Here is a 288,358-nt window from a genome sequence, read left to right as displayed (position 1 = left end):
AGAGGCTGACTGCCACCTGACTACAGCCTCCTGTCAGGGAGTTATAGAGAGCAAGAAGGTCCCCTCTGAACCACTTATTTTTCTCCAGGCTGATCAACCCAAACTCCCTCAGCTGCTCCTCATCAGACTTGTGCTCCAAGCCATTCACCAGCTCCCTTGTCCTTCTCTGGACATGTTCCAGCCCCTCAGTGTCTCTCTTGTGGTGAGTGGCCCAAAAGTAAACCCGGAATTTGAGGTGCAGGTTCACCAGTGCCAGTACAAGATGATTGCTGCCCTGCTGGTCCTGCTGGTTACACAATTCCTGACCCAGAACAGCTCTTGAGCAGAAACCATGTGTGGGTGCTGTAAAAGATTGCTCCTTCTGCAGAATTCAATCACTCCTAGCCACATTTCAGTGTTCTATCACATGCAAGACTCAAAAATGCCTCAAGAGCTATCCTTTTCTTGTCTTGCTGGCAGAAAGTGAAGTGAAAACAACCAAATTAATTGAGTTGCAAAGGAAATGCATCAGTTTAAGCCCAGGTCTCCTCATCAGGGCATACTGCAGGCACACGGTAACACTGATATGTTACACAGCAAAACGAATTAGAAGGGCTGCTTTAACCTTGAACAATGCTTCTATCTGAACCCACCCTGCATTTGTAACTATCAGAAATCTGAGAGTTTTCTCATGCAAAGTTTTCATTCCTTCCACTGTATGACACTCATTTACAAAAGGTGGGGAAAAAAGGAAAAAAGTATTTTTATCAATATTAGGAGATGCATTAGACCTGAAATTGTAGCTTGTCCTATATTAGTGGTCTCCTGACACTGACTTTTTGATCCAGTCTCCAGCAGTCCCAAAATAAATGTAGGAAGTATTTAAAGATACTGACGTTATTCTTTCTATTTTAATTTTGTAGGCTATATAAGGATATAACTGTATAGACAATGTAGGAATATAACTGCCCAGAAATAATAATGTGTGGCATATCAAAGAATAGCTATCAGCTCCTGCAGTGTCTCACTAACTAAAATGACTAATAACCCGAAGTAATAAAAAGAAAGCCAGCAGAGGCTGGCTGTATCTAAACTGCATAATACAGGCAGAAGTAGCTGAACTGCCACATTCTGCAGGATCTACAGTTAGAAGTGGAACCAACACTCATACCCAGAGCCCCAGATCTCAACCTATCTGAGGTCCACACAGCAGTCTACCTGCACTGAATTTTTGAAATAGAGAATCCTTCTCTATTTTAAAAAAAGGGTCAGTTTTACTCCTGGCACAGTCAGAGTCAGTGGTGGCATTGCCAACACTCTGAGAGATGTGCAGCCCTAACTCTCTCCAACAAAGCTGAATGCGTAGGAAGGTCCAACATCCTTCCTGCTCACTAGCTATGGATACAGATTCATAGATATATAACCTGGACAACTTCAACCTTTCTTTAGTGGGGAAAAGGGGTGTTGGTATCAATGAATCTGAGTGAAAGCAAAAGAAAAGTTTACCTTGAAATATGGATCCCCAACTAGAAAAGTTGAAAGAATGCACAAGACTAAAAAAAACCTGTCCTCCTTGGATTTGCAGAAAAGATGCTATTTACAGTTCTGCGAAGTCATAAGCTGATTATCAGAATCTAAGGCTTTTTAAGAGATCTGAGCTTTACCAAAAAATGTGGATCAAACTCTTCTCCGTTTGATGTTTCTGTAACAATAGTGAATTCATTAAAAAATACATATTTGTTTATAAAACAACAGTAAGTCTATTAACATTTAATTAACTCCCACAAAATTCTTCTGCAAGTGACAGCAGAATTGTTTATTCTTTGACATAAAGAAAAATAGAAAAATATCTCATTTTATCATGCACTGTCCAGTCAATGTCACCAGATTCTATAAGTGGAATCTCAGGAGCCACTGACATTTTTCACCTTCATGGAGCACAGTAAGAATATATTTTAAAGTTTAACTAAGTTGCAGGCTAAGTTCACATGATACCTATATGTCAAGAGGAAATAAATTAAATATAACTTTTTATGGTCTTGACTTTCCATACATTGCAATCACTACCACTAATTTAATACTGGCTGTATCTTGGCACCAGAAAACACATATATGGGAATCACAGAAGGAAAATTGCTTTCTTCTGCTTTCAAGCCACATTTTCAGATTTTAGGAAGTTTTTATTCCTACTTCACATTATATTCCAAATCTTCTAATAAGAAGATTTTTTTTTCTGAGAACATTTATGCTTAGCTGTAATTCTTCACTGGATTTAGCAAGGCCTCGTGGAACTTCTGTTGATATTTTGATCAAAGACCCTCTTGGTCAATGTTTTCCAGGAAGCTGAGGTGTAATCTCAATGAAGAGTCTGGTTTAACAAGGATATTTAAGTAATTAAGTAATCCTTGTAAGACAACATATCTGGCCAAGGACAGCACATATCTCCCTCAAAACAAATGCACGACTTTTGATGGGGTTGGAATGACTTACAGCACGAGCTTCTAGTCAAGCCCAGCAATCCTTGGGGCTGTGGAGGCTCAGTAAGCCTCTCACTGCTCAGAGACCCTGTAGGTGCCAGTTCATAGCTAGTATCTCATTCCTACACTCTTTTCATCTGTACAGTACAAAACATTGTGTAGCATTTAATTAGAAAGTCCAGCAGACATATTTAGCTGCTAAGTCTCTTTTTTAATTGACTTGGTGTCTATTGATCTTTAACTGTTGGGGTTTTTTTTAAAGTCCTGAGATGCATCTCATTACCAAAAGACAGAAGGAAATGGAGGGGAAACTATTAGAGAAAACTGAAGAAGGGCTTGGGGAAGAGATTAACAACATGCACATAAATTTGTCAGTTCTTAAAACGCTCACTGGAAAAACACTTGAGACATTTTGTTTACTGCTGACTATTAATGACTGTTGTTCCTGCAGCTGGACTCAAGAACTGCTGAAAATTACTGGGGGTTTTCAGAAGCCATGGTAAGCATTTTTTTTTTTTTTTTTTTTTTTTTTTTTTTTTTTTTTTTTTTTTTTTTTTTTTTTTGTTAAAGACAGTCCCACTTGATTTATTCCAAAGAATGAGTTAAGTAGAGTGGGCTTGTTAAGTGCCATGTCATTTGACCTTCTGATTATGTACTTGAAAACAAGATGGTGCTTTAGAAATTGGTAGTGTAATGACAAGATTAGCCTTTTTCCTGGAAAAAAAGGAACAGGGCTGCATCTCAACTAGCACACACTGCAAGAAAGATAATGATATTGTTTGACCCCAAGTGTGTGTATCTGATGCATTTTGTTTGCCCTACAGAGAGAAGCTACTACAATTCCTTCTCCATCTGTACATTTTCCATGGTAGGGAAAAGCTTTCATTTAGCAATTAGAGCAGTTTGAGCAATTAGTTTGCATTTCATTCTCAGCTCTGTTACTGACTTATTAATAAGTTGTTTCTGCATCATGTACATATCTGTGTTGCAAAGTTCTCAAGTTCTACAAATTGTTAAGAAATATAAAACTGGATTGAACTACATTAAAATTCTACATATCTCACTTTAAAGTCAGAATATAACTGACTCAGGAAAAATGTTGAAGATAGAAAATAGGTTTTATCATGGTCTTTAGAAGATTCAGAAACTCCTATCTTTTACCACTGGGATTTTGTGGAAACACAAGTGAGATCATCAGTCAGTTGCTCAAAGTTGGATGGTGAATTTAACTAAGGCATAAAGTAAGAAAGGTTTAGAATGTTGTCTGGCAAATTTCAGAAACCCATGCACTCAAGAGTAGTAATTTTATCTATTGTAACTAGAGGAGTTTCAATTTCCTTGCCAAAAACACCTACGCGTTTGTTGTGTGCATTACCACGGTTCAAGAACCCACTTACCTAAAGCAATTGTATTTCACAAATCAAAACTTCAGGGAAGAATAAAAATATCCAGCTTTTGTGAGTGGAGCTAGAACAACACAGACATTAAAGTAATGCACTATTATGCACAGTGACATTTCGGATGACATTTGTTCCAAAATCGCCACAGAATGTACCCACTTTTACCAAAAGAAAAGAACAAGATTTCTATATAAACTCCTCTGAGTTTATCTTCCTCAGGTGAATTCCATATGGGCTCTTAATTTTTGCCAGCATCCATTAATGTTTTATATTTTTTAATAAATTACTGCTTTCATTTTTTACATTGTTTTTAGACTACTCCTCAACACTGACCTTCTGCTTCTTTTACAGTCAAAACACTGGGGGGGGGTGGTGGTTGGGTCTGTTTATAGTCTGCCAGTACCTGCACTTACATAGTAGTATGTACTCATAAATGTAATATGATTTATACATGAGTGATAAACTTATATATTTGAAGTCAATCATAGCAAAATGTCAGAATATGGCATACAAGTATTTTTCCATGTATAAGATCACACACAAGAGTCACCAATGTGAAAAGCTTTTTAATAGAGCCTTCCTGTCATCCAAAAATAGCTTAGAGATTATCATCCATGTACAAAGCCAGCTCTCAGATCTGAGGAAAAATACTCCCAATACATGATTAGAGAATGGGTTTTCCTTTTGCATGAGGCTTAGAAATAGTTTTGGGAAACAAAACTTGAATGAAAACCTTGAAAAACTCTTGACATAAGTATGCCGCCTTTAATAAAGCAATATAGTGAACATGAGGCCCTGTGACAAAATCTCCACTTGAAAAGACTAAAAATGTCAATGTCTTCCTCTTTATTGGGAAGTTATAATTTCACAGCTGCACTTTTGGTTTTCAAACCAGGTAGTCACTTTCTTCCAAACTCTTCTGAGTGTGATTAATAGACTAATAGAAGTTTAAAATGTAGGAAGGGAGACACTCTGCTCATGGATAGCGCAGTATTTCAAAATAGATCAGAGAAGGCTGGGGAAATAAGAGAAGGGAAGGTTAAGGCTTGATCCTGCAACCAGAAAAAAATTGGGAAATGGAATCGTACCCACATAACCCCAGACTGTCACTGCTGGGACTGAAGCCTCTGTACATTGGTGGCTCCAGTGACTTGACAAGTGCCTCACTTGATTCTCTGAACACTCTCAAACAGTAAGACAAGTTTCTCAGTTAAGTTTCTCTTACTGGCTCAACCCCAGGCTTCCCACCACAGCAGAGTCCCAGACACCTGGCTCTTTTAACTCATTTAACCATGACCAGCAACACAATAAAAAATAGCTCAAGCTGGTATCTCCAGGGAGGCACCCCCAATAAAGTCACTGTTGTGGTTTCGGTTCGCTTATCCGAGTCACAGCACCATTAATGTGGTGGTTTCATAGTCGCCAAATTTTGTTTACAAACTGGGAGATAGGATTTTTGAGAGAAAAAGGCAAAATAGGTCCCAACTTAAGATAAATAGGTTTTATCAACACACACTAAGAGAAGCAAAGGAAAAGAAAAAACCCACAAATTAATTCCTAAACCAACCCTTTCTCCCACCACAAACTGTTCAGCCCTGATTCCCACCTCCTTGCCTGGAGCTCCAGACATTTTCCCCAAGCCAGGGCACAACCTAGAGCTCACACTGCAGCTGCACACCCAGCTACCTACACTAGTTGCGTTAATCACCAAAGCTCAAGTCCCACTCAAAAGCAATTTTGCAGAAGGCATGCTTTTACAATGCTATGCAGTTGCACCTGAGCTCTGTGTCCCTGGCTGAAGAAAGATTTGGTACCTAGAACACCTTCTTTTTACTTGGAGGATTGACTGTAAAAACTAAGTGTTGGCTTCTCAGTTTGCTGTATGAGTCATATTCTGATTTGTCTACACATTAGCTGAGCACTAAAGCCATGTCTTCCCCCATCTCCAGAGCCAGAAACACTTAGCAAATCTTCTGAGCTCATCAAGCCTTGTAAGGAGATTGTCTTGGGATAAAAACACATCCTCTCATCACTAATCAATAGGACAGAGACCACAAGAGCTAACACTGTATGAACATTTTAGGATGAGACTAAAGGCATCAACGGTCTGTTCCAAGAGACAGCTGCTTGACTGGTTTCTTTCCATTGTCTTCCCAGTCACTCCACATTCTCAAAACTATTTATGCCAACATCCAAGAGATATGAAATACTGGAACTAAGGTACTACCTTCCTTCAGTCACAGTCTCTTCATTAAATTTAAAAAAGAAAATCAGTATTTTGTTCAAATACTTTAAAACTCTGTGTCATGTAATGCAACTGTGGTTACAATTGCAAATTATGATAGCAGTTCTCCAACTTCTTCACCCTCATTAACACAGATCAAAGTCAAGAACAGCTGCAATCCATGGGACTCATTTCCGCTGGCTATCTTAAATGGCGCAATCCCATTTAGAAAGCCATTGAAAATATGGACTTCCCAGAATAATTATAGCATCAGCACAAACTTCCTAAATGTGTTCCCATGAAGAGAAACTAACAGACTGCCTCAAACCACTATATGACCCCACACAGAATCATTTGAAACCACCTTGTTTCCAGTCCATATGGTGTTGTGTTTAATAGGATGATGAGAAGCAGATCATAAAGCCACTATCTACTTCTGGTATAATTTAATTAGGGATAAAGGTTTGTGTGCAGTACCCACAAACCTGTCTATAAACTCATAAGGTACTTCAGTCGGTGACTGAATTAGTCAAATCACATCTGACCTTGGGAAGTTTTATTCTTTTATACTCAGCAACTGTGGAAAAAGAAGCTGAAACTCTTATATTTGTTCAATAATGGAAATTAGCAGCAGGAGTAGTTAATATTACTATGAACCTTGACACTCCTTACCATTCTAACAACCCTAGATTACACTATTTTTGAATTGCATATTTATCAGATATTCTTTTTAACTCATTAATTGAAAACAAAAAGCCTAGAATAAATCAATCTTTGATGGCTTGAACTATTTCTTTTCTCTTTTATTGTGCAGAAGCTACATTGATTTTTTTTATTTCTATGGTTCTTAAATCACAAACAGAAATTCTCGAACAATCAATTTGTATATAGTCATATATTATATAGTTACCACTAAAAGTATTGTCATTTAACAGCAATATAATGCTTGTAGTATTCATTTACTGATCTTGGCTTTGTCCAAAAGTATGTAACCTTTCATAATATTTATTTCTGGAGTGGTACATATACCAAGTTGTTATTTATTTATTCATTCATTAATTCATTCATTCATTCATTCATTCATTCATTCATTCACTTATTATAAGACCCTTCCTGGGTTGAGAAAGAGAATTCTTTCTTTGTTGTGGAAGTATTTTGTCTTATGAAGATAAAAGACTGCAACTACAGTTGGGATGTCTGTCACAATTTCAGTCATGCGTTTTCCAGCCCTCTTTCTATCTAGACCAGATCTATCTGGAGGAGACCAGATCTCTCCCAGGGTAATGGGTGCATGTATAAACTGTTTTATCTTACAATTTGAGTTGTGTGTTAGAGAAGGCTCTACAGCAGGAACCACTCAATCCAGCAGAGGACAAGGCTCTCAAGAAACTGGGAAAGTATAGTGGTAGCCCAAGCTGAGCTGGGTTTGTAACCCAAAAACTCCACAAAATGCACAATGCCTCCTGTCCTGAGCGACCACCACAACAGAGAGAGCCTGAGCCATGGGCTAAATGAAGCCAATGGACATTTATGGACATTTAATGAAGGTGGTTCACAAAGTAAGGGAAGGATATAGGAATATACTATAAAGGATAGGGAAAGGGGTGATGGCTGATGAGTATCTGTTGGATTGTGGAGGACCTGAACATGATGCAAATTATACAGAACAGAAGGTGGAGATTGTACAGGGTCTGGCTGGGAGAGAGTTAATTTTCTTCCCAGCAGTCTATAAGGTGCTGCATTTAGGTTTTGTTACTAAACCAGGCTTGACAGCAGACTGTTGACTGCTGCCAAACAGTGCTTACACAGCGTCAGGGCTTTCTCTACTCCTCAGGTTGCCACCTTACCCTCTCTTGGGCAAGAAGTTGGCAGGGGACATAGCAGGGACAGTGATGTGCATTGACCACAGCAATACTCTGGACTATATAATGTTCTAGTCTGCAATAAAAGCTCAAGGAAAAGAGGAGGAAGCAACAATGTTTGTGCTTATGGCCTTTGTCCTCCACTTCCCAAGCAGCCATCACATCTGCTGTCCAGCAAGTGGCTGAACTGCCTGTCAATAGGAAGTAGTGAATAAATTCCTTCTTTGCTTTCCTGGTGCACACAGGTTTGCTCCACCTCTCACTCAATGCAGGAGTGCTTTTGCCTTCCTTCTAATTTTTTCTCCAGCCCATGGGTGAGTGAGCAGCAGTGAAGGTACTTAGGTTCTGGCCATGCTCAAGAACATCCAGAAAATTAAGAACCAGAGTCATATATTGTCATGGCTCCAGCCAAAGACCAAGGAATGAAATCCAAATGAACCAACTCAGAAAGGCTCACGGTTTATTCCATCTTAAAATTATCTTTCTTAGGCTGCCCAGTAAGGCTTTGGCATGCATTAGCACTTCCAGAAGATCAGTGGGAACTCCTGTCTGGATTTTTCAGGTCATGTTTTCTCTGTTACTTCTCTGTCTTCAAGATATTTTCAAAATCTGGCTTTTCTAAAGACTCCTGGACCTCTGTGCTTGACCCCACCTCTGGCAAAAGGAGAGATGAGTACTGAAAGAGCAATGTTTTGAGGGAAAAACAGGTAAGACTGGGAAAGATATGCAGCCTGTGATTACTTTATGCCCTTATTCCACACTTCACTTTCTTAATTAACAAGAAAATCCCCAAAAACCAAAAACAAGCACAGACAAAACAAAAGAAACTCACCTACAAAAGTCCTTTTGGAGGACCCAAAGGAGGGATGTGTGGGTGTGCACAGAAGAGGAACCAGGCAGTTTTGTTCTCATTTGGGGAAAAGGATGTCACCTGTCCACAGGAAATTCTTTTTCGGGGCTCCTTTGAGATCATTAATCTGGAGGCCTAGCTTTCATGTTTTACAATTTTACAGCACAGAGCAGCATAATCATAATTACAATGCACGGCATGGCATACCTTGCTCAAGCAATGAGACATGACAAGCCATGAATTTTTGTGAGATTATTAGCACACTGTGAACAATGTGACAGCATGAAAGGCCAAAGGTCAAAGGCAGAATCATTTTAATCCCTCAGAAAGTATCATAATTACCCTGAAGTGCATTTTACTTCATAAGTCTGTCTCATACTGCTGTGAAACAGAATGGGTCCAGGCAAACAAAGTTCAAGTATTTATTAACCATCGAGAATGCTGCACCTCACCTCCCCAGCTTCTAGAAAAGAAGCACTCTTTCACTACCACTCTCCCAAGCTAAATCACAGCTTGTGTTACATACAAAGTTTACTCAACAAAAGGTTCACATTCTTAAAGACAAAGTTACACATATGGTTTGGTATCTGTTTTCCTTGCTTTACCAGCGTGAATTATCCTAAAGTAGCCTCTTCTGGTCTAGACTTGAAATATTTTTGTCATCAGTTAATATAGGAGAAAAAAGCTACATGCAATAGACTTTAGACTTATAATTAGTCATATTAGCAGTATAATATATATCTTTGAAGAATTAATTCAGTATTTAGCTGGAGCATGTCCTTAATTACAGAACAGGAACCTGTGCTTCCTTATATGAATTGAAAGAAGCATCAAAAAATATGTCGAGTGCAATCAGATAAATTTCTGCAGACAGCAGTGCAGCTTGGTCACTAGTCTGGCAGAATGCATCAGATTTTTACATCTGTGAATCTAAACTTTGTACGTGATTAAGATTTCTTACTTTGCTGTCTCCATTTTTTTTTTTTTTTTTTGGTGCAATCCAAATACCTAATTCTTCTGACAGCTATTTTTGATAATATTATATACAGACACATTTTAGACATGTTTGTGCCCCCTGTAAAACAATGCAGTGCAAGAACTTTGATTTTTTTTTTTTTTTTTTTTTTTTTTTTTTTTTTTTTTTTTTTTTTTTTTTTTTTTTTTTTTTTTTTTTTTTTTTTTTTTTTTTGACTATGAGAAAATGTGGTTTTTATGTGTGGTCTGTGTAGATGTTTTGAAGGTTTTTAGTCCTATTCAAGGAGGGCAAGGTGGAAGAAAATTTTCTTCAAAAGACAAAAGTGAATATTCTCTGAGGAACTCAATTAGCCAAAGGCAAGAGATTTGAACCTTCAAACCTTGTGCTTTGCCCAAAGGATGAAGCTAATCAAAACAGGTTTTGCACAGGTACACTTAACTGTTAGATGTAGTCTAAAACATGTCTCATGTAGGATGATTATGTTACTCCTGGAGAATGCACAGGCTCCTCTAGCACAGAATCACCCAGATTCTTCTCACTTCTTATGAGTTTGGCAGGGTGCAAGAACAGTGTAACAGAGTTGCTAATTAATTTAATGTAAAAATCTTAGATAAAAAACATCTTATTGCCAATTTGTTAAATTTGGCAGCCTGATGTCTCAAAACAGAAGCCAGCTATGCCATCTCCTTGCAAGCTGTAAAGTACTGATATACTCTCTGCATCCTTTGTGGCTGGAGATGAATAAGGCATTCACGTGCTGTACTTCTCCTGGTGAAAATTGCCAGGTACTGCTTATATCTTAAAATGTTGTTTTTCTTGTCACTCTTCAATGTCTGCTCTTCACTCACAATGTGACTGTCATGCTACTCCTTTAAATATCATTCCTAATGCCATTATGAGCAGAAAAGAAGGCAAGAAAAAAACTCAAACAAACAAAAACCAAGAAAACCAAACAAGTTGATGAGCAAAGAAACAAACAAACAAACAAAAAATTCTAGGAAAATGTCCTGCATGTGCTGGGAATTGGAAAATTGGCAAATTCTGACTGAGGAGTCAGACCTAGGCAGCTACTCATGCTGTGGCTGAATTTGCACCAGGGCAAGTAATGGAACTACACTGGATACTCTCCATTACTAAATGTCAGCTTTGGCTACCTTTGAACCCACAGTTTTGGCTAACCCACCTCATCGCCATGTCCAACCCTGTTACCATCCTGGACCTGTGCTAAGTGAGTTATAGCCCTGCTACACCAGCAGGCTCATCAGCATGCCAAAAGACACTAGTGTCCACTGAGATGTTTGCCCTTAGAGACAGGTTTGCCAAAATGATGTAAAGCAGCTAAAACATGTCCTCAATTCTCTAAACATGATGAGTGATTCCACAATGGATGAAAAGTGACTGGAGATGCTGTTTTCTGACAAACACTCCTTATGAACATGGCACAGTACATTTATACCACTGACAACTCATCTTAAAAAAAAAAAAAAAATGTTTTCTGTCTGGTGGCATATTGAGGCAGGAAGTTTTGCCAAGCTGAAGGAATGGGAGGAATCTTTCAATTTTGAATAGTGCAGGAGAATGGGTCACAGGGAATTTTATGTAAGTAGCGGAGGAGGTCAGGTAAAGTTTTTGCCCAAGCAACCTTCATTGTTGCTTATGCTGGCTACCACTGTGCATGGCAGTTTGTATGCAACTGATGGGCAGTGGCAAATGTTTACATATCGCTCTGACACACACAGTCCCACAAAAATTAATTTATTCTGGCAGGGCGATGAAAAACTGTTTTTCTTCTTCTCACTTACTTAATTGGATTTTAGTTACTCTAAGATGAGGAAATATTTTTAGAACCAGTCTGTTAAGATCTGTCAGGAGAGGATGAACCAGTCATTTAAAGCTGCAGTACAATACATCCACCCACAAAAACTGGGAGAGACAAGAGGGACCTATGCCGGAACAGCAGGAGGCAAGAAAGATAACAGCCAGGATATGTCCAGACCACCTGCTTTAGATACTACCAATCCAGAAAAGCTTAAATTTTAAAGGAACTGTCCTCTGGAAGGCAGGTTGCTTTGCACGTGGTAGCGTGGACAGGTCAAGAGCACAAGGATGACATGTATTGCTTTAAACTTCACTGTTTTTACACTACTTTGAAATATTGACCCCTTCCCAGATTAAGTGGGGTAACGTTCAGTAGTTTTGGAGATGATTAATCAGAAGTGATGACATTAACACCATGATTAGCTATACGGAAGCAAGTTCTCTTTCTTACGCACTGGTGTTCAAGACCTCACCTGCAACAGGTGGTGAAAGGATGATGGCACCTCTTGGGTCAGCCTCTATTTCCTAAAAGCTAGCACTAAAGTGCAGATCAGGGCCATGGTAGGACACCCATGACTCCATCCTTGGAAACATTCCCAGTCAGATTTGATGAGACTCTGGGCAGCCTGGTCTTGTCAAGCTCATGGCAAGTGGGTTAGAGGTACCTCCCAACTCCAAACTAAACTATGATTATATGATATCTGCACAGCACTGGACATCCACCAGTTTTGCATTCCATTCATGGTCACAGGCTCTTAGGATTTTCAGGATGGCCGTTTCCCTCTTCTGTCTGTCTGTGCCATGGTAAGTGCTTCCCATTGCTGGAACAGCAAAGGTGCTTGTGGAGGTTCTTGAGAAGAAGATTAGAAAAAAACTTGATACCTCCTTATTTGCACCTGTATTTGGATAGTGAATAGATACCTGGCTGTGGGCCACATCAACAAAGTTGGGCTACAGCCATTTCAAATCTCAGCACAGCAACAATTTCCTTTCCCCTCTGTCAGTCTTTGTGCCTGCACAAGCTGTCAGAGTAAAGTGACTTCTGCTCCTCTTCTCCCTGGAATGCACTCCTGAGGTAAAAAAAAATCTGAGTTATTTAATATCTGAGGTCCTGAGATATTTAGAGGACCTGGAAACCCCTGCAAACAACAGGGATGTAAGATAGACCTCAACAGATATTTTGCATATGGTCCCCAAAAAAAATTTTGCCATCTGCTCTTTTCAAGCTGTCTGCTAAAAATCAGCAAAGATCACCCAGACAAAGGTATTTTAGAGATTTTCTCTGTGACCAAAAAAGAGAGTTAGACTTCTGAAATGGCAGAACTGTGAATGAATAATTTGTGCTCTAAAAGAATTACTTATTCTGGGAACCAGAAGGCATGAAGAGTTTTGGCAGTTTAATCATCAGTTCTTCCAATAAAACAAAATAATGTTTCACAGAAAGACAACACTCATTTCTCTTAGCATCTAGGTTGGTTTTTCTTACTGATTCTCTCAGATTTAGCAAATTCACTTTATTCCCCCTCACTAGCTATCAGATACCTGAAAATCTGTCAGAACAGTAACAAATCCAAATATTAAGACACACTGTTCACTATTTAGAGAAAGCCCAAAGTGTTAAATTTATGATTAAAAGAAATCTAATAACTTGTAAAACCACAGAGAGAAGAAAGCTAGAGGCAAGACACAGCATGTAGCTCAGGGAATTAATAAAACCCCAAACAAACAAATGTGTTTATAGCTGTGAAATTTTAAAATGATACAATATGTGTATGTCACACTCAAGCTGTGGCACTCATGTGCTAATGGCAATTACCAGACCTTGATGATAACATTAGTCCTTCCTAAGAAAAAGAACGTGTGTTTGAAATTGTTTGATGAGGATTCACTTGACTGTCAACAAATTATTTCCACCAGCGAATATTATTTTGGGGGATGAAAGCCCTGACTTCAGAAGACATTTAGAATGACAGAATCACAGAATGGTTTAGGTTGGAAGGGACCTTTAAAAGACCATCTAGTTCCAACTCCCTCCCATGGGCAAGGACAGCTTTCACTAGACCAGGCTGCTCAGGGCCAGTCTGGCCCTGAACAGTTCCAGGGATGGAACATTCACAGTTTCTCTGGGAAACTTGTGCCAGCTTCTCACCACTTTCACAGTCAAGAATTTCTTCCTGATATAGAATCTGAAACTGCCTTCTTCCAGTACTTTATTTCAGTTAGAAGTTGTTTTTCAGAGTTTGAGAAAACTCATTTTCAAAAGGTGAAAAGAAGACATGGACTGGATTCCTCAGAGAAAGGAGGAATAGTTTTTTAAAATCAGGGGACCCAACAGAAAGAAAGTGATGCCTCTGGGTATTGATTTGAAGAAACTTGGTAGTTCTCAGCTCTGGCCATACACAGTGTCTTTAGTGTCACTGTCAATATGGGTAGCCTTTCCCAGAGTCACTTTTTTCTTTTCTGTGTATTGCAAGACACCTGCATTCAGTAAAATCATGAGTTGTAGCATTGCCTTCTCCAGCTATTGTAGTGATCATTTTTACAGAGATTTTAAAAAGAGATATCCCTGTTACCCAGTGGAAACTGAAGAAAAGATATTTAAATAATTCCTCTCCTTGTCCATGCAGCAAATTCTTACTGCAGAGAAAGCTGCTCTGTGTCCCAACTGAGATGAACAGTGACTCCAGTTTTGTGGCAGTTAAATAAGAAGCTGCCATGAATTAAACCAAAACTAGGGAGAACAGCAAGCAAGTCATGGCAGAGTTGATACTGAGAAAATAATATCTCCAATGAGTAAACCAGGATTAGGAAAAAAAAATACTTGAAATGAGAGCTTAAATGAGAGGGTCATAACTTCTCTATTGCCTAACCCATCAATTATTCCTTGTTTATCTGCAGATAGATGATATTCCATTTTTTCTTTAAACGCTAAAAATGTCAGTGTCCCTACAGATAGGGACACAGATAGCAGATAGGAAATGCTACTCCATTATCTTTTCTCACATGTAGTGGGATATTTTGGCCATGCTTTAGCTAACAGGATTTGGCAGACCACCAGAAAAAAAAATTCATGTTAAGATTAAGACTTTCATTTTTTACCATGGTTTCACAAGATCAGAATCTTCAGACAATATTATCAGACAACTGTTTGACAGAGAAATATACAAATCCACAGACATCCAAGGAAAGCTATTCAGTGCAAACCTAGATGAATGAAAAATGCAGAAGACCTGTTAAATTGTGTAATCATTTGGGTGATGCTGAATTTTTCCAACTACCTCCAGGGAAGGTGTATGGAAGGCAGAGCCAGACCCACCCCAGCTGGAGGAAAGGAGATCTCTGGTCACCACAGAAGTGGTCAAACATCAGCACAGGAGCCCAGAGAGCTTGTAAAGTTTCCAGCCTTGCAGGTATTTTGAACTCAGCAGCCCAAAGCAACCTGAATCAGATGGTCCTGTTCCAAAAGGCCCATTTGGACCACAAAAGGGACCAGAGACCTCCAAGGGTCCTCTCCAACCTGTATCACTTGATTGATTATACCTCTTACATTCAATTAACACATGTATCCATCAATCCAATTCTCTTTTTTATCATAACTCATTTTAAGCACAGGAATTTTGCCTTAGCAACATTCAGTAAAACACCAGGATGCATCAATAAAGTACATAAATAAATAACTCCCATAAGAAGAGTTAGTTCCTCCTCTCTTGTTGGAAAGAAAGGATGTTCCTCCTCTCTTTATGGAAAGAATCAGTCCACTAGGAATCACCTAAAAATGGTCCAAAAAGTTTTTAAAATCCCATATTTTCAAAGAGCTTTTCTCAGGTAAATCTATGTTGACAGATTTTTTGAGGGAATGGTAATTTTTCCAAACACCTTTAACTAACAAGCTACTGGCACAGAATCAACATTCATGAATAATTTAGTGATGTTAAACTATTCTACCACCTGTATCTATTATTCTCCCACTTCAACAACAGTGCTCATTCACCTGAGTAAGCCAAAAACCAAGCTCCCTGCTTATTCTTGTGCAAACAACAGGAGGTTTGTGCTACTCATTTTTACATGTGCTGCTAAAATCATTAATATGCTTCATTTTCTGGATTATGACATCAGTATCACACCATGCATTCCTGTATAAATAATAAAATGCTAGGACCACACAGCAAGAGAGAGAACTGTGTGATGAATTACTGAGAGTACATCATCTGTTGTAATGATATTCTGACTCTGCAAAACAATCTGAAGTAGGCCAAGGTACCCATTTGTCCTAAAAAACAGCTTCTATCCAAGTTTCATAACAGTTTTGGATAGCTAATCAGAACCATTACAAACTCTGAATCACCAGAATGTGCTGTGCAGGAAGTCTTTGACAGTGCTGATATAGAAATTCTCCCTTCTCCAAAGCCCACTGCTCCCTTAGCCTGGCATTCAGAGGTCACAGCTCTGCCACCCATTTTCTCTATGACCTAAAAGAACTGTTTGCTTCTCATGCTGTCTCCATACTCAATCTCCCAATACCAAGAGACACATGCCCTGACCTGCTGACTTTGGGGTGGGCTGCTATAAATCAGTAATCAGCAACCCTCCTCTGTCCACCAGCTTTGGAGACCTTTTGCAAACTGTCCAATTTATTCAGGAGGATGCAATTTGAATGGTTTACTAGAAAAGCAGTTTTGGCAGGACACAGACCTACACCTACTCCCCTAGTATGCACTCCCAAAGGAACCTCTCGGCTTCCAACCTTGAACTGGTTCTCTTTGTCTCTTTGACTCTTCAAGAGCTCCCAACAAAACAAATGTGAAGTTTTCACCATACAGTTAGCAGCATCTGAGGATGAAGAAGTCAAGCTTCACTACATGTTAGCACTTCACAAAGGACAGCCTTCATTAGGGAAAATTAATAAATCCACAACATTTTGCAATCTATCTGCCTTCTGCTAGTGGTTTTCAAGACCAGTCAGATGCTTTGCAGTTGAATACGTAATTTTCTCTTGATGTTTTGAAGAATGAAGCTACATATATGCAGAAAATATCACTGTCATACTATTCAAAAGTCACTGAATAAAGTGAGAATGCTCTTGATTTGAGACAAGTCTCAGGTTCTTTGTTTTTACTAGCAGATATTTCAGTGAGACTTCTTGAATGGTGTGAGAATGCTCAGACAGCAGTGTCACTTTTAACAACTGTGTATTTGTTTAGAATCTGATTAAAAAGAGTTCCTTCAATTAGTAACTCTAGATGGAAAGGCAATTTTCCCCCCCATTGTACTTCACTCTCTTTTTTTCATCTGCATAGTATACAGCTTCTAGTTATTGTCTCACACTAGATTGTCCTTCACTGGAGATCAGGTACATTGCTTTTGGAAGAAAAGTTGTTTGCTATTGATCAGTTCTTTACTTCTTGTTAAGGTCCTCAACTGCTGACCAATCCCCATCCCACCACACTGTGACATTGCTCTTGGATTACTTAGTGCTCTATCATCAGTACCTTTCACTGGAGGTAGCAATTTCATATAAAAAGGTTTCATTCTTCTCTGACACTAAAATATACTCTCACTTTTCCATGTCCACTCTGAAAAAGTTTTATTCAATCAGTCTTTTTTTTTCTGTGAATGCAGAGTGACATTACCATTGCCTGGCTGCTCAGACTCACCACAAAATAACCAGAGTGAAGTTCTCCTGCCCCACCTGCAGTGGTACAAATATCATAAAAGCAGAGAGCTATGGCAAATCATGAACTTAGTTTCTTTGCAGCAGCTTGCATCCCTCACCTATTATTGCTTGGTCTTTGGAAAGTTCTTAAAACACTTTCTCAGTTCTGACCTGATGGGAATGATTGAGTCCTCCCTGATTTGAGAGAAACACTCCAGGTTTTCATGTGGATGAAGGTGAAGTGGAGGGCAGAGGGGTGGTTCACCTCACCCTCCCTCCACAGCAAGGAGGGAGAGAAATGTCTGCTACAGGCAGAGTGGCTGCTCAGCATACAGAAGTCTCACCTGAGGAAGGACCACCATCAGGAATGCTTAAATGCATCCTCTTCCTCTCAGCCATGGTAGTCCTTGAGCTAATTGAACATTTTCTACTTCAGTGCACTGCTGGGGTAGAGTTAATTTTCTTCACAGGCACTAGCTAGTATGGGCTGTGTTGGAATTTGTGCAGAAAACAGTGTTGATAACACAGCAAATGTTTTCATTACTGCTGAGCAGGGCCTGCACTGAGCAAAGGCCTTTTCTGCTCCTCAATCTACTCCACCAGGGAGCAAATAAGCAATCAGCTGCGTAAGTTACTCAGAGGCCAAACAGTGGTTGTAAAATCTCACATGCAGTGGATCTTTGGCTTGACAGTTTCATGCTGTGTGAAGGGCACAAAGCAGCTTATGAGAAAGATTCCTCATAATATCAGGTATGCCAACCCTGAAAAACATATCACAGATAACCATCTCAACTCTTCACTTTCCATGCAAAAACATTATAGGGGCTGAAAATACAAAAGCCCTCTGCTGAAGTCCTGGAAGGTTGCCTTTTACTCACAGACAAGGAAATTAGCAATTTATTTTTAAGTCTGTAATGTTTAGCATGTTTTTAGCATAGAGTTAATAAAATCTTTCTCTATTATCGACAAAATGTCAGAAATGCATCTGTGTTCCAAAAGTCAAGAAGTTTATCTTGTCTAGAACAAGAGCCACCACCTTAGATAAAAGCTGTATGCTTTTTTTTTTCCTAAGAAAAGAAAAAAGTTCCCAATTTGCATTAAATTGCCCATAAAGAAGTTCAACATGATAACTCAGTCTAGGCCTGCTGAATTTTCAGCGTATCAAAATTAATTATATACTTCAGAGCAATTTTGCATGAGCCAGTGACTTGTCTCCTTTGGAGGTATATTTAAACATTCAAATGCACTGAAGAATTACATTATTAAACATACTGCAGAGAATATTAAAGATGGAGTATTGACAAAAGTTTGTTTGGTTTGCACAGAAAATTCTGACTCTTGCTCATGATCATTGCTATTACTTCAGTCTGAATCACACAAGAAAACATAAACCTGTTGGAGCAAGTCCAAAGGAGTCTGGAAAGATGCTGATGCTGAGAAGGCTGGAAACAGGCTGAGAAATTTGGGGTTGTTCAGTCTGGAAAAGAGAAGGCTTCAGAGAGATTTTAGAGACTCTTTCAATACCTAAAGGGGCTCCATAAGAGCTGGAGAGGGATCTGTAGGACAAGGGCATGTTAGGAAGAGGGGCAATGCCCTCAAACTGAGAGGGGGTAGGGTTAGATTAAATATGAGGAAGAAATTCTTTACTGTGATGATGGTGTGGCCCTGGAACACATTGCCAGGACAAGTTGTGGCTGTCCCATCCCTGGAAGTGTCCAAGGCTAGGTTGGATGGCACCCTAAACAATCTGGTCTAGCAGAAGTTGTCCCTGCCCAAGGCAGTGGGATTGGAACTTGATAGCTTTCAAGGACTGTTCCAACTCAAATGGATTTACATTTCTATGATTCTCTGATTATCTGCTAAAGGAACACTGTGGCATCTGCTATTGGCCAGAGTGCATTAAAACAGTCGCTTTTTCCTTCTCTGTCATACTTCCTACCTCCTAAAAATAATGCCCAGCACAATTTGAGATATTGTCCAGGGCACTTTGTACTCATGCCCTTTCTCAAGAGACAGACAATCCTCAGACATGAAATCCCAATCATAAAACCAGAGCAATGTGGTCAAACATGGTAGGCAGATTCTCAAGAAACAAGAATCAACACAACTCTGTTGAAATCCTTGAAACTGTGACAACAAATTAAGTAAATAATGAAGGACCTGATCCACAGGCCAAATGCAATCATGTTTTTTAATCTCTTTGAAGGAGTAGAATGTGGAAGTCACCACTGAGAGAGATTATGTGTGTTTTAAAGATGTCCTTTTCTTTTCATCACTTGCATTCTCTACATTCCCTAACATTTCCCTTGATATCCCACAGCCCCTTTCTAGCAAAAATCCTCATGTCTTTTACATTGGTTCTCTAAAGCTTCATAAGCAGTGACAGAGTTTTGCAGAACACTGTTGGAGGTGATTTTGAAGAAGCTACCATGAAAGTGTGTTGCCTCATGGTTTGGTTGATGAAGTACCTATTTCTCAAGACTGTTAATCAGACACGGTTTTGTGGAAATAAGGCATGTGCAGACCTGAGCATACTGACAAGATATTTCTGCTGCAGTTACACACATTCAGATATGGGATTTCTGATTGCCTATATCAATACTCCTCCATCTCCACCAGCTGGAGCTGTACTGTACACCAGATGACCATGTGTGATAGAGTGTCTGTGTATCACATTCTCCATGCAAAAAATACTACTTCTACACTTGCTAAAAAAATACCTGGTCTGTTTTCTCCTCAATTTCACCCAGCTAGAATATAAATCCCAGAACAAGGACAACACATTGTGAGCCATTAATAGAACACAGAAGGTGACAGAACTCTAAAAGAGAGCTTTGGTTTATGAAAAAACAACACTGTAGGAATGAAGTTTAAAATGTAAACATGCTTCAGAATGCATTTGATACAATACACTGTGGTGGTCCCTGGACCATCCACAGAGGACGCAACCCCTAGGCTGCCTCAGTTTGCAATGACCCCCCCTTTGGGAAGTCACTTTGAGAGATTTCCTTATAGCTCAGGGTGAACAAAAGTGCTCCAGCCCATAAGCCTTTGCAGTTCTATGTTAATTTTTTTATACCTTATTGGTAATTTCCCTTGTTTTCCCCTTCCTGGTTTTCCCCTTCCCTGGTTGGTCAGTTTTGGATCCTTTCCCTGATTGGTCCCTTTCCGAATTCCTTTCCCGAGTGGCCAAGTTGTAAAACCCCCACTCCTATATAATCCTTCTCCCCTGGGGTCGGCTGGCTCTTTCCCCTTCAGACCTCATGGAATATAGAAGCTTTCCTGGAAATTGTCTTGCTGCTTTTATTCCCGCATCGCCCAACGTTGCTCGGCTCTGCTGCTCAGGCAGCCTCACAAAAAGAGCTAATCACTCTGCACCTGAGAGTGCACAAAAAAGCTGATCACTCTGCACCTGAGAATGCCTATGTCTCTGTCAACCTAGGTATCTTTTTAAAGATGCTTCTAGCGAGGAAGGTCGCGGCACTTCACCACTGGACCAGTAGACAGCAGAAGGATAGAGGTTTGAAGTTTTCAAGACATCATGTTTAGGGCAATCAATGCCTCCAGTCCTCCAGCACTGAAACCTGAGATGCTAGGAAGCCACATAAACATCAAAATTTTCAGCAACTGCAAAATTATGACAGGTTGGTATAGGTCTTTCACAGCTTTACACCTGAAACTGATGGTGTGAGTTCATGTGGTGTTAACAACTCACCAGCACATGCTAGAAAAGGAAGGCATAAAATGCAAGATGTCCGCATAATACAAGTCCAAGGAACTGTTCCTAGAATAAGCATCATTGGTCCCACAGGAATTAACATGAATTGTCTTCCTGGAAGATAGAAACATGGAATGGTTAAGGTTGGAAAAGACTTTCAAGTTCATTGGGTTAATGCAGTACTGCCTTGTTAACCACTAAACCCAGGTGCCCCATCCACACACTCTTGGAACACTTCCAGAGACAGTGATTCATTCCATGGGCAGTCTTCTCCAATGCCTGACCACACTTTCAGTGAATTTTTTTTTCCTAAAATCAATACTAAACTTCCCTTGATGCAATTGGAGGCCATTCCCTCTTGTCCTTTCATCCTGGGTTAGACAGATTACACGATCCAGGTCTTGCATATTACTGTGGGACATTTTGGAAAGAAAGACAAAGTGAAAACCCTGTAGTGAGATCATGATGAAGAAGAAATGTACAGTACAGAAGAACCTGTACTGCTGCAGATCCTTAAATCTTGTCTGTACATTTAAATGTTTTCTCCTGCTGATACCTAGGTCTAACAAAAAAGGAAAATAATCTCCTCATTCTGAGAAGATTAAAGTAAGAACACAGAACACACTTTGCCCTTTATTCACATCAGTCATTACCAGTGGTGTGAAGATTGTGCTCCAAACTATCTTGTCAGAATCTACTTTTAATTACTTAGTAATTTACTTTGCAATGTAGCAGTCTATGTTCTGTTCAACAGCTGACTTTTGCTCTGCAATAATTTGCATCATAAGGAATCTTCAAAACGAAAGCAGGAAAAAATGTTAAAATAGTTTAGAATTTTAATTTGAAAATAAAATAGATGAGTAACAACACTTCTCACAGTTTTGTCTTAGTAGTGTGTAGTCACATTTTTTTGCTTTGTCACTTGCAGGCTGGCAGCATCAATGCCATATTTTCCTCAGCAAATAGCAGGAGGGGAGGTTAGAATTAATTTTTTTGGGGGTCTTTTATTAAAGTTAGTTTTATATAATACACGCCCAAAAGGAATGCATAAACTCAAATCTATAAAAACCCTGGTTTTCATCTCCTTTTCCAATGAAAATCATGTTTCAGATTTGTCATCACTCAACACCAGGAGAACAGAAAACACTCAGAATGTCGTGCATGACACTGCTTTTTTCATCAGTAGCAAAGGTAGCCAGCTTTAACCAGGAACTAAACAAAGAGCTTTTAGAGATAGGCTTTACTCTGGCACCAGCCTGCTAAGTGTTAGATTGCATAGCTGAACAATTTAGCCTTTTGCTTGCCAGTATTTCTTATTAAAGACTGCTCATTTATTGCCCCCTCTGTTGGTTTTGGTTTTGTTTTGGTTTTTTTTGGTTTTTTTTTTTTTGTTTTTTTTTTTTTTGGTTTTTTTTTTTTTTTTTGGTTTTTGTGTTTTTTTTTTTTTTTTTTTTTGTTCTTTGGGATAGCAGGGACAGCTGGCTTCCTCCTCAGCCACACTGCTCATGTGTTTGGGTGTGAATGGGCTTCTCTGGCTCCAGAAAGGCCATCCCAATTTTAGTCTTCAGTGGAAACACCATTGTACAGTTAGCTGTCCATGCAAAGTACATTTTGCTCCCTACTCTGGAATATGAGGAAGCTTCTAGACATAACTCTGCAAGGGCTTTTAAGTGTTTTCTGTTCATTGTGTCTGGGGTAGAGTTATTTTCTTTCCAAAGCCTGGTACAAGGCTGTGTTTTGGATTTGTGCTGAACATGAGGCTGATAATACAGAGATGTTTTTGTTGCTGCTGAACAGGGCTTGCAGAGCCAAGGCCTTTTCTGCTCCTCCTGCAGCCACCTTGGAAAGCATCTGGGAGTACCTGTGTAATGAGTTAACACAGTTTGGTTTTTAGTTGAAGAGGAATATGGAATATTGCCCTGTCAGGACCCTTAGAATTGTCTGGAAAAGACAGGGACCTTTCAGGGGCTAGTTCTTGGCTATTGGCATGTGGTTTGACCACTGAGAAAACAGAATGCAACTTTTGGTGATATCCATATAAAACTAAAACTGCGTTTGAGTCACCCTCTTCCTCCCAGCTGACTGCCAGGTAACATCATGGGCAGCTGAGGAGGGCTTTACTTAGGCCCTGCTGCCCTAGCACGGCCAGGCTCAGCCAGGCCTCCAGGAGCCACTGCCCACAGAGGAGCGGTCCTGCCAGGCTGATCCCCCCTTTTCCCCCAGCCGTCTGCAGCAGTGCAGGGGTTCAGCAGTGCTGGCCACACGCCAGGGGCCGTGACATGGCTGGCCCCTGTCCTGGCCCTGGCTGCCAGCACTGCTGGCCTGGGGAAGGATGGGATCTTTCCTGCCCTGGGACAGCTCTTAGCGGCTCCACGCCATGAGATCGAGGGGTGTAAAAGAAGGCATCTGTAATAAACAAGGCAGGGACTCAGATGGAACAAAAAAAAAAAAAGGCCTCTCCGTTTATTTTTTTTGCAACCACCAAGGATGGGACGCCAAGATAAGCCCAGGCACCACCTGACAAGCCAGAAAAAAATACAGAGTAACAGTGTGAAAACAGTGGGTGCTCCTCAGGACAGGAAGTTCCACTGAAGAATCCCCATCAAAGTCCCAAAGTCCCTTTTATCCTCTCTTGCTCTCCCTTCATTGGGGCGCTCAGGATCCTCTCTCTGATTGGCTTGTTGTCTGGAGTCTGATTGGCCTTTAGCGAGGATCATCCTGGGCCAATCATTTTGCCACGGCGTCAGACGATTGGTCCATTGCGTCCACCAATCCAGGGTCGGAGCGCTGACACTGCTTACGTGATGTCATCTCTTTAAACAGTTACCACTTTCTCATCCTCAGTGTTCACAGTCATTAACTCTCTTATAGCTGTATTACAACTTTTAACACATAACTTTCAGAAACATTACTTACTTACAACACTTTACCCCTGGAAAACATTTATTTACTTCAAACAGCATCCACCAGCCAGGCTACTCTGAGATCCCCATGGCTTTGGAAAATTCTAGTAGCTGCCTGGCAGAGACCACAGGACCATCTGCAGGCCCGGGCACGAATTTTTGCTCTTTCCTGACACAGATTAAGACTTTTTACAACTCTAACCCTTCTCAGCAAGAGAGGAGAGGCTAAATTAAAGATATGTAAAGGGACAATATGAAGATATTTAAATCAGTAAATTAAGAGTGACTTCTTAAGTGAAAGAGATGACAAGTTGCTTTAGTCCTAGGCAGAAAACCTAAGAGTTGTGGTAACAGACTGTAATACGCATATGCTAAAGTATTCCTTTAAATTATGGACAATATGAATTGAGGAGATGATTTGTGGATTTTTAAGCAAAAGTATCTGTGATTAACTGAGTGAATATTGAATTAGAAGTTCTAATTTGATGATCCCATGAGAGGTTTGAATGGAGAGAGATGAGAAGAAGCCCTCTGCACTGGTAGAAAAGGTGAAAAGACATCTCTGTTCCCTGAGATGAAGAATTCTTTGCCTTTGAAGTTGCTTATCTTTAAAAAGTGACACCCCAATATGTAGTCACAGGAAAGGCTATCGGATATGGGAGGTTCCACAATTGCAGAAGTTCCTAGGCAGGCTGCTTTTGTGAGAGTTGGAGGCCACAAGCAGACTGGTTCTCTTGTGGAAAGTTACAAGAACAAAACAACAGAGACTTCTCTCTCTCAAAGACTGAAAGAAAGACTGTTTTATAAGTGGTACTCATGTAGAGTTCTGAGTTTTGCCTTTTTACATTGTCTTCTGGGAAAGTTAATATTTTGTAGTAAGAGAAGGAGTTGTTTCAAAAGTTTCATAATTTTTCTTCTTTCCTTTTTTAGTGTGTGTTAATAAAACTATCTGTTTACTTTTAAGTTGGGCCTGTTTTGCATTTTTTCTCCTGCTTTCACCTCACAGCAGAAAAGACATGCAAGTCAGTATATTAAATTTAGTAAACAGAAGCGAACATGGAACCATTACAACCTGGGAGCTTAGGAGTGGACAGAGCCATGACAGGTGATGCAAACTGACCAAAGGGACATTCTAGCCCATATGGCATCATGCTTAGTGGAGAGAAGAAGAAAGAACTGGGAGACATTTGGAGTGATGGTATCTGTCTTGTGTTTATCTTTCCAAGTCACCATTACATGTAACAGGGCCCTGCTCTGCTGGGGATGGCTGAACACCTGCCTGTCTGTGTGAAGCAGGGAATTTAATTCTTGTTTTGCTCAACTTGTGTGCATGGGTTTTGCTTTCCTATATAAGCTGTCTGTATCTCAAAGCATGAGTTTTCCAAGTTTTAGCCTTTTGATTCTTTTCCTCAATTCCACTGTGTGGGTCTGCTCTGCTGGCTGGGGTTAAACAACAGCACCTCCTCAAACTACTTCAACAAGTCCATCAGTGTCACCAACAGCTTAATCCCACCTGCTCCACACTCATTTTTTTGGTTGGTTTGTGTTTGACTTTTCCATCTGACACAATTTATACTCAGATTCTGACACCCTGGCTCTTGCTGACCTCAATGTCATTAATGGGTTTGTGCCATTCCTTGCAAAAACACAAGTAAAGCTCTCATATGATCACTCATACTCATTAAAGATACCCTCCTTTCACCTTAAATCATATAGTTAATCCAATTCAGCTGCTCACTTTAATACCCTTGATTGTGTCATTTGAATGGCACTAAACCAATGTTCTATTTCCAGGAAAATTCCCATTAAGATCAAAATAATTGTTCATGATTTCTTACTCTCTTCTACACAATAATAGTAAGGAGTTCAACACACACTAATTTATTTTGCTTCTTTTAGTTGCCTCTGCCTGATGAATCACATAAGATCCCTACAGACCAGAAAGAAAAAGCTGATAGCAACAAAACAAAATCAGGTTTTGATTTTTTGCTTGCTCTCAGTCCAAACATATCTATCTACCTCCTATACTTCCACTCTATCTACCCTAGCCACAAAAATGAGGGCTGTGGATGGCTCCCTGAGGACCTCTGCATCCATCATAATTTTCCATTTGGCAGGGGAGAAAAAATGTGACTCACCACTAGTAGATGGCTGCACAGGAGAGAGGAATCACATAGCCCCTGATAAAGGAATGCTGACTGCAGGAAAAACATGATAAAGCAAGATCCAGGTGGTGAGAAAATTTTATAAATACTCTTAATTGCTAACCAAGCTGTCACAAGCACTTGTGTTATCATGCCTATCTGCATCAATCACCTTGGAGAGAAACATTCAGGAAATGTAGCACTGCTGATTCCTCTGTTTATTGAACTACTCACTTATTTGCAAAATCCTGCCTGCACCTATCTTGCACTGCACCTCCCAGGAACAAGTCCCCACTTTGTTCTGTTTGTACAGCAATAAACACTGTAAAACAAAATAAACACCCCCCGCCCCCCCCCCCCCAAAAAAAAAAAAAAACCAAAAAAAAAAAAAAAAAAAACACCACCACCAAAGCTGTAAACTCCCTGGCTAACATTTTCTGTCAATCTGGGATGCAACCCAAATAAACCCCTGAATCCAGCTCCATACCTTAATTATCAGGGAAATTTTGGCAGGCTTCAGACAAAGCAGCAGGGACACATAACCTCCTGCTGCAGCTGCCAAAGTACGGAGCAGCTACGAAAATCAGAGCTGAGGTTCAGAAGGAAGGTTTCTCTTTCAGGCTTGTGCATCTTTCGAGGCAGTAAGATGGTCACATAAATCTGCAGAAATGGATGAAAATGTAATGCCAAGACAACAGATTAATTTATTCACAAGGCATTTCCTGCATGCTATGTTAATTCCATCACAGAAAAGGCATTCTGGAAATTGGCACATGTACTCTGTGTGGTGTCTTAATTGGCTGCTAAGGTTGGAAGAACACTGATTAGGAAACAGTTAAAGTGTTTGTTAGTACCATAAACGGCTTCAAGCTTCATGCAGCTTCAGTGTAGGCTCTAACTGCACGTTTATTTACAGATATTATAGCAAACTTCCACAAGAAGGGGCCAGAAAGAAGAAAAAACATAGAACACCGTGTAAAGCAGCTTTTGTGCAAAAACTGACAAACTGCTTAGCATTTTCCATTGCTGAGGTTTAAGTGCTGGTGCATGCCGGAGCAAACGAAGAAACATTCTGAGGAGGCAGATCTCTATCAGGCTGCTTTTTTTCTCTAATTTTAGGATCCAGGCAGAGAGGATCAAATGAGAACAAGTGACCTGGTATCCATGAGATATTGAAGCTGAAAAGAGAAACCTTCACAGACTGTGTCTGAGGAGAATAATTCAAAGTCTGTAGGCAAAATCCCCATTGCCCTGACACCTGTGACTTTCTACCAGTGCTGATACACATGATGCTGTCAAAATGATGATGGCTTGCACCTGTGTTTTTTACAAACATAAATGAAGACCAGACTGAAAAGTCAGTGGTCCTTTAGCCCTGCTCCCAGGAGTGTCTCTGCAACACACCTCTTCCCAATGCAACATAAAGTGTAAAGATGGAGACAAAAGAATACACTGATGTATGCCTACCTCAGTGCACGCCTCTCTGTCAGATTTTTGCTGTATTTCTATCTCTGTCATCAGAGATGTCAGTTGCATAAATCTATACTCAAAATAATTAAAATCAAATCATTGCTTTGCACTCTCCAAGTTGCATCACACAACGTTTTGTGCTTTTTTTACCAAGATGGCTTAAGGGCAGACATCAAGAGAGCTACAGAAATGCAGTTTGTGATCAAGTAATCAGAGCAATGACAGTGAGAAACTTGTTACTCTTCAGAGGAGCAAAATGTAGCCTGATTTTTTCTAGCCCTTATTGTAAGAAGTAATTGCTATCCTAGCATTTAATGCAAAAAATAGCTCTCTTTTCTGGAAGCTAATCTCTAGCAGATGGAGACACAAGTTTTCAGCTTAGTGTATTAGTGATTCTTCATTGTGTCAGTTGTGGGATAATACCAAATGCAGATCAAATACATCATCCATTGGTAGCACAGAACTAGTGAATAACAAAGCATTCATAAAACATCTCAGAGACATCATTTTCTTTCAATTTATATATGTTCTTGTTAGAGAGATTCTGCTCTAGCCTTCCCCCAACTGACCATAGCAAGTCTTTCTCACTGCCTTGCTCTCACATGGTCAGATATTTTACTGTGTACTGAAAAATGTCAGAGCTGTTTGACCTCTCCCTTTCTGTGAAGAAGTGGGTTCAATGATGAGAAAGTTTGAAAGTTATTAGCACTCCATCCCTCTTCAGAGCTGCTTAGCCAATTACTGGATCTGAAGTCACCCTATTGTAGTGAGAAATCAGGCCCAAGTACTACTTTCACAGTTTGGTGAGGACAGTTGGGTGAGGACATTCCTAGAAGTACATTTCAGAATAGGGAAACTGTCCTTCTTTAGCTTGATTACTTGCTTGCACAACAAAAGAGATCTCCAAAAATAGGCATACCTGTAGGTGATGTCTGCTGGTAGCTGGCAGCCAGCTCTGCAGGGGCAGGGAATGGGATATTCCAGGATATTCCCAGATTGCTCCACAATTAGGTTTGCTTTTGCCTTTGGCAAAGAGTACAGAGAACTAAGAATTATAGTTAAAATAAATTGGATGACTCCACATTTTCCCTAGAGTTCTACAAGTTCTTAATGTTTTTTCCTTAAGAGTAGTCTAGATTTGTGAGTTTAAAGAGATGTCCTACTTTGAAAGACAGGTGTTATAAATGCAATGGCAAAAATCGGATTAATAAAGAAACAATTTATTAGAAAAACGATCCCAATCACCGACAAAGAGAAAAAAACACAAATAGGACGGGCAGCGCAGCGCTGAGTGGACAGGGATCTGCATCCTAAGGTACAGACTTCCCAAATCCACACGGAGGGGACTGCAGCTTGGGGTTTTATAGGGTTTTTTGTATCCCAAGGCAAAACAGGTGTGAGGCATAGTCCAACAAATAGTCCAAATACATCTTTGAATGGGTTTCCCGTCCGTGGAACTTTGCAAATTGTATTCCGGGAAGGTTCCTTTCACATGTGGATGGGGCTCACTGGTCCACGATTACACCGATGTGTAGTGTCCAGCGAGGAATTCTCCAGCGAGGAATTCCTCTTCGTTCGGAGAGGAATTTCTCCGTCTGGGTATGATGCTGATTCTTGTCTCGGATGGCCAGTGTCTTTGTCCATCCTGATGGCCCCTGTCCTGCTCTTTGTCTCAGGCTGGGAAGCGGTTGCTGTATGGGCAGCCGCCTGACTCGGGAAGAATTTTTAAAACAGACTATACCTTTTCACATTTTTCTATTAACACCAATCTAACATATATTTCCATATTTTTCATCACAAATTTTTACCCCAATGTCACATTTATCAGACAGGTGTCTGCTGGGGAAGGCAGGAGCCTCTCCTGGAATGGAGAATGTAAACCCCCACCCTCCAAATTACTATAATTTTGAAATTAAGAGGCTCTCAGGCGAGGATATGAGGGTAGGAATAACACTTCTTTACTAGTATGTGTAAAAGGCAAACAAACAACAATAACTCTGGCATTAACACCAAAACAGAAGCAGGAACCCCGTGAGGGCCTTCACGGCGAGACGGGAGGGGATGGAGGAGAGGCTTTGCCCCACAAACCCTGGGGCAGCCTGAGCCCTGTGCCCCTGCAGGGCTCTGAGGAGCCCCAGCTGGAAGGGCAGGAATGAGCAGCAGTCCCAGCCGGGGGATGAGATGGATCAGAAGCTCCTGGGGGGCAGCTGGAGCCGTGGAGATGTCCCGGCAGGGCAGGGGCTGCGGGGCCACAGCGGAGCAAAGGCCCCGGGCAGGGCGGAGAAGCGGCGGGGCCGGGACAGCGGCGGCTCCAGCAGGGCAGGGAAAGGCAGATCAGGATTCCCGGGAACGGGAGCGGATCCTGGTGGGTCCCTGGGACTGGGCTCCAGGGGTGACAGTGAATTCTCCCCGCAGTAACCAACAGCTTGACCCTCCTCCTTCCGATGCCGAGAGCGAGCCCCGCTGCCCCCAGTCCTGTCTTTTTTCCTGCCCCAAAATATCTCCTGGTATCTCTCCCCTCGGAAACTCCCAGAGGCAAAAGAAAGGTAAAATCTGGATGCTACACTCCTCTCCTGACTTTGGCCACTTCTTTTGTTTTACATTAAGTACCCGTAAGTACCTAGTAGTTAGTTTCCTAGCAACTTAGGAACCAGGAAAACATTCCATAAGGAAGAAATCTAATCCCCAACAGCAGATCATGCAGGAGAACCAGCAAATAAACAGATAATAATCTTTATAAATAACTGTTGAAAATGCTGCTGCTGAACGAATTCCTAAAATCAGAAGAAGCATAAAGACTTCGTGTTGTTACTGCAAAATACTCTGAGTTTCATGAGAGAGTACATTTCAGAACAGGTTTAAACACAGTTCCTCTTCCATTAGTTGCACATGCTGTCACTGGTAACAGACAAGCAGTAAGGAACAACCCTGGTGTCCCTGAGGAGCTGCAGTCACCTTCATCAGGATACAGATACATTGGGCTTTAAGGAAACCACCTAGTATTCAAAGTGTGGGAAAGTGTATTTTGGAAAGAGACAGCAGTTCTTTTTAGAACTTCGCCTTCCTGTCAGTACCTAAAGAGTTGCTGAACATGAGCCAGCAGTGAGTCCATGTGGCCAAGAAGGCCATTGGCATCCTGGCTTGTATCAAAAATACTGTGGCCAGCAGGACCAGGGCAGCAACTTGGCACTGGTTGGGCCACACCTTGAATGCTGTGTCCAGTTCTGGGCTCCTCAGTTTAGGAAGGAAACTGTGGGGCTGGAGCATGTCCAGAGAAAAGAAAAAAGACTGGAGGGGGGACTGGAGCACGAGTCCTGTGAGCAGCTGAGGGAGCTGGGGGAGCTCAGCCTGGAGGAGGCTCAGAGGAGATGTTAGCACTCTTCACAATTCCCTGAGAGGAGGGTGCAGCCAGGTGGGAGTCAGGCTCTGCTCCCAGGTTGCAAGGGAGATAAGATAATAGGACACAGCCTTAAGCTGTACCAGGAGAGGTTTAGGTTGGACATTAGGAAGAAACTTCACAGAAAGGGTGATAAGACTGGAAGGGGCTGTGCAGGGAGGTGGTGGAGTCATAGTCCCAGAAAATGTTTGAAGAAGGACTGTATGTTGCACTCAGTGCCATGGTGTGGTTGACAAGGTGGTGTTGGGTCAATAGGTTGGACTTGATGATCTCAAAGGTCTTTTCCAACCTAAATGATTCCATGATTCTGTAACCGAGTAGGTCTGCTTGGCACTGCAACTAGAGTGGATAATTACCAGTTTCTCATCTCTCTCTTATTGGTGGTGTCGCTGTGCCAGGTTTTGCTGTGGGGCAGCTACCAAGTTTCACTTGGACAGTCTGGGCTGTTTTCATGTTTTAATAGATTCTTCCATCCTTTTGGGTTCCCAGTGCATTAAAAACAAAACAAAACAAAACAAATAAATAAACCCCAAAACCAAAAACAAACACCTTTGAAAAATTGAAGCTTGACCAGCAAAGTCCTACCATGCTGGGCAGGCTGTCCTCAGACTGCAGTGACTCTTGAGAGCAGAAGCACAAGGAAATACAGCTCCAAATCCACATACACTTTCTCTTCAAGCTGTGACAAAGCTGTGGGAGAGGGAGTTGGGATTATTCAACCTGGAGAAGTCTCCAGGGAGACCTTCTTGCAGCCTCTCAGTACTTAAATGGGGCTTGTAAGAAAGATGAGGACTCAGTTTAGTATGGCCTGCAGGGATAGGACAAGAACTAATAATTTCAAACTAAAAGAATGTAGATTTAGACTAGATGTAGGAAAAATATTTTTTATTATGTGAATGGTGAAAAAGTTGCACGGATTTGTCAGAGAAACTGTGGGTGGCCATTCCCAGGAAATATTCAAGGTCAGTCTGGATGGGAGCCCATGCAACCTGAACTCGTGAAAAGTGCCCTTGTCCCATGGCAGGGGGATTGGAATGATAGACCTCTAAAGGTTCCTTCCAGCCCAAATTATTTTATGACTGTATAAGAATATTTTCAACATTCATGACTATCTGTAAAGAGTGGATGATCCAGTGAGTTTATTGGGAGGAGTACAAACACCTGAAACAAGATGACTGGCTCCTCTCTGGCTTAGACTCCTGCTGTACGCTGCTGCAAGGTGACAAATCACAACCTCTGAACCTGTGTTCACGTCCAGAATGAAGCCAGAGTCCAGACTTGGGCTGAACTGACAAGCTGCAATTCAGCAGGAGTGGTAGTGCCAGCTGAAGGGCTCATCTCCCTCTTTCTGCTCCTGTTGGGGAAGATGAATCAGGGAAACCTTATAAATATGATTGCTTAGCAAAAGAGTCTGAAAATATGAAACCTATAATCAAAATAGAAATGGATGCTTACTTTGAGTTGTAGAATACCGAGTCTTAGTTACTATATAACCTGAAAACAATAGCCTGGCCAGCTGAAGGAGAATTCCTTTTGATTGAACAAGACCTTTCTGCTGGCTAAGGGAACCAAAGGTCAATGTAGCAAAACAGAAAAGTCTGAAGAGTCGTTTTTAGAGTTTAAAATATAACACAGTATGGTAATGTAGTTGTTCTTATAGGCTGTATGTAGATTCTATAGGATTTTGTGTCTTGTTGGTCACTGTAAATTAGAATATTCAACGCAAAAGGAGATATAACGTATTGTAACAAGGATCTCGCCCTCTTCCCGCTGCCCTCTGACCCCTGCCACCTCCCTCTGGCTCTCTTGCTCCCACCTCTCTCTCTCCCTTCTCTCTTAGCTCTCACCCTCTTGTTCTTTCTCCCTCTCTCTTTGGGACTTCCCTTCAGCCGAGGCTGGTGGCTGAAGGCAAGGCCCTTTTTACCCACGACCGTTGCAATAAAACCATGTGTTCTAGAATATCTCAGGTCAGCAGAGTTCCTTCTCCCTGCCATCCACGGATGATCCTACAGGCTCCCCTAGCTGCCACAGCAATAAATCCTCCAGGGATGATAGTGCAGGCTTGGCAGGGCAGCCTCAGGACACCCACACCCTGTGTTTTATCATAGTATACTGTGGGGTACTACACTAGGTCTGGCGAGATGAAGCAGCAGGGCAACAAGGAAAAGGCAGGAAATATAAAAAAGGGCAGCTGAGAAAGCCACAAATGCCCCAAATGGGATCTGCACTTACCATGCCAGAATGTTTCCTAATCTGGTGCTGAGCAGTTTTCCTGTACATCGGCAGCTCCTTGGCTGAACACTGATTTCCACTACGGTTTTACCTTCACTCACGAGGTTACCATGGAAACTTCTATGCCTGAGAAACTGGGAAGGCCAAGCTGTAGCCTGGAGAATACATAAATCAGTAAGCAGGGAAGTAAGTCAGAAACAAGCAAAGGCTTCAGAAATGCACCTTTTTCATTAAAGCTGCACCAGAACACATTAGAGAGGGCAAGAAAGGTACTGTACCCTAGCAGACACCTCCTGTTACAGAAACAGAGCACTGACTAGTCAAGAAGATGCTGAATTAAAATCTGGGGAGCACGAGGAAGAGATAATATTCTTGGATTAAAATGTTTCATTGTAAACATCATCCTAGAGTATGATCAACACCCAGTTTTCCCCAACTTTTCCCAGATAATACTTTTGCCTTTCTTTCCTTTCCTAGTAGCATAAATTTGTTTTATCCAGCATCTTTTATGGGAATAACTGTCCTGTGTCTTTCTTCTTCCTACACTGTTCTCATCCCCCTTTTTCTTATATGCACTCCAACAAACCATAATTTGATTTGCTGCTTTGATCTAATATGTGCACATGGGGATGCACTATGTGGTAGTAATTTTTTTTCCTAAAATTGGGAGACACATGGCACACAAAAAAGGGGATTCTTTTAAATGCACAGCAGCAGCACAGAGTAGCTCATTCCCTATGGGTCACAGACAAAAGACTGGGGGAAGGAGGTGTTGCAAAGATGGACTTAATTCTTTCCCTTCCTCAGCTGTTTACCACTATGCTTAAAATGAAAAAAAAGTAGTGTCTCTGTTTCATAAATATGGTGAAATACTTTACATGGTCATCCTGATTAAGTCATTGATGCTCCAAAAATAATTAAGATTCATAAAGGATTAATCTACTTACTCTGCATATCTTCCTCTTCATATCTGACTCTCAGCTGCAGCATCTATACATCCTGTCTGCTGGGTGGCTATCACATGCTCACAGCATCAGCTATATTGAGTAAATCTTGGAAACAGAACTAAGAACTTCACTGAGAACTTAAACTATCCTGCCACTGAATTGACCACTTCCCAGTGACCTTGAGGAAGGCAGCAGCTGCAGTATAGTGCTCCCAAATTAAAACGTGCGCTTTTTTCGTCAAGGGTAAGGCACCATACAACCTCACTCTCAGTGATGTCTCGGGAGACCAGAGGTTATAATTATGCCATTTGCAATTACTCTTTATGGGACATAGCAGACGCAGCCTGTGCTTAGACAAACAGAAAGCAATTACTTCGGTTGTTAACTAGGCCATTTGATCACTTCGCTGCCTAAAAAGTTGTTATTATTATTTTATCAACTGTCCTTAATCCTCTCCTGGAATGAAGTCTTTTTACCATTATCGTCCTAATGAAAAGACAGTGTCTGTCTTCCCAAAATTTTCTTTCCTTGTTTCATGACTTTTTCATGATGTCAAGGTTGCATGTAAGTACCAGGGTTTTCATTAGTCGGGTATTTGCACAGCAAAGCTCCTGTTTGAATTTTTGCACAAGGGAGCAAGAAGCAGATATTCCCATCGAAGACAAAATGATAACTGGCAATGTGAGAAAGAGAGCTCACAGAGATTCCTATCATCACGAAAGTCAATTTGCAGCAAATCACTGTGTCAGAAGAGGCATAGGACCAGGGCTGCTTCATACGTGGGGCACCTGCATTTCTCCAGTCTAACACATGACATTTCAATGACTCATTCTTGAATGGACCTTAAAGCAAAGGACCTTAAAAATCACCTCATTCTAAAGATCCTGCCACTGAGATTCTTCCTAGGCATGACACATATTTAAAACAATTCTTCATGTCTTCCCAAAATTTGTGACATTTTCATGCTGCTCACTCCTTTCCCCCAATGAAATACATCATTTGGGTGTTGAAATTAGTAGAAACAGGTTTGTCAAACTGCCTGTATTGACCCATCAGACCAATAAGCTGTTCTCCCAGATCCAGTTAGAAAAAGAAATCTTTGGGAAAAGAGAGTTTTGGTACTTTTGCTTGGTGTTGCCTGTCAGCATTTACTAACTCCAGAGCACTGGCTTTTGCTTTTTGCTTTCAGGATAACAATACTGGCAAAAAATTACTGGAAAGGTGAGAGTTCTTATTACTGTGCTGACTATTAATAAATGACAGATATACTTTTGTAAGTGGAAGGAAGAGACAGTTTAGGAAATTCAAGTAAATCAACATAAGACTAATTTTGCAACCCAAGTTACCAAGTCACAGGTTTTACAGGATATCCCTGTTGCCAGTAGAGAGATTGATATATATATGTATAATTCCTCCATGCCACAGAAAGGACACCTTGGAGAATTTTGGCAGAGATTGTCATGGAAGAAGTTTTATGTTCATCAGAGCCAAAGCTGAAACACAACTGGGACCTGGGCATCTTCAGCAGATCCATAGAGAAGCCTTCCTGACAACATAAATTTGCATTCCCTGAGGCAGCTTAATATTCACTAAAGGTTAGCTCAGTCTCTGAGTATGGTTGGGTGGATAAAAGGTCAGATGAAGCCACTCTGGATGTCCAAGATCAGCTTCTAATGATCAAAAAGACAGCTTGCCAAGTAGCATGGAAGGGACATTGACTAGAAATGGAGAAGAAACCATAAGTAAATTATTCTCTTTCCTTTGTTCTGGCAAAGATTATAAATACTGTAAAAGTCCAAATACTGCTGAATGGGTAAGTAATACTAAAGAGTTGACATTGGTGAAAGGAGTGATGGCAAATGCAGGGAACAGCAGTAATTTTGCAAGAGTAAAGCACCACAATGAGGAGCACTTCCAAGAGAAAAATCAGGTTCTACAAGAAGAACCACTGTGACCTGGCACTCTAATTGCAAGGATTTCCCACAGCTTCCAAGACAAGAGAAATGTGTTTCATTTTCTGGCACTTCTCTTGAGTCATATACATTGGTTTAAGCCATTTCATCTGTAGAAATTAAATTTATATGTAGGTTTTCTTCACATGCTGTTGTTTGCTTACAGTAGTGTTTGAGTACCTTAACACTTATTTTAGATTTGCTGGTTTCACTGCGTGATCGAGTATTTGAAATGGTGCACAATCTCAGCATTCATCATGGCAGATGTTCACTGTTTGCACTATGTAATGCCTTGTTAAAGAGTTTCATTGGGGAGCAACAGGATCAGTTTTCTGGTGGAATTATTCTGAGAGTGCAGCACTCAGGACTGAATGGTAACCTTTGAACCTGCTAAACAAAACTTGTCCAGGTAAGCTGAGAGCTCAGTAGGCAGGAATAGATGGGAAGTTATCAAAGAACAGTGGGAAGGTAAGTTTACTTTCTTGGCATACTGAGAAGAATGTAACATTACGTGAAAATCCTTCTGACTCCAAAGCAATGCATGTATGTTATAGGTTTAATAATTTTTAACTACTGTGTTATAAAACTTGGGCCCATCCACCACATGCTTTTCTTTAGCATTTCAGCTTTTGCAGCTGAAAGCTGCCTCTTCTAATTCATGATTAAAATCAATACAATGACAAAAAGACGTCTTAGCAGTCTGATAATAAAGTCTTCATTGAATAATGGAGATTTTAGGTAGCTTAATAATATGGGCACTAAAAAATGCTGTTCATTATAGAAGGTAGAAGTCACAAATTTTATTAACAGCCTTTCACCATCAAGCCCAAATATCTAATGAGATTTCACTTCAAGCCCTAGGTTAACACTCCCAATTTTATGGAAAGCAACACCTTCCTAAATTCTCTCTAATAAACCAAGAATTGATTGCTCACATAGCTAAGTTGTTCTCTGTCTTTCTGCCTCCAACATTCAAACCTGGGTCTGAGCTACAGTGTAGGAAGTGCCTGGAGCACACAGCCTCTGCTGGCACAGCTGGTAACATCTGCATCCCCACTTCTGTTTATTCTTAATGCTGTGAAAAAGGGATGAATGTGGAATGGAAACACAATGTCAGCCACAGTGGCTAATGGCCTCCAGCTACTGAAGCTGATCCAGCATCCCAGACCTGCAGCATATAATTTAATGTGCATGTTCTTGCAGACAAGTTTAAAAGGTCAGAGGGGTGCACTAGGGTGAAAGGAAGAAATCCTATGCCTCAGGAGGACAAACACAGTATGTTTTGCAGGGTTAGGGTCAGAGATTTTCTGACTGAATTACTGAGAATGTCACCTTCTATCCTCAAGGATTCCCTAAAAAGTCTACTTTCTTTTATAACCAAAATTGTGGTGATTACGAGGGCTCATATATGTGCAACTCAAAAATGTGAAGCAAAACACTATTCATTATCAAAAAGTCAGTATATTTTAGAATACTTGCTAGAGGAATCACTTTCCCACAGGACCCTGCTGGAATATTGCTTCCCACAGGGTTTCCCTGTAAAAAAAAAAATTAAAAATAAAATCATCTTGGACTGGTGTAAAGCCATTTGAATTCCAGCTTCAGTGACTTCCTCTCCTCCCTTTTCTTGCAAAGGTACAACTGAATGTAAAAACTATCCTTGCTGCTGCCCCCTCAAGATTCATCTGTTCTCCTTCTGGTACATGGATTCTCCCACTCCCTCTCAAGTGTGTCTGGTGGGGCACTGAATGAAAGTAGATCCTTAGTCCTGAATCCTATATCCTAAAATAGGTTGGATGGGGCCCTGAGCAACCTAATCTAGTGGGTGGCCCAAAGGTGGGGTACTGGACAGTAGTGGTAGTTGGAACCAAATGATCTTAGGAGCCATCCAACCCAAACCATTCAATGCTTATGTAATTCCAAATGTTAAACTCCTAGAGCAGTATCCTGGATTATAAACATTATATCAAATTATCAAGTCGGAAGTATCACATTGAGTGACAGACAGCTTCTAGTCACAGAGACTGTCCTCTCCACTCCCTTGGAGTTTCCTCAGTTACTTTCCTCGATAATTTATGTTTAATCAATAAGGGGAAAAAAAACAGTTCTGCAAAAGCTTGCAGTGGCATTAGGCCATGTAGTAATTTGCAGACAACAGCAAAGGTGCAATGATACTGTAATATCTGCTTCTGTATGGATGTGGCATAAGTAGCTGCTGAGGGGCAAAATCCATGTCATGGCATAAACCATGACACCATAATTCATGCTGAAGCTCAGCCACATGCATCCACGTTATTTTATTGGGATGTTCAGTTCCTGGATTATAAGACTTTAAAGAGAATTTTTTCTATTTTCTTAAAAAACTAGTAAGAACAAGGTCTAACTCTTGTTTAGTCTCCTCTTCATGTTAATATCTTTTCTTTGGTTTGTTTTCAGTGCTTTTTTTTCCCTCCTCCCTACCCAGCCCTATCTGCATCCCTAATGATGGGGAATATAATTCAATCTTAGCCTGCAGACATCAAACAGGAAAAGGGGACTGGAAATAAAGTGGAAATTATTTCCAAGTACACCACAGAGCAGGGATTGTTTTATTAAATGCCACTTCACAAGGAGGTTTACTGGTTTGCTTTTTTGTCTTTCCCTGTCAAAACAGTTGAAGAGTTTTGGATTACCTGTCTTTACAGTTCTAAAAGCAGCTAAGTAGATAGCAGTTATAACAGAACTTTCAAAAACAAACTTAAATAATGTATCTTTAAAATATTTCAATGTCAGGATCAATGCCCATTAATGTCCATACAATTACTGAAAGGGACATCTCTAGGTCATTGCCAGAGTCACAGAATACCTCCCCTTTCTTGTTTAGATCAGGCTTTAGTCAATTTTTTTCCACAGGCATCAGTTTCCACTCATTCCCACAGGTCTTTAATCAGCAAAACACTCACTGTTAAAGAGACAGTCTTGAAACTGTGGTGCAAGCTCTTAAGTAAGGCAATCTGGCCTCTTTTGCAGCTGCTTCCCAGAAAGCTTTCAGCTCAGCTATAGTCTGAGCAAATCTTCCCTCAGAATTTCTGCTTGCCGTTGCACCAATATAATTAATCCTGATTTTTTTTTTAGAAGACACCCTTTAAGCCCCTTATGTATGTTATTTTTAATGAACTTCTTTTTTTTTTTTTTTTTGCATTGCATTGCAGATACCAAAGTCGTTGTTTACCCTTTTCAAGACCTTTTTCTTTACATTTTTTATTTATATTATTGATTTACCCTTGGGCAGCTGAAACTGCCCTTGGGGCTGGCAGCTGAGCTAGGCAGCAACCTGATTCTTGGAAGTGGCATTAGATTAAAAACTGGGGAAGCATTTTATTAAAAATTCATCCTTTCCTCTGTTCTTTACCTTCTTCCCACCCTCTATTCTCCCTGTCTCTCTTCCTCCTTTTCTCCTTTTTTCTTTTCTCTCTTCTTTTTCCTTTTTTCCCTCTTTTTTCTCTCCTTCCTTCCTTCCTTCCTTCCTTCCTTCCTTCCTTCCTTCCTTCCTTCCTTCCTTCCTTCCTTCCTTCCTTCCTTCCTTCCTTCCTTCCTTCCTTCCTTCCTTCCTTCCTTCCTTCCTTCCTTCCTTCCTTCCTTCCTTCCTTCCTTCCTTCCTCCCTCCCTCCCTCCCTCCCTCCCTCCCTCCCTCCCTCCCATCCTTCTTTTCCCATCCTTCCCTTTCTCCCTCCAGGCTTCTCTTTATCTCATATTACAAGGCAGTTACTCCACAAACATTGTCAATGACTTGATTTTTTTTCTCATTCCTCACAACAAAAAAATATATTCTTTGTAATATGTATGCATGTATGTATATACAAAGCCGTGTGTATGTATACACACACCCCCACATATGACTCCTCCCATGTACGTTTCAGTCTGTTGCAGATAGTAAGAAAAGCCCTGTAAGATCCTCTTGGGAGAGAGCAGTGTGCAGTGTGTCCTGCTTTGCTGCATCCCTCTGCAGCTGCCTGTCATCAGAGGGGACACTGACATCAGAGGTGGCCACTCTCTGTTCCCAGCACTTCTGCCTGCATTGCCACCCATGGGCTCCCTTCTGTCCTTTGGAAAAGCAGAGCAGCACTGTAAATCCTGCCCCAGGGATGCCAAAGGGTGTCCCCTGCCAAGGGTGTCCTTTGAGCGGACACGGGTGAAGGAGCCACGGGGGCACCTCCTCCCCGCTGCCTCTGTGACGTGGGGAAGGTGTCACAGCTTGGCACTGCGAAAGCCAGCAAATCCCGGCAGCCCCTCTTTAATTAGCTTAATTCCCTCTCCATCTCTGTTTTAATGTGCAGTTCCCAGATTCCTTCACAGTCAGCTCTCCCTTTTATGCCTTCTGGAGAGCAATATATATAGCGCAGGGCTATAAATAAGACTAGTAATGTCATGGTAACCATGGTAACTGGTAGGCTTCAAACACAGATGTGTGTGAGATTTATAGGAGGCTGCCCTTGACTTTACAGCCAGATGATCTGTCCTCTTTAAAATTACCTTGCTTGGAATTTGGATTTCTCACCCGACAATTATTTTTTTCTCCTTTTAAATACATAACGACTAACGACTATTGTTTTCCCTTTTTTAAAAATAAATTGTTGTTGCAAAGAGGGCCTGAAAATTGATACCTTCTTTGGATGCTCATTGCAATGATACTTAAAAACTTCTTTTCAGATAAAAGGAGCAGCTGACCTTGCTCACCATCCATTGTAGCTGGTATGTCTTGCCTCCCTCTGTGAGGGATAGTTCAAATCACAGCAAAGATAAAGTGGATGAATTCTGATCTTTTGTTCTGGGCAGAATGTGAGAGTGTCAATTTCTTGAAAATAAATGCAGCACCTGAAATTCAGAGACGATTCAACCAGGATCTGCCAAGAACAATATAGTAAAAGGAGCTGCTCAGTCCCTCTGGAATAACTTTTGACACAATTGGCAGCTGAAGCAGAGAAGGCTTTCAGATCTCTCCATATCCCTGCCTCTGGAGTAAAGCAGCCCTATCCACAGGGACAGGCTCTGTGGGCAGTAGCTGGATACTGGTCTACAAGGAGGTGAGCCCTGGTGTGCAGCTCTGGTCCACAGCACTCTCTGTGTCTTTACCTCTCACCACAGCAAAGCTGTGGCTGCTGATCCCTTATTATTCCTTCAATCATACAAGCTCATTGTGGGCTGCACAAACTGGCCTGGGAAGCAGAGTGGATGCTTGAGCAGTCTGTCCTTGCAACCTCCACACATCTGCCCTATGACCTGGGCTAGTGGCAGTGACAGCACAGGCATCCTTTTCTCTGAGTCACCAGAACCTTCTCCCTGCCATCATTTCATCCAGCTGAAGAACAATAAGTGGCTTCAGGTTTGGAAGATTCTGATCCAAAACTTCACATCTAGTAAGGCTGTCACTGTTTTTTGCATCTAATTGTAACAGAAGTTCCACATTTAAAAGTTTCATGGGCTGTTCAAGGAAATCATGGTTGCTAAAGCATCATCCAAGTGTGACAAAACCTGAATTTTTAATGGAAAACTAGGATTAACTTCATCTATAAATTATATTAAGATAAGAACTTATTTTAAATTTGCAAGATTCTCTTTGTCATAGTATTGTCATTTGATTGATAAACACCATTACTTGTTTGGACCTAACTTTCCTTCAGACCACTTTTTCACAGGAGTTCCAGTGCTTTGCCATATCTCTCATCATAAACTGTTTTGCAGAATAAATGGTTTTCTTTATATAAACTTATGGCTGGCTCCATGAAAAAGATAAAAAAATATAATGTATAAGTGAGCAACCTGAGCTGGTGGAAGGTGTCCCTGCCCACAGCAGGCAAGCTGGAACTGGATGACTTTTAAAATTTTCTTCCATGATTTATTACTCTGCCTTTGAGGGAACACTGATATCAAAGTCTACAGAGAGGTCTCAACTAGTGGTAGGTATTGCAACATGTCTGGGACCATCAGTGGAGAATGGCCCAGGATTCTCCTTAAGTAGTGTTGTCAGCGCTAATTACAGCAGGGGACATGAAGCTCTTCAAGGTAAATACAGAGGCATTCCATGCAAGCAGTTGGGTAGAGAGCCTTGTGACGTCTATCTCCTCATCACTGCAGGGGAGGAGAATGGATTGTGCATGTTACTAAACAGCAGCTGAATGTGGGGAATGCTGTAAAATGGCTCATGTTCCATGACCCTCAGTAAGAAGAAATCTATGTTCTGCTAGCTGAATATTTGGTACTAATGCATGGATGCTGCTTGGAAAAAAATATGAGTATGTCCCACTGTTTCACTCTTGCAGTGACAGTCCAGTTTGAACAGCTTAGAGGCAGATGCTGCAAAATTATGCTGCTCTCAAAAGAATTTGGGATGGCATCTGAGAAAAAAACTGATGCACCATTGTTCCATAGTTTCAGCTTTGTCGGTAGCCTCACAGGACTGGATTTGAGGAAGGAAACAATCAGTAGCGTACGAGTATTTCAGCTGTTGTGCAGAGTGTCTGTGCTGCACGTGGAAACTGTTGTGAAATCCTGATACTTCTCAGCCCACATGTCAGTGGAGATGTTTGAAAGATAACCCCAACTCCAGTGGGTTTCACAGATCTACATTTCACAGAAATACATTTCACAGATCTCTGATATGGTTTTGAGTCTGTCCAGAGGCTCTTTACTACTTTCCTACTAGAATGCCTATCCTTACCTCAGCATCACTTTGAAAGCTTTTTGTTGCTGGAAATTAATGTGGTACGGGAGAAAACACTGCTTGCACATATTTTGTGCATGTGTGCTAAAATGCATAGCACTGAGGGAGAAGCCACTTGAGTCAGACTGTTCCTTTCCACTTTGTTGAGACTTGCCAAAGGTCTGAGCTTACACAAATACACCACAGAAATGTTTTCATCTCCCAGGAGTGCATGAAGTGTGTGCTGCCTCTAGAGAAGCCATTGCCTCTGCAGTTTTTTGCTGCCTTCAGAAGGAAGCAGGTTCAGCAATGCCCACCTCAAGCACCTGCGCTCCATTTGCCAGCAGTGAACGCTCTTGAACTGACAAAGTGCCACAGAGAGGTTCACAGCACAGCACTAAAGCCCTGCTTTATCTGACCACTGACCCAAAACCATTGCTATAGATTTTCAATGAGAACATGTTGGGGAGTTGAAATGACTGTGCTCCCCTTGATAAGCAAGGGCATGGAGAGGTGGCAAGGACACAGGAGATTGATAAGAGCTTTAAAACAGCACTGTGCAGATGTCGAACCTTGATCTCATGTGCAGTCACAGGGAAGCATTACAGGTATCCATTTTCCCATTTGCTCCAGCAGGATTTCTGATTTCAGTGAAGTCCTTTGTCTGCAGTGCCAGCCCTGAGGTCTGTTGGTCAAGGATTTAGAGCCTTTTGGTGGGCTTAGAATTCAGCCATAGAGAAAGTAGAACCATAGCATCACAGAATGGTTGGTTTGGAAGGGACCTTTAAGAGTGATCTAATCCAACCACCCCCTGCCATTGGCAGGCACATCTCCCACTAGAGCAGACTGCTCAGAGCTCTATCCAGTCTGCCCTTGAATGCTTCCAGGAATGGGGCATCCTTCATGTATACTTTATTACCTTCTTTGGCAGCTGTCAAAACTGTTGCTAGTACTGAACTGCCAGACTCCTCCATGGTTTTCTCACTCTGGCACCAGAACATCTCCAGACTGCTCCAAGGTTTTTTTACCTTTGAGAAAACACTAGTATGCCCTTGAACTTTACAGCATGGATTTCTGTTAGAAAAACAGTGGCACAAAGCAATTACTCCATCATATATTTTGAAACCTGGTTCCAGACAAAGTGTGACACTGTGAAAAGCTTCAGGACAAAGAAGAACAGTCATTTCCAAAAGACATCATATCCCCACTTTCCAGGCCCTTTCCATTACATTTCCTTGAAAAGCAAAGCCAGTCTCATACTTGATTTCAGCTGACCCTTACCCAGCTGATTTCCGCTGGCTGAGCCTGAAAAGCTTACCAATAGTAGGGGAAAGACAAGAAAACAGTGGTGGAGCATCTTTTCTATCACTCTCACAATTTCTGTGGTTCCAGTCAGGCAATATAATTGTTCATGACATTGTTGTTCTCTTCTCCTAGAATCAGACCAAAAATCTGTGTTCATCTACAATTCCCAAAGTTCTTACTTAATTTTGCAACTGGCCATAAAGCATTTATGACACTGCTTGTTTTCAGTGGCTTCTGCAGTCCACTTTGTAGTTGCAGTAGGTTTACAAAAACCCCACTGTTGGAGGTGTGTAGCTTGAAAATCCTATCTTACCCTTCTGTGTAAGGAGCTGGCAAAAAGGGTGACTAACTCCGTGGTTAGGGACTCCAAGCTTGCCCCACCTTTGGCCTGCCACTTTTTCACTCATATCAGAAGAACTTCAGGCTGGAAAGAAATCAGAAGATTCACAACTGCTCTTCCAACTGCCCAAACAAGCAAAATGTTTTGTTCTATGTCAGTGAGCTGGCATCAAATGGTGCAGTGGATATTTATTATCTGGGTGCAAGATGCCTGATCTGATTGATTGAGACACATCCCATTATGTTTGTGCTACCCAACACCTGCCCCTCATCGTCTCCAGACTCGCCATTATTCTGCTAGATGACAACTTTGATGTTGAGGGAGATTTCTGGCAGAGGCTGAATGTTTTGTATGTGATCATGACACAAACACACAACACTCACACAGAACACCTGGCACAGCAGAGACCAGACTAGTCTGGGTGATGCAATTTTTGAGCAATTCATATAGGGATCCACTTGACTCCAGCAGAAAATAGGCACTTGATTTTCAGAAGTGTTTACCCTATTGAAGGGTGACTTTTCTTCTGGAATTGTACCAAGCATTTCTTTGCATCTGCTGAAGCCAAAATCCTTGTAACAACCTAATCTGCATGTCTGAAAAAATATCTGACTCCAGGTTTGAAGAGGAGGGACAGCATCATTTTTCTCTGCTGTAAGCAGCAAACTCATTTCCATGAAGGAGGAAACTTACGGGAATGGTGGCAGAACTTGTTGCAGCCACAGCAGTTGAAGCAGAAGGAACTTCTCTGCATGAGCTTTCTGTACCCCAGGGTGCTGATGGGAGATATGTGCAGGAGCCTCATGCTTCCCAGGGCATTGCCTCCATGAACCAGTTTCACACTGTGCTAATCCTTGCCTGAACACCTTATCCAATGACCCTTTATCATATTCTGCTTCAGTCTTTTTCAGGTATTAATATGCACTGAAGCACTGCTATATTGATGATAATAATTACCTTCATAATAAACTGACTTGATCCAGGCAGACAGATGGATGGAAAAGTGAGAATAACTAAAAAAGGGCACACAGATGAATAGTTTGGAAGGGAAGAGAAAGCAGATGGTGGATTAATTTATTAGTTTAGAGCAACTGTATGTACCCCCTTCTTTCTTCCCAAGCTGCAGCTAAGTTTTGCTGCTCATATTTGTAATTTTCCTTCCTCTGACTGACAGCTCCCTTTAATGCTTGCTATCCTTACAGCACAGCCCTTGGAGCATACACATAGCAGCCCTGGTTTACCTGTAACAAAGCAAAGGCATGGCCAAGCCATCTTCCCAGCTCTGCAACAAATCCAGTTGAGAATCCAAGGCATTGCAAGCCATTACTTACTGATTTAGCCATACTGAGAATGTTCTTTTGAAAATAGGCTCATTTGTCCTTTTGTTGTTGTTCCAAAAGCTTAGTGAGCCACATAAGTACCAAACTGTAAAGTTCAGGTCCCTCTGAAGTTCAAAGAGACTGAACTGGGTTTTGCTATAACAGCAGTCAATTAAAGACAAGTGCATGGAGTGACAGGACAAGGGAAAATAGTTTCAAATGAACAAAGAGTGGATTTAGACTGGATATTGAAAACAAAATATCGACTGCGAGAGTAGAGAGGCATGGGTACAGGTTTCCCAGAGAAGTTGTGGATAACCCCATCCCTGAAAATGTTCAAGGCCAGATTGGATGGGGCTCTGAAGGTCTAGTGGAAGGTCTAGTGGAAGGTGCCCCAGCCCATGCCACAGGGATTGGACTAGATGATCTTTTAAAGTCCTTTCAAACCCACATCATTCTGTGGTAAATATCCCGGGGGGTTTCAGACATGACCCTGCCCTGGCAGTTTTGTGGCAGAAAAAACCACGTGCATTGCAGTAGAAGGGACTTCCAAGGTCCATTCATCCTGATGAGAACAATAGAATTTGTCAGGGAAGCCATTCTCAGCCAGCAGCAGTGGCTGTCTTCCTTTTCCAGCATGGACTGACTTCCAAAAGACATCATCCTCTGTGGGTTCACCTGCATACACAGAGGAGTCTGTCTTGCAGCTCCTTTGGAAAGTCTCAGCACACATTCCCCAGGGGCTGGAACCCTCCCTCTTTGTGTGGCTGTTGAGCCAGTGCCAAATCCCAGAGGGGAAACTGGTCCTAAACCAAACGCAGGGGTGGACTGAGGCATGCTGAATTAAATGCTAAGTCAGTAATTAACTTAATTGAGCTTTCAATCTGGCCCATAAATAGGTTTTACATTTTAGCATGATGATTTTGCCTGTTGCTAATTTGACTAATTAATTCGACTAATTCTACATGTTGTAGAACTGTTGGTATTGGGGAAACAAATGTTTAATTTAAAAGCTAATTGAAGAGCAGGTTGTGGTCAAAAAAATGAAGACACATGAAATGGGTGTTTGTTGATCACTGAGCTTTCATCCTTTTCAGTGGAGGGAAGGCAGGCTTGCTAACCAACCTCAAGACAGATCTCGTGCTTGAGTGAGAAGCACAAGAGATAAATAATTTCTGATTGACATAACTAAAGCTGACTGGTTTTTACCAAGCCATTGGTGAAGTTTCATTATTTCCTACAGTGAGCAATCACAGTATTAATTTTCCACCTTGTTTAAAGGATTTCAGAATTTGTGGCTCAAAATGTTCAGAGTATTTAAATGTAAGTGCTGATGCCTAGCCAAATACTTTTAAGCTGGCCATAAAAGATTACTTTGTGAGAGTACTGACTGCGTTAAGATTGGATTGCATTTTCTAAGATGTTGACTGGAAGTACTTCAGGAAATTTTGTTTGGGGCTTTCATTAGAAGGATAGAGAGATACTTCATACATGTGTGCACTTGTATATCCTTCCTTCTTTGTACCATGCTGCACGTGTACACTCTCAATAATTAGCTATAGCAATAAATTGTGCAGGCTATATTGCTTGTCCAGCTCTTAGTATCCATAAAACCAATTACCAGGAGAAGTCAAAAGAATGCTTATGCTGCAGTTTGCAGAATTTATGTTTTCAGGTTGCCAGAGTAGGGAAATGTGTGTTAAGCATTCACCCCAAGTACAGTCGCTCACTGAAATAAGATGAGGAACAGGGAGATCTCCTTCATCTGGAGCTGCTGTACCAGTATTTGGTCATTGCCACTGGAGAGGGACCAGGGCCCAAGCCAAGGACAGATTTATGTGAACACTCATTTAAGAGTGTTGATGACCTTAGTGTGCCCAGTGTTTATAAAAGCTTGTCATTCAAAGAACTCATTCTAATATCTAGAACTGGGCTGAATGTGAGGTTACAGCCAGGGATCTGTTCTTCTCTTCCCACCTGAGCTTCAGATGCTCATCAGCAGAATGTGTTTCCATGGGGGGACTCTCAAAGCTGGTGCCAAATGCATAAATTAAGAAGCTAATAGTGAAGTTGGGAATAAATAAACTGCCACGTTGCTGCAATATGCTGCATGGTTGGGAGGGACTACTCCTCTGTATACCATTCATATGACTCATGCAAGGTGTCAGAATGAATGGGTATTTGTATTGTATTTTGAGGTGGTGAATTTTATCCTCATCTTTGTTACTTATTCATACCCACATTTATGGGGTCTCACCTGGGGTCCTTACAATGTGTCTGAACCTATCTGGTTTAGTTGGATTTTTTTTGCAAATTATTATCTGGAAGAAATATAAATAAAATTTAAACTTGGGCTTGCTTTTGACCTTTTAAAACCCAAACAAAACCAGAATTCTTTTTTGGTTTTGTGGTTTCTTTTCTTAATAGAAATTAACTTACTTTCTAAATGTCCTGTCTGATTGAATGGGAACATAAATCCAAAAGACTTTAAAAACTGCAAGGCCTCTTTCAGCTGCAGGGGGACTAAGACGGATCAAAGTAATTTTTCTTGTAATCTTTGATAGGTTGTGTTTTCCACCTAAAAAAAATAATATTTAGTCTCATAATTACCAACCAGCAAAGCACAGCAGTGGTGCACACAAATTCTGGTAAGCAGCTGGTAGCCCATGAGGACACACTTGTTTTTGTCTTTCTTCTTCAGCAAGCGCATGCTGCAACCCACATATATACCATCAAAAAGGTGTCCATGCAATAAAGTAATTTTTTTCCTTTTCTTCATTTTTAATGGTTGACAGGGTTATAATCCACTGGGATAAGCAGACCCCACCATGGATCTTCCTGCCCTCTGCTTTCTTTCCTGTGACTGACATCACCACTTTCTGCCAGAAGACAGCTGTGGAGCATTCTCCTTGATGTACAGAGTCCTTGAGACCCACAGGGCACACGTTTGTCTGGGCTCTGAAATTAGGATCAAGTGGTGCTCTCTGAGTATTTGTGCTTTAATTTAGAAGTTTGTAAAAAAGATGGGGAGGTGACATTAAGGACACATCAGATAGCGTTTATGGGCTGCAGAAAATGCATTAAGATGAGATATTGACAGGAATCTGCTGGATTCACTTATCAAAAAGGAGTCTGACATGACTGCAAAGTACTTCTGTGAGGAATTATTTCCATGTACTGACCTTGCCTTTAATATAGCAGAAAAATGTGTAAAAAATCAATTTATGGAAGCTTATGTCCATTCAAAATGAAAAAAAATAGAACATCTTTAAATAGAAATTGCGAATAACTCAATTACCTGATGCAGAACAGGGAAAAATATTTTTCCTTTCAGCAATGTTCACAATCTATAAAAAATATTTTCCATGCTACTTGGAATGATGAGGGTCAAAATCACCCAGGGCCACAAGTTCCGTTTGTTGTCTTTAGATGTTCTTTTCATGCTATCAGTGAAACAGAAGCTGGCTTCAACTGCTTTTACTTTTCCAAGTAAAAGTGTACTTCAGTAACAGGGAAAAAAAAATGCTAGACCACTCTAACTGATACTGTTACAGTACTGAGGGAATCCATTATATTGATCAGATGCTTTGGGTAGATTTTGTTTTTCAATGCAACTTCATTTAATACGAGATTCTTAGAAAGCAGTGCTTCAAAAGTACAGAGGATGAAAGAGCTGTGACCTGTCTTTTATTAAAAAGACAAACAACATGGAATAACACATGTTGCTCAGACTTACTGCCATGGTATAATTAAAAGATGTTCCAGCCCACCTTCTAAGGTTGGAGTGCTTATTTCTTAAGATTTTCAATGCCATGTACAACATTCAAATACCCTTTCTTCAATTACTAGTGATGGGATTTGGGCACAAGGGTGGCCTAGAAAGCTTCAGGAGAGTCCCTTTCTTTTCACATTAGAACTGATGAATGGCATTGATCCTGCCAGACACAGCTGTTGCCACATTTTTGTGCCTTTGCATCTTGGCAGGAGGCAGTAGCTTTACTGTAGTCCCTTGTGATTGTTCTCATAAATCACATGGGGAGGAGTACTGGTCATGAATATTGATAAGCATAAGACAAAAATAGCATCTTTGAGACAGAGATTTTGAAGCATTTCTAATGCCACGTGTAATCCACACCAAAAAGCCACTCTTCAGGTAGCTCAGTTACGCTTTTGACATCCAGATAGGAGCCCAACCCCTATTCAGTACAGAAGCTGTCATTAAGAGCTTTCTTAGCAATTCATCAGCCCCTTTATTAGTGATAGTTCTTTGCAGCTTGGTATTTCTGCAACACACACATCAACCTCTCAAGCACAAGGATGACCATAATAAAAATAGAAGTGTATGAGGTCATGTTTCTACACTTTAGCCGAATGGGATAATTTAATGTGCTTTTAATGGCTCTAGAACTCTCCCATCCTCCCTAAACAGTAATTTAACAATGTGAGATTTGAGGTAACAGAAGCCTCTGGTCTAGACCTGTTATTTCTTTTTATAGCTTGTTTTTGCCACTCTGCAGAGTGTAAAATTCAACATTAGTTTGGATAAGAGTAAGTACATCACAGAGATTTTTTTAATTGCTTCTTGATCCTTTGCAAAGTCCATTGGTGTTTGGCAAAAAAAAAAAATAGGTAGTGAATTCATATGTAATAATTGGGTGCAGATTTCAAACCCAATGCTTTTAAAGAGCATTCATGGCAAAGCAACTTGCACTTGAAAAATCTTGCAGCCTTTTTGGGGACTCTAAGCCTTTGACTGGAATTAAGTATTTTTTGAGATCTTGTTTTATTGTTCTCATTTTGAACACATATTAGAAAATACTTTATTATCACAACAGTATTTTTCTATAAAGGCAAGGCATCAACATCCATTCTATTCCCCTATTCAATTTATAGATGTTTAAGCTCATACAAGACATTAAGTCTATAATTACTAAGCAGTTTTTAGATTTATCCTGTGTAGCATAACCCTTGAAATTCCCAATAAGTTGTAGTTTTTCTTGCATGGCACAACTCTTTCTATGTATGCATAAGCAAAATACTTTGTTCTAGAGGAACTGGCCTTTTGTTTTGCTTGGTACTAGGAAAATATGATCACAGTGTCAAAACCAAAATACAGTAACATTTCACAGCTATTTTTGTAGAGTGGTCAAGTCCTTGTCACAAGGACTTTTCATTTTGTGAAGGATTGATTCTAGAGGGGTTTCACTCTCTCTGTAAAAAACAGCCCATAAGATGCACTGTGTGCAGTTACAGAACATACAATTAATATTAAATAATGGAAAATAGCTCTTGGCTTTAGTATCACAATATAATTCTGAAGCTTTCAAGGACCTCTCTCAGCCACACTCCATGTGTAGTTCTCAGAAATGAATGATAGTTTTGTTTTTCTCTGCATTTATCCTCTAAAATTAAAATAATAATAATAAAGTCCTCATATTAGCAGTATAAACAAAGGGGTTTAGCAACTTTCCTGCAACCATTGTCCAACACACAGCGTAAATGCAGAGTTGCAAATGAAAACATCACATCTTTTCTCAGAGAAGCTTCTCTGTAAGAAATTTCAGCTAAGGAAATGCCCTCAGATAAGCACTTTCATTGTCCCACTTCTGGAACAAGTTTAGAGCTGGCCTTGTGTGCAGTAACAAAGCACAGGCACTGGACTGCAGAGGAACTTTGATCTTACCACTGAGGCATTATGAAGCACTCATCACAGGAAAAATCACATCTGCAATAAATTTCTTCTACACTTCAGCTGTCTAGTGTCTTAAGTTGTTTTGAGGGAAGCCAGAATTATACATTAATTAATTGAGAACGTACATATCATCCCTGGCTGAATTAATAATGTCTTTTTCCCATCTGGCTTCAAGGTCATGTGTGTGTCTAGATGCACACAGAAATCCCAGGTCAAACTGGGTCTTACAGTCAAACAATGGTGCTGAATGCTGATCAGCATGGGCAGTCTCCTTTCCAAATGATAACCTGGATATCAAACAGAAAACAGCACATAAGCAGAACACATAAATGATCAAAAATACGGAAAAATGTATGGATAAAATTGAGACAGCGCTGTGAGCATAGTTTTGGCAGAATAGTTATTTTCTCACTAAAAACACATGTAGTGTGAGCTCAGGTCTCACTTGACATACCGCAACTGACTTGTCAAGCATTTCTGCTACTGCTTATGCTTTTAAATTAAGGACTCACCATTCAGTAACTCCAGCACAATGAGGATGAACTCTTCCTATCCAAAAGTGACTCTTCACATGTAAAGCAGCATCTACTCCCACACCTCTGGTCTTGTCCCTGAGCAACAGAGACATGCTGCTTCCAGATACAAGGCCAGGCTGCTACATAAGAGAAGAACTGGCTCATGCAATACAGACAAAAAGAGTCAGTCACTGACCAGCTGGCATATTTTACTTTTTATATGTTTTGAAAATGAAAACCAGTTACATTTTCTTTTGGTACCATTCAAATAATAAATGTCAAACTTAGAAATCTTAATTAATTTTCTCTTTTCCACTGTACTGACATAGATATCACATAGCTGTATCCATTACAATTGAAGTCACCAGAAACTACAATACATCTTCTCTGTCTCATTTCCAAAAATAAGTATTCCTAACAAACAGAGAGAAACCAAGTGTATCAGCATTAATGAATTGGTTATCCAGGATATCTAACTGATCACTGCTATATGAATACTCCTTAGCAAAAAATGGTAAGGGTTAGAAAAAGCATGCAAAATGTCATAGGCTACTGGTATTTCTGCACCTTAATAACACTGAAAATGTGCAATCATAAATAAATTAGAACTGAAAAATAATACAAATAATAAGTGCTGTGAGGTGTCTTGCTTATCTCCAGAGCATTAAAAAAAAAGGAAGAAATTCCAGAAAAATTATTTTGCTTAGTGTGTGTTGTAGTGTAACAGCAAAGGGAAGCATAAAAAACATCAATTTAACAGTCCAGGCAGTTACAGCTGCACCAGGGAAAATAGGGTCTTATAATGATAGATTTGAGGAAGTGGGAAAATCTGTTTCAAACAACTCAGAAGATATTTGTCTTCAGTTCCTGGGTCTTTTTTTGAAGTGTGATCAATAGAAAGGTGCCAGTGTGTCTGAAATTCCTAAAGCAAAACTTTAGCTTCTATAAATCAGTGCTGAATCCACCCAGCTGCTCTTCACTGTTGGCAGTGGTGATGACACCCCAATAATAAGAGATCAACAAGAACAGCATACAAGGCCTGTGCCAAAGAGGAAAATGTCCATGTGCACTATTCAATCATTAATAAATCCAGATTTTTTTGCAGCAGCTCTCTTATTAGAGGGGAAAAATGAGCCGAGGCACAGACTTCTTTTTAAACACACCATAAAAAGGGTCCTGATTTATTTCTCTCCATAGCTTAGCCATTTTAATTCCAACTATTCATTGCCTCTGGCTGCAGTAGCTTGCAGCTTCTGACTGCTGGTTATTTCCTGCCAAACTGTGACTGAATGTTTTGGTTTGCAGACTCTGAATGCAGGCTTTTACCTAGCTAGACTATAACTGCAGGTTGCAACAACAGGCTCTAACTTCAGACCCAGACTGACATTACAGCAGTCATTCTGTCTCCCCAGAACCCCACTTCATGATTCTCTCATTCACACTCCTCAAAGCGCCTCCTCCATGATGATTCTCCCCTTACCAGCTCATCCCCTCTTTTATCTCACTCATCCTTATTGGATATAGCTGTGACTCATGGGGGTGAGGCTGAATTGGGTAATTAACACAGCTGTTACTTATCAGGACTGAGGTCACCTGCATTATGTTCTCCTACACTGATTGTGTGAATTATAGAATAATTTAGGCTGGAAAAGACATCATTTTGTCCAACCACTAATCCAGCACTGCAAACCCCAACACCCAGCCATGTCTCTTTGCCTTGCTCCCATTTAGTCTTGGCATCTTCCGGCCTGGGAACTATTGTTCTAAACCAGCTCTGCAGGTGATGAAGTTCTGTGGCATTTTCTTGCTGTTGTCTGCAGAAATAAGTATTTGCATATAAAAGTGCTTTATAAATACATTTATGAGGGAGATGCTTGTCTGGTATGGAATTATAAAATGTTCCCATTCAACAAATCACACACAATCAATAAATATGGACTTTATGAAAGTGAACTGCAGAGCAAAACAAATAATGTTGGTATAAACAACTTGAGGTTCCCGTTCTGGCATTGCTAGTAGATTACATTTTTTGGAAATTCATTATGTCAGTATTTTGATTTCAAAGGAAATGGTATTCCAGAGTCTGGTGTCTCATTCTGTAATTAGAAGAAAAAAAATCCATGCCTTTACACTGCTTCATGTTCTGCCAGCAAAATCTCCAATTGCTTCTAAAAATCTCTGCATTAATCTATATAAGGGGAAGAAAATATTCACATTCATGCCATTCTCTGATTTCTAGGAAAGGCTAATCAATACTGAATGGAAAAAGCACATCTTTAGTATCAATAAGGTCATGAAATTTTTGTTCCACTCTAGCCATGTTAGGTCTAACACAGAGGGATTACTCAGGTGGTGAATATTTTCAGACAACTTGCTAGGTCAAAGCTAAGTGCCAAACATTCAAAAATTATCCCTAATCAATCTAGCCTGTGGCAACAAATTAATTATTGAAACCAAAAAAGGCAGATGTAAAAAAAACAATATCCATTTAACAAATCAGAAACATCCAATTAAGAACAGAAAGCAGTGCTGCCACAAGGGTGATGACACATGATAAGGATGAGATAAATTATTTTCTACCTGTAGCTGGAAAAAGACTACATAGAAAAGACATCAGCACCATTTCCTGTCTGACTTTCAGTTGCACTGTATTATTCTTAGAGATCAGATGTACTAATGAGACTTACTGTTTTCTACATGACTGCTTGAGGATCATTCCTTTTAGCCTCATGTCTGTAGTTCAAAGTTCACACTGTTCCCCTTTCTGAGCAGAGATCACCTTACAGCTGGGAAGTCATGCAATGTTGGGTGATAAGAGCCATCACAGCTGGCCCAGGAAGATCCACTGGGTTTGGCCCAGTTGAGGATAATTACTTCTCTTCTAGATGGGGTGAACAACTAACAGCAGGGGGAAGATCACCCACTCGTCCTGGGAGCTTTTCATAGAGGAGAGTGAGTGGTGGGATGCCCTTTTGGGGAGACACTTTGGAAAAAACAGAGTGGAGCAGGGTGTGGTTGAGAAGGCAGCTTTCCACTGAGTGGGCTGATGAAAGGAATTTGATATGGTGAATTTATTTGCCTTGGGGAAATGATACTTAATATTCAAAGGGAAGAGTTTGGGCTGAAGTGGAAAGTGCCTTTCAACATCTAATACTGTCAGTTCCTTCTACCTGGTACTTCTCATGAAGAATATAACTGCTTTTCCCTGAGCATTAGGAGGCATGTAGGCAACTGGGAAAGGTTTCATGGCCAAAGTTTATTTATTTATTTCTTAACTTCTCCTCTATATATCCCTACTATGGTACAAAGCCTTCTGATTCTGACAATTTGGGGTTAAAGTGCCATAACCATTTCCATTCTATCTTAAGGCTCCTCAAAATAAACTAGGAAAGAGTTAAGGCAAACCTAAGCAGACCCTGAATTTCAAAATTCAAAAAGTACTAACTAATTAAGCAACATAGAGAGAGAGAGGCTTACCCTGAAGGACACGAGAAGCTTCATGCCAAAGCGTATTATGTTCTCAGAGAGTAACTGAGGAAAACATTTCAAACAGTCCATATGGAGGAGCAGCAGAAATTCTGCTTCAGCTGGGGAGATTCCAGACATTTCCAAGTAAAGGACATGGAGGCCTTAAAAAAAAATTTTATATATATACATTATATATATAATATACAATATGACTTCATTATATATGATATATTGTTTTATTATAAACATATACATATGTTTTATTATAAACATATTATATATAGCATCATATACTTAGATTACAATATATATTATTTCTGTTTTGTTCAAAATGCTGATAAATAACCAATACTTCAAATTTGCAAGTAGCAAAGCTGTTTTGAGGTCTTGGGGGCACTTTATGCGTTTATAAAGAAAATAAGCACCTTTTTGTAAACTTCCACTGTTGCACGCATGAGAGAGCTAAAGGTAAATACTCCTCTCCTCCCATGGGCAGCATAAATAGCCCCACTCTGCATTTTTCTCTCACTTAAAGTGGCATTATAACAGAGGAACCATCCACCTGTACTATGTACCCATCTGTTGGTCTGTTTATTCCTTATTAACTGTAATTGGAGGTTTAAGCAGTTTTGGCAGCTCTGCAAGTCAACAGCATTCAAAAACTAAAATGAAATTGTGACAAAATAGGTATGTTTGCTGAATGAGGGCTCTCTGCAGATGAAATCAGAACTTCTGCCAGGTCCTTGTAGAGTTATTGCCAACTGCATTGTGTAACCTGCTTCCAGCTCCTGGAGAATAGAAGATAAGTAACTTATCTTTAAATTGTGATTTAAAATTCTTTCAGATCTTTTAGGCATTACAGAGTTACTATCAGAAATCCTGTTAGTCCCTCCAAAGGATTAAGGTGGTGATGGATGTTCTGTAACTGGTGACTGTGCCTACACTACCTGAGAAGCTTCTAGCTCTTCATTACTATCCTGAGCTACTATCTATAGTAGCTATTAGCTACTGGCTCAGAGTGAGATTTTGATTCATGTGGGCATTCAGGAAGTTCTCACTTCTAATCAGGTGCCCATCCAGACCATTTATTTAGAGATAAATATGACAACTTGTCTCTTCAAATAAAGCACAATCCTGTACCTATAACCCCACTTTCCCCACCTTAAACTCTAGTTTGGATATAACGCACACCATAGGTTTTGAAGAAAACAAGGTTCAACCTCCATATACTCCCTAATGGATCTTGAGTTCCTCTTATACCTCTCAATTCATGAACCTGACTGCCCCGGAGGGCAGGTAGATTACAGGCATGCTGGCCTAAAGCCACAAAGTACTTGGAAGAACGCACTTGGAACTGCCAGCAAAGCAAGGAATTGAACTAAACACGAGTTGGATTACTTTTATCTTCACACGCCTCAAGTTGCTTTTACTATCATTTCAATGTTTACCAATATCTTTCAAGCCAGTTTGTAGTACTGATATACTCAGCATTGTACTCAGCAGCTGCTGCTGAGAACATGCTGTGCTCTCAGACATATGCCCGTGGCACACCTCACCACGTAACAAAAGATATATGCTGTCACTTTAGTGTTTAATTATACAGTTCTTCCTCATCCCCACCTGCACAGCTGAGGACTGAGACCAATGGTGATGAGAAAGGGAAACTGTAATTTGGCTGCAGAAAACATATGAAGATATTCTAAGCTGCTGTAGCACAAATTACTCCAATACTACAGAATATGATGGGGCATTAAACAGTAAAATGTGTTAGGTGGGATATCAGATGAAATAATATCTTCTCTTCAATGGGAAATAACCCATGTCTGAACAGTGCGGTAAAATGGAAAGGTGAAGAGCAATACCAAAACGCCCAACAGACAGTAGATGAGAAATTTAAGGAATATCTTGATATCCATAATGTCATGGAGTTGAAAAGGGCTCAGGGTGAGATGAAAAATGCAAAGCCTAGAGCTTTCCTCCTTTAGAGAAAGTGGAGCTGTTCTTGCCTGACCTCTGGTCTCTGTCAGACTAAGGAGTCCTAACAATTACATTCTCTGTCTGCAAGCTACATTCATTGCCTTTTCCAAGAAAGAAATCCCAGATGTCTTATGAGACTTATGATTTCTCATGTCAGTCAGGGCTTCCACTGAAGCCCTGTATCAGCTCTTCTGAAGATAAAGTAAAACCTTTGAAAATCAAGAAGCTTGCACAAATCAAGATTTTTGAAGGTCTCTATCTGAAAACACTCTACTTTTCCTTGTGGCTGTTAGGCTAATGTTTATAACAAGAACGTTGAATGAACAAGGGAAGTGCAGATTTACATGAAAACACCTTCTTTCAGGAGCCTGGAATTTAAGATGCACAATATAAGACAATATTAAATTTTCATTAATGTGTTCATTAAAACAACTCAATTCCTTTTGTAAATAACTTTCTCTTTCACCATCTGATGTCTTCACAAGACTCTTCACAATCTGATGTCTTTGTAAGTCTTGACAATCTCCTCCCTTCCATTCCTTCTCTGTATTTGTGAGAATAAGTATATGCTCTTTCTCAAATAACTTAATATTCCTCGATCCCTATAAATATTAACCAGCAGACTTTGTAGAGCAGAAGATGAAATGTTTACCATTCACATCAAAGGTAGTCAATTCATGACCCATTTAGGTTGAATCCCTGCTTGGGGGGGTGGGGTAGGGAAGGAAGAAAGGATGAGGTAAAAAACAGTTCTCTGGATGTCATACAGTGGATGTCATACAGTGGATGTCACTTGAGCACATTTATGGCAATACCTTTGTTGCCTACACAAATGTATTTCCATATCCATAAGTAATAAGAATTAAGACATGGGCTTTGTTTGAACTCCTCTTTACTTGATTTTCCTTTGACAGGTGGGTCTTGGTTTCCATGCTGTGTTCAGTGTTCTTTGAATCCACAAATCACTTCACCAAAATAGCTTAATAATTGCTTTCTGAGTGCCTTCAAGTTCAAACCTTTAACAGAAATAAATCATTGAAGATAAATTCTTTCCCAAATCTGTGTATTTCAGGGACAGCAAATTAAATGTTTAGTGATATTTCGCATGTTCTGGTGGCTCTGAGACTTGCTTGGGGCAGGAGAATTTGTCTACTACATGTATAGGATGACACTGAGCAAGCTCCTACATCTCTTTGCATTCAGGGCTTTTTCTCCCACACTTGTAGGATGGGAATAATACTGACAGCTGCAATAACTGTTGAGACCTGGCAGGGCAAATATTTAAGAATAAACCAAGTATATGTTACAGAAAGAGAAATCTTACCACTTTATCATTCGCATTGCACTTTATGCAAGTAAATAATTGGCCCAAATAGCCAAAATAGAATAAAAACTGGAAGGGTAGCTTCACAGATAAGATAACAAAGATACAGGGTTTCTTTAAGCCTTTAACAATGTACCTTACAGTCCATATCTGCTTTTATCATTCAACTTACATGAACAGTGCAAATATTATATTAACACTTCAGCTTTCTCCAAAGCACCTTTCCCAGTATTTGAGGTGTCTAAATTAAAATACATCAGTGTACACCAAAATTTTACCAAAATACACTAAAGGATTACCAATATCTCACTTTCTAAATAGTCTCAGTTTATGAAGAAAAGAAAACCTTTGCTATGATTCAGATTCCAGTTTTGTTAAGATGGGTGTTAACAAAGATCATCTGCTGGTAGGCATTAAAAAACCTATACCATCCTGGGTAACAGCTTTTTTCTTCTGAACCACTGAAATTTGAGTCCTTCAACACCTAATTTTGTGAAGGGAAATTCAAATCCCTGCATTTTTAGTAAAATCTAAGTCTTAATCTTGCAAATAACACTATTTTGTCAGGTGTGTCAATAAATATATACTTGGAAAGTTTGAAGAGAAGCAGACACTCCAAAGAAGAGTTTGAAGAGAAGAGGCACTCCAAATCCATGCCTTGGCCTCATTTTTCACCGCTGATAGAAATTAAATTCTTTACTTCCCCCTCAAAAGTTAATGCAGAGCTGTTATTACCTGTAAGCAGTGGTGCCTGCTAAGAGTTCTGGACAGGTGCAGAAACACACACCAGGACTGGCAGGTCTTCTGCTGAATGCTAGTGTGACTTTATAGCAAAAATGTATCTAGAATTCCTGCCATAGCAGTAGACGTAACTCAAGAGTTTCATCATGCTCAGTATCTCATGCTGCAGTGACAGTCATTAAGTGCAGAGGTAGAGCCTTCCTCTTCCTTCCGAGTGAAAATGGTTCTAAGAAAAGGATGACACATTCCTGGAAATAAAATAATACAGCTGCAGTGCTGATTACCCTCCTCCAACAGTCCTGTGTTGTGTGACGACAATATTTTTTTCTTTCAAAAATTTAATGGGTAATCATGCTAGCACTACTCATTTGCTTTTTGCTAGCAGGAAACTATAGCAATGAACCAACCTTCCTTCCTTCCTTCCTTCCTTCCTTCCTTCCTTCCTTCCTTCCTTCCTTCCTTCCTTCCTTCCTTCCTTCCTTCCCTCCTTCCTCTTTCCCACCTTGCATTCATCATGACATCAGAAGGTGATGGGTAACCCATAGGCCATGATTACAAAGAAGGTGAACGGTAGAAATATCTCATTTGATAAGCAGTTGCAGTTTGCAATGGAGGCATTGGGCTGATGGAGGTCTCTCTGACTTGGCTCATCTTGTCTTCCAAAATTAATCAGTGGTGCAAATACAGTGCTGAGGATATATCTCAGTGGCAGGAGTTATGCTACCTGTAGCACCAGTCCTGAAGCAGCTTGGATGATGTGGTATATTTCCTTCCTCATCTTCTCCTCATTTTAGTAAGCCACGTGTTTGTTACTGACTTGGTGCTCCTAGAAGATCTTGTAGAACAGCTGGAGATTTTTGGGTGCAGGTGAGCTGCCTGAAGTCCAGGGTGTTCCTGTTGCCTGTCTAAATGTAAAACTCTTCAGAGTCACTATAAAAGCTCACCTTTGCTCTTCAGTAGGGTGGAATAGACAAAAGAACTGGAGCTGAGTAACTAGAATACCTTCTTCTACTCCACTTGCCTCCTTAAGTGTTACTGCTTTGCATTTTCTCCCCCATTCCCTGCAGGTTCTTTTACTCTTCTTTCATCCATAATCAGAACCTCTAAATAGCAGGTGAATAAATCTGGTCAGTACTTAGTTTGGGTAACATGCAACAACCCAGGAATCCATATTATTTATATTCATCACTTACAAACTCCTTTATCCTGGAGGAGCTATGTAGATTGACTTTGTGGGAACCTATGCCTGCAGGCATAAGAAGACATTCTGAGGGAACACTGTGCATTAACCATTATTTTTATTCTGTTTCTTTCTCTTTATTTTTCTTTTTTTTCTCTTTCTTTCTTTCTTTCTTTCTTTCTTTCTTTCTTTCTTTCTTTCTTTCTTTCTTTCTTTCTTCCTTTCTTCCTTTCTTCCTTTCTTCCTTTCTTCCTTTCTTCCTTTCTTCCTTTCTTCCTTTCTTCCTTTCTTTCTTCCTTTCTTTCTTCCTTTCTTTCTTCCTTTCTTTCTTTCCTTTTTTTTTTTTCTTTTTTTTTTTTTTCTTTATTTGGTATTTCATATTCATTCCACTTTAGGACAAAAATGAACCACTTAGAACCACTTAACTCTTTACTCCCATTGATATTGCCCAGAAACACCACTGTCTCTTTGACCAGCTGCTGTTTGCTTTCAGTCCTTCCAAGGCCCTGGCTTTCCTCTCCCAGTCAGGAACTACCAAAGACCTTCAAGATTTTTAAGGCTTAAAATTTAGATTCATATCTTGACTGGACCCTGTTTTTCTGGTGGCAGATTACAATAGATGTGTAAATTATTATTATCACTTTGGTAGCTGTAGGGTTTTTGTTGATCCTTTGATCTGATCATCTCAAGTCTTCTACCAAATTTACTATCTCTGATTCCTACTCTCATGAGATACCTCTTCACACCAGGGTCTCTGGAAGATTCATAGAAAAATATGATTGCAATGACTGAAAGAAGACACTTCCTTTTAAAACCTTGAGGTATTATAAAGTGCTAAGTATCAGATTTTTGTGTTTATTCTGAAATTCTTGTAAGAACGAATGTTCAGAAGCTGCTCTCTGCATAGACTGTTGGGTTGTGGGTGGTAAGTGTCTCAAATGCGGATAAGTTATCACAAGATATTCTACACACCCTTGAGGCATATCTGTGCATCTACAGGATTATAGGCCCTCTAGGCCAAGCTGTGCATCTGCCCCTTCAGAAGCACAACACTGGTTGATCCTAGAATGCATTGTGCCTACTTGTGAAATATAAATGTGTAGCACCATGATACTTGTAGAACTGAATGTGATCATTTTGAGAATGGAAAAAGGAATCATGTATATAACAATTATATAAACTAAACACTTTCCCTAAACATTCTAAATTCTTCCAGGTGTTCTAAATCTTATGAAGTTAATTCAATGGATGAGTATACCTCACAAAAATCCAACTCTGTGCTACTTGATGTCACTTGTCTTGTATTAAATGTAGCAGGGCAAAAGGTGGGGATGAAAACTGTGTGGGTTCTTCTCCTCCCTTCCTTCTCCATCTTGTACCCAACACTCATCAGCAAGAAGTGACAGAGACAGTACATAATCACTATATATTTCACACAGGAAGCATTTTTTTCAACTGAAGAACCAAACTTCAGTGTAGACAAATTCTTTTTGTTTTCTTCTCTCCTTCCAAACATTGTAAATGACCATGACCATCTTAAATCAATGAGATGACTGTGGATAGCACAGGTCTGTTTACACTTTGGAAGCACTCCTGGAAATCTCAAAGGTGTATCCGCCTCTTTAAATGCTCAGCTTGGCCAGTGGCAGTGGGACCAAATGCATCACAAAAAGCCTAGAGAGGCCTTCTATTTGAAGCTGCTTCTAGAGGAGAAAAGTCTTTTCTGCTTCAAGTCAAACCTTGCGCTTCTTATGAAATACATCTTTTCTTTTTCTGTTGGTTGATAGTTAAACTGATCTGTCAAGACTTTATAGTTTACCTTCTTCTTCATACTTAGATTGCATTAGTCACCTCTGCAGAGCAACAGGTGGTTGTTGGCTGCCATCCCAAGTGCTCTGTAGGTGTGATGGCAGCTCTTGCTCTGCCAACATTTTGACTTGGCAGGTGATGGTTTGCCACCTCTGTATAAATGAAGGTATAAATACTCCTGGTTTGTTGTTGGTTTTTAAAAGATTTCATTCATGGAAAGACATGGACCTGCTGGAACAGGTACAGAGGAGGAGACCACAAAGATGCTCAAAGGGCTGGAGCACCTCTCCTATGAAGACACACTGAGACAGTTAGGATTGTTCATTCTGGAGAAGAAAAGATTCCCGGGAGACCCTAGAGCACTTTCTGGTACCTAAGGGAGTTACAATAGAGCTGGAGAGAGAGTTAAAGGTATGTAAATGTAGGATGAGGATTAATGGATTTAAACTGATGTCCTAGTTTGAAAGACAGGTGTCTGCTAAGGAAGGGAGGAGCCTCCCTAGAAGATGTAAACCCCTTCCCTCCAAATTATTATAATTTTGAAATCAAGGGGATCTCAGGCAAAGATATGGAAACAGGAATAACAGTTCTTTAGTAGGAAAATTAAAATAAAAATGCAGTAGTACCAAAAAAAAAAAAAAAAAAAGGCAGAGTCAGACTACAACCTGACACCTTGTTGGTCACGGTGTTTGGTAGCAGTACAATTAAATCATGGCTGCAGTCCTCCTGGAGTGACAGATGTGGTTCTGTTGAAGCAATGATCCTGTAGAAGGGTGTAGTTTTCCTCTGAAGGTCTAGTGGTGATGTAGATGGGTCTTGGTCCTCTCTTGGGAATCCAGTGGAAAACTGGCTGCTCTGGAGTTCTAAATCTCAGCTTTTTATCCAGGCAGGAATGCTTGGCTCCTCCCCTTGGGTGGAGCATCTCACAATGGGATTATGTAATTTTATCAGTCATGCAGTGAGCCTCCTGCTCATTCTTGCCACTGGCCTGCACCTATCCCCATCTGTGTGCTGCAGCTCATCCACAAGCCGCTGCTCCCACTGCCTGCTTGGGAGTAGTGACCCTCCTTGGTACTGGTGCCAGGGTGGTGGAGCCATCCTTTGGACTTTGGCACAGCGTCAGCCATATATTGCTCTGCTCATCCAGGGAATCCCCATGGCCTGGCCCTAAATCTGAGCAAGACTGGCTGTAGAGTCAGAGAGGTTGTGCAGCTGGCTTGCACCAATACAGGGCAAGATTGGGAACACAACCTTCCCAAATCAGAGCTGCTCCCTTCCCAAATCAGAGCTGCAGATAGCAATGCAACGAGCAGTAAATCTGCAGTGGTCTGTAGGAACTCCTCTTCAGGCTCCCTCCTTCCATTGTAATATCTCTTAAAAGTATATATATATAAAAAGAAAAGTCAATGCTGGTTGAGCCATCACTCAGATAATTCCTTGAAGTAGGAGGGAAGCACTGAGGCTGACTTTCCTGCTGTCCTGTCATCAGCACTCACTGACAGAATCAGGTTATTGTCAAACAGTACGTTCCAAAGAAGTTATTGTCCCAGCTACATTTCTAGTTATTAAATCCCCAGACTTCGCAAGCAACCTTTCTGGAGCTCCATTCCTCAAGCCTAATGGAAAATCTGCTTTGCCAGAAGAGTGTCGCCCTGATTCTTCAGCCTTCTGATCTTGTTTACATATTTTCTAGTGGAGATTCTCACACATATAACATAAAAAAGTAGATTGTTTTCTCATCCCTCTCTGTGATGGACTGCTGGCTTGACCACTGGAGTCAGAGGGGTGTTCCTTGCATCTCCCAATCCTTCACCAAATTCCAAATCCTATTTAAAATCCCCTTCTCTTCTTCACTTCAACCTGACAGTCAGTGTGGTTCTTTCATGTTGTGAACAGCAACAGAAGAGCGAGCAGGTTAATATCAAAACCTGTAAAATGAAGCAGCTACCCTGAATGCTCTTGTGAGTTTAATGCCATATTTTCCCACCGAACTACATGACCTCTTTGATGTAAGATTACTCAACTGCCAGATTAGTTCAGGTCCCAGATTCCTGACCCACCATTATGACTTTTGCAGCTAATTCTCAGCTACTGCATGAGGATGCTGTTGGACTTTAAAAAATGACAAATGACAGTGCAATTAAACTCAAAAATATCATGCCTTCTTAATAATCTACTTTCTAGACAGCTGTCCTACAAACTTCAAATTATTTTTAAACTTCAGGCACTGTAGCTAGGCTGAACACAGAGAAATAGAGAAATTTATCTTGGCATTTGTTCTGATGCAAACCTCACTGCTTAGAGGCACCACAGTAGCCTTTGAGCTCTGTAGTGGAGTCATGAGTAAGCAGATGAGCACAGAGGGGGAAGTTTCTGTGCAAGAAAAAAGTAAAGTGGGCAGGGGATGATCAAGTTCTCAGTTGATACAAAGACAAATCATTTTCAGTTAGTGGGAAGATTTCCTTGCCAAAGGGCTTTTAAAATTACTCCTACACCAAAGAAAAATAAAAGTTTTAGACACTGGCTGATATACCTGACAACTGTTTCTGCCCTAATGTTGGCAAGTGAGGTTTTCCAAAGCTTCTCCTAGTCCTTCAAAGTTTTGTACAAACTGGACAAGGACTTTTTGTAGCAAATGACTACTGTGAATGACTTGGACTTGTAGCCATGAGATGACAGGCACTGGAACTGGATTGGGATGCAAATATATGAATGATGAGATAGCACAAGTGTCCATCTTTTGGCCCTTCCCTAGAGCAGTACCTGAGAGCAGCAAGGACTGGGACTTTGGGACTGGGAGTTTGGTTAGGCAACAGTGCTGAACCCCCACAGCCACCAGACCTTGAAGGGGCATCCACATGGTGTTACAAGAATGCTCCATTTGGTTCCTCTGGATACAGGGGTGGACTGTTCTTATCCTGAGGCCACAACCAGGCACCATTCAAATGGTGACAGTGCAGCTGTGGGATTTTTCACTCTCTTGCTCCAGCTGCCATGCCCAAGGACAGTGCAGACTGCCAGCTAATCTGGCACTTAGACAGCCCCACTTAGATCATCGGCAGACCTTATTATCCCTTTTCACATCTCAACCTTTCATTTCATCATGCCTGTACCTTCTTATCTCCACCTCAGTTTCCTCACAAATCAACAACTTCAAATTACTTTTTCCTACCAGACACCAAATTTGGTATTTCTGATTCTGTTACCTGTCTGATGTGATATACCTGATAGAGTTTCATGGGTTTGGCAGCAATACAAGGCTGTCTTTCCCTGAAGGTCTTTAGTGCTCCCCTCAGTTATCTGTGGAGTTTGGCCATGTCTCACACAACAACCTCTCAGCTGCCTATGAGATCTGTCCATCCATCCTCTGTGGCACCTCTCAATATCTCATACTGCTATTTCTTGTGGAATCATACAATAATTTGGGTTCGAAGGGACCTTTAAAGCCCAACTAGTCTGACCACACTGCAATAAGCAAGGGCATTCTCAGCTAGATCAGGTTGCTCAGGGCCACATCCAACCTGTTATTGAACGTTTCCAGGGATGGGGCATCTACATGTCCAACAGTTCCCTCACACCATGTCCAAAATTTTTCTACATCCTGATTAGCTCAGCCTCTGGCCAGATCCAGCCAGTGCTCCTATCATTTGCCTGCATGTCTAGCAGTAATTTTTAGTGTAGATCTTATAGTATGGGTCTAAATAGCTCAGTAAGGATGCTTGACTGCTCATCCTTAGAAATCTGACTAAAATGCACTTAGAAGTTTGTGTTTTCCCTTTCGTATGAAAAGGTCCAGGAATACACTGATGGATTACATGATCAGAAAGATTTACCTAACTCATGAATGCTGCTGGACTTCAGCTTAAGGTGCAATTGCAACATGAACAAATAGAATCAAGTGAGACACCATCAAAGTACAAATTGCACAGGCCACAAGATTCATGTCCTTTGCTTTAAAATTTCACAAATGCATCAAAATTAGTTGGCTGCCTTTTGGTGCAGGGTCTTCTCACCCTCTGATCAACCTCCAAAAACTGAATATGCTTTTTAAAACAACATTCAAAAGCAAGAAAAGTGATGGAACAGGAATGACTAGCTCTGAGTACTAAACAGAATCCCACTGAGTATGAATGTTACCTGAAGAGAGTGTGCAGTTCAACATGTTGGTACAAGAATTAAGAAAATTAATGCAAATTGAAAACACATGAAAATTTACCGGGGAAAATCTTGCGTAGCTTGGCTAGAAGCTAAAATCTACTTCAGCAAAATAAGGGAGGCAATCTAAACTCCTGTAAATTGATAGGAAAATATATAAATACCAGGGTTACAAATTTAGCTAAATTGGTACACCTTTGTGTAGGACAGCCCTTCTTCCTACATGTGCAACACAGCCAAATCTGAAACTGCCAGTAATTTTTACTTTTGTTTCTATTCTTTTAAATGCTATGTGGCAAAGCAGAGTTTATTCTTAAGATATCTAAGCAGTAAAAAATTTTGGTTCAAATAATGTTCAAAATAATAGAGGGTGTGTACCGATTTGTTCTCTTTAGGCCAAGAGATAAAGAGCAATAGAGAAAACTGGGCTGCAATGCACATCTTGCTGTCAGATATTGCAGACTCTTTGTCTGGAGTTCTGGGTTTATGCACACACCAGAAAAAAATACAGGGCATCTCCATTTAGGTGCAGATTCTGGTGTGTTCATCTCTTCCTGTGCAATGATTACGAATTTGCTCTTATCCACATGGAGATGGCATCTTCTTTCTTATTGGCAGGAAGATGCCAGAAATTTTAAGAAAACTTAAAAAAATGCTAAAAGTACCCTAAGATTTGAGTAACATAAACTCCTCAAATGTGCTAAGGGAACAGCTTTCTAAGTTACTGCTGAAGCACTCTACCTGCCTACACCCACTCAGCTTGAGCTTGCCTGCCAGTACACATCACTATGCAAATATAATTTGCTATCAGAAAGCTCCAAGATTGTTTTCCCAAACCTAGGTGTATCATACTCTATCAGCAGCCTTGTTTGGGTGTCTATATGTAAACATACAGAGGTAGTTTGGGTTTTATTTTGTTAGAAAGCATCAATCTGATGTTGAAAAGCAGAAAGCTGGTTCCTCTCTCCTTAAAGAGTGAATAATTTGGATTATTCTCTGCATTGTAAGGTGCGTTACTCATTGTATTCACACCTTTCTTTGTTCCCATTCCCTTCTAATCTTCTCCTTGGTGAAGAGTTTTTCTGTGTCATTGGCACCTATGGGATTTTCATACCTGTAGCAGCAGTGTGACATGTTAGAAATCAGTCTATTCCCTCTCTGTGGGCTTTTACTTGTATATTATGCCTGAATCCTTTGATGTCCGATAAGAAACTGGTCTTTGCATTTAGCCTACTGAGTGTTTAATGAGAAACAGCAGCTCCCATCACATGTCCCTGTGGCCAAAAGAGTGTATTTGAAGGAAGGTTTGGGTACGGTGTTGTTTATGAAGCTGGTCTTCCCTGAAGCTGGAGTACTGTTATCTCACATTGGCATAACAGATGGTGCATTTTCCTGTGACTAATTAGCTATGCAGTACTTCGTCTGCAAAGAGTGAGAGGAAATCCTTGATGCTTCTCTGCTACTATCTCTTCTCCCCAAGTCTGAGCAGTATTCCACCTCAGACTCTAGCAGTTGGGAAACTATTGTTCTGGCAGAGTCCAGCAGAAAGGGTTCCTGGCCTATTCCAGGACTTTGGCAGTTTGACAGGTCACTCATAGTTACTCATGAGAGGCTTGCTTGGGCTGCTGTTCGACTCAGGTAGACTTGGACTCGCAGTCTGGCTGCTGTGAAGACAGGCTTACAGAATCTCAGAATGGATTGAGGGCCACCTCATTCCAACCCCCTTGCACAGGGACACCCTCCACTTCATCTGTTTGCTCAGTGCTGTGCCCAGCCTGACCTTGAATGTTTCCAAGGATGGAACATTCACCACTTCTTATGGTACCTCTGCAGCCTGGCCAGTGCCTGATTTGGAGTTCACATCAGGTCAGGATGCTGCTTCCTTTGTAGCCCCTTGGGAATTTTCCAGATGTGATGGTAGCCCACTGAGGGCCCCTCAGGTATTAGAGAAACTGATTTTTCTGTCTGTGATATAAGTTAAACACATAAATCTGGATTTTAAGAGACTTTAGTACTACAGTTCAGGAACATGGTCTAGTAAGACATGTTCCTGCCCATGGTAGTGTGGTTGAAACAAGATGGTTTAAGTCTCTTACAATGCAAACCGTCATTCTTTGATTCTACAACACAGCAATGTGCTCTGCTATTGAGATTACAATGACTTACACAATTAAGTGTATTGCATTTCCTTAATCAGGAACATCTGTCACCAAAACACTGGTATGGTTAAGTCTCTGACTAGCAATTAGGAGTGTGTGTGTAATGTCATTTCAAGACAACAGGAGAAAATAAAGGATAGTGAAAACCAGCCTTGCCAGCATGAAATTCACTGCCAGCTCTGTAGCAGTCAGCCCTTGCTCTCCAAAGCAACACCTGACCTGCCACCATGGACACACACTTAGCTTTAGGTTCTTTGCAGACTTGTATCCTAATTTTGCTCAGGCAGGGCTAGAATTGGTAACCTGTCATTGCTGCCTGACAAGCATGTGGCAAAGATAATTAAATGCAGTGTTCTTAGACAGAATGTATTCAGCTAAAAAAACCCTCAAAATCCCCAAGTTAGTCCTAAAACTGTATTTTATTATGTTGGTCGAAAACTTTTCACCTCTATGGCTTGTACACAAATCCTACAGCTGCAGTTCGGTCTGTGCATATGTATGCTGTCATTTTCTTGCTCTATGCATCAAGAAGTGTGGGCTTGAATTAGGTGTGGCTGTTCTGGACAGTGAAATACTTAGAAGTTAATCTGGATTCAAAAAGCTATGCAACAAAGTCTATACTTCTGCAACTGAAAAGACCATCAGGGCAAATTCATGGACAGATAGTAACAGTGAGGTCTTACGTTGAATTCTTATGCACACTTATGAACTCTGATGTCACTTCATCTGAAAGTTTGCATGTATTCACACTGCTGTGGAAAAAAGTCAGATGGGGACACAGAGACACTCTTGTCAATTAGAGAGATAAAGTAAAAAGCGCGATTCTTTCTGCTTTTTGAGGAAATTGTCTCACAACATTAGCAGCAAGCAAATGCAGGCTATATATAGCAAACATGTTGTCACTACAAGCGTCTTACTACAATACTTGATGGTGACACAGATTGTCCTGGATTCCTGGATTGAATCTACCCAAACACTCAGGCATCCAGCAAGTTCTGCAGCTGGCTTCAGTGGAATGACTCTAACAGAAGTCAGAATGTGAAATGTCTTACTGGAACTTCTAATGGAAAAGATAACCAGCTACTACCAGAAGTTTTTTTTAAAAAGGTAAAAACCAGCCCTGTGAGTCCATGTGGCAAGTACATGTCTGTGATGAATGTTGCTGCATTTAATCTTCCACAAAGATTTACAGGCTGCTGAATCGTTGCAACCAGTCTTCAAACTCCAACAAGGATAAAGGAGCTGACAGATACCTATGCCTCCTGCTGAATTATCATTGATTGAAAACCAAGATTTGTCGCTTTTAGCAGCAAAATACAAATCTTTCTCCTACAGTACACATCCCTGCCTCTTTTCTACCTACTGCAGAGAGCTGCACATTGTCCACGGGATTTCACTACAAACATGGGTGTGCATTCTCCCAGCAAGTTGGTCAACACACTTTGGGTACCAGCTATACTCTGATTCAAAACATAAATGAAGAGTGATTTCTAAGAAGGAGATAAATATCTATTTAAACTTCTAGGCTGGCATGCTTTTTCTGGGAAACTAATGCATACTGCAATCTGATGAACTGGGTGTCTCTAAAAGTCCCACTCCAGGTGCATGGTGCTAAAAGAAAATACTTTGATTGTTCTGGAGGCAATGCATATTGGTGAGAGCCTGCATTAGTTTGTTTGCTGTGGGGTAGGGTCATATCCTCTGAGACAGAGGATGCAGTTCCCCATATTTACTATTTAACAAGTGTTTCTGATAAAAGATTATTTGTGTTTACACTTTTCAGTTTGTTTTCTCTTTTGTTTGCTTGTTTCATTCTCAAATGTTCCTCTTATTAATACATCTTCTGGAACTGCCTGGCCTACTTTAGGCTAAAAATAGCCCTTGTTGCTACTGCTGTAGCTGCATGAAAGCCAAACAACCACACTAGGAAAGAAAACCTCATGCCCAGCTGAGCTTCCCTGAAATGACAAGTGGGTCAGAAATCCATATGACCAAAAAGCAGGAGGAAAACAAATCATGCTTTCCTGCTTTGCTTCTACTATGCTTGGTGATGGCGTAAAATGGGGAAAAAGCAGAAAGGTATGTGAGTGCTTTCCTTTCCCTCTGCTTCCTCTACATCTACCAAGTACATTAGATGGCTCTTTTGGAGAGCAACAATGGAAGAAACAATGAAACTAGAAGGATGGAAAGCTTGAAAAAATGCATTTATTTATACCTTAAGTTTTCACACTGTTATTCCTGAAATTAATATAATTAGATTGATCTCTTGGGTAAATATCAGTCTTTGGGTATGACCAGACCAAACATACTGATGCTGTTGCACTGCTTAAATGAACAGATACCTCTCATTCTTCAGTGGGCTGTGCCTGTGCTCCTGGTGTCTTACAAAGGAAAAGGGCTTTGGATAAGCAAACGTTTTCCTCTGCATTGCAGCAGACAAAACACTTCTCAAACCTTCAGTGAATAACTCTGCACCACTCATCTGGCTGCACTCTTCGGTCCATATGGCCCACGGTCCATTCTGGTCAGACACAGCTGGGCTTAGGGATGCTCTCTGGCAAGTCACTGCACTGCCATGTGGCATAGGGCACCCTGACCATGAAATGGTGGGGTAGTAAATACCTAAAAATGCTTCTGCGAGTTATCTTTGGCAACTGAGGAGATAAATCTGTGCAATGGTGCACAGATGAGAATTATGTTGTCATTATTTACTCTAGCTTGTGGATGCTATTTTTTTCAATTTTACACTTTAAGGCATATTGACAAGAACATGCCACACACACTTGTGGGAAGCCATGACTCAGTGCTCATTTGCAGTAGAGTAACTCCTGGGTCACTTTTTTCTTTGCCCTGCCAACTAGGAATTTAGCTTGAATGTAGCTGGGGTGGTTCCATTCTCAGTTATGGAAACACCTCTGTGAGTTGGAGGCAAATCTAAGCCCAAGACAGAGAAAGCAGAAACTCTCCTTGTGTTCTGTGTGCCTGAGGCAGTTCGTTGAGGACAAGGCTGTGTTGGACACCATGAGTTCAGTGTCCTGGCAGCTCCCATGTGGACAGGGCCATGGACAGCTTTAGGGTTCAGGACAAGAAGACCATACAGCAGCGTTGCAGTCCTGCCCAGTGCCCTGCAAGAGGAATGGGGAACGGGGGCACACCTTCCAGCCACTACCATTGCCTGATCCCACCCTGTCACCCCTCTGCTCCAAGCTGCAGGGCTCCTCTAGCCTCTACCCCCAGGATTTTGGAGCACCAAGCCCACTGCGGGTCAGCAGACCGCATCCCCCTGTCCTGATGCAGCCCTGCTCTCGGTGTGCCGGGGAAGCATGCCCCTGTCCTGATGCATCCCCCTGTCCTGATGCATCCCCCTGTCCTGATGCATCCCCCTGTCCCCGATGCATCCCCCTGTCCCCGATGCTGTCGGTGTGCCTGGGAAGCCCCTGGGGCACGGCGCTCCCCGCGGCAGGACCGGAGCAGGAGCTACGGGCAGAGATGCTCGGCTGCCCCAGCGTCCGCCGGCCACCGCCGAGTGCAGGTAGCGATGTCCCCGGACCCTGCCCCAGCCCACAGGGAGGGGACAGCCCCGGGGAAGGGGCCGACCCGGGCAATCGCAGCGGCTCCGGGCATCCCGCTCCCCTCCCCTCCGCCCGCCCCCCCGGCCGGCCCCTGTCCCCTCCCTCCGCCCCGCGCCGGGCGGGGGCTGGAGCCGGGTCCGCTGCCCGGGAAAGCGGAGGAGGAGCGGCTGCAGGAAGGGAGCCGAGCCTGTTCTCCTTCGGGCATCGCTGCGGGGACCGGCGGAAGGCGCGGGCTTGGAGGAGGAGGCAGCGGGCGGCGCAGGGCGGGGGGCTCGCAGCCGGCGCTCTCCCCGCCGTGGCGGAGGGCGGACCACGATGCCCGGCCGGCCAGCGCTGCCTGCCCGCCCTCCCGGACACCGCCGCCCGTAGGGGGCCGTGGGGTGAGCCGGCCGGGGGGCTCAGGGGGGCCCGGCGGGGGCTGCAGGGCGCGGCGATGCGGGATGCGGCGGGTCCGTGTCGGGGATGGCGGGAGCGGCGCGGGGGCATCGCCGCTTTTCCCGCGGCTAATGATGGGTGGCCCCTCTCCCGTCCTTTCCCTGGGGATTCCTCCCGGGAGCACCCCCGAGAACAGCTCCCGGGAAGGCGTTCTGCCGGCGGGGCCGTGCGGGTGGGCTGCGGGTCGGGAGGAGCTGCGGCGGCGGCAGCAGCAGGGCGTGATGGACGCGCCGCATGCGGGGATACAGGGCTCGGAGCAGAGATGCTGAAATGTCCCTGTGCGCCATGCCCCTGCCAGCTTTGGATACCCTGAGATACCCCCGACACTCGGTCTTTTTGCTCTGTGCAAAACCTCCTTTACTCCGGGAAGGGAGAGGGATGCAGGCGGTTTTGTCGGCTGTCGGTAGCTGGCAGGTAGAGGGAGATGAGGTCTCCGAGCTCTGAGGTTGTACGGTAGTTCTCTGGCTCCTTGCGGGTGAGTACTCGAAAGAGAAATGTGTCATAGTAACAGCGCTCCTCCTGCATGCGGTGTGGTCTCTCCTGGGGCGTGAAAGCACCTGGGACAGAGCAGGAGCCCAGCACCCATCCCTGTGCAAATGAGGTGGGGAATGGTGAGAGAAAACAGGGATCACCTCTTTGTGTGCAGGTTTCTGCCTGTTCCCACTGGGGCACAAGACGGGTTTTTTTAAAAAACCCTTTCGTTCTTGTACAATGGGTGTTTTGTGCTTGCTTTGGGGATGAGGGTTTCCGTGGAGTTACTGCAGAGGGGGTTACCTCTGGGGCTGCTTAGTGTGATTCCCATCAGCCTCTGAATCTCAGGATCCCGTTTAATCCGAGGACATTGCTGTGGACCTCCCTCTTTTTTAAGTCACCTCTGCTGCTCTCAGGTCTGATTTTTGGGTTGACTGTTTCTAAAAATAAAGACTGGTGAGACCTTAGGGGAAGTCTTGTATGCATTTGTCCACAGAAAACTGAATATACTGTACAGGAAGAGAATTTGCTTTCAAGGCTTGACGCAGGGGGGAAAAGGACAAAATTTACATCCACTGAGGAACTGTCAAGCAGTGGGAGCTATGACAACAGCTCCTTACTACCTTCCCATATTTATTTGCATTCCTTCCTTTCCTCCAACTTTTACTGCTGGCTCTCACGTGGCATATTTCAGTGTTGGCTTTTGCCCACTCTGGGTGGAAAACCAGTGACACTGGAAAAGATAACTAAACCATCAAATTATCAGCAAGGATGATATTGAGTGGCATTTCCCCTTTGATATGGTGGATGTGAACTTGTTTCAGCCTATATAGAATTACTACAAAAACCTGGTCAAAACTGTGCTGGTTGTTGATGCTTATTAACCTGTTTCAACATACAATAAAGAATTTTTTTTCTGGTTGATGAAACATGAGAGGAGAGAAGGAACTAATGAAGAACCATATCCTAGTCATGTAGTCACATCTGCTCAGTTACAGAACCCTTTGCTTGGTCTGTAATTGGAGACATTTTGTCTGGGTTGAGAGAATTCAGTAGCAGAAGAAGGAGAATTTTGAATTTTCAGTTGATTTTTTATTTAGTACTGTATCTCAATTTTCTTTGACGGATTTGGTCGTCATGGAAAACTTTGATTTTTTTTGTCTTTGCTCACTCTTTCCTGCCTCTTTGTTCCCTGCCTCTTTGTCCAATGGTAAGAGTCTACCTACCATTGTAGTTTGTTGTTTCTGGGGTTTTTTTTTTTAATTGGCAGACATATCTATAATTATTACTTCCATCAGATTAGCCTACTTTCTTGTGCTCTAGTTTTTCTTCTTAATACTTTCTGCAGCCACAAATATCTTGCAGTTGTGTGGATAATACAACAGAATGGAGGACATGCTTTTCCAGTTGTGTTCACGAGGAGCTATTGTGAATATCACTTTGAAATTTTATTGTGGAATTGTCACTTATTGTGGCGCTAAGACCCTCAAGATATGCAAAGTTCTCTAATGGAAAACAGCTACCTATCATCAGTGCTTAAAATAAACATTTCTTTAATTGACTAATGCTGTCCTGTGTGTACTGGATGAAGTTAGGGTGAAAGAAACTTCTTCAGTTGCTGACTCTTCAAGAGTAAGATCTGCCTTTGAGATTATTTTTTCCCATCTTTTTTTCTTCAAAATAAATGTAGAACAAAGATAAATTCTGTCGTGTTGATGCCAGAAGACTTATGTGCCTGTATTTTCGCTCTGTCCTGGTTTGTGCCCAGCAAGTCTGTGATACGTGGTCAATCCTCCACTTAGTAGCTTTTGCACAAGGGTGGTGAAATCAGCTGTGCCCCCTTGTTCTGAGTGACTGAAAACAGAATGCTTATTTCTTAGGAAATGAGGGAGGACATCCCAGGTTATGACTTCTTTTGAAATCTTTGGTGTGTTTTAGACCATTTCTTCCCAGGTGAGATGCTGATGTGAGTTAAACTAGTTCAGTTTTGTTGTGTGTTTGGCAGCTCTAAGTCCTCCAGAACCAGCTTCATAATGTCTGTGGCACTGCCTGGGTGTAAGTGATGCCCTGTGCTTTGAATTTTCCAGCTCTAGAGGAATTCCATGCTCTTCAGATAGTCCAGTTTGATGTTACTTTGAATTCTTAGCCCTGTACCATTCACACATTCACAGGGCACTTTTTAAAATGTTTTGTTTTGTTTTGTTTTTAATCTGATCACTGAAAAGACTGGGTACCAACATCAATTTGCAAACCCAGTTGTTTTCTGAGGAACACCTAAACACCTTGGAGTTTTTAATAGATAGATGTTTGGATGGTGCATAAACACAAAAATAATGCCACCATGTTTATTGCCATTGGTGTGCAAAGTTGGTGCTGCGGCTTGATCACATGTCCTCTCCTACCTATTTAGGTATTTTTTTGTTAGGTTTGCGTATCTAGAGTGAAACTTGCTCTTCAGTGGTGCTTTTCAGAAATGCTTGCTTGACAGCAGCTGAGAGACCCATTGTCAGGGGCACTGTTGTTCATGATGCACGTGCTGATTTTGGAAATCTCACACTTTTGCAAAGACTGTGCTACCAGCAACGTCTATTGGATGGACAGGGGTCTGAAAAGGAGAGGCTACAGAATCTGACTAATACTATCTACTCTGAATAATCATTTTCTGGATTGTTACGTATAGGGTCAGCATCCACCTGTTTTCTCCCTTTTTGGAAAACTGCTATATTGGCAGCCTTTACCTGTCAAAACAGAGCTTAATAGCTTGGCCTGTGTTGTAAACAATCAGATGTCTTTATAAAAGCATGTAATGAGTGTTCCCAGAGTTGTGGATGCCTCGTACCTAGAAGTTCAAGGCCACTGAGCAGTCTGGTCTAGTGGAAGGTGACCCTTCTCCTGGCAGAGGGTTTGCAGGTATGGTGTTTAAAGGTCCCTTTCAACACTATGATTCTGTGAATCACATGTAACAGTGATGGAGGAAATTCCACACAGTCATAGGAAATGGAGGGTAGCATCATTCATATAGTTGACTTGTTGCACTGCTTTTTCCCTAATAAACAGGTGGATCAATGTCTGTCCAACCTCCTGAAGTACAAGACAACTTTCCTTACACAAATGGGTTTTCTATTTTTTTTTTTTTTTTTTTTTTTTTTTTTTTTTTTTTTTTTTCTTTTTTTTTTTCAAAAGAATTGAGCTTCCTTAGTGCACGGTACTGGATCCAATAACAGCATTTGGAATATGTTGTGGAGCTGCCATACTTTCTGGTTATAGTGAAAGTTGTATGGGAGTGATCAAAGACAGACATAATGAGTCAGAAAGGGGTTGCCACAGGTAGAGGAATGGGGACAAAATTGGCTTATATGTATAAGACAGAGTTTTGATCTATTTTCCTGAAGGATTTGTGCTGTGTTATTCTCGTGTCTTAACCAGAACAAGAATTAGCTTCAAGACAGATCCATGTACAGAAACATGCTGATCACTGATTTAGCATCTCCTCTAGGGATCTAAGGACCAGCATAAACTGTAAAGTCATGCCACTCATTGCGAAATAACAGAATTGTGCCTTCTAGATAGAGGTTTGAAGTTAGCTATGGGGCTTGGCTTTTGAAGTAAGTTTCTGCTTTTCTTGTTTTGAGTGTGTCAGTGTTGCTCATGACCATGAGTGCCACACTGCCTACTCCTTTAAGCCATTTGTTTAAATAGCCTTGACAGTACACACCTTCTTTGACTTTGTTTTCTCTTTGCTGTGCTCTAGCAAGTGGAAGGCTGATCCTTTGCTCTGAAAAGTTATCTAGTGGAGGAGCAACATTTGTCATTAATGGCTCTTGCCATTGAAACAAAGAGGTTTTACAGAAATCACAGCAAAAGCCTGTGAGACACCAACTGTCTTAATACCTCTATGTCCACTGTTACAGTCTCAGAAAGTGGAACTGATTTTGAAATTGAACTCTGCGCAATTGCAAAATCATGCTTCATTCCTGTCTGAAGACAGATGATGAATAAGTCTCTAGAAACATGTCTGAATCTCTTGCCGGTTGGCCCTGGCAAGAACCTCACGTGAGTGGACCTGAGTGCCTCTTAGAGGTTGTCAAAGCTAACAGGTTTCTATGGGAGCTGAGCACTGGACCCTCTTAGAAGAGCTGCTTTGTTGAGTAACTCAAACAGGAGCATGAGATTGCAGTGTGAAATTTCCAGATGTTTATTTTGCTGCTTTTTGCTGCTTAACTGAGGCTCCAGTTAATTCAGAATCCTGCTTCACCATCCATCAGTTTAAATCTATCAAAAGGAGAGGAAGAGAAAAAAAAATCCAACTTGAATGGAAATGCACACACTGCAAGAGGCAGTTGTATCACATTTGTATTCTGCTCTGTGCTTCTGTCACCCACGCTTGTAAAATACTCAGTGACAACAAAATGAAGTACATTTTATTTCCACACATACAATAATTTATTGTGTTTGATGAGTAATTGCTGGTAGCTCTTCTATGGTAACTTGTTTTTCTGCTTGTTCCAGACTTTGTTCCATTCCTTGTGCATGGAGGGGGACATCTAGTAACACATGAACTTAAGTGAAACTATGCTATTTGTTCTTAATTAACTGAGATATTTTGCAAGAAATGTGAAAAATATAACTTTGTATAATGCAGCTGGGATTTTTGGAGCGTCCCATAAGAACAATTTATGGGAGAAAGGCAGAGTATTGGAAAAATGAAGATTAGTTGTTAAAGGATGCCTTTTCTTCTTTAGAACACCTAAATCATTCTCATTTGTGCTCAAAGCTTGCTTGTAATACCAATAAAACACTCTCATTAACCTGTCAGAATAACACTGTTGTGATGGCAATTCTGTATTTGGATAAATGAAGCCAGAAGAACAATTTTGAGTTTACACAGTTTACACAGTCTTGTGAAGGAATCCTGCTTCTCACAGAGCAAACCTGCTGTACCAGCTCATGGTCTCCTGTGCTAAAGCTCTCGTACCTTGTGATATGCCATGGTCAGCAAGCAGGATGAGAGCAGGACAGCCCACAGAATACAGGGCTGTGGGGTAACAACCCTGTAAATTGCCCCCAAATGCCATTTGTGGCAAAGTGTCCCCAAATGTCTTTTGTTTCTTTGTAAGGACCGTGCCCACAGATTACTCTGAGCACAACCATGCTTTTGATGGAACCACCTGAGGAGGTGTCTCGACATTGACCGTGCTGGGAATGCTGTTGATCAGCAGGGAAAACACACATGTGCTGACCAGGGGTGTGTGCACATCACTTTGGTATGACTTAGGGAGATGTCAAGTGGCTCAAACTAGATTGCAGAACCACTGGTTGTAATCCATCAGGGTAAAAAATGGAACAGATTTTACAGAACTGGGTGTGAAAAATTATTTGTCACTAGATCATTGTAGCAACTGGAGTATTCAGGGATTTGAATTGCTGGTAGAATGGGCTCAACCTTTAAAAATACATGGTGACAGTGGATATGTTTCTTAAAAGCAGGACCAGGTCAGGCAGAAGAAACCAGTCTCCAGCATTATACTTTGAACACTGGGCTGAGTGAAGGGATTTTCAGTTCGCCACAGTGCAAATGTAAGCCACAAACTGATGAAGGTTTCACATCCTTGCATCACTCACACAAATTTTTCTCAGTTATCTTGAGAATACAGTGAGTGTTATTTCAAAAGATGTGAGAAGATATAACACAATTTTCTGGTCATGAGAGCCATCACAAGCAGGTAGTGTCTTTTAGCAAATCAATTACCAGAAAAATAAAGTGCTGTTCAAGAAATACCCAGCTTTCTGAGGCTTTCACTGAGACCCTATTATTAGCAGGCTGCACAGGCTATGTACTCTGAATGCAGACATAGAATCATAAAGCCACTGAGGCTGTAAAAGACCTGTAAGATCATCCATTCCAGCCACTAAGTGGTTTCCTGGCCTTATGGTTATGGGTCAGTTTTCTGTGCTGATGAGCATCAGACAGAGGGCAGCCCTTTGGCACAGCCTGTGGTTTTGGGGAAACTAGAAGTGAGTCTTGGGTTGTGGCCACCACATTACTACTGCAAGGCTGCCAAAAGCACAAGAGACAAATCACTGTACATAACCAGGCACCGCTACAGCAGTATGGAGAGAAGCTGTTGTTAATGTGGGGTTGTCACACAGAGTGCATTCTGCTGCTGCCCTCCTGCATGCCCCAGTGCATGCAGCCACTGACCCAAATGCCTGAGGAGCAGCTCAGAAACATTCAGGTACCCGAGGTTAGATAAGGACAGCTTATGTAACTGGCAGCTGTGAAAGGAAAGGAAATGAGGGGTTCAGTGATGTTCAGCTTGAACTTTGTAGAGAAAGTGCAAAACAGCAGTGCTGGGGTGGTTAAAGGTCATGTTAATCTGCCCTGCTGCCTGTCCCAGAGGAGGTGTAATCCCCATGAAAGAGGAGGCACCTGGACAACCCCACGGGCTGTCAGCAGGCTCAGCTCTTGGGGCTGGGGGAGCTAGCTGTGCATCACTTGCAGTGGCTCACAGATTATGCAAGGCAGTTGCAAAATATTACTAATTCACAGGTGTTCAGGGAGAAAAGCTGTGCCTGTGCTGCAAGAGGTGATCTTTAAAGAGAAGCTGTTCGAGGACTTGTATGATTTGCATGAGAGAGGAGGAAATTTTGACTAGAAATGGTTGGTCTATGGCTTCGTTTCTCTAATTCAAGCAGTTTCCATACCAAAATAAAATTCTTCAACATACAGATTTCTGCCAGAAATTGCTCAGATTTGAAAAGTTTTGGCCCAAAATATTGAGCAGAAATATTAATTTATTTTTTTTCTGTAGGGCTTTTTTCTTGAGGTCTTCTTTTAGATTTACTTTAAATTGCAAACGTAAAATTGTATACCACTTTGAATATTGGGGATGAGAGTTGTTTTTTTTTTCTTTGTTTATTTCCAGTTCGGAGTGCAAGGGTTTATCTGTTTTCTTTGCTGTGTTAGTGCCATGAATTTGACAGAGAAGATTCTGCTTTTGACTTTGGAATCTAGAGAAGGGATGTGAAGTTGGAAGTAGGAAAACAAAATAAGGATCTAGTGAAGGACTCATATGTCTGCTAATTATGCTTGTGTATATATCTGTGTTCATTATTTGGATTTTTAGAGAGAATTTCATGAGTTTGTGGTTCAGTGATGGAAATAACTAGGAGCTGGGAAGAAAATTATTTTAGGCTGACCAAAGCCATAAGCTGTTTTTCTTGCTAACAGGAGAAAAATAGTGTGTCATTTCAGATATACTGAAATATTTTATTTGCTTTGTATCACCGTTTTATCTCTTTATAGTTTGCAGTTTCTTTGAGTAATTTTATTTACTCAGAGTTCAATTTTGAAACTACCTGCTAGATTTGATGACCAAAATTGTGTTCACCAGCCCCTCTGCTGATCTTTCCTTTGGATTCAGCATCCCCCTTAAGAGAATGGAAAGGGCAGCTAGGGTTCCACACAGCAGCAGCAGTATGAACTGGGCACATTGTATTTATTCAGTATTGCCTGTGGTGCCTCAGGAAGTGACTGCATTTGTCCCTACAAAAAAGGACCACCAGAGGCAGATTTTACTGCCACTCTAACAGCTCTTGAAATAGAAGATTGAGACACTCTGCTTTTTTATACAACCCGTAACAATCTTGTTGCCAAAGCATAGTATCAGACCTCACTTCAGATCACCACAGGAGTAATTAATTAGTTATTTGCATGAAGAAATATTAATGTCGGTCTGAACAAAGAGCAACAGAAAGGGACTCTGACTGGAATGGCAAAAAAAGAGTAAATAGCATCAACCTCATTGTTGTCCTGCTGTTTTTGTTCTCTAAATAAGAATATTTAGGTCAAGGGAATGGTTTAGAAACTTAATGACATTTTTGAATACCAGTTTCTCTGCATCTCCTGGCATGGAAGTCTGTATTTTCCCGTACATAATGACCTGCAATTAATCTGCAGTCATTTATCCAATCAAATGCTCATGTCTTTGGAATCAACACCAGTGGGGTGCTCAAAGGAAAAACAAATCTCTTATGACATCAATTAATCCATTTCAAGAAGGAGCTCGTTCTATAATGTCTTGCAGCCCAGCAGCCCTATAAGCATTCTTTCAGTGTTCAAAAATAATTTAATTATCAGGTAACTGATATTTGAGAATTGCTATTGATAGTTTTGATTAATAGTTGACATAAACTGTATTCCATCTCAGGTAAGACAAAGTTAAATTAGGGATTGATGTTAGTATATTCCTGGTGATCTGGAGAGAGGCCAAAAGTTCTAATACATTGTTCATCAAATGACTGAGATCTGTATTACTCACCCATGTCCAGGATGGCATCAACACCCACATCATCATTTCCCTGACTTACCCTGTTGAACTGTGAGGGGTGTTTGCTTTCAAACAATTCTGTTGCTGGTTGCCACAGTCCTGGCAGCAGCTGAATGTCCACAATGTCTGTGCCCTCCTAGGACAGCACCTCCTGCCTCATCTCAGCTGCCTGGTGCAGCATTGCAAAGAGAGTGACAGCTAAAGGGGAGAATATTCTGCTTTCCTCAGGACAGTGTGGCAATGGTGATATTGATGGTACACATACAGGGACTGAATTTTTCATTGTAGACATCAGCATTAGCAGCAAGGAAATTTCTGACAAAATTTGTATTTTTCCCTCCCTAAGCATTTTTAAAAGTTCATTTCTGATACTAGAAATAGCTACTTGACTAGTGGTTTAGGACAGACTTTTTTTGTTTGTTTTCTTTGAGTCTTCATTTGCTTACCACACATCCTTTTGGCTAACATACAAGTCTTCAATCACTTCTTCTTGGGAAACTAATATCTTCATAACCCTTTCTTAATGCAGCCATCCTTTTATAATGGTAAGGCTTCATTTGTCTTAAGAAGAATTACTCCCTTGGCTTCATTTTTACAGTAGAGGCAATATCTGCTGCTGTCAGTGTGACTCGGTGTGATGGATGTATCTCACAGTCATGAAAGATGACTTAATCTGGTCCAAAGTTATTCATGGGGTTCTTGGCTGAATAACTCAATGAAATGGTTTCACAGATCTAAAATGCACTCAGCTGAGAGCAGGTGTTTGGTTGCATTATTCCTCTTACGGGGCAAGAAAATTGGCGTCTAAGTGTGAGCAATGTGAGTTCCAAAGACAGGAGTACTTTAAAAAACTGTAATTCAGAAGAACAGAATGATTTGAGTGAGAGGCTACTTTTCATTATTATTTTGATATGTATTTTCTGGTTTCAAAATTTCTGCTGAGATCATGCTGATTCCTGGTTCTAAGATGTTTGCACTGGTATAGAGGGCTAGTAAACAGCTGTTCAGCTTTAAATCCCATTACACAGGTCTCACACTAAATTTTACCATGCAGTGCATGGAGGGCACACTTGCTGTTTGCAATGATGTGAGGTGGAATAATTTTTTAAAAACATTACTGTATTGTGGAACAACAAAAAGCAATAATTTTAAAATTACCATTCTTCTTCCTTGTTATTCAAAGTAGAGATGGATAGCCATAGCAAAATTCTGACTATTATTGCTTGTAGAATTTCATTTAGCTTGATGATCTTCAGCAGAAGCCAGTCAGCAATGCAGGTAATTTAAAAATAAATTAAGAGGCGAAAGTTTATTTATTTCTCTCTATTACAAATCATTCAGCAAGGGAAATAAAAATCAGGAATAAAATCTACACTATTTTTTCAGGAGGAAGTGAGTGAGTCAGTCAATGGTATATTAATTAGAACAGCACACTGGAGAACAGCATCAAGAAGGAGCACAGTGAGAGCACTTTTTAAAGTAAAGCTCATCACAGGACAGAAGAGCACATTTTGAGGTGTGTGCATCATGTGCCCCAGTGAAATGGTAGTATCAGTGCCTGTGTGGGTTTTATTGGCATTGAATGGCTCCATGAGCAGAGAGAGATGAAGGAGATCAGGATACCTGAGTCCTCCTAGACTTCAGGCTAGCATGTGTTTGTATGTGGTGCTTTGTCGCTTGTTGTCTCATCTTGTAATAGAATAAAGCATTTTTCTCTCCTCTGTCCACACCCTTTGTCCTCAAGCCAGATGTGTGAGATGTGTATTTCAGGACTCAAACCAGTCATGTCTGTTTCCTTCATCCTCCTTAACAATATTTCATGTACCAAAACTCCAAAACTTCCAGGGTTTTTTTTCTGCTTTAAATGAGTATTTCAGTGTGACTATCCAAGTTATGAAGCTTTTTTGGGATTTGTTTTCTTCAAAGTCCTCAGTAGCAAAGTGTCAACAGCCTGGCTGCCAAGCATCAGGTCCTTTTCAGGTTTGTTCCCAGCTTGGCTACCAGAGGAGTCTGACCATCTTGCTTGGATATTCAGCCTTCCAGCCTTGGCCTTCCTTAATACACTGGTCTTCTCAATCCTAATTTACCTTTGTCTCTTACAGTTTTGGTTCCATCTACCTGTGGTGATGACAGAAAGGGGAAGCTAAAACTTCCTCAGTCACTGCATTGTGTTAGAAAAGTGAACTGAGATTACTGGAAAATATTTGTTAAGCCATTCTTGGCAGCAATTGCACCTCTTGAGGTTTTTTTTAAAGCTTAAGGGCCTCAGTGAAAGACTGAAAGTTTTGTTCAAACCATCAGTGATTCAAGACTGGTAGCTTTTTAAAAATTATTTTGCTTTTAAGCCTTCAAACAGCTCTTCTGATGGAAGGTTTTGTTGATAAGTTGTTAAGCACAGTGGGTAATGGAAGTATTTCAGTTCAGGTGAGTGACAGGTGTAAAATGGAATGTAATTTGCAGGACATTCGCTCTTTCTGCATTAGTGTAGCAGAAGCAGGTCATGCCCTGTTTTATCAGTTTGCTGTAAACAATGGGTGAACATTTGAGCAGTGACAGCTTGCAAACAAGAGCTGAGGTGCTGGGAGGATGTAGCTCTTAGGCTGAGAGTTTTGCAAAACTCCACATTTAATGTATGCACACTATATCCATGTTTGACGAGTATGAGTTACCTCAGATAGAGCTGGGATTTCAGTGGAGGGGAGAAGGCAAGTGATAATGATGTAAGGTGGAGGCAGAGAATGAAGGGGATGGAATGGTGTTAAAGGTAGTGGTTTTGTGAGCATCAGTTTTTTTGACAATGACAGAATGTTACAGGAATGAGAGTTGGTCTCTCTTTATACCTTCCAGGCAGAGCAGAAGATGGGGTCTCTCCCAAATGGTCCTGGGGTGCATGAGGATAAATAGATAAAGTAAATTATGATTATGTTTTGAATCTTGTATCTAGGGGTATATACCATAAATACTAGTATTTCCAGTACTCATTACAAAGGATGTCCTTCACCATTGACCAGAGCAATTGTAGCCCTATTAAGGCTGCATATGAGAAGTGCTTTCCTGTTTCAGACAAAACATCTCAGGAAATGGAAAAACTAAATGTTTACTGACTCACTTGTTCTTAGGTGCTGTAGCAGTAATATATTTGCTGAGAAAAATAACTTCGCTATTTGAAAAACTGACTGCAATAAAACTGTTTGCCAAAATGAAAAGCATCAACTCAAAAAGCTTTTCCAGAGTGAAACAAGCTCAAACAATTTAGCAACTCATGGATATATTAACACAGAATGTCATATCTCTAAACCAGCCCTATACTGCAGAACTGTTACGTCAGGATTATGGCCATGCAGCTCCTTTATTGGTGTGCCTACAACACTTACAGCTTGTCTTGGTTTGAAAGGTGTGTGTCTGCTAGGAAGGGCAGGAGCCTCTCTTGGAATGGAGAATGTAAACCCCCTCCCTCTGAATTACTATAATTTTGAAATTAAGGGGCTCTCGGGCAAAGATATGAGGATAGAAATAACAGTTCTTTACTAGTATGTTGTCATGGTTTGAAAGCAAAACGAGTGAGAGGCTCCAAGTCAGAAATACAATTTAGTAAGAAGAAAGGAAAAAAGTAAAGTAAAATAAATGCAATAATACAAAAGACCACAGACAGTCAGAATACAACCTGAGCAGGATGGTGGAAGCAGTCCAGGTGAGGTGCTCTTCCTGAAGCAGTGATCCTGTAGAAAGGTCTGGTAGCTCTGCTCCTCTGGGAATCCAGTGGGTCAGGGCTGCTTGTACTGCCCCAAATCCCAGATTATATCCAGGAGAGAATGCTTGGCTCCTCCCCCTGGGCAGAGCATCTCACAATGGGATGAGGAGTCGTGAAGTGGGTCCTTGATGGTCCATTAAACAGAGATAACTCCTGGAGGGAGTTACCTGTGAGTCATGGGCAAGGCATTCATGGGCCATGAGCAGAAGACGGCCCAAAGGCAGGGGGCCTGGGAAACACTACTCCCAACAGTTGGATTCAACAGTTCATTAAGATGGTGATAGGATACTTTGTGCACATCAACTATACTACAACCCAGGACATATGTATAACAAGGCACACAAACAGCAATAACTGTGGCACTAACACCAAAACAGAAGCAGGAACCCCGTGAGGGCCTTCACGGCGAGACGGGAGGGGATGGGGGAGAGGCTTTGCCCCACAAACCCTGGGGCAGCCTGAGCCCTGTGCCCCTGCAGGGCTCTGAGGAGCCCCCAGCTGGAAGGGCAGGAATGAGCAGCAGTCCCGGGCTGGGGGATGAGATGTAGCTCTGAGATGGCAGCTGGAACTTCTGGGATGTCCCAGCAGGGCAGGGGATACAGGGCTACAACATAGAAAGACTCAGAGCAGTGCCAAAGAAGCAGCATGGGTGGGATAACAGCAGCCTGGTTCCCAGCAGGGCAGGAAAAGGCAGCTCAGGACTCCTGGGCACAGGAGCAGATGGAGGTAGGTCCGTGGGACTGGGCTCCAGGGGTGACAGTTAATTCTTCCCTCAGTAAACAACACCTTGACCCTCCTCCTTCTGATGCTGAATGCAAGGGCAGCTGCCCCCAGCCTCGTCCTTTACCTGCCCCCCCAAATCTCACAGTATGTCTCCCATCGGAGAAGAACTATGCTACACTCCTCTCCCCACCTTAGCCACTCTTTTGTTTTCCATAAGGACCCAGCAGTTAGTTTCCTAGCAGCTTATGGAAAAAAAAAACAAAACTGTAAGTAAAAAAGAAAGAAATCCAACCCCCAACACAGCTCTACTCTGCCAGTGCTCTCAGAACACGCTCTTGGTTTCACCTCCTATGCAAGCAGGCAGGGAGTTTCCTTTGTTGATGTTGTAAACACAGTAATTAATACATGTCTTGTCGCAGGAACATCCTCTAAAAAGGTATCTGAGCTTTAAAAGTATCTTCCAGAAAAGCACATGGTGTTTTTCCTCTCTCCATGCAGCTCATGGCACTGATCTGCTGACAATGCCCTCATTCATTTCAATGAAGTTATACAGTTTTATAGCACAGGATGGCTCACGTCTCATGTGAAGGGTGAAATATAACCCTACGCACATAGTCTAGGTTTTATGTATTGCATGGCATTAAGTGGATTAAGTGGGATGAAATTAGGCCAAATAGAAAAGTAATTGTGTTTTACTCTGATTTCTGGTTTGCTCAGGTTAAGCAGTGATTAATGCAGGTACTCAAACACTTTCTAGTGGTTGTGTTATTTAAAAAAAGCTAATTTTTCAGAAATCTTCATTATGATGATAAAACTTGCAGCTCTCATCCTTGCCATTGTTACAGACCTGAAAATGAAATAGGAACAAAAAGTAAATGGCAAATAAAGTCCATGTGTATCCACTTTTTGTGTTAAATTGTAGATCTTCTGACATCAGCCCATTCACATTTGGAGAAGCTATGCTGCAAGAGACTTTCAGATCACGCTTTTACTCTTGTTTTTTTTTAGAATTTACTAGATCTCTGGTTCTCTTGAACTTACTGGCAAAGCTTCTACTGATTCAGTGAGGTCAGAATTTGACCCACTATTTCCAAGTGCTCCCCTTCCTTCATCTCTATATATGAATCATAGATCATTAAGGCTGAAAAAGGCCTCTAGAGTCATCTAATCTAACCTTTGATTGAACACTACCACCTCTACCATGAAACCATATCCCTAAGCATCACATCTCCATGTCTTTTGAATGCTTCCAGGGACAGTGATTCCACCACTTCCCTGGTCAGCCTGTTCCAGTGCTTGACCAATGAAGAAATTTTTCCTAATACACAATCTAAATCTCCCCTGGAACAACTTAAGTTTTATCTTACTTAACATGAAAAAGGCTAATGCCTAAAATGAATAATTAAACAAATGGACTATCTTGCCTTGATTTCCAGGGGTCATTTTCACAGGACAGTTAATTTAAAAGCACATATGCTGTGCATGCTGACAGACAATGAACACCAATTTATCAAGGCATTTCTCTTCCAGCCAGATGTACGTTTGGCTGTTTTGAGTATGTATGCTCACCTCTTTTTTTCCTGTCACCTTCCATTCTGTTTTGCTACTGTTGTCTCCTGTCTTCACAATCTTACAGAAAGACAATCAACTCAAATTAGCTTCTCTGAAAAAAAAAAAAAAAAAAAAAAAAGACTTGAAGCTTTCTGGAATGTGTGGCATCACAGTGAAGAGCTGCTAGCACCAAGTGACTTCTTCAGGAAGTTTCACTTCTTGGTGATTTGGCCAGAAAGAAAGTGCTGGGGTTATAAATTAGGTTGATAGAAATAGAAAGGGTGGGTACTTGGATGCATTTAGGTCACAAATTTGCATTTCGAGAGATTAGGAAGAGGCTGTAGGTAAGTTTATTATCCTGCAGTTTGCTATCACCCACTGAGCCCCTGTAGGCTGCTGCTGTCAGGTGGGATTCTGACTGTGATCTGTGACTTCTCTGATGCTTTTATACCAGTCCCAGTATTGGTGGTTGGAAGCACAGTTTATTTGCTGCTGAATGGGTACAGATCAGGTGTCTGAGCTGCTCATATTTCCTGTGACTGCTTGCTTTGTAAGCATCATCCTGAGTAGGGTGCCTTAGAAAATTAATCCTAATGTTGTCTTTTCAGAGCTTGAAGAAGCTTGAGGTGAGCTCTACAAGAGATATGTGATGTCTAGATACAAATGTGAGAGACTGCATAAAAGAATGACAGTGCTTTCAACAAAAGTGTGGAAAATTAACAGAAAAATTTGTCTGAGGAATGGAGTTTTTATCATGGCTTAGACCATCATGCAGGTTATTGTATTCCTCAAGGGTCCAGATAATATAAGGAAAATTAGCCTACAACTAAAAAACACTTAAAAATTTTAGTCTCACTTTGCTACCCACTTATCACTATTGCAGCATAGCTGAGTTTGCTAATGAGATATGCCAATTATAGAAGTTTTCTTTCTCAAAGCTGTAGGGGGAAAATATTTTTGAGGTTCTCTTGGGTTGCAATATGTAACCAGAAATGTGTATTCTGTTTGCCATCTGTTGAAACCAGTTGGGGAGGTGTTTTTCTTTATCTCTTGTATAACCCATTTGTCATAACTCCAGTGGGGAGGGGGCGGATGCCTTCTGTTAATGGGCCAGCTGTTAAAACCAGGTGGAACCATGTTCTTATCTTTTCCACGACCTCCTCCAGGGGGATCTCTGCTGTTAATGGGCTATTAAGGCTCACCACATGACTGATAAAAGTACATCATCCCATTGCGAGATGCTTCACCCAGTGGGAAGAGCCAGGCATTTCTACCTGGATAAAAACTGGGAGCTGGAACACCAGGACAGCCTGGTGTCCATTTTTCCACTGGAGTCCAAGATAAATGCTGGACCCATCTCGCCGCCACTGAACCCTTCTACAGGTTCATCTCTACTCCATATCTGTCACTCCAGGAGGACTTATTCTGGACTGCTCCTAACACCCTAACCAACAGAGTGTTGTCAGGTCATATTCTGATTCTGTCAGTGTTTCTAGGATTTTATTTTATTTCCTTGTTTTTGTTTTTTTTTTGGACTACTACATTTGTATTTTTTAATATTTCTAGTAAAGAACTGCTATTCCTACTCCCATATCTTTCCTTGAAAGCCCCCTAATTTCAAAATTATAATGATTTGGTGGGAGGGGGTTTACATTCTCCATTCCAAAGAGACCTGCAGCTTTCCCTGGCAGACACCTGTTTTTCCAAACCAAGACAGAACCAAATTGCCTTGGGTTTTTTTTCTTTCTTAATAAGAATCTACAGTCCTTTTTTAAACTATTTTGAAAATAGGTTTTGAGGAAAGAACAATTATCATGGTCAAAAAGAAAAATATTTCAAGAAAGCCAACGTTATTATTTTTCTAAGGCGTGTGTTTTTAAACCCAACACGTGAAACTGAAAGGCAGTTCCCCTCTGTGCATGATGAAATGGAAGAATTTGAAAATTTAGAAAAAAAATTACTACTATGAGAAATTATATAAAATTATATGCAGTTAGTTCATGTGCCATACAGTCTTGTAGATTTTATTGAACATGGAGGTGTGTTCCTAAGTAGCAGGTTTCCCTTTTGCCAAAAGGCTGTTACATAATTTACATGATTGCCATCTCTGTCTTCACATGAGCACAGACTTCAAGTGGAATATTAACCAATGTTACTTAAATTGGTTCTCTTCTGGAGGGCCTGCAGTCTTTGGGTAAAAGGTGGGACAATATCTTAGCACTCCAGTGTTTTTTATCATCTCTGCCATTCCCTGTGAGGATGTGTTTTCCTTTGTTGTTGAAAAACCTACTCTTTGACCTGTGCAGCTGCACTCAACAGGAGCAGCCATGAGTGCTGTTTTCTGCTGCCAGTCCAGATCTACATTCTACATCCACAGCTGCACACAAGCCCAGCTGGAGACGCCAGGCCAGGCTCTGCTGACACTTGCATCTCTGTCATCTCTGTGAAAGCTTGTGAAGAAGAGCAGAACTTAGTCCCGTGGGTTCTCTGATGGATTTCACCTGCTTGCTCCATGGGATTCATTTTGTCTCTGCTACAAACTCACCCTTGAAACCCCTCTGCACTTACCTTCTACCCTCTGACTTACACTCTCTGGGAGAGCATCAAAGCTAACCTCTTCCATCCTTCTGACTTCACAGTGTACATTTATTTGCATTGGCCTTCTTTTGCAGTGATACCAAAGCCAGCATCTACAAACACATCTTGCTTGTGCTGTGAAACATTTCCATTTCACCACAGTCACAGTGGAGTGGTATGTAGGAGTCAGACAAAGCAAAGTCTAAGTGCCCTTTTCTTCCCTAAATGCAAAAGAGGGAATGCTGCACCAGTGATGACTGTTTTGGTGATGTTTCCAAAACTGTTTTGGTGATGCTCTTTGTCATGAGTAGCAGTGCTTCTTCACCCTTCCTGTCACCCCTAAAAATGTTTCATAGGAAATAATCCCTCAGCCACCCAGAAGGTGAGATTAGTTTTAGAAATGCAATTTTTCAAAGCAATCAGATTTCTCAGTTCAGATTTTAATTAATTTCAGTGTGCTTGATTAGTCTTAGCACACAGTAAAGAGACTGACTAATATACAGGAGTGGATTTTACTGTTAAGCCCCTTCTTCTCGTTGGTATTACTGTGCTCTGGTCCTGTCAGCACTAATCCAGTCAAAGTATTTCGAGAGAAAAAGCTTCCTGTTCCACCCCAGCCTTGCCACCCTCATAGTCAAGAATGTCATCTCAATATCTAAACCTGTCCTCTTTCAGTTTAAAGCCATTGCCCCTTGTCATGTCAGTCCATGCCCTTCTTTTCTAGCCCTTTTTAGTACCAGAACGTGCTCTTAAGTTCTAACCTTCTTTTGTCCAGGCTGAACAATCCCAATTCTCTCAGTCTTCCCTTTTCTTTCTAGTCAGCTTTCGTGTTTGAAAATGATGCCACCAGAAGACATTAGAGACCAACATTTGTCTTGTAATTCAGTGTACCTTGGATTGTATCAAACCTTTGTTGTTAATCCATTTTGCTTGATTAACTTTAAAATATGTATTTTGTCATTTCCTTCAAGCTTTGTGATTGGCATTGCTTTACAAGCCTGCAAGTGGAAAAACAGGTGGTTTGCTGAACTCAGGAAAGAAAATCATTGAAGAATGTAGCTAATTTTGTATCTTGGCAAGGACTGAAATTTTTCATTTAATAGAGGCCAAAATCTCAGTCAGGAGGAAAGCCCTGGCTTCACTGAAGCCCTGCCAGTTTAATTGGAAGAGAGTAGTGCCTAGACAATACAAGAGCTGTACCTGACCATAACAAGAACAATAATTTGAGTTTGGTAGTATTTTGGTAAGATGGAATGAGAAGGTTTTCAAGGAAGGCTTATAGCGTAGGGTACATTAATTATTACTCTCTTATTTTTCTTGTCAGTCTCCAAGAAATGTCAACTTGATTTAACAAATTTTTTAAAAATACTTTATTTCTTGAACAAGGTTGTTAATTTGGCTTATCATTTTGGAAGTTTCTGTGTTGGTTGATCAAAACAGAGATAGACAGTGTGGTACTCATAAACCTTTGAGCATAGTTTAGAAGACTGCTTGTCAGAAATTCATTATTTTTCTAAAAGATGCTGTTCCATCTTCAGCTATCTTCTAGAGCCCACAGGGTGAAAGGAGTGGTTTAAACCAGAAGCATGGTTTGTTGCTGACTGGCATCTTTTAGAGACAGTTGGCAAGAGGTGAAAGAAAACCTCATGTGTTCAATGTGGAATATGGGTATTAACATCAGATGAAGTCTTCTGCTGTATAAGAAGATAAACTAGAAAAAACGAATGGAGAGGGAAGAACGGAACCAGTCAGATTTAAGGTGATTGAGATTACATGATTGATTCACACAGGGCATTGGATGATAACCTGTTTGGGGCTTGATATTTGATGCATTGACTGTTACACGTGCTATGCTCTCTGGGTCTCCTCAGTTTCAATACAGATTCCATTTGTGAGATTCAGGAATCTGTTTTGCTGTCTTCTTTATTCATCTACTATCCCTCAGACTCAGATCCTCTCAGCTGCCTTATTCTCTGGTCCAGCTGTTTAGTCTCCCTTCCAGAGCTCTGCTGCTGCAACTTACTTTACACTGACTGGATTGAAGTTCCTTCCTTTTCCCAGTAGGGCTGGATTTAATCTCAGATGGGAATTTTAGAATATGCTTATTACAAAATACCTTACATTTTTAAGAGTTCATAGCATGTCATGTTAATCTCTTGCTGCCTAGCACGGCTGAACTACTGTTGGCTTCCATACATATGTTCTGAGTCCTGACTGCGTGGATTTATCAAAACCAAACAAAAATATATACAAAAAGTAGGGTGCTATTTTACCTGCTGTTATTTCCTTTAACTTCCAGTATTTCTTTATCTATCTAAAACCTTACCAAAGAAAGTTCAAGACACTATTGCAAGAAAATTGGGGCATGTAAAAAGAGGAGGCTACAAGCTCCTCTACAAATGAGTCACATAATGTAGAAGTAGCTTTAGCTGTGTTTCTTGTTCCAGTTGTGTCAACAAAGACCTGTTTTACTGTACAGAGACCAGTCAAGTATATGACTGCTCCTTGTAGTGCTTCCTTGTCCCATCACTCATGCTTGACTAGGTTGAAGAAGAAAGGAGATCCCAGGCAATGCTAGCTTTGTGGGGGGGTGGGGGGGAGGGAAGAAGAATAGATATGGTAGGCAAATAAATGCCCTGCAACTTCAAGAGCACAGGCTCAGCTATAACTGAGCCTCTGACCTTGCTAAATTGGGGGTATCCTAGTCCCTCACAGCTTTAGACCTCTGAAAAACAGTACCTGCTACCACTGCCTTAGTTTCCAAGCAGTTGTGAGGACACACAGAATGGAGTAAGTCTTCATACCTTAAGGACAATAAGGAAAATTCAGTTGTTTTTATCTGGGTAGACTTGTTAACTGCCAGATTTTGCAGCTTGTAGCTGCTGCATTTTGCACTGGGAGCTTAGAGTTAGAATAGCCTTCTTTTCCTCAGCTAGTTTTCCGTTGGCTTTTGTTTGTTTCATATTCCCTAAATGTTCTGGTATTGAGCATTGTCCCTGCAACTATGAGTTAGAGAAATTTACTTAATTTCACCTTCCTAATAGTAACACATGACTCCGACAGCTGTAGCTTTAAGAACAAACCAGATTCTTAAGAGTATAGGGCAGCTAAAACTGTGCAGCAGTTGCATCTCAAGTGGCAGAAGGTGAGGTTGAAAGTGTCATTGGTCACTGATGGATACAACCACAGCCTGGAAGCATGGGTCAGAAGGATTTTCTCCTGTTTCATGATTTTTTTGTGTCATCAAATTGGGGTCCATCCCCTACTCTACGCAAGAGGCAGGTAAAATCTGTTTCTGCTGGCTGATCACCAAAGAACTTTGCCCTGTTTTGTGCTACTACTCTGTCTTATTCTTCCTTCTTGACCCTCTGCTTCTTTCCTCCACATATGCAAAACTCACTTGCTTTGTCATTGAAGTGAAAATGCTACATGCAGATTTTTGTAAAAGAACGCCAGTGAGTATTCTGGACTATTCAGAAGTATAAAGTCAAGATTTCTGATGTAAAAGTTATTTTTTGAGCAATGGCTTTTTGGAAGATAAATATTTTGCTTTCCTTAGACAGTGTTTTGTTGTTTAAAAGGTGACCATCAAAACCAGTTTCCAGCTGGAGCTGCATTAATTTCTTTGGTGGTTCAGGGTTCTCAGCCAGACTGCATCCATGTAATACAGCAAGGTTTCCAGGAAAGGGTACAACGCTGCCTTTGGAATGGCACACATACAGTGTTTCTTTATAACATTCTTTCACCTCCAACCATTTCAGTCGAAGGAATTCCCAAATTGGATGTGATTTCTGTGTAGAGAAGAGAAAAACAAGCATGTATTTACGAGGCTTTAATTCCTTAGAGAGCCGCATGAGCAGAGAGAGAGAGAGGGAGAGAGAGAGAGAGAGATATGGAAATAGCTGAAGCAGATTTATCTATTAATTGGAGGTGACATCCATGAAAAATGTTTTGTGCTTTTTTTTGCCCAACCATGCTTTGCCTACCAATCTCTGGTAGGCAATTAGCATTAATCACAGCTAAGATGTTCTGTGGGAAACCTTTTCTGCTAAGTTAAGAAATGCCAGTGTGGATGTGTGGGTATGGACTTAAATGTTTTGTCCTTCTTCAGAGGGTTTGCTTACTGGGTAGAAGGAAGGAAGGCTATCAACAGAGGGGTTTAGCCCTGGAAAGGAAGCAAGCACCTCATGCTGAAAAAGATGTTTATGTTTTCTTGCTGTTAAGGAGCTGTAAGCATGAGATAGGCAGCCACCAATATTTCCAGTGGCAGAAGAGGCAGCTTGCAAATAGCCTGACACATGGGCAAAGGACCTGTCCGTGCTTTTAGCTAGGATCTAGGTTAAGAGGAGCAACCTTACATTTAAATTCAGCAATGAGAGAGAAGCATGATTTTGCATGGTGGCACAGGAGGACCAGCACATCTTTGGTCTTATGTCAAAGGGTACAGTGTTCCCTCTGTGCAGGGCAGGGAAGGAAGGAGGACAGGACAGTACTGTCCAGGGAGGGCAGGGAGACCTAAGAAGGATTATCTGGGTGAACCCTTCCGAGGAGCAGTGATCTCTAATGGACTTGTTGGGGAAAGAGTGAGTTTGTGCATATGAAAGTGATTTGGTTTTCTGATGTTTTGTGTGCCTATTGCAATGCAAGTCTAATTGCTGTCCTCACCTTGCTCTGTCCCCCATTTCACAACAGGATCTCTGATGGGATAGATCATAAACAGATCCAAAATTATTTGGGGCCAGCCCAACTTACACACAAAGACCAAATCTTCAGAATGGACCACGGGTTATTCTGGTTTTATCTCCAACTAATTTCTGGTTTATGTTTGCAATAGCAACAAGGTGACCAAAAAAATCTCCTATTCAAACATCAGCATGTAAAGACTGTAAATCAGGCATGTTAAAACACATAAAATTATGAGAGCTGAAATATGTTTAGAAGATCTGTTTGTTGCAGAGTCATGGCCATGTGAATGTGGAAAAGCTTGCCTCTAGTCTTGAAGAGTCTCAAAGAGTGCTTTGAGGTGTGTTGCTATTCACAGCAGTGTCACTTGAGCAGGCACACACAGCTTTGAGGTTGTTATGAGTAAGGTGTGGTGATTGGCTCATGCAAATGAGAAAGAGGTGTTGAGTATAGTGGCGAGAAGTTTTGTTGGCATTTACAGTTCTTTTAACATATACTTTTGATGTTCCAGTATAGTTTTGAACCCTTTTCTGTTCTCCCTTCAATACTCCCCTCCCCTTTTGTGGTTACTGCCCAGCAGCTCTGGCTGACAGGGCTGTACAAACCTGTGGGGAGGGAGAGTATCTGCCCCTGTCAGAGGTGGCAGGAGCAGGGGACATTCCTGCAGGGAGGCCGGGCAGGGTGACAGCCCACCATTGGGGTACAGGAGGAGCTCCACAACGAAAGGCACAGATGGACGGACTGACAGCCCTGGGAGGAGCCAGGTGTCCATATATGGGCAAAGCTATAGGCTGTGGGAGGGGCAGGAAGGACACATAAGGACTGCATATGAATATTAATGAGGCTGGTGCACTCTCAGGGTATAAAAGGTGGAATGACACCTTGTGAGCTGAGCCTCTGGTGGGCAGAAGGAGTCCTGTCAAGCTCCCAGCACTACTCCCCCCTCTTTGCTTTGTAATTTTTAATGGGTTGAAATTAAATTTTATTTACTCATTCCTGCTGGGTTTTGAGAAGTATATAACAAGGTCAGGGTTTTCTGAAACATCCAGGCTTGGCCTAATCAGGGCTAACCTTCCTCACAAAGCAACTGATGGTACAGTTTACACAGATGCCAATAAATGAAGAGTTTAAGCTTAGTGCTGTGGAAAATCTTATATAGAGAAGTATTGTCACAATTGGGAACTATTGCCACTGCCACACTAGACTGATTCTCAACCATTCCATAAGGGAGGACTGACCCAAGCACTGAGACATCATAGCAATGACTAAAGAAGGAGAGATCTGAAATCCCTGTGTAATGAATGCTAGGAGACCAGCTCCTTAGTGATTTCAGCTCTATTGGGAACAGTCTGGGAAAAGGCTTGTAGGGTGTGCACACACCACCACTGCTCCCAATACGGCATGGAGGAAGAGGATGTCAGCCCTGTCATCTGGCAGATCTGGGTCTTCCTACCTCACAAGGGTGCCCCAAGAGAACACCTGCTGGTTTCAGGTTCATGGTCTCTGTTAAAAACGGGCCAGGAGACCAGCCCCTTTTTAATAGCCTTTATTGAAAACAGCCTGGGTGGGGGCTCGAGGGGCCGCGCACACACCATCCCTGTTCCCTGGGACGATGCAGAGGAGGAGGAGATTAGTTCTGTCACACGGCAGACCACGGCCTGCCTTCCTCACGGGTGTTCCCAAGGAGACACAATTGGGCTCATTGTCTGGGCGTGTCCTGCTGGTTCAGTGTTGTTAAAGTTATGGCCACGAGGTGAAAAGTCTTTGGTCATTAGTTGGTTGTTTTCTTTGCCTGGGGGTACCACTCTTTGTTCTTGATGTGGTGCTGGCTCGTCATTTTTAGGGGTTTTACTCCTGAGTGGTGTCCCATGGGCACTTGAGGTCTCCTCATTTGCATGTACACCATTTTGGGGAGCAGTGGAGGCCAAGCTCGACAGGAAAGGGGATACAATTACAAGGTATGGGACAAACAACTTGGAGCATTAACAAGGGTACAATTATGAGGTAAGGGATATAACTGATAATCCATTAAAACAACTAACCATTAACTCATTAACATTATGTTATTGTGAACTTTAGATTAACAACCTATCCATATCAGTCTCCATGCCACTCCTGGCTCACTCTGTTTAGGGTGACAAAGGCGAGGGATCCTGACTAGAGACTTGGTGTTGTCCAGTGTCAGCTCTGGTTAGAAGTGTTATTTCAGCTCTTTACCTGCATGGTGGCTTGTGGCTCGTTGTTTTTAGGTGTCTCCCCTAGGCAAATTCCCTCTCCACTAAGTCTGATGGGAATCTGTCATTTGCATACTAGGTGATGTCATCCTCCTCCTCATGGTCTCGGTGGTTTGCCATCTTGGAGGAGGGTGGGGCAGCAGGGGCCATACCCAAGGGAGTTTACACAACAACTCATTCAATCAACAACTCATTAGCCTCATTGACATGTAACATTGGAATTTTATATCAACTTTCTAACAATTTATTCTCTACACCTGCATCATAAATGTAATAACCAGTACAGTCAAAAGAAAAACATCTGAGAAAAGATACTCATTGCTAAGTAATAGGATAGAATATTGCGATGTTTGGAGTGTGGCATATTGAGATTCTAATGATATATGAAATTTTAACAAACTACTTGAACACATCCTTTAAACTGTTTGACAGTCTGAACTTAAATGGTTGCATCAAAGCCATGTGGTTTTTTTTGAAACAGGACCTTTCTAAATGGCAGAGCTAATAAAACCAAAGACACTGCAATCACCTTCTCTTCAACTGTCTTTTCTTTGAGATTTAACAGTATTTTATTTATATTAAATACTGCTACGCATAGCTGAAAGTTTGATTTGATTTGAATGAAGAGTTCTTTATGTCAAACCAAACTCTTTATTGCTGTTTATTCTTACTATTGTGTCCAGTCTAAGTGTTCCATTTGCTTCTATTGCAAGCATCTTGCCTTTAATACTACACAGGTCTTTTTGAGAATAAAACCACAGTGTTAATGCATTCCCTGGCTCTTCGGTTGAGGAGATGAGGCTTGTTGCAATATGAATCCTGAACAGGAAACCCCAATTCCCTTGATGTCAATGAATGAGGTCAAAAGGAAAATTTCCAACTTCCTGTGGAGTCCTCATTCAGGCAGCACAGGTATCACGAGTCTGTGGGTACTGGTCAGGCAAAGCAGCTGACTTTTCGCCAGTTCTGCTTCTCCAGCAGATGGGCAGCTCCTGTTTACCTGCCTGCTCACACTGGCACCATAATTTATGTCAAATCCAACAGAAGTGCATTTGCCCAATGTCTCTTCTTTGACTGCAACTTTTGACTACATTGTGGTTGTCTGTTTTGCTGGATATGGCTGGAATTTAGTGTGTTATGCAGTCACCCCCAGTGGAAGGAAAATCATTTATATCCCCAAGTCTTGGAGACATGTCACCCTTTTCTCCTTATGCAGGGGTAATGTGATTTCCTCCATCTTGCTGAGATGAAAAGAGCAAGAAGATTTCCTGGGACCAGCAGATAAGGAATGGGAGAAGGGTCTGGGGCAGGTGCTGCACAGTGGTGTGGGGGGGCTGCCAGCTATCCTCTCCCTGCAAGCCCTGGCAGAGAGGAAAGCCATGAATCAGTGCCCACAACAGCTAAGGCCAGGGAATGAGTAGATTGGGAATGCTGGTTCCTCCAGTCCTGCTGGGATTTAAGCTGGGCACAGAGCTGTGTGGTTTAGCAGACACAGCTATGCCAACATCCCTAGCAAACAAGCCTCGGAACAGTCAGCTTGATTTTCTTCTTTCCCTCTTGCCCTCAATCACATCCTTTGTAATATCCAGATAAATCTGTGTCTGTCTGGGCTCAGTTTCAGGATCTCTGCTGGAGAGTGATCTGTGTCTCTGCTGGGGGATGCTCAGGGCTGGTTGGGCCCACTGCCAGACGGCTTTTACCAGCTCCAAGCTCCACAGTGACTCCCTGTAACCATCTGGAGCTGGTCATGACCAACCCAGCCCCCAGCCATACACTGCCAAGTGTGGAACCAAAGGTGGAATTGCTGAAGGAGCAGAAGAGTGAGGGGCAGGAGGGGGAAGAGCACAAAACAGCCCCAGGAGCAGGTCTCATGCCAGTCCAGGACAGTTTTCCTGATGCTTCAGCCTGGAGGAAGAGCACAGGAGCAGCTCAGAGAGGAGCCAGCCTGGTCACTTCCAGCCCCTCTGAGGTGGGGAGGGAGGCATTAACCCACCACAAAGCTCTGCTAAGAAAGCACCTTTCACTCTATAAATAAACAAACATCTCTTTCATTCTTAGGGGCTCTATTTGGATGCTGTAAAAATCTGATTTTGTGTTTTGTTTAGGACTAGGAAAACATGATCTCAACGAAGCGAAAAGCTGCTGATCTTTTGTGCAGGATCTGGTTCTGTGCTCAGCTGTGTGAGGAAAGTCACTCATCTCAGGCTCGCCTGTGCTGATTTATATGAAACTCTTCTTCAAATTTGCTTAAGGATTCTGTAAATGCTGGCACTACAGAGGCAAAATAGGGTCCTTTCACCCAAACAGTTCTTGATCAGAGGCAGCAGATCCCAGATGACTTTGAAGGTGAGGCCATGCTCAGGCTGGCCATGTTGACCAGATGTATCACTCTCAGTGAGATCCATTTTCTTTCCTGCCTTCTTCCCTCCTTCCTTCCTTCCCTCCTCTCTTCCTTCTTCCCTTTCTCCCTTCCTATTTCCCTTCCCTCCCTTCCCTCCTCCCAGCCAGAAGAGACTGTAAATACAGATTTTACCTTTTTATAACACAAGGTTAGCCACAAAGCAAACCCTGACTTTTTTTAAGATACTGGCTCAGAGCAATTGATAATTTTCCCCCTGGATCTGCCATTATCCTGCTCTTACCTGTGCTGGAGGGCTGCTGGGTGGTGTGATGGTGGTGCAGGGGACCTGTGATCAGATCCTGGCTGGGACAGTGATGCATGCCTAAATGTAGGCTCTCCTGCATTCACTCTTTGGCTAGGCTGCAGTATGTCCTGCAATGTCAATTACAGTGTTTCCAAACTTGCAGGTGCAAGTAGCAACAGTCTGTGATCCTGGCCAGAGGTGGGGTTTTTCTGCCAGGCAGGTACTTGTGCAGTCACCTACAGCCTGCTGTCATGCTGTCATGCTCTAGTTTGTAACCCTTTGAAATACCAAGCTTCAGCTTCCACACATAAATCTGCTAACAGCCTCCATCCAGAGTGTAAGTTTCCAGAAAAGGTATGAAGTTGCTTGACAGCTGATGACAATAACATACTATTTCAGTCAGAGAGTTCAAATGGTGCTGCTGAGCATCACTGAGCAAAGCCCCTTCAAACACAGTGGTCATGGAAATGTCACTGAAAGACGAAAAAGGGCACAAGTACTGTAAATTGCAGTGATGATGTAAAGCAGTAGGACATTGCTGTCTTCTTAAGCTACTGAAAAATTACTTATTTTGGTCCCAGTCACTGCTCAGGTCTCTAATCCCTTTCATCTCATTATTCTGCTGAGCAAACAGTAAAGCAATTTCAAGTTTTAAAACTGATGGCCCTGCTGTTGGACTGGGGTAATGCCTTCTAAGACATAAAGTGGAGAATGCTTTAAGTGGGTCATTCTTTACCTCCAGGGCAGTTGTCTTTACCACTGTGTCGTTAAAAGAAGGCTTAGTTGCATGTGGACTTTTGTTTGATGCCTAACACTTTTTTAGCTTTATAGTTACAGTTGGAGACCAGCGCAACACATTAAAAGATCTCTTTTGTATTCATATTTCAATCATTTCAACAATGCTGTAGAGGAGTTGAGAGGTTCTATGAAATTACAGTAAGATGTCTTTTAAAACTGGCATGATTGATAAATGATAACAGGAAATGTAGTTACAGTCAGCTGCCATTACAGTTAGAAATTTACTCATGTAGTGGTTTGTTGTTCTTGGGTTTTTTACCTAATGGAAAGGAATAATCCAGAAGGCCAGGTTATGAACAAAAATTGCAGTTTTTTCAAGGTGGTAAAGGACTTGTTTTATTTTGATCATTAATAGGTATTCCATAGGTGTTCTTCATTAGAATATTAGCCTTCCTCTTTCTAGCTTTGCAAAGCAAAGGAGCCATTTCTGGCTTTGAGAAATTTACAAGTACATAAACTTTATTGTATATAAAGCAAAGTACTCCCATTGCATTCTTCAGTAGAAAAATACCCTCACACTGCATTCAAATCAGCCATAAAAAGGCATTAGACAGTTTAAAATCAGTCTGTCTCTGCAAAGAAAACATTTTTTAAATCTGTGTTGTTTTAATTTTTTTCCTTTCAGTGAACTTTAAAATTTACTGGAGATCGTTCTAAACTGAACCAAACAGAGCTTCAACCTTCAGTGTATGTGCTAAGAGATACAGGTATAATACCAGTTATTTTTATAATCTTTAACTGATTTTAGCAGGTGTTTTGAAGTGATCTTGCTATGGCTAGATGTAGAGAGTTGCCTGATCTTAAGCTCCCTGTAAAAAGCCCAGTACCAGCCCTGTCAGTCATGTCTAGTGTCAGAACAGTGCCTGACAGTTCCAGTTCAGATTCCATCAAAGGAAAAGGAAATGTCACTTTCTCGTCTGTGTTTTAGACAGGTGAAATCTTGACTTTTTGCTTTGCCTTAAAACAGGAGTATTTTCTTCTTGTTCAGGTTTGTCACATAAAGAATTCACTAAGGGGGACAATCTTCTGAACTTAAAAATCTCTATTAAAGGAGGATCTCTTACAGGATCCACAGCTAAATCTTCTAGCTCTTCAGACAGCTTATGCCTCTTTTGTGTGTCTTCCAGATTTTCTTATGAAAAAAATAACCTTGCTGTGTATCAGTGAAGAGATGCAAAGCCAGTAGCATAAGGTCGCACTTGTGGTTTAAATATTTTTCAGACAAATAACTAGATTAGCCAAGATAGAGTGATATTTTCAGCTGACAGTGGCCTGATGCTCTTGTGTTTTAAGTTTCTGTAATATGAATTAACAGTTATGATCTCCTTTGTTTGTTTCTGTTTTGAGTTAGAGATTTCCTTTTGCCCCTAAGCTGGCCGTGTAATATTCAGGAATGCTTATGTTGCTGTAGTTTAGCAGTCAGTTTAAAAGTCCTGTCTTGGTTTAGGGCAAAATTGGGAGGAAACCTGCGAATGCAGTCCCTCCAGAGTAGCAAGTTGAAGTGGTCCCTTCCCCAACTCATCCAGGACAAAATTTCCTTAGAGAAAAGTGGAAAAAAATTATTCAACAAAGTGTTCACAAGCATAAAAAATGGATAATATTAAACAATAAAACCTCTCACCATTCTGAAGAGAGATGGTGAAGTTGAGAATGTCCTTGCTGTGGGTTGTAGCTCAGATCACTCAGTCTCTTATCAGTCCCTCCAGCACTGGGAAATGCTGTCCTGGGCTCCAGTGGGACACAGGCATGAGATTCAGGTGTTTTCTGGGCTTTTCAGTCCAGAACAGGTTTAAACAGTTCCAAGAAAAAGGAAAAAACAACAACAACAACAACAACAACAAAACAGTCCAGGGAACTTCCTGCCTCAGCTAGCTAAAAACCAACTAAAAGCAAAGACAGCTGTCCCACTGTCTGTCCATGCTGCAGACAACGCAGTCCAGGAGGAAAATCTGGAGGAGTGAGTGTTTTAATTTCTGAAAACAAATGGCACTTCTCTTTATCCCCTCTTCCTTCTTGGAACCAGTCTTAAAGGTACAGAGCACAATAGCCAACATAAACAGAACAGACGAGTGGGGATACAAGCATCACAAAGTCATCCTAGGACAGTCCTTGAGTACCAGTAGGTCTTGGGTTTGGTTTTTCTCACCCGAGATTCAGGTAGTGGTTCAAGAGAGTCTTTTGCCCTCTGAGGGGCTTGAGCCAGACACAAGAATGAAACGGAGTCTTCAAGGTCTTGTTTTTCAAGGTTTCTCGCGTGTTTATTGTTTTTTATTTTACAGTTTTCTCTGTGTCTGGCCAAGGTCTTCACAGCTGCTCGGACACAGGATGACTCCCCTCTCGATGGGAGGTCGCTACCTCTTATACAGAAAATTACCTGTCTGTTATTTACAATTCCATGCCAGTGCCTATTACCTATACTAAAAGGGTCATCTCTACTCTGACCCAATCTTCTTGAACTACTGTGTGCCCCCATCACTGCATAAGATGGATGCCAAGGGAGAACAAGAAGAACCCAGGGTACTGCCGTAAATCCTCCATCCTGTTCCTCATTCACCTCCATTCTAAGACCCCAAAACTACAAAATTTTCCACCTGATGATAAACTACGCTACTGTCTGTCACACCTTTGTGACTTGAATTTCTTCTCTCTGTGTTAGAAGTTTTTCTCATGGACTGAAGTCAAAGCCAGTGTCTTCCTGGGCTCTGTGCCACGGTCTGCAACCCCCCTGGACCGGTCTCAAACCCCCCTTGCTCAGTCCCAGACCTCTCTGCCAAGATCTGTGGCCTTCCAGGGTGACCAAAGGAATGCCCTGGACTCTGACAAATAGGAATCAAGGAAAATGCTTTGTGGACCTCTCTGATGGAGAAATTCCTCCTTGTGATGAAGAAGAGGGAGGTTGAGTTAAATGGTACTGGTCTGAAACAGAGGTTTCTGTCTTCCCCTTGGAAATGAAACAGCTGGGAAACAGAACACTTCTGCTTGCTCCCTCTCAGGACAGGCCTTGGACAAGAAAACTGTCTAAGATCTGCTAAGGAATTAATCGTAAGTGTGAGATTTGTCTTAACCTCTGCCACAGAAAATCCCAAAAGAGGATTTTGTTTAGCTGTATATGGTTTATTTAGTCTTTCAAGTTTCACTTTAACAAGAAAAAAACATAAACCATAAAGGTTATGTCACCTTTTTTTGAGAATCTTGTTCCACTGGTTTAGTTTGAAGGGTATTCTAAAGCAATATCCATGAGCAGGTTATAAATTCTTAATATTTTATTTGAATATTGTGAATGGTATTTCCATGGGAATAATCACCTGACAGCTGGGCAGAAATATGAGGGAATAGATATGTGGTGTCACAAAGGAAGAAAAAAGTTCAGCAGAAAAACTCTTGTGAGAAAGTTTTACATTTTGAATTTTGACTTCATATTCTCTGTGGACTTTGCCAAGCAAGCAAATGCTGCCAAGAGTGGCATTTGCTGCAGGACTAAGAATGTGGCTCTTGTGGTCAGGAACTGAATCCTTCCCTTTTATGGTGTGTGGATTAGGTGCTCTTTAATTTTTTTTTTTTTTTTTTTTTTTTTTTTTTTTTTTTTTTTTTTTTTTTTTTTTAATAATAAGGTAGATTGTTGAGTATTGAGAATGCTTCTTTTAGACCAGACTAAAGTAGTTTAGACAATGCCAGAAGTGAAGCATATTTCCAAAGCAAAAACATAGCAGAAGAGAGAGATCTGGTAAGTGTAAATTCTTTTTAAGCTGCACAGATGGCCCAGCCTCACAGCAGCAGGAGCATGGGAACAACCCTGTGGTTCCTTATGGTGCAAACAATGATGACAGCCTCCTTCAGTCCTTACACCAGGCTGAGGAGCAGACCTGGAGGGAAACCCACTGCAGGCTGGGAGGTGTAAGGAGTGCAGACAGTGCCATGTGAACACTTGCACAGTGCAAGTGTAATGAGCAGCTTTTCTATTTACTGTCCTGGTTAGTGAAGGTAATGCAGTGAGGAATTGCAGTTCAACAAATTTCCAGGAATGTGCAAGGCAGAGCTGGTAAGCAAATCTGTAAGACTTCTGATTTGTCAGTCATCTAGCCATTGTCTGAGAAAGTTACACTGTAGTCTCTTCATAATGAATATGATATGGGCAGTGTACCAGGATGCAATTATTCAATACAATGAAACAAAATCTTATCTATTATCGTGTTTATGCATCAAAACTCATCCTTCAATTTCATTTTTCCACATGCCAAATGAAATTTGATTGTTGTTATTTGAATATAATACTACATTTCATGGTATTAAATTGTACGAAAACATTGCCGACTGTCCTTGAAATTCCTTAGTAAAAAAAAAAAAAGAAAATTGGGAGTTCTCTTATTACTAATGGAGCTGTATAGACAGAAAAACACCCTGGATTTCACACCAGTGAACTAACAGGTGGATTGATAGTTCCATGATCTGGAACAGGGCAGGCTGCAATATATTGATTAAAAATCAGCAGTTTCACTCTCTCAGTACAATAGCTTAAGGGCAACATGATTTGATTTTGCTTTTATCTAGAATAGGGCTTTATCTATTACAGCACTGCTTCTTTTTCATAGAGCAGAAAGTTGCTGTCTTTTGAAAACAAACCTGCACAGAAGATGATCCGTGTGCATTTTGTGAGAAGCTGCATTCTGTAGCTTCTGTCCTGCAATTATAGGTCACAGTTAATCTGATTTCTTTTTTTGTTTGCAAAGTAACTGTCAGCATTAGTGCAGAGTGTCCATATCCCTTGGATGCTTTGCAAAGACTTGTTTTCCTTTATTTGGTGGAGAATACAGCCATATAGCACATGGAGCAGGAAGGAGCTGAGTTTTGTTCAAATACATGGGAAGGCATTTGTGAGAAATGATTTAAGAAAATGACTTAATATTACCGCTCTGTGTCAATTTTGGCAGTACATTTCTCAATAAATGGTTTCTACAAAATTTCCCATCTGGCCATTACTTGCTAAGACTTGAGTATTTACATGAATTTAGTAATACAGTGAAATTTGTGTTTCAGTCCTTGGTGCCATTATAACCTGTCATGGACAGTCACTTGCCTTTAGCTTAGTAATCTGGACTACTAAAGGGAGCAATAAGAGTTCTGGTCATGTAACTGAGGAAAAACATACAGGAAATGGTGCTGTTCCATGAGCTTGATGAATTCCTGACCTGATTCCTGAGTAGAGAGACAGACTCAACTTGGACCAGAGAAAGAAGGAGTGTCTCTGTCAGGTGGGCTTTTCTTTTAAGTTGGTTGTACTTTTGAAGGCCTGTATAGTTTTTCCAAAAAGAAGAAAAGAAACTGAACTTGACAGAGTTTTTCTGGCATTTTGGAAGGGAGTCAGCATATTAAAAAAAACCAACAAAGCAACAAACTGAAAATCTGACTGCTATTTAAAGGCTTGTGCAATAGGGAATTTAAGCTGTATTTATGCTGGTTTTTTTCGATACGGTATGAATTTTTTCCAGCTTGAGTGAGAGTGTTTCATCATGCTGTAACAGCTTACACTTTTAGTTTTGGCACTTGTCTCCAGTGTGTCAGACAATAGGAGTAAGTGAGGGTGCAAAGGATTTGCTTTCTCTGCTGTTTTTTTATTCAGCAGTGTAACCCTAGTGATGGGTCACAAGAAGTGTTGTGCTGCAGTGATGATGTTGACCACCCTGAAATTTTCTACTAACATAGCTTGGGAAAAGAATCATTTTGCCACTCTCTAAGAGATCTGTAGTGAAGAAAATGAATTTGGTAGGTTTTAGTTTGCCAAAAACCCACACAACCACTTGCTTGCATTTCACTCAGCTTTATGTGGGAAGCTGTAGCCTGGCTGTCATCTTTCCCTTTTCATCTGAGGGACAACAGTGTAGTAGCTAGCTCACAGGATTCTTTGGACACATCTCTTTGGAATTACAAATGCTGAATTATGAAAAATGAAATGCTAGAAGCACAGAGATGAAGTGACTTGCCAGAAGTCAGCAGAGGGCTGGGAGTAGCAACAGCCACTGTCTGTCCAGAGTCCTGGTCAGGTGTCTCAAATGCATGGGAAGGGCAGTCTTTTAGAAGAAGTGCATAGCACTGATTCTGAAAGCACTGACGCCTATTGTCAGAGGTGAAAATCTTGTGAGGTACTTTCTGAGCAGCAGCAGGGAGCCCTCACAGTGGGGATTGGAGGCAGGCAGGAACTCCCAGAGGCTGCTCTTGCTGGATGAGCAGCATAAACAGGTGTAAGCCTAGAGGTACTTGGTTATGTTCTTCTCTAGCTGGGTTGTTTTTTATTTTAGTGTGTTGCAGAAAACGCCAGTTTCCATGGAATGCTGAAAGTCAGGCAACAGAGTACAGTAAAAGAGGGAGTGATAAATACATATGTTCACAAGCTTCTTAATGAAGTGTCAAACATGTAGAGCTGGTGGGTTATTAATTTTCCTTTTTCAAATAGGGAGCTGTTTTTCTAGATAGCTAGCCACTTCACTGTAGTGCAAGGCAACATGCAAATCTGAATACTGAAACATGTAGAAAATTCTAGTGGCTTTTCTTTCATGTGTGGAGAAGACATCTCTCCTCTCAGGAGGAGAGGATGCTGCCTACCTGCTTGTGGAAACAAAAGTTCTTTCCTATGGAGCTGTTGAGAACCCTGGTCCATTAAATAAAAAAAAATAATAAAAAAATATGAGCTGCCTTGGCACCAGCTTAATCTTTTATCATTACATGTTTTATAGTTGATCACTTCCGTCTGTGGATCAAGGGAGAAAAGTGTCTCTGTTGGCAAAAAATGTAAATCTGAACTTCTAGACCTGAAAATGGGCTATTTTAAGAAAGTTATATATTGAAAAGTTATGCCATTTCCAATGCAGAATTAAAACACAGGTTTACTGCTTTGCCAGGATACATTATATACTTTTGGCAGTTCTGTTTCTAGATCTAATGTATGAATATTAGAAAATTGTAGCCATTTTACCTCTGTTACACTGTGGAGAGGGAAGTGGAATGTTGATTTAAGATAAGAGAATGTTGTAGAATAGAAAGTATGGAAAATCACAATATGGAACAATTCTATGATACACTGTATGCAAATACAGTGTGTAAAAACTTCCTTGAATAATTCAAAAGTGAATATAGATAGATAAAATATACATAGATATTTCAGACTGAGGGATCTTGGTGGGAATTATTAATATATAAGCAAAATAGTAACTCATATTTTCAGGCCCTTACATTCTCAATTCAACTTAAAATTTTAAAAATGTCAATCTTTCTAATCTCTCCAAAGATGTGAAAATCCTACAGTCAATCACAGAATCAGTAGCAAAATCTGCTTAGTGTACCCTTTTTCCTATGGGACTCCATATTTTGTGTTCTAAAACTGCTAATTATAGCATTTTCATGCTTACTTCTGAGTTTCTTGTATTGTTGGCAATAAAGGTTTGTGGGAAGCTCCACATTTCTATCTGGAAAAACTTTCCTTGGGCCTTGACTTGTATGAGGGTGATACTTTAGCCAAGTGTAATCTCATCAGCTGACAGATATTTCCTACAAAAGAAAGAGCATTGTTGTACTGAATATAGTCCTGTTTCAATAGCAGTTCACCAACTGATTTCAGCAGACTCAGGAAATGCCTGTTCTGTAATGATCTGTACAATCAATGGCATCCTTTTCAAAATGTGAGCATCTGTTTCAGACATGATAAAACTTTTTTTTTTTTTCAATTCTAATAGAAAACAATAGATTTGTTTTTTAGAAATTTCACTTGGAAACAATGATATGATTTTTCAAAATGAAGTGGCTTTAAAAAGGGCAGCAAGTGGGTGTATTCAGAAGTGGCCACCAGATATATGCGTTCAATTATGCAGCTGCTCCGATTTTTACAGATAACATTAATAAAGATTGATGGGGTCCACTGCATCTAATTACTGTGTCCAGTGATTCTGAAGATGGTGAGCTGACTCCAAACATAGCTGCCAGGAGTCTGAATTTTTCTTTTTGCCTTTTCCACTCTTTAATTCTTGTACTTGACCAATATAAACTTGCTCATTATGCCTTCTGTGTCCTATTTAGGAAAGGAGGGCAGTGGGCACTGTGTGGCTATAAATGAAGGCAGTTATTTAAAAAATAATTTTCATTTTGGTTGTCATTTGGTTGCCTAACAACCCACATCCAAAGTTGAGTCTTAGAAATTAGAGGTGGTGAGTTAGGATCATAAGTGAGTTATTGAGGTGAAAAGTCTTTCATCTTCTTTTTCTAATGCAATGGATACAAAAAGTTTATTGTTTACTAACATCTTAGTTGGTTAGCTAAACCAGCTTAGTTAAAACCAGCAGAAAAAAATCAATTAATAAGAAGGCAGGGGATGGAATGGCATTCATTTTTATAGGAATGTGTACTAAAAATTTCAATATGCTTGAAAGATTTCAATTTCTCCTGAAATAATCACAAACTTGGAAGGTACATTCAGTCTATTTTGATTTTTGGTGGTTTTTCTTTTTTTTCTCTACTCACTGTATTATATTTTTTTACTGTTATCTTTTCACCTTAATAGAGAGCTGTGATTTAAGGAAAAAATGTACAATAAAGGTGGAAACAATTAAATAAAAAGTTGACAAGAGAAAGACAAATTTTTCAAGATTGTTTGGTAAAAACTGCCCAATATGTAAACCTTTTTTTTTCCCCACAGCAGAAAAAAAAAAAATTAAAAAAAAAAGTCAGGCTTACAAATTACAGGTGAAAATTTGAAGAAAATTTCATGAAAGTCTGTTCTTAATTCTTTCTGTCATGCATTTTTTTATTTTTTTTGAAAACTTACCAACTTTTATACTTCTGTAACACAACCAGATATATTCAGTCTAGATGGCCATACCACAGCTCTGCACTCTTCCTCAAGCCTTTCTAGACCAGAGCATTAAGTAAGTTTGTTTCCCCTTTCTCACTTACTTTGCATTCTTTTTCGGGTAAGACCCTTGCAGATTGTGGCAGTTTACAAAGTGCTATGCCTGCAGCTCTGAAAGCATTTTAAAGCTACCTCTTCTGAAATATCCACACCTTAATTTGCTGGATTCTGAACTGCACTTTCAACTATGTCAGCAAATCACAGAAAAGGTGAATGCATTTAGAAAAAGGCTTCTTTTATTGTCTGCTTTTCATGGTGCCATAGTGGTGGACACTGGGCTGGGATGTGGGAGGCTTCCTTCCTATTTCCCATGCTGCACATCTCTTAATGGACACTGTTGTTCAAAAAATGAGAATTGTATTTATTGCTACTGTGATTTCATGGTTTTCATTTCATGCTTTTACTTTTCTGTAAGTCTGTAAATATTGGAGAGACACATTTCCTGTGAAGCACTTCATCTACTCAAGTACTTTTTCTTCTTTTCTTTTTGTTGTTGTTAGTTATGAAGTGGTTTATTCTTCATGGTGGTATTTTCCAAGTTTCTAATCATATGATAAGGCAGAGCAATTCTGTGGGTTGACTCTCCTGGATGTGTAAGTTACTTCTGCTTTGGGTCTTCACTTGATTTGGGGATATTTTTTCTGTTTTAGAAATAAGATTTTATGGGCTGGTTTTCTCATTTCCCTAATAAATCAGATACTTTTGAAAAGTAAAATCTTAATTCTGACTTGAAAAGGTCTTGGGTTAGATTTTAATCTAGGTTTTTTTCTTTGTTTTTTATTTTGATGGGGGCTTGTTGGTTTGATGGGGCTTTTTTTACTTTTATTGTATTTGCTTATAAAATATCACATCCTGGTCCTATAGTGCCTTGGTGTAAACACATAATAACTGCAGGTGCCACCTCACTCGTTTGACAATTGTGAAATGCAGGTCTGAATTACGTCTACAGGACAGAGGCTACATAGGGAGGTAACAAAGGAAGATTAAAGAATGCCGTTGTCTTCAGTGAACAATGTGATGGATGAAAAGTGATACTATAAATTGAGGGCAAGTTCTATATTTGGCAGGACTGTTAGACTTTGTGTCTGTGTACATAGAGTGTGAGGAGACCTTGGGAATGCAGTGTCTGCATTTCATAGGAGTTCACAGGCTTTCTGCCTTCTTCAGGCAAATATGTTTCCACTGTGTCAGTGTATTAGGTGAAGAAATCATTACTATTGACAGACTGGAGCTTGAAAAATTATTAGGTGGTAATGAAAAGAAAGCAGAAAGAAAAAAACCACCATTGTGGATGATCAGCTAATGAACAAGCCTTGAAAATGGCACTCCAACAGAAACTTCAATTACTATCTAACTCTTGATTGTGATAGCAAACACTAAAATAAAAACACTCTGACTTTTTATAATCAGGACTTGTGTTGCTTGAAGGGCTCTTTGATTCAGAAGTTGTGCAGAGGGACATGGAGGAAAAGAGAGCAGAAGTAACAAACATTGATATTACCCAAAGACTTATACAGAAGCTTATATGTATGCAGGAGTTCCTAAAAGCAAAATTGAAGCCTTGTATGTCTATCAACAATCTTGTTTATCTCACTCCCATTACTTAGGAGTATCTGATGTTACATGTGAGACTTTGTACTGTTTTTGTCAAATCTGCTGTGAACACACCTTAATGTTCTACTTCTTTCTTCATAATTGTTTCTTTCTCAGTTAACTGAAATTGTTTTACCACTTTAAATAGTCTTACCACTTTATTCTTGCTAAAACAGTCTTCATCTTTGGCAACTCATCAAAGAAAGATACTGTGCCTCTCTGACACCAAATTAGATAAGTTGCAAGTTCACTGAGTGAAAAAAAATCACCTTTTTGCATGTAAATGGTTCTCTTTTGAGTACTTCATGATAATGATAAAGAAAATCTGATGGATAGGTTAGGAGAGTAGTTTCTAGTTTCATTTCCTGAACATTTTGCGGTTTTCTCTTTTAAAAAGATTTTAGAGTTCTACTTTAAAGATTATACTTTGATTACAAGTCTGATCTGGTCTAAGGTCCTGTATTAAAGGTTCTTATCTTGGAGGAGGCTGTATTTTGTACTGAGGATCAGAGCTAAGGCTCCTGCAGGTTCTCCTGACATTGCCTCAGTGCCCGTCTGTTCACACCACATGGCCAAGCATTTGGTTCATGCTACCTTGGCTAAATGGCTAAATGAACCCCTAGGATTTACAGAGTGGCTTCAGAAAACAGAAATCATATGCAAGGTATTTGCTTTGAATAGATATTTGCTTTAAAGGTTTGCACGTTTTGGTTTTTAAAATACTATGCTTGCAGGGTGTATTTGCTTGCAGGCAATTCTGTGTTTTGTTTCTTCTTCTGAGGCAGGGGCTTGGCTTCAGTGCATGCATAAAACTCACAGGACTCATTCTTCAAAAGGTGCTCAGTTCCCTCTTGCTGATAGTATGGGTCATAGTAGGTGTTAAAATGGTTTTTATCAGCTGCAGAGTAATGAGAGCCTGGGTTCCTTGTGAAGTGGAATAATTTATATTCACCACCACTGAATGTGCCCGCAAGGTGACAGATTCACGACTTCATGCATTAGAAACCTGCATAGTGCCAAAAAGGGGATACGTTTAACAGAATAGTTATTCTTATGAGAAATGCACTTTGATGCTTTTTATCTTCCTGCAAACCCTTAAGTGGAAAAAGGCTGCAAAGCTTGGCTGTTACTGTATCTGAGAGTAATTTGGCTTTGTGTGTAGAATTGGGCCTAATATATTGTTCAGTTTTGAGTCACAAGCAAAACCAGAATTCTAGGATAGATATGCAATCAAATATGTGGCTGCATTTCCTGCCATTTCATCATCAAGAAGCAGGCAACAACTGCTTTAAAGGGTACCTGGTTTCCAGTGTTGGAGAGCTTTATCTGAAATGGGAGCCTGACAGACTATTGTTCTCCTTCATCCACAAACCTGAAACTGCTTACTGAGGGTGTGAAAAATGAGGGAAATTATCTTACTGCCTGCATCTCTGGAGGAGAGATTTGGGGTTTGGCTCATCAATAACCATGTTTTCAAGGCAGGGATGGCAGTCACCTGAAGTCATACTTCTGTCAAAGAGAGTGGGGTGGGCAAAAGGTACTGGGCTTTAGTTGTTTCTTTGTTTACATTCAAAATCTAGAGGCTGCCTTGATGTGGGGCAGACTGGTGCCTTGCTTGTTCAATCTGAAGAAAATAAGGAAAGATGAAAGATGGAGGGATGGAAAGAGGAGGAGCAGAGGAGAGAAGGAGGAGAAGCTAGAACAGAGGGAGGAAGTCTGTTTTCAAGTGATACAGGAGTAATGTTTCTAGGAATAAATACAGGCTCTTTATATCAATGCAAAGAGTGCTTAGAAAGACAAGAATTTATGGCATATTTGGAGTTTTTGTTATGGCTTTGTCTTTGATAAAGCATTTCACTTGCAGTAGCAAATCAAATTCTCCAAGGAGAACTGTAACAGGAATAGAACAAAATAAATACCTCGTCCCAGAGGTATAAAACCTCAAATTCAGTCATCACAGAGTAGCAAAGGGGAATACACTATGCCTGGGGAAGGGTGAGCTGTTTTCTGTGATTGCTATGATCTACAACAGCTGAAAAAAGGAGTCTTTTTCACTGACTTTTGAGGCAAGGTGAGAATACCAGCCAGAAGAACCTCTCAATTGGTAAAAACTACCCTTGCAGAACAACTTACCCTTTTAGTAAGCATTTCTAGGGTGCATTTGTTTTGGGGTGGTGTTTTTTTTTTTGTTGTTTTTTTTTGTTGGTTTGGTTTTGTTTTTTTTTTTTTGTTTTGTTTTGTTTTGTTTTGTTTTGTTTGTTTTTTGTTTTGTTTTTGGTTTTTTTTTTGTTTGTTTTTTGTTTTTTGTTTTTTGTTTTTTGTTTTTTTTTTGTAGCTCTCCTTCTGCTTCCTAGAATGGAACTGTTAAGGGATCATAAAACATTAAATGCTAAATGTAGACAGAGCAGACATTCACCAAACCATGTGCTTGATTTTGAGAACCTTTGAAGTCTGAAAAATTAAAGCTGAAAGAGATAAGGGGAAATGTGGAAAAATTGCTATTTGACATCAGAAAACACTACTCACCTGATCCACAGGTAAGAAGCTTAAACTCTCAAAAGGGGAGTGGGAGAAAAGGGAGGAGATAAAAACTATGCTCATATGTTTAATTTTGTATTTTGAAAGCTAGAGCCTGGTAAATCTTTCAAGGTTTTTTGTTGCGTTGTTTTAGGGGTTTTTAGCTTATTAAGGCTTTTAGCCATAGCAAATTTAAAAGTGTTCATGCTGAAAATCAAATTAACTAATTTTAAAAATTTAACTTCTATAAGTTTGAGTTCTTTTTACCTCTGACTTCTTTCTTCTCTTTCTTTCTCTAACAAGCACACACAAATCATGCACTCCGTCACCTTAGGATAGTGAAAAAGGTTTTGAAGGTCCAAAAGGCTTTTTCTTGAAAAGTTCTTGAAAATAATGCCTTTGCAGAGTTAAATTCTTCCAAGCTTTAATGGCTTTATGTAATTACTGCTTGCTCTCTGCTATTTTACATTATCTAATTTCAGGTGAAGTGTCTTCATGGCCCTTGGGAGGACATTTCACAATCTCAGTGCAAGCCTACACTTACACATATTCTGTGCTTGCACCTAAAAAGACAACCAAAAAAGAAAAAAAAAAAAAAGGAAAAAGTCAGCAAAGGAAATACAGCTGTTGCAATTTTAAGGTTGATAACTAGTTGGTTGCTGTCACCTTTTTCTTCCAGTGCCAGTGTAGGAGGCAACCAGCTGAACAGCAGCATTCAGCAAATTGCCTCAAGGATCAGAGATGAGCGTCTTCAGCCTGAGAAATCTCTGTGGTATAGGCCAGTGGAGGCTGTGATAGTGACCAGGTCATTTATTTCTGTGTGCTTTTTCTTTATTTTGGTTTAGAGCACAGCACTTTTTAAATTATAATAAGCTTATCCAAACAGAAGGTGAAACAAAGGCATCTGTTCTCTGAAATTTGTACTGATTTTAAATAATTTTCCCTGCACACCCTGAAGTTGTTGGTCTGTGTGTGGATAAAGGATACTTTTATAAGATAGTCTGGGTAAGAGACTTATTTTCTATCTGTTGTTCTACTGCAGGATCATAATAGCAGGTGGGCTCACATTGCTGCCTCTTACCCCCTAAACTTCTCCTTTCACTTCACCTTTGTGATTATCATAATACCAGGGGAACAGCAGGTTTTGTTAGTCAGATACCATCTTGGCAAATGTGAATGAGAAAGTGAAGGCATTTGGTGTTTGTACCTGGGTAAACAGTAACAATCATGTTTTTCACTCCACTGGTTTTAAATCAGGCAGCTTCTTCTCATCAGCCCATATCCTGCAGTGTCTCAAAAGAAAATGTCATTTGTGAAAGTGGTGTTTCACAGACATTCTTCTATGTGTGCACCATTTTTCTTTGAGGGTGGGGCTTGTAAAAAAAAAAAACCTGCTCCCATAAAAGCATTTCTGTTGGCACTATCATGCCTTCAAAAGCAGAAGAAAAATGGATGGGGAGAGAGCTGCTACCACCCAAAAAGAAATACAATCATTTCCATTCTTATGGTCTCCAAGGACTGTGTGTATAGAATCTTGTGTTGATGATCAGGTTGTACAAAATAGGTTTGTGGTATCATATTTCATGTTTGTCTCAAAGCCTTTTTTCCCAGTGTCCAGTGGCTGCATAATCTCTGTTTTGATTTTTGTTGAAGTTCCACTCACAATGCTTTCATTGAAAAGCTTTGTGAAAGGAAGATAGACATTACAAAAGCTAGAAAAACCCAGGGTATTATCAGTCGAGGAGTATTACCTTAAAAAGAATAGTTTTCAAGTAAATATTGTAAACTATTACTGTCTATCTCATGATTTTAGACAGCATATATGTAGTTTGTAATTTTTAGTTAAGGGTCCTTGAAAGTCCCGTTTTAAAGTTGTTCTAAAATCTTTGGTTTATGGATAATCATCAGGTTTCATGACAAAGGAACAAGATCAGTAACAACACTAAAAATTGGTGTGGACTATGCAGTGGAGAAGAGAACACATTCAAATTTAAGACAAAATTAGTGAGGTGAGATCAAGTTAAAATATGATGGGAAACAATATAAGGTGCTGGGTATTACCAAACTCTGTCACTTCAATCAGGGCAATATTGTGTGACTAGTAACTCTGGAAGGAATACAGAGAAGTTGAAAAGAGATAACCATTTCAGACTGATATTTTTTTTAAAAATTGAGTTGTTTCCTCTTGTCCTTCTGCAGCCTATATAGGATATAGGAAATATATCTTCTATGCAGAGCCAAGAGGTTATTTTCTAATCTGTGTTTTACCAGTTTAGTTAACACACACCGGCTGCTACTCCAGTAGAAATTATGTGAGTGGTGCAAGTTATCTGCTTTTTTTCAAGTAATTCCCTTTAATCAATCGAGTAAAACTATTACATACACTTGCCAGTATCTATGCCTTTCTTCTGCATTCTGGCCCTTATGATGATCCTCTGAGTCCTTTGGTTAGTGGCCTCAGTCTTTATTGAGAAGAGATGATGATGGTCAGCCATCAGCACCTCGGTTCTGTAATTCTGCTTCTTTGAATTTAGTTTTCAAGCTGCTTGTTATCTTTGTAGAATCATCAAATGGTTTTAGTTGGAAGGGACCTTCCAAAGGCCCTCTAGTTCAACTCCCCTGCCATGGGCTCAGAAATCTTAGAGTAGATCAGGATCCTCAGAACCCTATTGAGCTTTACCTTGAATGTAAGTCCAGGGATGGGGCATCCACCACCTCTCTGAGCAATCTCTGCCAGTGTTTCATCACCCTCATTGTAAAAGATCTTCTTTCTCATATCTAATATAAATTGATGCTCCTTCACTTTAAAACCAGTATGCCTTTTTTTATGTCAATAGCCCTACTAAAATACTGTCCGCATCTTTCTTACAGAAAGGTTACAAAAAGGTCTCCCTGGAGCCTGCTCTTCTTCAGGCTGAACAATCCCAAGTCTCTCAGCCTGTCTCTATAGGAGAGGTTCTCCAACCCTCTGAGCGTCTTCATGGACTCCTTTGGACTCACTGGGGCAGGTTCCCATCTTTGCTGGGCCAGGACCTCAGGGCTGGAGGCAGCTCTGCAGGTGGGGTCTCACCAGAGTGGGGCAAAGGGGCAGAATCCCCTTTCTCTGCTGCCCACATGCTTTGGATGCAGCCCAGGACACAACTGAGCTGCCAGCACATATTGCTAGGTCATGTCCAGCCTCCTGTCTACCAACATCCCCAAGTCTTTTTTCCTCTGGACTGTTCTCAGTCCATTCTGTGTGACTGACCTGACCAAGCAGCAGCACTTTGTACTTGTCCTTGTAGAATTTGATGAGATTCCCAATGGCCCACATCCTGAGCTTATCCAGGTCACTCTGGATGGCATTCTGCCCTTCAGGCCTGTCAGCCTCATCACTCATCTTGGTGTGTTATCTGTATTCACTGAATTACATCCAAGCTTGTGGATTTATTAAAAATTCGCCAAGATGAGTTTGGCCTTTGTTTTTAGTGTGCATGGTTTCACTCAGTTTAATAGCAGAGCCCTTTCTCTGTAGTGGGCTGTTGACCAAGGCGTGTTTGTATCCTGTTGTTAATGGGTGCATTAAAACAGCATAGCTCAGGTGTGAACTGGGCATTTCCAAGGTGGAGCCCTGTTGCATCTCTGGGGCTCTGCTTGGCTGGCAGTTGTGAATGGGGTTTAGACCCATGTTTCATTTGTAGTCTAGCAGTGGGTGCTAGCATGGGTCTTTCACATCATTATATTTCATTTCACCTTTTTCTACATTCTTTCAAGTCTTGTGCAAAATTATTGAATTTCACAGTTCAAATGTTTTCCTTACCGCAATATCTTACGTTTCCAGCTGTGTTCTTCACTGTCTTGGCAGCTTATCTTTTATGTTTCAGTGAAACTTTTCTTTTTGCGGTGCTCTGGTCATTAATGCATGCTTTTCTTTTTAACCCTTTGTCTGCTGTTTCTTCTGGCACTTTCTCTATCTGCTTCCCACTTACCTCCACTCACTTAGATTCATATTTTCCACATGCAAATCCTACTGGTGTTGTTGCAACACTCCCTCTGAAAAGGTTTTCTTCTGACAGGTCTCTGCTTGCTTTTGATCCATGCAGAGATTGTGTCCATGTCAGAGGAATCAAACTGACCTGGGCATTGAGATGAACTTTGTTAGATCCATTATTAGTCTGTGTGTTAACACAGAGCTCACTCAGGGTTTAGCCACAAGACTTGGCTTCTGTCCTCAGTAAGTGGTTCCTGCAGTGCCCTGAGTGCCCTTAATATGATTTAAGTTGAAGATACTGAATAATACTGAAGAGAGCTCTAACTGACTGTTAGCAGTCACATGAGCTTTTGGAAGCAGCTTCTAGAACTTAATTTATCTTCAGATTATTTTGGTGGGTTACCTGGACTGGCAACAATCTGCTAGATTATTCCAGGGAAAATGACGTACTTAGAGAAGTGGACACTTCTTTTGATCAGAGTTTATTCCAGTCATACTTAGCCTCAACAAGCAAATCCATCTGTGGGGATATAGAGGCCTTTATTTTAAAGCCAGTACTTTAGTGGCACATACCTATCAGTCACTGCTGTGACCTTAGAGAACAAAAGGCAATGCCAGAGACAGAAGTTGTGCACCATTGGTGTCTGACTGGTTCAAACTGCAAACTTCAGAAGCTGAAGTTTTGTTCAAAGGAACACATCCTGCTGGTACCACTTGTGTTGATTTTTAGTGGTGTTTTCGCATAAGAATACTGAGCTAAAATTGTCTAAGGTCTATGAGGAGCCCTTCTAAAAAAGTTCCATGTATTGAAAATGTTTTATTTTTGTCTATTGTTTTTTAGATCGTACAGATTAGGACTTCCTCTGAGAAGAATTCTTGACATAATACATAAGTCAAATTGTCTTTTCTTGCCTGTTACAAAACCTTGCTTGATGATAAGGAACATGCTAGTTTAACAATGGAATGAACTTTATTCCTATGACAGCAATGTCTTGATAAAAAGAAACTGGGCATCTCACCTAAGTGAAGTCACTGGCAGCATCCAGACTGTTGGTGCAAAAGTTGTGGAACTGCTTTTGACTACATCTTAACGTTTTCTGATTTTGTATAAGTCCTGCTATGTCCACAAATCATCACTGAGAGAGACTCAAAGATCCTCTGAAAAAGCAGTGTCAAGTATTAGCTTGGAAGAGTGTATCTGCAGCTGTCTTACTGTGGGGCTTATTTTGCACTGTAGAATCATAGAACTGTTAGAGCTGGAAGGAACCCTAAAGCTCAGGGACACCTTCCACTAGAGCAGGTTGCTCCAAGCCCTGTCCAACGTGGCCTTGGACACTTCCAGAGATGTTGAATCCATAGCCTCACTGAGCAACCTGTGCTAGGGCCTCACAGAGAAGAATTTCTTCCTAATACCTGATCTGAATCTATCCTCCTTTATCTTAAAGCCATTGTCCCTTAACCTGCCACTCCATGCCCTTGTGAAAAGTCCCTCTCTAGCCTTCTTGGAAACTCCCTTTGGGTAATGAAGGGTTTGTCCAAAGCCTTTTCTTCTCCAGGCTGAAGAGCCACAGGTCTCCCAGTCTTTCTTCATAGGAGAGGAGCACCGGTGTTCTGATCACTATAGTGGCTTCCTCTGGTCTCCTTTCAGCAGGCTGGGGACCCAAGAGCTGGAATTGTAATGTATGTGGATGCCTGTGATGAAAACCATACACAGAAAGTGTTGATAGCCCTTTCAGCTTTCTGTGAGAGATGCTAACATGGTTACTTTCTAATTTCTTATATATTTGTATGTCCACTGAGAGTGGGGGAGTTGTCAACTACAGGCCTGTTCACTCAGGTTAAAAGGTGGGGAAAGGCTGTTAGTTTGTGTCTGTCAGCAAGCATTGCCCATTCTAGTTCTGTATATTTGGTGTGCTTAGCTAGATCGTACAATCATCAAGGCTGGAAAAGATACCACAATTCCAAGTGTGCTGAAATATTTCCAAAATTTTCCACGCTAGGAATGTGTGATATATTAAATCAGATGCTTATCACAGCTTCTCTTTCTTAGATTTTATCCTGTTATTTGTTATCACCAGCACCCTAAATACTTCCATTTCTGTTTTAGAAGCTGCACATGTTGTTCAGTGGTTTGGAGCTCAAATATCTTTTTGCAAATAGGCCCTGAAATTAAAAGATCCTTTTGGAGGTAACTCTCATCAGGACAAAGCTGCAAAGTAATTTATACTTTCCAAATACTTGGAAAGCACCATCATATGTTCCTCATTATTTGGGGAAGCTGTCTGTGTTTAGTTAGGGTCATTTTTTAATGAGCGAGTGCCTTCTATTGTGCTGTATTGCTTATCATGGGCCTCTTTAATGCCAACCATTATTAGTGTGAGCTTTATTCCATGGGACCAAAGTCTGTGCAGTAGATCTTCTCCTCCCCACTGTCATCCATCTCCCTATCAATTTCCTGCTAGCTTTTTTCCTTTGTGACAGGATGTGCAAGGAGATGGGATTTGGAGACACTCCAGTTTTGTCAGTAAAAGCAGGTAAAAATGTTCAGCTACTGCATGCAGGGAGAGGTCCTCTGGGTCCAATTCCTGTTCATCAACACTGAGACAGTGGTTGCACACTCTTTAATACCAGGTCACTGCACTGTGGATTGCCAAGCAGTGGGAAATTTGTCTGGGTAAGGTGGTGGGCCTATGACTGCTGAGCACATTGAATGCAGTCTGGCTTTTCTGTGGCTTTTTGGCAGCTGTAAGAGGACAGGCAGCACTTGGGTCAGAGTATAGCCTGCTAATGTGGTTAATCAGTGATATTCTTAACAGTTATTAATTACAGCTGTTCTTAGTGCCTGAACAATGCGTGGAGACACGGCTCTGGAACCTTTGATCCAGAGATTGAGAGGCTGAAAGCTGAATTTTTACTAAAACTGAGACATAATCTTAGCTGTTGCTGAACTCTATTATTTATGGAAATGTTCTCCCTGCCTTTGGTGACTGTACAGTTAGATCACCAATGCTTTGAAAAATCAAGGCTTGACCATTTTCATGGCAGCTGTGCTCTCTGCAGGGATCATTAATGCACACCACTGCAAGAGGAGCAGAAGTGTCTCCCAGTGGATGTACTTGTCACTTGCAGTGACAATAAGGTCTGTGCTTGGACTCTTCTGAATGATGAGCAGCTGAGACCAGCTGGGGATTAAAATGTCTCATGGGTCTTCACATATCTGGTCTGCAGAGTTTGGATTGCATGTCTTTTGTAGTGTTTCCTGCAGAGAAGTAGACACAGGCTAAAGCACCTTTTTGTTTTGGAGGAGTCAGTGTCAGTCTCTGCTCTGTTAGCCAGGATGCCAGCTGTCACACAGGTGTTGGTTGTTCCTTCTCCACTTAAAATGGGAAGCAGATGCATGATGATGGCTTTTAAGCTGAGCTGTGCATAGGATTGTTGCCTGGCTTTATAGATGGGCTGATACAACACTTCATGGTTCCACTGCAAGCTCTGAGAAAAAATGTGCAGTGCAGTGCAGTCCTTAAAATCCCATCATCTCAATCCCTCAATATAAGTGGGTCCAAAATTTTATTTTCATTTTTATTTTGAGCAGACTTTTCTGCAAAGTTGGATAAAGATTCTGCAAAGTTGGATAAAGAATAGAAAAGCCAGGAACATCTATGAGAAAGAGGTCAGAAAACAGGTATACATCTTCTTAGTGTTAACAGGTACACATCCTCTTAGAGTTACAACTGTACCAGAGTGGAAGTGGAAGCTTGTTCGTGCAGCTCCCTAACTGGTCACTTCCTTGTTTTTCATTTGAAAAGAAAGGACACCTAGGGATTGGGTTATACAGTGATACCAGCTCTTAGAATCCTGATTCTTGCAGGACTGTCCTGGATATTGTCCAAGAATTTGGAAACCTGGCAGAAAAAATACAACTTCTGTCCTGTGAAGAAACCAGATATGCAAGGGAATAGTGTAAAGAGGACAAGAAACTTGCAAGCTGACTGACAGACAAGAGAGAGAAGATGAGATGGAGCATGTAAATTGGGAGAGAGTAAAATTTAAGATTAGTTTTGCAGCAAAATAATAAGATAAAAGTGCTGTGCATTATCAAAAAACCATAAGCAGCTCCACTATGAGATTGTGGAGCTGAGGTGGGTAGTTTTGAGTGCAGCACTAAGGCATTGCCTTAACCCAAGCTGTTACCAAATCAGTGGGGTAGACAGAGACCTATGGCTTGACCTATTCTTCACTTGGAAGAAGAATAGAAGTTCACAAGTTCTGCTGTTCCTGTTAAGGAGATGCTGGAATTTTTTACTGAGGATTTTAGAGAACCCTTTGCTACTGGAATAAAAGAAGACAAAGAAAAGTGCAATGGAAAAACATAGTCGTCCCTTGTGAAATTACTGAGCTGACCCCAAAACTTTAAACAGCCTTGCCCGTGAAACTGAGAATAAAAAATATGAAATAAAAATATGTGCTCTGAATGGCTTCTTAAGTGAAAATGTAGTATTTGCCTTGCCATGGTTGGTTGAGAAAATGCTGTGCAAACTTTCCCTGCAGCTGCTCAATGGGTGTCTATAAAAGCAGAGTTGGATGTATCCCCTGCAGTCACAAATCATGGTTCTGAGGAGGCACACTGGCTTCTGCAAGCTTTAAAAGTAATATTAAAAGGTGAGAGTTATGTGCCAAATAAAAGCATATTTAGGTTAGAAGAGATCCTCAGGCTCTGCATGTGGTCTATTAAACCAGTGGTCTTCAAAGCAGGGTGCATGCACATCAAGGTGCGTGCATAAAACAGTTCACTGGGGTGTGAAAAAACATGGTTTTGTGCTATTAACAAATTTTTAGAATTATGTTTATTTCATCTCTAGCTTAGAGTTTTTACTTTTTCTATATGTTTTACAAGTTGCATAAAATGTTAGGATGGTGGGGTGGACGTCTCAGATCTTTTTCCCTGGTACTGTCTGGAATTTCAAGTCTGGAGATTACTGTGGTAAACCATAGATGTAGCCAAGACCTGCAGGCTGCTGCATGTAGAACAGCTGTGGTGAATAGTCTTGCATCTAACTTTACGTCTTAGAAATATGTGAACTACATGGCTTGAGACAGAACCCTGGTAAGAAAAATAGGAGTCTTTGGGAGGAAAAGAGATAATTACAAGCTAAACAAAAATCCTAGGACTAGGAAAATAAAAAGAGGCAGTACAAACTGCTGCCTTTGCAAAGTGCACATGAGGGGAAGGAGGCTGTGGCAGGTGCTTTTGCTTAGCACAAAGGTTGTGGAGGGAGTGGAAGCAGCAGGGCAATGCTTCAGTAAATATCATGCTGGGGCATTTCGGGGGCAGGAGGGGGGAGGTGGTCTCAGCACAAGAAAGTAAATAAAACCCAGTGCCCCTCGTCTCTCAGTCCCAGCCGACAGCCCTCAACAAGAGACAAGGGAGTCTCTTGTCTTCCTTGGGCTCACACAAAATTAAAATGCGGAGGCTGGGGGAAGCCTGTGGTTCTGGTAGTATTGGAGGTTCAGCAGGAATTAAAGGGCCCAGGAGCAGGTCTATATTGATACCACCAAAACCACTGGATGCAGGTGCAGAGAGTGACACCTGCTCTTAGGACACCTATCCTGAGGAGGCAGGTAGTGAAAGAGAATGAGGGGCTAAGGACTTGCTTATAGCAGAGCAAAGAAGAGATGCACATACAAGATGAAGCAGCCAGGGTGCTGTATTTGCTGCAGTGTGCAATCCATTCCATTGTCATGGATATTGATGACTTAGCATTTCTTGGCTTTTCTTTCCCTGTTCCTGTTTTGTTTGTACTGTCACATATGCAAACAGAGTGATGCAATATTTTTATTGTATGTCAGTTCTCATGACTGAGGTGACAGGAGAAAAATAAGAACTAGGGGAAGCAGAAGAAGAAGATCAAATTTGAAACTGGCACTAATCTCCAAATCAGAAAACTATTTCCTTTGTGAGAATTTTTAGATTTCATATTATTAATGTTGATTGTGCTTAGCAGATTAGGGAATACAGTGTTTCAATATGTACTTTTTTTTTTAATGGTGTGTAAATGAACATGTGTGTTTACATACCTAGAGAAATTAACTCTTGTGCATTTATGAAATGTGATGTTTTGAGCACTAGAAGCAGCAATTGTACATAGATCAGCCAAATCTGGAACTGCTTTCTGTGATGAACTGAGTTTTAACAGAGTGCATAAGCCCTACAAGGTTGTGAATGGGGTGACTGCATCTTTGTGTAATCTGTCTTTGTCTTTGGGGTATTTTCAAAAAGCAGTGTATAAATTAGTGGCCCTCAGATGAGCAGAAAATAACAGGTTTTTTGTAAAAACCAGCTTCCTCTATGCAAAAATGCTGTATGTATGTATGCGTGATATGTAGTCTTACACCCAATTTGCTGGAAATAAGTTTTCCATTTTAAAGAGATAATCAGATAATTTTTGAAAATTAGAATAATGGTATTTTAGAGGTGAGAGCTGTGCATCAGCAGTGGAGGACTATTAAACAAGACATAATGTTCTGATGGTCTACTTAGAAGGAAGGCAGCAAACAGCGCAAGACATGACTGCATACTTATATGTTTCTGTCAGGTTTTAGTGTTCAAATGGCTGTTTAATCATATTCTGACCAAGTTAGATTGCATGAAAAAATTGTTCCCTTTATTTTCAGCCATAGTCTCTCAGGCAGTTTGCATGTTCCAGTTGCATTTGAGTTTATATGAATTTGTTTGAACACATGCTCATGCTGGTTTTAAGTGTCCGCAAAATATTACAAGCTAACTTTCTGTATACAGTTGACCTGAAATAGGTGCATGTCTCATTAAAACTCTTACAGAATGTGATTTCAGTAACATCACACTCTTAGAAGTAACATTAAGGTCTCGGCTACAGGAATTTCAGAATTAGTCTTTGTGGGCTGAGTCACTTCAATTGTAACTGTTTGGGTTGTTCGTGTAGACTGTGTTGGCTTTAAAAATCAAATGCCTAATAGTTCCACCAACTATCTGTGTGATAGTTCTCTGAGGCCTTTATAGGAGTCACGAGACAAAATTACACAGGGAAGAGCACACAGACCCCTAAGAAGACCAAGGTTGGCACTAATCAGGAGCTTAAATCCACAGAAATGTTTGCAACAGTCTTGCTGGATTCATGGGTGAAAAATCATGTTTTCCAGTCTATCAAAATCTAGAGCATCCTTGTCTAACAAAATCTGGATTGTGGCCTTGTAGCCAGACAAATGCTACTGCTTTTTCTAGTAGATTCTAGAACACAGGTTCTGAAATAATTTTGCAAGGACAAGGGTTTGTCAGATCTCAGCTGTCAGGGCTTGCCTGGAGCTTTGTAATGCTTTTTCAACTCTTACAGTGGTTGTCTGAAAGAGTGACAGGTGTTACCTAACCAGTTTTAGCTTTAGCTTGCTTTGATACAGTTGTATCATTGTCTATTTTTATAAGAATCTTCATCAGTTTCTCTGCCTAATGGATAGAACTAACAAGTCTCTATTCTTTTAAAATTTTTTATTCTCTTCAAAAATGAACTGTCTGAATGACAGCATGGTGAAGAACAGACATGGGACAACAGCAGAAAAACTGTGAACACAAGGCGTTACCAGAGCCAGTCAAGCTATAACCAGCCACCCACCCAGTACAGGGTGTTTGTAAGGCTAAGGAGGAATAAGCTCTCACCATCAGCCCTGCCAAGGTACCTTTCTCTTGGAGAAAAGCTGTGGCCAGGTTTGTCATAACCCTCTCTCCTATTCCAAACAAAGCAGGATTCATGGAGGAGTCTGCAGATAGCATAACAGTACAGACAAGAGGGAGGTATTACACGGTCTGTAAATTCAGAAACATTTTTGTTATAGTTGGCTGTATTTTTTTTTATAGTAATAAATAGATTTGGACTAATAAGAAGTTGGTTTGTTGGAGTTTTTTTAGACTGTTGTAGTCTAACAATATATTCTTATATTCTTGACTTTCCATCCAGGTGATGTTTATGAGGCCCACATAAACTGCATGAGCTGTACTACAGTACTGTTGTTAAAAGTGGGCACATTTGGTCTATGGGGGTTATACTTGGCTTCCCTGGCTGCATAATAGACGCAGAGATTTAAAAAAAAAAAAAAAAAAAAAAAAAAAAAAAAAAAAAAAGAGGAATGCAAGAAAAATTATTTTTCATTTCTATTAAGGAGAGCTTCTGCCAAGGTGTTTTGTATGAGGCAAAAGAGCAGGTATGCTAGAAACCCTTGGTTTGTCTTGGCAAGGGATGAAGGTGGAGTTCTGTAAACCAAGTGAACCAACAAAAGATCCACATAAGATTGAGCTTGCTGCCAGGTTTGCAGGAGTGTGAGTCTATGCAGTCATTGTGTGTCCCTGACAGCTCCGCTGCCAAAATGAATACCAGAATGGCCCTGCCCCTGGACCTCACTGCAAAAGGCTACACTGTGGTGAGGCAGTTGTTTGTTTACTCTCATAATATTACAGCTTGCAGTCAATACTCACACAGTTTGCTGAGCCCTGAGGGGACAAAATGAATGGATTTTTTCTTTCTATCTGGAGTCCACTGGCTTGTGTCTGTTACATGACTAGTTTTTGAAGCAGCTCACCATGATTTTGAGAGGAATTTTTCAATGCAGAATTCATCCCCTGGGGAAAAAACACCTTGGAAATAAATAGAAACATGTCGATCACCTGATTTTCATCCCCTTACCCTGTCTAGCACTGCTGTGCTCTGTTCCTTCCAGTGCCCATCTCAATATTTCTGCCTGTTGGTCTTTATACTATGAGCTGTGTGAACATCCTCCAGAAGTGTTGGCTTCCTAAGTTGTCACAGAAGGGTAGTGGGAGGAGAGGGGTTTGAAAATTTACTCACAGATGTCCATCTGAGGCCTGAGAGTAGCTGGCACTTTGCAGAACCTCCATCCTTACATTTAAATGTGTGGATCAGCAGCTTGCTTGGACTTAGGCTCAGCAGATATGGCACACAAGAGCACTGTGCAGAATATATTTTTGAAATACGTTTTTAATATTGGGATTTCCAAAATAAGTTCTGTGCAGAGCTGTGAAGCTCCATTATAAATAGAAATATTTCTTATTCTTGCTAACATGTAAGCAGCCAACTGGGTTTTTTTAATAGCTGAAGAGGTTTCAGTAGGACAGTTGGTTTTGTAAAGAAAAAGCAAAACCAGTTTTCTGGAGTAAAGTGTAAGTTTTCTGAATGAGAAAAATGTCTTTGAGTATTTTTTCTTATAATACAGCATTTTAATAATTTTAAAATTATATATCTTCTGCAAAACCCCAGTGTTTTTGGGAAGGTATGGGTGGAGTGTTTCCCAGAGTCTATTGTATTGATAGACAAAAAATTTCAGTCTTGTGGTTTTGCAGCACAGGGAAAAGCTAAGGTCTGTTCTCCTCTCTACCCTCTGTCCCATAGGAGTTCTTCTGTAGCTCATCCAATTTTCCTCTCATCTGCACCGTTACATTTTTACCCTCTGTATTCTTGAAGTTTTCTTTTGCTTTCGTCTTTCCCTTCAATGTCTCCCTCTTTTTTTTTTACCAGTTAAGAGCCTGAGGTGGGGGCTGCTGGTTTTCTCCTGTTGAAATTGTTCAGTTTCCTCAATGCCTGTTGGTGCTTTGCATGGGGAGTCACCAAGTGGAATGGAACTGGTTTCAGAGAGTGAAATTTGGTCACAAGCCCTTTATGGTAGTATCCCAAATACCAGGGAGATCACTGGTTTCCAGCCAGAGTCTTGCAAGACTGTCAGGCACATCAGAAATGGTGTTATTTTTTTGTGAGATCTGTTACAGTTCTGGATCACAACTGTGTTACTTTTGGAACAGTAGCCTGCTATATTTTCATTAAACTAATAATATAACTAATGTCTTTAATTCAGAATCCTTTATGTATAGGAAGAGTTACTTTAATGCTGACCATATCTGCCATTTTATTGCTGGAAATACCCTTCATTATCATGTACCACTAATCCTTTGCAAGAAAGAGAGGAGCGTCAGCTATAGCAGGTAAAACCTTTTATTCATATGATCTTGCTGATCTGGCACCACATTTAAGTGAGTTTCATCCAAACCAAAACAAAGTAAATGATACAGTGGAAGTTTTCAGAAGGAATTCAGTGTCTCACCAAACATAGCAGACCAACATGATGACACTTTCAGACCCGCTGGACAACAAGAGGGTTTGAGAGGGTTCAAAATAGGGCTTGTGGCCATTTTGTCTGTCTTTCTGGATATCAGCATGCATATACCTGCTATTCACACAGATATGTTTGGGTTCATCTATGAAATTCTGGCCAAGTATAAATGAAAATTCTGCTGACAGAAGCTGTGGCACTGAGATTTCCCCTTCCTCCCCACAGTGAGAAGTTGTTACAAGGCCTCTGCCGTGCTGACATAAAACTTGAACTTTCTTGGAGATACAAGTGGTACAGAACCCTTATCAGTCTGCCTATCCATAGATTTTGTACCGTTGCTTACCACTCAGTCATGAGGTATTTTCTACATGAAGCTGGTAGCAAGGCAAAACAAGCCTAACAGGATTCTTGATACCTGAGGCATCACTTTTTTCCAGGTATCAAACTCTGCTTTGACACCAGGGATTCAGCAACACATTTTTAAGAGAATGAAATTAGGAATCAAAATAGTTATTAATGTAGCTTTCTTCATAACCAGTAGATTTTGTACTAAGAGTTATAATTTCAGATATGCTGTGAGCTATAGTACTTAAATATCACAATTTACCATAAAATGGTTTTCTGTGCTGCACGCTGAATGTGAAAATGTGACTTCTGCTAGCAGAGAAGGGTCAGAATTCTCATCAGGGAAAGTGTTTTTCTGCCTTAAATGCTGCAAAAATGTTTTTATGTAATGGTGAACATGTGTGAGTTTATTTTGCATATTGTTTTTGTTCCTTTCCTTGCTATCATCAGTGACATGTAATTAGTTTCTTGCCCAGGAGTCTGCGGAGACACCTGTGAAAAACACTTTCACTGACAGGACAATTTATTTGAATGGTACCTATTGAAGGGTATAGTTCTCCTGGCAGAAACCAGGAGAGTTCATAATCAAGTGTATCCTGGGGTGAGATCTAGATTGAGTAAATAGAGCTTCTGCTTTACCAGTTTAGCTCCTCTTTTCAGTGTTCTGGCAAAGTGGAACACTGCCCTGCTTACAGAGGAGTGGTCTTGGAGACAACCACCATCCAGGGCTTGAAACTTAGCACACAACATTTGTTTATCATCAGCCACTGGACAACTGCACATTCAACAGCTAAAGATGAAGCGTTACTCAGACACTCAGGTTTGGCAGAACAGTTTCTCCAGTCTGACACCAGACTAGTGTGTGTGACATCATGATCCGGTTCATGTAGCACCATAGTAGTTCATGGCCCAGTGGCCATGGTGTTGATGGCTGTCTGCCCCTCAGTTCACAGCAAATGGGTAAAGGCTTCTCTGATGATATAAGCAAGTGTCTTCCCTCTTTCCCAAGCCCCACTGTGGGTAGGACACACTTCTTCAAGGGCAACATGATCCAAATGATAACTTTCTCATTTGTAGGCAAAAATTAATGTGATGTGGGCCACTGAGGTAGCAAACTGAGTGCCAGTTGTCTGGTACCTTCTGATTGTTGCAGCCACGATGTTTTTTTCTTAGTTTTACTGTTTTTAGGCAAGTGGTCTGCATTGTGTTTGGGGTACAAGGCAGACAAGTACATCTTATGCCACAAAGCCATTTGTGCTTTTTATCATGTGGTATGGCTTTTGGAGTGATTCATGCCACCACTGTGGTTTCCATTACTTTGAAAACAATAAAGAAGTCTGTACTTGGAATATACTGACTGCCTTTTGCCATAAAATCTTACCTTTTATTCCTTCAGCCCTTTTTGATGGATCGGTTTGTTTATGTGGAAGAGAGCTCTGGGGAAGACATTTTAACCTTCTATTGTCATGTTGCAGCCTGTTCAGAATTACAGGCATGTTCATGCAGAGATTGCATGGGGATAATGTGGTGCCTTTGGACGTGTCAGGTGAAGTTACAAAGAGGGAATGTGAGGCTGTCACATCTCAGAACATGTTTGATCAGCCCTTGCTTTGTAAGGTTGCAGTGTGTGTTCTGCTGGTTCCAGCAGCAAGCAGTCAGGGAAACCTGTATTCCTAACAGGTACAGTGAGGACTGTGTGGGGTTTTTGCAGCAATTAACAAGCACATTTGAAGTGCAGAGATTATGTTGTCAAGTGGACAGAGCACTTGAGAGGAATCTGGGAAAAATGTGTGTTTCTTCAGCCTATACATTGAGTCATTGTGTGATGTTTGGCAAATTGCTTCAGCTGTTTCCCCCCACAGGAAACAGAGGACCCTGCTTTACAGTGAGATCTGTAAGAGATAGTATAATATATAGTGATTATAAAGATACAGTTCTTTGCCAAAGCTTGGATAATCATCGTTAGCAGCAGCATTAATTTTAATTTGTTTCCTTAATTAAATGGGGGTTTGACATACGCAATTTGCGTTTCAGTTGGGCAGACTGATCATTGATGGAATGGCGCAGAGGTTTTGGGGATTTTTTTTTTACTTGTAAACACAGTTCTTATTTTAACAAGAGCAAAGATCTTTGTAGTTTGAAATCAATTACCAACAGAGGTTTGCAAATTGCTAACATAAAAGGTTCAAGTAAGGAAATACTGATGTTTCAAGTATCTTTTACATTTTTACAGAAATGGTGTTCCTCCTAATATAATATTTGCACCTTGTTTTGGAACAGTGTTAGCTGCTGCTGAAAAGATCATGAAACTAAGGGACACAAATCCATTTTTTTGTGTTTGCATCTCATCCTGGTAGCAGATGACTAGTGGTTACCCTTCTCACCTGTGGTCAGAGAAGATTTGGGATTCTGCTGTGAGGTGGTATCCCACATGTGCCAGTGGCTTCACTGCTGCTGTGGTTTGTGCAGCAGCTCCTGGATTTGAGACTGGTGGTCTCTGAGCTACTGCAAAACAAACAGGCATTATTCTGATTAACTGAAGCATAGCTGAAAACTATGAGCAGGGCCTGTTAGCATGTCTGGATTGTTGAGTATTTTCCACTGATGCCCAGATATCAGCTGGCAATATGTGAAATACATTGTTCATCTTCTCTTCCTACCTATGTAGGACATGGCTTAAAAACCATAGGTGTGACCACTGTCTCCAGAGGAACAGACCAAAAATTAACTGGTTTAATGACTGATCACACAGAACAAGGCTTGAATGTACTGTGTCTGCTGCCAGAACTTACACTACAAAGGCCCAGCAAATGCTGGTTTGTCCTAGATATTTCCTTCTTGCTGTCTGCCTCATGCCACATCAAAGGCTTTAGAACATACCTGAATAGGGCATTCTAAAAGCCATTTCCCTGGATGGATCCCTGTGGCAAAAAAATCTCTTCAGCTTGAATTCTCTTTTTCCATGCTGTCCTTTTCATTCAGTTTTCAGTTCACTTACTTACATTCTCTGTTTCCACTTGTTCTCCCAGGAAATGCCAGGCAATAACCTCCTATGCTGTAGATATGGGGCTTTGTGAAAATGCACAGGTGAGGTAAATTGAGAAAGATGAGAACTAATTTTAATTAATTCACAAATATTGCATTATACAATTGTATGTATTGTTTTAAGAGTGGAAGCATCTCATAACACCAGAGCTCCAAATAGTTAATACTCCTTCTACAGTGGTCCCTAATTACTTAGAATAGGTTTGATCTGTTCTGTTCTCGTGCTGTGATAACATATCAGGCCTGAAAAGGTCACAGTTACTGGGATCTAAAAAGACTGTTACAGTTTTGCTCACATGGGTTCCTTAGCAATTCAGTCAAATTGATAAAAATAGTAATAATAAAAGGAGAAGGCTGATGCTGATATTATAGCATTTATTTGCCATTGCTTTGGCCAGAGGCCTTGCACTACAAAAATTCGTTCAATGTGAAGAGATCTTTCTGGATTAGAGAACAGGACTTTAAGTAAAACTTATTTTACATCTTATTATGATTCTTTGAGCAAAACTGGGTTATCTCTGGCTGCTGTGCAGGCTGAAGCAGCTGGGGTTTGCTGTAATCTGTGTTTTGCTGTCAGTATCCCTAGACTCCTTTCCAGCTGAAGAGAAACAAGAGATGGTGCTCCCCACAAGACTACACCTTTGCTTCCCTTTACTCTTTTGTCAATAACCTGATGAAGAGACCAGCTGTGATAAGCACTGGCTAGCTGAGAGTTTTCCCACAATCTGGGAATTAGCTGGTCACGCAACCATTTGGTCTTTTACTACTTAAGCCTGACATAAGTGTGTCATCACATAGGAGAGAAGCTGGCATGTAAAATTCTTTCCCATAGGCAGTGCAGTTTTGAGAATATTTATATTTTTAGAATGGGGTACAGTATAAGTTGGGACTGTCTGAGGCATGTCACAGGTGACATTCCTGACTATTCTGTTTGCCCTAAACTGTGTTTCTTAATGGTTGGCAGTTCAGAAGCTATTCTTGACACAGAATGTGGCCTCACTGGAGTCACAGTAGCTCTGATGTGCCTAAATCCATCATATACGTTGTGTATTTTACAACTCTGGGTCAAACTGTGAAAAGCTGAGATAAGGAATACATTAAGAAGTTCATAGGTGGTGAGACAAGAGCTGTGTCATGGTGCAGGTGGCAAGCTCTGGCAGCTGATCCAGTTCCTCCATCATAACCTCAGATGAACTCGCTTGTGCTGATCATGGTATTTCTCCAAGTAACCCTGCTGAGGGCTGGTGAGAAAGCAGTGACCCCTTTGTGAACCTCATAGGCTGCATATGCCAAGGCCTGAGTTGCCACCCAGATGGCAATTATGTCAAAGAGTCACAGGAAGATGCTGTGCAAAGAAAGGTGCTCTCCAGAATATATTAGCTTCCACTCCTTTCTCCTCCCTGGCCCCCTGGGACATGGAGGTGCTTGTCATCAGGGCAGAGCTTCTTTGTGAGTGTTGGAAGTGAGCTTGGACCCACCTAAGTCTGTGCTCTTGCTTGATGTGCTCAAGTTGAAATTAGTACCAGAGGATTTTGATTCTCTCCTGTGTCATGCTTTGTGCAATCCTGCACCTGGCAGCTCTGGGCTACACACTGCTTTTCCAGCTCCACCTTCCCTTCTACTCTGTATCTGTAAATGGTAAAGGCATTTGAACCAAACTTACCTTTTTGATGTGTTGTCTCATGCATGCAGGGAAAGACATACACTGTCAGTAAAATTTCTTTGTGTTAATCCTCTTTTCTCTGCTTTTTCTACTTTTCGTTCAAAAAAAGTGTCTTAGCACAGTGTTATAAGGTTATGTTAATTAGAATAGCAAGTAGCCCAAAGTAATGCTAAGTGTGCAGAGTTTGTTGTGTTGAATGTATGAATTTCCATCAGAACAGAAAGGCTCTGCAGAAAGGGCCCAGGTCTTCGCTGTGGTTTTGTTGCATTTGCTCATTACAGGTTGTGAGGTTCTGTGCATAACATATGCTGTCATCTTGAGCAGATTCATACAGATAAACATTATTATGATCGTGTGTAAAGTCAGTGTACTGTAAGCATGTCTCTTAAAATGCAAGTTCACAGGTAAATTACCAAAATCTCCTGGCTTAAAACACACTGTAGGCAGGTCAGTGGGCTAAAATGTGGTTTTACAATTCTGAGGAAGAATCTTTTGCTTGGGAAAAGTATTGTATTCCTGATCATCCTTAAATCTATATATGATGTATCTTGTAACCTATGTGTGTCCCTTCTTTTGTGTTGCAAAGGGAAAACTTTCTCCGGGTATTTTGTACACAGTTAGACCTTGATATTCTTTGTAGTCTGTGTCCTTGGTCTGTTAGGTCAGTGCTCTGTGTTATGAGCCTCATTTTGGAGTTTGCAAAAACATGAAATATACTGAAATACCTCTGTCTTTTCTTTTTCAGGATATAAAGTTTTGAACAGTGCCTCCCCAAGAAGTGTGATGAGAAATGGCTTTAGGAAACAATACCCAGAAAAGTTATTCCATCATCCCCTGCTTCATCTTTGTTGAGGTGAGTGCAGCGTTCAGCTGCCAAACCTACACAGAAGGCAGCTCTTCTCGGCAGGAATTAAGTCATTTGTTAGCCATTTTATTTTTAGCAAAGAATGCTGTCTTAGTTGATCACATAGATATCCATCTTCATATTTAGTGCCATCAGATCCCCCTGAAAAAAGTCCTGCATGAGTTATCCAGATCTCAGGTAGAAGCATGCAAGAACAGTAGAGACACTGGGTATCCAAGACTTCTCTGTCTGGTTTTCTGGCTGGTCCTGTGGTACTTGGCGGAGAATGGGCAACAGCTGCAGGTGTAGGTCAGCAGCAAGTGATTGCTCATCTTCCCAATCTTTCCTCAGACCTCTCTTCATCTTTGTGCTGTGCAGGGACTAAAACTCATTTCAAGGAAGTTTCTGATCTCACAGTCTGATGGTTCATGGGCTTGGGAAACAACATTAGGCTCTGATTTCAGTTCAGGTGGAACATAAAATGTAGATGAGGCATGCCTGACCTTTAAATGTGATGAAGAAGCTTGGCTAGCACAAGGGCTGAGAATTGTCTGGCAGTGAATTTACAGTTAATGTTCCATGTCTTTGTTAAAGGCAGTTGGTGTGGTGGGTTTTTAAATTACTGTTTTATTATTTCAATCCATACAGATGGCAGTTTGTGGTTCTTCTTTTACTTAGCTAACACTGATAGACTTGCCAACATTCATTATTCAACTCCATGATTGTTTAGCTGGTGCCTATAAGGCTGGGACAGTTTTCCAGGCAAGGGAGGCAGCTGTGTCTTTCCAGGATGAAAACTTCCATCATATTTAGATGGTAAAAAGGAGGTAACTGCCCGTAAATAAGCACCTTCAGAGCCACCTGTCTGATGTAGCTTGGATGGAATGCTCACTCTTTGGCCCAAGTTCTGAGACAAGTTGAGCTGTTCATAAGAAAAGTGCTATGAACTGTCAAAGGATTAATTGCTGTTCTGATGGAGACAATGGGTCACTGCTCTGTTCTAACAGCTAGAGAAAGGAAGGGTAAAAATGAGTGAAAAACAGAAATTAGATTAGAAAAACACGTAATAAAACAATCAGAAATGAGATTTCTTGAATTTATTGCTAAACCAGCAGCTCTGAAAAATTTTAGTCCTCTAAAGAAATGAATGATGGACCTGGTAAACATAAATTGTTAGTAACAATGATAGTAACATAAATTGTTCCTCCTGTAGACAAGACTGCCATGAGGTTTTTTTTTTGCTCCATAAATGTACATTTCTTGTCCTTTCACATAGTTTTTTTGGTGATTAAAACACAATATTAAATTTTAAAATAGTGAAAACCAGGGAGGTAGTGTCTGAAAAGTTGTTCTCTCTGCTACGTTTTATAAAAATGTTCTTCCCCTCTTTGTCCACAGTATAGATTTTTAATGTAGCATTACTGGGACTACAAATTCATAGACTTGTTTCAAGCACTGTAGCATTAAACCACAGGAAATCTAATTTCCTGCTGGGAGTGCAGAGATGATTGATAGTAGCCATTCCATCTGAAAAGTCCCTGTAAATCTTAAGGCACACTGGAGGTGGTGTTCTTTTCCCACTGCTGTGTTTTTGAGACTAAAGTAAGTGCTTTTTTTTCAGAGGAGCTGCCCCAGACACCAAGCCCTGTGCTGGATTATCTGGGTTAGGACAGACCCTATTTTTGTTCCTTTGAAGCAACCATGAAAATTGATTAGTAGCGTGGCACCTTGCTGCTGCTGTGAAAAGCAGGACAGCTAAAAATAATGTTGCCTGCTTTCCTGACAATGTTTTGCAGTGGGAAAACAATCCAGCAGCAGCCATGCTAGCTGACCATGATAGGAAAAGAGATAGTCAGTCAAAATTATCATGGACCTGTTCCCCAGAGTGTTCTGCTTCCCCCACCAGAATCTTGTTCTCTGATTAAATGTTTTGAGATATTTGCTCATAAGAAAATAATGCTGAGCCATGATTGTCATGTCTTATGCCCTGCCAGTAGCTATTTGCTAAATGCCTGCTCTGCAGTGTGCCTTCATGAAACTGTGGTGGCAGTGGTAGAAATGAGGTGTCACAAGGAGTTTGGACACTTTAAATACCATTGTGCTTCAGTCTGTACAAATATGACACAGTTCCAGCCATTATTCTAATTTCCATTTTTTTCCCACTGAACTAATTTGTAGTAGTTAGTTATTATGGAACCTGACATGAAGATGAATGGCCTATTATAAAAACTTAAGCCCTGTGCCTGACTCTACAAGTTCCTTTTTATATTCAAAATACAAAAGTTTTAATAATAAAGAGATAACATGTGATGTCTAATCAGAAATGACATAAATGTTTATTCAACATTTTCATTCCCTAATTAGAAATACCATGTCACATTATGAGTGGATTTAAAGGATAAAGAGGGAATCATTAAACTAATTTTGATCCACTTATCAAATCTGAGTTCCTCCCCCAAATATTGCAGGCAGCTTTCTGGATGACTCTTTATTTATATTATAAGAGGTGTCATTACAATCGGGCATTTGTCACCAAATGTCTGTGAAGATTTGGTGCAGTACATTTTGTTAAACATGTAAAGAATTAACTAGGATGTGCAGGAGACTAAGGCTCTCCTTTTCCCTGCCCTCCTTTGCAGACAGCATCCTGAAAGGAGCCTTCAGGAGGCTGTTTCCCCACCGTGGTTTGCATCAGACAGATGTTAAATAATAGTGCAAAGATGCCCTACTCCATAGCTTCCAGAGCCCTTTGGAGTCAGTGATGGACCCAGACCATGCAGCAAAGCTGCAGAGCTGCTCTTGATATGCTCTGGATCTATCCCAGCTAATACCAGTAGTGCACAGCAGCTGTGTGAGGATTTGTTGATGGCCAGAACTGATTGCTAAAGTGGCACTGATGGCAGGTAAGCCTGAGAGAAAGTAGGAGAAGCAGCGTCTGGGATGACAGGAGGAAAATTCTCACGTTCTTCCCTTTTCACTTATGGTAGCCTTTGTTTGCCAAAGCTCTTTTGGGACATCTCCTCCCTCGTTCACCTTCCGGGGCAGAGCAGTGTCAAAAACATCTGTAACAACATTTCAGCACAGTTGTGCCATTATTTTGCTATCCCACTTTACAAGGTTTGATCCAGGGAGTGCTGTGTTACATCCTTCCATGGACCATCTATGTCTGTGCTGGCTGAAGGTGGAGAAAGGTACAGTCACACCTGGCAGACATGTTTTGTATGTGAAAGTACATGCAGTTTTCTGCAGATGAAGAATAAATTGTCAGAACAACTAGCTCCCTGAGGTCTGGGCAGTGCCAGGGATAGAAGTGGGAAAAGTGCAATGCCTGGCAAATCCCAGTCCTCTTCCTGTGGGGCTGGTGAGCTACCCTGAGGTCTTCATCCAGCACTGCTTTCCATGCCCTATGCTCTTTCCCTCCCTTTGTTCATCTCATTTTGGTGGTCAGCTTTCTAGGAGAAAACTCAGGCTAGGGGGGTGTAAGAGGGAGTCCAGGATGGACTCTTTGAATTTGGTAGGTCAAAGTGTTGTCCTTGCTTTTGCAGCCTATTTGATGCTTATTATTAGTGACAGGCAGTGCAGGGCAGTGTGATAATTGCATTTAGCAAATAGATGTTGGAAGGAAAGTTTCATACTGTGAGTAAATAGCATCCCCACAACTACACATGACTTCAGGGGGAAGGCATGAGAGCCATTGTGTCTGTCTGAATGGTGGTTTTTGAAGTATCCTTTTCTTCCTGCAAAGAAAACCCTCTTCTCGACAAGAGTCAGGACTGTAATGGCTCTCTAGGCAACAAAAGGAGAAATTCGGTCTGGAATTTCTGCTGATGAGGCATTTTTAACTTCATTTTTTCTCCTCCTCACACTGGAAGTCTCAGGCCTGATGGCTTGAGTTGTTTCAGGGAGTTATCTAAGGATTTATTTTCAAGTGCAGTTACTTCTGAAGGAATTGGGCACATCTGAGGTGTGTATTTGCACATAAAAACAGTAAAAATTTCTGGAACCAGATTTCATGAATTTGTCTTAAATTGATCAAAGAGTTACTGAGTACCAAAAGACCTCGATATATGACTGATGTATATTCTTCATTGTGCTTCATTGTGGATTATTGTAATCCTGACTTTGAGGATTAATTAGGTAATAGGGACAGATTCAAATACATAACACCATTAAAACTTAAAACATTGCACATCCTTAAATTCTGTAATCTGAAGATCCCACTTTTTTACACTAAATCCATTTTTCTGCCCTCAGGAAAGCTTTTGCAGGTAGAGTGGAAACTATTTCTTCTTTACAACCTGATAATAGGACATTGCAAAGGGCTGAGGATTTTATATGGAAAATGTCTTCTTCCCTTCCCCCAAATGAATAAAATAAAAATTCTGAAAAATAAAAAGCTCTAGTCTTACATTTATTTTGGTACAAACTTGTATTTGAACTGTAGTTATGCTGTAGCTTCACAGGATTTCTGTTTCTACAGTGGGGTACATTTTCCTTTGTTTTTTTGCTATTTTATGTTTGGACAGATTGAATAATCTTCAAATATCACTTCAAATGTAATTTAAAAAAAAAATTCAACTTACAGAAGCACTGAAGGAAAGCATTTCTTTTTCTTTCCCACATACATTTTCCTGTCAGTATTTCATGTAGTCAAGCCAACAGCTGAACTACGGAGTAGCAGGAGAATTTCTGCAATACTGGAATCATTTGTGTAAGTGAGACAGGTGCCTCTTGAACTTCTGTTTGTCATCAGCATCACAGCAGGGCTTGGGGAGCTCTGAAAAACTCAGTGAATTTAGAACATTTGTGACATATGTGGCACTTTTTTATTACAATTTCTTGGTTAGGTGTTCTGAAAATTAAAAAGGTTTTGTACATTTGGGTGTACTAGCTGGTGCCCTCTAATTTTCTAGTATTTGAGGAGTGTCAAATGACTTCTTACGTCTGCTGTAGTCCTCAAAGTTATATTTTAAGAGACATTGAATGCATTGGAAGTGACTTTTTATTTGTTTATTTTTTAAAAGAGTCACTTTTCTCATAATAAAAGCTTGCTGGTTGCATTAGAGCTTTAATGATATCATTAAAATTGCCTAAAGGACATAGAGACATAAGATTGCAATTTTGGATATTCAAAATACAGTGTTGTTGTCAAGGTAATGTCCAGTTCTCCTAGAAAGTACAAAATAAATCCCGTCAGAATTTAACATAACCTTTAACTGGAAACGCATCCCAAGAGTAACTAACTTCCAAACAGCTGCAGCCCTCAGTGACTCTGTTCCTTCCTTTTCCATCTATGCCATGTTTGGATGTGCTGTGCTGCTGCACTGGGATGCTGTGAGGACAAAGTGCCCCGAGGGACGTGTCATGTGCTGGTGTTGTATAAACTGCCTGTCATTACATCCCCATTTAGGCTGCAAGAATTGGTGCTGACAGATGCTGTGCAATTTTAGAGAGGCTCCTCTTGTAGCAGGGTGATCTTTCTGCATAATCCCTGTGCTTCACTCACTTCTGTTTTTTGGGATTCATTGTTTCTGATTTTATTCACTCAGCCTATGTATCTGTTTCCCCTTGTTGCTCTTTCTAAAAATCTCTTTTTATGTTCCCCATTCGCCAGTCATTCCTCAGCATTTGCTTTCTTTGTTCTCCACACACCTCCTTTGTTCCAGGTGACGGGATCACTCCGCATTGTAAAATTGGCATAAACTCAATGAATAGGTGTCTCCTCAAGACTGGATTAGTTTTGTTGCATTGCTAAGCAGCTCTTGTATTACCTGACTGTAAAAAACAAACAAACAAAAAAAAAAAACACCAACTTCTAAGTGCTTTAGTCTTAGTTAGAAAGCACAGAAAACGCTTGGCCCAAATAGGCACTGTGAAATAAATCTGATTATTATTTGATTCTCCTTAGTTTCTTGAGGACCTCTTAAAATTAACATTAAGGGATTGCCATAAGACATTAGGTGCTTTAATGAATTTTTCTTTAAAACATAAGTGAAAAAAGGCTTGTATTCCTGCTTGCAGACATGTAAAGCCTTTTTTTTAATCCTTCCTTTTATCCTGAAAACTTCCCATTGCAAATAATCTGTTTGGCAACCAGAATAATTGGTGCAGTTTCCACCAATGAATCTGGTAGACTTTTCCAGGAAAGAATTAAAGGTACCAAAAATTATTTGCCTTTATTAGTAATTTAAAAAAAAAAAAAAAAAAGGACTTGGTAGTAGAGAAAAATGCTGTGAACAAATTGCTTTACCTCTTTACATTGTGCCTCGAAGCTAGCCAACACTTGGAGAGATACTGTAATTTATAATATGTTGCTCTGTTTAATCTGAGAGAAGGAATTGTACAGGTTTTTTTAAATCCTCACCAGTTAAGGAGATTGGGTTTGTTCTGGTTCTGAAGTACAAAAGCATTTTTCTCATTTGTTAGTTAAAAAAAACCCATAGCTTTAGTAGATTTTTGCTAGAAAAACTACTGATGAGAAAGTTTGTGTAAATCTTTGAGAAAAGGAGTTGTGAACCACACACTGTTCATGCAGGTGTTCTGTGTGTGCAGAAGTCTGCAAACCATATTTGAAGCCTTTTTAGTTGGAAGGTATTTCCAGTAATGACTGAGCCACTTTAACTAGGCTTAAAATAGATAGCAATATGAAAATACACAGGACACAATATGTAACTGCCAATTTTTCTCACCTTTCTATTCAGAAACATACTTAGGTTGTTGCTGTAAAGCCCTTAGTATGTTAACTTTTGTTTGTTCACCTACTTGAAAAACTTGAGGGATTTTCATGTTTTCTTTCCCAAGCACACAACTTTGAGATATTTATTTGCTCAGATACATGAAAATTTGGAGACCAAGAAAGATGCAGTGCATTATCAAATTATTGACTGTTCTGTGATATAGATGCACCATTTCCTCTGATCTGCATCTGTGAATAAACTTTTTTTTTGTTTTAGTCTGTAGGAATATCCATGCACTTATTTATCATGGTAAGTTGCATAAGTTACATGACATTCTAAAAAGAGAGGAAAGGAATCACTAGGGACTCACAAATGCAGTCTTAAGTAATCCAAAGTACGACAGTCAAGGCTTTCCAGAACTGATCAGTAGGAAAGACATGAAAAATGCAGGAGCAAAAGAAGATGCTTAAAGCATCTTTTGAAATATCAAACCCATCTCAACTTTTTGACAGTGGCTTTGACATCAGGAGAATTTTTAAAAGTGGGATGGGTCTTTTGAAGCGTCATGCCCAGTTTCATTAGGACTTGATTTCTGGTTCCAGACCAGCCACCCCAGACATTGAAAAGGAGGGGTTTGTTTTAGCAGTGTTTCAAGGGTGAACATCAACATCAGCCTTATGGCAAAAATATATGTTTCAGTGATTTAGGTTTGAAAGAATTTTGGCATTTTCTTCTCTCTAGAAATTCCAACTGAGTTTTAATACCAGCTTTAGGAATTGGTCTGCCAAGCCTTGTGCATCCTATACAAACCTTCATCAACCCAGAACTTCTAAAATCTTCTGGCAACACTTGGATGCCTTTGTGTGGGTAACAAATAGTTTCTAAATTGTGAGATCTTCTCCATCTAAAGCACAAATGGATAATCCAGTTGCCAGCATAAGATTAAATAAATAAGTCTATTATGAATGCAGCAGAATGTGGCAACAACAACAAAAGCTTTCTGGAGAAATGATACTTTATGTTTCTGTATTTCTAACTCACTTGGCCAGTGCACCTCAGGTTTCATGACCTATTTTGTAACTCTTGGAGCATTCTGAAGGGACATCTGGTGGTTCTTCTCAGTCCATTCCCACATCCCAGCATTTTCACAATAAACAATTCTTCTCTGATATGTTTCCTAAATACTGGTGTATTTAATTTCATTTCAAATTCAGTGAAATTCTGTGAGGGGGTAGTGCAAGAACTTTGCAGATACCATTCCTAAAGTCAGATCATATGCTTTTTACACAGGTAGGCTTGCACCTGTCATTTTGTCATAACTGTGGCAACTGCTCAGTGGAGCTGTTGAAGAGACTAAATGAAAAGGGATCTATATGGATGTCTTTGCAGGAAATAAGTGAGATAGTAGGAATGCATTCTTTGAGAGCTATTGCATCTTGTTGTGCATGTGACACTAAATGGTCACTCAAGTCTTGACACATGTGAAATTACTACTTATGATGGTGTGTGTTTTGTACAATGATGACAGATTGATCCTCTGTTTTAGAGTTCATGAGTCTTCATGGATTATCTTTCAGCTCAATGCCATGCCTAAAATAATACTTCTAAAATAATACAGGCTAGGGTCAGATTTAGGATATCTGTATAAATTCACAATGATAATAAATTGTATTAGGTCTTCCTAGAATGCTCCAGGTTTAAGTTACAGAATCAGGAGTCAAGATGCATCTTTGACTTGAAGCAGAGTGACTTAATGGTCAAGATTTTTGTTGCAGATAGACTTTTGGAAATGGTTGTTAGGTGTGTGGTTGATCAATATTTTACTGAGAACATAGTCAGTTTTTAAAGAGTTGTTTCACAGTTCAAGAAACAAAGCGGGTGCTCATAATCGTGTGTAACTCCTACTTTTGAGTCATGTGTTTACAGCACCCATGGTGATTAAGATCTGCATCACACTACACATCCTGAGAGTCCCATGGATGGCTGTGACCTCTACCAGCAGAGATTCTGCTTGCTTGCAGAGGGTCAGTGCAAAGAGCCCAAAAGAGCCCATACTCCAAAACCTGCTGTGCACTTCTTTCTCTTACCATTTCCTTTATGACCTAAACACAGGAGATGAATGGAAGAAACCATGTAACCGTATGGGTTTAAAATGCATTTGAATAATTGGTTAATTTTCACAGTTCCTGGGTGTTATTAACTTTTTATGATTCTAGAGTAATTATTGATGAGGCCTATGAAAAATACCTGCATTAAAATTAAAGCAACTTGGAAATAAAGATGTAGTTATTGCTGGAATTGCTGTCAGTTTTCTCATGAGTTCAGTAAAGTGCAGTCTGTAACTTAAAGGATAACTACACTTGGTCTTATAATGGCCAAATTATTCCTGTGTTTCTTTCTCCCACCTCTTAAATGCTGCATGTCTATCCCCAAAATCAATAATCTATTGTTTATTGCAACTTCTGGAGTTTAGATTTGCATACCTGGCAGGAGCTCTAATAATAATACTAATCCTCTATCAATACTTGTTACATACTTTACTAAAGCACAGAAATTTAATGTGTGATTATTATGTGCAGATGTACAACATTATTGAATTAATATCACCTTTATTTAGTTTATATCATATATAACAGACTGCTTGGTTGCTCAAAACTCTTGTTGAGTTTTGCAGGCTTCATGGAGAGAATAAGGTTAGAGAGGCTTTAAAATAGTTTGTGTTGTTAGCATTGAAACACATAATCACAGAATGATTTTGACAGGTGCTTTTATTGAAGAGCTCTGGGAATCAGGGGTACAGGATACAGACACAAATCTGACTCCAACATGGATTCGAGATGGATATGTTTTTATACCCTTTGGTTATATAACTATATATTGTTCTATTGTTCTATCTATACATTGATCTTACCCAAGCATAAATTCTTGTAGTTTTCATCAGGCCCTCCCAATATTGTTTCTCATTATTCTTGTTAAGATTAAACAATAATCATATTCAATTACCAAACAATCATTACAATTAACAATCATATCATTTATCATATGATGATTGTGCAGATACAGTTTCACATGATCTAGTAAAGACAAAGCCTAACCTTCATTCCCAGGGCTTACCCAGCCCTGGTTCCCTTTCCCAGTCCTATCCAAGCCCAAGTTTTCTTTCCACCTCCCCTGAATCTACTGTATAGAATTCCCATGATTTTAGAAACATTTTAACCCTGTGCTATCAGTGTTCCTTTTTCAACAACAGTGGAACTATTGATTGAATTTCTGTTTGATTTACTGTAGTCTCAACACTGCATTTTTTTTATAAAATAATAGCAAAAATATCTGTAAATGTATTTCATAAATGTAGTCTAGTTTCTTATTAGAGCCTGACCAATGTAAGATTCATTATAATGGAGTGAATTACCTTTTAAAATAGATTGGATAGCAGATTGTATTTTTACGAGTTTCATAGTTGTGCTAGCTAATATTTGACGTGCAGCTAGCTAGGTCAGTAGTCATCAGGGATCTTTATGATCTTATTTAAACCAGCCAAAGCAAAAATCAGTTAATCTCTGCTACAATAATAGGGAACATACTGAAACTCTCAAACTGATCAAATTGTTTGAATAGAGGTGGCTTATACAGTGTGGTACCATGTGAATAAATACCAGCATTGGTTTAACATGCTGAGTTTCAGGCTTTTTCATTCTTATTGAAAACATCTTTCTGTAGAAAGGAGTAAAGCAGTTTGGGACTTGCAAAAAACTCAGACTAGATGTGTTTGGACAAGAAAGGCAGCCAGGGTCAACCAAGTGAATAATAAACCCAAGTATTTACTCCTTTTAGTTTAAAAACAAAGGTCATAGACTCATAGAATGATTTAGGTGGGAAAGGTTCTCTGTGGGTCTCTAGGCATGATGCAGCTCAGAAAAGCAGCAGCAGCAGCTGGCTGAAGTTCCTTTGGGCCTTGTCCAGATGAGTTTTTCAATTGTCTTACAGGCAACCTGGTTACTTTTTTGAGTATCCTCGTAGGAGAACAGTTGTCCTAATATTCTTTCTAATAAAGTGATGCAACCTGGTGTGAAAGAAAAGCCATCTAGGCCTCATGACAAAGAAGAGAAGGGAGAACGCCGCAAAAAAGTGAATGGATAGCAGAAAGCAATAAAGAAATAAATCACATTTTTAAAAAAATCTTCCTTTTTGACTTTTATAGCTGTGTGCAGTTGGAATCCCATTTTGCCTGCCCAGTCTGTTTTTCTTGCAGGAACTTCACCTAGGTTTTGGCATGCCCAGTATGAAAATGCATGTTGATTACCAGTAGTCAGCATGTAGATTTCCTTGTCCACGTTCAGTATTTTAGAGCCCAACATGTTGGGAAAAGATTTCTGTTGAAGCCTTGACACCTCACTCTGTTTTGTGAACCCAATGAGCTGTATTCCTGTGCTGCCTTTTCCTAATACCTGCATCCTGAAGTGATTTCCAGTGCACTCTTTTCCTTACTGTCCACTATTCAGCTCCCAGTAAAAGCCATTTGTGCACCTTCGTGACTTCTGCTGCTGGGCCTGGGTTTAGTAAGACTTGGTTTAATAAAAAGGAGATTAAACTGCCCTTAGTGTATGTGGAGACTTGTTAAATGAGCATCTAGAGGAACAATAGGAATGTTAAACCCAGGTTCAGACATGACTAGTCTTGAATTATATCCAAACCTTGTCATGACAAATAGCCATAGCAAATAGCTTTGAATATTTCTCTTTGTTTTGACAGGGCTAACATTGAAAAGACAATGGTATCTTTAAGTGAAAGGGAGGAAAGTGAGCATCAGAACCTGGTGGGATTTTATGTTAATTTTCAAGCCCCAGGTCTTCTTTCTTACCTTGCATTCAAAGTTACATAGCAAGATGATTACAAGTTCTGAGAAACGAAGCAGTCATTATTAATTTTTTAATCTGGCTGCCTCCCAGTGATAAAGGATTGATTGTACTAAAGGATTGGCTCAGGCAAAACATGACTTGCATGCAGCAGAGGAGATTCAAAGTGGTAATAGTTTTTTTTAAAAGCTTCCTGTTCAGCTGGGAAAATGTTGAAGGCAAATAAAATGGATTTCATAATGCATTATACATATTAATAAGACTGTGAAGTAAAATGTCTTTGACTGTTTTCTGTTTAATTTTAAACATTGTCTCTGTTTGCTTTTTATGATTGGGCTAAGAGTCCTTCATTCTTATTATCAACAGATAGGTTTTTTTGGCAGTAAGTGCTATGTTTATCAATGTCTAATGACTGTAAACCTTCACTACTCTATTAAATAGCATGGATCTGGAAGCACATGCAAGTATTATAAATTTTAATAAATGCTGTTCTGTGAATGACAAAGATTCAGAGCTCCAGTCAGCTCCAAGGTTGTCAGCTCAGATGGAAAGCTTTTACACCTGGAAGAGCAAGGCAACAGAACAAGCATCTAAGGACATAATAAGGCCAGTGTTGTTAGAGTAAGGTTAGATATAATTTTCTCTCTTCTACACATGAATTCTGCACTGCCTTGATATTCATGGACCCAGAGGCTTTCACTGGATGCAGCAGTTCATCACAAAGATATTGGAGCACAAAATAACTAAATACAAACACATCAGGAATTCCAATCAGAAAAATCTTGGAATTGAATTTTTTTAGTATAAATTTTGATGTAATTTATTTACGGAAACTTCAGTAGTAGATCTCATGCTGCCCAATTAGTTCACTTAGGAAAGAGCTGACTGTGCTGGATTTTAAAGATTCATTGTTGTGTGTTGATACAAACCCCATAAATATATCACATCTGTGCTGCAAGGCATTGCCACCTTTAAGGCTTCTGCAAGATGTTGCAGACTCACAGGAAAGTGAGGGAGCTGCAGTTTTGGTTTGTACAGGATTTTGCTTCTGAGAGAGGCCCCATCTGTCAGTCTGGGGGCTTCATTGCTGGATGCTAACAGGGAGAGCAAACTGGCAGGCAGAGTTGCAGGTTCTCTGCTTTGTGATTTAAGCCACATCAGCTGCTTAGAGATCCCAGACATCAGAGAAACAGATGACATGTCAGAAGAAGGAAGAAAGAAACTTTGGAATTGAAAGATATCTCCCAGTGATTTCCCCCCGCCCCCCCCCAATTAAATTTAGGCTTCAGCATGCTTCAGTCTGGTCGGATTTAGGATAGGATGCAGAGCATCAGCAAGCAGATCTCCAAAGCTCTGCAACATCAGCAGTGCAAAATCACAAGCCATGTTTCTGCACTGTGGCACTGCAAGAGAAGGGCAGAACAACAGGGAGCCCCTGTGTCTGTCCGTGCACTGAGGGGTTGTGGTATCTGCCAGACCTGCAATGCGGGGATCCTGCAGTGCAGGGAAAATGCACTGGGGCATTTTCCACTTGTCTGCTGTCCTTAATGAAAAATGCAGCAAGGCTGCTCCTGTGCCTGTGCTGACCATTTTCTCATCACCTTCTCTGCATCTCTCTCAATTATAATTACACTGTGATTTGTCTGTGTACCAGTGCCACTGGAGATCTTTCTTTCTAAAGACATCAAAGTGCTTCACAGCTACTAAGAGAACACTGAGCTGATTAATGGAGGCAAAAGATTGCATTGTCCTCAGCCCAAGCAACCCTTGCACCCAGGAGAATGACATTCTTCAGCAACAGAATGGTAAAGAAGTGAGCCTTTTCTTGGCAGCTAGGCTCTAAACATCTGTCATAACTGGGAGATAGCTAGAGAAGGCTATAAAACAGGACTGTTGCATTGTGACTGTCTCTGACATGGTGTTGCTACATCCTCTGGTCAGAAGGAGTGTCAGTCGGCTTACTAGTTTGTTACAGATTTTTTTTTTTCCAGGATTTTTTTTTTTTTTTTTTAATAGAAAAAGCCTTTGTAATTGCTGGCACCTGTAATTCCAATGTCAGGGAGTTTTACAGGTTTTTTATGACATCTATAATTTTGTTTATGTCAACCAATAGCTTCAGTAATTGACATAAAAAGTAAAAGTAAAAACTAGTGCACCTAGAACTTAAAAGCCTGCATTCTTTCCCTGTTTGCTAAACACAGCCAATGACACAGCAAAAGTTTTCAATCTACTTTTGGGAAATTGGCACAACATTTCTCTGGCACACCACATTTTATAGCTTGTGACTCGATCCGTTTGTTCACTGTGAGACAACCAGATAACACAACACACACTCAGGATTCAGGATTATGAGTCTCAGTTGGCAAATAAAATTGGTTTCATACTGAGTATACTAATCAACTCCTGAAGCTCTGATCCCATCCTCTCATTTCTGCAGAAAAGGACAGATTTTTCAAGCAATGGGAGCAATCCCTGGCTTGTTGGTGCTAATGGGAGCCACCTCTCAGCACCCTGTTCTCCTGAGGAGAAGAGGAAGGGCAGACACTGATTTCTGCCTGTTGTGTACATGACAGGACCTGAGGGAATGAGCAGAAGTTGTGTCTGGGGAGGTTTAGGTTGGATATGAGGAAAAGGTTTTTCACCTTGAGGGTGTTTGGAACAGACTCCCCAAGGAAGAGGTCACAGCAGCAGCCTGACACAGCTCAAGAAGCGTTTGGACACTGCTCTCAGGCACAGGGTATGATTTTTGGGGATGGTTCTGTGCAGGGCCAGGAGCTGGACTTGGTGATCCTTGTGGATTCCTTCTAACTGAGCATATTCTGTGATCACTCAAGCCCATGGCTGCACACTCAAGCTTTGACAATACTCAAAGCCAGGAACAAGAGCATGGTCACACTCCCTGACATGTCTGTACACTGAGGTACATGTGTGGGAAGGAAATGAGAGGAATTAAAGGTCTGAATGCATTTGCAGGGCTATGATTTTGTTGGTGTCACAGTGATGTGGAGAGATAGCTCACATGAGTGGAGTGCCCTGGGTTAAACAGGCATTTTCAGAAAGGGTAGGCTGGAATAGCAAGAAGGGATATTGCAGGTCAGCAGGGATCAGCATCTCCTCTGCTCAGTGTTGGTTAGATACATGCTGTTGAGATGCATCTGTACTGGGTTCCCCTGTATGAGAGAGACCTTCCTGGGTCTCAAGGGAAAGGATCAGGTGCAGTGGGCATAAACTGCAACAGGAAATGGCATTTTACATAATAAAAGCTGTTGTGAGAAACTGTGCTCACTTTAAAATTTCAAAGGTTTATTAAACCTTAACAAAATACAACAAAAAATTGAATAAGGAGAAAGAGTAGCACTGGGAGCATGGAACTAAACTGCCATGTGCTCACCCACAAACTGACTGCTCTGCCTTCTACACCTTTGGTGTTGCATAAGGTAAATGGGGCCCCTCCCAAAGTCTGCCAATCAACTCTCCTTCACCATCCATTGCTTTCTTGCAACTTGGCTCCTAGTAACAAGCCTTCCCTCCTCCCAAATGCCTCATGCAAGGAGCACAGGTACACACATTCCCTCTACATGTCCCAAATACCTTGCCTTGGCAACCATATAGGGCAAAAGGGGACTTATGGAGAGAATAGAGGATGTCCAAACAACAACTCACAACAATATATTACATGCATGTCAATAAACCTTCCCTTATCATACACATAATATTCATCCCTTAATTGTGAGGCCCAACCATCACATTACTTATCTATAACACTCTCATCCTTTAAGGGTGGTGAAACTCCAGGGTAGGTGATGTAGGGAACTTGTGGGGTCTCTGTCCTTGGAAGATGTTTAACACCCAGATAGACATAGACTTGGACTTGCCTGCTCCAGCTGACACAGCTTCAAGCCAGAAGTCAGTTTAGGTGATCTAAACTGAAGTGCATGCCAGCAGGAGGAATTCAGTCAATCTGGCACCTTCTTCACAGTTGTTTATAGCTGGTGACTCTCCAACTGTTCCCTTGTTTGCAATGTCTCCTTGATGCTGAGATAACTGCTGTAGCACATGGGTTATAAGGGGAACTGTATTTATTTTTACAGATGAGGAAATGGAGGTGAGTCACAGGGTGATTTGCCTACAGTTACTCTGTTGGTGAGGGTCAGGATCTCAGTATCTGCATATGATCTTTTTTTATCTTGACTTCTGCTTTAGTCTGAAGGCGTGACTTGTCTCAGATTTACCCAAGAATACCCAAGTACTTGTTGGTAGCTGCTGTCTGAATACTTGCCTTTTCCCCCCTTCATAAGTCTTTTCTTTCTTTAATGACCTTGAACTACCAGCAGAATTTTTCATAGCAAAAGAAAAATGTTTTTTCTCTTAGAACTAGACATTTATCAACTTATAGCTCCATTGCACCAGCAAAACATTTAAAAATATATCTTAGTAATAAATAATTGCAGTCTTCTGTAAAGCTGCTGGCTTTGAAACGCAATTGCTCAGCTTTTCTTTTTCTTCCTTTCCTTAACAAGTAGCAGTGAAGGATTAGTCATTTAAAAATCAGACAAAGAGTTCTGATGCATTTGGGGAAAAGAGGCGGGTTACAAAAATCCTTAAACGTGTCAGAGTGACATGGCACTATAGGAAGAAGAAGTAGAATATTACAGAGACTGCTGCAAGAAGTAGTTAATAATAACAAAAATGGAACTTGGCAGCAGGGCAAAGAATTAAGCATTGCAGTTTGTTGTAACTGATTGAACCAAGTGCCATCTTTAAAGAAAAGGAACACAAGTAAGGTCCAGGAACACACCAGTAAGCACTCATGACTGCAAGGACATGAAAGGTAGGAATGCCTGTCCAAGTCCTCATAGCAGAACAGTACTTCTGTCACAGGGAAAGAGCTATAAAATATGTTCATTGTTGGCTCATGGATGGTGGAGAAACACTGCTGTGACAGAAGGTCTGACCACAGCCTCTTGCCTTTGTGTGCACATCCACTGCTGAGAAATTGTTTGCCCATTTCTAACCCCAAGCAAGCCCAGAGAATGTAATTCATAATTAATGAATCTTTCAGAGATAAGGCTGACTGTTAACACCTTTGTAAATCAATGAAAACAGGACCATGTGTTTCAAAAACAGTGAGAACAGGGCTGAAGAATGTACAGTGTCTCAGAGTTTGGCTTCTCTGAGGCTTCTTGTTTACCCTGGGACTTTCTGAGAAATATTATAGAAAAACAGTTCTGTTCTGTCTAAGAATAGAATTTTCTAACTAAAAAAAGTTCCTGGTGTTCTTCTAAACCTCATAGCTCTCCAACTTGCAAATTACCTACAGTGTTCACTAAAAAAAATGTGGGTTATGTACTGATTTGCTTTGGAATTAGGCTTTCTTTCTTCTCACTTTTGCATTGCCCAGAGTGACATCTTTTAAGAACCTGACAGGTTTGGTTTCTTACTGAGATTTTCTCCCAACAGGCTGACTGATGATGAGAACAAAAGAGATGAAAGTACTGCCAAAAATGTCTGAGAAGGGAGCAGATTTGGCAAGTGCTTTCAGTGTGAGGAAGGTGAGGGAATGGGGAGCTCTCTGAGGAGCTGCTCTTTGTAACCATGCACACTCTGAATTTATTATAAGGTTTCCATCCCCCTGGAGAGATGTTCCATGAACTTGCAAGGCAGAGATGCTGAGAAAACAGTTTCTTCTTCATTTAACCAGCTAAGATACCAGCAGATTTTAGATCTGTCTGATTTTTTACAGCTTTTTTGGTCTTCCTGAAACAATGATCCATGGATGAGGCAATGGCTTGTGAATTGTAGAGCAGCTGGAAAATTGTTAGCTCCTTTCTTTAGAGGAACAATCTGGATCATCTTCTGGACAAGGAAGATGCACAGGGTGTAAGAATAAACAACCATTCATTGGGGTGAGTGTGTGTGCACTACACTGCTGTTGCACTCCTTAGTGGTTTTTTTTATATGTCAGAGTGGGCAAAAATCCTCAACTTCTTTTACTTTGAGCCCATCTCAAACACATTGCTAAAAATGTCACCCAGTCTATCATTAGCATCCACAAGTCTGCAGTCTGAGAACAAGCAAAGAGAAAGTAAGGGTTGTGTTTGGTGTGTTGCTTTTCACTTTGTGCAGATCTTTGTTCCTTTTGTATTTTACTTTATCCTAGTTCTCATTTTCCTCTGATTCTCCCACTGTCACTCCCTTCAATTTTCAGAGAGATGCTTGCTTTTCTGCCTAGAAGGGCACATTAGAAATCAAAATATACCTCTCCATCTCCCTGTGAACAGTTTTGCTTAGGTACTATATGAAGATACCAGAGAGCAATCATAAAAAGCATACTGAAAAGATACATCAGTCAGAATCCTGTGTCCTGTCAGGATCTGTTGTTTCTCAACACTTGGAGAATAAATTGTCCTGACACCTCTATGTAGGTGAAAATAGTCATTAGATTAAAAAGCCTTTAGAGTTCATGATGGATTTAACAGCTTTTATAAGCCATTTGTACAGTGAAAACTCATTACTCAGTGAACTATTAACAGGGTTATAGGGCAGCTTGGGAGCTGTTTTAGCCGAAGGCTGCTTTTCAACTTTCCAGAGCAATCCCTGTATTGGGCATTTTTGGAGGACACAGATACATGGAAATATATAATGTGTGTGTGCATCAGTCAAATTGACTTTTATTTATGGAATGACTGTGGTACTTCAAAGCAAAATAAGCTACAATTTTGTGATTTTGGTTACTAAAACTAGGCAAACAATGAATTATGACAAGATTTTGCATTATTTCTAATGGACTGGATGATTCATGTCAGTGTAGTCCAGGTTAAGAACTGTTGTCAAAAAGAATCAAACTCAAAGCAGGCTTTCACAGAAGAACACATCTTGTTCAAAGCTAGAGGGCCAAATTCAGCACCAGGTTCTCATTAAACTCTTTGGAGTTGCTCTGAGCTTTCAGGACTTTTTATTACTTTGCTATATGCAAGTATTTGAGCAAGTTTCATGATTTGGGTGTTTCTGAGGCTGGAGCAGACCAATAGGTAGATCCAGAGCCTGGTTTAGGGGAGCAAACCCTGAACCCTTTTAAGCACAATTTGGACACCAATTTTTTGAGAACATCCTGGCAGGCTATATTCTGTGTTCTAATATTGTTGTGGGCAGTTTCATGAGGTGGAAAACACTCCTCCTGCATTTAGAAAAAGCAGTGAAAAATGTTCCGAGTCTTCCAACCAAACAAGCTCTTCCAAAGCAGCTGTTTGTAGCAGTGACTGTTCACATGGTGCTTGAAGTACAGAAGTTCTTACTAGTGTGTTAGATGCTGGATTTCATGGAATCAGTAAGAGGTCTCTTAACAAGTTCTGCAGATGATCCCAGCATTTCATACTGTTTGTTTTAGGCAAATGATGGGTAGGGACAATAACCAGTCCTGGGAGTGTAACTCATTTTCAGTCATTCCCAAGTGATCACAGGTGTTTGCTACCTCAGGATCTCTGTTTCCTCTCTCTCTCAGCTTCAACATCAAGTCTTTAAACTTGGGCAAAGCTGTGTAGTGCTGCATTGGGTGCCTATACTTGTCATTAAAGGTGCTATGTAACTCATGCTCTGGTACATGCCTGAAGTTCCAGTGGTACTCATTTGAAAAAGCTGATACTGCAGATGTCGTGATGGGGAGAGGAGAAGGCAGACCAGAGAGGACATGAGAAGGAAAAAAATGCTCTTGGTTTCTTTTAATTTATTACTAGAGTAATCAAAATATATCTCTGCTCTGCTTCTGTTGCTAAAAAAAAATCATTCTGAGCAGATGCAATTTTAATGCAGACTTTTATGTTGAGAAAATTACTTAGTCTCCACCAGAATTTGTAGATCATTTTAAGGTGTTACATGCTGGAAGCAGCAGTTTCCTGGCTGTGTGCCATTTGGAACTGAACAGAGCATTAATGCCACCTGCTGAAAAGCCTCATGGGACCTGCTCGAGGGAAGATAAATAAGCTATACTTGTGGTTTGGAGATTTTAACAACACTTGGTAATGGTGATCACTTTCTTCAAGTGCTAAATAAAAATACAATTTTTTTAATCTGGTATATTTTCCCTTTTGACAGGTGGAAGGTTAATTCTCTTCCCCTCTTGTATAAATCTCATCCTGACATTTATCTGAAAGGGTATCAGACCCCATGTTTCTGAGGTCTTAAAGGAAAATTGTATTTCTCAATTTTTGTTAAGAGAAGAGTCTTGATTTTCATACATAGAAGATAGCCAGTGATTTCACAGGAAGTTCAGAATGTCTGGATTTATACACCTGTTTGAGGAACAAGTTTCATTTCACTATTGTTTTCTGCAAACCAGCTGTTGCCATAAGAAAGGTAGCAGTCTGCGTGTACCTGAGAAAAAGATATTACATGAAATACAGGATATATTCTTCAGGGACAGAAATGTGTGGGACCTACCATGATGTTCCAGATACCAGAGGCAAATCTGGAGAGTCTGGCCCTGAAAGCAAGACCTACCTAATTTTGCAGAGTAGTTTGCTACTGTAGCAGACAAGCAGCTTTCTGATACCCATCTTTAATGTGCATATCTTCCAAATGTTGCTTAAAGTCCCAGTATTCCACTGTATTTAAAACTTTTCTTAATTTTCCTTTAAAATTCCATTCCTGCACTCAAGTGGTCTTGTGAAAATCTCAACTTCAGTTTAAAAGAATTAGCTAAATTTCCAGCTTTTTATTGTGGGAAAGAAAACTTACTAGTGTAATTCTTGTCAAAATTTTAAATTTATGTCTCTATACACTACACATACAGACTATACAGACTGTAGATTGATGTAAATTACACAGATTTTAATCCAGAAAGGTCAGATCAGGTTCAGTAACTTTTATGCTATTAGTGAACAAAGTGAGAGTGAGATCACAGTGTGCCAGGATCTGAGAATCAGCCCTGAGTATAAGACCAAGGAGCAGAGCCAGTGCAGTGGAAAGCTCTTCCTTTTAACTCTGACCTCTTCAGTCACCACCTCACACACAGCTAGATCTGACAGAGAGCCTTTGTAAACCACCTTCAATAAGGTTTAGGGGGAAAAAGAAAAAAAATTTCTTTTTGTTGTTTGTTAATGTTGGAAAACTATCACAGGATAAAATCTCAGACGTGAACTCCTGGATTCATTTTTTGTGAGTGATACTTTACATTATCAATGTGGTTGCTTTTATTTCAGAGTCAGTGGACAGGGAAAATGTTGCTATTTAAAATTGCCCTCTGTAAACACCTCCTTTCTCCACATCAGTAGTAAGGTCATAGTACAAACATAGGAAAGTCAAGTGCATGATCTGATGTCAAGGAGCAACTGATGCTTGTGCACAAATACTCACTGAGAGGGATGATTCCACCTATTCTTCCTGCATGTGCTAATCCCCTTTGAAACTGCTGGCTGCAAATTTATTGGTCTTAAAATCACTCCTCTTTCAAACTACACAAACCAGGAACAAAGAGTTCTTTTAAAAGTCAGGATGAAGCCCTCAGTAGATTATTAACCACATTACTGTTACCACCAAATGACCTGACATTCCAGCTATACTTAAAAAAAATGAGATGATGTTGTGAAAAACACAGGGCAACCCACAAAATATATTAGAAAGATAAAACATTACAGGTGCTTCATGGATGTTTGGTAGTGTGACATTTGGAATTTAATGTTGCATGAATGCCCCCTGCTGATAAGCCTTCAAAATCTACTTTGAATCAAGCTCATAATAGTCTTCTGCATCAGTATATCCCTTAAATTAAAATAAAACCCCAACAAAATAGCATATATATCTCATCATAACTGGGTTCTTCTTAAATAGATCACATTTCTTTTAAATCTGCTACATAACAAAGTCTGTGCTGTCACAAAAACAATAAGAATAGCTCCTTAGAATTGTCCTACATGAACTCCTTCTGCACTTGGTTTAGTTAAAGGTCCAGTTATGTAGCATAACTGGATAGAATCTAAATGCTAATGGAGAAGAACCTTTTTTGTGACGATTTCATAAAGAAGGCAAATTATTATAATGAAATATAAGATAGAGAAATTGCCAAAATAGAGAAATTGCAAGAGGGTGAGCAGATATTCAAGGTTATACTAAAGGAAGCTGAGTCACAAAACCATTGAGTTTAGAAAAGCCCCCTAAGACCACCAAGTCCAGCCATTAACCCAGCACTGCCAAGTCCACCACTAGCCCATGTCCCTAACTTATGTTCCTAAATGATAGGTGTTTTCATAGCTTTTATGATCTGTTTTCTAGATGAAAGGTAAATGAAAGGTATATTTAGTATTGATTTTTACAGACTTTCTTACTAATAGAAACACAGATATTATTTGATTCCACAAAAGAGAGGGGCATTCATTTCCTCCCTCTTCAAGCCGTGGGAGAAATGCCTTTTCTCTGCTGTCAGTGATTAAAAAGACACTACAGTGCTTTTTACAGTTTCCATCACCTGTGCTGCTGCATCTTTCCTTTGTCCATTCATCTCACTGCCTCTCTGAGGTACACCAAAATCTTCTGCAAGTGCCCATAGCATTGGGTGACCACCTCAATCTTGTAGGGACATCTACCCCTGCATGTTATTCCTGCTAAAGAAAGTGAGAAGACCTGTGTTGTCCCTCTCCAGCATCAAAGGCTGAGCTTCTCCAGCATCAAAGGCTGAGCTTTTCTCAGACAAAGCTGATGTAAAGAGGCTCTCCCAAGGCAGCCCAGCTCTTTGTGGGTGCAGTGAATACACTGAGAGCAGGCTCAGGCTGTGACAAGTCAGGTAAGGTGTGGGTAGATGCCCCTTCTTCCTTCAGGCTGACAGTTTAAGCCTGTGATCAATCCATGGATTGTACTTACCTGTCAAACAAAGTAGGTTTAAATTTATTACATAAGAATCACTGGTGAAAAGTAAAAGTCTTTACATGAAAAGGCTGAAAAATGTTGTTTTAAACTGAGAAAACTAGAGCAGTATATAAAGTGCACTGAGCTGTATCTGAGTTGTATAGATTGAGGTAATCAAGGTACTTCATAGTATTGTTTATTTTATTTTCTAAATATGAAAACGTTGTAGTGGTTAGAGCATTTTTATGCCTTGATGTCTGTTACTATTAAGAGATCTGTACTGCTTTAAATGCACAGTTAGAGCTGGAGAAATCTGGATTCTTTATGTGGGTGAGCTCTTAGGTAACATTAAGTTATTGCAGTGTAGCACATCGCCATTCTTCAAGGACCATTATATAAAAAAGAAGCTGAAAGAGTTTTTAACCCGATATCAGTATTTTTAGAGGTCATGCTACTCTCACAAAACCACTTCTGCTGAAATAAGTGACTTAGGAAGATAGGAATCCTTTTCTTGTCTGAGCATGTGTTTTTCAGCCTTACAAACCATACCTAATCCATACTTAATTACTAAAATGGTGAAATAAGACAATAAGTTCACAAAATGGACTCCTAAAAAGCTCTGCAGAGATTGCTTTGACTTCTACACAGCTACAGCTTCAAAAATTGTGTGCCTTAATAAGCCTCTCTGCCTCCACTGCCCAGCTTGTGCCTGCACACTGAATGGACTCCAGAACTCCTGTAACAAAGCCATATCCTTTGTTGGGCTGCTGCAAACACGCTGGCTGTGTGCAACAGTTGCATAAAAAAACCTGATTTCAGAATCAGTTATGTAAGGTGAGAGAGAGAAAACACTTTGAGGAGTGGCAGTGTAGAAAGACCATTGGATTTTGTATTTTATCTGACAGTAATAAGGGATTATTCAGCATAATGAAATCATTCACTTGTTTTACCATTACATGGAATTCTAATAGAGGTTCATTTTTTCTTTCATTTTGCAATGTAATGTTGTAATGAACATTTTTTTGTCCTTTTTTGTCTATTTTTTGTCCTTGTTTTGCAGTATTTTCATAAAGAGTAGGTGATTTGCTGCATTCATTTTCTTGGCAATAATAAAAGATTGTGCAGTCAGCCTGATCCTTATAATCCATTACAAACAATAATTTGCTGCAGTTACAGACTTCAGGAGGCTTTGATGGCCAATACACTTCTCTTTCCACAGACCTGGGTCTGCTACACAATTGCGAAGGTGAAACCTTTAAAGGTGAATCGCTTGTGATAAAAAGGCACACAACAGATGCTTCACAAACTGCTGTACACTGAGGGGTTTTTTTGATCCCTGAAAGGTTCATCCTGCTAATTCCCATTAACAGCTAATGGGAGACAAGCACCTGCCACCCTCCCATCTCAGTGTGAAACTTCAGCTGCTGGCACAGCTGGATCAGATGGGCTTCTGATTAATGATAGTCTTCACTTTCTTTGTTATTTGTGAATACAAGCTTGTCTGAAGGCCTGTTTAACATTTCCTTACCACTTGACCACTCCACAGTGTGAAAATATAGATCCTTCTTAAGACAAGGTAGTAGGTCTTTCAGCACAGATGATTTCAGGAGCCCTGAAAAGAATTCCCAGAGAAAATACTGTAAAAAGGCTGGGCAAAATATCTGTTTCAAGTCAAATTATCCAAATCCATTATTTTCTAGGAGTCTGTAATATTGTGTCTGTTAGGAGTGGAGCTGAAGCCTAGACCTCAATAAGCCTCTCTGGTGGAAAAGCCACTTGGGGGAAGTTCAGGCAAAGCAGTCAAGCTCACACATCCACACATGCCACAGTGACAAAGTTCCAGCTGGGTTTATTTAATGCACTGAAGGCTATCAGGAACAAAAAGGACAGGCCATGTGCTGAATGCCAGCTGAAGTATGGGGTACAGCAGCCAGTGACCCCACTGGTCATGGGGGTGGTACAAGGGGGAGGCAAGGGCAGTGACCTGTAGGGAAGACAGGGCTGGTCACCGGGATCCCACAACCAAAGGATTATCGGGGAAAGGAAAGACCATGAGAATTTGGCATCAGGGAGAACGAGACTGGGGCAGTGTTAGGGAGTGTCACAAGGCACTATGGGGAAGTCTTCTCTTTAGTCTAGGTGAGTCCTCTTTATAGTAAACCCTTCCAAGGCCAGACCCTGGGTAATACCCCGAGTGGCTCCAGGGATTCCACAGGAGTCTGCAATTCCTCTGCCACAAGGAAGCTTGATGATTTAAGAAAATGAAATATAACTTAGATGTCTTCTTTCTTCATGTCAGTTACAAACACTATGAGCTGAAGGTTGGTTTAGTAAGTAGAGATCAGCTGGCCACAAATAAATGCAGCCAACACTTACAAAAAAATAATGATCCCTGAACCAACTTGAGTTTCTGAGGCTCATCCTAATAATGATACTTCAGGAAACAGACGTGGTAATTCTTAAATAGAGGTTTGATCTGCTTTTAGAAAGGCAAAAGTGGGTCTTTGAATTTAATAATAAATGTGACTTGTTCCAATTTGCTGTGTTTCTAACATCCCTCTGCTGCAGCTGCAAGACTGGAGTTCTCATGGGTAAGGAGAAATGGACTGTCTCCCTTCACAGAGAGAAACCTGGACCCATCCCTGGGCAAAACAGTCTTTGATGCATAGTTAAATATTTCTGATATTATCCAGTAGAGAGCAAAGACACACTTTAACAATTACTTTCAGCAGTAACTTAGGAGTTACTGCAGGACACACATATGTCATGGCTGTTGGATGCTCAAGTGTGTATGTTCCAAGAGTCATGCCCTCATCACCTCTCTCAAAAAAGCACACCAGATTGTTTCAGGTTTTTCATAACAGTGGGTCACTAGACTTCAGGCAGAGGGGGAGGTAGATCAAAATGGGTGGAATTGTGAGCCACAGCATATGTCAAGGGTTTAAAACACCTGTGCAGGTTTGCATTGCTCATGAAACTGGCAGTTTCAGTTAAAGAAGGAAAACCACTGAAATTTGCTGGAAACAAACTTACATGAGTCACAAAACCCACAGCAAAAGATTTTTGCAGTGGCTGTGTGCCTGTCTTACATGACAGACAGATTATGACTAAAGAGTACACAAGAAATTTTCCCAGCATCATCCTTTTCTCCATAAACTTCTTGCTTCTCTATTCTGGGGAGTCTTCAGTCTGGGCTGATCAAAAAATTCTGTCTCTCTCTCTTCTAATATTGATCTCTCGCTTTTTCAGCTTTATGCCCCTTTTCTGAGGGGAGTTACCCTCTTGCTTTGTTACTCGCAGAACAGGGGCCTCTTTTCTGTGAGTGACAGTATTTAAAAAAAAATCTCCCAGTTGTTGAGGATATGGGGAAGTGCTTTGCAGTGAATTATGAGAGTGCATACAGTGTGAGACGTCAGTCACACTACTTGGAAGTGCAGTAATTTCATTTGGACACTAGTGCTCTCTGAATTTTGCTGTCAGAGACTCTATGCTATTATGATGAAGAGGAGGATTTCTGGATGTACACCAGTACCCTAGAGTTAGTGTAACTAACTGTACTGCTTACTCTGAAGATTCTATTTCTTTATACTCAGTACACAATCTTTCATTAAAACATGATTAACTCTACACCGAACAAATACCCATTGCCCAAAGAAGATTGCAAGACTTGCTTCCTATGTCTTGAACATGTCTTGAAGAAAGTGATTTTTTGAATGCAGAGAATGCCCACAGGTTAAAGAGGAGTAAGGGTGTGCAGTGACAGGAAGGTCTATAAGGACAGAACCAGCGTGGACTCTTAAAACAGAGCAGAATTAATGCTGTGTCAAGGGATAGATGTTAAGTGCTACATTTAATCCATTTAAATGACTGAGGGAAAAACACACCCCAGTTGCTTAAGTCCAGCTTTGTCAAGATTGATTTAAATTCAGCAGGAATTTTTAAATGGGGCTGAGTCAGACACACAGTTTGTTTTCTTAACACTGTCATGAATGAGCTTTTACAGAATCAGTACCTAAACATATATATCATTGAGCCTTTTCATGTGTAGATTATTGACTAATCAAAAAAAAAAAAAAATTGGTTCAGAAGAAAGATAAATCTTGGCTCTGCCACAGGCTGTGCCATGACCTGAAGGCAGTCTTTTTATCTCCTCAGCTTTTGTCCCTTTTCTGTAAAATGGTGATAAGAGCATTTTCTTACCTCACAATGAAACAGTGATGATAAATATTAAGGATTATGACACAATTAAACACTGTGCTAATGGAGGCTATTAAGCACCTTAGACTTATTAGCAGCCTTCTGTTCATTGGCTGCCCTTCTGAAGTTATTGAGCATTTTTAATTTTTCCCCAAGTAAACTCAAGGAAATGAGTTTAAAAGGATTAATAAATAAACCCTACATAATGTTAGCATGAAACTGCATTGTGGTTTCTGAATTATGTAATGGGATGCTTTATATCTTTAGTTTAAATCAGCCTACCTGTTCTTCTTCCCTCCTTCCTTCAGTGATTGTAGACCTGAAAACAGGTAGAAAAGAGAGAAAAGGCTACAAAATTCAGGCCCACTGATTTGGACCCCGAAAAGCTCAAATTCCAGGATGTCTACAAGGCAGCACTGCAGCTGTTCTTTATCCCAGCACTCAGGGAAAGTTTACTGCCTTGCAAGGAGCCCTGCTGTCTCTGACATCCCTGCTTCTGGCCAGTTTGACCCCTTCTTGCACTTGACCCTTCTTGTTGTCTGTACCAGATCATTCCTCAGTCACCAATTACCACTGCCAAGCAGCTACAAGTAGAATTTTCCCTGCACAAACAGCCAGTTACCTCACTCATGTTAAACACATATGAAATAGTTACCATGTGCAAAGGAAATAGGGAAGGGAGAACAAAAAGAAGTTTCTGGTTGCATTTTGCTGAGAAGCTGCTTGAAGAAAATACTCAAGATGAGGCACAGGAAGTTGCAACACAGAAGTGGTCAGGTCTTGGCTGACTGTACGAGCAGCAAAAATCTTGCTCCTGTTTGTGGCAGTAGCTGACTGTACTTCCTGTATCTCATGTAATCCCTTGGGATGTGGTAGGGTCTGTTTAGCTGGAGGTCAAATTGCTACTGTCTGCTGTTGCTGTTTTCCTGAGATGGTGGATGCCACCTACAGGTTACAGTATGTCCACAATTCAAACCTCTTTTCACAAATTATATGTTGGGGTTTTTTCTTTCGCAGAAGAACAAAACACAGAAACACAGTGTGTGAACAAGACTGAGTTCATTATTGAGGTGTCTCAAGACCAGGTTGGAAGGTGTTCCTGCCCATGGCAAGCAGATTGGAATGAGTTGAGCTTTAAGGTCCCTTCCCACCCAAATCATTCTGTGATCTTGTGATCTGTGATATCATAGGTCAATATTTATGTTGAGTCAGTCAGTCAAGAGCTGTATTTTCTATGCAGGGGAGGATTTTGCACAGCACCGAGTCAGCATTTGACCATGAAAGGTCAAGATTAGTTATGGAACTGTTGTCTAGAGGCTGCATTTGGGTTAAGTGACATTTTCCTCCTGTATCAAAACATTGTTTTTTGAAGTGTTCTTTTTTCCATATGACACCCAAAGAAGGTTTAAAGTGCAGTAATTTGCTTTCTCTGTTGTCCAGTAAAAGGAGAAAAAACAGCTGTCTATTGTATAATTTATTATTTATCATTTATTTGTGTTTGCCAGCTGGGGCTGGCAACCTGAAGTATTTCTGAGAGTATATTTGGGACAGGAAGAGTGGGTCAGATTGGTTTTGACAGCCCAGGTCATATTAGGTGCTGGAACTGAGTTTAAAGACCAGTATATCCAAAATCCTGTAATCTCCAACGTGTTTATCTGGGCATGTCAGATAGAACAGTGATAGTGTCATTGCCTTTCTCTGTGTTAGTTAACAAAGCTGAGTTGCCCAGGTTGATCAGAAAATCTATAGCTGCTCAAGGAGTTAAATTCAGATGTAAATTAACTCCTGTGTCCTTAGTTATGGGACTGTGTTTGTACTCATCAAGGTTGCTGTAGAGATCTCTGGGGAATACACAGATAACAGCCTCTTGCTTTATGTTTATTAAAAAGAAAATTTATTCTGGGTGGGTATGGGGTCTTTAAAATAATACATCTACAAAATTAGACAGTCAATTTTAAAGGTGAAAGGTGGGGGATGGAATGTCCATCCCAAATACAGCTTCACTGTGACATTCTTTTAAGTCCATCTTACAAGTGACACAGAGAGGTTGTGAGGACTCCATCCTTGGAGATGTTCAGAAACCATCTGGGCATGGTCCTGGGCCAAGGTGTATGTCCCTGCTTGAGCAGAGGAGGGTGGACCAACTGACCCTTAAATGTCCCTCCCTACCTCAACCACTTAGGGGTTCTTTGGTCTTCTACTTTCATCAACGACTAATCTGATTTCATTATTTTTTCCCAATTTTAGTGCAGTACTGACTCAAATATACAATGGCTTTAATGGGTGGCTGTGTGTGCAGGGATGTCCCAGAGGAGTGCATTAATAGCTTCAAGTGTATCTTTGAGCAGTACAGGTTTGATGCAGAGGCAAAATACTAAAACTAATAAAAGCAAAATACTAATACTAAAACCAAGAGTTGGTTATTCCACTTTTTTTCTATGTTGTAGCAAGATAACTTGTATAGTTAGATGTCTCAGTGCGCACTCCTGGTTCAAGGACCACGGGCAATGGGGGCCATGTCACTTTGCCCCCAGGCTCCTGAGTTTCCTCAGCACTTGGTAGGTAAATCAGGGTGTAAATAACAGGACAGGCTCAGCTTGCCACTCCAAGGATCAGTTTTATTAACAGAAGCACAAAGCAGATTTAACTGGAAGGAAGGGCAGAGGCGAAGACCCAGCCAAGGGCTGTGCTCCCAGTGATGAACAGGGGAGGGACCCAGGGAATGTACAAACATTCAACCAGTAGGATATAACTGGGGGAGGATCAGAGGGAGCAGGGACTTACAGAACATCAACCAGTGGGGAACACAAGGGGAGGATACAAATTTAGAGAACCAACAGGGTGTGGAGGAACACAGAAATCTCTGGAACTGAGGGCAGGGACTGGGGAAGATTGGCAAGGAAGCGAGTAGATTGGCAAACTAGTAAATGGATACAATAAGGACTAACACAAATATACAAGGAAAGGGGCAAGGGAGGTACAGAGCAAACCATTTTAAGGGGTTACAAAAACATACATTAAGAAAAAACAAAATAATGACACCACAATAATGACAAAAATAGTTGTATAGTGACAATAGCAGCACTAGTCTCCATAAAGATTTTGAATCAGATCCTGTAGTCACAATTTAGAATCATAGGATTTCAGTTGCAAGGAACTTTTAGAGGCCAGCTGGTCCACCCCCTGTGCAATGAGCAGGAGCACCTTTCACTAGACCAGGTTGCTCAAAACCCAGTCCAACCTGATCTTGAACAGCTGCAGAGATGGGGTATTCATCACCCCTCTGGGCAATCTGTGCCATTTTTTTACTACCTTCATTGTAAAATACATCATCTTTATGCCTAATCTGAATCAACCCTCTTTTAGTTTTAGCGCCATTACCTCTAAATAGAGAGACCAGTTATAAATCAATATTACCATTTTTGTCTTGGGTGAGGACCATGATGTGAGATTTTCTTTGCAGTGTGGCAGAGGGAGAGCAAGTATTAGTAAATCTTTTTTCATGAGGTGAGGGTAGGGGCACCTTTGATGAGGTTTTTGTGACATGTTGCTGAAGCAGTGTGGGAACCTGATGCTGTGGATATATACAAAAAAATGCAGATTGCTAAACCTCCAACCGACCCATTTAGGCACCATAAAGTATGAAAAGAGAGACCAGAAAGGCTCCTTGCAGTTCATATCTGTGCTATAAATGCAGCTTCAGACCAAAGCCAGTTTTTTCAAAAGTGGCTCTAGTGGAGTGGGTAAGTCAGGCAGTGCATGGAAGTCCCTGCAGGGTGCTTGGAGATTTCTGAGTAGACTTCTAAACCTTTACTCAAAAGAAGCACCCACAGGGAAAGATGAGTGGCTGGAGAGAAGTCTTCCTCTGGACCCATCTTCATCTGGACACAGAGGGCTCATATGAATAAGCATATTCTCTAGCACAGGCTTGCAGCTGCAACAGGGAAGTGTTTTGGGTTTTAGCTTCCTCTTGGCTTTGTAATAATGCTTTCCCACCCCCTGCCACTGAGCACTGAGGTTTTAGCTGTCACTGCTGCTGTCTCCTGTCACACTGCCCCTTGCCCTGCCACTGCCATCGATCCCTGTTGCTCTGACACTCACATGCCCTTTGATAATGTTGAGCTGTAAAGCTCTTGTCCCCCTGTGCACTGTGGCACAGACCCACTCTTATCTGAGGCGTTCATTAGTGTCGTTTGCCAAAAGGTTTATGTAACAGATGTTGCAAAGCAAAGGCACAGAAACACACACACACACACTCACACACTATTATGGCATGGGTTGTCAGAGTGACGGTGAAGGGAGGATGGTCCATAGGACTGGAGTAGCTTGCAGGCATAGCTGCATCTGTTCAAAAAGCAAATAACACCTCTCTCTGACTATGCTTTATTTTCAGCTCGTCATCATGGCTGGGACTGTTCTGCTCGCCTACTACTTTGAGTACACTGACACTTTTCAGGTGCATATCCAAGGTTTCTTCTGTCAGGATGGCAATTTGATGAAACCGTACCCTGGGACAGAGGACGAGAGCTTCATTTCTCCGCTTGTGCTGTACTGTGTGCTGGCTTCAACTCCAACAGCAATTGTGAGTATGAGGAATTATTTTAAATATTTATTTTTCAGAAATAATAACAATAGCCTTGTGGTATCTTTGTTTCCTCGCCTCTCTCTTCAACTGTAATTGATTTACACTTAGCTGGATCTCTATTTTGCCTCAGCCTAGTATGATCTTCATCTGTTATCTCCAGAAGTAATTATTCTGAGGTAATCACAATGCAAGAGTGAGGGTTAGAGCTTGTTAAGCCTTTTACAATAGCTTGCTTACTTCACTGATTAGTTGTGAGTTTCCTGGCCTCCAGAGAGGCTCTAATGCAAAGTTTATTTATTACTGGAAATAATAAAACAGGATAAAGCTGAAGTAAAATCCAGGTCAGATGTGCAGTATATCCAGGATTATTTCCTGCTATATTAAAAGGACTGTTGAATGGCCTTAAAAGGCTTAGATGATTAGAAGGATGCTATATACAAAGAAAAATATGAATGCTGTTTCCTTTTTGTTTATAATATCTTTATTTTTGACAGTCACTTTACTTTTTTTTTACCAGATTTTCTTCATTACTTTTTCTATTTTACTTCAGCCAGTAAGCTGTAATGTAGCTGCTCTACATAGATGAAAATATTCAATTAGCTGAATACATACAATGCCAAACAATTTATTGCAGTTAGCAAAACTTCAACCCTTTTTCATTTTCCACACAGAAAGTTGCGTATTTCACCAACAGCCCCAGCTTTGCTGAATTTGTAATTACGTTGATAAATTCCTGTCAGATTGTGGTTTTGGACTTTGTTTCATTTCTTTTTCTTTATTTCTTTTAGTATTTATTCCTTATATTAATTTTGCTTTTCATCCTTTTCAAAAGTTGATTAAAGCTATATGTGACATATTTACTTTGAAATGGTGAGTGCTTCACCATAGTCTATTTTAAGTTTTGTTCTGCAATAATTTTAGTGCATCAAATAAGATTCTTGTCACAGAGTGTGGTAAGAAGTGTGAAAGGGATTTGCAGAAGAGGCTATTGGTTTTGGTACAGGACACTTTCTGAAAACAGCCAGGGGTTTTGATGTGGATTACATCATGAGTTTTTAAAAAATATCTGCAGGAACACAGTTATTTTGTGTACTGGATCTTGTTGCGTGTCAAGCCTCTCATTTTACTTTGTGCTGCAGTGATAGATTATTTGAAAATGAAAAAAAAAAAAAAAAACCCAAAAAAAAACCACCCACATTTTGGAATTCCCCCATCAACATAGTGCCAGTGTTCAGGGATGTAGCTTTCACAAGTGTTTTTTGTAAAGGTAGATGGAGGGTGGGAATCATGCCTTGATTCCAGGACAATGACATTAGTGGGAGGTTTGTCCCTTGATTACTGATATAACCTTGGGTAATAAGTATTGCCCTTTGTTTGGATCTTCTGTTTAAATCCTTGCTCTGCCAAAGTCTGATGCTAACCTTTCAAGTTTTCCTCCAGTGGATAGGCACTTCTTTGCTTTTTAGTAACTCAAGAAATAATTTTCCTAATTACTACTCTTTATGAAAAGCTGAGTTGGAGTCTTGACTTGGAAGTGCTGCGTTTAACGGTCAGACTTCACAATCTTAAAGCCCTTTTCAAGCTTGAGCCGTTCTGTGATTCTGTGAAGTATTTATTTGTAGTTTCCACAGCCCATGTAAAACACAAAGAATGAAAGGCTGTGGTAATGTCAGGTAAAGTTGTTGGGTGCTGAAGAGGAGCTGGACTGTGTGAACTAACCTATCCAATGCAAACTGTGCAGAAATGCTAGCCTGGCTCCATAAGGACAGTCATCACTCGGGCTAAAAGTCATCACTGAGGGCTGGATGCAACTGGTGAACTTCATGGGTTGTGCTGTGATGTTACACTGGATACATTGCTCCACACAGAGGAGACATGGTCAGGGTCAGGGTCAGCACAGGGCTCTTGACACCATGCTTAGCACCAGTGATCTCTAGATACAGCCTCAAGGAGACAGCAGATCAAACTTCCCTGGGAAAACATTTTTATTTCTATTTTTAATGTAGTATTTACTAATGCATTATTTAATCAAAAAATTTAATTAGTTTAATAATTTTATTGTATTACTAATACATAATTCAAGTATTTTATGTCCTGTTAATTAATATTGGGCTGATCTTCAACCAGGGCATATGTCAGAGGTATGTTTTTCCATATATTTCCTGACTGGTGTTCATCACAATATCTTTATAGGAGTAACTTCACTTTATTTCTCATTCCCACCTTTTCATGAGAGACTTTCTTCTCTTTGCACAGTATTTTCACACTTTGCTTCAGTTTGTAGCTGACTCTGCAGACTGAATTTTGGCAATGGTCATCAATAAAAAGCTTATAAATAAAAGAGAAAGTGTGCCCAAATTCTCCCTAACCTCTGTATTGCACTTCCTTGCTGGTTAGTCCACTCAAGAGTGTGAGTATCCTCATCTGTCATCCTGTACCCAAATGAGTGCTGCCTCTCACTCAGTCTGTCCACAGCCTGGGAAGAGATATTTGATCCAATCGAATATCCCTGGGATTTTAGTGCAAGGAGCAAATGCAGCCATTTCTATTTAGACCATGATGATTTGTACTCTTTAACAAAACCCTACAAAAACCTCCACACAAACAAAAGAACCCACACAACTGTGCACCATTGGAAGGAGCATCGTGTGCATTCACTGACAATTAAGTTGTGGCTTCACTTTGCTCTCAGGAAGAATCACCAACATTGTGCAGCTCCATCATGAAGACATGACTTAAGTCAAAAGTAATGCCAGTTCCTCCTTACAATTACTTGTTTCTCCTCCACACAACACTTAGTGCTTCACTTCCTAATGGCAAGATGGTTGATTTGACAAATGGTTGGTCTGATGTGGCAGCAATCTGATCTCTCTGTGTTGCCTTCACATTATCCCTGTCCTGACACCTCGTGACATGAGAGAAGTGACTATTGGTGGAACCCAGGATACTAACAGAATACTAACTTATAATACTTTCTAAAAGGGCGTCTAGAGCTGTGGCAGGTGTCCTAGGGATCTGTACAAGCTCCTTGACACAGGCAGCATTAAGTGCAGTCCTGTGCACATAGGTCTGGGGAGGACTCAAAGCCATGATTTCATCATAGCTCTGAGGCAGTGCTTGCAAGCCAAAAGGGAGCATCTTTGTGAACTTAATGGAATATCTTTGTATCTCTGTCATTTGGCTACGACACTGGGCATGGGGGAAAAAAAATGCATGTGTTTTATTTCTGAGAGCACTTTGCAGAAGTGCTGCTGTGGGTTGATGCCACTGTATCTGCATTTCCCTGCACTTTTAGTGGGGAAATAAATGTGACTGGCCTGGTTTTATGCAGTTTTATTTGTTGTTTTTGAAACATTTCCTTAAAAATATTCTGGGATGACTCCACCACATTAATCAGTGTCCCTGAAGACTAGCTTTCCGTGTTATGAGGTTACTGTGAAGCAGCCAATTCCCCAGCTGGTACTAAACAATCCTTCCAGAGTTCAGCACTTCCCTGCTCTGCTTCATCTGATGTGATTTATCTATCCACTCAAGAGAAGCCGAGAGGCTTAGGAACAGAGCCAGCTCACTGAAATTAATACTGAACAATGGCAGAAAGCTTCAAGGGCACTGTTCTCAGTGTTCTTTCCTTTTGTTTCCAGGTTGGAAATGGCAGCCTACCTGTAATCTGTTAACTATCCAGTCGTATTTTTTTGTGCAAAGGAGTATTAGTTTTCACATAATGTTGGAATCAGTCAAGCCAAACCAGTCTGATTATGAATTAGAACCTGAATCACAGTGTTGATCTGAAGTGGCAGGAAATTGTTCCAGCTTCTCTCTACAATCTGCACTTACCTCTCAAACTTCAGGAACATCATTCTTCTAGATGGTTCTCCTTTTCTGCCTTGGCTTTCACTTAGCACAACCATGTTACTACAGTGATTTATTTCTGTAAGGGAAGCCAGGGAACTTCTGCCTGTCTTGGCTATTTCCCCTGTGGCTGCTCAGCAGCAGATGCCAGCAAAAACCAAGAACGTCTGAAGCAGCTCAGAGCTGTTACAGCAGCTCCTTCCTGACTTCTCCAGGCAGGAATGACCAGGCTCTGCTGGTGATGGTGTTGCAAGAAGGCACAGCAGGCTGTCCACCACACTTCACCCTGTGCTGGCACAGCAGCCTGTGTCCTCTGCCAGCTGGTGGCTTGCCTCCCTCTCCTGGAGTCTTGTCAGGTTGTGAGGTGGTGAATGAGGAGCTGGGATACAAAGGAGTGAGGCACAGGTGTGCCCTGTGTGTAAATGTTTGTGTTCTGCTATTTGCACACCATTCTGGAAGAATAAAAATACGCTTTCTTGGTTTGGTGCAACAGTTTCAGGCACTTCTATTGACAGCATCTCCAGGACCTTATGGTGGTGCCAGCCACATGCCAGTTTGTGAGGAACAATGCAGTGCTGGGGAAAATGTATATTCTCTTCATTAGAACTTCAGTATAATTCTTTCAGACAGTTTTACGACAGTGTATGAGGTTTTTGAGCACAACACTAAGACAGTTTTGGGGTTTGAGCAGGCTAGAATATAAATTGTGGATTTCAACACTTCTGACTTGAAATAAAAAAAGAAACAAAACAACAAAGCAATTTTCTTGTTCTGGAAAAATACTTAAAACTGTTCTTTCCTATTGTTTTCATTAAACAACAACAACCACCCACTCCAAAATAGAATGGGGTGAGTAATTGAATGCAGATTGAACCCATTGAGTTTGTATCCTTGGAAAATTAAAAGTGTGCTGGCATTGCAACATTTAGCTGAAGACACTGTTTCATTGCCTTGTAAGATTTTGCAAAATACAGTATTGATTCCTGGGGGCTGAGAACGCCTGTCCAGGATGTGATGGCAAAGAGAATAGGGTGTCTGAGGGAGCTCTCAGCTGTCCCTCATCCTCAGGAATATCAGTGATAGTGATCTTATCAAGTAAAACCTCTGCCCACCTAGGCAGGCTTTGGTCAGGTCCCTGCCTGGGGAGGGTGTTGAGGCAGACCTCAGCCACCTCTTGCCTTTGAAGGTGCCTTTTCTCAGTATAAATGTTGCTAAGTGTTTGCCACGTGGGTTTGACCATGGAGTATCTCAGCTTCACAGTGTCAATACTGGGTCCTGAGGGTAGCAGATAGGATGGCAGATCAGTGTTCCTCAGGGGCTAGAGCTAAATGCGAGGGAGATCTCAGGAATAAAGGAATTCCCAACAGTAAGTGAAAGTCAATATATGCCATGTTCTTAGTGGGGACTGTAGAGAAGAGGGGAACAGACTGTTCAGATCACAAGAGGCAACCTTGCAAGGGACACCGGCTTCAAAAAATTAAATTAATTAAAAATTAGGCAAACTTTAACAATGAGGGTAGGCAAACACTGAAGGGATGTGGGATCTCCATCTTTGAAGACATGAGCTCCCATGTAGGCCCTGAAGAGCATCCCTCTCCTGACTGCAGCTGTTCTGATACAAACTTCAGAGACAACACAGTGCAAAAGGGCAGAACTGCTTTTGGCTCAACTCAAGCCAGAGCTCATGAAGCACCCTCTGGAACATTTTGCAAAGGTCACCTTTTGGTAAAGAGTCCTGCTTCTCCCAGGGAGAGTATGTGGAGTCATGCTGAAGCTGGCTGATTTACCCTCATCTGCTGCTATTCTCTGGTTTGGAGCGCTCTGCATGCAGCTTGTCTCACAGCCAGTGCCTTCCTTATTTCCACTTCTCCCCTTGGCTGCTGTTCGAATGCTGGAGATTTGATTAATTTGGTTCTTTCTAAAGAACACAGCCACACGAATCCTTGCACAAGATTTGAGAAATATCACACAGCTTGCTGAAAACTGCCCAGAACCGAGAGCAGTGATGTCCCAAGATTTAGGTTCAGTTTTGTTTGCTGCAGAGATTTTTGTGTGTTATAACATGTCCCTGGGTGGGGTTTCAGTGTAGAGAGTGGTGTTAGAAAGGGCTGTGTCACAAGGGTGCTGTTAGAGTAAACAAGTTGAAGGATTTAAAAGCTTGCAGAAACCAGTATAACATTCATTTAATACCTAGGAAAGACAGATCATGTCTGCACTTCACATAATTCTCCCTAATATAGGAACTCCATTGTCTTGCTGTGGTAGGAAATGACATCACTTGTACTTTTCTGAAAGGCAGAAGGAAGTAGCTTTCTCAGAGAGACAAACTTGAGGCAGTCCCAAACTCTGGGCACAGTAGTGCATCCTGTATCTCTTCCATGCACCTTGGCCAGTGCTCCTCCTTCTTAGCCCATGTGGAACTGCAGCTGAAATTGAAACAGTGGGAATCTTCACACAACCCCAGTGTTCATTGGAAATGTGAAAGAAATTACTAAAGTGGTTTTTTCACGTTGGAAGGGAGGGAGGGAGGGAGGGAGGGAGGGAGTGAAGGGGAAGCAGGAGGGCTGTGTCGCCAAAACTGCAGGAAAAACAAAAACACTCCAATAACATTTTCAATGTTAGAATCAAGGCATTACTTCATTTCTAGCAGGATGCTGTTCTGGCCAGGATGGGCAGCAGAAATCATTTAATCCTCATGTAGCTCAGGTGTGCAGAGAAAATCATTCCATGACACACGTATTTTACCAGATTTTTCACAAACTTTATACTGGCAAAACCCATAGATATTCATTAATTGAATATCATATATCATAGATATTCAGTTAATGAATTTAATGAGTTTAATGTTGATTGGTTCATTATTCGTATTTGTTTTCCTATTGCTTACAGATATCTTCACCTCTGATGCTGATTAGGTCCTCAATTTTCTCTCTCCTTCCCAGACCGGGGGTGTTGTTTGGAATTGATGGTCTATTGATGGCCCTTGATGTCCTCTGGTGGCTGTTACTTTTTGTGTATCTTCTGTGTTGCTCCCAGTATGTTGAGATGTTAAGCTAATCAGGCCTTCACCTGATGGAACAATGCCCTGGAAAGAAACTATGATTCCCTTCCCCTGGGGCAAAGGCAAACATATGTTGATGATATCAAAGGTCTTTTCCAACCTAGTTCGTTCTGTGATTCTGTGAAAACTAACTAAAGTTATAAAATTAAAAAAAAACTATAATTAGGATATTTTCCAATATGAAGTGCAGCCTCTGCCAGCAGCAGTGGGACAGCAAGGAGACACTCAGGGCAGATCCCACTGGAGAGGTGAGGTGAGCAGCTTGAGTTGCAGTGAATTCTGTAGTGGGTTTTCAAAGGGAAGAAAACAGAGGTGAGACTGGGGCTGCAGGACTGTAGCATAGGAGGCACCAGATTTTGTCTCTGTACGTGCACAGGAATTTGGACAAACATGCCTAAGGAGAAATATTTTGGTTACTGGAGAAGTAAGCAAAAGCATGGAAGGGAAGTGAAGAAGGAATGCAGTCCTCAGCTTTGCTACAGCATTTGACCTGAGGTACAAGGCCAATGTCCTGAATGGGAAAAACTGATAAAAGGAACAAAGAGGGTTAAAAGCTGGGCCCATCCATGGCTGTCAGCACCGTCAATAATTGCTCTTCTACATTTAATCCAGCTCTTCAAGACAGCTCCCCACCCTACCCCACTGCACAATTACCTCAGGAGGGCAGCTCCAGGATGCCACTTTCTCCAACCTCCTCTTGGTTGTACCACAGACACATTCCTGGATATTTTATTTTAGTTTATCCTCACAGAAAGTAGCCTTCTTGATGCTTACGTTTTTTTTCTTCCATATTTTTTAACAAAGTTGTGCAAATGATCCTTTGTGTGAGCTTATCAGAAGGTGTTATAGGAAAAAAAAAAGACCCCATGTCCCTTTAAAAGCAATAGTTCCATTATTTTGTTGATTAAATTGATAATTAAATTTATGAACTGTCAGTAATGTGCACAGGAGTGCAGGGAGTATCAGGTGCTAATACTGTGCTGAGAACTTGAAAGAGGAAGATGAGACATTTCACTGTATGAAAATGCCAGCTGAAGGACTATCATGGACAAAAGACTGTTGAAGAGGAAAATAGACAGATAATTTTATCATCTGCTGGGTCAGGATGAGCCAAGAAATAAGTAAAACGTGTGCATCAGAGGGCTTTGAGAGCTGAACATTGAGGGGAAGCTATTTGGCAGCCAGTAATGGGAAAGCAGGGAAAATTGAAGAAGTTTGCTCACTGAAGAGGTTGAAATCAGCAGAGGAAAAATGACTGCTGGGTAGATACTTTAATTCATACTGGGGCTCTGGGTCATCATTGTATTTTTACCTGCTAGTAATAGGAAATGGAATGTGAGCAAGAGTTCTCAAGCAATATGTCCTCAGTGTAGAAGAGCTGCTATTGCATTCAGGAAAGCAAGAATAAAAACACATCCAGGGAGCTACCTTTGCTTCCCTATTACCTACACCATGCCAGACTGCAAATCACTTGTGCTTTCAAACCAGTGCAATTCTCCTGACATTTCTACTATCTAATCAACCCAATATGATACAGAAACTCATTAACCTTGCATTGTTTTCCCAAATGGAAATAAAAGCAGTTTGCTTGCTGTTTGCTTTTTCCACCCATATTTAGATAGTCTGTATTTAGATATCAGCTACTGAACTGATTTGTAACCATTCCTGGAGTGCTGATTCTGTTTTGGCAAGACTTGTGGTACTCAGTAGTGCCTGTGATTGATTCTGAGAGGCCAGCTGGACTGCTTGGCTAGGTGTGGACCCTGCTCATGCTGCATCATCAGGGTTCAAATCATGAGAATCAGTGGAGTTACGTGATTTCAGAAATGCCTGGGGGAAAAAAAACCTCTGAACAAGTTCTTTGAGAGCTATTCAGACCACATTCAGCTGCATATAGACAGATTAGCTTTCAGAATCAGGTGTACAGTAGCCCATTGAATTTTTAGGAAACAGCAGGGTTGGCTTTCTAGAGAGCCCATATTAAGCATCTAGCAAAACAAATTTTAGCAACTAAATTCAGTGCCAGAGATGGCAGAGATGCCAGAGATGGCATGACAAGAATGGTTATGTTGAATTTGCACTTTCTATCACCACACCAACACAGCTTTATTGCCATATACCTAAACTCTGCATTAAACCGAAGGCAGTATTCATTTTTTAAAAATCAAATTTTGAGCTGTTACGCTGTAGGAAATCTGGGATAATCCTGCTTAAATCAATGGAACAGAATTGGACAGATTTACAGCCTGGCAAAATTTACTCCTAAATCCAAGAGGAACTAATCTATGCACATGGGAGTTGCTAGGAGTATGCCAGACAGCTACATTTATAGAAACAAAGATGGGAATTAAAGCAGGAAAATATTCTATTAACTACTGATGTAAAGGAACTTTAAAGATGGATGTATTGTTACAGGATGACTGTAAGTATGTTTTATACCTAAGTCTCTTGTATTTGAAAACTTCAGGATATTTTAAAGTTGAGTAGCCCCTGTGTTCATAGAGTAGAATTCCCTCAGGGTGTGAATTGTCTCTCAGTGTTTAGGTACAGCCCCAGACAGGGAGAGAGCTAAAGCAGTGATTCAAACTTCTGAACATTATAATAATTCAAATAATAAATGGTTTAAAACAGAGTGTCACTTTCAAACTGCTTTAGTGTAGATGGTCTTTTTCTTAATTCCCAGCCCTGTCGTTAGTGAGCTGAGCTTATTGAATTGCTTGCCAATTCTGTTAAGAGCAGATGGAGTGAAACAGGATAAAGGCAATATTTCAGTGCAGCTCCCATGCATCAGCTCCCCTCCAGATGCCATTATCAACATGCATTTTACAGCTCAACATCTCTTGCCGTCAGTGGGTAGAATTATAAAGAGGTTGAGCATACTTGGCTTGAATGTCAATAATCAATAAGGACATCCATCTGGCTTAATAAGGATAAATTGTTGCCCTTGAAACAACTCACCATTCCAGGAGTCAGAGTGAACTAAGGTGACTTCCTTGACATTATACTAGCTCAGGGTGTCTGTGCCACCCTGTGTGTGTGTACACAAACACTTCTGTATTGTATTTCTCTGACTGTTCCCTAACTATGGATTTCTCTTGTGTATGACCTGTAATAATGTATTAAATAAATAATTTTGAGTGCTCCCCCTTAAAAGCTCATTTCTTCCACTTCAGATGTTTGGGTTGGTTTTTTTTTTTTTTTTTTATTTTATTTTAAAGACTTTAATTACAAACTGTGTGTTACAAAAATATGTAATACATAAGCACAGCTAACATCATGATCAGTGGTTCTGCAGAGACTTCATTTTTGATAATAGAACATTTAGTCAAATATTGTTCTTTTTCACAGTGTTTTAATAACAACAATCCTAGGTTATTACCAACATTTCTGGTCTGTTATTGCCAGCAGTCCTTGTTTGGCTCCATGGCCATCCAACTATCAGTGTTTGAGACATACACATACCCCCTTATCTTCTGGGAATTGAGAGCTTAAAAAGGATCTCACTTTGAACCGTTTTTTAGAGGGTCAGAAAAGAGTTGGCTTTAGTTATGGTAATCTTCCACCCTGGGCACAATTCAGGTTGGTAGCTTTTTTGAAAAGTTCGACAACAAAAATATTATTTCACTTGGGTTATTATTGAGACAGGAGAAACAAGTTTCCAAAGCTGTTTGTGAAAAAACAGGTGCTCATTAGACAGCAGAGTTCCTGGGAACAGACACTGTTTCTGATATGCTCAACATATCACTTAGTCCAAGTGCAGCTCCTCAAGGCCAAGGCTGAACGGGCGTTTCTCAGCTCACAGTACAGCCAGGGGAGTGGGGAGAGATGCACCACAACAACCCACCCCCTGAGTGAAGTCACTTTCTCTGGGTCTCTGCACCACTGAGTGCAGGAATGATTCCTGTCCGGGGTGGGAGCTGGGTGTGTGTCAGTCATGCTGAGCCCCTCTGTACAAGTGCCGTATCCCCAACACACAGCTGTGTAGCATTGTCTGTGGGGTGGAACTGGTCACCCGTGTTTTAATGTCTGCTCATGTAATTTTTAACCTTCCGTTTCTCTCCCTTTCCTTGGCAGATTTTTATTGGTGAGATATCTATGTATTTCATAAAGTCAACCCGGGAAACACTCATTATTCAAGAGAAAACTATTTTGACTGGAGAGTGCTGTTACCTGAACCCACTGCTTCGAAGAATAATCCGTTTTATAGGTAAGGATCCTGTACACTACAAGCTTGGACCCTATTTGCACCAAACCAGGATGAAACACCCTGACCAAGTACATCATAAAATTAATTAAGCTGTGAAATCTTTGCAGGCATCTTCCACCTTAGAGGGATAATCCCCTCAGGATTTCCAAGGTAACTTTCAAAATTTGCCATATCATGCTGGCTGGAGCTGGTTTAGATCATATTCTGCTGAACGTAATGCTTTTTTGAGACCCTTAAAGAAAGGTTATACCAATCAAATCCTTATATTAATATATCCATCATTGCTAGTTTATGTGAGCTACCCATTTTAGTTATAAATTTGTCCTCACCAGCTCATCATCTATCTGGCATTTTTCTTTTCAGCTCTAATTTTAACATCCATAGCTCTACCACATAATGTTCAGCTGAGCACAGCATAAAAAAAGCCAAGAGCTCACTTCAAAATAATATTTTTTTCATTGTATTTGCTTTTTTCTTAGAGTTTTTATTGAGTTAATTGCTGAGAAATGAAGTTCTGTCATTAAACCATTTGGAGGTTGCTTTATATGGTGCTTGCAAACAGCTTTACCTTCTTCACACTGTTGATGAGTATCAAGTTCATGCATGGGATGGGATGGGATGTCTGGCTGATGGCATGGGCCAGTGGCTCCTCAGATGGCTCCCCAATGGCCAAAAGGAGTTTTCCCCACAGAGCATCACAGCAGTGCCCTCCTTGTGCACTCTCAGAAGTGAAGCACCCTCACACATTGCCTCTGATAGAGAGCTGAACCCCAATTCATGGTCTGACTTAGAGCAAGCAATGGGGGGAAAATGCTGAAAGTATCTGGGGTGCTTCTTCCCTGTCACTGCTGAATTTCTGAGCTTTACCTGGAATGAAAATGTCTGCTGTGGCAAGTGTTATGTTGCTTCTATGGAGCACATCCCTGGCTGCAGGCAGGTGTACTTCCTCAGAGCACAGAGTTGAAGGTCTTACCCTGTGCTAGCATATTTGTCATTTGCAAATATATGCTGAAAAGAAGGAAGAACCATGGTTTTCCTTCTACTTCAGCTCTCTCTGGGCCTCCTGCTACATGCATGGAAGGTAGAGAGTGAAATGTGCCTTCTGCTACCCTGGAGGTGGAAGCAAACCACCTGTATTTTGTTACTCAGGCCTGGTCTATGTGCTGCTGGTGGGAACAAAAAGATGCAGAAATGCAGTTAAAACTTTCACCTTGAACTTGAACTTCACATAACTTCCAGGATATATTGATGGACAGCAAACTGCCATTAAGAGATATCAATGTCTACTGAGCCACTCGGGGCTTTTTAACTATTCCAGCACATTTGGCATGTTGCAAAGTCTCAATCAGACACTCTTGCCTGCAAGATCAGCACTAGAAATCCTTAGATACGGAGACTAAGTACTTGCTCAGTATGTTTGTTTACAGTTAGCTTTATTCTTAAACATTCACGCTGTTGTTTCTCGTCTGGTGGAAAAGACAGTGGACTCTCAGAGAGTAGTAGGACATAAACCATGCTAAGAAAATGAATCTTGGCTTTGCAGCTGTGCTTGTTTTCCCAAGAAAAATTAAGTTAAATACTATTAGAAGAAGCTTGAAGTCTTTGCCTTGTCTTAAACTACACTGTGTGCTTGTTTTCTTCTGAAACATTTTCCCTGCCTCCACAGTGAAACAAGAGAAGTAGAATTTGTTGGATGAAATAATTTATGAAAGGAACTGAAGATAACTGCGTGTTTTTCCTTTTGCATTCCACCTGTGTTTTGAAAATATGGCATGGACTGAGCAGGTGTACCCTGTGTCTGGATGATCCAGGGAAGTTAGCTCCATACAGCTGCCTACTCCAAAATGAAGCTTTCCAGGTTCTTGGTCGTGCAAAGACAACCAGGTTGCTTGTACATGGATTTCTCTGTGTGTGCCTTCTCTTGATAAACTTTCAGGCTAAAAGTTACAGAGCTGATGAATTAAGTTCTCTTGCAAGTAAATTCTCTTCCTTAGAAAGCAATCTGGCTTGTTGCAGAAAAGTTTCTGCCAATTTAATTTTGGCACTCAGATGTTTGAGCAAGTCTTAATGAGTACCTACAAAAAGCAGTTACTTAAGTCCTTGGAAAATTGCCTTATAAGGCATCACAGTTTATATTATTCAAAAGGATGAGAAAAATCCTGCAATATGTTTCATGTGTCAGGAAAAATGAACACTACTGTCTGACCCTATAAGGCACATAATGGAGACCTTTTTAGAGTTTCTGGTCCCAAATTTTAGGAAGGCAAAGAGGCTTTTTCTCCCCCCGCCCCCCCCCCCCCCCAACTCTGTAATGGAAGCTGCTGGGAAGAGATGGGATTTTAAGAATGGTAACCTAAATGTGCTTTCTACAAAACAAGCAGAAAGCCCTTGATACTTCAATGAATGTTCGTTTATATTTTGCAAGGAAAGAGACACATAAAGGGAAACTTCAAGCTGTCTTTTGGTCCTGTGAAAGGCAAGGACTTTGTAATACAATCTCCATTGAATCTTTTGGGTTTGGTTACTAGATTTGAGCTTTTCTACACTTTTCCTTCATGTATACAGAATTAAGGACTTTTTTGCACTTTGGAAGTGGAGCAAAACAAACTGCAGCTTTTCTGGAATAATAACAAAGCCCCATGTTTCTTTTCTGGTTTTTTCCTATCTTGTTTACTGTGCTCTCTCTTGATTCTCTCCTTGTTTTCCTCAAGGTCTCAGCACTCATCTGATGTTTCTAAGAGCCTCTCCTCCTGAGTTTAGTAATGACTCTGAATGTTGAGCTTTGTATTAAATCTCTCCCTGATTCTTTGTCTACATGAAGCAGAACCACAATTTCTTCTTGCTTCCTGGCCCAGACATGAATCCTTCATGCTGATAGACATTTGCTTTTGTGGCAAAAGACTGCCTCTCACCTTGCTGCAGTGTATATCAAGTCCTGTATTGCAGCCTGGATTGGTAAAACCTGCTATGTTCCCTGTATTTAGAAAACCCCTTTCTTTATCAGTGAAAAAAGCTGGCTTAGCTTGGAAGCTTTACAGACTTGAATGTATGCTGCAATTTGCTCCATCTTCCTCTTTAACTTTTATGCTTTCACAGACCCTTTTTATAAGTTTCTGAGGTCAAACTAGTGGTGTGCAATTGCTTCAGAACAGTTTTTTCTAATACAGTGCTGCTGCACTACTTTATTTCAGGTACATCCTCTCCTCCCTCTTCTCCCCACCCTTCACAGCAGTTCTGTCATCAGTTTCTGATGCCAAAACTTGCTGTTTATATGCTGAATCTTTGAGAAAGCAATTGGTAAGGGTGGCTGTTTCCTGGGCCTCTGCCTCTTCTCCCTGTCTCTCCAGTTTGAGCATTTATGGTCAAGTATTTATGGTCAATCATAAATGTATATTTATTCATTCTGTCTTGTGATTTCACATTCAGCACTTTGTTAACGTTGTTCCAGTTTGCATTTGCTTCTGTATTCTGCTTAATCCTTTGTATTGCAAACAGAGATTGTAAAATATTTTAGTGAATGGTTTCAGTCAAGTTCTTAGTTTTTCTATGTACAGTTGCTATCATACCCCCAGGATCAGGGATTCAGACCTCTCTGACCCAGTCTGACAGGGTGACTGTGGTAGGTATTGTGTTGCATTTCATTATATTAGGTTTCTAATCCACGTGATTAAGTTGTCTACCTGCAACGCCCTGATAACATGCCAGTAGCCCCTTTCTAGTTCAGTTATCTAGAAATTCAGCATGCTTCATCAGCTTGTTACCAGTGCCTTTACTTCAGATGCGCATAATTTGCCTTTAACAAATGGTGCAGATCAGCTTCTGTTGACAACTTAATCTAAAGCATGGTGACACTTCACAGTGGACAGCTAAATATTTAAATTAGCCTTTATTTCAGCAAATTAAGACTTTAGTTTGGCAAATGAAGGTTTACAAGATCATGTAATGAGTACATGTATTGAGTTTATTGCAATAGGATAGATATACCCCAGAGCTCTGATCCCTGAGCAGCTGCATGAGATAGCTTACCTGACCTTGTCCTTCTTTCTGCCTTGCATGTGAAGTTCACTGTGAAACAGTGCATGTTCTGTTATTAACTGGCTGTCTTTCCATAGGGCTCAAGCTGTATTTGGGGGTGTTGCCCCAAGCCTAAACTGCTGCAGCAGCTTGAACTACCGTAGATATTATCATTGAAGAACCATGGAACAGGTCACTGTGCTGGGGACAAATCAATTCTTATTGTTCTCTTTGATGCCAGGCTCTGAGCTGGCAGCTGCCTTCATGAAAACTGGTGCTTGTGAAAACAGTGAGAAAGGAAGATACCTTGTCAGGAAGAGTCTTGAGTCTCCAGACTACCTTTGAACTGGGAACTGAATTTCTTCTGGCATGGTCAGACCATGTGTCTTCCTTCTTATGTCTGAGGAGAGCAGCATCCAGGCAGGGACAGCCACAGGTGGAGCAGGAAGACTCAGGAGGTAGTAGATCCCAGGAGTAGTGAGCTTTGTGGTGTCTTCAGTAGAAGACCAAAGCCAATGTTAGGATGAGGTTATGAGTGCTCAGAAACTTGATGTTGGGTTTGTTCCTGATGCTGTGGCAACAGGACAGTAACCCCTGCAACTCCCTTATCTCCTGTTGTAAAATGGATTAATGATACTGGTCTTTTTAAAATCATCCTTTAAGATGCCATGATGAAGGGTGGTTTAGCGGAGTCTGAGTCACAAAACTATAGATGTATGGCTTTTTTGCATGCACAGGGTTCTAACAGGAGAACATTCAGAGACGGCTGAGGATTAGCATTCCCACAGAGCCCTGAATCCTTCCAGGGACACTCTACAATGAAACTCTAATCTTCTTTAAAAGCAGGTGGGAAAGTGGTTAGGCAAGTATGAGCGTGCACGTGAAATATTAACATTTTCCAAGCCAGTTAGGTTGGGAGTGACAAATTCAGATAATTGGCTGTGACAGAGAGGAGTGCCTAAATAAATATCCTTGGTGGAAAACATGATTATATGTTACTGAAGAGCTCAGCTTCTGATGTCTCATGAACCCTTCAGTGTATTGTTTCTTTTGTCACTTTACTTAAGGGTTTAATGATTTTTCCTTAATAAAGCCTTCTACTTCCTGATTCTGATTTCCACCCACTTGTCTCTTCCCAATGTCTTTTCAGCTGCTCTTGTACAACTCCCAAGGCAGATTTGGTTGATTTTTGTTGTTTGTTTGGTGGTGATTTGGTCTTCTTTTTTCAAATCAGTGGCATTTTAAATGCCTCTAATGGCAAGAGTTTCCACAGAGTCAACAAGCAGCTGCAGTGACTGATGTTACATAGATTCAGGGTGGAAGAAGAGAGCTTGAACATGAATTGCAGGGAGAACAGAGGATTGTATTGAAGCTACAGTGAGTGAGAAGAGCTGGATTCTTCTTCAGGGCAGATGCCTCTGTTAGAAAAAATTGAGCTGGAGGTGGCAACACTGATGAACATCCACACAAGAAGCTTGAAAGGAGATAGAATATGAGAACAGGATGTGGGTGGGAGCCCAGAAGTCAGTGGTTCACGAAGGACTTTTTGATGGTCATTTAGAGGGAAGTGGAAGTGGAGAAATTAAAAATGAAGCATTCAAAACTGAAGCTGCTAAATATTTAGACTTTTCTGCCAAGGCAAGTGTTAAGTCAGGTGAGATGAATCTGGAAAGTTAAGCTTCACTTGGTCTATCCTCAGTATTTTTCAATAGGACTTTCCTTGTTTGTTCTTTTTTTTTTTTTTTTTTTTTTTTTTTTTTTTTTTTGCTTGAACATTTATTTTGTCTAAGGTCTTTTTTACTGCAGGTAAAGACACGATAAAATCTTATCTCTGTTTTCTTGGACTCTGGAGCAGCTGAGAGAGTAGCAGGGAGTACAATCTGCCATCTTATATCTGGCCTAAGCTAGTATCTCTCCCAGACATATTCTGCTCATTGTTTTGTTTTCCAGCCTCCTCTTTCTGGCTGCTCCCAAGACACAAACACAGCTGAGAGTAGTCAGGACAGTGAGAAAAAGTTGGGAGGCCTTTTCAGACACAGTTTCTGCTCCTTCTTTAAGGCCTCTTTTTGCAGCCAGACTATGTGACATGATGGGAAAGATTGGCTTTATGTAATGGCAATTAACCTTCATTGTTTCTGCTAGTGAGCAGCTGTAGGTCTGCTTCCCACATGGCTTGCACTGTTCCCATCTTTTCTCAGCATATGCCAAGTTCTGCCCTACTGCTCATCCCCATGTTTTCTGGCTGTTCTGGTTTAGGTTGAATTAGGGGAAACCCTCCAAGGAATCCCCTAATAACAAAACCTCTACCACCCCTCCCCCCAACCCTGGGTTTGGGAAGGAATCTCTTGAACACAAAGTGGAAAAAACCGGTTTATTAACAAATGAATAAACACCCCCCGACACAAGGGAAAAAAAAAAAAAAAAAGAACAGAAAAAGCTCAGGTTACTGTGAGGGGGAGGGCGCGCCGCTTCTTTTACAAGCCCCGGCGATCTTCCTTGGACTCCTCCAGCCAGATCAGCTCCGGGTGCCGGTCCTAAATCTTAAAAGGGGGGGGGGGGGGGGGGGGGAAGGAGAAGAGGAAAAGGGAAGAAAAAAAAAAAAACAAAACAAACAGAGCACAGAGGCGGCAGAAGGAAAGGAAGAAAAAACAAAAGAACGAAAAGGGCAAGAAACTAGCAGAAAAATTTGCGATACAGCGAGCGACTAGAAGCGACTAGAAGCAGGGAAGCCAAAAGCCAAAGTGGAGCCAGCCCAGCAGGCCAGTGCCCGCCCCCCCTAAAGGGGACGGATCACCTTCTTAGACATAACAAGGGTGTCCACGATATGGGATTATGGGATAGAGAGCACTGTCAACCCAGGACATTCCACCCCTTATCCCATATCGTGGACACACAATAAAAAACTCCCATCTCACTTACTCAGACCCTTGACACTTACACATTTCCATTCATCTTACTTGCTCAAACCTTTGACACTTACACGTTTCCTTCTGTTTCACCCCACATTCAGATCTCCCTGAGGTACACATCGTGTTGTTCCATCTTTCTGCATTATCCACCACGTATAACCTGGTCCTTGAGCAGAGACAATTCCACGGATGGGTTTGTCTGTACTCGAGGAAGGGTTGATCCATACTGTCTTTCCCAACAAACCTCTAACATGGGCCACTGGAGCTTTATCTCCATCTACTATATTAAGGAGCTGGGACTGAGCAGGACCCGCTCGGTTGGTAGAACCTCGGGTGTTAACTAGCCAGGTGGCCTTCGCTAAATGCTGTTCCCAGTTTTTTAAGGACCCCCCACCCAATGCTTTCAGGGTGGTTTTTAACAACCCATTGTACCTCTCCACTTTACCTGCAGCTGGTGCATGGTAGGGGATATGGTACACCCATTCAATGCCATGTTCCCTCGCCCAGGTTTTAATAAGATTATTTTTAAAATGAGTCCCGTTGTCTGACTCAATTCTCTCGGGAGTACCGTGCCTCCAAAGGACCTGCTTTTCAAGGCCCAGAATAGTATTGCGGGCTGTAGCATGAGACACAGGGTAGGTTTCCAACCATCCCGTGGTGGCTTCTACCATGGTCAGCACATGGCGCTTGCCTTGGCGGGTTTGAGGCAGTGTGATGTAATCAATCTGCCAGGCCTCCCCATACTTGTACTTAGACCACCGCCCTCCATACCAGAGGGGCTTCATCCGCTTGGCTTGTTTAATGGCAGCGCACGTCTCACAGTCATGGATAACCTGAGAAATGCTGTCCATGGTTAGATCCACCCCTCGGTCTCGTGCCCACTTATAGGTGGCATCCCTACCTTGGTGACCTGAGGCATCATGGGCCCATCGTGCTAGGAACAACTCTCCCTTGTGCTCCCAGTCTAGGTCTATCTTCAACTCTCCTATTTTTGCAGCTTGATCTACCCGCTGATTGTTTTGCTGCTCCTCATTAGCTTTACTTCTGGGGACATGGGCATCTACATGGCGAATCTTCATCGGTAGTTTCTCTAACCGGGCAGCAATATCTTTCCACTCTTCAGCAGCCCAAATGGGTTTTCCTCTACGCTGCCAGTTGGCCTCTTTCCATTTCTTCAGCCATCCCCACAGAGCGTTGGCTACCATCCAAGAATCGGTATACAGATAGAGCCTTGGCCATTTCTCTCTTTCTGCAATATCTAGGGCCAGTTGAATGGCTTTGAGTTCAGCAAATTGACTGGATCCACCCTCTCCTTCAGTGGCCTCTGCGACCAGTCGTGTGGGGCTCCAGACAGCTGCTTTCCACCTCCGACTCATCCCTATGACGCGGCAGGAACCATCGGTGAATAAAGCATAACGTGCTTCCTCTGCCGGCAGCTGGTTGTATGGCGGAGCTTCCTCAACCCGAGTCACTGGTTCTTGTTCTTCATCTGCGACGCTGAAACTTTCACCTTCGGGCCAGTTCGTGATTACTTCCAAAATTCCAGGGCGATTCAGTTTCCCAACTCGGGCGCGTTGTGTAATGAGGGCAATCCACTTGCTCCAGGTAGCGCTGGTGGCATGGTGGGTGGAGGGAACCTTTCCTCTAAACATCCACCCTAGCACTGGTAGTCGGGGTGCCAGGAGCAGTGGTGCTTCTGTACCGATCACCTCTGAAGCAGCTTGGATTCCCTCATAGGCGGCCAAGATTTCCTTTTCCGTTGGGGTGTAGTTATCTTCAGACCCCCTGTAGCTCCGACTCCAAAATCCCAGTGGTCGGCCTCGGGTCTCACCAGGTACCTTTTGCCAAAGGCTCCAGGACAGACCATGACTCCCAGCTGCAGAGTAGAGCACATTCTTCACATCTGGTCCCGTTCTGACTGGGCCGAGGGCTACAGCATGAGCAATCTCCTGCTTGATCTGGGTGAAAGCTTGCTGCTGCTCAGGACCCCAATAGAAATCGTTCTTCTTGCGGGTAACCAGATGAAGGGGCCTCACAATCTGACTGTATTCCGGAATGTGCATCCTCCAGAAACCTATGGCACCTAAGAAAGCTTGTGTTTCCTTCTTATCCGTTGGAGGGGACATAGCTGTAATTTTGTTAATAACGTCCGTAGGAATCTGACGTCGTCCATCTTGCCACTTCACTCCTAGGAACTGGATCTCTCGAGCAGGTCCCTTAACTTTACTCTTCTTAACAGCAAAGCCGGCTTCCAGGAGAATTTGGATGATTTTCTCTCCCTTTTCGAACACTTCTTTGGCTGTGTCTCCCCACACAATGATATCATCAATATATTGTAGATGTTCTGGGGCCTTATCCTTTTCTAGTGTGGCCTGGATCAGCCCATGGCAGATGGTGGGGCTGTGTTTCCACCCCTGGGGCAGTCTGTTCCAGGTGTACTGCACTCCCCTCCATGTGAAGGCGAATTGAGGCCGGCATTCGGCTGCCAGAGGAATAGAGAAGAATGCATTTGCAATATCGATAGTGGCGTACCACTTCGCTGCCTTGGACTCCAGCTCATACTGCAGTTCCAGCATGTCTGGTACGGCCGCACTCAGAGGTGGGGTCACTTCATTCAAGGCACGATAATCCACAGTCAATCTCCATTCTCCATCAGATTTCCGCACCGGCCAGATTGGGCTATTAAAGGGTGAGTGGGTTTTGCTGACCACCCCTTGGCTTTCCAGCTCTCGAATCATCTTATGGATGGGGATCACAGCATCTCGAGTGGTTCTATATTGCCGCCGATGCACTATTGAAGTGGCAATTGGTACTACTTGTTCTTCTCCCTTCATAAGTCCTACGGTGATCGGGTTCTCGGACAGTCCAGGCAAGGTGTTCAACTGTCGAATACTTTCTGCCATCACAGTCGCTACTCCAAAGGCCCACCTGAACCCTTTCGGGTCTTTAAAATACCCACTCCGGAGGTAATCTATGCCCAGGATGCATGGGGCCTCTGGGCCGGTCGCAATAGGGTGTTTCTTCCACTTTCTTTGACTCGGGTTTCCCGGGCCAACGCACCAAAATATGTTCTGGTTTAGGTTGAATTAGGGGAAACCCTCCAAGGAATCCCCTAATAACAAAACCTCTACCACCCCTCCCCCCAACCCTGGGTTTGGGAAGGAATCTCTTGAACACAAAGTGGAAAAAACCGGTTTATTAACAAATGAATAAACACCCCCCGACACAAGGGAAAAAAAAAAAAAAAAAAGAACAGAAAAAGCTCAGGTTACTGTGAGGGGGAGGGCGCGCCGCTTCTTTTACAAGCCCCGGCGATCTTCCTTGGACTCCTCCAGCCAGATCAGCTCCGGGTGCCGGTCCTAAATCTTAAAAGGGGGGGGGGGGGGGGGGGAAGGAGAAGAGGAAAAGGGAAGAAAAAAAAAAAACAAAACAAACAGAGCACAGAGGCGGCAGAAGGAAAGGAAGAAAAAACAAAAGAACGAAAAGGGCAAGAAACTAGCAGAAAAATTTGCGATACAGCGAGCGACTAGAAGCGACTAGAAGCAGGGAAGCCAAAAGCCAAAGTGGAGCCAGCCCAGCAGGCCAGTGCCCGCCCCCCCTAAAGGGGACGGATCACCTTCTTAGACATAACAAGGGTGTCCACGATATGGGATTATGGGATAGAGAGCACTGTCAACCCAGGACACTGGCCCAGAGTGAGCACAGTGAAATAAAGCACTTGCTGCTGAGCAGGATGACACCATCTCCCATTACACCTGAGTGTCAGTCTAGAGGAGGCATGTCTCCCATTCTTTGTCTCTGACATTATATCACAGAAATGAGCTGTATGACCCTGAAGAGCTGGGGCTGGTTGCCCTTTGCATTAAGCCTTTCAGAGCAATTTGTCTGCCTCTAGAAAGCTGGCAATCGCATCACACATCACAGCACATTTTTGTGCTTGGTCAGTTAGTTTAGCTGCTGTAGGTCATTGAACAAATCCATTGAACAGATGGATTCCTGAGGTACAAAAACCATCAGGGGACTGTCCAGCACTGCCCGGGTGCACTGGCATTACAACCTTTAAATCAATTACAGCCAACCCTTGCTCCAAGTCTCCAGAGAAATATAATCAGCCTGTGAGGGTCACATCCCTGCCAGTCGGAGTCACTGGTGCACATAGCTGTGATTTTCACAGAGCACAGCTTGGCAGAACTGAGAGAGGAACTGCAGCAGCCAAAATGCACTACAGTCAGAATGTGATAAAGGTTTCAGCCATGGGTTGCTCTGCTCTTCTCCAGATTATTGTAGGCCTTGGCAGCTGCATTTGGGCTAGCACTTTCTGTGCTACCAAATATTAAGAAAATGCAGGTGCTAAAATGTCTTTTCCTGATGGAGAAAAGTAACTTTGTATACATGCACTTCCTAGAGATAGAAATAGTTTTGTGTAGCCCATGAGCTTTTTCTGAAATGTCGTGGTCCTTGGCTTGTACTTACATGATAAAAGAGGATGAGCCAGATTGCCTGACATTTGAATTTCCTCTAACTATTGTAAAGACTGAGTAATGATCCTCACTGCATTCCCTGTAATTTGCACAGCACATCAGAAAGTCACTATTTAAAGCAAGCTGTGCCAAAAAAAAAATAAATCTAAATTTTGACAGAGTACTGCATATAAAATAAAATTCATCTCTGTCATAACTTCTGCTGTTTCACCAGGCTAAAAAGATAACCCTTCTGCCTTCTTTTTTTGAACTAGTTTGTGCTGTGACTAATGTAGGTGAGGAGTTCCTGATGGCTGTGGAAAACCATGGATTTGAAATATTACCAGAGGGATAAAGGAAATAAAGGAGCAGTCTCTGTGCTTTCTCCTTTTAAACACGCTTAGCAAGATAAATGTGAGGGAAACTGTCACACCATGTGACAGGACAACTGTCACACAGGGGCCAGTCCAGCAGCCTAAAACCAGAGGAAGGCAACCTCCTACTTTGGCCTCCACTGGCTTTTTAAATCCATGATCACATACCAGTTCATTAATAGTAAATGAAAATAAATGTACGTGAAGAACACTTAATACATTCAGCCTCCAGAATCATTTTAGTGTGTGATGCTCCTTGCTGAGCTGGGGGAAGGAAGGTGGGGAGGAACAGCTCTGCAGTCCTGCAGGCCCCTCCAGGCTGTTGCCCAAGGGCAGAGCACTTCCCATCAGTACCTCAGCAAGAGATCTGTGCCACAGTGACACCAAACCATCTCTCTGACCGACTGGCACAGGCAAACCCCACTCAACACTTGTGCAACAAATGCATTTGTTAATGCATTTTATGCATTAACAAATGCATTTTAGTTATAGTTTTATTTTATGTTACTGTCGGTACATGTGGCATTATTTTGAGTCCCTCTTATTTTTTATGTCTCAGAATACAGCAGCCTTTTAATTTATTTTTTTTAACTCAGTACAGATAAGCAGTGAAGATGTTATAATCACAGTGGTTCCAGTTCTTCAGATTTTATCACAGCTTTCCTAAGATGATTTCCCTAGAGCTCCAGCTCTTGGTCATATTTAAATACATAACAATATCAGATAATTTATAATTTAATGACTTTTGCTTACAGAACTACAGACAGGAGAAAGCAAAACTATATGATGCTAAATATTCCTACATCAGAATCAGTATTTATTTGTTCTGTGTTTTTGTGATGCTTTAATCAGCCTTAGAGATGAGAAGGGGATGAGGAGAGCTGATTTAATCTTTCAGAACGTTTGGGTTTGGTAATTTTGCAAACCTGCTGTTCTGTACCTTTGGTAAGTTAGGCGTTACATGCATCTGAAAGATCCTCATATATATGTTCATAGCACCTATAAGCAGATATTGATAGCACACAAGGGGAGTCAGTGAAGGATGTGACAACTGCAGTATTGATCAAGAGATGCTTCACAACCCCGGAAAAGTTCCTGCATTCAAGTGAATACTTCATCTTACAGGATTGCGGTTGCATGCTCCTGGTGACATGAGTTGAATTGCAGCTGTCTTCAGAGCAAAGCATTGGGTTTCTTCCCGAAGGACGTGCCAAATATTGCTAGGTTGGGATTGTAAACTTTCAACATCAAGGTGGCAAATAGTCAAAATTCAAGAGGTACTTAATCCTAGGTAGTTATGTTAGATAAGACAAGTCTTGTGTCTCAGCACTACACTGCTCTTTCAGGTTCAGTGATCCCATTTTTTTTGTCACAGATTTGTTGTAAGTACATGAAACTACTCTCACTATATCTCTCCCTCTCAGGTGTAGTGATATTTTCTAAACCTGTTTCAATAATCACTATTTTTAACCTTTCCTCACAGGAGTGTTTGCATTTGGACTTTTTGCCACTGACATCTTTGTAAATGCTGGCCAGGTTGTGACTGGGAACTTGGCTCCCTACTTCCTGACTGTGTGTAAACCCAACTACACTGGAAACGACTGTCGGGCCCACCGCCAGTTCATAAACAATGGCAACATCTGCACTGGGGATGTGGAGGTGATTGAAAAGGCCAGGAGGTCCTTTCCATCCAAACATGCTGCTTTGAGCATCTACTCAGCTTTATATGCCACGGTGGGTGCCAGTGATGACTGCTGACTTGCATGAGAGGTTTCTGTATGTGCATCTAGATGGGGAATTTTTCTTACAGTGGATTTTTGGAAAAAAAAAAGAGGGTTGTTTTGGGAGCAGCTTTTTTCTTTATCAGTAGGGGAAGATCCCCTTCTCTCTCCATGTTACTAATCCTGGTATAAGCAAATGAAATGCTCATTGATTTTGAGGCATTGCATGTGGAGGCATGAGGTCCTAAACTTGTCCTTGCTGATGATTTTCTCATTCCGTTTTCTCTTCTCCCTGCCCCTGTCTCATGACCATTAAAATGAAGCTGATCCTTAAACAGCTTCTAGATTGCTACGCTTGTTGACATGTGTTGTTCAACATTTAAAATTTAAACTGTGCCCTTTCAATGGGAGTCTGAACTTAGGCTGAATTTTGTTTCCCTTGTTTAGGACCTGAACTCACATTGCAAAGAGGGTTCTAATAAAAGTCAGTGCCAGAATTTTGTTTTTACTGCAGAGAAATGTACTCCATCTGACATAGGAAGGAAATTATGAAGTCTGATGAAACAGATCAACAGCTCCTTTACATAAACAGCTCCTGTATGTTCTCTGGCTAAAGTTTCTGTGATTCTTGAAAATCAATACAACAGTCTTACTAACAAAGTAGAAAACTTCATTGGTTTTGTTATAAAGATCCAAGGAATTAACCTGGTTCTGATCTCAAAATGCATTAATCTAGGTTTTTTCTCTCCCTATAGCTTGACTCAGAGTAGTGTCACAGTCTGTCTGTCATCAGTATGCAAGAAAAGCCTTAAAGTTATTAAAGACAGGGTACTTACTGAGTATTTTGCCCTGTGCTCTTGGTAGCAGATGAATGAAATCACATTCTTACTTCTAAAATGAAGAGTTCACCCACTGCTGTTTGAATATCCATCTGTTTGCACTGAATGTTGTGTGAATAATGATGGAGAAATAAATGGTAACTTTTTTGCTCAGGATTTGTTGAGAACTGTTTGGAAAGCCTGTAGTATTTTGTGCACATTACTTCTGAACAATATGCAACCACATGTGAAACACAGCTCACAATATACTCAGCACGGTTGTAGCAATTGTTGGCACCATGATAAACTCTTAGGTGGAAGTTCCTGGGTCAGGCTTAGTCCTGGTTCTGTCCTAAGCTAATTACATCCTTTCATGGACTTTCCCTCCCCACCCTCCCTTGTTTCCTAGGGAGGCAAATCTTCTACAACAGGCTGACTTCTACAGCTGAAGGGTAATGCTGTCTCTCCTTTCTGAGCCTAAGACCCAAGTAGTTGAGTATTTCTGAGCTCTAGTTTTCCAGGAGTGTCTGCTATGGGCCTGCACTTCTCACATAGGAAGTTGTCAGATGAAGCCAGGACATGGAACCATTCTGAACCACAAGGACATGAAAGTTTGCCCTTAAAGCATTTTGGCCCACAGTCCAGTTTCAGCCCAGTTCTCTGCCTGAAGTCACCTTCTAGAGCTAAAAATGTTGTCACTCATCTTTTCTTTGTCTGTCAGCTGGGAGTAACATGAGCATTACACAAGAAATGCATTGCTCATATCCAGCTTTGCTTAATAACTGTGCTGTGCACGATTTTTTGAGGAGTCTCTTGCTTATTCTAATATGCATGATAATGTGGCCTACTGAACATATAACACAGGTTATTTGCTTAGTAATAGTGTTTGCATGAAGAATTGAGCCATGGAGCAAGAAAAATAGAACAGGTATGGCATGAGGAGGCTGGAGAATGGAATCAGCACAGACATGGTTCTCGTTTTATAGATGTCTTACGAGATCTGGGAGTCTCCTCCCTTGACTGAACCTCAAATATCCTGTGCAGATGTATCTGTAATCACTCATTTCTCTGCTACTGAAAACACTCCCACTGTAACTGGTTTGACTTTGTGGTTTTTTGGTGGTTTAGTTTTTTTATAATTTGGGGTTTATATTTAATCAACTAGACTTTTCTTTGTCACCTTCTAAAGAGACTGAGGTGATCTCTGCAGGTGGAAATGAATCTTGTATGCCTAAAGTGGGGAAGGAGAAAAGGGCTGGCTGCCCTGGCTTCCATACTTAAAAAAAAATAAGAATGTCATCTAAAAACATTTTATCAGTCTCCCAGAATAATCACAGGAAGTGATGGCAGTCACTCTACATAGTGCAAGCTGCTGCACACTCATGTGAATTTAAGTTCCTTTTCCAAGGAGGAAAAAAAAAAAGGTTAGCAAAAGAGATCACCATTCCTGGTTCCAGCATGAATCCAGCTGAAGGGATGTCAGTCCTGGTTTCAGCATTGATCCACCTCCATTGGCCCAGCCCATGAGATATCCAGGGTCCTGGAGGCACTGCCTGGTTTGAGAGGATACCATTTTATGGGCAGGTTTCCTCACTCCAAAAATGGTGTAATTAAATTATCTGTAATAATAATTTATCTCTGTAAATTAATTATCATGTGCAGTCCGTTCTTCCAGTCTTTCTGGAAATGGGTGGAGGGCTTCAGGGGTCTTGGATAGTTTTAATCCCACCTTGTAGCCCATGCCCATTTCCTGTGCTATGTTGTAATTGTTTGTCACAGAAAAATGCCCTATCTCTTGCCCCCCTTCTCCAGTCAAAACACAGTATTTCTCCTGGCCATGTTAATAACAACAATTCTTCGTTATTACTAACAATTCTTCTCTGTTATTAGCAACAGTCCTTGTTGGCACCATGGCCATCCATTTATCATCCATTTTTTAGTGTTACAGATATACACATTATCCCCTTACCTTCTGGGAGTCAAGAGCTCAGAAAGATCTCACTTTAGACTCTTGTTTAGAGGACACCAAGAGAGTGTTTTTTAGTTATGGTAATTTTCCATCGCAGCCACAATTTCAGTCAGATTCTTTGAAGGTTCATTTAAGAAAAATATTATAACAACCACTTGGGTTGTTATTCAGGCAAGAAAAACAAGTTTCCAAAGCTTTTCATTAAAAAAAACAGATGCTCATTAGACACTTGTTAGATCTCGGGAACAGACAGTGTTTCTGATACACTCAATAGTGGATCAGTCCAGGTGCAGTTTGTCAAGGCCAAGGCTTGATAAGCATTTCTCAGCTCATAGTGCAGCCAGGAAAAGGGGAGAGATGCACCACTACAGTCTGCCCCATGACTAAAGTCAGCTTCAGGGGTCTCTGCACCTTGGAGGATGTGAATCCTCCAAGATTTGGAAATGCTACATAACAGAGGATGCTACAACAAATACCTGCTGCAGCCCTGATCAATTCAAGGCCTTGGCACCATGAGACCTGTACTGAGCATTGTTGTCAAAGGCTCTGCTTCTCTTTTACTCTAGAAATCTCTATGGTAAAAGAAAGTATTATCTGTAGAACTTCTAGGACACAGACTTTTGCAATATTGGTATGAATTTTTGAATTTTCTAAGAAAAATAGATTGTCATAAATCTCCTCACTTTCTGCTGAATGGACAAAACAGATTTTTTTTTCCACTCTGCCTTTCTCATTATTGATATAATGTGCTCTAAATATATGCATATATTTGTGCATATATATATATATGTTATATGTAAAAATAGACATGTATATATGCATGTCTATTTTAAACTTGCAGGCAAAAAAGCCCCCTTGTCTATCATTTTATCTCTCTGAAAAAGATGGGGGAAGAACCACATGGGATAGATGCTGCTATCACACACTGCAGGTTGCTAAATAGATTGCTTGAGTGTACTGATAAGATCACAACAAAAAAACTGAACACACAAATTATTACTTAAATCATGTGTAGTTTATTTTTAATATCTTCTAGACATGTTTTTATATTCATTTCTTTCCTCCTCTCTGGTTTTGACATTTAGAGTTTTGTAAATAAATTAACTCTATGGATAGCATTGTGGGAAATTTTCAAGAACACTTGCTGTATGTAGGAAACTAAATGTAAGTGGCTTTGACTGAGATTTTGGTCTCTTGCATGAAGCTCTGAAACCATGCTCTAAATTCTATGAGAATCCTAAAAAAATATCTTGTCTTTTGGGCCTGGACAAGGATCTAGCTGCAGTGATTGGGAAGTCTGATCAGAGTGGAGAGGCTCTCCCAGTTATTTCTGAACATAGCATGTGACTTAGGGATGAACTGGAGCCCACCTTCTGGGAAAACAGTTTGTCTCGTTTAAAACCTTCCTCACCAGGGTTTAACAGATTTCCCTCAGCAATCTGTTCGCATAGTTGATTACTGTCCTTGCTAAAAATGTTCTTTTTACTACAAGTTTACATTTTCTTGCCGAGATGTGTGAATCTCCAATTACAGCTACTTACCATCTGTGACAAAGAGAGCCCTCCCATGCGGGTAACCCAAAGATCCAGCTTCATCTCATACCTGTAAGGAAACAAACGTGTGGGTTGTTCTCTTCAGCTGGCATAAACAGCTGTTGCAGCAGGACTGCATTCTTTAAAGAGATTATCCGTTTTCCTTTGGATGTTGCAAACAGCAGTAGTGCTTCAGTGGGGAACAGGAAAGCAATCTGGCTCCCTACTGCTCAGTTGATTTAAGTGGAAGGAGTGCACAGGCTGAAAGGGTGGGTGATAATTAATCACATAGTGGCAATAATTTTTTTTTTTCCTATTGTTTCCAAATAACCTTAATGTGAGTTTTGGTGATAGGTGGAGCTCAACCTGCTAGCCAAGACTGGGCAAGGTTGCTGCCTAATGCTCACTGTTAGCTGTGGTAAGGCATCTGCTGCCGTCAGGTTCAGGTGTGAAAAACAAAGCAAGCAGGAACATCTGAAATTGTCAAAGCTTTGGAAGTCATGCAGGCTTACATACTTGCTGGCTGAAAATGATTTTAATGAATTGCTTTTCCGTCCAGCTTGGTTTGCTTCATCTTTGTTATTTTGTGGCTCTGGCACAAATGACAGGCTGCTAACTGTGACCCACACATTTTTACTCTGTTTCAGAATGTATTAAAAAAATCAAACTTCCAGAATCATGTGTTCATTAAAAAATATTTGGAGACCAGTGAAACTTCATGCTCCAGAATTACATTATCAAAATCAACTTTGTTTTGAAAGAAACCTCTCTCATACTCTGTGTTTCCTTCCATCTTGCAGGGAAAATGGCTGGAATGGTTTCTCTCAGTGTTCTCAGTTCCTTAAATTTAATACCTAGGAAACTGGAGCAGTTAGCTCATACAGATTGTAAGCACTCCATCTTCTGCACATTACAGTTTCTGCAGGAGTATAAGCATGAATTCCTGAGTCCCTTTGCAAACATTTAGTTGTGTGCATTCAGAGTGTGTATTTACCACCATACAAGCCACTACTTGCACAGAAAAGGTCCAGTATCTAAATGCAAGAAGATATTTCACATCATTTAACAGTATTGTGTTTGTACTCCTAAAAGTGTTCTCTGAATTACCTGAAATATCTTCCTCCATTTCCCAATGCCTTTTTTTTTTTTTTTTTTTTTTTTTTCCCTTAATGAATCAGAGGGGTTGTCACATCCTTGCTGATTTAGGATTTGACCAGGTTGGAAAGATGCATTTCTGGTGGAACCCCTCTTTATTTTTGGTTTGCCCTTCCTTACAGATGTACATCACAAGCACAATTAAAACAAAGAGTAGCAGGCTAGCCAAGCCCGTGCTGTGTCTGGGAACCCTGTGTGCTGCCTTCCTCACCGGCCTGAATCGAGTGTCTGAGTATCGAAACCACTGTTCGGACGTGATCGCAGGCTTCATCCTGGGGAGTGCTGTTGCCTTGTTTCTGGTTAGTCCATCAGTCCTTCTGTGTTCCTTTTAAAAATACCACACCTTAAAAAAACCCCAAATGACTAACTAAACATTGTAATCACTTGAATCACTTGCAGCCTGTATGATCTAATTCTAGCCCCATCTAATTAAAAGTATTATTGAAGAAAACCCTAATATGAAATCAGGTTAATTGATTGCTGATTAATTGATAAGTCTAATTTGGTAGCATTTGTACATTTTATATATTTCAAATATTTGAATTGCTTTACATGTTCTTACTTGATCTGTTCTGGGAAATGCTGTAAAAGGTTGTGTAGATTTCAATATCAAAAGGAGAGTGTGCTTGAGACTCCTTCTCTGTGTTGCAAAACCCCTCTGTGTGCCTTGTGTCTGGCAAAAACATGAAGTATAGGGTGTTTTATGGGGGTCCAAGCTGTGATCCTCGCTTTCCATTTTGTTTCAGACCATAAAAGAAGTGCAGTAGAAGGGAAGGTCAGGATAAATTCCCTTGTAGATAAAACTACCTCCCTTTGCAGCTTTTAGAGTCAAGCTGAAATTGCTTCCCCCTCACAGGATAACCAAACATACTAAAATCTAAAATATATCAAAGGTCTTCCAACAGAATCTAGGAAGAGCATCTCTCCAGACTCTGAGTGTAACTGGCTCTCATGTGGGCTGTGTGAGGTTTCTTGCTGAGGATTTATTCACACAGCAAGCAGTCCCAGGTCATTCTCACTATTACCAAGAAATGTGCCTGGTTTCATTTAATCAAAATATGCTTCAAAAGTATCCACTGCATAGCAACAGACACTTTATCCCTGTAATCAGGAGGGATTAGGTTTCAAAGATCCCTTAAATCTCGATTGTCCTGTCACTGATTTTTTTTTTCTATTCTGTACTTTAAAAAGCAACAACAAACCTTCAAACGTAATTTATTCCTGTGTTCATTTCAGATAAAAAGATGTCTACAGTTTCTGACCTGAATCTCCTTGACTTTTATGTGAATAATTTGTCTGGTTCTCTCTGGGAAGGGCAGTTTAAATCTCACCCATGCAATTTAGGAAGCAGTAGCCCCATCTATCAGGCCAGGACAGTGTCAGTGCTCCCAGTACCCATCAGTGGCAGTGACAGCCCGTCCCAAGCTGTATTTTCACCTTGCAAACCTTCTGGCACCCTGCAAGTGTCACAAGCTGAAAAAATTTTGGAGTGGTGGAAGGGGTCTCCCCAGAGAGGTGCTGTCAGATCCCTGTGGCAGGTCTTGCTGGCACAGGACCCACCCAGGCTGCAGCCTACTTCTTGCTTGGGTCTATGGCAGTGAAGGGGAACAGCCAGCTCCTTGCAAGAATCACTCCACCAGCAATCATGTCAGCTCCTGTGAACCATTTTTTTCCATGTCCCCAAGCTACCCACTGCCATGCATGGCTGCTCTTACTGGCATCACCATCACCATGTTGGTGCTGTGAGTCTGATCATGAATATGAGATGGATTTGTGGGATCAACACCACAGCTGCAGTGCTGGAAGCATAGAGGAATGATGCTAAATGGTGTCATCCAGAGGTGAGGAAGATTTAGCCATGCACAGAGCTGTGTTCACTGTTTGGAAGTGACAAAGTCAGAGCCTGAAGGGAGTATTTGGCCAGTGAAGGGCATCATTCAGTTATTCTGTGGTTCTGGGATGATAAGGCATACATTAGGGTCTCTGCTGTGTCCAGTGTGAAGTGTAAAAAAGGCTGAGAATGCTCCATCACAAAGACAGTCCATCATGCCCAGCCATGTCAGTAAATACACTTGCAGCCCAAGTATGAGATAGCTGATGCCTTGAACCCAAACCCAGGTTAAATTATTTCAGTTGTCCCCCACATGGTAATTCTCTGACCAGGTATTTCCTGGCAATGGAACACAGTGACCTCACTCTGGTTTTTTTCTACATTACACAGGGGATATGTGTTGTCCATAACTTTAAAGGCAGTCATGCAGCTCCTTCTAAACCGAAGCCGGAAGACCCACGAGGAGTGCCACTAATGGCTTTTCCCAGAGTGGAAAGTCCTCTGGAGACACTGAGTGCACAGGTACTGTAAATCTCTTACCCAGACCATCACCAAGCATATTTTACATTGCATCAGAGTAAAAAGTAGTTTTGTACCTTAGTACATATGCCTCATTTCAAGCCCATTAAGCAGAGTGAATCTACATCACTGCAGAGTTTGTTTTAAGGCATTTATCCCTCAAACTACAAAATACTGTAGATCTTCAGCCCCCATACATGTCCACAGCTAAAGTAGGATTTCAGATGCCTCACAAACTTTTGCCTATAAGAATAGAAAACTGAGAGAAAAGTAAAAATAATTCTGCCTAATTACATTCCAGAAAACTTTTGGGATGTATGAAGGATTTACTCTTTCCTGAAGATAAATCATTAGTCTGTCCTTAAAAATTTTACAGAGATTAAGGTTTTTTATCCTTATTACTGTTCAGTATCTTCTATAAGAAGAAATAATATACATTTTTCTATCTCTAAGTCATCAGAAGAAAAATTATTAGCATTCTCTCAAGCCTGCAAAAAATAGCTAATGGGAACATCAACATTGATAGTGTTTCTGTTAAAAAAAACTTTATTAACTTTAAACAGCTTCTGTTGGCGTAACTGCATCATACCCAGTCCTTTCAAAACAGACAGGTAAATGCAACCTACCAAGAAATTCTGGGAAAAAGGAGACACTGTAGTTTATGAGTTACCTGAAATACACTGTTGTAATTTATTTGGTCTTTAAATTGTACTTCCTTTATTAGATGGCCTGTCACACATGATGTATGGCAAGATCAATAGTGACTTTTGTTAAACCCTTTGTGAAATAAACTGAAAGGAGGAATTAAAAAAAAAAGGGGGGGGACGGGGGGAATACTGGTCTCTAATGTCTGGAAATAGTCTGGAAATACTTTGCTTAGTTTAGGAGTCAATTTTGATTAGGCAAAGATTTTCTAGAAGACTTTCCACTAAATCTGCAGAACTCTGTGCATTAGATGTTCTCTCTATGGCTTTATAGCCCAGAAATTAAGTGCTACTTACATATCTACATTGTGTTGTGTAGCCAGAAGGGCTGAGCAAGTGAAAACATTCATGAGCTGTGAGAAAATATTTGTCCAGTAGCTCTTTATAACTACTGGACTGTGGAATGCAGGTAGGGAACTGGACTTCACCTGTTGATATCTACCAGAAATCAACAAGATAATTTTCTTAAATTATAATTACTGACCATACATCTCCAATGCAGGTTTTATAACCAAGGGTTTTCCCCATTGCTTTTTCTCACTAGTAGGGTATGTCAGTGCCAGACTGCTGTATACAAACATTCATGTGTTTGCCTTTTCCTCTTTGCAGAATCACTCTGTCTCTATGACTGAAGTAACCTGAGATGGGAGATCAGCAGCTGAAGCTATTTTTTACTACCCTCCAGTAAAACACTCCAAGACACACAGTTACTAAATGTCTAACTGTGATGACCAGTATTATGTTATGTCTAGTTAGAGGCTAATGTTTTGTACTTTTTTTGTATGAGGAAGTGATGTAGCTTGCCCTGATTTTTTGTCAGCTTTAATATTATTATGTCAGACTTTAAAAGCAAAACAGAAAAAGAACAAAAAAAAAACCTTTTCTTGTTTAAGGTGTGCACTGAGGAACTACATCTATGGAACTGTTGATGTTGTTATGTGATATTTGTACACAATTTTTTTCCTTCTCAGTTTTGAATTTATATATTTCAGGGGGGAAAAAAAAATCACTTTTACATTTTCTTACCATAAGAAGTGCTGGGTCAGATTTTCATCTGAGTAAACTCAGCATGGATCTAAAGTAATTGCATATATTTAATTCCTGTTAAAATAACAGCAGTCGGGAATCTAACCTGAATGATACTATGGACAAGAAACAAAAATCCATCCTTGATTCTGTGAGCTACTTAAATGCTCCCTAAGAGTTAATGGACTTCAGTTATCACTCAGTTTCCAGACTAGAAACATGTCCTTAAGCATCTCACTGAATCAAGGCCTGATTGTTTTGGTGTGGGTGATTGTGCCAATTACTGAAGAATAACTGAAGCAACATCCTTGGTCTGCATCCTTGGTCTGCAGTATAGAAACTGGACGTCAAAATTTATAGTAGTAGCTGATAGCATGTGAGCTGACTATATCATCTCCCTAGATCCTCGTTCCTCCCCAAGGCCCAGCTAAAGCTCCCAGTGAAACCTGGCTTCAGGAATTGACTATGGGGATATACAGCCACCACTGCGGGGCTGAGGCTGTGCTTTAAGTGTTTCATCACTTCATCATAGATTTGTGGGGTAACTAGTGACACTGGTGCAAAGGAAGAGTGACACCACTCCTTCACCAGGGTGGCATTCCTTGGCATAGCCAAGAAGCCAGTTTTGCCACCCAAAATGTATTTTTTTCCAAAGGAGGGGGTGGGGGGGGAAGGAAGGAAGGAAGGAAGGAAGGAAGGAAGGAAGGAAGGAAGGAAGGAAGGAAGGAAGGAAGGAAGGAAGGAAGGAAGGAAGGAAGGAAGGAAGGAAGGAAGGAAGGAAGGAAGGAAGGAAGGAAGGAAGGAAGGAAGGAAGGAAGGAAGGAAGGAAGGAAGGAAGGAAGGAAGGAAGGAAGGAAGGAAGGAAGGAAGGAAGGAAGGAAGGAAGGAAGGAAGGAAGGAAGGAAGGAAGGAAGGAAGGAAGGAAGGAAGGAAGGAAGGAAGGAAGGAAGGAAGGAAGGAAGGAAGGAAGGAAGGAAGGAAGGAAGGAAGGAAGGAAGGAAGGAAGGAAGGAAGGAAGGAAGGAAGGAAGGAAGGAAGGAAGGAAGGAAGGAAGGAAGGAAGGAAGGAAGGAAGGAAGGAAGGAAGGAAGGAAGGAAGGAAGGAAGGAAGGAAGGAAGGAAGGAAGGAAGGAAGGAAGGAAGGAAGGAAGGAAGGAAGGAACTGAGTCTATAGTAGCAGTCCATTTTTTTGTAAATTCTGCCTTACAGAATTTATATGAAAACTGCTATTTTAAAATGTAACAACTTTGTCTAAGCATTATAAAGACAATTAAGCATGGGTCAGGGATGAACAACAACAACAACAAAAAAATGCCCATTTAAAATGGTTAGAACTGGGGCAAAGGCTTTATTAAATGATTTTTCACTGTTTCTAGGATTTTTCATCTCGTTCTAGCATGGTGATAACTGCTGTGTGTCTCCTTTAAAGAATGGAGCCTCTGTACTTTTACTGGAATGTTTACCTCACATTTCCATGTTAGTTCTTCTTGGCTTTTTTTTTCTTTTTTTGTATATTTTTTTCAAAACAGAAGCAAAAAAAATTATCAAAAAAGCAAACACGTGAGCTAGTCTTTCATTTGCCTATGACTCAAAGAAAATCTGGAATGTCTGTGTCTGGTCTTGTGGTGTTTCTTCCTTCTTCTGACTCTACTGATGTCTCTGATGTCTGCTTCTGGCTTAGGAATGTAAGGCTCAGACTCAGGCCATGCTTTCTTTGGCCATGAGAAGCCTTTGCTAAGTGTTCTGGGTCCTTTGCTACAGCTGTAATCAAAATTTCAAAGGGAAAAATCTGTTCTGAATCATTTTGTTCTGTCCAAGACTTAGATGTCATTTCAAATTTCTACTTTTTCAGCTTGTTATAAGCAGTTAAATGTATTGCATCTCAAACACCCATGTCTGATCCTCTTTCCTTGTATTCCAGTCCCTGCAGCTTCCTGTGCTGATGGAACCATGAGGTCTGCACCTCTAAGGACTGGTATGCCTGATATCAGGGAAATGGCAGTTTGATTCAGTTCAGACACAGCAACACATGAGACAGGCTGCTGTCAAGCTCCATTCCTGCCTGTCCCAGGTCCCAGTCCAGTTTTTCACTCTGTTCTGATCACATTACATGATCAAAATCACATCCTGGGACAGATACACAAAGGGGCATCAACACAAGTGCAACTACAACTGAAGTGTTTTCTTAAGATAGTGAGTGTTAAAGAGGAAACTAGGAGACGCACGTATCTCTGGTTTCAATGGAAGGACATAATTTCACAAAAAAGTAACTTCCAATTAATTTCTCCCATGTAGCCTTTGAAGCCAGCAAGATGACAGAATTAGCCATTTGTCACACTGAGGTTTCCCATAAGCTACAGGGGAGAGATTTGTGAACATTCAGCCTCCCATGGTGTAGAGTGAACCATCCCCCAGTTCACCCCACAGTGGAACATACAGATGTACACTTACACTTAATTCTCCAAGAGTCCAAAGGAGAAAAGAAAGCATTCTTAAATTTCTTCAGAGCTTTTGAGAAGGCAGCATTTAAGAAGTTTGCTCAGTTAAGAAACTGAGAACTGTCACAAACAAAAGCAGTAGTGCCTGAGTGTATCTGCACACTGAAAGAAACCAGGGAAGCAATGGTTGAGAGCAGAGTAGGATAAAGAGAACATGTCTGGATTATTCCCAGAAAGATCACACAGACTCTCAACCTCACTTGAAACAACTAGTTTAATAGAAAACACTCAAAAAGTACCATGCATTTCTACGACTGTTTATTTTCTTGTTCTCCTGACTTCACTGCTTGCCTCCTCTGATTAAAAGCAGACCTCCATCATCAGTTAGATGCGAAGAAAATCTAAACACGTAGCCAGCATGGAAGAAAAACTAACACCCAAAGAACTTGTAACATGGGGCCTCTTAACAGACATTGCAGAATCTAACAAGATGCCTTGGAAGCAGCTGATTTTATAGGGTTGTTGAAGACTTCACCATTACTGAGTGAACACATTTCAGTGAACCTTTATTAGTGAAATTCCCAGCTCTCACCCCAGCCAGAGGGCTCTGCTGCTGCCCTGCAGCACAGGGGATGCTCCATGGGGGGACTCACTGCTGCCAGATGATTTTCAGGTTCGGGGGCAGCTCTGCGGGCACGAGTTCATGGATCCCGGTCCTGTCCCTCACGGGGCGGCCGTAGAAACCCAGCACGTCCCCGGCGCGGCGCAGCCGGTGCAGTTGGGAGTTGGGCACAGCGTGTCCCAGCTCTGCTGCCAGCCGGGCCAGCAGCCCGTGCTTCAGCCTCTTCTCCTCCAGGAGAGTCTGCTGCCAGTCCTGGGGAACAGAGGGCCCAAAGACCTCCCTGACGTGGGACTCGAGGCGGCTCTGCAGGTCCTGGGGAGGGAGGTAACTCCGGCTGGGGGGCCGGGGGCAGATCAGGCTGGGCTCGCTCCTCTCTTCCTGCTCAGCAGCTGCTGGCTCTGCTTCCACTTCTCTTTCCTCCTTCCTGCTGCCACAATAGAAACAGTTTCAGCCTCTGGGCTACTCAGGACAGGGCCAGAACATTTTTGTACTCGTGGTGTTTTAAACCAGACTCAATACAGACATTCCCACATCCCGTGCACCATCAGGTGTGTACCCAGGACTGCACAGGCTTTCCCCAAGTGCTGCTCCCCACACAGGCTGCCTCTGCAGGGCAATCGCCCACCCACCTTAGTTCACTGCTCTGAGGGAAAAGGGCATTTAAAAGAGATTAGTTACTATCACAGCTCCATTTTCTAATTTACTGTGAATGAAAAGCATAACAGAAAATAACCACTACTACAGAAGAAAATCGGTACCTACATGTTAAAAAAAATCATCATTTTTTTCAAGTAAAAAAAATTATCTTCTCACATGCCACAATCTACTCAACAACCCATGCACGGTCCCACGGAAAATGTTACAGAGGAATTATTTTTCATTCCCGTGAAATCTCTCATTTGCCACTCCTAACAAAAGCAGTATCCCCTCCAAAGGCCCCAGCCCTGCACACTACCCCCGCCCGCCAGCAGAGCACCTCGGGAGGCGCTGGTTGCCCAGAGAACCTGTGAAGTTTCTTCCCTGAGGACACTCAGAACCCGCCCGGACAAATCCTGAGGGACTCGCTCAGGGGGTGTCGGGCTGAGTGACCTCCAGAGGGTCACGGCCCGGCGAAGGCCCGGCATACGGAGAAGGCCAGAAGCCACCCCCAGCCCAGCCCGTGCCCTGCGGGTACCTGCGGCCGCCCCAGAGCGCCCTGAGCCCCGCGGGGCCGAGCCCCGGCCTCCGCCGCCCCGCCGCCCGCAGCGCCGCCATGCCGGGGCGCCTTCCCTCGGCCCCCGCGGGTGACGCCTTTTGGCCGCGCCCCGCAAAGCCTCATGGGAAATGTAGTCCGGCCCTTCAGGCCGCGCCCTCGCTGGGATACGGACCGTGTGATGGTTTCGCAAAGCCTCATGGGAAATGTAGTCCGGCCCCTCAAGCCGCGCCCTCGCTGGGACGCGGAACGTGTGAAGGTTTCCTTAGGAAAGCGTTCCTTGGTGTTTGGTCCTTGTCTGCTTTCAGGCCTAATCAACAGAGAAGGAGATTTTGTCCCTGTAACAGAAAGTAGCCAACAAGCTGTAAGTGATACCCAGGTGTTGGAAAGGCAGATTTCTTGTTGGCAGAATTGCCTTGTTATGATTAAGGTCTTGACAGGCTTCAGTGATCTCAGACCTTGGGGGGTTTGCAAGGCCTCGGAGGGAGGATGTAACACCGATAAAATGCAGAATTTACGGACCACAGGATACTTAGCAGAGCCCCCAAGACGAGGATCAAACTGATACAGCCGACGCAGCAATTGTGCTGAATCAGCCTCGGCGGGTAAAAGGTAATTAATTACAGCAGGGGCAGAGCAAGGCCATTGACTCAGCCACCAAACCAAGAAACCACCACCTGAAAAGAAAGACTGAGCAGGCACACTGAATAGCATGAGAAGTGAGAGGATCATTAAACAATATCAGACAGAACACTAATTATTATGAAAACTAGGTGACTTGTCAATAAATATTAATTAATTCCTTTGTTTAGTAAAATATATAAATAGGGGGAAATTGTGGTAATCTTGATGCTGATGTTGGCTTATAGAAAAGAGGGAGAGGGACTTTCTACACATACAGATAGTGACAGGACAAAGGGGATGGTTTTAAACTGAAAAAGGTAAAAGCAGATGTTGGGAATAAATTATTTACTGTAAGGGCTGTGAGGCCCTAACACAGGTTGCCCAGAGAAGCTGGAAATACTTGGAAATGTTTATGGCTAGGTTTGGACAGGGTTCAGAGCAACCTGGTCTAGTGGAAGCTGTCCCTGCCCATGGCAGGGAGGTTGCAACTGGGGGGATTGAAAAATACTATTTTTAAGGCAATTTCATTAACGCAAATGATTCTGAGATTGATCCTGGATCAGAGTATCAGTGGGATGCTGCTCATCAGGAGCAGAGGTTTCACTGAACTCAGGTGTGTGGAGACCCAGAGAACCAGTGTTTTTTGGCAAATCACATGCTCTTTGTTCATTGTCAGGAGAGACTAAAGGCAGCCCTTAATTGTGCAGTGCCTGGATCCACGTGAAGGATTTGGGCTGTTTGTTTATTGCCTGTGTGACACGCAGGCACATTGCTTGTGTACTGACACCGAGGCCATCAGGAGGTGGTTTCAGGGTGGCGATTTTCCCCGTTTTCCCTGTATTTGTTGGCAGGAGCAGCGAGTGCCAGTGGCGAGGAGGAGCAGCCAGCAGAGAGAGGTGACCTTGAGACGACATGGAATCCTCTGGGTCGCCTGGCCCTGCCTGTTCAGGGGGCTGCTCCAAGGCCTCGTGAGTTGATTGGTGTGGCACAAAACCAGGCAAATATTCTTGCACAACCTTAGGCCTCCTGGTTTTGCCATTATGCTTTTTTTTCTTCATGACAACCACCTGACTCTGCTATAGCTAACAAAGCTTACTCCTTTAACAGAGACACAGCAACGTGCCAAAGGTCAAACAAACCATTGGTCTGCAACATCAGCCTCGTTATTCAAGCCATACAACAGGTAGGCCAAGATCCCTTCCTGTATGCTTTGTAGTAATTATTGTGAAAAACACCACTGCAAAGGTGATTTGTAAGGACAGTCTTTGCACAGCCCTGACTCAACATGTGTAGCAGCCTCATCTCACCAGCAGTGGTGCTCCAGAGACCATCTGAAGGTCATGTTGTTTATCTGTGGCCTGATTCCCGAGCAGTGAACATCTCCCAAGTGTTTTAGTGTCTGCCAGACTTTTGTTGGCAGGATTAACCTCTCCAGCTGTGTCATTATTGGGTTATTTCCCTTTGATATCCTCAGAGTTGCCCAAGCTCACCAGCTGGGACACTTTGACTCAATCTTTGCAAGAACTACCAAAACCCACAGGTGTGTGAAAGATACTGTAAAGTTTACACATACACACACACACAAAAAAAAAAAACAAAAAAACCAGTGAGGCAGAGATTAGTTTTCAATTACTGTTTTATTGACATGATTGAATACACAGTCAGGTTTTATAATTCAGGATTGTGGCTGCAAGATGTGGTAATGGGCAAGGGTAGCTATTTGAACTGCTAGGGAACTACTGAATCTGGCTGCTGTTCCAGGGACTGAGTTTCAGACTGAGGGAGGGTGGGTTCGTGATTCATTGGCAGCTGTTTTTTTGTTGTTTGGAAAGAATTCCCTTTCCTTAGAATGTGCAAATGAAAAAATAATATCCCCTTGGTAAATTGTGGGAGTGGAAGGGTGGAGAGGAAGCTCAGCCATTCTATCTCCAGTTTGGTGTAGGGTAAGGGAAATTAGATTTCTATGTTTTCCTTTCATTTCTGAACATCTTCCACTGTGTGACAGGAGGAAGGAAGGTTCCTGTGGTTTTAGTAGGTGTAGCTGGCAGTGAACAGTGACTGCATGGCAGCTGCATCAGTCTTCCCAGACAGGACATACTGTCCCCTGCAAGCCAAACTGTTAATCTGAAAAAAAAAAAGAGGGAAACAATTAGCATGGACTAAGAAAGGCAGATGTGTATAGAGCAACCAGTAGGAGTGACCAAGCAAGGCAGAACTAACAGAATAACACCCCTGGGTGGATGTGAAGTGACAGGAGGGGTGGGATCAGGAGCAGCCTTAGAAGGGTGACAACACGTGTCCCTTCACGGGGAGCAGGGGAAGCCTCGCACCTGTGCGCGCTTGCGGAAGGCCTCTTGAGCAGCCTTCTTGTTCTCACTCTTGCCTAACCACGCAGCCAGGGCAGAGGCCTGCAGGGCTCTCCCGTAGGAAAAGGTCAGTTTCCAAGGCTTAGGCAGAGGGGACTGATTCATGGCATTCAGGTTGAGAGAAGCCTCCTCTTCACTCTGACCTCCAGACAGGAAGCAGATTCCTGCAAGAAAGAGGTTTTGAGGCTTAGAAATAGAGCGTTCCAGCTGCCTCAATCCCTGACCTTCACTTGCCCGAGGAGCAGGCATGTCAGAGGTATGAGAGAGAGTGGGAATGAAGAGGGGAATGAATGAGGACTCACCAGGAACAGCAGCAGGAACGGTGCGGAGGAGAGTAGTGACAGTTGCCACGGCTACATCCTGAGGGGTGTACTTCTTGGAGCAGGAGTGCCCCGCCGTCACCATGTTGGGTTTCAGCAGTGTCCCCTCCAGGTACACGTGATGGTCATTCAAAGCCTTGTAGACAGCAGCTAGAACCTGAAAACAGCAGGATTAAATACAGAGCTCTGATCAGACCTTCACTTCAGCCTGCTGTGAAAAGACAGCTTATTCTTTGGTACTGTAGCATGATCAAATTGGATTTTCTGAAATTCAGTTGAAATTGAATTTTTCTCATGAAAATTATCTCTAGGGTTGCAGTTGTGGAGAGCCCACTGCTTCTGAGATTACCAGGATACAACTCTTCATATTTAATGGATTTGTCCCTGCTGAAATCAAGGTAATTTGGCTTTGTCCTGATACATATTTTTGAGATAGAGAATACTTATATTGTCATTGAAGTGAAAATCCAAAAGCATGGAAAATACTCTTGGATTTCCTATTACTTCGTTGTGTGCCTAGGAGCAGCTCATTTTTGTGATGCAGATATGAAGGACATTTTTGGTCAAATCTCTGAGATCTGTGAGTACAAACTGCACAAAGTTTAGCTGCTGATTTGTGAGGGGACCACAGAGGGAGGAGTCTCTTCTTACCTTCTCTGTGACATACTGACAGCGCTGGAGATCATGGTCTCCATCAGGCAGGACTTCTGGCTCCACAATGGGCACCAAGCCATTCTAGGAAAAGCAAGATGGGATTCTTTAGGGCTATGGAAGTAAAACTGTTCGTGTTGTTTGCCCTGACTTTGGTAGTATTCCTTCATGCTGTGCTGCCCTTCCTCCCTGTCTTTCCCAAAACCCTCAGAGGGATTCTCCTTTCAAAGTACCTAGTGTGTTAGCACAGGGAGCATGGGGAAGGGGCAGCAGCACCTCAGGAAAGGCTGCTGGAGGGGAGGTACCTGCTGGCAGATGCTGGCATAGCGTGCCAATGCGTTGGCATTCTCCTGGATGGCCAGTTGAGAGGGTGTTGTGCTGGTGATCTTCAGCACTGCACGCCACTTGCCAAAGTCAACACCATCTTTCTTGTACTGGGCACAGCGTTCAGCTAGCCCGTCCAGCCCTGCAGAGGGAGAGCAATACTTCACTGAAAGCTGCTCTTCAGCACGGAGCTCTGGAAAGTACCATGACTCCAGCCAAGGCTATGGCTTTGCTGTGCAGGCCATGGCTCAGGTTCCTTAGATCTCTTCTTACCTTGGATGGTGGTTTCCCCATTCGTTCCTGCTAGAGGTGCTGTGCCTTTATCCAGCTGTGGAGGTCAGAAAAACAGGAAGGGTTACAGAAAGGTGAGAATTGGTCTAATTCTTACCTTCTTGCCCATGTCTAGTCTGCCTTTGAGGGCTGACTGTTAGTAATTTGTGGACCTTAACGTGCTCAGGGTGCATGAAGGAAGGAAATGTTGGAGCAAAGGGGAAGAAAAAGGAGTGAACTAGGTAAGAGGAAGGGCAGTGCCTCCTCTGTAGATGCCTGAAGGAAATGGCTCAGGAATTCTGTCAGATGTGGAATGAATTAGATTTAGGTTTTACTGCATAGAGAGACTTTTTTGCAGTGAATGGTGAGTAGATAGGAGTTGGTGTATGAAAAGTTCCATCATCTAGTGCAAATATGCCTCTAGTTAGTTGCACAAAAGCAGTGCAGAGAATTTTAAAACCAAGGAAAAACATGGGGGGCAGGGGGGAGGGCCAAAGGGACAGTGTTTTTCCAGAGAGAGTGCAGCCTCAAATACAACTTTCTTTGGAAATAGTGTTTCTCTGAATTATGGTGCCAGCCCACCATATACAGATACTCACCTTAATTCCCACCACAATGCCTTTTTCCTTGATGAGTGTTGGGAATGGCTTTCCAGTGCTGTCTTTCTGATAGAGGGTCTCATGGAAAAGGATCACTCCCCCAATGCTCTGGTTGATGGAGGTGTCCGAAGTGAAGAGGATCTCTCTGAAAGCTCGGCGGTTCTCCTCGGTGTTCTCCACATTGATCCGCTGCAGCCTGTTCCCCATGGTACCTAGTGACGTGGACAAAGGCCAGACACAGGTTCTAGGCTTGCCTGTCCTCCTGGTCCCAGCAAGTAGTAAAGAACTGGGTTTCAGTTCAGAGCTTCCCTTCTCAACCCATAATTTGTAAGCTTTTGTTGTTATAGCTGCAGTCCTATCTGTCTGAATTGTGTCTGCTGAGACAACAGTTTCTAAGCATTTTTCATCTACTCTACTGATTTCAAATATGAAGCAAAACTAAAAGGAAAAAAATATTGCGTATTGTGTACTGATTGATGTCCAGAACTCACCCACTGATTCATCTGCAGCAAGGATCCCCTTTCCTGAGGCCACAATCCGCTGAGCAATGTCTGCCAGAGCTTTCTTCTGCTCTGGAGACAGTGCTGGGAACTGGTGGGTCATGTTGATTTATCTGTGGGAGAGAATTATTGTTACAAGTAATGACAGGAAATTCTGGGGGACACTGTGAAGCAGCGGCACCACTCAGGTGTTTCCTCTGCAGGGCTCTTGGTGTTTGTCTAGTCCACGTAAACATAGACAATATGACCAGAAATCCATTTGAGTTCTTCTAGGCTTGGTGTGTCTCGAAAAACTAGAAAGAAATGCAGGAGAAACATCCTACTACATCCTTTTAGAACCAAAGTGGGAAAGACTCTGCATTTTACCTGGATTTGCTCAGAAAATAAAAGAAGGTCTGTCATAAAAACATGCACCAAGTAACAAGTAAGCAAATTTCTGACTCTGCAGACCTTTTTGTTCCTGTCAGTAGAATGCCAGTTATTCCATTGCTTACCTTTACGCATTTCCTAACACTGCTCCTCTTCTATTTTCTGCCTCTGTTGGCAGTATTTGCTGCTGTGTCTGGTTGACTTTTCATTCCCAACCTTTTGCTTGGGTTTGTAATTCTCCTCCCTATCTCTGCTTTCAGAACTGTAGCACATTGCTTCCACTACGGAGAAATGGGGCCTTAGGAGAATTCACCCCTCATTTCTGTCTTCTTAGCTGGGGAAGAGGGTTACCAGCTGCAACTGCCCAGAACCTGATGTCTGGGTTCTGTCTTGATATGACAAAATTCTTGGTCTTATTAATGTTTAGGTTATATGGTATTAAGTTAAAATTTCTCTGATCAATTTAATAGTGCAAGTTACTTTTCTGAGTGTATAGGCCTGTAAGTCTGAAACAGAAAAAACTCTTCCTTCAGTTTATGATATGTGATAGCTAAAGCAACACCTGTGTTTTTATCAGTGGGTGGTAAATCTAGAAGGTAATTGATTTTTAAAAAACCATAAAAGATCTCAAAAATCATGTTTTCCTCCAAAAGGGCAGGCCTCTGGACAGTGTTTGCATTTTCTATTCCCAAACTCTGCCTGAGATAGGAGTAAGAACATGCCATTTCATCAGAGATGGCCAGAAAATATTTCTCCCTATATAAGCAGGTAGGCAGCCAACTCCAGCTTATTTCCCTGCACATAGATGCTCTGTTGACAGGGAATTCTTGTCTTATCCTCCCTGCTAATGGGCACAATGGAGAGAAACAATAGAGTCTGTCTTCTACTCATGATAGGGTACAGAGTTCTGTGCAGCATGCCAAATGGTGCCAAAATTTTCTGGCAACGATGTCATTGGAGTATGATAACAGCTGTAAATTCATGTCCCTGATTTATAGCTGAAGGTACTTTGGTACTGGTAATGTTATCCTGCAAGGTTCAAATGACATTGTCTGCCTGTAGAGAGCAGTCAGATGCAGTGCCCAGGTGTCTGCCTTACCTCTTTGTGAGCTGAGACTGGAATTTTTCACATGCTGCTTACCACAGACTGAGTCATTTTAGGTTTAGAGGGAAGATGAAGAGTGCAGGATAAAGACTTAGTCAAATTAGGGAGAGTTCTCTGCTTTTCAGAGAGCCAAAATGCCTTCTAGCTGTGGTCCTGTTGAAACAGGCTTAGCTGAACCCCCCTCTCCATATGCCAGCCTGTGGCCAGAACTCTGGGAACCATCCTTCTACTGTGGTGATCACAGTTCCATCACCCCCAGCTCTTGGCCTTTTCAGCTCACTCAGAAGAATTTGAAAATACATGGTTTATGCTGCATAGCTACTTAAGTTCACCTACAACTCTCCTTATCCCTCACCTGCTTTCTGTGTTGGACATGTCTTAAAAAGAGGAAACTGGCTTGTTATTATGATTAATAATAGTTGGGTGATGAGCACCTCTGTAAAACCACACTACTGTTAAATAAGTCATTATGTAAAATGATAAGAAATCATGCTAATAGTTCAGAGTGTCTGTGGAGAATACTGGAAAATTGTGCTCAGGCAAGAATATGATCTTGTCCAAGGTCAAAGCTAATGAAATGCTGAATCAGGGGTGGGATTTTAGAGTTGCAGTTGGAGCTGTGTTACAGCAGTAGGAGGTGTATCCAGGTAACCTGGAATCCAGCTGGATGGACTGTAAGACCACCAGTGGCTCCAGTCATGTTATGATGGGTACACTTCCTTTCCAGTGAGGCAATAAACAATGAGATGTCTGCTCTATCTTACTAGTTTCCAGTGTTTGCCTAAAGATAACAAGGAGACACTTATCACTCAAAACCAGGCTTCAAGGCACATTTTCAAAATATGGAAATATGAGTTTTCAGTGAATAATGCTGTTCCAAGTGAGTACTCTGAGAGACTGAAACAACAAAGTATAATTTCAGAGTTAGAACTGGAAGACAGCAAATCAGTTCCAGTTTCTATGCAAGTATCTCATTGAGTGTGAATGAGCAGGTGGAGATTTGCCAAAAATCTCCTCAAAATTATTTTTAAGGCCATGGCGAGTGGTTCACAGCTACTCTGCTGAGCTACAGGGATGAATAAAAGGCACAGTATTTCTAGCTGAAATGGTGAAGAAATGAGGGCAAAAGAACGATTGTAAACCTCATAATAGCTCAAAGGTGCAGAATGTTCTAGTACCCTTGATTTAAGATCTTATTTTTCTGTGATTCTTTCATAAGCATCATAATTTCTGAGGTTCTTCATGTCTGCATTCAGAAGAGGGGTCTCTGCTGCAAGGTCGTGCTCTGAGTAGGGGAGCAGGCAGAAGAGGAGTGGAGAAGCCTTACACTTCAATAACATTTTATACACCTTGTAAAGAGTAAGCTCCCAGCACATCTATAGAAGCATTAATGCCCCTTCTTAAAGAGCTGGGTACGTCACTTCACAGATCCTGAGAAAAAACAGTTGTGCCCAGGCTGCCAGACCTGCACAGCTCATTTCAGTCTTCCAAGAACAAAGTCTATTTGTCTTAATCAGATTCATCTGTTTAAATTGACAACTTTTCCAGGGAGAAAAAAGTTTTAATGAATTGTGATCTCAGTAGTGATAACTGGGAGTTGTCCCACCACTAAGGTATTTCAAGAAGCTTTATTTTTATTTAGCCATTTTAGGCTGTGGGCTAAGTGTCATAAGCTCAAGTAATTTCACATTGATTTTACGTTGTATGAATACAATGCATTCTCTTTGTAGTATCTGCTTACTTTTTTTTTTAACTTTTTTTTTTTTTAAAGTTGAATTTTAAAAAAACTCAAAAGAATGAAACTGCAACACGCCCCCCACCTCCCACAGCTTTATGGCTACCTGGAGTGCTTATCAGGCTTCAACAGCTCCTTAAGCTAACAAATTTCTTTGTTCAGCCCCCAGCCTGTGGCCAGCAGGAGGTGGAGGTGTGGGAACAGGGAACAGCACAGTTGTAAAAGTAAATATTTTAATGCTGAAATCTCGGGTTTTTCTCAGCTACCATAAAGAAAGAAGGGCTGAGGGGAAATGCATGAGGGCAGCACAAACACTTGATCCTGTTAATATTAATAGTGAGAACCAAAGAGCAGAGTCAAGAGGAATAGCAGAAGGAACAATGTTACATTTTGCTTCCAATCATCTTAGAAACTTCAGTACATCATTGGCATCTTTTCTTTCCAAGAACCTCATGTGACTGGCATCTTCTAATCATACATTAAAAAAAAAAAATCTCACCTGAGCCCTAATTTGCAGATGGGAAAGACTGGATCAGAATCTCTAAGTTTTTCTCTTGTGTCTCTTCACTGCCTTCTTTTATAAAATTTGTTCCAAAAGTGCAGGACAAAAGTTTTAAACTACAGTTTGTATCCCACACATGTAGCTTTTCCCTATTCAATTACTAGTAAACACAGCCCTTCAGGACCTCTGACAGTCAGCAGTAAAACTCTGCACACAAAAGATTTTCTTCCAAAGAACAGGGTTTGGAGAAGAAGCAGCTGAATATATAAACAGATAAATACAGTTGGGAGGGACAATGAAAAGTATTCAGAAATTTAACCTATCAAATGTAGATTCAGTGTTGACCTGACTGAATTTACTTTTCTTTTACACTTGTGTGGTTACAGAAGGCAGAAACATAATGGCTTAAGCACCTTATATTCTCACTGGAGTAGGTATCTGTGATTACTGACTTCACTTCTTTGTGGAGCTCCTTTAAAAAGCTGTTTCCAAATAAGTCTGGTTCCTTGGGTGTGGGGAAAACAGATGGGCATGAATGGCTGGGCAAGCCTGGTCCCAAGCTGCTGACAGAGCACATTCTTATCTAGGTAGCAGAAGACACACAGCTGGCAGGACTAGTTGATATGTGTGATTGATGGGCAGCTGTCCCGAGGAGCCTGGATGTGGGGGTGGGAAGAGGCCAAGAGGAGCACCATGCAGTCTGGCCAAGACAAATGCCCATACATTGCCAGGGGTGCAGAGCTATTCCCCCAGGACTAGTGGGGTGAGGGAACAGCTCTTTGGGGATGGCCTAAGGCCCTGTCAGGCAGCATGAACATAAGCCAGCAGCAAGGGCCCAAGCCTTCTCTGTGAGCAGGGGTCCAACCTGGAGAGCCAGGGGAGGAGATATATTATCCCTCTTTGCTCAGCACTCTGTAGTTAAAATCTGTGTACTGCATCCACTGCTGGGCCCCTGCAGTAGAGGAAAAACACTGATAGATTGGAGTGACTTAGTTCAACAGATGCAACCAAGGTCAGTGGCTGCAGCACTTGCTCTGTGAGGAGAAGTCTAGAACTAGAGCTCAGCCTCAAGCAGTGATTGCTTCTGGGGCACCTCTCAGCAGTCCTCAATACCTACAGAGTGTGGTCAAAGAGGCAGAGCTTGGCTTTTCACAGCAGCTGTGATAGGATGGCTAGAGACAACAGGCACAAGCTGAAACTAAGGAGTTTCAGACTGGATATGAAGAATTTTCTTGCTGTTAGGACAGCCAAGCAATATAACAGATTGACAAAAAAGACTGCATTGTCTCCATCCTTGGAGGTTGCCAAGACCCACCTGAATAAAGCCCTGAGCACTTTGGTCTGACCTCGTGTCTAACCCTGCTTTGGGCAAGGGGTGGTTGGACTACAGACCCCCTGTGTCCCTTTCAGCCTGAATTACCCCATGACCCTCTGTGACCACCTGTTTGAAGGAGTCAAGGTGGAAGTGGTGCCTCTGATACATATGAAGGAGCTCTCAGGAAAGAACAGAACATTCCTCCCATCATATTTGCACTGAGATGAAGGGTTTGGGTTAGCAAAATGTTTTATTTCTGGATTCTAAAAAGTCTCAGGGGTATGGGACAAAAAGAAATACTCAGACATCTTTCACCTAGAAAAAGGGGAAGATGTTTCTGATTGACATGCTAATGTCATGATCTCCATAGGTCCTTGGAGGCTTATATAATTGTAAATTGCTTGGTTGTTTTTTGCATTCTGATTTTTTTTTACCATTCTCACATTCTGTCTAGAGACCTTGATTCAATATCCTGTCCCAGGTGGAACTGCAAATCTGAAGTTCCCTGTGTTGATTCCCTTGTTAGCCTCAGAGCTGTACTCAAGCCCTGAGCAAATGTATCCCTATTTCATTTCCCTAGCAACTGTGAAAGGAGGTTATGTTCCGAGCTCTGTTCTCTGCAGTCAGTGCAAAGCACTCAGAATGGCTAGATTTGGCTGAGGTGGCAGGAAGATGGTTGTTTGGAAGCAAGTTATGAGGAAGAAGCTACTCTTTCAGCCCTGGACTCTTCTCAGGGAAGGTAAAAAATTGCTGTTAGACTTGCATGAGAATTCAAGTCTTATATTACCAGCAGGGGAGGCTGGGGGAAGCAGTAGTGAGAGTCTCAGGTGGACTAAATAGTTTTGGGTAAGCATATGGCATAGTCGAATAAGTGATGGAGGGTCACAGACTCAGTGAGGATTTGAGTTGATCAAGTAAATTCCTGAAGCTGGCTGTTCACAGCTTGAAAGGTTACAGATTACAGATGCAGGGACAGGCTTTGTTTTCATGCACTGCAGACCTTATACCCTCTTGCCAAATAATCTTATCCGCACCACTGCACTCATGCTTCAGAAGAAGCTACACAACAAACACACAAAATTGCAATTCTGTCAGCACTGGTGTCTGTCAGGACCAGCTGCCTTCTCCAGTCATTCTCTGTTCTCCTTGCAAAACAGAAATTTATGTACACCACAAGCAAAAACAATCATGAAACAAAGCGACAGAAAGCAATGCAGGTATGTTATTGCTCTAGTCTCCTTAGGCAGAGGATTCACCCTCTCACTCCAGGAGTTCCGAGTGACTAAGCTAAGTTAGAAAGGCAGTGTTAGCAGCAAATGGATCACTTTAGAAGACCACTGCAGAATGGCTGAGTGCTTATTTCTCACAAGCTGTTCCTGAAACAAAAAAAATTTAAAACCAAAAACAGCTTTCCAAGTCCACTGTAGATAAACATACCAGATCTCAGCTGCTGATATATGTACCAACTTTACAGTTTAGAAATTAAATTATTATACTTACTTTTTTGTGGGCAGTGTCTCTGCTGCTACAAGCTTCTGGTGAGGTGTTTGCAGGCAAAGAGACCGAGTACTTCTAATCACTAACTTTTATAAAATTCTTGGTGGGGCTTTTTTTTTTTTTTCTCCCCCCACTACTTCATTGTCCCTCCTCCCATGCAAGCTGTCTGGGGAGGTGTCACTGCTCAAGGTCGGTCATTGGCTATCAGACCACCACCACACTCCTCCAATGGGACCTGGTCACGCTCCTGCTGATCTTCCCCTTCCCTGTATATATAAGGTGATTCATACAGTAAAACTGAGATGTTTTCCAGTTATTTCAAATTATTTCTCCTCTTGCTAAAATATACAAAAAAGAACTACAAGAGAAACCATGGAAATTGCTTACAAGTATCTTGGGCACAACTTTATCATTTAGGGTTAGAGCTTCTGAAAGATTATACTTAGGAAACTGCAGGAAGAAAGAGCAGACAACAAAATGCAGAAACAATGCAACAGATCCTTAACTGACATGAGCTTACCATTTCAGTGGCTTCCTAAGTGTTACTCTGCTTTTCCTCACTGGAAAGTCTACCATGGAAACATATTTTCCTTTTCCAGTTGGTATATGGAAAGGCAAAATATGATGCTATAGTATCAGGTTTGATGAAAGAGCAAGCTCTTTCTCTGATGTCCTGTAACACAATGTACCTGTCAAATTAATGGTTATCAGACCAAACATGCCCACATTGAGGTGCACAGCTTCAAGCCAAATTGTGTCCCCAAATCCCACTGAGATGCTCATCCATATTGCAGTGACATGCAAACTTCTTTGTTGCTTTGAATTTTTCAGTGAAAAATACTAATGCTGTATAAACGGTGTATCAGCAGTTTATATGAATCCACTCTACAACCATTCACCAAGTCCAGGTCTACAAACTTGATTATTTGCTTTATTTTCTTTCTCCTCATCCTGCAGGCCAGTACTCCTGGAGGGAAATACAAGACAAGAACTGTTGGACAAACTTCATACCCTCAAGAACAGCACCCTCTGCAGCCTTGGACATTGGCACATTTTTACCACAGAGACCCGGTGTTTGCCTGAAGAATGACGTTGTTTCTCTGTTTGTTTGGCTCCTGCAGTGATTCTTTGGCCTTTACATGGACAGGTGAGACACCTGATTTCTCCTCTCTCCACAACACTGTCTTCCTTAGGGCACTTCCTCCTTGAGCCTCTCTTGTGCAGCTGCAGGCCAAGGTCAGTGTTTGTAGGAAACCTGAGGAACCTGCCAGCCTGACAGTTGGCAGAGAAACCTCTGAAGGAGCTGACAGTGCAGTCCAGCAGAAGGCCTTGTGCTTGTGTTCCTCTGTTTCCTTTCACATTCCCCTTCCTGATGCATTCTTTTTTTGCTGAAGGAACCTGTGGCATGTAACATGGGCATAAAGCTTTCCCTGCTTTACAGTGTTTGCTTTACATTCCATTTCTCCCATCCTAGCAGAAAGACAAACCCCATGGTGTATTAAAGTTTCTCCACCACAACAGAGGCATCTAATAGAGATGACAAATACTTTTAAATAAATACTTTATCAAAGACCCTCTTAAGACCAAGAAGGTGCCATAATGGTGGTCTTCTTTTTCAGAGTCAGAGTTTGAGTCCTCTTGTTCCTGGTTTGGCTGGAAGCTGGTACAGGAGGGAAGTTCTTGGAAGTGTTTTATTCCCAGGCTCATCTGTAATATGGTCTCACAGGCTACTAGAGAAAATCTGTGGGAGTCTTCTTGAAAAAAAGCAGTGCCAGATATTCAGATACACTTTAAATAATCCCCTGCAGCCCATCTTACATTTTTTACTCTTTCAGAAGTAAATAAATGTATTTTCAGATGGATAATTGCTGGTGTGTGCCTTTCCAGGCCTTCTAACCCTTTGATCCAGCACTCCAAACACAGGATTACAGGTCCTTGCAGAGATTTTGGGGACAGAGGAGATAAAAAGGTGAATGGACAAGATGCTTATTTTTTTTTCACTTAATTTAGGAATGGGAGCCTTTTCAGATCAGAAAATGGAATGAAGAATCCTAGTACATGATGTCACTGTAAGGTGTTGGTATGCAGGCCCATCACACTGATCATACTGTGCAGAAATTACAGGGATATTAAAATTACACTGGAAAAGAGTACATACTTCCATCAAATGTAATCATACTTTGAAGGTACTTGTGCCTCATGAATAGTATTCAATGTACTTGCATTTACCAAATAACTAACCTGGCCCCTAAAAAGTACCAAAATCAGTGCCTGCACCAACTATTCCATGGCAAAATTGGTGTATTATTCAAGCTGTAATTCTGTTTCATGGAGGTAGTGTTTGAGCTCAGACCTGGCAACTCTCACACCTTTCCAGTGGCCATGAAGGCAGAGATCCCAGAGGGAATTCTCTTCCAGAGCTAGAACCATCTCTCATCTGCATCCCTGGGGTTCCTCATCCCCCTCTGCCTCTGGCATGGGAAAGAGGACATAGGACAAAGACCAGTCAAGGATAAGGATAAGGTGAACAAGAAGCAAGATCAGTTGCATTAAAGAACAACTACTCTCAGTTTTTTGTGTTCTTAAAAATGGTTATGCAGACTATTGCAGTGATGTTGATACACCTTTTTAGTGAAGAGTATAATAATTTATTAGATAAAGGATTACTAGCTGATTTTGAGCTTTGGATGTCTGATAATTGATTGCTTAAATACATATCTAACTAAATACAGTGACCAGGGATTTTCTGCATAGATTATGGCTTTTTAATGTGTTCATGAGAGAACTGATATAAACAGTCTTGCAATAGAAAAAACTTTATACCTGTGTTTGAAACATCACTGCAAACAAGATGCATAACTACTTACAGAGCTTAAGTGTTCATTGTTGTGCCTTTTATAGCATAGAAACAGAAAGTAGTTGTTAGCTATAAAAGAGATTGCTTAGGTTAAAACACAAGAAATGTGTCACAACATAAGTGAATTTTCTATTTTAATGGCTTGGAGATTTTGCTGGTATCAACTTTTTCATCTTTAATTCTCATACAAAAAGTTGACAGAAGTATGCATTTAAAAATATTAAGGACCATTGAAAACTGTATTCATATGTGGCATGGGTTATTACTTAGGTCTTAATTTGTGGGTTTACTTTTTGGAATTTGACAATGCAATACTGGATTTTTGTAGCAGTTAATTTAATTGCTGTCCTTCTTATATCCAGCCTTGCTGTCAAAGGACGTGACAGTTGTGCACTTAAGTTTTAGGTGAAGTCTTGCTGGACAAAATATATTAAAATCAACAGAAAGCCTGTTTTAAAGAGAACAGATAAAAATATTTCAATTGCTTATGGTTTTCCAGATTGTGATAATGTTTTGCCTTTAACTACTCAAATGAACTAGTATTTTAAAATACAAAAAAAAAAAAAAAGTAAGTGAGAAGAGTGATAAATTGTAGTACACCTCAAGAAGACTGATGAAAAAGAAATGGATGAAGCAACTTCAGAGATGATATGGTCACCACAAGAAAAATTACAAACATACAGCTTCTCTCTGCACTTAAGTAAATTAAGAGCTACTTTTGGATATGGTCAGATCTGTAAAATGGGTTGAAATGGAATGGAAAAATCCACTGGGAGTTGGAACAATGTCCAAGAATAATATGCATCCACATGAAAAACACCTGGCTCTGTGGCCCCATGAGGCTGCTGCCTGCGTGATGGGGTTAAAGTCTAATCTGAGCAGGCTCGAGGAGAGTAGAGTCCACCTCCTACCCCCCCTCTCCACACCGTGCTGGATGTTTCCTGTTTTCTGTACTCTGCAGTCTTGCTTAACCTTCTCAAAGTCCAGCTTGTTCATCCCTATCTAATCAGAGGTATTATTTATTTAGAGGTTTGTTTTCCCCAATCACCTACAGCCCTCACCCCCACGTGGCGAGTCTGGATATTTAACTCCACTGGAAGAAACACCCCTGTATTTTTGGCTCCACAGCAGAGTCTGCAGACACGTACGTCGGGGGGGCTAGGGGGTGTTGGGCAGAACAGACTCAGACCACCAAGGAGATTGCACAAGAGAGGGTTTGCTTTGTTCTGCATTCTGTGCAAATTAAAGCTGGGCTGCAACAAACATCATGACTTGGAATGAAAAACAGGCAAGCATGCAACACTGTTGTTATGAAAACACAGATCTTTGCACTAATTTCAATAGTGGGTATAGCAAACAAGGATACAACTTTAAATCGAGTTGCCTGTGGCAGCTTTCCTGGTTTGTGAGAAACAGCTGTAACAGGACACGAAGGTAAATGTTGTAATGACACTCATCTCTGTGCCTTTTTGTTGACATTTTGTTTTTAAATAAAGCAAGAAGGCAACCACCTGACTTCTGTAAAGGGAGAGATTTAGCTGTTTATTACCTATTTATCTGAGCAGCACATGGTCCCCTAAAAAAGTACAATTAGGTGCTGCATGTTAATATTTGCATTAAGTTCGCAAAATACAAACCACAACAGATGTTGGAACTGGACCAGCCTGCTAAAAAGACCATTTGTAGATGTGATTTCTGTTCAAGAACACGGGACACCAAGGCAGAAATTCTAAGAGAAAGTAGGCACAGCTTCCCAGAGGCTTACAAAGTGAACAATAAAATGTTCTTCATCAGCATTTAAATATCACTATAGTTCCTAACTTCCTAGCCACCAACATGGCATTCCTGGCTTGCCATGAAGAACAAAGTCATGAGAAGGGACACTGATGTTGCTGACCCTTAGCCTATAAAGTACGTGGATAAACTGGCTGATGGGGTTGATTCTGCCAAAGCTGTCAGGACAGATAATCAATAGAAATGAAGTTACTCCAGAATGGAGACGTGCAGTGAAGAAGCACAGACCATGGAGTACCTAATTCTCCATGCATTTTTGGCAGGTGAGTGTTTTACTGAAGATTATTCTGAGCAACATGTTGGGCCCTGCCATCAGCTCAGTTTGGATACAATGTCTGTAAAGCTGGTGTGGAAATACACAAAATAAAAGTCTGACTTCAGGAGAGAAACTGCCAATGCCTTTGTAACTACAACTGTCTCTCAAAGAAAATTACCTTTTTTTGTTTTGTGAAATATGTACCCTCTCTATACAAAAATAAGCTAAAGTTAAATTCCATCATTCAAAGCTTGATTTTACCTCAGGTTCCTGTTAAAATGCCTCAATTTTGGTTGGAGAAGGACCTAAGAAACCTGGTCTAATGAGACCTGCTTTGAGTGTGGTTGGATCAAAATTACATCATCTGTGCCAAAGCATGAACATGGGAGTTTGTCTTTCTTTGTTAAATATGGTAAGGAAAGATGGATCTGCCAATCAGGAAAACAAAGAGTGGGACACAGAAAAAGGAGACTGTTAACAGAGTTTTTATAGAAAGGTGGTTTATTTTGTAGAAAGCTTGCTTGTAAATAACTTCATTAAAAATAAAAAACAATTCAGTCTGTATCCAGACAAACGGCTGCTGAAATACCCAATCTGGTGATTCACAGCTCCTTACCACAGGAAGGCTTTTCTCTCTCCAAATGCAATGCCTTCTCACTAAGACATTGATGCCTACTGGAGTTAGAAAATCCTCTCGGGCTTCTAATCTAGTAGAGACCTGTCAGTTTATCCCCTGTGTTCTGCCGGCATCGTGCTTATGCTGGACATGCTTTAGAAACAAATGTAGTTTTTGTTTAAGTTAATAACTCCCTCTGAACTGTCTTTGACAATAAAGCCTTAGATCCTGCTGATGGCCCATCAAGAAAGACTCCTGTTGTGGAAGCAGCAGCTGCTGCATTGCAGAATAGTCTCCAAACTATTGGGAAGGAACCAACACCCAAGGAAATACATACTGTTTGTTTCAAAAAGAGTCACTAAGTTTGTTTTCAAGTGAAAGAAACCAAGCTATTAAGGCCATATTTCAGGGAGCTAATACCATGCTTTGAACTTCCGTAGTCTGAGATGGGGGAGAAGAGAGGGGAAAAGGCTTTTGGGTCCTTAAAGCTGCATTTTTAGCCTGAACTGCAGAACAAAATCCAACAGGAATTAAGAATTCATGGTAGCCTCACCTTCTCTGTTCTGAGGGTGGTATGCACTTCTCTGACTTCTAATTCCTAGTATAACATGCAGCACAGAAAAGAGAAACAAGACTCAATCTGCTTGTGGAAAGGAGCTTGCAGCAGGAGCCCTTTCCTGGGATGCCCCATTGGCAGGGTGGGCACTGTGCAAGCACCTGACTAACTCAGAACAGATCCCTGCAGGCTCAGCAAAGCAGCACCTCTGTTGTGAAGGTGAGTTGTGCACTTCAGAAAATTCTTCCAGAAGGATATAAAGAATTTATTAACCTGCTTCTTGCACAAAGAAGTTTGTTCTCAGCTGGTTTATCTGAAACTCTCACACTGGCAAGTATGGGCCCTCTGCACATCGTTTGGTCTCACAGTCAAATCCTGTCACCTCTTATGCCATGAAATTTGTCTTCTGGTTTAGAAGAGATGCCTCAAATTCATGTTCTTAATTTTCAGCTACAAGGCTCAGTGAAATTATTGACTTCTCCTGGACTTTTGAAATGTCAAATTAAGTACTACTGGACAAACAGGAAAATAACTTTGAGACAAATAGATAAATCATTTCCCCACATCAAAACATTTATTAACTGGATACAGCTTCTTTCCTTTCTTTCTTTTTCCTTCTTTCTTTTTCTTTCTTTTTTTCCTTTTCCTTTTCTTTTGCTTTTTCTTTTTTTTTTCTTTTTTTTTTTTTCTTTTTTTCTTTCTTTTCTCCTCTTGCTTTTTCCATTGCTTATTTCATTTCTTGCTGTGAAATTTTCTTTGCAAGAATGAGTACGAATGGAAAGAACAGAGCACTGTCCTGGATTTGTACAGTACAAAGATATAAAAGAGACAAGAGCAAGCCCACTGCGCTGAAGCATTCACAGCTGAAGGTACAGAAGATACAGTTGTATGTGCAGGCACTTGGTGGAATAAATATACAGTGACACTCAAATCCTGACACCCAAACCCCACTGCAGTGAAGCCAGAGGAGGGATTTGCCCACCTGCCACTGTGTGACTACTCTGGCATCTCCAGGGCTTTCAGCAGCTGGGAACAAAATGTGGTTTTGCCTGTGCCATTTCCCAGTGTCCTCTGCCAGGAGACCTAAAGGCCTTGCCTTTGGAATGGCATGGAACCCACAAGCAGTTTTTCTCACTCCAATTTCCCAAGATTTTCTAAAAGCTGATTACTGGAGAGCAAAACACTGCTGTGATGCTGTTTCTCAGCTATCCTGCACTGTGCCTTTGTGCTGCGTACCCACTGTGCTGACAGGAGGGAGGGTTGCCATTTTCTTTGGTTTCATTTCTCTGGAGTTTTAGGTATTTCTTACCTATAATCAGACTTGTCAAGAGCTTAAGGCATAAATCACCTTGGAGAGAGCTGGGAGAAGAAAATTCAAAGCAGAGTTCTTCCACTACCAAAAAGAAAACCCCAAACAACTCCCACTGATTAAACTCAACAAAAAGTATTTTCTTGGCTCATTCCAAAGGAAGGAATATAGTTTTAAAAATAGTTCAACCAAATGCCACCTTGAAGTGAATTTGATTCAAAGGTTACTAAAGCCAAAGTGGGCTTTTCATCAGATATACCCAATTTTTGCCTCTTCTCATTCAGTATGAGGTCGCCTGTTATCTGCAAGGTTTTATATTTAACTGTGCCCACAGCCCTGGTGCAAAGTTCCTGCTCCAGATGCCTAACAACCAGGACACATCGTCACTGTCAGAGTGGCCCTTTGATGTGCTGTGCTATTGTTGCTTGTTCTTGTGAGCAGCTGTCTTTGTTTCCCACAGGTATTTTGCTTTCTGCCAGGAGCAGTGAACGAACCACTCCAGCTGACTTGTGAATTACATCTCCACAATGAACAAGGATCCTGCACAACAGCACCCGATCTAATCTTTCCTTTACCTCTGTGCTGAGGGAAAGTCAAGGTAAATTCATGCTGAATGTCTAAGTTCACCCAGTGGCTGATAAGGCCTCTTTTAGTGGATCCAGTACAATGAGTGATGATCCCAACCAACATGATCATTGTGTATAATGTATCTCATATCACTGAAAATGTGCATTTGTGACCCATCTGTGCAACACCAGTGGCAGTGATTCTGTGTTCCTATCCCTACTCTCAGAGGTGACCTTTAATGAAGCAGCAGAGGTTTTGTTCTTGAGAGCTTCTGGTGGAAGGAAAAGAAGTGGGAATGGTGGAGGTAAAGATAGGGAGACAGTAACTAAAGAGACTTCATAAATTTGCGGTTTCTAGGCAGAATTTGTGGGGAAGTTCCAGCAATTCAGTTCTGCTTTTGAAGGGTCTGCTCAAAACTACAGCTTTGGAACAGAGACAGGTCAGAGATGAGTAAGGATGGAGAAATAAGGCCTTCCCCTCCTCATTTGGAACATTCACTTTGTCCAGCATTTCTGCTGCTGTAAGGCAAGGATTTTTGTAACCATTGTCCAGGAAGTAGGCAGGGAAATTATGCATATTTCCGTGTGAGAGCTTTTCTTTGGGAATGGCTAGGTGAGCTGGAATCCTCCACTCTCCTCCCAGGTGGTGCATGGTGATTAGCTGCAAGATCATATTAAACAGGGTCCGTATGTACATAAGCTGATTTTTAAAGAAAACTTGTACTTTTAGAGAGAGTTATTCTTTAACCGCGTGGAGACACAGGATGCCTAGTGCAAGCAGCACAGAATCCAGGTTTGCACACTGTCCCTCTGCCCCACGGCAAGTGCCCTGGGTGTTCTTTGTGCGGCGAGGCAGGAGCAGCTCACAGCAGTTTGGGGTCGCTGTTCAGTCGGAGGCTGGAGTACATCCCCACGTGCCGCACCAGGTTGGGCTCCACCACGAAGGCGTTCTCGCCCTTGCCCCGCAGCAGCGAGTAGAGGGCGGTGTCCTTGGCAAAGCCCTGGCGGCAGCGCAGGCCCCGCAGGTAGCCCGAGGCGCGGCGGGCGGAGGCGGCGGGGAAGAGCATGGCGGGCGTGCAGCACTCGCTGGCCGGCACCACGTTGTAGAGCGCGGGGTGCAGGCGGCGCAGCTCCAGCCCGTAGTGCCGCCCCACCAGCTCCGACAGGGCCATGCTGTACAGGGCAAAGAACGCCACCAGGCGCCAGCTGGGGCCGCCGCGCCCCGCAGCCCGGCAGTACACGCAGGTCAGCACCGGCCCCAGGAACATGCCCAGGCCCAGCCACTCCAGGATTCTCATGGGCTCGGGGTTGAAGTAGCGCTGGAGCCTTTCGGGATGGTACAGCTTGAAGTAGAGAGCATCTCTGAGGTAGGGCTTGGAGAAGCGGGCCGAGAAGAGGTGCTGCAGGACAGAAAATATCTCCTCCTCTGGCACGGCATCATCTTCCACGAGGAGGATGTACTCTGGGTTGTACACCAACAGTGACTGCTCGAGGCAGAAGACATAGTCCTGCTTCTCCTTCTCGAACTGGTTCAGGCTGAGGTCAGGATTCTCTCCAGTTCTGCCACGACTGACCATAGGAAAGAGGCCGCTCAGCAGCCTGACATCCTGATGGCTGCTGGGGTCTGACTCCACGTTACAGAGGAGCACACGGTGACTCTGGCAATGCACCCCACATTTCTGGAGGAGGCGGTGGAAGTGGGAGGCCACTTGTAAGACGTAGTGGAAATCATTCCGCCTCTGCACTGTGATAATGGTGATCAGCAGCAAGGGCTGGAAGGCATCACTGCCAGAGACCTTGGAGGCATTTGGCATCTGCATCTTCTCAAAGTAATGGAGGGCATCCTGGCCCTCCTGCTGGTTCTGCTCCAGGAACTCCTGGCTCATGGGGTTCAGGTGCCAGCGCCGCAGGTAGAAATAAGAGTGGAGGAGCTGGTGGCAGTTCAAAGGTGCCAGCACACCAAAAGTCACCACAGTCAGGGTGAGGAGATGGATGAAAGGGTTGGACCAGCGGCACCACTTCCCACAGGGCTGCCAGCCTTGGTGTAACATAACTGCTGCAGAAGGAGGGCACTCCTGCACTGGTCATGCCCTTAAAACCTTTCACTTCCAATGCATCCTTCTCCCTGGACTGCAGGGTACCACTGCTGCCATTGCTGCCAAACCTGCACAGGTTGTCCAAGCCTAGGAGGGAAGAAAAAAAGGATGATTACTGAAAAAGGAACTGACAGAGAAAATAGAAAGCAGGGGACTAGTCTCTGAGTAAGTCAAAATACAAGGCCCCTGTGGAATCCCTCGAGGTGGAGGGATCACAGGACAGTCCTTGGAGGTTGAGGACAGGCCCCTAAGGCCTTTTTAGCACCTAGGAACTCTGATCTAACCAAGCTCAAAAGAACTTTGTGTGTTTGTTACTGTGCTTCAAACATGTAACAAGAGGCAAGGTGGATGCAGGATGGGTGGAAATCCCTTTTAGTTAAAGGCACAGAACTTAGAACACAGAACCCTATCTAGTGACAGTGACATAGTAATGTTTAGATCACAGCCAAGAAGCAAAGGCAGATCTCTTGTATCTTAGTCTAGCACATATTGGAGAGACAAACTTTTACCTCTGGAGGCACACATGCCTCCCTCCTGCTGCTCACACACTTCCAAATGTGTGTTTCTTCACTTTCCTCCCTGGAGTGTGAAGCCATATAACAAAGACACCAAATTACTTCACTGAAGGCCTGTGTATGCTAAGGGTAATGTGTGTGTCTGTTTCTCTCAGATGTCTCCTCCTCACTAGACCCTGTGAAATACATGGGCACAGCAATATTAACATGTTGTAATTGAGCCATTGATTCATATTTCTTATTTAAAAGTAAGCAATTTAGAAATATATGCCTTTAATTTTAAACTGAAGTATTCACATAAATATGTAAAATTTTTGTATACACATTCACTTTAAGTAAATATCCACCTTTACAGAAGTTAAAATTTGCAATATCTGCTTCTCTGGCTTCCCTGAACACCTCACAGCTTGGTTAACAAAAGCTTACCCAAAATCAGGGCAGTTAGACTGTTCAGATGAATTCTCTTATGTCAGCAGTCTCACTTTTAATCTGTCATTTCATTCTCCCTTTAATTTCCTAGTCTCTCTCCCTAAGAACTGAGTTATTCATGTTCCCCTCACTGAGTTGACTTAATGTGCACTGGATGTTCAGTGCAGAGTTTCTTCAATTTTTAATCTTCTGCCTTCAGCAAGTTCTGATCATCAAATGGTGGTTCCAGACCAAAATGTTATTCTTTGTCCTCTTCTGCACTGTCATCTGAAGCAGCCTAAGCAAAGTTGGGTGGATGGAAAAAATCATGGCTTTTCTCCTCTGTTTCAGAAAAATGGATCTTGTATAAGAAAAGACTTGGAGGACATGGAGCAGGGTCTGGCTCTGGAGATACTTCCGAACTCCCTTCTTTACAGAGGTCACAGATTTGCTGATTTTACTATTAGGAGAACCTTTTCCCTCTTGCCAGTATGGGGATGTGACAACCATCTGTGAAAAGCCTTTTAACAAGATTAATGCAAAATACACAGGAGTTATTCCAAATATTTGTTAGAGAACAGGCAGTTCATGCTGTGAGATCTCAAACCATCCTTAGATAGACTGTGGCATCAGTGTTGTGCACTTTTAGGGCTCAAGAGAAGATTTAGTGTAAATAAATTGAAAACAGATGTACATGCTGATGCATGAGAATCTTCAGTTTCTTCCCATGTAGCTTTCTTTTCCTGTCTGGTTACACAATCCTGTTGCACAAATGCTGCATTGAATTGCATCAGTGAACGTTGTAAAGGCCCAAAAGGCAATGGCTGCACTTCAGCTGCTAGATCCAAGTCCTGAGAATTCAGGATGTGAAGACCTGAAATCCATCAGATGCAAAGATCTGGCATTTAAATGCATTTATTCATCCAAAATCCTGAGCCTTCCAGCTAACCTGTCACAAGCATTAAGGGAACACAAATTTGCAGAATCAGATTCTACAGCTGATGCTGTTGAGCCTTGTTTTGATAGAAGCATCATTGTGGGCACTGTCTCTGAGCCAGCCTCTAAACTTAAAAGTGAGGACCACAGTGGGAAAAGGAAAACTAGAAGGTAGTTTAGTTCTCAGGGAAAAAGTTTTCTTTTCATCTTCCAGCTATGCTGAAGCTCTGAGCTACGAAACCTATGAGCTGGCAATGAGATCTTGGGATATGTATTGAAGCACTAGTAATAATTCTTTGAGCATTTCTTAATTAATAATTCTTGGAGCAACCTGATCTAGTGAGTGGCATCTGGCAGGCAGGTTGGAACTAGCTGTTCTTTAAGGTCTCTTCCAACCCAAATCATCCTATGATTCTATGATGACAATGCTCACCCAAGGAAAAGACCTCCTTCCTTCACACCATCTTCTACTGAAGAGGGAAAAATGGTTGTCCTGTTCTCCCTGGTGGCCAGCTGAGTTGGGGGGCTACAGCCACATGAGATGAATCAAACAAGTTCTCACTTGACATCTCGCTCTTCTGCACCCCGCAATGTTCAAGGGATGTCCCAGATCCCTGCAGGTGGACTCAAAATGAGTCTGAAGCCCGACAGTGCTGGGAAAATGCGGGGAAAATGGTGTGGGGACTCCACCTGCTGGTGTGGGGACTCCACCTGCTGGTGTCCCAGCTCACGGCTCAGGACAAGGTCGGTGAGGTGGTGCAGGTGAACACCACCCTTTCTGAAGGTACCTCCTGGCTCCAGCTTCCCCTGGAAAAGCATGCTGGACTCTGTTGTAATTCCAAGCGTTATGACTTAACATTGGCTTCACTTCACTTCACTTCACTTCACTTCACTTCACTTCACTTCAGTTCACTTCAGTAATAGAATTCAAGATCTTAGAATTCTTATTCTGGCTCTGCAACTCAGGAAGCCTCAGGAAAACAGCAATCACAAACAGACACTACTGCTACTCTTCGCATCTTCCTCTGCTGCCTGAGCTGTTCACACTCACATTGACAGCCACACTCTTTATCACTCTCTCTGCTGAGGAAAAGGCTGTTTTCACTGGGCAGTGAAATAACCACGGAGGCTAAAAATGGTCAGGAGTGTATTAAAGCAGGTTTTGATATGAAAAACAAGCTGAAGAATCTAGAAGAGAGGGAAGAGACTGACCTCCTTCACACCTTTTGTCTGTAACACTGGGAACCTGAGAGTTCAAAATACAGATTAAAGAATTCTGACTTATGCAGAGGTGAAGCCTGTTCCCATCTGCAGGATTTGAATCCAGACTCTGCTCAGGCTGTTTTCCATTAAGATGGTTCTGACTTCAGACAAGACATTGTTTTCATAAGTTCTTTGTATTCTCATTTTAATTTTTTTCCCCTTCTAGGGGAAAAAACACCTTGTTTTTTAAGCAAGTGGCATTTCAGACGGGGGGAAAAAAAAAGTAGTCTGAGGAGAAAAGCAAGAATCAGATTTGGATTTTATAGTACCTAAAACCCCCCACTTTATTAAACCTGAATAATAACTACTTTGCAACCATATAAATACTTGCAGTGGAAGCCAGATTACAATGTTCTGTGTAGAACTGAGCCATTGCTTAAACACAGCTAGAAGCTGTGGTGATATAAAGCTGTAGATTTGGCTCATTTCTTTTCTTAGATTCTCATTATAAATATTCCTTCCAGAAACACCTAATTCCAAATCTATATCATATCGTCATTAGTCTCCTAATTATTCGGCTGAATTACATTGTTCAGGAAAACTCATCTCTTTGCACACTGAGAAGAGCAGAAAAATAAGTAATGCACTCTTTGGGGTCCCAAGTCCGCTGTGCCTGTGCTTTAAAAGAGAAAGCTGATGTTCTGTCTGCTTCTAACTCGTCTCCACAGAGAGGTGTTCCTGGAACAAAGTTTCCTATGTGTTTGAAAGCTGCAGATTTTAAGTTCCTGGATAGCTGATGTAAGAGACCATTTACTTGCTCCTTCTTGTGCCATGAGACAAGGACACAGCTATTCCTGTACAATTACAGTATTAAATTACTCCTTTTGCCCCATCTACACTTCTTCTCAGTGTCAGTGGGAAAAGCCAGTTCTTTCCTAATATAAAAACAGCTGGATGAAGTAATGTAGTCAGAGCCATAGAGTCATCTCTCTACAAAGGGATGAAAGAGGGAAACAAAGGCAGGCTCTTGGAAAATGTCATGGAAATGTCATGGGCGGTCACAGTCCCAACTGGGCCACAGCAGTGGTAGGAGTAAGGGTGCTCACACAGTGATAGCTTTCACTTGTGTGTTGATCCTATAGCAGCACCCAAGCTGAAACCTTTGTGTGAAAAGCTTTTCTGCACCCCAGCCTAACACCATGCAGAGGAGCTGCCAGCTCAGGACCAGCTCCTCTGCTGATGAACCTGGCAGAGACAAGGCCTCTGTGGTGCTGTCACAAACATCCTGCTCCAATCTGAGGAAGCCGATGGAGGCCTCCCAAGGAGCCATCGAGGTCTCCGTAACATACAGGCATGCTGACAGGGAATGTACAGATACCCTCAAATTCTGAAACCTGAGGTCCCTGCCATGAGCTGATCCCCATTACTGGGCCAGATGGCCAGCTTTTCTCATCTGCAATTCTTCTTCTTTTCTGACAGCTTTTAGTAGGTCAGGTGCCAGATAATATTTCTGCAATGTGTCAGACCCCCCTTGACAACAGCAGTGTCCAGTAGAAGCCAAGCATCCACAGATGTGACCGTTGCACTTCCATGTCAAACTGGGAGTTGGACTCCCTAGAAAATACAAAGCATCCCAGCAAGAGCTGTGCTGCTAAAAACATTCAGAGGAACCTTAATGGTAAGAGACCAGTAGTTCTTTGCTGTATTTTACTAGCAGGTACCAAATACATCTCTCACCTCCTCAAGTACTGCTGAAGGCAATTGTTCTTATGCTGTTTGTAGATGATCAGTGTCATCTATCATCTTATCATCAGATAAACCAGGCAAAGATCAGGGCTGCTGCACTTAATTTCTCAGCTCCCTTAGAACTTTTGTTTCTTGTGGTCTGTGTACTAAAGATGTAACACTGTCACAGTTAACAGATTAATGATGGCTTGAAGTGTAAGAGAAGTGGCCAGAGAGGGGCAGAGGACTTGGCCCTTTGCAAAAGTTATGTGGTACATGAGATAGGCATGCTATCTGTTTTGATCTGCCATTCCTCAAGGCCTGTCAGTGAACACACAGACCTCTTCTGTCTAAGGAGATGGAATTTAAGCACTGTTGGAACAGTAAAAATGCACAAATATGCAGGGTGTAACTATGTCCAGTTAGGTAACACCAGAAACTGCATTAAAATTTGAATGTAAATTTTGTCCTAGGCTGGCGTGCTATTCTCATTGGACTGTAGTTAATTTTTACAGGCTGTTCATAAATCCCTAGAAATCCATGATGCACAGTTTGAAAGTACTGAACTAAGAAAGGAGGGACACAGATGTGGCAGGTGAATGACTTGCCCATTTTATTTCAACTAAGAGGATAAGAGTATGCCACCAGTGAAAGAGGCTGTGAACTCAATAAATATTAATTACAATTATTTCCAAAACTTATGTCTTGTTTCTCATGTATATTAATTTTCTTATGTCACATAAACCTGAATGGAGCCCATTTCACCTGGCTGCCTCCCTACAGGGCAATCCCATGGGAAAGCAATGCTCCCTCTGTTGCTACCAAGCAGTCAGGTACATCAGATAAAGTGGGAGTAGAGAGCAGCCTGAGAAGAGTTCTGCAAGGTAATAGCTAAACACAGAGACTAAGGCAATGACTTTGGAGGAGCTGTCTGTGATTTTGGTGAGTGTGACAGGTGGTTGAGGTGCCCCTAGAGAATAAGGGCTATCTGTTTAAAGAGGGACTCATCCAATCGGTCATCCTGGTGGGGTGGCCTGTAGCAAAGCCCCACAATAAAGTCACTTATCCTCGTCCTCCCTTAATCCTGATTTATTATCTCTTGGACAGCTCCTCATCCATCCCTGGGCAGAGTTGCATTCACTCCAGCTGGTCACTGACATAGAGGGTGACCCCTCCTCATCTCCCCCACCTGCCCTTGCTAAAGATTCTGTATCCTTCTATTCCACCACTCCAGTCCCAGGAGCCACCCCAGCACATTGCTGTGATGCCAAGGAGCTGGCAGCCCTGCAGGTGTGCCCATGACTCCAGCTCCCTGCGTTCATTCCCCACACCTTTGCACAGAGGCAGTAAGTTGGACTCTGATGGAGGCAAAGTAGTGGCTGGAGCGGTTGGAATTCCTTTGTGATGCTGTCCAGGTCTCCTCCTGCTGATCTGTGATCCCTCCCCATGTTCTGGGCATCTCTTGCTAGCCCTGGCTTTAAACTGAAATCCTTGAAGTTCCTCTCCTGCAGCAGCTTTAAATTAAGGTCCTCTCCAACTTGGTGAGCCTGTCACTGAAATTCCTTCTCTGTGTGAGAAGGACCCTAGCAGTCCCAACAGGTTTCTCCAAGTACATTCTATGGTCCAAGCTGGACCCCTGGCTGTGGCACCAGTCCTGTGGCCATTTGTTGGTTTGCCAGATTTCAAACCCCCCTTCCCTTTGATTGGAAAGGTTGGAGAAAAAGCTGCCTGTGTTCCAGAAGATGATGAAGGGATTGGAGCATCCTTCCTTATGAGGAAATGCTGAGGGAGCTGGGGTAGCTCAGCCTCAAGAAGAGATGGCTGAGAGGGGACCTGGTCCATGTCTGTCAGTGTCTGCAGGGAGAGGCCGGGGGATGGACCCATGTGGGGCCCAGCAGTGGGACAAGAGGAACAGGCAGGAGCTGATGCCCAGGAAGTTCCACCTGAACATGAGGAAGAACTTCTTCCCTGTGACTGAGCACTGAATAGATTGTCCAGAGAGGCTGTGGAGTCTCCCTCACCGGAGATATTGCAGAACCTGGACACAATCCTGTGCAATGGGCCCTGGAATGACCCTGCTGAGACAGGGAGGTGGGAACAGATGACCCACTGTGGTCCCTTCCAAGCTGCCCCATTCTGGTACTGTGCCAGGCCTGTCTTCCCAGGAATTCAGGTGTGTAGGCCATGTTTTACAGGAGCTAAAGGTACCAGCCTGAGCTGGTACAAAACTGGAGCTGCTACAGCTGCATCCCTGCACCTACACCAAAGAGGTGTTGGCTACCAGAGTCACTGTAGGCTGTAGAATCTTGTGGCTCAAGCCCACAGAGCTCTCCTGTGTGGCCTGGTGGAGATGTCCCCGTGAGCTGGGACATTGCTCAAGGACACTCCTGGAGGCTGAGACCCTCTTATCCAACACCTGATGTCTACAGTGAGGTAACATATTTTGCATTAAGCCTTAATGTATATTATATGTCCATGACATTTATATATCCAGCTATAGCTTTAAGGGTAAAAGTATAGTAAGTAGCAGAGTCTAATCATGGTTTAAATCATTGCTGAAATCAGAAACTAAAACATTGTTTTAGCATTTCATTAATTATCTTAATTATTAATTATTGATAAATCATTGTTAAGTTATAATTGAATTATTCCTTAATCACCATTTGCAATTTTTCATTATGTATCATTTTATTATCATCTAATCATTAATAAAACTTTTTGTTATCCCCACAATGATGAATTCTCTTAAAAATTCACCTGTGTCAGTAGAGCTGTGAGTGTATGAATGAGGGGAGAGGGAGAGAAAAGGAAACAGATGTGGTGATGGCTGCTAACACTGCAGATGTCGTAGCTTTATTGTTGTTCATCTACGGCTGTGAAGAATAAAGGACAGGAATAAGGAAATAGAATTATTTGTGAACAAAGGTCTTTGATTACAAAAGCTGTAAAATTCCAGTGGGACAGGTCTATTTAACAATCAAAACGCAAAACTGTACAAGGCAACAACCAGAGTATTGTGATTCAAACCTCTGAAAGAAAAATGTTTAGTCATATTGATAAAAAGCATTCCTCTTTGAAGAGACTCTCTACTACTGTTAAACTACTGACTTCTCTGTATTCACCACTTGTGCCTGAGGAACATACACCCTCTTCCTCCCCTCCCCCCACAAGATATGAACCGGAGTGTTTATCCTGCATAGGAAGGCGTGGTGAATGGAATGCCCTGGTTCTGGGGGATCCTGGTGATCTGCTTGAGCCCCAAAGGGAGAAAATGAGGTAAATGCAGGAGCTGAAAAATAATCTGTGGTATAATTAACTGTGCCCTTGTTGGACAGACAAAAAAGCAGCAGATTTCACATGTGCAGGAGGGTGTTTCTCCTGGCTTTTGTGCTCGCAAATGCTTACTGAACACAGTGTGCCTTTATGGTTGTACATAAATGATTTTTTCAGTGACTGCAGGAGAGAAGCCAGCCCAGGAACCTGTAGTGTACATCAGGTAGTTTCATGTTTTGCTGCATCACAGCACAACTGCAGATTTCCTCAACAGCCTTTGATTCTAAATGTCAGCGACTTCGGCCATTGGGTTTCTTAGGTGCTCCTCATTCCCTTTGGGAGAGCTGCCAGGTAGCACAAGGTGACCCGTAAAGCGCCGGGATTAATAGCAGTTACCTCAGTGGTGATGGTCAAAGAGGAGAGGGCGTTAGATAAGAAAAGCTGATCCCACCTCCACTCTCTGCCGTCCTCGCAGGACAGCAGACACAGAGGGCGTTTCAGTGTGCCCAGTGCTCAGCTCCTTGCCCGGATTTCAGACCGGAGGGATTCTAGCCCTGCTTCTACCTCGGGCGAGGGTCCTCTGGGTGGCACCAAACACAGGGCGGAAGCTGGCCGGCTTTTCCCCGTTCCCTTAAGAGTTCCACTCACCTTCCCCAAGGGAAGGGACGTTTCTTGAGGGCCGGCCAGGCTCTGGCCACTTGTCCTCTCGCTCGCCACAATGTACAGACACATCCCCGGAGCAAGCACAGAAACATCTCCTCGATCCCTGGAGGGTTTCCACTTCCCTGCGGGCTCGGGTGCCGCAGCCACAGCTCGGGGCCGAGCCCAGCCCTGACGAGCAGCTGTGGCTGCTGTGGCTGCTGTGGCTGCTCATCAGCCATAACTTGGTAGCCCTCCTTTCCCTGTTCCCCAGCCTCGGTGCGCCGCCCCCGTATCCCCCGCAGGGGAAGGGGAAGCATCCCCCCGGGACAGCGCGATCCCAGCGGGCGATTTACCCGATGCGAGGGGGAGATTTACCCGATCCTGAGCAGCCCCGCACGGCCGCTCCCGCCTCCCTCCCGCAGGCAGCTCCGCTCCCGCCGGGATCCTGCTCTCGGCGTGTGCCTCACTTCTCTTCCGCGGATTTCCCGCCTCCCTCTCGGGCGCCGAGGGTGGGATTAAAGGCATCAAAGACCGAGCATGTGACCCCGCCGGCACAGGGATGCTCAAGGAAGAAGGGGAAGGGGAGATGGCCGGGGGAGGCACCGCACAGCGGGGAGGGGATGGTCCCTGGAAGCAGGTTCGGGAGTAAATCCCCAGCCCCAGGAGGACGCCCGGGGCGGAGGCGGCTGCGCAGCCGAAGCTCCTCATTCCTGCTCTGCGGTCCCCGAGCGCTCCATCAGGAGCCGGGACAGCCGCAGGGACAGGCGGTTCCCCCGCCCTCCCCAGCCAGGTGTCACTTCTGCCCGGTGTCACCACGGCCGCTGTCACCTCTGCCGGGTGTCATTTCTGCCGGGTGTCAATTCTCGCTGGGTGTCACCTCTGCCGGGTGTCACCTCTACTGGAGGTCGCTTCTGCCGGGTGTTCCCACCAGCTCCCGCGCCTCTGGGGCTCTGCCCTTCCCGCTGGGACCTGTTGGATGCTCCGGACCGTCACCTCACTCCCGGAGGGGAGAGGATCAGCCGGGCCCCGCAAACCCGAGTAGAAAGTGTCACGAGTCATGAGCACGTCACCCGGGACAGGTGAAAGCTGTCGCTGTCTCAGTCTGCAGCAAAGTCTTCACGGGTGTGTTGGTTGAAGTGTGGAGGCTTATCAGCTACACAAAAGCCTGTATCAGGCTGTTCAGGATTCAAACATTTTCTCAAACTGCCCCAGGACTGCCTCTGACCGGTACATCCCTCCCTCCCTCCCTCCCACCTCCCAGCGCTCTTCTTGCATTCCACTTCCCTGTTCTTATACACACACCTTCAGCCCTGTGACCATAACACCTAATTAACTGGTTACCTGAAAGATGCTTCAGGGAAAGTTTACTGTCTGTCATTGTAGGAACTACTTGGGTTTGTGCCTGCAGCTCCAGAAGATGCAAGTGCATGTATTTGGGTTAAACTATTTTCAGACTCAAACCTCTCTTATATCTTAGAAGAATCTTGGAGAAAGGAAAAATCCTACCAGGAAAAAAATCCCTCATGCCCTTTCAATAAAACACCATGTTCTGTTGAGCACAGCTAGAATTTTGCTAATGTCTAGTCCTGTAATCAGAAGCCTCTAGTATGGTGTATTTCTCATTTTAACATAGTAATTTCTATTATTCCTTCTTATAAGCATGATGAACAAATGAATCACATCACATCACTTTGCATGCCTGTGATCCTTATTCTTCCTCCTGGCAAAAGCTGTCCCACACCTAGGGCCTTTTATTGCAGAGACAACATGGAAGAAGGGGGGAAAACAGAGGAACAGTAATGCCCAAAATAACACAATCAAGCAGAGCTGGGTTCTTGTAGTGACTTCCTAGAAACAGGTTAGGCATACTGGAAGGTCCACCAGTTTCCTAAGATACATGTTACTCTCTCAAAATAATAAAGAAATCATAGTTTATCAGGTGATTTGCTTTCCAAAATCCCTCTTTCCTGACCACCTCTGCCTCTCTTTGTTTTTAATGACAATGATTTATACTCTACCTTACACTTAAATGCTCTCGTGCCTTCAAAAGTTGATGCACTGAAAACAGCAGATCCTGGGAGAGAGCAGAGAAAAAAAAGAGTAAAAAGAGGTGGGGAAAAGATTAAACCTTCCTAGGAGGTCCATTATTATGTTTCCCAGGATAAGAATTGCAGAATTTTTTTTTCCATTTCTTTGTCAATGCCCATGTGGCAGAGTGACTACTTAGCAGTATCAATGGAAACACTTACCACACTGCACCCAGGATTACATTTTGGATGATGTTTCAGCCAACAGAATTTATTACTGGGGGGAAGGGAAAAAAAAAATTAGCCCAAAGGCCTTTTCTTTGGGAATAAATATTTAGGTCATTGTAATTTTGTGTGATTTCTGTGCAATCTTCCCAGCCCACTCTTTGCTTACTTGCATGCTTTTCAGAGAACACTTGACTTTCATCCTTAAACAATTATTTCTTTAAAACAGCTTCTATTAGACCAAAAAGACTGAGGGAGAAGAGTCTCAAGCAGAGATTTTGGGGCAATGACACAGAATGACAGTGGAAGCCTGTCATTCCTGGTTACTCATCCATTCTTATCACGGTGCTGTCTCCTGCTATGTACAAGCATAACGACACTGATATAGCTGAAAAATAAACTTTTTCTTCTGGTGGGTTATGCCTTAGTTGGGTCACTTTATCCCTTCAGTTCCACATACCAAATGGCATTGTCAGCACAGCTGAGATGGGTCTGGAAAGAAGAGATGAACATTTGGGGACACAACTGCTCCTGCAGTTACCTAACTGCAACCTGAAATGCTCACAATTATAAAATTATTCAACCTGTACAATAACAGGACAGGGCTTAAAAACTACGATCAGAAAAAAAAATCTTGGGATGAGAATTTATCCAGGTAGCAAAGGTTCAGCCCAACTGTCCAGATCCCAGTATTTTCCATTGCCAAAGCACCTTTCTCCTCTGCCATCCACTGTAACAGCTCTGATGGCACTGAGCATTTATGCAGGGGAATAGGAGTAATATTTTCTTTTGCCTTACCTGAGATCAGGTACAGCTCCTGCTTTTCATAAGCATGAGTGTCAGAGGCAGGACAAGCCAGGCAGGTGGTGTTTAGATACTTGCTCAATGTGCAGGCAGGGCAGAAATTCATGTCTTGGGGGAGCTGAATTGAGAAGCCTGGTGTCCTCCAAGTTCTTTTATTTGTGTCTGATGCATCTGTCAAATTATCCTTACTCCTGCCTCATGTTCCTTGTCCCCTCCCGATTCCTTGGCTTCCCTCCTATTGCCTCATGTTTTTTACCAGAAGGCAAGGGCATGAGAGTATGCACACTCCAGTTGATTTCAAGCTGCTTGTGCTGATTATTCAGCCAACAAATCAAACAAACAGCTTCCTGTTCGGGGTGTCCTAAGCTTCTGCCCAGCAGGATGGACATGCTCAGCTCTGCTCTGCAAGGCACTGCCTGAAGTATACAGCAGCAAACATGTTTGGGGCTTCAGCCAGTAGCAATGAAATTTGAGGAATGTGTTCAACACTTACTGGAGACAAGGAGGAAGCTATGAAAAGACAGGAAAAAAAAAGACATAGGAAAAAAAGTTTTGTAAGCTGTTCTCCTTAGGAAAAAATCCAAAGCCATTGCATTCCAGCAGAAGGAATGAATAATGTGTTTAGCATAACATGTTGTGCCAGTATGTATATAACCTGCAAAGGCTGCACCTCTTCCACAAACACTCTGAGAAATTCTGTAGTGATAGCACTATTCCTTTACATACACATACCAGGTGATAACAATTGCCTGGTTATTCCTGTACTGTCAGCTGCACAACGGATATGTTCTCCTTGTAGGTATCTGCTGTTCACTTCAAAGGGTAATTTCTAAAATAATTTTCTTCCCTTGCTAATTATTTATAGGGGGAAAAACCAAAATAATATTTCCTGCATACATTCTGCTTTTGTAAGAAGCAAGAGACATTTCTGATGGCTATCTTGAATAGAAATACAATATTGAGGATAACCAAATTACATAGAGTGGCAGTGGCTTTCTCTTTTTTTCTTTCAGACTTCTATTTATCACTGGGGACAAAGAGTATTCAACATCCTTTGCTGTTTAATGGAGATATAATGAGCTTATATGTCAGGCCCATTGCGTTTGACTTTAGACAGCTATAGTCAGAGGAAACACAGCTCCAGCAGGGATAGATTCATGTGGCTTGGCTGTCTAGGGTACATTAGTATTCTCTAAAAAGGCTAAAATATTTTAATCTCATTTTCATCCTGGTCTCTGCATTTGGGTTTGGTTCTTTTCAGGACTAGAAACTCTTAATATATTTCCCAAGTCTTCCCTCTACAGTCTCCTATATTCAACCACAGCCAGACTTTTCAGGCTCTTAACAACAGCTAATTCATCTTGCAGATGAATTACTAAATACTGTTCCTGTAATATCTTCTACCCAAACTACACACATCTGAAGATGACAGAAACACATTCACTGTAGTCCAGTTCACTTTAGAGGGTATTGGGCACCCTTCCCCACCACAGACACCCTTCTTCTGTGCTTCTTTAGCTTCTCCAATCAAACCATTAGAAAAGACTGTTCATAGCTAAAAAACACCAGAACAAGCTGTCGGAGTCCAGGGCATCCCTCTGGGTGCCCTGGAAGGTCACAGACTTCGGTAGAGAGGCCTGGGACCTGAAAAAGAGGGTCTGGGGTCTGTGCAGGGGGGTTTGCCTGGCACAGAGCCCAGGAAGACACAGGCTTTGACTTTGGTCCATGTGAAAAACTTCCAACACAGAGGAGAATTGCAAGTCACAAATGTGTGACAGACAGTAGTGTAGTTGTCACCAGGTAGAAAGTTTTGTAGTTTTGAGTTTTTAGAATGGAGCCGGCTGGGGGACAAAAAGGAGATTTTAGGGCAGTGCCCTGGCTTCTTCTCTTTCTCCCTTGGCATCCATCTTCTGCAGTGACGTGGGCACAAAGTAGTTTCAGTGGATTGGGTCAAAGTAGAAATGACCCTTCTAGTATAGGCATTGGTATGAAATGGTAAATAATAAGTATGTCGTTATCTGAATAAAAGCAGAGTGACCTCCCATCATGGGGGGAGTCGCATCATGTCCGAGCTGCTGTGAACATCTTGGCTGGACACAAAAAACTTGTAAGATAAGAATTAATAAACAACGCGAGAAACCAAGAGAAAAATAAGACCTTGAGACTCCACTTCATTCTCGTGCCAAGCACAGATTTAAAGCCTTCAGAGGTCAGACAGAGCAGAGGGCAGAAAAAGACCCACTCGAACCACCAGCCTGGAATCTCGGGTGAGAGAAACAAAAATCCGAGAGCAAGCCAACACAGAAATGTGTTAAGTGATGATGGAACTGCAGAAATACTGCAAGCCTGGTGACACTCAGAGAAATGGCCAGTCCAGTGGCATATGCTCCAGTGATCCAACCTCCTTCCCATCTTGCTCCAATGTTCTGACTCTTGCAGAGCACAGAGTATTTCTAAAAAAGGGACAAACATTTTAAATTTAGATATAAAGTCTAAGTGTTTCTTCAAAATATGTTAATATTTGTTAAAATATTAACATTTGTTAAAATGCAATATTAAAATACATGGGCTCTCAGTTACTTGCTCTGTCTTGCAACATAGAAGAATGGCCTGGAACAGTGCACTTTTTGCTAAAAAAAGATGCTGATGCTAAAAAAAGAGAATGCGGTGAAAAGGCAAACCAGAAGATTTACAGACTGAGAGTCAGGAGGAATTATCCCTTAGGGACTGCTGGAAAACTTTTTCTTTCCCTTGCATGGGAACTTTCCTTTCCCATGGTGTAGTTATTTTGTATGGTCGCTGGGCATTTTTCACTAACAAAATGCATCTGTGAGAGAAGTACAGTGTTAGGAATTTCTCTGCTGCCTCTCACTGTAAATTTTAGGTGAGCACTTCTGGAACTGAAGATCAGATGCTGGCATGAGAGAATGGCCTGTCTTAGCTGGAAAGTCTGAGTACCACTTGTAAAAAGTTTTAACCACACAGAGACTCTCAGGAAAATTGTATCAGATTATGATTATTTTAAAACTGCTTTAAATCTCTAAAGGGAAACACTATTTGAAATTTAAGAGGTTTTAATTCAGTTTCTCTGAATGGTGTTTTGTGAACCTTTTTTTCATTCCACCTAATAACAGATCTAACATGGAGACTCAAATATGTCACAGTCAGGGGCAATGGTGAGGTGCCACAACCTTCTTGCCAGAAGCACCTTTATAAAGGTGTCCTGTGGGCACAGGCACACTCCCTGCCTAAAGTGATTTCTGTGTTCTTTTGTGAGTGCTGCCAAGGAGCACAGCCGTAACTGTTGCCACTTCAGGCCATGCAGAGAAAAAGGATGCAAGATGGAGTCCTGCCTTCTAGAAGCCTTCCTTATTTTCTGGAGTCCAGAGGCAGAAGAACCAGGGAGCTCAGGGGAGCTGAGATTGTATAGGGAAGGCAGGGAGTGGGGTTACAGAATTCCGCCAGTGGGGCAAAGGACTGAGAAAGGGACCAACTGGGGAGAGGACTGAAAAGGGACCAATGAGCTGAGGTAAAAACCAGGAACAGGAGAAGTGGCCAATAGGGGATAACAGATTAACAGATTAACATAGGAACTGCAAAGCTTCATGGGGTGAAATACTTTGCTCACCCTAACCAGACAGCAGTCTCCTAGAGAGACCACCTTAGGAGAGCTATCATGACATAAACAGTGAAAAGACTGTAAAATCTCCGAGGGAGAGGAAAATCAGTGGATGGCTCAGGGGCAACCACAGAAGTATTTCACTCTTTCTTCATATTCTTAATTCATTTAGGTAATTTTTTTGTTACAAAACCTTAAGGTTACACTTAAGAAAGATACAAAAGTGTGTGAATAGTTTGTGATCTAGAAGGAAAACCTGCTATAACGACAGAAACAACACTGGCTAGTATAAAGAGTTGATCAGAGTTTCTAGAACTGACTTTGTGAATTCTGCAATTTTCACTGCTTACTAATTAATATTTTGGAACATAGCTTGTTTTCTTTCTCTGGTCTCTAAATGCACCAGTAAAAAGCTTACCAGGATTGTGAAGAGCCTGTCTTTAAAATTCAAATGCATCTACTGCAATTTAATACGTATGGATAGTGGTCATAAGCTCCTTTTCAGGAAACTCTTCATAGCACTGTTTCCAGCACCATTTGCACACAGAAATACCCTGTGCACAGACAGCAAATTCAAGTCGTGTGGTACCAGAAAAAAAATAGGGGGGAAGAAAAAATGGACAGAGAGTGAGAAAAAGGCAAGAAAACAGTTGAGCCTGTGCTCCATTTCTGGGCTTTTCATTTCTCCTGATTACTATGGCAGCTGGGCAGTGAGGCAGCAAGGCAATCGCTAATAACCCCTGCTGAGACTTCCCAGCCTGGGTTTCTCACTGATTGGAATATTTCATTCCGTCTTTTTTAGATTGCCTGCCAGAATGTTCTGGATGTCAGTGGAGTGAGAGGGCACCTTCAATTCACAAATATATTCTCCATTTAGCATCAAGTGTTTCTCTACAGGAAGAAGACAGCTAGGAAAGGAACACAACAAAACAAAAGTAAGTGAGAATTTTTGTGCCACATATATAAGCAACTGAAACGTTTCTATCCAAGTCTGTTCTGGTCAGGTGATAATGGAATTTCTTTCCTACACCTGGACAAAATATAATCTGTGTCCCTCTTCCCAGATGTATGTCATTAGTGTCCTACTATGCTACTTAGATAAGAATAACTATCCAATTTTAATAACAACAACAACAATAACAATAATAGAAAAAAGTAATGCAATTTCTTTCAATGGAAAAGCAAGAACTCAGTTCAAGTGCATTGGCTCAGCTTTATGTGCATTCATTTTCTTCAATCAGCTTGTCTGTCAAGAGAATTATAACATCCTAAATAACATAAACAGCAATTGTTGGGTAGATTGAGCATGTTGTGGAGTGATACATTTCTGTGTGATCTGATGTACACTGCATTGGGTGTATATCATTAGGTAAAGTACCTGACCTTGTCAAATATAGTTCCACTGTTGTCCCTAATGTGTACCTAGCACAGCACTCTGCAGATCATCTTTCATTCCATTTCATGCCCACAGCAACAACATAGCTACTTCACAATACTTGAAAGGAAAATCAAAAATTATCCTATTTTTACAGCATATCCGTAGCCACAATGAGGTAAGGATAAAGTCATGCCAAGAAGAGGGGACACCAGATCAAACCTAAAGAACAAAATTTTAAGCAAGGACTGAAGCCTAATGCTTCAAAGGTCAGCTTTTTAAATTAATCTTACTGCTTATCACACTTTGGTAACAGGAAAGTGCCTCTTGCACAAATCAGCCATTAAGAAAGGTTTTTTTGAAACACCAGTGTTTCTGTATTTGTTCAAAGCACCAATGAACAAAATAGCAGAGCAAGATAAAATCACCTTATCTGTAGCCAGTATATGAGCAAATTAAGGGGGGTTAGAAGCTCAGTACATGCCCTTCATCCCATTTATTTATCTCTTGAAATTGTTTTTAGGAAGAGAGCTACATTTGCTTTGATGTCAAAGACCTGTACACACATATTACAGATCCGGTACTTTGATTTAGAAGTATGTTCCACTAATATGCATTTTCTAATTTTTTTTTTAATTTTTTTTTTTTCCTGTCTGAGACTTCTCCTTCCTTTACTTCACCTCTATGATCTGATGTAGTAGGCACTGAACAGAGGTGCCAGCCACCACAGGACACACTGAGGGCTGTGTTTCATATCTGCTCTCCTGTGGTGCCTGGCACTGCATTAACACAAATAACTGCTGTGGTTCCAGGTAACAACTCAGGAAGTGAAAGGCTGATTTGCATGCTGACACAAAAACACACCTTTACCATAGAAATATTAATAGACAGAGCTTTGCTGCATTGAATTTGGTATCTGGTTCTCTCTTTTAGGGCAGTTAGTCTGCTCTGAGTGTTTTGGGTACTATTTTGCTTTGCCCAGTCACTGGCTTCTGAAGATGTCGCTTTTCCACCTTATTATCTTAGGTTGGATGCTCCTTTTTCCTTGGGTCCATTTGTCCAACCTCTTTCCTTGAGTGTGTAATCTGCAATCCCTTTCATCATCTGCCACTGACAGCACTTGGAACTGATTGGCCAAAGCTCTTCTGTTCCCGCCTCTGGGAGGAATCTGTACTCTGCTATTTTGTCAGCGGACTCCTGGCACAGAAATCTTCTGGCAAAAGAGAAGATTTCCCTCTGCCCTCCAGGGCAGAGCCTTCTGCTCACCACAATCTCAGGTTCCCCAACTGGTGTGAGAGAGATCAGCTCTCACACCATCTCCCATAGGGCCATTCTTCTTGGAAGGAGCACAGTTCTGCTGGATCAAACATCACTCTAGGTACTGTCCTGGGTGTGGCAAAGCTCCAGATTTACCTGCAGACACATCTGGGTAATATGTGAATAGTTCACAATGCCGTGTCTCCCCCTCCCACTTTATCAAAGAGGATGCATTTCATACCCGTGTGTTGGGCTTTCAGCAAATTGATGGATGCTACAACTCTTACAGCTTGAGGGAAGGACAATATTTGAAGTTTTGTAGGTCCTTTTCATTTAGAATAGAGGTTTGGACTAGGCAATGGATGATGCTCAGCACAACCCTGGTCACAAGGCTGTGCATTTCTTGTTTACAAGAAGGAGAATCAGTCCGTCCAAGTGTCCTTTTATGGCCACAGCTGAGCACACCAACACTGCAAGCTCAAAACTGTCTACTCTCTAGGCTGTTCCTTACACAATGTTTTTTATTCAGTTCATCTCTAGGTCTTTGGTGGTTTTCTTCATATCAGGATCCCCTCTGCTTATGCTAAAAACATGTGCACATCCTTTCTGCTTTCCTCACATCTGCTTCAGTTCACTCAAATTCTTAACCACCTGTAATTTTGTAACGCGCACAACTCTCTCTTGCAGCAATTGCAAGTGAATGACTTGTTGAATCCACGAGGTTCAGGAGAAAGCGGCCCCACTTGTCACCCTCCTGACAGAATCCAAGTACTGGCCAGTGGCTGCAGGACTTTCTCTGCAGTTCCCTCTGCACCAGCGCTGGACTGCTCGGCTCTCCCGCTTTCTGCACAAAGGCATCTCAAGTATAAACACGAATATTATTAATCTTTCTCCTTCTCCCCTTACCACTGATTTTTCCTTGTATGTTTTCCCTCATCTGCTGGGTGGTCTCTGCACAATTCCCGCAGGTAATCTACAAACAGCACTGAGGAAAGCACAACTGAAGGGGAGCAGGGGCGTGTCCTCTGCAGTGCCGAGTGCAGCGGGACGGTCCCTGCCCCGGCCCCGCTGCCACCCCGGGGCTGGCACAGAACGTTCCGCCCACATTCCGCCCCTCCGCCGCCTTTCCCGAGCCGGGCCCGGCTCCAGGGCCGGGCAGGGAAGGGCCGCTCCCCGGGGCCGCCCGTGGGCGGGGGCGGCTCCGCCCCGCCGCCATCTTTGCTGCGGGTGCGGGCGGCGGCGTCGGGGCCGCGGCAGCGCCGCCATGTCGGGCCAGGGCAGAGCGGCGCCTCCATGTCGGGTGAGGGCGAAATGGCGGCCGGAAGGGGCGGCCCTGGGCCGCGGCGGCGGCGCGAGTGACGAGGTCCCGCGGCCCCGGGTCTGTGGGGCGGGCCGGGGACAGCCGGGGGTGGCCGTGCGGGGGAAGGGAGGCACCGCACACCCGCGGGGGGACGGAGGGACGGAGGGACGGACGGGCCCGCGGCGTGTCCGCCCCGCGCTGTGGGGAGAGGCCGGGCCAGGGGCGGGACCCCCGCGGGATGTGGGAGAGCGGGGGAGGTGTGGGAGCGGCTGGAGGGTGCGGGGAGCTGAATCACAGCATCCTTCGGGTTGGGATCGCCCGGTGCAGCCTCCCTGCCAAGGCAGTCACCTGAAACAGATGATAAAGGAACACATCCAGGTGGATTTGGGATGTTTCCAGAGGGGGAGGCTCCACGACGTCCGTGGGCAGCTGTTCTAGTGCTCTGCTGTCCTCAGTGGAAAGAAGTTCTCCCTCATGCTGAGGTAGAACTTGTTGTATTTTAGTTTATGGCCACCGTTCCTGATCCTGTTGCTGGAAAAGGTCTGGACCGCCCTCCTGGCCCTCACCTTGGAGGTGTTTGTGTGTGTTAATGAGATCCCTCAGTCCTTCTCCAGACTGCCCAGGCCCAGATGTCACAGTCTCTCCTTATAGGAGAGATGCTCCAGAGCCCTCTCATCATTTCTGTGGCTGCCACTGGGCCCTCTCCAGCAGCTCCTTGTCTTTGTCCCGAGGAGCCCAGACCCGGACACGGCACCCCAGCCCTGCCATGCCAGGGCCAGGTAGAGCAGGGCCTTGGCACTTTTCCCCTTTCTCCTTCCATGCATAAGATATTCCTGCTGGGCCTGACCTGAACCCATGGAAAAATCCCCATTAGGCTTGTGGATGGAACAGTGTTTGACTGGAGTTCCTGCTGGGGAGGGTAAACTCAAATAGCAGCTTTTCACTCTGCCCAGGGCTTTTATTTCTGTTGTTCTGTGTCTGTACACAAATACAGGCTAATGTGTGTGTAGTTTCTGTAGTGTCGCAGGAAGACCTGGTGGTGGCAGAGGTAATCAAGGGTTTGGGTTTAGTTGTGAAATGATGGTGAGAAAAGAAAATCCAATTTGAGTTTCAATCTATAGGGCTTGTCATCAGAAATCCATCCATATTTTTTAAGCAAATGCAGAGTGAGTAAAACCTTGTTCATTAGCACAGCAGAGCAGCTGTTGTGTGTCCCAAAGGAAATAAATCTGACATTCAAAGAGATGTACCTGGATGCTTAGAGCTCTTTACCCTTGTGTGTGTGAGCAGCAGGAAGGATTGTCAGGCTCTGGAGGGGCTGGAGCCCCTGTCCCCGGCTGGAGGTGGCACTCAGGGCCTGGGGCAGGGACAGGGAGCTGTTGGTTCACGGTGAGCTCCATCTCAGGGGTGTTTCCCATTCTAAATGATGACCTGGTTCTGTGAAAGAGAGGGTCTGTGGCCATAAAACATTAATGGGGTGGGCTCTGGTGTGCCGAGTGTGAGGAGGGGCTGGGAGGGAGCTGGAGCTGAGGGCAGTGGTGCCAGCAGGCAGTGGAAAGGGGTATTTGTATTTTGTCAGTGGACAAAAAGTGTGCAAGGCAGTGGACAGCAGTGGCTTGCTGGAGTGATGGGACAGATGAGCTGTTTTTAGTGACAGCTCTTCCCTTCCAATGCTCCTGGAATTCCAGCTAAAGTCAGTGCTGCCGCTGAATGAAGGAAAATGTTTCTGTGGCAGTTGTCTTTGTTTATTAGAGATGTAATTTAATGTTTCTGTTACAAGACACCTCACAGGATCCCTGTATGTGCTGTCTCAGTAACTCACTCAGAAATAATCTTTTTACTGTTTCTGTGTGCTGAGGGGCAATGCCAAGCTGAGATGCTTGTGAAATGCTGGGCTTTGGCAAAGCAGTGTACCAGCTTCATCTTCAAAATGCAGCGGTGTTGTGGCTTTCAGTAGAACTGCTCAATTGAAGGAGATAAGAACTGGAGGCTCAGTTCATAACCCCTGGTTTGGCTGGAAATGCCATGACAGGCTAAAATAGAACAAATCAGTGTTACTGGTATGGTCTGACCAGAGGGGCTGGCACAGCTCAGTGGCTGTGGCAGAAGACACAGCTCATGTCTGGTGAGGTTCTGATTGGTTCCGTTTTCCATCTCCAGCCCCTCCATTTCTGTTGGAAGCCCTTTGAGGATACACTTGTAATTTTGCCCAATAATATTTTAGGGAACTACGGGAAATACTGTTCAGACCTGAGAAAAACCTGTTTGAATGCTGAGGGTGATCAGGTCCTGGAGAGGCTGCCCAGAGCCACGGCTGAGTTCCTGTGCCTGGAGATGCTCAGGCTGCCTGGACAGGGCCTGGGCAACCTGCTGTGGCTGAGCTGCTCCAGGCAGGGGCAGGGGCAGGTGCCTCCAGCCCTCCCTGCAGCCTCAGCTCTTCTGTGACTCTCTGTTAGCCCAGAGCTTTTCAGTCTGGGTTAGGAATGGGTTCTCTTCAAATGTGTCTGCATCTCTCCTGATGGAGAGGAAAACTCTTGGAATGAGTCTTTACAAGCCTTGGCTCTGAGGTGCTTTTCAGTTGTGTAGGATTTGTGAGCTCTCTGAGTCCAGGGCTCATTTGTGTCCAGGGTGTTGCTGCCCTCAGCTTTGGCTGATTTTGTGTGTGGATTCACTGGAGCAGTTTGGTTGTTGTGCAGTGACCTGGTGCCACAGACACACTGTCTCAGTTGTTTGCTCAAGTCTAACTTGGTTCATTTTTTGTTCATGCAGAAGAGCAGCGACGGAGCCTGCATGAAGATCTGTTTGCAAAGAGGGTAATAAGGTACAGTGCTTCCATTTTAACATTACAGAGCAGTGGATATTTCCCCATCAACTTTCTTGTTGCAGTGCAGATCCTGCTGGTGTCTTTTACAGCTTAATGCTGGACCAGAATGTGTGAGTCAGCACGGGCTGGCACAAACTCCCAGTTAGGACACAGGGAGTGGGTTTGTCTCCATTACCTGGCTACTTGTGGGATCCCCAAAGCAACAGCTGGGCAGAGGTGCAGTGTTAGAGATGTGGGCAGCCTTAAACTCAGTCCATGCCAGAGGCTCCCTGGTTTATCAGGGGTTATTCCCCTCTGCAAGGTCATCTGAGTCATTTACAGTCCTTCTTACCAGTGCTCCCCTTTTAATCCATTCCTCCCAACAAATGCTTTTCCAAATCTTTGGAGTTCCATGCTCTGCTCTGTTTTGGGCATCTTGTTACCATGATGGGTCAGCATGTTAAAAACCCCAAATCCAATTGACTGCACAGATGTGTATTTGGCATCTTTTAATGGTGTTCTTTAATGTTCAGGAAGAACTCGGGGAAGGTGGGACTCTGTGCACCTGGGCCACCATGTCTGGAATTGGCATAAATGAGTGGCTGGAGAGCCTGGCACTTCTGCACCTCCGGAGAAGAAGGCAGGGGTGGAGGATTCGGGCACCACTGTGGAGACCATTAAACTCGGGGGTGTTTCTTCAACGGTAGGTCTTGGCTGCACCCCCCACTGCACCTTTTGTTTTTCTTCATCTGGAGGCAAAAATGTCCCCAGGATCATGAGTGTGAGCTCAGGTGTGAGCTGAGGTGTGGGCCCTCCTGTGACCTGGCCCCTGTCCCACGTGCCGTGCCCAGGAGGAGCTGGACATCCGCACCCTGCAGAGCAAGAACCGGAAGCTGGCGGAGATGCTGGACCAGCGCCAGGCCATCGAGGATGAGCTGCGGGAGCACATTGAGAAGCTGGAGCGTCGGCAGGCCACCGACGATGCCTCTCTGCTGATCATCAACCGCTACTGGAACCAGGTTGGGGACAGCTTCTCTTGCTTCATGCTCACTGTTTTCTTGTCTCTGCTGTACCACTGCACTCCTTTGGTTCACGTCCGTTCTTTATCTTGTCTTGCCTTGCCTGTGCCATCCTTCAGTTTGGTGAAAATATTCGCATCATCCTGAAACGCTTCGACCTGGACCAAGGTCTTGGAGAACTTTTGTCTAAAAGAAAAGCACTGGTGGTGCCAGAACCTGAACCAGACTCTGACAGTAATCAGGAGCGCAAAGATGAGAGGGAAATGAGGTGAGGCACCTGTCTGGAGACCGCGGTAAAGATGGATTTCAGCTGTGGACAAAATGTCTGTTTTCTAAAGGCTGACAGACTTGTTTTTGTGATCGTAAAGATCAGTGATAGGCTACCTTCTAGAACATGTTTACTTTTTTTCACTTCTTTATATTCCCAGCAGAAGGACAGGAGCCGGCATTCTCCTTCCTGGCCACTCTGGCCAGCAGCACCAGTGAGGAGATAGAATCTTACCTGCAGGAGCGTGTGGAGTCCTCCTGCTGTGCTGTTGCCCAGATTGTGACAATGTATGACAAGCTGCAGGAGAAGGTGGATGTGCTGTCTCAGAAGCTGAATAGTGGAGGTATGACCAAGGTGCAGGTATTCAAGAATGCTTATCTGCCCCACCTTAGACCTGATCCTGCATTGCAGACATTAAGGTCTAGTCCTTCTCATGTACATTTATTTTCCAAAATGAATTTGTTTGGCTTTCCAAACTCTTGTTATCGAAACCTCTACTAAAGGACCAGGTGCCAGAAGTGTACTGTAGCTACCTCTGTATTGGAATGCTGAGGGCTGTGCCCAGCGTGTTGGGCTAAGAAGCAGCTTGTTTCTGCCAGCACTGCGTTCACATGCCTGAGAAGTCAGAGCACAGTTGAACCTTACCAGCCAGCTGTCCTCAGCTACCACATAAAAGGCTTCATGCTTACAAGTAAAGAAGTGAGATCAGCATTCCAAACTGATGGGAGATTCCTTCTCCTTTGCAGTTGAGTAGAAGGTGTAGGAATAACCAACTGCTCAGTTTCCACTGAGTCCTGAGCAAAATGGTGCCCATCTAACGGTGTGGTGTGCTTCGTGTAGCTGTCAGCTTTGAACTCAGCATTCTGCAGAGAAAGCCAAATGACCAGCTTCTAAAAATTAATCTAGCAGATTCACTTTACACTCAGATGACTGTTGAAAAAACTTCATTGGCTTAAAGTTAGAATTTTAATCTTTTGAGTGAAAACTTGGGTGGAAAATCAGCTCATGCTTGGTGTGCCTTCTGTGTGCTCTGACCAAGTCTGGCATTGGTGTAAGGAAGTGTTGCTGTCCTTGCTGACAGTCATAAACTGTAGTAGCTTTGACATTGGTGCCATGTGAGCCTGTCCTCAGGTGCTTTGGTTTCCCTGTCACCCAGGTGCTGTGGTTGTCACCTGACATCCCGGTGTATTGGCCTGGTGTGTCCTCCCAGGCCACCTGTTGTAGCAGGTTCATGCATGAATTTGGGCAGCATTTGGGTGTCCCTGGGTTCCAAAGACAGGCTCTGGGTTGCTGGTACAGACATGGAGGAAGTGATCTCTGGTGTGAGGGGATGCCCCCAGGTCAGAAATGTGGAGCACTGTGAAGTTGCAGAACCTTTTGCTTAGAGAGTGCATGTCAAAGCTCTCTGTGGATGGAGATCAGGCCCTCAGGAGACACTTGTGGGAGAGGTAAACTGAAGTTAGACCCAGAAATCTCCTTTTCTATTTTCTTGTTTCTCTCTTTGCTGTTCAGGAACTCAAATCAGTGTTCACTGATTTCTATTAATTCCCTTTTCTTTGTGCACCTTTCAGATATTTCACTGATGGAAGAAGCAGTAGCAGAGCTGAATTCCTACCTATCCAAGAGAATGGACGGCTGCAGGAACTGGCTGATGTTCTTCAGGAGAAGCACAGAGTCATGTCTCAGGAGGTATAAAGAGGAGAGAGAAAGAAATTTGATTTGGGGTGTGAATCTGTGTCCTGCTTAGCATAATGTATGGTTACCATAGATTGGAAGGCAGCTTATTTCCTTGGAGAGGCCCAGGAGCAACATAGTTTGAAACTTACAAAAAGGGTTGTTGTTATGGAGAGCTGTACGTAGATTTTCTGTATAAATCAGATTGATTTGCTTGTTACATGACTAAAGAAAAAGATATAAGCAAGTCAGTGATTTGAATGGATTTAACTTTTAAAGAAAAAGGCAGAGCAGAGGAACCTGCAGAACAGGGAAGCAGCAGGTGATGCTGAGGTGGCTGTGTAGACAAGCTGGAACAGTTGAGGTGACATCCCTGTCAGTCTGAATTCCTTGGTTTCTCTGTGTCATTTGACAGTGGAATGATATCCAGTGACAAGATGATCCTGTTGTAATGCTACTTCTACCTGTATATTCTACCCATACCTGTATATATTGTTAACAAGCAGGAGGAGTTGGAAACCCTAGTTCAGTCTGAACCATCTCAGACATGGGTGCAGACTGAGAGAAGTCACTGGGAACACTGGAACAGAGAAGGATTTGTGGATTCTGGCAGATCAGAGGCTGGATGTGACCCAGCAGCACATGCGGGGAGCCCAGAAAGCCAACTGCAGCCTGGGCTGCCTCCAAAGCAGTGCGGGCAGCAGGCTGAGGGAGGGGATTCTGCCCCTCTGCTCTGCCCTCATGAGACCCCAGCTGTAGTGCTGCATCAGCTCTGGACTCCTCAGCACAGGAAAGACACAGGCACCTGTTGGAGGGAGTCCAGAGGAGCTTATGAAGATGATGAGAAGAAATGAGCACCTGTGCTACAAGAACAGGCTGAGAGAGCTGGGCTTGTTCAGCACGGAGAAGACAAGACTCAGGTGTTGCCTCCTAGAGGCGTGGCGGCCGGGTTCAGGAATGGCACAGCAACCGCCTCAGGCTGCTTGGGCCAAGAGCTCACAGACACCAATGTGGTGGATGGCAAATGGCGTTTATTCTCAAGTCACACAGCACTATATAACTTGCGTTTACCTCATCACTTCCGCTTGCTTACGCAACAAGCCTAACACTATTGGCTAACTTAACATGACAGACAGCAACACTTACAGGGGGAAGGACGGTCCTGTCTTTCTGTACAGTGCAATATCTTCCAACCGCTCGTCCCTGTCTTCCCACACTCAGGGGAGACTTCATTGCAGCCTTCCAATACCCGAAGGGGGCTTAGAAAAAGGAGAGAGAGGAACTTTTCATATGAGCATATAATGACAGGATAAGAGGCAGTTGTTTTAAACTGAAAGAGGGCAGGCTTAGATTAGATGTTAGGAAGAAATTCTTTACTCAGAGAGTGATGAGGCACTACTAGAGGTTGCTCAAAGAAGCTATGGATGCCCCATCCCTGGAAGTGTTAAAGGCCAGGCTTGGATGGGGCTTTGAGAAACATGCCCTGGTGGAAATTATCCCAGGGAGGCATGGAAAGATGATCTCTAAAGTCCCTTCCAATCCAGGCCATTTTATGACTCTGTATTCTGTCATCCTTGGAACCACTGTGGAACTATTCACTGTCTTGCAGCCAGTCTTAAAGCCACTGTCCAAAAATTGAGACATCTTTGTTGCAAGTGTTTGACTGCTGAGTTGTAAAGTGTTGAGCAGAGAGATCTGGGTACAATTCTCTGAATAGAGGCACGGCTGTTCAGGGAGAAAAAGGCAAGCTAAAGGTGTGCCCCTTGGTGAGGGGGAAGTAGGGGTAGTTTTAGCCTACAACTTGAGTGACAGCTGTGAAGACCCACAGAGCATGCATTCATTCCTTCTGTACCTTCTGCCTCGCTTTCCAAGGTGGATGCCCAGCTGCAGGTTGTACGTAAGCTGGAGGAAAAGCAACACTGCAGAGCAGTATTGGAACAGGAGAGGAAGAGTTGGGTCTGCGAACACAAGCCCTGGAGATGAACAAACGCAAGGTGAGGGGCCCCTTCCTTTCCTCTTGGGTTGTGAGGTGGAGCTGCTGCCTTGAGGGAGGCACAGAAGGCTCTGAGCTTTCACTGGTATTATAGAACCCAGTATTCCCTGGTTTTGGATGAGTGTGTCAGAAGCTGAGGAGTCCTGAGAGAATTATGATTAAAGTGCTAGTACTGATATTTTCCTTTGATAAGGAGAAGATGGTCATACATGTTTCTGTGAAACCTATGGTGAAAAAAGAGACAGCAGCCAGATGAAGTTAACTGTGGTCAAAACTTTTGTAGGAAAGATGGGGTAAGCAAAAGAAAAGTAGAGCTGGGGAATGTGAACACTTTTAACAAATTCCTAAAATCAAAAAAGTAGGTGTGTTACCAGTAAAATAAGACTAAGTCTTATGGCTGATGCTGCCTTCATTGTTAAGTTTTAGTAGAAATGCAGAAATTACATTAAAACAGGCAGAAAGGAAAGCAGGAATATCACTATGAAGGGGAGCTGGGGTGAAGTCAGCAGCATCACCTGTGCTTAATACAACAATTTGTGGTATTAAGGACATTTGGTTATGTCTTGGGTTATGAAACCAAAAATGTGTATTCTGTTTCATCTGTTGAAAGCAGCTGGGGAGCCATTTTTCTTTATCTCTTGGAGTAACTCCAGGACGGGGAGGGGGGCAGATGCCTTCTGATAATGGCTCAGCTGTTAAAACCAGGTGGGGCAGGGTTTCATATCTCTTTCACTTCTGTTAATGGACCATTAAGGCTCACCAATGGCACAACACATTACATCATCCCATTGGGAGATGCTCTACCCAGTGGTGGGGGAGCCAAGCATTCCTACGAAGATGAAAACTGAGATGTAGGAACACCAGGCATCCTGTTCTCCACTGGATTTCCAGAGGCAGATCAGGCCCTTCTCGCCATCACTGGATTCTTTTCCTACAGGATCATCTCTATCCCACCAGAACCACATCTGCCACTCCAGGAGGACTTACTTTGGACTGCTTCCAACACCCTGACCAACTGCATGTCCGGTTGTATTTCAGACTCTGTCAGGGGTTCTAGGATTTTTTGTTTCCTTGTTTTTTGTACTACTACATTTGTATTGTTAATATTCCTAGTAAAGAACTGTTATTCCTATTCCCAAATCTTTATCTGAAAACCCTTAATTGAAGAAGGACTTAAACTTCAATGAACTCATGGTCCTGAAGATGACTGGGCAATCCCAACCTGGTCAACTGTTTAGATAGGTGAGTTGTTGTGCTTTTGTCTCATTAATGTTTGTTTATGTACTACAAACATTCCAGCTAAAAACCCACTTTGGTCACTGGCTCTCTCTCTTGTAGTTGTATCTGCTGTTCTCCACTTTGCCTCTCTAAAAGCTGATGGGAACTGCCCCAGGTTGTGTGGCAGAGGCAGAAATGCAGGACCCAGGGCCACGTGGCTGTCCCTGCTGGGAAGGAAGGTGCCATCCAGCCCAGGAGGGGCAGGGCATGGAAAGGCAGGCACTGTTCTGTGTCCCTGTGGAAATCAGCACAGTGCCTGTCTTTCAAAGAGAGGGACCCATGAGAGTCATTGGAGTTTCCTGAAAGGAAGAAACCCCAGGGACAGAAAGCACCATTTCTAGAGCCCTGGCAGGGCAAAAGTCTTCCCAAAAGATGATGACACCAGAATAAACAGACCAGTGGGATTCTGAGCCGGGTTTGCCTACGATGGCAAGGTCCTCCTATGAAATTGTAGGTGCAGATTGTCCCGTTGGTCCTGTTTCTGGGTCTTTCTAGGAACCAGAGGGACCCTGATTGAGCCTGTGAAGCACTCAGCTTGGAAAGTCATGGTTCATTGATTTTTGGGTTTTGTTGTTTTGTTTTTTTTTTCCTGTGGACAGCATCCGTTTATAATATCAGCAAAACCAGTGTTCACCCTGGCACCACTCATCATGACAGTGAAGAAAATGAAGGAGAAGGAGGAGGAGGAAGAGCAATTAACATGACGATGTGGTTATCTCCTGTCAGAGTCTGTCCGAGGATGTGTTATGCCTCACAACTGTCTCCGATGGTTGAAGACCAAGACCCCCGGAGAGACTGGGGAGAGCCCCTGGCCTGGCTGAGGTGGGGCGCCTGCCGAGGACTGATACGCATCTCCACGAGAACGGGATGCAAGAACAATAGTAGCTCGTTACAGTGGACTGAGCTGACTATACTGACCGTGCTAGAAGGGCACAGCTTGCCACTTGTTCCTGAGCACCCAACTTTGACGCAGGTGCCTGCACTGGCCCAGTGCCCTCTTTGGCTCCGTTCCACTCGCCTTGGTCCTTTTCCCAACCACCCTATAAAGACTCTGCAGATCCCGTGCACCCTTTGCGATCACCCCACTGGAGAAGATCGCGTCTATGGGCATCTCTACGCCTTGAGGACCTCCGACTCTCCACGTGGTAGCTATAATCCCCCTTCCCCTCTTTCTCTATCTTTCTCACTATTCTCTATTTTCTTTCCCTACTATTGCATTGTGGGCACTAAATAAAAGTGCCTTTTTTGTTTAAGCAAACTGGTTTGTCCCCTGTTGTGTCTTTTGTGCTTTGAGATCTCCAAAACGAACCATCAGGTTCCCCACATACGTTTGCGGACCCTGACATCTCCATAACCAGCTTAGAGTAGGCTTCTAGAGTAGCAGTTTAGAGTAGGATTAGAGAGTAGGATTGTAAGGAAATAAAGAGAGACTTAGAGAGTCTCTTCCTTAGAGACTTAAGCTCATCTGGAAGATTCCTTTCTTTCTGGCTCTGTCAATAAGCTCAGCATTTCCCTTGGAGTTGTCACTTGTCGCTTAAAGGTACAAAGTGACATTTACGGCTTCTTTGATGTGCCTTCAAAGTGGGCAAGGCTCTTCTCCAGTCATCCCCTCCAGACCACAGTGCCTTTGGAATAGGGCCCACCGGCCACAGGATTTTGCACACCTGTGGTACTTCTATTTGAGGCAGAAAGGGCAGTGGCATTTGCAGGCAAAACCAAAAGAGGAGTGGGGCAGCCAAAAGATCCTGTGCAGATGCAGGTCTTCAGCCGTGACTCAAGAGCCTTTTGTGTTCCTGCCACTTGGATTTGTATCCCTAAGTGCAATCTCTTTGGCTGCAGGAGAGTCTTGGTCAGCTGAGAGATCAGAAAGATGGCTGAGGGTGCTCTGAGAGGTCTCCTCTGGAGCAGAGCTGTCAGCAACTGTGAGGTGAGAGCGGGCCCAGCCTTGCCCAGGGCGGAGGCCCATGGCAGAGCCCGGAGCAGCCTGAGCCCGGGCAGGGGCAGGCTGGAAGGAGGCCCTTGTAGCTGCCAGAGGCAGCAGCCCAGCCTTGGGTGCTTCTTCCTGGGACCAGGCAAATACTCCGCTCTCAGAGCCCAGCTGACAGCTGGCTGCTCCCGAGGGTGAGCGTAGCTGAGCCGGGCACAGCACGGACAGCTGCCATTGGCCGTCTGGAGTCTGCACAGGAGGAGAGAAAGGCAAAGAGCAGCTGAAAGAAATGAAGTTTAAAAGACTCATAGTTATATGTAAAAAGTTTAAAGTGTAAAATCCTCTTAATTGTTGTATAAGTGTATTAATGTTCTAAATATTTTGTAATTGTTAGTCCCTGTGGTGTGGCAGTTGGGGCCACCTCCGTAATCCCCCTGCAGAGGTGGGGAGCACATTTGCTACCGACGCCCGCGCTCCCCAGAGGGGGCCAGGACCACGGGCCCCGCTGCTGCCTCCGCGAGGGCCAGGGCACAGCCGCTTCGCTCTTTGTCCTACAACAAACCAGCGTTCTCAGCGGTGCCATGAGACCTCTGCCTCGGCTGGCCCGCCCCTGCCGTACTCCCCCACAGCAGCTGGGACCGCCGCCGCTGCCAGCGGCCCCGCGCCTCCATCGCCATGGGGTCAGCCCTGGGCCACCGCCACCTGGCCCGGCCCCGCGCCCCCTCCACCGCCGATACCACCGCAGCCCCCTCCACTGCCGATACCACCGCAGCCCCCTCCACCACCGATACCACCACAGCCCCCTCCACCGCCGATACCACCGCAGCCCCCTCCACCGCCGATACCACCGCAGCCCCCGGCCCACCGCCGATACCACCGCATCCCACTCCACCGCCGATACCACCGCAGCCCCCTCCACCGCCGATACCACCGCAGCCCCCTCCACCGCCGATACCACCACAGCCCCCTGCACCGCCGATACCACCACAGCCCCCTCCACCGCCGATACCACCGCATCCCACTCCACCGCTGATACCACCACAGCCCCCTCCACCGCTGATACCACCGCAGCCCCCTCCACCGCCGATACCACCGCAGCCCCCTCCACCGCCGATACCACCGCAGCCCCCGGCCCACCGCCGATACCACCGCATCCCACTCCACCGCCGATACCACCGCAGCCCCCTCCACCGCCGATACCACCACAGCCCCCTCCACCACCGATACCACCACAGCCCCCTCCACCGCCAATACCACCGCAGCCCCCTCCACCGCCGATACCACCACAGCCCCCTGCACCGCCGATACCACCACAGCCCCCTCCACCGCCGATACCACCGCATCCCACTCCACCGCTGATACCACCACAGCCCCCTCCACCGCTGATACCACCGCAGCCCCCTCCACCGCCGATACCACCACAGCCCCCTCCACCGCCGATACCACCACAGCCCCCTCCACCGCCGATACCACCGCAGCCCCCTCCACCGCTGATACCACCGCAGCCCCCTCCACCGCCACTGGGGCTGCCACAGCGGCCGCAGCCCGAGCCTCCCGCAGCTGCCGCCGCCACGAATCAACCGGTACTGCCGGCCGCCGTGTGCGTCCCATCGGCATTCCCTCCTGGCATGGAAATTAGTAGAACACCCATGAAACCCCGCTGTAAACTAGAACATTATCGGCACCAAAAATCCCCAGCTGAGACAAACCGATGCAAAATGTGGACCCACAAAAAACCAGTACTGAACTGGCTATGCCCTAAAGTGTTGGTAAACAGTTTTTTGTATTTCGCTGTAACTTAAAAAGTGCCCGAGGGGAGAGGGATACCCCCCCGGAGCAGGCCAGTCTAAGTGAGCTCCAGGCACACTGTGAGGGTGAGGCTCCCGGCTCTGCAGTGACCTAAGGCTGCAAAGCCAAACAGACCCTCCTCCTCAAGGGTGAATCAGGAAGAGCAGACCATCCCTCGAGCTACTGCTTTGAGAGCTGATCAATAAAGGCATTTTAAGGAGAAAACATTGTCTCCTGTCATTTTTAACAGCAGCCGAGGGCTGCAGCCCTGGCTGAGGATTCCTAGTCTTCTGCCGGCTGCCCTGTAGCTCCTGGGATAGTTTAGCAGTGTGTGCAGCACTCTGGGCACAGGTGTGTTATAGACGAGGTCAGGACTCGGATGTAGTAAAAGAAAGGCCCTGGTTTATTTAACTGTAACCAACCACTGAGAGCGGAACACCAGGATAAGCCCAGCTTCCTCTCAGGAAGCCAGAAATCCAAAGACACTGGGCGCCCCTTCAGACCCCCAAAGTGCTGAAGAAGGATCTCCCCTACAATCTTACAGTCTCTTTTATCCTTTTTGGTCCCTCCTGATTGGTGCATTTTGGATTCTCTTCCTGATTGGTTCATTGTTAGGGCTCTGATTGGTCTTTAATGAGAGTCACTCCTGACCAATCTTTTCCCAAGGTCGTCGAGCGATTGGTCCTTCACGCCCACCAATCATGGCTCAGGGTGATGTAACCTGTATGAACTAGATTTTCCCCCCTTTCCTTTGATTGACAGTTACATGGCTTTTTACATCCATAAATACAGTGTTGCAGCAACTTATAACTTTTGAGTCAATCAAACCACTTTAGAACAGATAGAACTAGCAACAAACAATTACAGAAGCTCCCGTTAAAACATTTTATAAAAATTCCCCCCTCTAAAACTGTGGAACAGATACAAGTAACAACAAGCAATTTCAGAAACCGCTCTTAAAGCATTTTATAACAGGGGGAGAGAGCCGGGCTGCTCCGCAGGCTGGAGCACAGGGCAGTCAAATAACGTGAACAATAGGGGACCTGTAGTTTGTGGGCGATTCTTGCTTAAGGATGTGACTGCTTAGGGGTGTTGCTGCCCGGAGCTGTAACAGTATCTAAAACTGAACTAAGAGGAGGATAAACTACTTCAGCTTCAATCCTTTTTGGAGCTTGCACTTCAATAATTTTAACCCTGACTTCAATGGACCTCAACTTCAACTTCAACTCGAACTCCAAGCTATTTCTGCTCAAGCTTTGGCTGAGGCGCCCTGCTTGAACTCCTTTTGCACCCTGTCTTTTGAAGTTGTGTCTCTCAGTGGCACAGCAGGGGCCAGTGCCTGACACAGCTGTGGGAGGAAGCACCGGCAATCCTGGGGTTCTGCTCTGAGCCAGAGCAAAGGGGGGAAATGCAGAGTGTCTTGCAGAAGTATTCAGGGACACCAGGGTGAAATGCAGAGTGTCTTGCAGAAGTATTCAGGGACACCAGGGTGAAATGCAGAGTGTCTTGCAGAAGTATTCAGGTGCAGCAGGGTGAAATGCAGAGTGTCTTGCAGAAGTATTCAGGGACACCAGACTGCTTTGTGCTCTCTAGCACACAGCAAGCACGGAGCCGCTGGGAGAGAGGGGAGTCGTGGATGTGTCTGAGGGTTATGCTTGAGTAGTGAGCTGATTTGGAAGAGAGCAGAATCATTTCAGCAGGCAATCTTTGTTTTCTTCATTAATTTCTGAAAGAAAGTCGCAATGTGGCTTCACTCAGCAAGAGCACTTGCAGGACTTATTGGCAAAACGCTCGTGTTCGATTCAAAGAAAAGGAAGGAGAGGCACTGGGAAAATCTCTAATTGTAACAAATAGGGGTTAATCTTGTGAATTCCTTCAGCTTTAAGAGACAGTGCTGAACTTTGTATTCCCTCATTGCAATGATTAATGTGTGCAAGTGGCTCTCTTAGCCTGGAAAATAAAGAGAGTGGTCCTGTTAAGAAGGTAGCTGAGACACATTCAAGGGAAGAAAGGGGTTTTAGGGGGCTCTCGACCACCAAAGGAGGATTTGAGGAATGGGATGTTCCCCAAACCACTGTGTTAGGGACCAGAGCCGTGTCCGAGGCCCTGCCATATTTCTTCCATGTTTGGGTAGGTTGACAAGACAATGAAGAAAACTGTGTTGTGTAACGGATGGGAACTTGACCCCTGAAAGGGAAACAATGTATTGGTCAATGGGGGGGCAGTTCACCTTTGAAAGAGGAGCAATGCATAATGGAGCCATTGTTGGCACGGAGTCAGGGATGTGAGCCGTCGTGCCCTCATCTCACGTGGCGGTCACGTGTGAGCTGATGCTGTAACCGGGAAAATTCCGCTTCTGAGCAGGAGATCCGAGGCCTGGTTTTGGGGTGGAGGGGTGAGAAGGATGAGATGCACACTGTTTTGATCTAGGGGATGTCCTGAAAGTGCATTCCCTACCTGCCCCTCCAGCCGAGCACCACGCTCCATCTCCTCCTCCTGCTCAGCGGATTTTTGGGAATGCAGGGGTCGCTATGTATTATTTGCTATTGCAACCAATAGAGCAAATTTGCTTGGCAGCCTTCGTTGTGTCTTGGGTTCTTTTGTGCATGGCTCTCCTCCTGAACCTGTGACAACTACCACCAGGGCCCTTTGGGACACTCCTACTCTCACGTCAATAAATTCTGAGAAGTGATTTACATATGGCAAATAATTTGGGGGAAGGTTTTGTCTGTGAGTTTCAGCAAAGTATTGAATATGTCTTAGTTCCATGGATACAAACCAGTAGACGAGATTGCAGCATGTGCACGTGTTAGGGAAGTGATTCCCCCCGCACCCAGTGCCGAAATATAGTAATGCCTCCTTTCTAACCCTGAGCTGGCAGCAGGGATCAGGCCCTGCTTGGGAACTTTCATTCTGGCCATTTCTGTTGAGCAGGGAAGAAAGATCAAAATGAATTCTATTCCAGCTGTTTCTCTCTGGTTTATCTTTTTCAGGCTACAGTTCTGTGCTGCAGGTGGCCTGGGTGTGTGCAGAGCAATGCAGAGCCCCGACAAACCCCTTGGTTCCCCACAAATCATCCTGGTTTGTTCCCAGGTGTGTCCAGCTCCGGCAGGAGAAAGAGCGCACAGCGCAGCGGTCACTGTGCCTTGCCCAGCCGGGGCTCTCAGGCACAGAGCAGCAGCAGCGCCAGCACCTTTCAACCCACTCCTGCCTTGGCTTTGCCTGGGACACAGAAGCCTCTGGAAATCAGCCCCACCTGTTGCATTCCCGGCTTGGAGCAGCCGCTGCTGGTGGTGGGCAGATCCTGCCAGTTCGACTGCTTCCAAAGGGAAATCAAGGCAGAGATGTACATACACAGGAAACCTGGGCATGTCCAATAAATGTGCAAATATGTGGGGAGATTGGTTAGGAATGATTTCAGCTGTTATGACAATAGTGCTTTCTCTCCTGGTTCTGTACAATGCTTTGGGCCATTTTCTTGATCTGGTTTCCTTTGCTTTGGTGCCATCAGAGTGCTCACTTGGGTACAGGCTGGAGGTGCTCTGGGCTCTCTTGGACTACCTCTTGGATCCCTTGAACAACAGGGTTTGGCCCGGCCACCAGCGGAGTTTGTGCTGCTCTGTGACAGAGAACTTCCCAGGCTATTTTTGTGTTTGCTGTAGGGGAAGGTTGGGTTGCTTTGCATAAAGTCACAGACCAACGCAGAGCATTTGCTTTGTGATGTCAGGGCACGGTTGCCATGTGGCTGTGGTGACATCAGAAGGTTGCCTTGGCGCACGGAAAGCCTCGGTGTCAGAGCAGCCCTTGAGCGTGCTCTGTGCAGGAGCGTGCTCCTGGTTGAGGCTTCTGTCAGTGAGCAGTTGTGCACTGGCAGGAGCCTTGGATTTTCTTGTATTTAAGAACAGTCTGCAAACTTGCGCAGCAGTGCCACAATGATTCGGCACCTCGCTGTTGCAGTTTGCACTGTTTACGCTATTTCTTATGTTACCTATTACTTCACCAACCTGGCACGTAAGTAGAGGTTTTCCCTGGGTGTAACCTAACCTGGCTTTTGTACGTCTTCCTGTTCTTTCTTAGTGACTGAGTGGATTTAGAAACAGAAAGGCCATTAGGATGCCACTGGTTTGGTAAAGCTCCCGTCAACACGTTCTGCTAAAACAGGGGTATCTGTAGCCACAGGGGAAGCATTTGCAAGAGAACCTGCAGGGGTTCCGTTCTCTCCATGGGAGAGTCTGTGGCAGCAGAGCCTGTCATTTCCTCAGCTGGCAGGGGCAAGCAGGACAACTTTGAAAATGTAGGCTGGGAGACCTTCTCAGAAGGCCTTCTAAAAGCTCTGCAGTTGTTCCCAGAATTCAGAGAAAGCTCCTTTTTTCTAAATTTTGTCATGAAGGAATTGGACTGTCTAATTGACCCTTTACTGAGTGCTAACATTGTGATTCCCTTTGCAATGAAGTGCAGACTCCATAGCAGCAAGTGTCTGCTCCTGAACCCGGGAGCTGCTGCTGTGCTGTTTCACAGCAGAACTGCCACAGCTCCAGGGATTTGGGGGAAACTTTTCTGGACAACTGTTTTCAGCAAGTTAATGAGCATAATGCATGCAACTGATTAAAAAAAAAAAAAAAAAGTACCTGAAGGACAGGATAAAAAAAGCTGCTTTATGTGATTGGTAGAACAGGAGCACTAAGTGTCAAAGAACAATTTGCATTATTTTGATCAAGTTTGCATTCATTCACTGGCAAAACAGGCCAAAGTGTAGCCACAGCCAAGAATACTGTGCTCCTGTCTTGCTGGCGTGTGGAAGCACCATGTCTCCTGGAGGGATGTTGTGAACTGGAAAATACTGTCTGTTTGGCTTGGCTTGTTCTGTGGCATTCATTAGCCCAAGCAGTTTTCTCAAAGAATCTGGTTTATTTTCCTCGCCCACTACAGGTCACCTGACTCGTATATTCACAGCTGCTGATCCTGAGGTGAGTGAGACAGGAACATGGAATGTTCCCAGTGTTCAAGAATTGTGAAGCAAGTGTGGGCTTGGAAAGTGTGGGAGAATCAAGAACAGGGTATCACCCCATGATCAATAGGATCAAAGTGAGCCATTTATTGCAGACTATAGCCTCCCTTATGCAGTTTTTAGCCTTAATCACACGATACATGCTACTTCACAATCGCTTGCTCCTTAAAAGAACGCGTTAGTTCTTCAGGTCCTATTGGTTGAATGTTCTCACATACACAGCAGATTACACAGTTCTTTTTTCTGGTTTTCATCCAGTTTCTCACATCCTGGAGCTGTGAGCCATCTTTTCTTTTACTTTGTACGTGACTTCTAAATCTTGTTCTGTTTTGTACGTGCCTTCTCCATCTTTTGTTCTTCCTTTGGTGGCCCTTAAAATGGTTACAGATGTAATATTTTAAATAACCCGGATTGCTGAAATGCCCCCATTCCTGGAAGAACGCATCCTCTAGAGGAAAGGAGAAGAAGAGTGCAGAGAAGGGGCACTTGGGTAGGCTGAAGGACACTCCATTTCCATGTCTGCATCAGAAATAGCAACAAGGTTGCTGCCTATGTCCCCCTTCTCCATTTCAAAGCTTTAAAAGGACTAAAAGCTCAGTTTTGCAGAGAGAACATTGCTCGAGGAAAGTAGGGAATAGGGGAGAATACTGCATTTAGAGCCATACGCAGTTCTTTGGAACTGGACCATTTAAATACACTCAGAGGCACTTAGAATGGCATTGCTCTCAGAGCTTGTGATTTCTCCTTAGTAGAGGTGCTGGTAGATCTGAAACAAAAGAAGCTTCTACATGACAGGTCATGGCCTATCCCTCAGGCTTCTCTCTTTCCACAGAGCAAAGAACCAACATCGGTTTCTCTGATGGCCCTCTCTTCTGCTGAAGAGGAGGCCAAAGAGAAACAGAATGAGAACCATGACCACAGGACCCCAACTGTGGTCACGGAAGAACCAGATTTTTCTGAGACAGTAAGTGCCACTTCTGGAGGGTGCTGTTTCGTGTAGCAAGGCACAAGTGCCAATTTCTGCCCAGGCAGCACTTGCTGCTGGTGGCTGAGAGTGCTGAGTGCTGGAGTCCTGCCAGGACCTAGCGTTTCCCCCCAGCCAGTGACAGCTGGAAAATGGGCTTTGATCTGCCATGTTGAGGCACCAAAGAGCTGGTGCTCTGCATGAGCATCTGGCTGCTCGGCTCAGTGAAGCTCTACATCTTGGCTTCTGCAGCGCCATGGCCAAGGGCACGCGGGGTCGTTGTGGAGGTCACAAGGTTTTGTTGGTTTGTTTTCCCATTTGGGACACCTGTGTTTGTCTTGTGGAAGTGTTCTGCAGTTTTCTCGAGTCATTCTTGACTTCTGCAGGGTCTTTTGGCTTTTGACAAGCTACAAGGAGATGATTGTGTTGTCCATGAAGCTGTGGGGGCCATTGTTGTTTCCTGTGTCAAAATTAACCAAGGGTGTGGCTCTGAATCCTTCTTGGGAGGCAAAAGCCAGAAGCAGCACGTTTCTCTTGCTCCATTTTGTGGTGAAGTCTGCAGCTTTGAAAACTGCATTGGAGCCTGGAGTGGGAGTGGAGCTGCAAGTCCTTGCCTGTTGTCTTGTGTTGCTAAGAGGGGGAAGGACCTGTTGAAATTCTGGATGCTGTACGTAAAATCTAATGTGCACCTGGGGAGCTGCGTGGGACAGAAGGAGGCAGGGGTGCCAGTGGAGAGCAGCAGAAAATGAGCCCAGGTGGCCAAGAGGGTCAAGGGCATCCTGGCCTGTGCCAGCAACAGGAGAACAGCAGGAGCAGGGCAAGGAACCATCCCCCTGTGCTGGGCAGAGCTGCGGGCACAGCTGGAGCGCTGTGTCCAGTTTGGGGGCCCCTGGAAGGCAGAAAATCATGGAGGGGCTGGAGGGTGTCCAGAGAAGGTCAGGGGAACTCGGGAAGGGTGGGGAGGACAAGCCCAGGGAGGAGATATGGGGAGGGAACTTTTCCTTGGAAAAAATGTCACATTTTTGACTTTTAGCATCCTGTTTCTGCATCCAATTCCTTAGGTACTGGATGAGCCTGCAGTTTCACTTCTTATTTTTGGGTTTTTTGTTTGTTTGGTGCAGAAGCCCTATTCTTTTCTTTTTTTTCCAGCAGCTCTCTTTACCTCATGTTTTGCTGCCCTTTTCCAGTATTGGACGGGATTCTGCTAGAATTTGAGTTTGTAATGTTTCAGTTCTTGAAGATGCAACATTTTCTCATGAGAATATGGAATTCGTGGCAGGGCCATTTGTGCAGATGGAACAGTTGTTTTCCTAATCCAGCCTTTTGGGCTTGCTCATCACATTGAGGTTAGCAGGGCCCGTTCCTTTTGGTATCCCAGGGCATCTATCTGTTGTTTTTTGGAATTGAGCAGGAAATCATTGCCCTGGCATTCCAGCTGAGAGAGAGCTCAGAGATCACAGGAACTGAGAGGGGCTGTTCTTCATTTCTGATTACAGCCACTTTAGCACCATCAGTGTAGTCAGGTCCAAGAGAAGAATTTGCCCAAGCACAAGTGCACAAAGAGTGCAGTTCCCAGTGCAGTGCTCTGGGTCTGATTGCATTCCATAAGGACCTACACTTTCTTTCCATCCTTCATTGGCATCCTCAGGGCTGTGTAAGTTAATTTGTTGATGGCGCCTAATCAGGGTCTCAGTTACTGCCGGTCAGAATTCTCAGTTGACAGAAGAGGGAAAATAAACACCTTGGTTCTCCTCCACAGACTGAGGTGGCTGTAGAGGCTCTCTGACCTCCATCAGAGGCATCCTTATCTCCTGAATGAGCAGGATTTCTAACAAGAGTGTAGATGTCAGAAAGGCAGCAATGGCAGTGCAAGCCTAAAGAGAACGTGAACTGCAGGAGTGTCTCTGACAAGGAGTGAGCTCACACAGGAAGCCCTCTGCAGAGGCAGGATGGAGCTGTGGGACGGGGCTGGCATCAGTCATTAGAAAAAGACAAACAAGACAAAGCAGAAGTGGAGGGGGGCCCTCACCAGACCCTTGAGAAATGCCACACCTTTCCTGTCATCTGCCTGAAAGGCCATAGGAGCTTCAGCCTCACATGGACCCTGATTGTACTGCCAGTGTCACTTGGGAATCTTTGCCTCCCATGGGCAGAGAATGACCCAGGAGAGCAGCAGCACAGTGCTTTGGGAATGCGTGAGCTCATCAGTCATCAAGTCCTGCCGCACAGATGTTGTATGAGAAGCTGAAACCCATCTTCTCTTGCTTTCTATGCAGGTCCTTCCAGAAAACGTAGAGCAGATTGCTCCATTGGAGATGCCATGCCAGACTCAGGGAGAGCTGTTCCCAGCCCAAGTGCAGGAAGAGCAGCTCAGGCAGCAGGTGGAAGAGCCACAGGAGAATGGCCTGGTAAGCCTGACTCACCAGGTGACAGAGCGAAGGGCAGAAAGAGGGGCATAAAAGGGAGCTCTTGGGACTGAGGAGGCCAGGAGTCCCAGAGGCACTGAAAGCACAGAGCCTTGTGATCTGCAGAGATGAGCACCGGCAAAGGAGGTTGACAACAGAAGCAGAGGTGGGCAGGGAAGCAGAAAGAAGTGGCTGAAGGAATGTGGTTTTGAGGCTGAAAGAGGAAAAAGCTGAGCCTGATGGCAGCTCCCTGCCACTTGCTCTGCATTTGTGTGTCCAGAATATCAAGGCAGAGCCACAAGCAGAGCTGCCTGAAGCTCAGAGTGACATCAAGGCACTGAAGAGGAGGATAACGGAACACATGAGGCAAATCCAAGAGGAGATGAACCTCCATCAGCAGAGGGGAGATCAACACAATCAGATGAGTGAAAGAGTGGTAGCTACTCCACTCATAAAACATCCTGTCTCTTGTTTTTTACACAACGTCCAAGAACAGCTGCAAGCAAAGCTGCAGGAAACTGAGACTAGGATGAAGGCAAGAGAGAAGAGGCTGGAGCAAGAAATGAAAATCATGAGAGACCTACTTATTCGCCTCAATCGAGCTCTACAAAAGCAAGTGAGTAAAACAGTGATAAGCAGCACAGTCACGAAGCTGGTGCTTTCTGCCCTTCTTGCCTTTCCAATGGAGAGCAGCAGGCAAGTGGGGTGATGCCTCTGAGTGCCATCCTGCTGTAGTGTCTGTCACAGGCACTCTGAAGGACATTTCCTGGTATCTTGAATCTCAACTGCTGCCCTGGACGATGGAACTAGTCCTTTGGCCTTTTGGGAAAATGGATTGGAAAATGGATTGGAAAATGGATTGGAAAATGGATGGGAAAATGGATTTGGGAAAATGGCCATCCAAATGGATTCCTGCTGGCCTCTTCCTGCTCTCCTTGTTTCTTGAGGTGTTTTTTACAGTGGAACATGGTGACCCAGAGGGAGGATGGAAACAGGCTGTCTGTAGCCCTTGTAAATCTGTTCTTTCCCTTTTCTCGCAGCTGATGACTCTTGGCTAACAGGGACAAGCTGTAGTCTCTGACGGTTTTGTTCTGTTTGACGTGAGGTGGAAGTGTTGACATCTCACCGGGCAGCCTGCAAAGGCTTCCAGCAAATGACTGGCAAGGAGGAGCCCCAAGATCGGCGTGAGGCACAGGAACAGTCTCCACCAGAAGTGCTGCAGGCTGAGCATGACCTGAAGGCAGTGGAGGAACAGAGCGCTCAGTGGGAGGAGGTAGAACATTGGAACAAGGAGCTGCAAGTGTGTCTGCAGCCCTTGGAGGGGGAAAAGAGTCCTTGGGAGGATGTGGAATGGTCATTGTGGCAGTTGTCCTTCAGAAAATCCATGAAAATGGAATGTGAGTCTGGCCATGGACTCCAGTAAAACCAGTCTTTGGCTTTGACCCATCCAGTCAACGAGAAGTGGACATCAGAAAAATCCATTTTAAGAGCCCTACATGTGACAGGCTGACAGCATCTTCCTAAGGGTCTGCCTTTGGAATGGGATCTCCGGGTAATCTGTGCCAGCCACCTTTCTGAAACAAACTCATTCCTTCTCCCAGATCTACACAGGCTCCTTCCCTAAACCTGCAGCAGCAGCAGCAGCAGCAGCATTGTGTCAAGGACCCTTGGCTCCCCAAGCTGAGAAGGGGAGCCCGGGCACTTGGTTCATCTCCAGCGCTGACACAGCTGCTGCTCAGCACCAGCAGATCCAGGATGACTCCCTGGAGCTCCTGAGTACGTCTTGTGTATGTTGTGTCTGAGGGACAGTGCATTGTGTGCACATGTCAGCACAGCTGTACCAAATGTTCCTCCTCAGTTTGAGATCACAGGGACAGTTAGGATTCCCCATAGGAACTTCTGTAGAGAATCAGTCTCTGCTGGCCGTCTGTGCTTCAGAGCTGTCTGTCTGTCTGGTTGTCGTTGTTGTTACCCAGCTGACCACAAAGGGTTCAGAGCCCCATGCAATGGGGCTGCCTTTTGTGTCTCCTGGAAGCTGGCATCTCTGCTTTGAAGTGAGCTTCTTGAATTTTGTTTCCCTCAGGGAGAATCGTGAGCACGAAATATCCCAGGATGAAGTACACCAAACTCAAAAGGATCGGCAGTGGGTGAGTCCGACCACAAAACCATGGGCCAGGTGTTTTCCTGGTGGAATATCTATCAAGTCTGAAGTCAGGCAAGCTGCAAACGTGTTCAGACACTGAGGCTAGATTGTCCCATCTCTCAGTACCGGTCAGAACTTGGGAGCCTGGCCAGAAGGCATTAGCAAAGACATCTCCACACTGCCAAGTTCTTGCCTGCAACAAGGAACCGGACCTGGTAGATCTCCTGGTAGATCTCTCAAGTGTGGGACAGCTCCCTGTTAATGTCCGTAGCATTTTTGCGCATCTCTAAATCAGCTGGCCACAAGAATAGAAGGGGAAGAATCTTGCTTGCCTGAAAGAGAAACCTACTCCCTGACAGCTGTGAGATAACAGCTTTCAGGAACATTTCTTTCCAAGAGTTTGCTGCAGGAAATACTCTGTGGTCAGGAGTAAAACTGCACAGTTTAGAAACTAAAACCCAAGAAGAAAGAAGCAGCTTTCTTGATGAATTTTACTGTGTCACTGACAGGTTTCTACAGGAACTCTGCCTTGCCTCTCTGGGTTGGCAGGACAACAGTTGATTACTCCATTTTAACTAAACTGACACTGAATTGCAAGAGGACTTCAGAGAGTCCATTTTCAAATGTGCATTGCAGTTAAGATTTTCACTTTATTACCAAAACCCTGTATTTCACAAACCCAGAACACAGGGGTGCAGTGCATGTATAAGAAAAGGGCCAATAAGTCACTTCCTCACCTTTTTAAAAAATGAGGACCCACAGAAGCTCAGCATTGACAATTTAAACTCAAGTCAGCAGCTCACACTCAGAGAGGCAGAAAATCCAGAAAAAAGAAAACCCCGTGATAAGAGCTATGTGGTAATCTTTCTGGCACACCAGAATCCAGAAGGGTAATCCTGCTCCACCAGACTAACCCTGGCCCTCAGAGTCAGCTTGCCGCTGCCAATAACAATAATAATGGTAACACTATTCTGTATAGCTGTGTGCAATTCACTTGGCCTATTGTACCGGGTGAATTGCTCCTCATTTCAGACAACTGGGGAGAAAAATATTTTGGAAAAGTAAAAAATCTGAACACCTGCACTGGAGCCAGAGCTTCCTTGATTATAGCAAAGAAAATTGGATGCATAAGGGTATTTTCTGAGCAATGAGGGGGAATAAATACAAAGTCCTTGCAACTGAGTTAAATTAGAAGTTTTGAAACCTTCAAAACATCTATTTAAACACACTTGTTAAGACCTTCTTTCCTATAGTGCTGGATTGCCATATGCCAGTTCACATCATCCAACTACAACTGTAGAACTGGGTCGAAACTCATCACTCTCCGCATTTCAACTTCGTCATTTGCTTGTAAGAGATGCTGCTCAACTGTCACATAAAAGATCCAATTCAAAGCCTTAGTCAAGAAGATCTACTAATAGTCTGCCTGAACAAATGTGACCTGTGCTGACACTCATCACAATGTGGTACGATTGTCTGCAGATGGAAATAGCAATAGAATTTAAAAATAAATAAATAAATAAATAAAAATTGCCATTTGCTCACTTCTATGTCTGTTATAATGCTGGAAATTCAAAAGATTGTAGCAAAACTATATGTTTCAAAACTATATATAAAATAGATGAGTTGATCTAGTTGATGACTTCTACTCCAGAATGCCCATTTTAATAGAAAAACTAGTAACTGGTTACAATTTTAGAGGGCTGTAGAAGCCAGGTTTTTATAAACAAAACACATAATCTGATTACAGCTGATGCCTGCTTGAGACCAACAAGGTCCACTACAATGCTGGCTTGAAATCAAAGAGCTTCCCACACCCCTAAACATAAAAAATATCTGTCAGATAAATCTGCCTTTGTACCTGCTTTTGGACAAGCCAAACCTCCTGAATTTGTATTCTAATAATCAGTTCTTCCTTTAATGGAATTCTTGGATTCTATGTTTAGTCTGACAGAAAGGAAATGACCCTTGGTTTGGAAGCACATGCACAGAATGCAAGGTTATCCTGGGCACAAAGCTTTCATAGTAGGCTCAACTGTCCACATCACTAGAATCTCCAGTTTTAGGCCCTTCTGGCTATTTCAGTTCCAACTGAAGGCATAATTAGACTACATTTTTACAGCAATAATTTTTATTGGCATGAAAAAGAAATTGCAGTAGAAGTTGCATACAGAATATGGGAAAAAACATGGCTGCAAGGGGAGAAGAGAAGGAGATCCATCTCCTGTGGTTTATTGTATGTACTGGTTCTCAAACATGGAACAGAGTCCCCAGCCAGTAACTCATGAAAAATCAATCTCTACACAAGCAATCAAATTCCGATTCATCCCACAAAGTGCCTATATACTGGATGAGCTCCTCAAAATACACAAAATCTAAGTATTTCCTATCTCCACTAGCCTCGTGCAGAGGGGCTAGAAAGGCATTACCTTCTCCCATTCAAAAATAAGTGCCTTGAGAGCATGGGAATCCTGATGCTTTGGGGCCCATTTTGGGTGGGAAGCTGAAGGAGCAGAGCTTCCCACACTAAGGCAAAAATAAAATTATTTTAAAATGGAGTAGGTTTGGAGAAAGGGGTTAGGATAAAAAGGGGCAGACTTTGCCAGAAAAGGACATACCAATATTAATGAGTTCTAAAACCATAAAAGCATCCAAAATTAAATGGGAAATTTTGAAGTAGATTCTCATTAACAGCAACACCAAACAAAAGTGGCCTACAAACCAATCACAGAGTTCCCTTTCCCACAGTACAATTCTATTTTCCAAATTCCTTGCTACTTTCCCTTACAAAATCATTTCCCAAAATAATTTCCACAGGATTCCCATTTAATTTACAGCTAATGCCTGTAAATTAGTGACTGAGAAAATGGTTCACATTTAGGACAGATACAAGAGTATCCCTAGGCTGACACAAATCTCTAGGAAGCTCTTTTTCCCCTCATCCTCTAAAAAGTAGCTTTGCTTTCTTAGGCAACCACACAATCCTTCCTCTTTTTAAGGAGTCAGTTTTAAAATCTGCATTTACTTGCTTAGTTAAAATGAGCCCAAAATGTAAACCTAAAAAAATAATCACAGTACACACATAAGGTGAACATCTTTTTGGAAGGATGAATGATACCATGTATTTAAGCAGTATAATTTTTAGTCTCTAAACACACTAACATTACACTGACTTGTGCCACACAAAAACTTATATACATAAGATGAACAAGCAGACATCTTTTATCATCAGGTGATCTGAATTTAAGTCTTCATAATGAGAGATTGTCGGTTATGTAGGCACATGTCCTGATAGACACACAGCAAAGGACAGTAGAAATATCAGCTGGGTGTCCAACAGTCAGCATAGGAGGTAAGGTAAGAAGTAATAGAACAATTGATTTATTGTCAAATTGCCTGAAGTACTGGAGAAAGGACCAGACAAAGAGATTAAATTCAGTGCTTTGAATTTCATCACAGAATATCACATATGAACATTTGCCATATACCAAACATCTCTGAGATATTCTCCTGCTAAAGTACTAGGTTCATTTTATAACATTAAGGATTTACAAGAAATTATTATATGCTCAATAACATGACAGCAGTATGAATTTACATGTAAATCACTTAATTTATATTTAAATGTATCTTGGAGCATGTGAATGCTTACTCAGGAGGAAGCAGGGCAATAATACTGTTTGAAGCAGTTATCCCGAACGAGCTGCACTACATAAATGTGAACACAATGATAATACTAAGTGTGCTCTTTTATACACAAAAGCTATTAATGTAAGTAGACCACAGCAAATTAGGTTTGCCTGATTAAGGAGCAGATCCAAATAGGAAAGGAAAAGCCACCTGTTCCTGAAAAATGCAATAGTGACTTTCAGAATACTATTGCTCAGTATGAACTATGCCAACTAAAAAGAATAGCCTTCTCAAAACAGTGGTTCTGTCTGTCATTATTTGCAGCTCTATGCTCTTCAGGATGAAAAATTAGCAAGGCAAACATTCACTGAGTCTGACTAATGAAGAGGTATTGCAGTAAGAGCATCTATTGTCAAGATAACATGATGCTTCCTAAATCAAAGACATAGAATTCTTACCTGCTAGTGATCATGCTGAGAAACTAATGCTAACACAACTATATACTGATTTGTTGCGCAAATTTTCGGTTTAACTTTGTACTTTACAAACCTTTGGGCTGTGTATCCAATAGAGATGGTATCTGCATTTGATACACAGAGTCTATAGCCAGAACTAAAACCAGTTTAGTTGCTTTAATTCTGCTGTACATAAAGTATACTTTTGCTGGGATACAAATCCCTCTGGGCCTCAACCACATAAACTCAGAAATACCCAAAAAGGTGAGGGTTGAATAAAAACCTTCAGAGAAACAAAAATACATAAATCCACACAGACATGAGATAGAAATATAAGTTTAGTTTTAAATAAGTAGAGAATCTTTTTAAGTGCCTTAAGCAAATAAGAAACTGTAAGCAATAAAATAAAAATAAGAAAAATAAATAAATAATAAAAATAATTAGAAGAAAAATTAAAAAAAAAAATAAAAATAAGAAACTGTAAGTTAGTAAGAAAAGGCCCTAAAGTCTAGTTTAAAGTTCAGTGGCATCACCTTTTACAAAGTTCTAGATATAGCAAAAACATAATACAGCCTTGCTACATTCCTAGATAGAGCAGATAGTAGAATTTGTGTAAGAAATTATGACCACTTTTACATATCAATGTTAGATTTGGATAGGTCCAACAAGACAGTAGTAGAATCATATTTGTAACTGATTGGTTAAAAGTAGAATAAAAATGTAGTTCTTGGAGAATGCAAAATATCATCATCATCATCATCACCACGACAAATGGAACACAGATCATGGATGCTGTTGCTGCTGCTGCTTCTGCATGGGACTTGGGGACTTTATGCTAGAAGGCTTTCTGCATGCTGGCACAAACTGTAACAACTTTGCATTCATGAGGCTGATTTAGCCATGCAATAAAGGACTTTTACAACTACCCAGCTTCCATGATCTCTGTGAAGACACCCTGCAATACTTGACATACTTTGTCTCACAGATGCAAATAAACAGTCCATTCTCAAGCCCAGTAATATCTTTAGCACCTCCAGATGAGGTACAGACCCATGGAAATCAGACAGGGAAGATAAGAAAGAGCATATACTAGAGCAGTTACAAGAAGAAGCATTAAGAACATTTTTGTACTAGTTTCCTATTTGTTCTTGATGAAGATGTTCCAACAAACAGCTCCTCTTGAGATGAGAATTGCAGATATGTCAGGTGGAGCAGTCTGCACCAACACCTTCCCACCTAGACACATCCATCTTGCATTGACAGCTCTGCACAAGATAAAAAGCAGGATTATGCACACTTCTGGTTGGCCAGAAGAGTGAGATGCTGCCGGAAGTAATTCTGGCAACTCTGTAAATAAGCCTTTCCCTCTGACTAAGAATAACTACATCTGTGGCATGGCTGCTTTGAGGAGGAAATAGCAACACAGCCTTCTAAAAGGTGGTCATAAAGAAATTCTACAACACCCTGTTCTCAAAAGCACAGCTGTACCCTTTCCCTCTGCAAGTCAACCATATTCTCGTCAAATCTTTCCCAAGTAAAAAACCTCTGGCAAGGAAGGTGCAGTCAAAGAGGATCTTGTATAGCTGGAGTGTCTTTGGGTGAAAAAATCAGAGATAAAAGTGTTCTGGATCTCACCAGAACAGGGAGGGAATGGATAGTTAAAAAACCATCACATATCAACATACTTGGAGTCACATTTTAAAGATGTGAGATCTTGGTGCAGAGACTTTTCTCAACAGACCAGCTGTATTTCCAACGAAAATAACAGACCTTATCAATGTGGCAAATGACTTCTGGCAACAAATACATTCATCTTCACACCAAGTTTAGGCATTGTATCTCTGTAAATGTGTAACAGCACAAAACTTCTGAACCATCATTGTACAACCATTAGTAGTTACACTTAAATTATGTTTCTTGCCTTGATGATGAGAACATCACTCAAGGCAGGATCAGATGTTTTACTGGAGAAACACGATGTGTATTTTTGTCTTCTATCTCCTAGATAGAGGAGGTATTTTATTGGTTGGACTTATTCTTTTGCAAATCTAAATGTTCTCTGTTATCACTTAAAATTGCTCCTGTTTCCCCACAAGTAATGGAACATACAAACAAAGCTGCTAAATGGCCTATAATGTCTCTATTCCCCCATATTATTCTCTTTATAAACATGTGTGTCTGCTTGTTTTCTGCTTATTACGGTTCCCATATGCTTCTGGATGAGTTCATGATTGAACCACAGCTGATCTCTTATTATCCTCCCTAGGAAAAAAGAGGACACAATTCCTTTGAAAAACTATCAACTTTCTTAAATTCTTTTCCCGCTTAGAGAAATTTTAATATCTACATGTTTTTACTTTGCATATGGAAACAGGTCCTTTATCAGCTCATGTTTATGGACTTGGATAAAATAAGAAAGCTTTTGCAAGCATTGTCAAGATGCTTTTCCTCATTTTCTTTTAAAATGATATGGCTTGAAGACATCAATTGTGGAAGCCCAAGGGCCTGCCACCAGGCTACTTATGCCTCCACCCTGGGGGGATGGATGCAAACAAACAGAAATACCCCTCTAGATTATGGTGAGAAAAGCCTCCCTCCCATGGGCGTTTGCAGCCACATGATAATATATTTTAAGTTCTGCTACATTATTGGTTAGTTAGTGGATGTCACCCCTGTTCAGTCCCCATTCACCATGTATGTACCCTTTCCAGAATATTCTTCCCTGCCTTAATCCCATTGGCTTAATTTTGCCACAGTACTCTACCTCTGTTACCAGTTCCTAACCACACCCCTGCATCACTTCCCTTTATCCCTACTGGCCCTTGACCCTCAGATCTGCCCTTTTTGTCTTGTATATAACCCTGCGCTCTGGCCTGATCCTGTTCTCATCCCTGATCCCATTCAAAAATGTTCTTGTCCCTGATCCTATTCAAAGCTGTTCTCATCTCTGAACCTTCCTGGATCCCTTTGCTATTCCCTGTTTGTATTCCTGAATAAACAGTCTTCAGATATCTAAACAAGAACCCATCCTGTCTGAGTCCAGGGCATCCCTCTGGGCGCCCTGGGAAGTCACAGACCTCGGTAGAGAGGCCTGGGACCCGAGAAAGAGGGTCTGGGGTCTGTGCAGGGGGGTTTGCCTGGCACAGAGCCCAGGAAGACGCAATCTTTGATTTTGGTCCATGTGAAAATCATCTAACACAGAGAAGAATACAAGTCACAAATGTGTAACTGAGAGTAGTGTAGTTATCACTGTGCAGAAGATTTTGTAGTTATGGGTTTTTAGAATGTAGATGCAAAGGGACAAGATGGAGATTTTAGGGCGGTGGCCTGGGATCTTCTTCTTCTCCCTTGGCATCCATCTTCTGCAGTGACGTGGGCACAAAGTAGTTTCAGTGGATTGGATCAAAGTAGACATGACCCTGTTAGTACAGGTGATAGACTTTGGCATAGAATTGTAAATAATGGGTATGTAGTTATCTGTATAAGAGGTAGCGACCTCCCATCACAGGAGGGGAGTCACCTCGTGTCCAGGCTGCTGTGAACATCTCAGTGAGACACAGAGAATTGTAAGATAAGAACTAATAAACAACGCGAGAAACCAGAAAACCAAGACCTTGAGACTCCCTTCATTCTCGCGCCAAACACCGGGCACCGAGCTCAGCACAGAACACAGAGACACACAGTCAGACAGCAGACCCTAAATCCTTCAGAGGTCAAGAGGGAAAATCACTCCCTTTGTGCCCACACGAACCACCAGCCAGCTTTGGAATCAGGTGAGAAACAACCAGATTAAACTCTGAGACCATCCCTTCACCTCATTGTCAGCAATATTAAAGTGGCATGGTCTGGGCTCAGAGATGCTGGTCGCTCTCTAGGATCATGTTTCCATGCACGTGCAGTAACAATTGATTTTTCTCTGTTGTCAGCAGTCCCTTCCATTTTGAGTGCGATATTGGACCACGCAACCTCCTGAGGTTTCCCCCTTTACAGCTTGAATTGTCTTATGATATCATGAACTAGAAGTCTATTTCATCAAGGTCGAGCATGCCAATGGAACGTAATTTTTTTAATTAGAAATTTTTTGTTTTCATTTTAGCATCTTTTACTTCTCCACCTAAGCTTCTGTGCAACATAAACTGGAAACATGCCACCAAATAGGTGGTCTTTTCTGAGATAAGATGCCTGGGTTAAAATTAAAGCACAAACATGATCCCAATACAAATGGGGAAGAAGCAAAAAATAATGTCTTACTCTTTGAAAAGTGTCACCCAAATCACACTAGTCACAGTGAAGAAAATTCACCTTTCTCTAGTCAAAATCAGCACACCTAGTTATGTGGGCTTTTTAAAATGGAGAATAGTATTTGCCTATAGAAATAAAAAAGCACACCAAGGGCTTAAGAAAGTACAAAATACTTTAGTGGGTAATAATGAAATAACGTGAAGAATTCTGCTGCACAACACTTAAGAAATCTGATACACTTAAAATTAATTGGGAGGACATTTTTATATACAAATCTTCTGTTAAATTGTATCAGTTAGGAACTTCAGTTGCACAACTCAGAGATTCCTATCTTCTTTGGCACAACTTGGTTATCAAGCTTTGGAAACACTATAGACTACATTATTGCTAAAATCACATTGCTTTTCTGATAAATAAAGTAAAAATTGGTTCATAAGGGCTCTAAGACTGGAATAAATATGCTTCTTCAAAAACAAAACCAAGAACAAACAAACAACAGGCATTAGATTATTTAATAACCCTGGGCAGTACTCTAAAATTTCATGTACAGTATAATGAAGATCAAAAACAAATAAGTGATTGTCCAAGCATACACTCTACTTAATAGAAAGGTCAGAATAGAATTCAGAGCTAGAGACTAGATCAAAACTCTAAATCAAGCACACAATCATTAAACCATAAATAATAACCTGTAATGCCATCCTATTATTTTGAAAGCTTTTCAGTTTTTTGAGCTAGTTTTCTCTCTCAAATATTAATCAGGGTTCTAAGGGAGTGCTTACTAATCAGTGGTTATTACTTATTCAGTACATTACCAGGCAAAACCAATAAACTACATATGGACTATTGGGAGAATGTCTCCCCATCACCAAAAAAAGTTTGATATGCAAAAGTACAAGTGGAAAAGTAGCCAGAAAGGCTGCAAGGCAGCACCTGATCTGTTGTTTCAGGTCAACACCCTAATACTCTGTGAAGTTGCTATGCATGACAAGCAGACTTAGGAAATCTGGAGTTGGTTTCCCTGCCTCTCTGCAATGCAAATATTCTAGTCTTGAAACATCTAAGCAGAAAATAATGCATAATAATTACATTTTATACTCTTACATTTTATACATAATATAATTTCCATAATCCTTTACCACCGATAGAGGGAGATTAAAGATTAATTCAATTACTTTCACACCATGAGCATGCACCACTGTACTTCATCTAGCTACATGCTGCAAGCTTTCCAGCAGGCTTGAACTGAGGTACTGGTACCAGCAATATTTTATACAGCAGGCAGGGCACTGTGGCTGTGCACAACCTTGGGCATCTCTGCCCTTGTGTAGCTACAGAACACCACCAAGCAAAAAAACTCAGCAGCTGACAGACCTGAAGGCACTGAAATGTCTCAGGAATCTGAGGGAGGCAGAGGATTGATTCTGCCACTTCCCAGGCCTGCCAAGAACACGGGAAACAAGCCTCTCTGGGCAAGCAGAGACATTAGGAGAGCTGGTTGTATCATATAGATACACCTTGTTCCACACAGCTAAATATGGCACATGTTTCTACAGAGAGTGTGCACTACATTTCTATTACACAAAAATCATTTTTCTGCAAAAGAGCTTCCATATTCCTGCAAATAACAACTGCAGCTCTGCTGAAGGACTCAAGTGTCCTTCATAGATTGCACCATCTGCTATCAGACCGAACACTCAGCTGGCACAGCAGTTACCTGTCAGTCACAGATGGATCAGAAAATACTAGGGTTTTACTCCTGTATCACGACTGTATCTTTAACTCAGGTTTCTTAAAAGTTCATGCTAATAGTCCTAATTTAAAACATACATACTAAAAATGGAAGAGGAGGTGACTGGAAGGCTTTTCCAGTTTGTTTTATTTTTTTTTTTTTTTTTTTTTTTTTTGGTTTAACTCTAATCCCTAAATTTACCCATTGTTTTCCCAACAGATTCCAGAACTCGGGCTGTTAAGATGCTGTCCTGGATTATGCACCTCTCAGATCTCAGGTTTGCAATGAAACTCTGGAGTCAAAACTGAGATTTCACTTGTAACTGAGAATTCAATAAGAATTAACAGACAACTCTTGTATCCTGCTGTAATTAACACACAATTCCTTCTCTCACAATGCTAATCAGAAATAAGGAAACATTAGGTATGATGGCTGACAGCTGACCTGGTAACTAAGTACCTGTAGTTAATAAATCTGTGTTTAATATTAGTCATTGCAGAACAACATACATCCCATGATAGCTTTTCCCTGTTCAGCTGCACTTAGACTAACAAGAAGCATGAAATTCCTGTATTGAATGAAGTAAAATTATCATGAAAATTCCTAGGGAGTAAGCATGCTGGGAAGTTGGTGTTACTACAATGATTAAACAGAAAGAAAACATAAATAAGTAAATTCATTGCACAATATTTGTATTAGAGAAATAATGTAAGAGCACAAAATCATTTTCAAATTATGTAAGTAACATTTTAATTCCAGAGTAAGAAAACTAAAATGACATTTTCTGGAGTGAATGAATACATGGCATATTAAAGAATAACAAAGAACAGTTTAGTTTGATGGCACACAAAAGATTCCATAATTGCATAAAATTTTAGTTTGTGAATTGTACCAAAGCTGTTTAAAACAATTTTAATCAATTTACTTGACAAAAGCCACTCTGGATAGTGTACCCTTGCTACCTGCACTGAGAATTCTTGCTATTTAAATCTTCCTTTATCACCTGCAAAGCTCTCTGGTCTGTGTTCTAGTACTGGTGTCACCCTGCCACTCTGATCTGAAAGATAACGGCCTTTCATCTTATATTTCAGCAGTTACCCTTCTGCCCAGAAGAACAAAGAAACACATGCCAACCAAAAATACAAATCTGCTCATACAAACAGGATTTTTTGTTTGGTAAAGGCTAATTTTACCAGGCTATGCTGGTGAACCAAGCATTATGTGATTTGTTCATTGCTCACAGAGTAGAAAAGAGAAACCACCAGGATGGTCGGACATTGAAGATGTATTTGTTTCAGAAAGGACCTGAGGTATCAGGAAAAGTGAGGCACTATAAAATTACCCCTGCAGCAAGTTCTGAAATTAGTCTGGCTTGTGAATGGCAAACATGGAGACAGCTGACAACATAAATGCACAACCAGTTCCCTAGTCAGACAGCTTCACCTCACTCAGTGAAGTTTCTGCAGAGCTGGGAACTCCTCCTTGTCAGGGGGGTCCAAGGAGTTCTTGTTTTCGTTGGGTTGGTTTGGGGTCCTGCCTTTTCTTGGGTACTTTTTAGGTTACAGCGAGTTACAAAAAATTGTTCTTTAATAATTTAGGGTATACACGGTTTAGTACTGTCTTTTGTGGGTTTAAATTTTACATTGATCTGTTTTTATAGGGGTTTTTTGGTTTTAAAAAGAGTTCCAGTTTACACCGGGGGTTTTAATTTACATGTTGGTGGCACGGGGTCGCCCTGGGGTGGGGGCGTTATTTCGCAATCGTCGCGGTGGCAGTCTCATGGCGGGAGTTGGGCCGGGGTCTGGCGCAGCTCACTCTGGGAGCTGCAGGGTGGGCTTTCGATGGCGCTGGCACCAGTGGGAGTTTCATGGTGGGAGTCGGGCCGGGGTCCAGCGGCAGCGGGACAGCCGCGTGGCAGCGGCGGCTGGGCGGGGAGCGGGCACTGTGGAGCCGCGGTGCCGGCAGCCGTTCCGCGGTGCAGGGGGGTCAGGCCAGCAGCGCCGGGGCCATGCGGACTCTCCACACGGGCTGGGAGCGGCGGTGGTGGTGGAAGCGCGGGTCCGGCGTCTGTGGGGGGCTGCTGCAGTTTGGCAAGCGTGGGGGGGCTTCCTCTCTCTTCTATGGTTGTTTGGGGGGCTGCGGTTTTCAAAGAGTTCCCCCCCTTTTTGCTTACCAAGGTGGCTTCTCATTGTTACATTACAATTTAAAATTATAAACATTTAAAAGATTAATACACTTATTATACAATAACCAAGGGTCTTAACACTTTAAATTCAACATATATGTACTTAGGAGCCTTCTAATTTTCATTTTCTTCAACGATGATGATAACAACATGACCATGTAGTTTAAAAATAAATAAACAAAAAATCCCCAATAAAAATAACAGAAAGCAACCAAATCTCTACTTATGACAAGAAATAACTTTATTACAAAAGAACTAATCACATAGGCCAAATATAAGCTATTATTACTAGTAGTTCAATTTTTGCTCAGAATTTTGCTCTTAGATTTGAATCAGATCCATTAATAAATAATGTTGCTTGAGGAATGCCTTGTCAGTCTTCCACTTATGACTCCTCTCTAAGCATCCACCCCAGTGTTTTCTCATGACCTCTTCCGTCATTGTGGCTGCAGCACTGTTTCCTGGGGGAGGCAGCTCTACCAACATGGTACCCTAGGGCTCTAGAAGCCTTTGGCTGACACTTGGGTGTAAGGGTAAAATAGAAATGCTTCAGGAGAAGAGGAAAGAAAAAGCAACCTGAGACTGCATTAAGGAAATAGACATTTATTTTCTTTTTCTTGAATAAGGCTTGCTGTAGCCTTTCTAGAGCTGATCACGGCGCGGCCTCTTGCTGCAGTGGGAGGCATCTGGGGACCCACGAGCCCTCCTCTTACGGTGACGCTGGGACGTCGCAGGTGCCTGGTCACTGCCCTGGTCAGGAGCAGAGGAACCTTCAGCCACTCTTGTCTCCCCCAGCTCTTCCTGGGGCTGCTCCTCTTCTCCGGCAATGGACACAGATGGGGAGTGGCTGGGATGTCCATGGAGGGCAGGCTCCGATGTCCTGACTTCCTCCTCAGTGTTGGAATTTGCGATGCCACTGGATGGGGTCTGGCTGACAGTGGGAGCACCCTCCTGGGAGTCAGGGGGATCAGAGCTGGCAGCAGGGATCTCATCCTCCTCCCTGGCAGTGTGAGAGTGCCGCAGCCTCTGAACTTCCTCACTGCACTGGGTCTCAATGATATTGAGGATGCCATGGACCAGTGATGCAGTGTATTGCTGGAGACGGGGCTGCAAACGCTGGACCAAGACTTCCCTATCTGGACCATAGACACAGAGCGCGAGCACGATGCCGCTCTCTGCACTCTTCACCTGATACCACTCGCCCCCATATATCATCTCCAGCCCCTGGCGCAGCCATGGCCGCACGGGCTCCAGAAGGTTCCGTCGTCTTCGGAAAAGTTCTGCCCAAAGCTCAGGCAGGATGCCACCCACAGCCTCTTGTCCTACAGCCTGCTGCTGAGGAGGGGCTGTTATTCCTTGTGGAGAGGAAGCAAGGGAATCTGCAGGGTCATGGGTTGCGTTTTCAGCCAGGCCTCTAGGAGCTTCTGTTGTCTGGCTTCTGGTCTCTGGCAACTCTCTGGGAGGTGTGATGACGCAGTGTAGGTAGTCATCTCCACCATGATCAGAAAACTTCACTGTTAAGATGGATCTTCTGCAGAGTGGGCAGGCAGGATTTCTTTCTGCCCAACGCAGGATGCAGCCAAGGCAGAATCGGTGGCCGCAGGGCATTGCATAAGCGACGTCATCTGGTGCATCGCAGCAGATGGGGCAGCTGCACTCCTTCCCCGTGGCCATGAGTGCTTGTTCCCACAGGCTGGCCCAGGCTATGACAGCACCTGAACTTACAAAGCGACAGATGTGAGGTCACAGTCATAATCTACCACAGGATTATGATAATTCCTAGGATTATTATTAAGATTACTATCACCTCCATCACCTAGTGATGTTACAATGTGATGTCTGCCTCTGTGGCTCTTGGAAATACACTGCTAGTTGGAGGCTGCCTTCTGCAGGAGTCCGCGCTGCACCCCAGAAAGGAGGGCATCACCAAACCATGAGATCTGAGTTAATGGATCCATGGCTGTGGAAAAACAGCAAGGTTAAAGTTTGGTTGGTCACAGATCATCAGAAATTCAGCACAGGGAGCTCCAGGAAGCCAGGAAAATTTTCAGTGGGACTATGAGGAATGGCTGAATTTCACAACCCATGAAGGAGTGTTTCCCAAGAGATGGCCTGGACAAAAGAAGTAGAGACATTTCTGCTGTTGGGAAGGGGAGCCTTGCAAGAGAAGAGCATCAGTGCAGCTATATTTGCAACATCCTGTAAGTTTGACATTGCCTGAATAATGCTGTCCCAAATCCTAAGTCTGGGACCAGATCAATACACATTGGAAGCAATGGGGAAAAGGGTCATTGGGGTAGAGTTGTTTATGTCAGTAGAGGCAGGACTGACACAGAGAGAAGCACAAGGGCACCTGAGGAGGGGAAGAAAAGACAGAGCCTTTGGTGACTGGCATGAAATACCTATGGTGACCAGAAGACATGGTGAGAAGAAGAGAAGTAGAAAGTGGAGCCGCAGTAGCCCCAGACATGTGCAGAGGTGCAATGGAACATTGGGAGAGACATCCCTTGTGCATCACTGAACTGTGGAGGCTGACATCACAGAGGCAGATTGTGACTTGTCTGGTGTTCTCTGCTGCTCATTACTCCTTTCCATGCATCACCCCAGTGCCTCCTCAGAAGCTCCTCATGATCTGGAGCATTATGGCACTCCTTCCATGTCTTGTTTCTTGTGACAGATTGGAGACAGAACACAGAATGAAGAGATGCAACCCCCCACTGGTGTCACACATTGCTGAAGGGTCATGGTATTACTCATTGTCACCAGCTGTCCTGGGAATGGAAAACAATTCAAAAAATGTCCAGACTCTAAATAATGACACCTTCTTGGTTCCTCAACCTCAAACTTACCTTAAGGCCAGCCTCAGGGAGGTGTTTCCTTGCACAGCTCACCTACACTGTTACAAGCATTCTGTGGTACCTGGCTACCTGAACCTGGGGAAAACACTGGTGGGGAAACAGAGACAATGGCTCCTGGATGGCAGCTGGTAGCTGATGGAGACCTCCAATGCACCACCTGGCACCAGGAAGATCATGGATCAGTCATCCAGATCCTGCATGCACGCTTGGCAGGAGTCCACGAGGCCCCCTTGCAAGGCTGGGAACACACCTTCATTGTTGTTGGAGATTGCTAATTAAGAGGTTCTCTTTTTTATTTTCTGACTTGACAGAAGACAGTTTCAAACTTCACTGAAATTAAAGGAAATTTGTTCTCTAATCTGAAGTAATTGATGTTACGGTTGTTCAGAAATCTTGTTTCAGAAGCAAGGGCTTGGTGGCTTTTCCGCCCTCATATGTGAACTCAGAGCCAAAAGGAGTGGGTTGTTTTTTGGTGGTTTTTTTTTTGTTGTTTTTTTTTTGTGTTTTTTTTTTTTTTTTTTTTTTTCCTTATGAAACAAAAAAGTTGAGACCACGTATCTTTTCTCACTATTAGATTTTTTTTTTTTTAAATTAATCCCTGTGGGGCAAACTCAACATTATATTGCACCAATGAGTTTGAGAGGTTTTAGCATCCACTACCGTTTCTAACAGATGAGACGTGCTTCTGCAGAAACCATGTGTTCTAGAACCGGTGTGGTCCAGGACAAAGTGCACGGGTGTAAAGCACTCCGTGCATTGCAGCACGACTTGAGTTTCTGTGGCACGGCAGCCCTTTTAGCAGGGCAGCCAACACAGAGTCACTGCCACTGCCTGTTCCGCCACCGCGCTGGATGCCCGCAGGTGCCGCAAGCTGCTCCTCTCCGCGCCGGGCAGGGACGGCTCCTTGCGATTCGGGAGACTCCTCAGCCGGCCCTCTCTGCCTCTGCCGTCACTGACATTTTTGTTATAGACCTGATTCTTCCTCGGGGCTCCCCCCAGAGGTGCCGGATCCCTGCGGGCTCCCTTGCCCTGGAGCTGCCCCGCCGCAAGAGAAACCCCCGAGACCCGAGGTCTGCTCCTCCGCTGCGGGGTCGGGCCGGTCCCTCAGCGAATCACGAGGAACATCCGACTTAGTTAAAAAACTTTTTTTTTTTTTTGGCATCTTATTTCTGCCATGTTGTCCGGGCTGCCCGTATCCCTCAGAGAGCTGGTCTCATCGTGTCCTTAAACTGAGAAACCCTGCATCTAGGTGCTCAAGAAGGAGATAATCCTAATTCATCTACTCACTTTGTATTGAAAGTTGCTTGCTTATGTATTGGGTTCGTGTGGCCAAGTTTGTGTAGCCACAATGGCGGAGGGAGGGAAAGAGTGTGGGGTGGGCTGTCCCATAAATCACATTTCAGGGACACTTGGTTCTAAAGAAATCTTGGCAAACATGCCACCACTGCACTTTCTGAACATGAGTACAGTTGCATGACTTACTCAGAAGTCTGTGTTCTCAGTTTCTTAACTCCAGGGAGTTCTCAGTTTCTTAACCCATCCAGAAATCCAGTGATGACTGTTCAGCATTGGTATCAATAATTACATTACATTTTTATGAGATGACATATTGGGAGTGAAGTGGATGGGAAGAACAGAGTTGCGAAGAAATTAAAAACAAAGGTCAAGAACACCAAGGTGAATTCAGTATGGGAGAAACAGAGAAGGAAAAATAAGTAACAAGGGACAGAAGCAACAGAACTTTTCTCCATGAATGACTGAAGACACATCATTGAAGAATGGCAAAACTAACCACTCTTCTCCACAAAAGCCAGCTTTGGCTCTTAGACTTTAGGCAAATCTTGTGCTGGCTCCAACAGATGTTTTGCATGGTCTCAAAAGGAATATCCAATTCTGATTGCCCCGTAGGAACTCAGCCCTCCCTGCTGAATGAATGGAATGCTCCAAATTGAAGAATAAACAAACATCTCCATCATATTTCAGTTTTGCTACCATGTTTTGTGATTCGAGACTGTAAACTTAACGTATTTTTGAAGTTGTACATTATTCAATGCAAAAGGCTTTCCTTAGTATTTAAAAATCCAAAGGTCACGAATTCCTAACTGCTTGTTTCTAGTCCTTTTTTGCTTGTTCAAAGTCTGCGCTTCTGCTGAGGGTTGTAAACTTTGTGTCCCTGTATTGCATATTCAATATAAGGAATGATAGCTGTATATGCAGACTTTGTAATGCTTTGAATGACAAGGACATTTTAAGAATATAGAATAAAGCTCCTTCAATTAAATGACCTCACCCATATTGGTGAGATCAAATAAAAGTAAAATACTACTTAGCAAAAGCAAGAAAGGTAATTTGATTTTAACTAGCTTCTGTGCTAGGATAACTGATAGCCAAACACTGCAAAATTAAGAATTCCCTGTAATATTAATATATTCAAATAGTGAGAACTAAAACGTAATATTTAAAACATCAAATTTGGTTCTATTGGTAAATTCTCAGCAGCATTAAATATAGCAAATATTAACATCATATGAGAATAAATCAATGTGTTTTCACCTCTAAAGCTTTTAATCCTCAGTAGCACCAGCAAGGTTAACCCTTTCTTTGAAAGTTTTAGGCTACTGAGCATCTGCAGTTAGGCTTAATAATAATCACAACAATGATAATGAAAGTCAGGAAATTTATTATGTTAATTTAGTTTATTAATTATAACTCAGCTGAAGGGCTGTACTCTTGTGTCCGCAATCCCCCTCCTCACATACTATTCTAAGAAGACACTACAACATCAAAGTTGAATGGCTTTATGAATGTTCATTTTCATAAACACTTTTGTAAACTCTACAGAGTGAATCTCTGTCCTTCAAGTACCTTTCCCTTCTTAGATGATGTGTGTGGTGCCTCTTGGTTTTTTTGGTCCCCTCTAGATCTTCCAAGAGATTCTGATTTGCTATATCCCCTCACACAGAAAAATAAAGAACATTTAGAGCAGCCATGGCTGCCATAAAAACATCAGGAGGAATACTTCAGTAGTATTTGTTGATATAAGCCGGCAAATTATGCTGTGTTCTGTATTTAGGTGGTAGATACTTATTTACATCTTCAGGCAATTTTTCTGAGAAATTGCTGAACACATTAAAATGCCCAGGCTACTGGAGAGCTTTTATTAGCTTGTAAGTTTTGCTTGGTTACCTTGCTTCTGGCATAATTCTGCACAAATATCCCTCACACGTGACACTTTTAAAACCAGCATAAAGGACAGACCTCAAACATTTACATTTGACTGAGCTGAGCAACCGATTAATAACTCATACAGCTACTTATGATAGTTCAGACTATATCTCTAATTTCACAGCTGCTCATACATACTTGGCTCAACATGGTTCTGTATTTCACAATAAAATTGATGTGTGTTAAAGCTTTAGATTTCAGTTTCCAAAAAACCTTTCAGTTCGTGTAATTATCCTTCTGAATTTAGTAAAAAAAATTATATTCACTCTGCATTTTATTAGTATATTCTGCAGCATTCTTTGTAGACCTTATTACTTGCACAAAAATCACACTGGGATATTTCTACTTTTTATTAACCTCTTTGGCTACAAGATAATATATTCAAATTGTATTGCAGGTAAAGAAGTTGTGAGAAGTGCTATTGAAAAAAAAACAACAGAACACTAGAAGCAGCAAATTCTTGGTTCTGTTCATAGCTTGGTCACAGACTTACCAACGTTTTTTTGAGTATTTTATGATTACATTTCCAAATGTCTTATCTAAATCTGCCTTTGTCCACTTTCAGACTGAATTTTAGAATCATAATTCATTATACCAGTTAGTGAAGGAAGTCCACAGTTGTTTGGTATCCCTAAACTCACACATCTGTGAAGTACAGATTCTGAAAAATGAAAGGTATAAAAGAAACTGAGTCTTTAAAAAAATGAAAATAAATTCTGCTTTATCCTCTGTACTGCTCTTTTCAGAAATTTTCATTCCTATTCTTACGTTTTAGTCTAAGAGTGATGATGTGAGATAACATATTGTTGCTCAGTAAACTGAGTATTAGAATATGCACTATTTATGAGTCTCTCATTTGTGATGGAGCTCTCACAACTAGATGGACAACAACACCCTTTTGGTATTTTTTGTACATATGGCTCTTGGAACTCAGATTTGGTCAGATTTCAAACTGTAATTGTTGGATGTGCTGGATTGCTATAATTTAAGGCAAAGTATTGATGGATTCAGACTATGTAGATAATAGAATTATTTTTTGTGTAGTTTAAGGAAATTACCTTTATCGTGTCTGCTCACAAGGAACCACTTTGCCACTAAAAACCAAGAAACAAACTCTCAAACCAGTTTATATTAGAAAGCTGATATCTATTCAACATCTTGGGTGCAGAAGGATGGCTTCACCTAATATGCACATCCACTTTCAAAGCTTTTCACTGTTTGTACACTGCAGCAAATGAAGGAATCAATGTTCATTGGCTATAAGTTCCATAATTCTCTTCATTGATTAGTATTCTATCTCCTACTTGTTTGTTTTCTCACTTCTCATGCTAATTAGCCCAGTTCTTCAGTCTTTTTACGATCTTTTCCCAAACAGAGAAGGTTTCAGTAAAATTTGTTAGTTTTTTCTTTATCTTGGGTTTCTGCAAAATGTCCTCATCATTCATGAATTTTGCATTACTTATGTCCATTTTCAACAATAGATCTCTCTCCAAGGCTTTGTTAATGTCCTGCTAGGTCTGAGATCATTGAAACATATCAAAGTGTTGATTACAGTTGTGTTAGCAAAATGTAAAGTTTCAGCAATTTTTCTGAACTATGTTCCCACAATACCAACTTATGACAATGTCGCTAAATGCTGGCTACAGTGGCATATGACAGAGTGGAAAATTACACTGCTTCAGAATAATTAAAATAATTAATTAGAAGAGATAATTAAAAGGATTAATTAGAAAAAAATATTATGAAAGTTATATAATTTCCTACACAAGGCTTAGTCACAGATGTAGAGAGTTAACACAAAGCCACATTAATCCCTGGCATTTGTAGTAAGCACTGTTGATACAAAACAAAGCATTAGTCCTAGGCAGGGATCAAACACTATGGTGTTAAGGTTAAAAGAATTTCCCCCCACTGCTGCATAAACTTCTTCTAAAAGAACATAATTTGTTGGGTAACACTTTTAATTACAAGTCCCATGACTGTCCACAGAAGTACATTTTACATGCTTCCCTCACACACTTCAAATACAAATATTAGATGCTACAGAGTAACATCTACAATTTCTGGCTGAAGCATGAAGGCTATGAAATGCTGCTTCCTTAAAAGCAATAATTGGATTTTATATATAATAGTTATCTGGGGAGAGCAGGAGACTACTGAAAGGGCCCTGAGGGAGCAGAATCACACACTATGGTGACTTCACAGGATCCACCAGGATCACGG

At 42.3% G+C, this 288,358-nt stretch overlaps 5 protein-coding genes and 2 long non-coding RNA genes across 18 annotated transcripts; 4 read left to right on the top strand and 3 right to left on the bottom strand.

The window, feature by feature from the left end:
- The first annotated feature begins 72,586 nt into the window (after nucleotides 1-72,586).
- Nucleotides 72,587-199,396, top strand: PLPPR1 (phospholipid phosphatase related 1). 3 transcript variants are annotated; one of them, XM_083884590.1, is made up of 9 exons: nucleotides 112,897-112,992; nucleotides 113,276-113,458; nucleotides 133,353-133,460; nucleotides 164,411-164,599; nucleotides 175,587-175,719; nucleotides 188,960-189,210; nucleotides 194,794-194,970; nucleotides 196,893-197,024; nucleotides 198,335-199,396. In XM_083884590.1, exons 3-9 carry the CDS (start codon nucleotides 133,398-133,400, stop codon nucleotides 198,365-198,367), a joined length of 978 nt encoding a protein of 325 aa, XP_083740716.1. In that variant the 5' UTR covers nucleotides 112,897-112,992; nucleotides 113,276-113,458; nucleotides 133,353-133,397; the 3' UTR covers nucleotides 198,368-199,396. The 3 variants fall into 3 exon arrangements, with proteins under 3 accessions (XP_083740717.1, XP_083740715.1, XP_083740716.1); XM_083884591.1 differs by lacking the exons at nucleotides 112,897-112,992; nucleotides 113,276-113,458 and adding an exon at nucleotides 72,587-72,617; XM_083884589.1 differs by lacking the exon at nucleotides 113,276-113,458 and having other exon boundaries at nucleotides 112,885-112,992.
- Nucleotides 199,397-201,444: 2,048 nt separating this feature from the next.
- On the bottom strand, nucleotides 201,445-203,088 carry MRPL50 (mitochondrial ribosomal protein L50). The gene is made up of 2 exons (XM_083883019.1): nucleotides 202,985-203,088; nucleotides 201,445-202,237 (listed from the first exon to the last, which is right to left on the bottom strand). Exons 1-2 carry the CDS (start codon nucleotides 203,062-203,064, stop codon nucleotides 201,838-201,840), a joined length of 480 nt encoding a protein of 159 aa, XP_083739145.1. The 5' UTR covers nucleotides 203,065-203,088; the 3' UTR covers nucleotides 201,445-201,837.
- Nucleotides 203,089-205,244: 2,156 nt separating this feature from the next.
- On the bottom strand, nucleotides 205,245-215,317 carry ALDOB (aldolase, fructose-bisphosphate B). Its single transcript, XM_083883775.1, has 9 exons — nucleotides 215,183-215,317; nucleotides 208,648-208,769; nucleotides 208,157-208,368; nucleotides 207,561-207,615; nucleotides 207,269-207,429; nucleotides 206,964-207,047; nucleotides 206,295-206,469; nucleotides 205,957-206,156; nucleotides 205,245-205,750 (listed from the first exon to the last, which is right to left on the bottom strand). Exons 2-9 carry the CDS (start codon nucleotides 208,757-208,759, stop codon nucleotides 205,655-205,657), a joined length of 1,095 nt encoding a protein of 364 aa, XP_083739901.1. The 5' UTR covers nucleotides 208,760-208,769; nucleotides 215,183-215,317; the 3' UTR covers nucleotides 205,245-205,654.
- Nucleotides 215,318-215,476: 159 nt separating this feature from the next.
- LOC310922863 lies at nucleotides 215,477-223,966 on the top strand. Of its 2 annotated transcripts, none has more exons than XR_014592508.1 (3): nucleotides 215,477-215,597; nucleotides 216,137-216,326; nucleotides 223,028-223,966. It is a non-coding gene; the product is annotated as an uncharacterized lncRNA (long non-coding RNA). The 2 variants fall into 2 exon arrangements; XR_014592509.1 differs by lacking the exon at nucleotides 223,028-223,966 and adding an exon at nucleotides 216,799-217,170.
- A 26-nt stretch (nucleotides 223,967-223,992) lies between these two features.
- Nucleotides 223,993-234,534, bottom strand: PGAP4 (post-GPI attachment to proteins GalNAc transferase 4). Of its 7 annotated transcripts, none has more exons than XM_083883770.1 (4): nucleotides 234,285-234,534; nucleotides 232,774-232,889; nucleotides 225,739-225,920; nucleotides 223,993-225,316 (listed from the first exon to the last, which is right to left on the bottom strand). In XM_083883770.1, exon 4 carries the CDS (start codon nucleotides 225,182-225,184, stop codon nucleotides 223,997-223,999), a length of 1,188 nt encoding a protein of 395 aa, XP_083739896.1. In that variant the 5' UTR covers nucleotides 225,185-225,316; nucleotides 225,739-225,920; nucleotides 232,774-232,889; nucleotides 234,285-234,534; the 3' UTR covers nucleotides 223,993-223,996. The 7 variants fall into 7 exon arrangements, with proteins under 7 accessions (XP_083739896.1, XP_083739894.1, XP_083739898.1 ...); XM_083883768.1 differs by having other exon boundaries at nucleotides 234,307-234,534; XM_083883772.1 differs by lacking the exon at nucleotides 232,774-232,889.
- A 10,009-nt stretch (nucleotides 234,535-244,543) lies between these two features.
- LOC310923154 lies at nucleotides 244,544-247,931 on the top strand. Its single transcript, XR_014592553.1, has 3 exons — nucleotides 244,544-244,616; nucleotides 247,308-247,359; nucleotides 247,875-247,931. It is a non-coding gene; the product is annotated as an uncharacterized lncRNA (long non-coding RNA).
- Nucleotides 247,932-247,937: 6 nt separating this feature from the next.
- LOC310923153 (E3 ubiquitin-protein ligase BRE1A-like) lies at nucleotides 247,938-253,540 on the top strand. 3 transcript variants are annotated; one of them, XM_083884298.1, is made up of 6 exons: nucleotides 247,938-248,044; nucleotides 248,193-248,360; nucleotides 248,480-248,628; nucleotides 248,792-248,971; nucleotides 250,200-250,317; nucleotides 252,175-253,540. In XM_083884298.1, the coding sequence occupies exons 2-4, from the start codon at nucleotides 248,244-248,246 to the stop codon at nucleotides 248,844-248,846; spliced, it is 321 nt and encodes a 106-aa protein (XP_083740424.1). In that variant the 5' UTR covers nucleotides 247,938-248,044; nucleotides 248,193-248,243; the 3' UTR covers nucleotides 248,847-248,971; nucleotides 250,200-250,317; nucleotides 252,175-253,540. The 3 variants fall into 3 exon arrangements, with proteins under 3 accessions (XP_083740424.1, XP_083740423.1, XP_083740422.1); XM_083884297.1 differs by having other exon boundaries at nucleotides 248,789-248,971; XM_083884296.1 differs by lacking the exons at nucleotides 247,938-248,044; nucleotides 248,193-248,360; nucleotides 248,480-248,628 and having other exon boundaries at nucleotides 248,845-248,971; nucleotides 252,175-252,296; nucleotides 253,233-253,540.
- The last annotated feature ends 34,818 nt before the right edge of the window (nucleotides 253,541-288,358 follow it).

This window comes from Zosterops lateralis (genome assembly GCF_965231275.1).
Source record: "Zosterops lateralis genome assembly, chromosome: Z".
NCBI classification, from domain to species: domain Eukaryota; kingdom Metazoa; phylum Chordata; class Aves; order Passeriformes; family Zosteropidae; genus Zosterops; species Zosterops lateralis.
This window is presented reverse-complemented; position numbering and strand designations above follow the sequence as displayed.

Coding starts and splice junctions, on each gene's coding strand:
- PLPPR1 (XM_083884591.1), top strand. CDS start 133,398: ATGGCTTTAGGAAACAATACCCAGAAAAGTTATTCCATCATCCCCTGC. Junction 164,600..175,586: donor CTTCAACTCCAACAGCAATT/GTGAGTATGAGG, acceptor TTTCCTTGGCAG/ATTTTTATTGGTGAGATATC. Junction 189,211..194,793: donor ACTCAGCTTTATATGCCACG/GTGGGTGCCAGT, acceptor CCTTCCTTACAG/ATGTACATCACAAGCACAAT.
- MRPL50 (XM_083883019.1), bottom strand. CDS start 203,064: ATGGCGGCGCTGCGGGCGGCGGGGCGGCGGAGGCCGGGGCTCGGCCCC. Junction 202,238..202,984: donor GCGCTCTGGGGCGGCCGCAG/GTACCCGCAGGG, acceptor CTATTGTGGCAG/CAGGAAGGAGGAAAGAGAAG.
- ALDOB (XM_083883775.1), bottom strand. CDS start 208,759: ATGACCCACCAGTTCCCAGCACTGTCTCCAGAGCAGAAGAAAGCTCTG. Junction 207,430..207,560: donor TGGGGAAACCACCATCCAAG/GTAAGAAGAGAT, acceptor CTCCCTCTGCAG/GGCTGGACGGGCTAGCTGAA. Junction 206,157..206,294: donor CGTTCCTGCTGCTGTTCCTG/GTGAGTCCTCAT, acceptor TCTTTCTTGCAG/GAATCTGCTTCCTGTCTGGA.
- PGAP4 (XM_083883770.1), bottom strand. CDS start 225,184: ATGTTACACCAAGGCTGGCAGCCCTGTGGGAAGTGGTGCCGCTGGTCC.
- LOC310923153 (XM_083884296.1), top strand. CDS start 248,914: ATGTATGACAAGCTGCAGGAGAAGGTGGATGTGCTGTCTCAGAAGCTG. Junction 248,972..250,199: donor TCAGAAGCTGAATAGTGGAG/GTATGACCAAGG, acceptor TGCACCTTTCAG/ATATTTCACTGATGGAAGAA. Junction 252,297..253,232: donor TGGAGATGAACAAACGCAAG/GTGAGGGGCCCC, acceptor CTTTTCCTACAG/GATCATCTCTATCCCACCAG.